At 48.8% G+C, this 260,242-nt stretch overlaps 5 protein-coding genes across 10 annotated transcripts; 4 read left to right on the top strand and 1 right to left on the bottom strand.

Annotated features, from left to right (window-relative positions):
* Positions 1–281: 281 nt before the first annotated feature.
* MLXIPL (MLX interacting protein like) lies at positions 282–32,554 on the top strand. Of its 2 annotated transcripts, none has more exons than XM_002817862.4 (17): positions 282–655; positions 8,818–8,924; positions 17,923–18,005; positions 18,167–18,256; positions 18,549–18,593; positions 19,429–19,630; positions 19,763–19,843; positions 25,730–25,899; positions 28,028–28,559; positions 28,815–28,882; positions 28,958–29,108; positions 29,269–29,384; positions 29,476–29,595; positions 29,778–29,905; positions 29,995–30,118; positions 31,363–31,492; positions 31,779–32,554. In XM_002817862.4, the coding sequence occupies exons 1-17, from the start codon at positions 282–284 to the stop codon at positions 31,895–31,897; spliced, it is 2,640 nt and encodes an 879-aa protein (XP_002817908.4). In that variant the 3' UTR covers positions 31,898–32,554. The 2 variants fall into 2 exon arrangements, with proteins under 2 accessions (XP_002817908.4, XP_054416390.1); XM_054560415.2 differs by having other exon boundaries at positions 288–655; positions 28,961–29,108.
* Positions 32,555–47,209: 14,655 nt separating this feature from the next.
* On the top strand, positions 47,210–56,852 carry TBL2 (transducin beta like 2). 3 transcript variants are annotated; one of them, NM_001133754.1, is given in 7 exon segments: positions 47,210–47,369; positions 51,292–51,422; positions 51,683–51,867; positions 52,334–52,485; positions 52,835–52,961; positions 54,456–54,608; positions 54,825–56,852. In NM_001133754.1, coding segments are annotated over 7 exon segments (1,344 nt in total). In that variant the 5' UTR covers positions 47,210–47,239; the 3' UTR covers positions 55,291–56,852.
* Positions 56,853–68,099: 11,247 nt separating this feature from the next.
* On the top strand, positions 68,100–89,542 carry BCL7B (BAF chromatin remodeling complex subunit BCL7B). 2 transcript variants are annotated; one of them, XM_024250440.3, is made up of 6 exons: positions 68,100–68,346; positions 73,640–73,715; positions 82,252–82,348; positions 85,848–86,018; positions 87,881–87,960; positions 88,504–89,542. In XM_024250440.3, the coding sequence occupies exons 1-6, from the start codon at positions 68,255–68,257 to the stop codon at positions 88,594–88,596; spliced, it is 609 nt and encodes a 202-aa protein (XP_024106208.1). In that variant the 5' UTR covers positions 68,100–68,254; the 3' UTR covers positions 88,597–89,542. The 2 variants fall into 2 exon arrangements, with proteins under 2 accessions (XP_024106208.1, XP_054416392.1); XM_054560417.1 differs by lacking the exon at positions 85,848–86,018 and having other exon boundaries at positions 68,128–68,346.
* Positions 89,543–103,561: 14,019 nt separating this feature from the next.
* On the top strand, positions 103,562–185,879 carry BAZ1B (bromodomain adjacent to zinc finger domain 1B). Of its 2 annotated transcripts, XM_054560416.2 has the most exons (21): positions 103,562–104,056; positions 115,351–115,467; positions 117,736–117,880; positions 127,496–127,697; positions 133,280–133,401; positions 136,792–136,989; positions 147,662–149,363; positions 155,785–155,923; positions 156,619–156,752; positions 159,849–159,954; positions 160,715–160,813; positions 163,147–163,324; positions 165,474–165,554; positions 166,515–166,697; positions 175,196–175,343; positions 176,501–176,648; positions 178,804–178,919; positions 182,149–182,294; positions 183,445–183,548; positions 183,720–184,092; positions 184,581–185,879. In XM_054560416.2, the coding sequence occupies exons 1-20, from the start codon at positions 103,950–103,952 to the stop codon at positions 184,075–184,077; spliced, it is 4,533 nt and encodes a 1,510-aa protein (XP_054416391.1). In that variant the 5' UTR covers positions 103,562–103,949; the 3' UTR covers positions 184,078–184,092; positions 184,581–185,879. The 2 variants fall into 2 exon arrangements, with proteins under 2 accessions (XP_054416391.1, XP_009240995.3); XM_009242720.4 differs by lacking the exon at positions 165,474–165,554.
* Positions 185,880–190,163: 4,284 nt separating this feature from the next.
* Positions 190,164–192,498, bottom strand: FZD9 (frizzled class receptor 9). Its single transcript, XM_002817864.5, has one exon. It carries the CDS (start codon positions 192,275–192,277, stop codon positions 190,502–190,504), a length of 1,776 nt encoding a protein of 591 aa, XP_002817910.1. The 5' UTR covers positions 192,278–192,498; the 3' UTR covers positions 190,164–190,501.
* Between the last annotated feature and the right edge of the window lie 67,744 nt (positions 192,499–260,242).

Raw genomic sequence — 260,242 nt, forward strand, 5'->3', positions numbered from 1 at the left:
AACTCCTGACCTCAAGCCATCCTCTCGCCTTGGCCTCCTAAAGTGCTAGGATTACAGGCAAGAGCCCCTGGCGTCCGGCCTGAGCCTTCTTAATATCCCTTTGGAGCAAAGTAGGGGCGGCTCTATCAGGACTCCAAGGAAAGACGGGAAGGGAGATGGGGCCAACCCGCCGGAGCTCCAGAGCACCGGGTTCTCACCTGGCATAAGGATTATGCTAATACAAGCCCCGCCCCGTCCCAGGCCCCGCCCACCCGATCGGCCTATGGTGTGGGGGCGGGGCTATGTTAACAAGGCACGGCTGGCCAAGAGCTGTTCCCCGCGCTGCGCGGAGCCGGGACCAGGCGGTGGCGGCGGCGACAGCCATGGCCGGGGTGCTGGCAGGTCTGGCCGCGGGCTTGCAGGTCCCGCGGGTCGCGCCCAGCCCAGACTCGGACTCGGACACCGACTCGGAGGACCCTAGTCTCCGGCGCACCGCGGGCGGCTTGCTCCGCTCGCAGGTCATCCACAGCGGTCACTTCATGGTGTCGTCGCCGCACAGCGACTCGCTGCCCCGGCGGCGCGACCAGGAGGGGTCCGTGGGGCCCTCCGACTTCGGGCCGCGCAGTATCGACCCCACACTCACACGCCTCTTCGAGTGCTTGAGCCTGGCTTACAGGTGAGGGCGGCTCCGGGCCCCGACGGCCTTGGCCTCCAGGTGGGGATGGGGGGGTCCGGGGCAGGACTGCGCGCTGGGGCCCTCGACACCCCACCCGAGCCCGGTCCTGCGGCTCCCGGAGGCTCCGATCACGCCCTGGACACCCCCTTTCTCCCAGCCCCGAGGTCCTCCTACCGCGGCCCAGCCCGCTGGCCCCTGATGGACCCATGCATTTCTGATTCCCATTCCTCCCCCATTCCCTCTTCCCCGAGGCGCAGACCGCCTGCGCCCCGCCTCTACCTGGACCTCTGGTCCCCTCTCTCTGGTCCCAGCCCCTCCGTCCCTCCAAAAATGCCAGGCGTCCCAGGTCCCTAGGCCACCCGCGCCCATCCCCACTCTCCACTCTGGAGCCAATCCACCCGACACCCTGCAGGCCTTGGCCTTCTCCCCAGCAGCCCCGGCCCAGGCCCGCCCTATTCCTGGACCCTGAGATACTCCCAGCGCCCCTGATTGTCCCAGTTCATAACCAAAGTGGACTGGAACTGGCCCACTCTCACGTCCACCTCCCCGCAATTGCTGAGACACCTCTTCTTGATCTGCTACGTTAAGGGTGGCGGGAGGAAGATGTCCCAGAAATGTCCAAGAGGCGCAGCTCGCAGAGGTTACGCCGGTGCCCGGGAGGCCTGGGTTTGCCTACCCGCGTCGCCACACTAGGCTGAGCGCCCTTCGCTGCCTGGGACCCACGCTTAGCGCCTCCGAGAGCGCACAGGCCGCGCCCCGCTTCCGCTCCAAGCCCCGCGTCCCAGAGGAGGGCGCGAACCCGAGGCCTGGCCCAGTGCCCTGGAGCAAAGTTCCCCGGAGTTGAGGGGCCAGTATAAATTATCAACCGAAAACCCGTAGGGGAGAAAGGGGGATCGGCCGGCCTTGATCTTTTCTCTGTGCAAATATTCCTCTTCCTCCGCGGCGCCTCCTCCCCTTCTGAGAACCGCTGGCTACAGATCGGCACCTGCCGCCCTGCGGGGGAGCGGGAGCTGGGGTGGGGACTGTGAGGGGAGTGTTGCCTGCCCCCAACCGCGGCCGCCCAGCTGCGACCCCATTGGCTGGAGGCGGAGTAACCTTGGCCCACAAGCTCTGGCCCCGGGCCCAGGTCATGTTGCAACCCGATCGGCCAGGGCGCCGGACCCGTGTGGAAAGTTCAAATTCCCGTCCCTTCTCCCTCCCTCCCCAAATGTCACGCGACTGCTTGGGACAGGGCATCTAAGGTCCTGGTACACCGGATGCCGGCACTCCTCCTCCTAAGGGTTTCCCATTTCCCACCCACCCCCAACTTTTGCTGCTCATTATATACTATACGTCACTCTATTTGCAAGGGGGCCCCACTTCCAACCCTGACCATGGGTGACCAAAGAGGAGAAGTTCTGGGGAGCTGGCAAGGTAAGGGACAGAGCCCACTCCAAAAATTGCCCCCCCGCAAGAGGCTGACTCAAGGCTGATGTAACCCCAGTCAGAGATAGCTGGAGTAGAGAGGACTGTATTTTCTTCCCAAATACCCAAATATTAATAGTAAATCTCTCTGGCTGGGCACAGTGGCTCCTGCCTGTAAGCCCAGCACTTTAGGAGGCCCAGGTTCTCATCCAAGGATTGCTTGAGCCCAGGAGTTGGAGACCAGCCTGGGCAACATACTGAGAACCTGTCTCTACCAAAAAAAAACAAATTTTTTTTTTTTGGAGACAGTTTCGCTCTTGTTGCCTAGGCTGGAGTGCAGTGGTGCCATCTCAGCTCACTGCAACCTCCGCCTTCCGGGTTCAAGAGAATCTCCTGCCTCAGCCTCCCGAGTAGCTGGGATTACAGGCGCCCACCACCTCCAGCGAATTTTTTGTATTTTTAGTAGAGACGGGATTTCACCATGTTGGCCAGGCTGGTCTCAAACTCCTGACCTCAGGTGATCCACCCGCCTCGGCCTCCCAAAGTTCTGGGATTACAGGCATGAGCCACCGCGGCTGGCCAAAAAAAATTTTTTTTGATCAGCCAGGTGTGATGGCGCATTCCTAGTACCAGCTACGGGGGAGTCTGAGGTGGGAGAATCACTTCAGCCCAGGAGGTTGAGGCTCCGGTGAGACATGATCGTGCCACTGCACTCCACCTTGGGTGATAGAGTGAGACCTTGTCGGAAGGAAGGGAGGGAGGGAGGGAGGGAGGGAAGGAGGAAGGAAAGAAGGAAGGAAGGAAGGAAGGAAGGAAGGAAGGAAGGAAGGAAGGAAAGGGAAGGGAAGGGAAGGGAAGGGGAAGGGAAGGGAAGGGAAGGGAAGGGGAAGGGAAGGGAGGGAGGGAGGGAGGAAGGAAGGAAGGGAGGGAGATGGGGGAAAGAAGGAAGGAAGGAAGGGAGATGGGGGAGGAAGGAAGGAAGGGAGGGAGGGAGATGGAAGGAGGGAGGGAGCTAGAGGAGGGAGGGAGATGTAGAGAGGGAGATGGAGGGAGATGGAGAGAGGGAGATGGAGGGAGGGAGGGAGATAGAGGGAGATGGAGGGAGGGAGATGGAGGGAGGGAGATAGAGGAGGGAGGGAGAAGGAGGGAGGGAGATGGAGGGAGGGAGGGAAATGGAAAGAGATGGAGGGAGGGAGGGAGTGGAGGGAGGGAGAGAGATGGAGGGAGGGAGGGAGTGGAGGGAGGGAGGGAGATGGAGGGAGATGGAGGGAGATGGAGGGTTGGCTCGGTACCAGGAGAGCTTCTAGATTTCCCCATTTGGTAGAGGAAAAGCCCTGAGGCTTGAACTGAGACAGTGTTTTCATCTTCAAAGACCCCCAGTTCCAGGGGTCCCCTGTAGGGGAGCAGATTACAGGGGCTGAGTGTCCCAGGGGAGTGACTGTATGGGAAGAGACAGTAAGGCAGAGAGTTCAGAAGGTGGTGGGAAGAACAGCCAGCTTGACTAGGGACCCGCCTGAATCAGGGACCAGCCTGACCCAGAGACCAGCCTGCAGAGGCCTGGCAGGGTTTCACCCTCTGCAGGTTAGCGTGAGCAGAGGGAAGATCGAGGAGGCCGTGTTCCGTGGCTCTGTGGGTGGAAGCCCCAGGGAGGTAGTTTCTGGAAGCTTCAAGGAAGCACTTGTTCATGGTCAGAGCTGGCTAGCTTTAGGAAGAGTGGCCTCGAGGGTGCAGGGGAGCAAACAGGACCTGGTTAGGGGGCAATCTAAAAGGAATTCCTGAAAGGTGGGAGGTGGGCAGCTGAACTTGGGGTTTTCTCCACCCCTCTCTGAGTCTCAGAGTTTTCTTCTCTTTCTTATTTATTTATTTATTTATTTATTTTTGGAGACGGAGTCTCACTCTGTTGCCCAGGCTGGAGTGCAGTGGCGTGATCTCAGCTCACTGTAATCTCCGTCTCCTGAGTTCAAGCGATTCTCATGTCTCAGCCTCCAGAGTAGCTGAGATAACAGGCATGTGCCACCATCCCCAGCTAATTTTTAATTTTCAGTAGAGACGAGGTTTCACCATGTTGGCCAGGCTGGTCTCGAACCCCTGACCTCAAGTGATCTGCCCACCTCAGCCTCCCAAAGTGCTGGGATTACAGGTATGAGCCATTGCGTCCTGCCTTTTTCTTTCTTTTCTTTTCTTTTTTTTTTTTTTTTTCTGAGACGGAGTCTCACTCTGTCACCCAGGCTGGAGTGCAGTGGCGCGATCTCAGCTCACTGCAACCTCCACCCAACAGGTTCAAGCAATTCTCTGCTTCAGCCTTCTGAGTAGCTGGGATTACAGGCGCCTGCCACCACATCTGGCTAATTTTTTTTTTTTTTTTCAGTAGAGATGGGGTTTCACCATGTTGGCCAGGCTGGTCTTGAACTCCTGACCTTGTGATCCATCTGTCTTGGCCTCCCAAAGTCCTGGGATTACAGGCATGAGCCACTGGGCCCAGCCCTTTTCTTCTTTTAATAGTTTTTGTTGTTGTTGTTGTTTGTTTGTTGTTGAGACAGAGTCTCGCTGTGACACTCAGGCTGGAGTACAATGGCATGATCTCGGCTCACTGCAACATCCGCCTCCCGGGTTCAAGCAATTCTCCTGCCTCAGCCTCCTGAGTAGTTGGGATTACAGGCACGTGCCACCACACCCGGCTAAATTTTGTATTTTTAGTAGAGACGGGGTTTCTCCATGTTAGCCAGACTGGTCTTGAACTTCTGACCTCAGGTGATTCGCCTGCCTTGGCCTCCCAAAGTGCTGGGATTATAGACGTGAGCCACCGCGCCCGGCCCTATTTATAGTTTTAAATAGAGATAAGGTCTCACTGTGTTGCCCAGCTGGTCTTGAACTCCCGGGTTCAAGCGATCCTCTCCCCTCAGCCTCCCAAAGTGCTTAGATTATAGACCTGCCACTGCTCCTCATCAGACTTTTCTATTGATCATAAGAAGTTGGGGGTTTTTTTGTTTGTTTTTTTGTTTGTTTGTTTGTTTTTTGAGACAGAGTCTCGCTCTGTCGCCTAGGCTGGAGTGCAGTGGCGTGATCTCGGCTCACTGCAAGCTCTGCCTCCCGGGTTCACACCATTCTCCTGCCTCAGCCTCCCGAGTAGCTGGGACCACAGGCACCTGCCACCACGCCCAGCTAATTTTTTGTATTTTTAGTAGAGACGGGGTTTCACCATGTTAGCCAGGATGGTCTCTATCTCCTGACCTCGTGATCCGCCCACCTCAGCCTCCCAAAGTGCTGGGATTACAGGCTTGAGCCACCGCGCCCAACCAGAAGTTGTTTGTTTTTTATGAGTCGGGTTCTCACTCTGTTGCCCAGGCTGGAGTGCAGTGGCGTGATCACAGCTCACTTCAGCCTTGAACTCCTGGGCTCAAGCGATCTTCCCACTGCAGCCTCCTGAGTAGCTGGGACTAGAGGTTTGCACCACCTTGCCCAGCTAACTTCTTTTTTTTTTTTTTTTGAGGCAGAGTCTCGCTCTGTTGCCCAGGCTGGAGTGCAGTGGCACAATCTCGGCTCACTGCAAACTCCGCCTCCCGGGTTAACGCCATTCTCCTGGATTAGCCTCCCAAGTAACTGGGACTACAGACGCCTGCCACCACGTCCGGCTAATTTTTGTATTTTTAGTAGAGACGGAGTTTCACGTAGTTAGCCAGGCTGATCTCGAACTCCTGACCTCAGGTGATCCACCCGCCTTGGCCTCCCAAAGTGCTGGGATTACAGGCGTGAGCCACTGTGCCTGGCCCCAGCTAACTTTTTAACTGTAGAAACAGGGTCACACTATGTTGCCCATGCTGATCTCAAACTCCTGGCCTCCAAAGGAGTCCTCCTGCCTCGGCCTTCCAAAGTGCTGGGATTACAGGTGTGAGCCATCCCCAGCCAGTCATAAAAAGTTCTTGAACCCTAGCGTTATGCTCTTGCTCCAGGCTGAGTCTCTTCTCTCACAGCCCCAAATCCTTTTCTTCCTCCTCGGCTTGGATATTGTCACTATCGCATGTCCTCTAACCCTGCCTGGGCCATGAACGTCATAACCTTAGCATGGAAGGGGGAGAGAAGGCAGGCAGGTCGAGGGTGCGACACGGGGTGATCAGAATGGGCTGGGAGGTTGCTGGGATACAGACAGGGACAACAGACTCAGGAGTCCCCCACCAGGTGCCACAGAAGAAGCTGGCCCAGGAGGTAGCAGAGTCTCCCCCCATCCCACCTCCGTGTCTCCCTACCAAACAGATGGTGTTTATCTAATTCTCGGAGGGAGGGGCCCAGCCAGTGGCCCAGAGAGCTGGGCTGTGTATCTTATTTGGGTAATGAGGCCTGTTGTCCCTGGTGGGGGCAGTCCCCCACCCCCACCCCAAAGCAAACACAGGAACTTGGAGACCAGGGAGGAGAGAGGGCCCAATGAGCAATGCACTCAAGTGGGGAGAGGCTGCGGAGTCAGACTGGCATCCACCCACGTTTCACCCCCAGAATGTAAAGACCCCTGGAGGAAGCAGGCATGGTTTTCTGAAAGACTAAGCCTTGGGGGCCAGGTGTGGTGGCTCACGCCTGTCATCCCAGCACTTTGGGAGGCAAAGGTGGGTAGATCACTTGAGGTCAGGAGTTCGAGACCAGCCTGGCCAACATGATGAAGCCCCGTCTCTACTAAAAATACAAAAGTGAGCCGGGTGTCGTGGCATATGCCTGTAATCCCAGCTACTCAGGAGGCTGAGGCACGAGAATCACTTGAACCTGGGAGACAGAAGTTGCAGTGAGCCAAGATCATGCCACTGCACTCCAACCTGGGTGGCAGAATGAGGCTCCATCTCAAAAAAAAAAAAAAAATGGCTAAGACTTGGGGCCTCAGCCTTCCCATCTGAGATCTGAGCAAGGGATGCAAAAGGCGGTCTAGAGGGGACTGGTACACAACCCTGGCTTGTGGATGGAGAGGAGAGAGGGAGGGAGAGACTAGCAGGGGGTCTAAGACCCTGAATGTCTTGGCCTCCTGGGTCAGCTTCCTGGAGGCAGCAGACTTGGCCTGTGCCTAGCAGGACCCTCACCAGTGTAAGCTCTTCCATCCAATGGATTTTTTTTTTTTTCCTTCAGGACAGGATCTTGCTCCGTTGCCCAGGCTGGAGTGCAGTGGCGTGATCATAGCTCACTGTAGCCTCAAACTCCTGGGCTGAAGAGATCCTCTGACCTCTGCCTCCCTAGTAGCTAGGACTATAGGCGCATGCCACCACACCCGGCTAATTTTAAAATTATCTTGTAGAGACAGGGTCTTGCTATGTTGCCCAGGCTAGTCTCAAAACTCTTGGGCTCAAGCAATCCTCCCGCCTTGGCCTCCCAAAGTGTTGGGATTACAGCCGTGAGCTACCGCGCCCAGCCCATCCTGTGGATTTGATGGACAGCTAGGGTTAGAGTGAGTGTGCTCTGTCTCCATGAATACCATTTGCTCATCCTAGCTGCCTTCCTTTGGGATCTGTTGGTTCATTGTCTTCCGGGCAGCCCTGAGAAGAGCACACCTTCTCGCTGAGCCCAGGTTGCCATCCTGGGATTCTGGGCATGGCAGACACCAAAAGGACTGTACGATGAAGGCAGTGACTGCCACTCTCTATAAAGAGGCACCCTCGGCCGGGCATGGTGGCTCACATCTGTAATCCCAGCACTTTGGGAGGCCAAGGTGGACAGATCACTTGAGGTCAGGAGTTTGAGACCAGCCTGGCCAACATGGTGAAACCCTGTCTTTACTAAAAATACCAAAAAAATTAGCTGAACGTGGTGGTGCACAACTGTAATCCCAGCTACTTGGGAGGCTGAGGCACGAGAATTGTTTGAATCCGAGAGATGGAGGTTGCAGTGAGCTGAGATCCCACCACTGCACTCCAGCCTGGATGACAGACTGAGACTCTGTCTCAAAAACAAAACCAAACCAAAACAAACCAAACCAAACCAAAACACAGAGGTTCCCTCTCTACCAGGCAAACCATGGCCATCCCCTTTGCCTCTCCTGGGCCTAAGGAGGCCTGAGTGAACTCGGACCTGCCCCTTTCCTCCCTGACTCTCAGGAAGGCCTTTTTTTTTTTTTTTTTGAGACGGAGTTTCACTCTTGTTGCCCAGGCTGGAGTGCAACGGCTGATCTCAGCTCACTGCAACCTCCGCCTCCCAGGCTCAAGCAATCCTCCTGCTTCAGCCTCCTGAGTAGCTGGGATTACAGGTGTGTGCCACCACACCCAGCTAATTTTCTATTTTTAGTAGAGACAGGGCTTCACTATGTTGGACTAGGCTGGTCTCGAACTCCTGACCTCAGGCGATCCACCCGCCTTGGCCTCCCAAAGTTCTGGGATGACAGGTGTGAGCCACTGCACCCAGCCCAGGAAGGTCATTTCTTATTCTCTTAAGTAAGAAATGGGCCTGAGCACTGTCCCCAGCCAGCCTCCAAGACACACCTGTGAGGCCACTGGACATTGTTGTTTCCAGGGCCAAGCTGATCCACAGGTTTCAGCGTGGCTTTTGTTCTGTAGTAGACTGACAAACAGGTCTCCCCAGGGAACAGAGGGGCCGCTGGTGGGAGTCTGGAAGGGGATTTTGAAGGTCTGACTCTCTGGATAGGAATTTCAGGCAGGTTGGGCTGGGGGGCCAGATTTGGAGGGGCCCCTCAAATGCCAACCATAGATGGATGCCTAGTGCATGGGGAATATGAGGACAGCCTCTGTGGCAGCACTGGGTCTCCCTAACCCTTCTCCTCTCCCCTTTGACAGTGGCAAGCTGGTGTCTCCCAAGTGGAAGAATTTCAAAGGCCTCAAGCTGCTCTGCAGAGACAAGATCCGCCTGAACAACGCCATCTGGAGGGCCTGGTATATCCAGTGTGAGTGGGTACCACCAGCCTCCCAAGCCAGGAGGGACCGCCCCCTCCAACCCTCCTGCCAGAGGGTTCTACATGGTGGCTGCCCAGGAAAATCCCCGGGGTCCTCAAGGCCAACACTAGCAGAGTTCTGCCAACCTTTTTTTTTTTTTTTTTTTTTTTTTTGAGACATAGTCTTGCTCTGTTGCCCAAGCTGGAGTGCAGTGGTGCCATCTCAGCTCACTGCAACTTCCGCCTCCCAGGTTCAAGCCATTCTCCTGCCTCAGCCTCCCAAGTAGCTGGGACTGCAGGCACCCACCACCACGCCCAGCTAATTTTTGTATTTTTGGTAGAGGCGGTTTCACCATGTTGGCCATGCTGGTCTCGAACTCCTGACCTCAAGTGATCTGCCCACCTCGGCCTCCCAAAGTGCTGGGATTACAGGCGTGAGCCACCATGCCCGACCCTGACAGCCTTTTAGGGGGAGACCAGGCCCCCAGCACCAGGACTCCTGAATAGCTCCTGACCTCCAGGGGGTCTCGGGGAATATGTCCCAAAGGGTGCTTTCCACTGTGAAGCTGGGCACAGCAGAGGTCACCCCTCAGTAGCACTAGGGTAGGCTGAGATTTGAGGTACAGTTCAAAGCCCATTTTGCATTCCATTAGCATAGGTGGGTGCCTTGAATGCCAGGGTAAAAAGGGCATTAGACACTAGCGGGGCCAACTGCATCACTTTGTAAATGGAGAAACTGAGGATCCTGCATGGGTCTCCACCAGCCTTTCATTGAAGTCCTTCCTGATATCCAGTAGGTGCCCACCATGGCGAATTGGGCAGAGGGGATCCAGAGAGTCCATGCCATCTAGTGGAAGGAACTCTGGACTTAGAGTTGCCCAGAGCTAGTTCCTTCACCCCGTCTCTGCCCCTTGCTGGCTGTGTGACTTCGGGCTAGTTGCCTAGCCTCTCTGAACTTGCTTCGTTATCTATAAAAACGAGGCCATGGTGGCTCAAGCCTGTAATCCCAGCACTTTGGGAGGCCGAGGCGGGTGGATCACAAGGTCAGGAGATCGAGACCATCCTGGCTAATGCAGTGAAACCCCATGTCTACTAAAAATACAAAAAATTAGCTGGGCATGGTGGCGGGTGCCTGTAGTCCCAGCTACTCGGGAGGCTGAGGCAGGAGAATGGCGTGAACCCAGGAGGCAGAGCTTACAGTGAGCCGAGATCGTGCCACTGCACTCCAGCCTGGGCGACAGGGCAAGACTCCATCTCAACAACAACAACAAAAAAAGGCAAAACAAAAAACGAGGCCAATAGTCCTACCTTTCATGGTTGGTATGGAGATAACAGGTATTCCAGGGTGTTGCCACTAAGTTGGTGTCCAATACATGATGTACCCTTAAGGAGGTCACATTCGTTTGGGAACACCCCACTCCCCATGGCAGGGCAGCAGAGGCAGAGAGGACTTGGATCCGTCAGCCCTGTGTTGGGACCTCATCCAGCTCAGGTTCTGCTGCAGGATCAAAGGCTGCACTGAGCTGGGAATGCAAAGCCCAGGAGAGACCACACGCAGTATTCTCTGTCCTCGCCCCACTGGATTTCATCTAAGCAGGGAGAGGGTGTGTTTTCTGGTTTCCATTTATCTACATGCCAGGCACTTTCGTAAATCACCTTATTTAAGGCTTCCTAGCAACCCTGGGAGATAGATTTTATTACTGCCATGTTATAGATGAGCAACTGAGGCTCAGAAGGCAAGTGACGTATTCAGGTTCACAGAGCATAAAAGAAGCAGAGCTGGGGCTGGCTGGAAGTCCACAGTTCCCCAACTCCAAATTATGGGGGTTTTTTTTGTTTGGTTTTGTTTTGTTTTTTAATACGAAGTTTCGCTCATGTTGCCCATGCTGGAGTGCAGTGGCGTGATCTTGGCTCACTGCAACCTCCGTCTCCCTGGTTTAAGAGATTCTCCTGCCTCAGCCTCCTGCACCTCTCCTGGGGCAGGAAGGACTTTCCACTTCGTGTTGTCTCATGTTGTTTGTTTACTTCCCTTATCTCTCCCACTAAGCTGTGGGCACCAAGTAGCTGGGATTACAGGCGCCCGCCAAATTTTGTATTTTTAGTGGAGACAGGGTTTCACCATGTTGTCCAGGCTGGTCTCGAACTCCTGACCTCAAATGATCTGCCCGCCTCAGCCTCCCAAAAAGCTGGGATTATAGGCGTGAGCCACCACACCCAGCCTGCAGAAGAAATTTCTGATGACAAGCTGAGGCATGATGTCACCTGGGGTCCTCACCCAGACACACTGGTCTCCAGCTATTGCACAAGTTGCTGGAAGGACCCCAGGTTCAGAATCAGACAGAGTGAGGTTTCAGTCAAGCCCTAGCTTGCCCTAACTGCGTGGGCTTGGGAAAGTCTCTAGCCTCCCGGAGTCGAAGCTTGCTATTTGTGAAAATGGGAATGACAGGTCCTATTTGTTTTTTCTTGGTTTTCTTTTTTTGAAACAGTCTTGCTCTGTCACCCATGCTGGAGTGCAATGGCACGATCTCGGCTCACTGCAACCTTCACCTCCCAGTTCAAGCAATTATTGTGCCTCAGCCTCCCAAGTAACTGGGACTACAGGCGCGTGCCGCCATGCCTGGCTAATTTTTGTATTTTTAGTAGAGACGGGGTTTCGCCATGTTGCCCAGGCTGATCTTGAACTCCTGGCCGCAAGTGATCTGCCCGCCTCGGCCTCCCAAAGTGCTGGGATTACAGGCACAAGCCACCGCGCCCGGCCAATAGGTCCTATTTCTGAGGTTCACTGAGTTTTCAGTGAGATCATCCGTATCTCACTGTCATAGTCACAGCAGCACGTGACACACATATAACAAATGTCAAGACCCCTCCTCCTCCCTAAACGCCAAAGGTTTGAAGGTGGGCTTCACGGGAGCAGGGAGGAGAAGGGCTACTTGGCTTGATGCCACTAATGTCTCGCCTTAGGGCTCAAGCAGGAAGGGCTCTGCCACCCCCTGCAGGCTCCTAGCCTCTAAGAGCCTTCCTTTCCTGATCCAACAGTCATACTCCCACACTCTGAAATCGTCTTGGTTTCCTGGGAGCTCCCTGGCACTTTGCACCGCTCCTGGGGCAAGAAGGACTTTCCACTTTGCATTGTCTCGTGTTGTTTGTTTACTTTCCTTATCTCTCCTGCTAAGCTGTGGGCACCCTGCCTGATTCATCCATGTGTCCTGTCCCAGTATCTGTCCCAGCATAGGTGCAAAGGGTTAGGCGGCTGAATGAAGGAAGGGATGAACTTATCAGTGTTAAACAAAGCCTGCCCCAGCCCCCAGGAAGCCACATGGTTACAGCCTTTCCATGAGAAACAGTCCAGAGCATGGGATCTCTGGGCTGGGGAAGGGGGGAATCACTTGGCCCTGACTCTCTGAGAGCCCTGGACAAACTTTTTTTTTTTTTTTTTTTTGAGATGGGGTCTCACTCTGTTGCTCAGGCTGGAGTGCAATTGTGTGATCTCGGCTCACTGCAGCCTCCGCCTCTGGGGTTCAAGCGATTCTCCTGCCTCACCCTCCTGAGTAGCTGGGACTACAGGTGCGCACCACCACACCCGGCTAATTTTTTGTATTTTCAGTAGAGACAGCATTTCTCCATGTTGGTCAGGCTGGTCTCAAACTCCCGACCTCAGGTGATCTGCCCACCTCGGCCTCCCAAAGTGCTGGGATTACAGGCGTGAGCCACCGCACCCGGCCTAACAAACTTTATTTTATTTTATTTTTTGAGACAGGGTCTCGCTTCGTCACCCAGGCTGGAGTGCAGTGGAGCCAACATAGCTCACTGCAGCCTCCAATTCCTGGGCTCAAGCAATTCCCCCACCATGGCCTCCCTAGTAGCTGGGACTACAGGCATGCGCCCCCACACCCAGCTATTTTTTATTTTTAATTTTTTGTAGGGGCAGGGTCTCGCTAGGTTGCTCAGGCTGCTCTCAAACTCCTGGCCTCAAGCAGTCCTCTCAGTTCAGCCTCCCAAAATGTTGGGGCTGCGGGTGTGAGCCACCACACCGTACCAGGACAAACTTCATCTTTGCTGGTGTTCATTTTCTCATCTGGAAAGCCAGGGGCAGACACACTTTGAGACCCTCCTTCCTTATCTAGCCCCCTGGCAGTCTACGCACCCAAGGACCCAGCCCTTTGTTTTCTGTCCAATCCGGGCTCAGAAACCAGGACAAAACCCCTCCTTCAATCCTATCAGTGTCCATTTTGGAGAATGCTTTTTTTTTTTTTTTTTTTTGAGACAGTCTCACTCTGTCACCCAGGCTGGGGTGCAGCGGTGCGATCTCGGCTCACTGCAACCTCTGCCTCCCGGGTTCAAGCAATTCTCATGCCTCAGCCTCCCAAGTAGCTGGGATTACAGGCATGCGCCACCACGCCTGGCTAATTTCTGTATTTTTAGTAGAGATGGGGTCTCACTATGTTGCCCAGGATGGTCTCCAACTCCTGGATTCAAGTGATACGCCCGCCTTAGCCTCCCAAAGTGCTGGGATTACAGGCGTGAGCCACCATGCCCAGCAGATTTTGGAGAATGTTCTTTAGGACAGAACTTTGTAAATGATGCTAAAAAGCCCTAGTAAATTTCATGTTCCAGTGATCCCCCTTCCTCTGTGTCCTCGTTTGTCCCAGAGGAAGTTGGCTGGGGCAGGAAGGGTCAGCAGTTGTTCTCTTTGTCAGAGCAGCCAGGAAAAGTCTCAGGTTGCCTCTAAGTAGACCAGCTGTGTGTCAAGCTCTGTGCCAAAGGCAGGAGCTGCTTTTACTCCCTGCAGCAAGGCAAGCATGTAAAGACCTGACAGACCAGCATGGAGGGGAGGTGGGCAGCGCTGTGGGCTTTGGGAGGCAGGAAGGCTTCCTGGAGGAGGCGCTATCCTGAATTGTAGGCAGAGGAGGGAAGGTAAGAGGGGCTTCCCTGTTAGAATAAGATCAGAAGGGCCGGATGTGGTGGCTCACACCTGTAATCCCAGCACTTTAGGAGGCTGAGGCGAGCGGATCACTTGAGGTCAGGAGTTTGAGACCAGCCTTGCCAACATGGAGAAACCCCGTCTCTACTAAAAATACAAAAATTAGTGGGGCGTGGTGGCACATGCCTGTAATCCCAGCTACTAGGCAGGCTGAGGCAGGAGAATTGCTTGAACCCAGAAGGCAAAGGTTGTGGTGAGCCGAGATCAGGCCACTGCACTCCAGCCTGGGTGACAGAGTGAGACTTCACCTTAGAAAAAAAGAAAAAAAAAAGGTGGGCTGTGTGGCTTCAAGGTGAGGTGTATAAAGGAGACAGGGAGGCTCAGCACAGTGACTCACGCCTGTAATTCCAGCATTTTGGGAGGCCGAGGCAGGTGGATCGCCTGAGCTCAGGAGTTCGAGACCAGCCTGGGCAACATGGCAAAACCCCATCTCTACCAAAAATACAAAAAACCTGCCGGGCATGGTGGCACATGCCTGTAGTCCCAGCTACTCGAGAGGCTAAGATGGGAGGATCGCTTGAGCCTGGGAGGTGGAGGCTGCAGTGAGCCAAGGCTGTAGCACTGTACCACTGCTCTCCAACTTGGGTGACAAGAGTGAGACCCCGTCTCAAAAAAAGGAGACGAGGAGCTGGGAGAAGCAAGTGGTGGCCCAGTCATGAGGAAAGGGAAGGGTTTGGAAGCCAAGCCAAGGAGTGTGGACTTTGTCCCAGAGGTAGTAGGGAGCCATGGAGGGTTCCAGACCTGAACTGCACTTTAGAAAGTATTGTCCTGGCTACAACTGGAAGATGAGCTTAGAGTGTGAAGCTGGAGTCAGGGAGGTCCCTGTAAGAAATGACACCAGGCCAAGAGTGACACAGTGAGAGAGGATGGAGGGGAGGGGACAGCAGGAGAAATGTCACAGATCCTATGAGATTGAGATTTTTTATCTCAATTAGACCCGGAATATAACAGTCAGACCTGGAATGCTGGGAGTCAGTGGGGTTTTTGTGGCAAGTTTTGGGACATCCTAGGGAGGGTCCCCAGGCAGCTGGATATGAGGCTAGAGCAGGAAAGGGCCAGAGTGAGAGAGGCTACAGGGTGGATATTGCAAAGGAGTCAGTGAAAAGTGGTCAGGGGCTGGGAGCGGTGGCTCACGCCTGCAATCCCAGCACTTTGGAAGGCTGAGGCAGTCAGATCGCTTGAGCCCAGGAGTTTGAGAACAGCCTGGGCAACGTGGTGAAACCATGTTGAATTTTTTAAAAAATTCACAAATTAGCTGGGTGCAGTGGCATACGTGTGTGGTCCCAGCTACTCTGGAGGCTGAGGTGGGAGGATCACTTGCACCCAGGAGGCGGAGATAGAAGTGATCCAAGATCCCTGCCACTGCACTCCAGCCTGGGCAACAGATTGAGACCTTGTCTCAATCACACACACACACACACACACACACACACACACTCCAGCCTGGGAAACAGATTGAGACCTTGTCTCAATCACACACACACACACACACACACTCCAGTCTGGGCAACAGATTGAGTCCTTGTCTCAAAAACACACACACACACACACACACACACACCAGCCTGGGCAACAGATTGAGACCTTGTCTCAAACAAACACACACACACACTCCAGCCTGGGCAACAGATTGAGACCTTGTCTCAAACACACACACACACACACACATATACACACACACACTCTAGCCTGGGCAACAGATTGAGACCTTGTCTCAAACACACACACACACACACACACACACACACACACACACACACATACTCCAGCCTGGGCAACAGATTGAGTCCTTGTCTCAAACACACACACACACACACACACACACACACACCAGCCTGGGCAACAGATTGAGACCTTGTCTCAAACACACACACACACACTCCAGCCTGGGCAACAGATTGAGACCTTGTCTCAAACACACACACACACACACACACACACACACACACACTCCAGCCTGGGCAACAGATTGAGACCTTGTCTCAAACACAAACACATACACACACACACTCCAGCCTGGGCAACAGATTGAGTCCTTGTCTCAAACACACACACACACACACACACACACACACACACACACACACTCCAGCCTGGGCAACAGATTGAGTCCTTGTTTCAAGCATACACACACACACACATACACACACACACATACACACACACACACACACAAAGTGGCCAGGGCCCGGTGAGGTGGCTGACACCTGTAATCCCAGCACTTTGGGAGGCTGAGTTGGGGGATCATTTGAGGTCAGGAGTTTGAGACCAGCCTGACCAATATGGTGAAACCACGTCTCTACTGAAAATACAAAAAATTAGCCGGGCGTGGTAACGCGCGCCTGTAATTCCAGCTACTTGGGAGGCTGAGGCAGGAGAATCGCTTGAACCCGGGAGGTGGAGGTTGCAGTGAGCTGAGATCGTGGCACTGCACTCTAGCCTGGGCAACAAGAGTGAAACGCCATCTCAAAAAAAAAAAAAAAAAGTGGCCAGGGAAGCTAGGAGATAAAGAAAAGCCTTGTGAGCCCAGGAATTTGAGGCCAGTCCAAGCAACATAGTGGGGCCCTGTCTCTACCAAAAAATTAAAAATAACAGTAATAAAAAGGAAAAGGCCAGGCACAGTGGCTCACGCTTGTAATCCCAACACCTGGGGAGGCCAAGACAAGAGGATTCCTTGAGCTCAGGAGTTCGAGACCAGCCTGGGCAACACAGGGAGACCCTGTCTCTAAAAAAAATTTAAAAATTAGCGAGACACGGTGGCGTACGCCAGAGGCTGAGGCAGGAGGATTGCTTGAGCCCAGGAGATCAAGGCTTCATTGAGCTATGATTGCGCCACCGCACTCTGGCCTGGGCAACAGAGCAAGACCCTGTTTCAAAAACAACAACAACAACAACAAAAGAGCCTGGAGTGTGTGTTGGGGCCAAGGGCAAGAGCCTGGGGAGGGGTCAGGATTGGAGACTGGGAGGAGAGGTGGAGACCTGGGAGAGGACACAGGTTGGTGGTCAGAAGTGAGCCAAGGGTGGTTCTCTGCAATGAAAGTGGGTAGTGCCAAGCCTACCCAAGGCTCTAGACCCCTGGCCTGCCAGTCTAACCAGGACTTTCTTTTTTTCTTTTCTTTTTTTTTTTTGAGATGGATTCTCACTCTGTCACCAGGCTGGAGTGCAGTGGCGTGATCTCACTACAACCTCTGCCTCCCAGGTTCAAGCGATTCTCCTGCCTCAGCCTCCCAAGGAGCTGGGACTACAGGCATGTGCCACCATGCACGGCTAATTTTTGTATTTTTAGTGGAGACGGGGTTTCACCATGTTGGCCAGGCTGATCTTGATCTCCTGGCCTCGTGATCCACCCACCTAGGCCTCCCAAAGTGCTGGGATTACAGGCGTGAGCCACTGCACCTGGCCCTAACCAGGACTTTCTGGAGGTAGCTCACTCTCTGTGGCCGATGGCCCCACAATCTATTCAGCAGTCTTTGCAAGTGTACCTATGGGGCTCCAGAGGAACCCAGAGGTGTGGGAGGTTGGATTCACAGTGCCCTGTAGAGGAAGATCAGGCTGGGTACGGTGGCTCAAGCCTGTAATCCCAGCACTTTGGAAGGCTGAGGCAGGTGGATCACCTGAGGTCAGCAGTTCGAGACCAGCCTGGCCAACATGGTGAAACCCCGTCTCTACTAAAAACACAAAAATTAGCGCGGCCTGGTAGTGGGTGCCTATAATCCCAGCTACTCAGGAGGCTGAGGCAGGAGAATCGCTTGAACCCGGGAGGTGGAGGTTGCAGTGAGCCGAGAACACGCCATTGCACTCCAACCTGGGCAACAAGAGTGAAACTCTATCTCCAAAAAAAAAAAAAAAGAAGATCTAGGAGGCTAGAGCATCATCCGAGAAGACTTCCTGGAGGAGGCAGCATGGGCACTTAATCTGAACGTCAAAGGCCAAGCAGGACTTCGTTGGGTGTCACTTGAGTCCCAGTCCCCTGGGGTGAGGTGGGGGATGAGGAAGCTGGGTGCCCCTGACCTGGCCCCCTTCTCTCAGATGTGGAGCGGAGGAAGAGCCCCGTGTGTGGCTTCGTGACCCCCCTGCAGGGGCCTGAGGCTGATGCGCACCGGAAGCCGGAGGTAGCTGGGTTCTGGACCGCTTGCCCACCTGCCCACCCACCAAGACCAGCCCCTGCCTCCTGTAGCCTTGCGCTGAGCAGACAGGGATGGGGTGAGGGGTGGGAGATGGGTGTGCGGTGCTCCCCTCCCTACTGATCCCCCTCCCCTGGCCCCCACCCCAGGCCGTAGTCCTGGAGGGGAACTACTGGAAGCGGCGCATCGAGGTGGTGATGCGGGAATACCACAAGTGGCGCATCTACTACAAGAAGCGGGTCAGTGGCGGGGGGGCGGCCAGGGGCCCCCGGCTACCGCCCGCCTCGAAAGATCCCCGGAAAGGGGAACCTGACACCCCAGCTTGCGCCCCTCGGGCCCTCCATTCAGTCCCGGGTAGACAGCGCCACCGTGTGGCCACAGGGTCTCCTAGCAGCCTCCTTGCCTGGGGGTCGAGGGAGCTCCCGATGGGAGATGGGGGATCTCATTGCTTGTGAGTAGAGGAGGCTTTTGGGGGAAAGTGATGGAGGATGGGGCAAGGGATCCGGTGTCCAACTCTGTGTGTCCCTGCAGCTCCGTAAGCCCAGCAGGGAAGAGGACCTCCTGGCCCCTAAGCAGGTGGGTGCTCTGTAAGTCCAGCAGGCAAGGGCATCTCTTCACCCCCCAAGTAGGTGGAAGGCAGAGTTGACAGCTTCCGCCTGAGTGGGCAAGACAGTGGCTGGGCGTGAGGGTGGGATGTGGGATGTAACTGCCATCCTGTGGTTCATGTGTTGAGCTCTTCTCTTCTTGGGGGTGGTGGGGGTGAGGTGGTGAGAAGACCCCAGGTCTTTGAGCAAGTGGTGGGACGCATGGGAGAACAGAGGGACCAGGCCGGGCGCGGTGGCTCACGCCTGTCATCCCAGCACTTTGGGAGGCCGAGGCGGGTGGGTCATCTGAGGTCAGGAGTTCAAGACCAGACTGGCCAACATGGTGAAACCCCGTCTCTACTAAAAATACAAAAATTAGCCGGGCATGGTGGCGCATGCCTGCAATCCCAGCTACTCAGGAGGTTGAGACAGGAGAATCACTTGAACCTGGGAGGTGGAGGTTGCAGTGAGCTGAGATTGCGCCGCTGCACTCCAGCCTGGGCAACAGAGTGAGACTCCGTCTCAAAAAAAAAAAAACAAAAACAAAAACAAAACAAACAAAAAAAAACAGAGGGACCAAAGAACTGGGGTCCCAGATAGAAAAAAATCTAAAGGGCAGGAAGGGGACCCCTGTATCTGCATCCTGGTCTATCTCCTGGGGGAAGTTCTTAGAGGCCAATGGAGTGTAGGTCCACTAGGGAAAGGTGACAGAGGTGTGAACAGACAGACCCTCTGTCCTGCTGACCACTTGACCCTGGAGAGGGGTGATATGGAAGGTCGGGGCAGTGGGAGCTCTCTAGCGGCTGCTGATGGCTCTGTCTCCCTAGGCGGAAGGCAGGTGGCCGCCGCCGGAGCAATGGTGCAAACAGCTCTTCTCCAGTGTGGTCCCCGTGCTGCTGGGGGACCCAGAGGAGGAGCCGGGTGGGCGGCAGCTCCTGGACCTCAATTGCTTTTTGTCCGACATCTCGGACACTCTCTTCACCATGACTCAGTCCAGCCCTTCGCCCCTGCAGCTGCCGCCTGAGGATGGTGAGGGTCTGAGAAAGGGCAGGGGAGAGGGGTGAAGGCCTGTGAGATTCCAGGAGGCCAAGGGAAGGATGGGGGTGGGGACCCCCGCTCCTCCCTTCCTGCTGCTGCTGATGTCGCCACTGCTGCCTCCAGCCTACGTCGGCAATGCTGACATGATCCAGCCGGACCTGACGCCACTGCAGCCAAGCCTGGATGACTTCATGGACATCTCAGGTGGGGCGAGCCCCTCCCCAGGTGGGGTGGACGGGCAGGGTCCATGTGAGGAAGGCCGATGAGCCCATCCCAGCCCCCTCTGTGAGGGCTGATAGTCTGGGTGGTTTCTTTCTTTTTTTTTTTTTTTTTTTGAGATGGCATCTCACTCCGTCACCAAGGTTGCAATGCAGTGGTGCCAACCTCTGCCCCCCAGACTCAAGTGATCCTCCCACCTCAGCCTCCTGAGTAGCTGGGACTACAGGTGTGCACCACCACACCCGGCTAATTTTTTTTGTATTTTTGGTAGAGATGGGGTTTCACCATGTTGCCCAGGCTGGTCCCAAACTCCTGAGCTCAAGCCATCCTCTTGCCTTGGCCTCCCAAAGTGCTGGGATTATAGGCATGAACCACCATGCCTGGCAGGTCTGGGTGGTTTCTGAGGGTTCTTCCTGGTCTCCTTTTGTCCAGCTGGTGTGGCCTCCAATGAGGGCGGGGCCCAAGAGAGTACCTGGCCAGGGAACCAGGGGCTCCCAAGAAAGCAGTGAAGGCTGGGACCCTCTCAGGGGAGAGAAGAACTTTGAATTATTTGGGTCTATTTATTTTTCACACAATGCATTTTAAAACTATTTGCTAAGCTGGGCACGGTGGCTCATGCCTGTAATCCCAGCACTTTTGGGAGGCTGAGTCGGGTGGATCACCTGAGGTCAGGAGTTCGAGACCAACCTGACCAATATGATGAAACCCCGTCTCTACTAAAAGTACCAAAATTACCAGGCGTGGTGGTGGGCACCTGTGATCCCAGCTACTCGGGAGGCTGAGGCGGGAGAATCGCTTGAACCTGGGAGGCGGAGGTTGCAGTGAGCGAGATCGCGCCACTGCACTCCAGCCTGAGTGACAGAGCAAGACTCTGTCTCAAAAAAATTAAAATAAAAAATAAAACTATTTACTAGAGGACATTTCAAACATGCACACACTAGTAGAGAAAGAGTAGTTCAGCAAAAACCTCCCAAGTCACCACTGATGTCACCGACTTATCAACTCTTGGCCAGTCTTTTATCTAGACCACATTCCTTCTCTTGTTATGTTTCTATTTTATTTTATTTTTCAGACAGGGTCTCATTCTGTTGCCCAGGCTGGAGTACAGTGGCACAATCACAGCTCACTGCAGCCTCAACCTCCCAGGCTCAAGTGATCCTCCCACCTCAGCCCTCAGTAGCTGGGACCACAGGCACGCACCATTATGCCTGGCTAATTTTTTTTATTTTTTGAAGAGACAGGGCCTCCCTGTATTGCCCAGGCTGGTCTAGAACTCCTGGGCTCAAGAGATCCTCCCACCTCAGCCTCCCAAAATGCTGGGATTACAGGTGTGTGCCACCGTGCCCAGTGCGTTATTTTAAAGAAAATCCCAGGCATGCATCATATCTTGTAAAGCTCTTTTTTTTTTTTTTTTGAGATGGAGTCTCACTCTGTCGCCCAGGTTGGAGTGCAGTGACTCCATCTCGGCTCACTGCAGCCTCCGCCTCCCAGGTTCAAGCGATTCTTGTGCCTCAGCCTCCTGAGTAGCTGGGATTACAGGCATGCGCCACCACACCCAGCTAACTTTTGTATTTTTAGTAGAGACAGGGTTTTGCCATGTTGGCCAGGCTGGTTTTGAACTCCTGACCTCAAGCGATCCTCCCACCTCGGCCTCCCAAAGTGCTGGGATTACGGGTGTGAGCCACCGCGTCTGGCCTAAAGCAATTTTTGTAAGTTGTGAGTGTCCCTGCCTCCCTCTCCTGACCTCAGGGCCACCAAGTTACTGATTGCTCAGTGTCCTCCCAGAGATGTTCCTGTCGGTAGATGCACATGTGGACAAATGTCTCTGTTTTCACAATTGACTTTCCAAGTGGCCTTCCTCACTTCGCTGTAGGTCTTGCAGGTTATTCCCGACAGCCACACATTTAGGGACCCCTGGAGCTATGTGCAGGCCAGGTAGATATCCAGGCTCAGCCCGTCTCATCGAAGCCCCCGGGGACAGAAAGAGGGTCCCTGGAATAAAGGCTTAGTCTTAGTGACCTCCTAATTCCTTCCCCACGGGGTCCTGGGCCTGTCAATCAAGAGGTGGAGGCCTATGGGGCGGGAACTAGGGAATGAGGAACCACCCCCACCCCTGTTCCAGCCCTGGGAGGGGGTGGGGGCTGCCCGGGGGCAGAAGTGTGCATGGCAGTGCCCTGGGAGCAGGCCAGCCTGGGAGGGCAGCGGCCCTGTCTGGGCACACAGCGCCCGGCCACAGGTAGGAGCCCAGCCACCCCCACCTGGGGTCTGGGCAAGACCAGCAGGGACTGGGGCTAGGAGGTGATGTCTGGCAAGCCCGGGTGGCTGCTGTCGCGTGGGGGGACAAGTGTGGGCCACACAGAGGAGGTGTCTCGTGTGGCCCTCTCTTATCAAACATTCCATGTACCCAGAGGGCAGAGCGCACTGGTACCACCAAGACGGCAGCTCTCATTGCCCCCAAGAGCCTCCCACTGGGGAAGTCCGGCTGGAAACCCAGGGAGGGGACCAGAACTCTATGGAGGCAGGAGGCTTAGTGAGGGGTGCTCAGGGAGGCAGCCAGAGGCAGAGGAGCTCAGGGAGGGGATGACAGGTCAGGTCCGTGAGGGGACAGAGGCTAGGGAGGGACTTGGGCCCTGGTGAGCAGCTCGGGCTGGGAAGCAACTTCTCTCAAGGCAGGGTGGGGATAGGCCTGGGCAACGATGGTAAGCGGGTGGCTGGTGACTCAGGGATGAGAGGGCCTTGTGGCCCCATGACCCCTGCCGGGGACCCAGGGAGTGGGCAGCAGCTGTGAGCAGGGAGGAGCCCTAGGCCCTCAACGGCCTGGGGCCAGGCACAGCATGAGGCTGATTCTAGAGCCAGAGCCTCGGGGACCTAGTGACAGGAACTGTGGACCCTGGGAGATGGGGGAGCAGCAGTGACCACTCGCCATCTCCCACCTGGTCCCCATTTTTTTTGAGACAGAATCTTGCTCTGTTGCCCAGGCTGGAGTGCAGTGGCATCATCTTGGCTTACTGCAACCCCCACCTCCTGGGTTCAAGCAATTCTCCTGTCTCAGCCTCCAGAGTAGCTGGGACTACAGGTGCCCGCCACCACGCCTGACTAATTTTTATATATATATTTTTTTTTTAGTAGAAATGGGGTTTCCCCTCACTGGCCAGGCTGGTCTTGAACTCCTGACTTCAGGTGATCCGTCCACCTCAGCCTCCCAAAGTACTGGGATTACAGGTGTGAGCCACCGCGCCCGGCCTGGTCCCCCTTTTAAAGAAAGGCAGCAGGGGGGCCTGTAATCCCAGCTACTCAGGAGGCTGAGGCAAGGAGAATTGTTTGAACCCAGGAGGTTGCAGCAGTGAGCCAAGATCGTGCCACTGTACCCCAGCCTGGGCTACAGAGCGAGACTCCATCTCAAAAAAAAAAAAAAGAAAGAAAGAAAGAGAGAAAGAGAGAGAAAGATGAAAAAAAGAGAGAGAAAGGAAAGAAGGAAGGAAGGAAGGAAGGCAGGCAGGCAGGCAGGCAGGCAGGCAGGCAGCAGGACAGCAAGAAGACACCATTTCACCATGGGGTTAGACACGCGGACAGGCACAGAGCAGACACACATGCACCGTGCTATCGTGGCAGGACAGGTTCACACGGCCTCAGACGGAGTGACAGACACCCAAAGGGTAGACAGAGGCTGCATGCAGACCCCATGCTGAGACTCCAGGGTTCAGCGACTGCAACACACAGGCCCTGCACCCTCCTGCAAAGCAGAGCCACTGATGACACACAGGGCTGGGCGCGGTGACTCACTCCTGTCATCCCAGCACTTTAGGAGGCCAAAGCAGGAGGATTGCTTGAGCTCAGGAGTTTGAGACCAGCCCGGGAAACATGGCAAAACCCCATTTTTGCTAAAAAAATACAAAATTAGCTGAGTGTGGTGGTGCACGCCTGTAATCCCAGCTACTTGGGAAGCCGAGGCATGAGAATCGTTTGAACCCAGGAGGTGGAGGTTGCAGTGAGCCGAGATCGTGCCGCCGCACTCCAGCCTGGGTGACAGCAAGGCACAGCGGCTGACCTCCTCCCCTCGCCCTGCACCCCTTTCCCACCCTGGCATTCTTTCTGGGCACCTCCTTTCTGTACCAGCAGATCAGGGAATGGCAGCCACCAGAGGATGGGAAGGGGGACTTCCTGAGCTAAGCCTGGTGCTGTGCAGGGGACGGGACTGCTTCCTGGGGTTCCTGTTCACACCCACAGTCCCCTGCTGTCTCCCACGCAAGCTCATTATAATCCCAGCACTTTAGGAGGCTGAGGCAGGAGGATGGCTTGAGGCCAGGAGTTTGAGACCAGCCTGGGCAACATAGCACGATTCTATCTCTGGGGGATGGGGTTGGGGGTGAAGACACAAACACATACACACTTGACCCCCCAGTGGGTTCTGGGTTTGGGGTGACCTTATCTAACCGACTCCTGGTCTCCTTGGAGGTGGCTCCTGGGAGGCAGACTCGAGCAGCTCTCCTGGCAGGGGGGCTAGAGGGAAAAAGCGGGGAGCTGGGGCTCACCCAGGCCTGTGGGGAGTTGTCATGGTGGGGTCAGAACTGCTCAGACTAAGAGGCCTCGGGAGCTGGCACGGATCACAAGCTGGTCAGGGTCAGAGAAAGGTGCCCGGAAGGGAGCGGGTGGGCGGGCGGCGCCCAGGCCCGGGATGTGGTCAGGCCGTGGCCAGCTGCTTCCCAAAACCAGAATAGCCCAGGACTTACACAACCCGCACCCCAAACAATCTGCTACTGCCTCCCCCAGCTCTCGCAGGCTTCCCAGACCCCTTGCCCCACCCCACTCAGAGCCTATCCTTAGGCCCCCTCTCACCCCCACCCATTTCGGAGCCCAGCCTTAGGCCCCTCTCGCCCCCACCCCACTCAGAGCCCATCCTTAGGCCCCCGTCGCCCCCACCCCACTCAGAGCCCACCCTTAGGCCCCCCTCTCACCCCCACCCCACTCGGAGTCCACCCTTAGCCCCTCTTGCCCCCACCCCACTTGGAGCCCAGCCTTAGGTCCCCCTTCACCCCCACCCCACTCGGAGCCCACCCGTATCCCCCTCTTGCCCACACCCCACTCAGAGCCCACCCTTAGCCCCTCTTGCCCCCACCCCACTCAGAGCCCACCCTTAGCCCCTCTTGCCCACACCCCACTTGGAGCCCAGCCTTAGGCACCCCCCTTGCCCCCATCCCAGTCAGAGCCCACCCATATCTCCCTTTTGTCCACACACCACTCAGAGCCCACCCTTAGGCCCCTCTCACCCCCACCCCACTCGAAGCCCAGCCTTAGGCCCCTCTCGCCCCATTACACTCTTCACCCCACTCCTAGGCTCCACCTGTTGACCTTCCAACAAACCAAGCTTGTCCTGGACCCATTGACCTCGCGTTCCCCCTCATCTCCAACCCACCCTCTTGAACTTCTGTCACCCTGGGGCCCCTCCCATCCCAGGCCTCCTCCCCTCGCACCGCACCCCTTTTCCACCCTCGCACTCTCTCTGGGTACCCCCTTTCTGTACCTCCAGCAGATCAGGGAAGGGGAGCCACCAGGCGGTGGGGAGGGGGACTTGCTGAGCTAAGCCTGGGGCTGGGGAGGGGAGGGGGCTGCTTCCTGGGGTCCCTGTTCACACCCACAGTCCCCTGCTCTCTCCCACGCAGGCTCATTCCACCCAAGACGGTTGCTGCTTCCCCTGATCGAGACAGAAACCCTCCCAGTCTCACAATCTTCTGTGGAAGGGACCCCCACCCTCCGCCTGCCAGCCCCCATGTCCCCACCCGCCAAGGCTGGGGACAGGCCACTCTCCTCCCAGCTGTTTCCCAGCCATAGCCCTGGCCCTAACTGCTGTTGCCCTGTGTGTCTGAATTACAGATTTCTTTACCAACTCCCGCCCCCCACAGCCGCCCATGCCTTCAAACTTCCCAGAGCCCCCCAGCTTCAGCCCCGTGGTTGACTCCCTCTTCAGCAGTGGGACCCTGGGCCCGGAGGTGCCCCCAGCTTCCTCGGCCATGACCCACCTCTCCGGACACAGCCGTCTGCAGGTGAGCTCACCCCACCCCGTCCAGCCCTGTGTAGCTCACTTGAGAGCTGGTCCTGCCCTGTTCATGTCCAGGAGGTATCAGACCCTCCCTGAGTGCCCAGTCTTCTGCTTGGAGATTGGAGGGGAAGAAAGACCCCATCTCTGCCCTCTGGGAGGGACCCCGTGAAGCAGAACTGGACAAAATGGTTGTGGGAGAAAGCTAAGGGCATGGAGACCATGGAGTGGGCTCCACCAAGGGCCAGTTGCTTGTGGAAGGCTTCCTGGAGAAGGGGAGTTTCTGGGCCTTAGAGAATAGGTCAGCTTTGGACAGAAGGGACTGGCTGAGGTCAAGCCAGATGGGAGAACAGCAGGAACAAAAGCTTCGAGGCAGAAAGCTGAGCGTGGATGTTTAGGAAACAGTGAATCTACCATTTTGGTTCATGAATTCCCCAAATGCAATTCTTTTTTTTTTTTTTTTTTTTGAGACAGAGTCTCACTCTGTTGCCTAGGCTCAAGTGCAGTGGCATGATCTCGGCTCACTGTAACCTCCGCCTCCCGTGTTCAAGCGATTTCCGGCTTATTTTTGTTTTTTTAGTAGAGACAGGGTTTCACCATGTTGGCCAGGCTGGTCTCAAACTCCTGACCTCAGTGGTCTGCCCGCCTCGGCCTCCCAAGGTGCTGGGATTACAGGTGTGAGCCACCGCGCCTGGCCCCCAGGTGCAATTCAGAAGTTGCTTCCTGCTGCTTGGTTATAGGCCTTTTCCCTCCATCATCAGACTTTTCAGGTGCTAATTCTAATTGGTTGCTGAGGGGTGTGTCTCCTCCATCAGACAGTGAGCTCCTTACTGAAAGGGTTGTTTTGCTCACCACTGCATTCTCTCTACCTAATGCGGCTCAGGCACAAAACAGCACTCAGTGAATGGTTGTCCAATGAGTGAGTCAGAGACTGAATGAATGAGCGAGTGTGCAGATGAATGGGTGTGCTGGTGAATGGATAGATGCATCTTAGACTTCGGTGGAGGCACACGTGGGTTGGTGGATATATGGGCAGGTGAGTGGTTGGTTGGATGGATGGGCTGGTGGATGGATACATAGATGAATAGTTTAATGGATTAGTGAATGGGCTCATTGGTGGTTAAGTGGCTGGAAATGTATAGATGGTGGATGGATGGAAGGATTATGGATGGGTTGGTGGATGAATGATGGAAGTATAGATGGTTGGATGGATTAGTTAATGCGTTAATGTCTGGTAGGCTGGTGGAGAGAGTGGTAGATGAGCTGGTTCATAGATTGATAAATAGGTAGGTGAATGGATGGAAGACGGATGGATGGAGAGATTGGTGGATGAAGTAGTAGATGGACAATTGATGAATGGATGGGTGGGTTGGTTAGTGGATGGATTGGTGAAGTTAGTGGATGGATAATGAAGGAATGGTGGGTTGGTTGGTGGATGGATCAGTGGACAAGTTAGTGGATGGATGGATGGATGATGAAGGAATGGTGGGTTGGTTGGTGGATGGATCGGTGGACAAGTTAGTGGATGGATGGATGATGATCAGATGGGTGGGTTGGTGGGTGGATGGATCGGTGGACAAGTTAGTGGATGGATGGATGATGAAGGAATGGTGGGTTGGTGGGTGGATGGATCGGTGGACAAGTTAGTGGATGGATGGATGATGAAGGAATGGTGGGTTGGTGGGTGGATGGATCGGTGGACAAGTTAGTGGATGGATGGATGATGAAGGAATGGTGGGTTGGTTGGTGGATGGATCGGTGGACAAGTTAGTGGATGGATGGATGATGAATGGATGGGTGGATTGCTTGGTGGATGGACTGGTGGACAAGTTAGTGGATGGACGGATAAGTTATTTGGGAGACAAATGGATGGGCAGGAAGATTGATGCTCCGCTGTCCCTGCTTTTGGCATAAATGTACTCTACTCCCTCCTCTCATTGTAATTTCCTGGCTCCATGTATATGTTCGCACACCTGTGTGTGTTGGAAGGCAGGGCTCATTTTTCCTATCTCTCCCCAGGGCCCCAGTCCAGAGTTTGGCCAGGGCAGGGAAGGGCAGGGCAGGGGAGGCCCAGAAGGCTGCCAGGGGCAGCTCTCTCCCCTGCTCTCTGAGTGTCTGTCTGTCCCCCCAACCAGGCTCGGAACAGCTGCCCTGGCCCCTTGGACTCCAGCGCCTTCCTGAGTTCTGATTTCCTCCTTCCTGAAGACCCCAAGCCCCGGCTCCCACCCCCTCCTGTACCCCCACCTCTGCTGCATTACCCTCCCCCTGCCAAGGTGCCAAGCCTGGAGCCCTGCCCCCAACCTCCCTTCCCACCCATGGCGCCACCCACTGCTTTGCTGCAGGAAGAGCCTCTCTTCTCTCCCAGGTTTCCCTTCCCCACCGTCCCTCCTGCCCCAGGAGTGTCTCCGCTGCCTGCTCCTGCAGCCTTCCCACCCACCCCGCAGTCAGTCCCCAGCCCGGCCCCCACCCCCTTCCCCATAGAGCTTCTACCCTCGGGGTATTCGGAGCCTGCCTTTGGGCCTTGCTTCTCCATGCCCAGAGGCAAGCCCCCCGCCCCATCCCCTAGGGGACAGAAAGCCAGCCCCCCTACCTTAGCCCCTGCCACTGCCAGTCCCCCCACCACTGCGGGAAGCAACAACCCCTGCCTCACACAGCTGCTCACGGCAGGTGAGGGCCAGCAATGGGGAGAGGAAAGCCTGGGGAGGGAGGCCGGGGGGTGGGGAGGACAGGGGGTTATGGGAGCAGAAGATGAAGGTGAAGGGGCAGGTCCAGTTCAAGGGACAGAGTGGAGGAATGGAGGAATGAGGGATGTGGGGCCTGTACCTAACAGGGGTGTGGACTCTTGGGAGGGGCAGGATGGGGTCTTGATAGAGGCCGGGGGTGGGCCAGCCCCAGCAGCCTCACGGTTCTGCCCGTGCACAGCCAAGCCGGAGCAAGCCCTGGAGCCACCACTTGTATCCAGCACCCTCCTCCGGTCCCCAGGGTCCCCGGTAAGATCTCAGGCACTGGGCGGTGGGGCTGTGCTCACGGCCTTCACCCCGACTCTCTGCCCTTCTCCACCCCAGCAGGAGACAGTCCCTGAATTCCCCTGCACATTCCTTCCCCCGACCCCAGCCCCTACACCACCCCGGCCACCTCCAGGCCCGGCCACATTGGCCCCTTCCAGGCCCCTGCTGGTCCCCAAAGCGGAGCGGCTCTCACCCCCAGTGCTCAGCGGTAAAGAGAGGGGTTGCAGGGATTGGGGGAATCTAGGGGATGAGGGGAAGAGGAGGAAGAAGAAGGGGACTGGGTCTGGGGCCAGGATAAGAGGAAGGGGGCAATGGGGACCCTTTCCCCTGGGTCGGTCTTTCTGTGGGTCTGTCTGTCCCTACCACAGGCAATGAACGGCGGCTGTCAGGGGACCTCAGCTCCATGCCAGGCCCTGGGACTCTGAGCGTCCGTGTCTCTCCCCCGCAACCCATCCTCAGCCGGGGCCGTCCAGACAGCAACAAGGTGGGCACCATCCCCCACCCTAAGATCGGTTTGCTACCCCCAGGCCCTCCCGGGCTCCTTCCTAGGCTCACCCAACTCTCTGCTCCCCAAGACCGAGAACCGGCGTATCACACACATCTCCGCAGAGCAGAAGCGGCGCTTTAACATCAAGCTGGGGTTTGACACCCTTCATGGGCTTGTGAGCACACTCAGTGCCCAGCCCAGCCTCAAGGTGAGCCCTGGGCCCAGGCTGGCACCCCCAAAACCACAGGGCCCCTTTCTGGACCCCCCCCACCCAAAACTCAATTGCAGGGGAGTGCTCCAGACACTCTTGCCTCCTCCCATCCCAGTGCCTCAGTGGGTCCAGGGTGCAGCCTCTAGCACCTGCCTGAGCCCCCCTGGTGGCATCTGCAGGTGAGCAAAGCTACCACGCTGCAGAAGACAGCCGAGTACATCCTTATGCTACAGCAGGAGCGTGCGGGCTTGCAGGAGGAGGCCCAGCAGCTGCGGGATGAGATTGAGGAGCTCAATGCCGCCATTAAGTAGGCAGGGTCCAGGCGGGTGCTGGGACCAGGGGGCCATGCCGCCATGCTGCCTGACCCCCAGCCCCTGACCCCTACCCTGCCCCCAGCCTGTGCCAGCAGCAGCTGCCCGCCACAGGGGTACCCATCACACACCAGCGTTTTGACCAGATGCGAGACATGTTTGATGACTACGTCCGAACCCGTACGCTGCACAACTGGAAGTTCTGGGTGGTATCCTCCCTCAAGCCCATGGCTGGAGGCTGCAGGGGCTGTGGCAGGGTGAGACCAGGCTGGGCCTGGGATGGAGGCCTAGCTCTCCAGGCCGGGCAGGCTCAGAGCTGCTCCCAGGTGACAAGCTCTGGCTCTGCCCCCTGCTTCCATGTCCTGGCCATCTTGACCAGCAAAATTGCCCAGGGATGGGGGGCTGGGAGCGGAGAGGGAAACTGAGGGAGGAGTCCTTGGGTAAGGGGCTGAGGGAGGAGTCCTTGGGTAAGGGGAGCCTTGGACCTGACCTCAGGAAGCCCCGAGGGCAGTTTGGGAGAACCTGAACTCTGGAGTGAGGACTACAGAAGACTGGGAATCCACTCCCTGATCTGGCTCAGGGGTCAAGTTCTTGACTGAGCTCAGGGATGGGGGATGGTTCAGCACACAGTAAGGGCCGTGGAGGGGCAAGGAGGAGGGGACTGAGAGGCAGAGAGCTGGGAAGGTCTTGGCAGGACAGAAGTAGGGACTGCAAGCCGGGTGCGGTGGCTCACGCCTGTCATCCCAGCACTTTGGGAGGCCGAGGCAGGTGGATCACTTGAGGCCAGGAGTTCAAGACCAGACTGGCCAACATGGCAAAACCCCATCTCCACTAAAAATACAAAAATTAGCCAAGCATGGTGGCATGTGCCTGTAATCCCAACTACTCGGGAGGCTGAGGCAGGAGAACAGCTTGAACCTGGGAGGTGGAGGTTGCAGTGAGCCAAGATTGCGCCACTGCATTCCAGCCTGGGCAGCAGAGCGAGACTCTGTCAAAAAAAAAAAAAAAAAAAAAAAGTCCGAGCACAGTGGCTCACGCCTGTAATTCCAGCACTTTAGGAGGCTGAGGTGGGTGGATCACGAGGTCAGGAGTTCGAGACCAGCCTGACCAACATAGTGAAACCCCGTCTCTACTAAAAATACAAAAATTAGCCAGGCGTGGTGGCGCACACCTGTAATCCCAGCTACTCAGGAGGCTGAGGCAGGAGAATTGCTTGAACCTGGGAGGCAGAGGTTGCAGTGAGCTGAGATCACGCCACTGTACTTCAGCCTGGGTGACAGAGTGAGACTCAGTCTCAAAAAAAAGAGAAGTAGGGGCTGCAACACGAGTCATTGGGGTTCAAGGTTAGACAGTGTCTAGGCCCTTTGTTCCCCTGGTTTGAACTGGGCATCAGGGCTCCACGTGGTGTGGGGGGACCAGCTGGACCACAGGCAGCTCCTTGACCTAGGCCCAGTTCAGCATCCTCATCCGGCCTCTGTTTGAGTCCTTCAACGGGATGGTGTCCACGGCAAGCGTGCACACCCTCCGCCAGACCTCACTGGCCTGGCTGGACCAGTACTGCTCTCTGCCCGCTCTCCGGCCAAGTACGTGAGCCATCTCCCTGCCTGCTAGAGGGACCCAGCCTCGGGGGTGGAGGGAGTATTCCACCCTGCTTAGATCCCACATCCAGCTTGCCATCAACACAGCCTAGGGTTGTGGCCACCCCCCATCCCCCAGATGGTCCTCTGGCCACCAGATGCCTGTAGACAGAGGTTCTAGGAGGGGGTGACAGTCTTGCCAACTAGTACCTCCCCCTATCCCTTTGGTTCCACATCCAAGGGTAGGGCCCTAACCCCAGGAAGTGTCTCTCTCTCTCTGTCTCCCACCCAGCTGTCCTGAACTCCCTACGCCAGCTGGGCACATCTACCAGTATCCTGACTGACCCGGGCCGCATCCCTGAGCAAGCCACACGGGCAGTCACAGAGGGCACCCTTGGCAAACCTTTATAGTCCTGGCCAGACCCTGCTGCTCACTCAGCTGCCCTAGGGGCTGCTTTCCCTGGGCACGGGCTCCAGGGATCATCTCTGGGCACCCCCTTCCTGCCCCAGGCCCTGGCTCTGCCCTTCCCTGGGGGGTGGAGCAGGGTCCAGGTTTCACACTTCCCACCTCCTGGAGGCCAAGAAGAGCGGAGTCCCCGTCCCTGCTCTGCCACTGTGCTCCAGCACCGTGACCTTGGGTGACTCGTCCGCTGTCTTTGGACCGCTGTGTTTCAATCTGCAAAATGGGGATGGGGAAGGTTCAATCAGCAGATGACCCCCAGGCCTTGGCAGCTGTGACACTGGGGGCCTAGGCTGGCAACTCTGGGTGCTCAACGGTGGGAGAAGGAGGATGCTGTTTCTCTGTCACCTCCACCTGCTCCCCGACAGGTGGGGCACAGACCTCTGTTCCTGAGCAGAGAAGCAGAAAAGGAGGTTCCCTCTCTCCGCTCCTTCACTGCTGACCCAGAGGGGCTGCAGGATGGTTTCCCCTGGGAGAGGCCAGGAGGGCCTGATCCCAGGAGACACCAGGGCCAGAGTGACCACAGCAGGGCAGGCATCATGTGTGTGTGTGGACGTGTGTGTGTGGGTTTTGTAAAGAATTCTTGACCAATAAAAGCAAAAACTGTCTGCTGGTTTGTTGGTGTGCTGGTCAATGTGTCTCACACTGGGATGGAGAGAGAGCTGGTTGCCAGTGGGAGGTGGCTTTGTAGAGGGCCTGGGCGTTTACTCTGAGCTGGAAGCAGCTGGAGGGCTTTGAGTGGAGGTGGGACAAGATCACCAAGTGGTGGCGAGCGCCTGTAGTCCCAGCTACTCAGGAGGCTGAGGCGGGAGGATCGCTTGAGCCCAGGAGTTCGAGGCTGCAGTGAGCTGTGATAGCACCACTGCACTGTAGGGTGGGTAACAGAGTGAGACCCTGTCTCAAATAACAACAACAAAAAGGCCGGGCACAGTGGCTCACACCAGTAATCCCAGCACTTTGGGAGGCCAAGGCGGGAGGATCATAGACCTCATCTCAGTAATAAAAAAGAGAAAAATAAATAAAAGAAAATCAGATGTAACTTTTTTTTTTTTTTGAGACGGAGTCTCGCACTGTCGCCCAGGCTGGAGTGCAGTGGTGCGATCTCAGCTCACTGCAAGCTCTGCCTCCCGGGTTCATGCCGTTCTCCTGCCTCAGCCTCCCGAGTAGCTGGGACTACAGGCGCCTGCCTGTAGCCGGCGCCTGCCGGCTAATTTTTTATATTTTTAGTAGAGACGGGGTTTCACCGTGTTAGCCAGGATGGTCTCGATCTCCTGACCTCATGATCCGCCCGCCTTGGCTTCCCAAAGTGCTGGGATTACAGGCGTGAGCCACTGTGCCCTGCCCAGATGTAACTTTAAAAAAAAAAAATTTTTTTTTTTTTTGAGACAGAGTCTCGCTCTGTTGCCCAGGCTGGAGTGCAGTGGTGCAATCTCGGCTCACTGCAACCTTCGCCTCCCGGGTTCAAGCGATTCTCCTGCCTCAGCCTCCTGAGTAGCAGGGATTACAGGCATGCGCCACCATGCCCAGCTAATTTTTGTATTTTTAGTAGAGACGGGGTTTCACCATGTTGGTCAGGCTGGTCTCAAACTCCTGACCTTGTGATCTGCCCGCCTCAGCCTCCCAAAGTGCTGGGATTACAGGTGTGAGGCTACCGTGCCCAGACAAAAAAATTTTTCTTATAAGAATAGAGTCAGCAGCCGGGTGTGGTGGCTCACGCCTGTAATCCCAGTACTTTGGGAGGCCGAGGTAGGCGGATCACAAGGTCAGGAGTTCGAGACCAGCCTGGCTAATATGGCAAAACCCGGTCTTTACTAAAAATACAAAAATTAGCCGGATGTGGTGACACATACCTGTAATCCCAGCTACTCAGGCAGGTCTTGAACTTTTGGGTTCAAGCAATGCTCCCGCCTTGGTCTCCCAAAGTGCTGGGATTACAGGCATGAGCCACGGTGTCTGGCCAGATGTAACTTTTTTACAGGAATCCCCTGGGTGCTGAGTTGAGACTAGGTGGATGCAGGGAGACCAGTTAGGGGACAGTTGCAGTCATCCAGGTGACAGGTGATGGACTTGCTTCCTGGAGCTCCTCCCTCCATGGCCAGGAGACAGTTCGGAGAGGCTCGCTACCTTCAGAGTTCGAAGAAGGCAGAGCTGGGACCAAGGAGTGGAACCGACAGGGCACCCACTGGAACCACTCAGAAGGAGAATGTGCTCCCTTGGTGGGGCAGGTAGGGAGGGTAGTGACCTCCCCACTATGAGAGGTATGCAAGCAGAGAGTGGATGGCCACTTAGTTGGGATGCCTTAGAAAAAACTGACGGCGGCCTGTGCAGTGGCTCACGCCACCCAACACTTTGGGAGGCCGAGGCGGGTAGATCACCTGAGGTCAGGAGTTCCGGACCAGCCTGGCCAACGTGGTGAAACCCCATCTCTACTAAAAATACAAAAAAATTAGCCAGGCATGGTGGCAGGTGCCTGTAATCCCAGCTACTCGGGAGGCTGAGGCAGGAGAATCCCTTGAACCCGGGAGGTGGAGGTTGCAGTGAGCAGAGATTGCGCTACTGCACTCCACCCTGGGTGACAGAGTGAGACTTCATCTCAAAAAAACATAAAAATATAAAATAAAAAAACTGATCCTTCAGATGGGGCTGGGGTAGAAGGCCTCAGAAGCCCCAATATTTACTGAGTGCCTGCTATGGACCAGGCCATCGTCTTGGCTCTGCAGATGCTGTTCACTACAGTATCTCTCTCTTCGTGGAGCTGACATTCCAGCCTGGCATGTTGGAATCCTCTTACATTTCAGACCTTCTGGAGACATTTGCAGGACTGATTTATTCATGTTTATTTTTCGTAGAGACAGGGTCTTGCTATGTTGCCCAGGCTGGTCTCGAACTCCCGACCTCAAGCGATCCTCCCACCTTGGCCTTAGGCTTCCTGAAGTGCTGGGATTACAGGTGGGAGCCACCGTGCCTGGCCCATTTGCAGGATTTAAACAGCCTAAAGAATCTTCCATAGGTTTTCAGTTTCTCTCGTTCATGCAGAAGAAGAAGGAGAATCACTGCCCGCAGATCTAGTATGGACTATGTGCCAAGCACTCTTATAAGCACTTTAGATTTTTGTTGTTGTTATTTTTATTTTTAGTAGAGACAAGTTCTCACTAAGTTCCCCAGGCTGGTCTTCAGCTCCCAAGCTCAAGGGATCCTCCTGCCTTGGCCTCCCAAAGTGCTGAGATTACAGGCATGAACCACCACACCTGGCCACTTTATACATATTAACTCACTTAATCTTCACAACACCTACCTCATAGGCTTGCTGTGAGAACCTAAAAGGGTAAATACACACATATAGAGATTTACAGATTTATACATATATTTATAAATCTGTAAGATGGGGATAATAATTATATATATTATATATAAATATTATGTTTATATATTATATTTAATAATATACAGATTATATTTATACATTATTTTTAACTTATATTTATATATTATATTATACTTAATTTATAGTTTATATATAATCTTTATATATTCTGTGTATAAAGATTAGTATATATTCTACATATAAAGACATAGATTATATATAAAACTTTTATATAGAGAATATATAAAGATTAAATAATTATATGTTAATCTATATATCTATATAATCTTTTTTTTTTTTTTTTTTTGAGATGGCGTCTCACTCTGTCACCCAGGCTCAAGTGCAGTGGCGGGATCTCGGCTCACTGCAAGCTCTGCCTCCTGGGTTCACACCATTCTCCTGCCTCAGCCTCCCAGTAGCTGGGACTACAGGTGCCCACGACCACGCCTGGCTAATTTTTTGTATTTTTAGTAGAGATGGGGTTTCACCGTGTTAACCAGGATGGTCTCGATCTCCTGACCTTGTGATCCGCCTGCCATGGCCTCCCAAACTGCTGGGATTACAGGCGTGAGCCACCGCGCCCAGACATATCGATATAATCTTTATATATAATATATAATATTACATTAATTTATATATTACAATCTGTATAACCTATATAATCTTTATATACAATATACTTAATTTATATATTATATATAATCTTTATATATTATAAATATATGGTTTTATATTTATAATATATAAATATATTTTTACATTTTATAAAAATATATTTTTATATTTATAAAACTATATAAATATATTTTTATATTTATAAAACTATATAAATATATTTTTATATTTATAAAACTATATATATTTTTATATTTATAAAACTATATAAATATATTTTTATATTTTTAAAACTATATAAATATATTTTTATATAATAAATATAAATATATAAAAATATATAAAAATTATATATAATATATAAATTAAATATATTATATTTATATTTATATCTATCTATAAATTAGATATAAATATATACTTTAACAAATAAAGTATATATTTGTTTATAATGTATAAATATATTATAATATATAATATAATTTATTATATATTATAATTAATATAATTATATATTGTAATATAAATATATAATTATAATATAGTATATATGTATAATATATAATGTAATATATAATTATATGTGATAATATACAATATAATTATATATACATATTAAATACATATAAAATATAATTATATATTATAATATATAAAATTACATATTATTATATATATATAATATATAGTTATTCAGAGTTAGAAGAAGGCAGAGCTGGAACCAAGGTGTGGAAGCGACAGGGCATTATATATATTTTATATATATTATATAATTATATACATTATATATAATATATATTATAAATATATAACACTATGTAAGAATGAGAATGAGTTGTAATAATTATCAGCATCCCCATTTTACGGGTGAAAAACTGAGACACAGACAGGTTCGGTCCCTTGACTCAAGCTTGCTCGGCTGGTGAGCAGCCCAGCAGTGCCCACCCAACTGCCTTCGTCTGTTGTTGGCTGCTTCTCTGCTGTGAGGGTGGCAGGTGCGCCCAGCCTTTCGCGCATGCTCTTTGCTGCTGTTTTCACTCCCACGCGGCCAGAAGTTCCCCATCAAACATCCCCTTGACCCTGTGTCCCTTCCAGATGGCTTCTTCCCTTGAAAGAGTCATCTACACGTGCTCACTCTCCCTCCTCTCTTCCCTCTGCCCTCTTGGCTCCCCACCTTTGGGCTCCTCCTCCACCCTCACACCCCAGCCTCACCCCTGCGCTGACTCTGCTGTCACTGAGCTCACCTCTGACTGACCCGCTCCTTGCGAAATCCAGTGCCTGTTTCATAGTGCTATTCTGGTTTTTTTCCGGCCCTTGGGCCTCCGTCTTAAACCACTCTTTCCCTGGGAGTCCAGAATTCTCGACCAGGCTCGGTGGCTCACGCCTGTAATTCCAGCACTTTGGGAGGCCAAGGCGGGCGGATTGCTTGAGGCCAGGAGTTAGAGACCAGCCTGGACAACATAGTGAGACCCCATCTCTACAAAAAAATTAGCTGAGTGTTATGACATGGGCCTGTACCCGCCCCTACTCGGGAGGCTGAGCCCAGGAGTTCAAGGCTGCAATGAGCTATGATTGCACCACTGCACTCCAGCCTGGGCGACAGAGCAAGACTCTGTCTCAAAAATACAAAAAATAAAACAGAATTCTTGCCAAGCTCTCCTTCCTCCTCCGTGCCAATGCCCTCCCAGGTCCTGCTGTGGGAGCCTCTTTCTCGGCCTGTCCCTTCCTTAGCCATTCCCTTCTTGCTCTCTGGCAAGCCCCGGGCCATCTCAGCCCCTTCAGCCTCTCTGCAGAGGACCCCAACTCTGTATCTGCCTCGCTGTCTCCCCAGAGCTACACAACTACATGTCCAACCATCACCCTAACTTCTCCCTGTGAGCACTCCGCAGCTCCCTGAACACTGACGGACCCCAATACAGAACTCACCACTTGCATGATCTTCCCACTCAAACCTGGTCCTCTGAGTGTGCTCCAGCCCCGGGACAGGCACCACCACCCAGACACTTGTGCAAGCTGGAAACCATCATCTTCAGCTCCTCCACACACCCCGCTGCCCTGCGCTAGCTGTCACTGAGGACGGAAGCCTGGCCAGTTGAATTGAACATCGACCTTCATAGCCACCGCCCTGGTCCAACAGGACATCGCCTCTTCCATACATGTGCATTAGCCTCCTGTATCCCTTACAGTGAACAGCTTCTCAAACTTAAACATGCATTAATTATTAATAATGTGGGCCGGGCACGGTGGCTCATGCCTGTAATCCCAGCACTTTGGGAGGCCAAAGCCGGTGGATCACCTGAGGTCAGGAGTTCGAGACCAGCCTGGCTAACACAGTGAAACCCCGTCTCTACTAAAAATACAAAAAATTAGCTGGGCTTGGTGGCGGGCGCCTGTAGTTCCAGCTATTCGGGAGGCTGAGGCAGGAGAATGGTGTGAACCCGGGAGGCGGAGCTTGCAGTGAGCCGAGATTGCGCCACTGCACTCCAGCCTGGGCGACAGAGCGAGACTCCGTCTCAAAAAAAAACAAAAAAAAAACAAAAATTAGCCTGGCATGGTGGTGGGCGCCTGTAATCCCAGCTACTCAAGAGGCTGAGGCAAAAGAATTGCTTGAATCCAGGAGGGCGGAGGTTGCGGTGAGCCGAGATCATGCCACTGTACTCCAGCCTGGGCAACAGATGAGACTCCGTCTCAAAAACAAATAAAATAAAATAAACGTGGTGGCTTTACTTTTTTTTTGAGACAGGGTTTCATCCTGTCACCCAGACCAGAGTGCAGTGGTGCAAACACAGCTCACTGCGGCCTCAACCTCCCAGGCTCAAGTGATCCTCTCACTTCAGCCCCTGCCAAGCAGCTGGGATCACAGGCATGCGCCACCAGGCCTCGCTAATTTTTAAATTTTTCGTAGAGACTCTATAGACTTTTTTTGTCTCGTTATATTGTCCAGGCTGGTCTCGAACATCTGGCCTCAAGCCATCCTCCCACCTCTGCCTCCCAAAGCGCTGGGATTACAGATGTGAGCCACCATGCCCAGCCAGTATGATGTTTACACATCAGCATCTTAAAAGTGATTCCAATATGGAGCCATGGTCAAGAACCACTGTAATAGAGGCTTTGAGCTGCAAATTACATCTAGGAGTTCAAATTAGTTTAAATCAGTGCTTCTTAAACTGTACGGTGCATCAGGATTAACTAGAGGGCTTGTTAAGGATCGGCTAGAGGGCCAGGCAAGTGGCTCACACCTGTAATCCCAACATTTTGGGAGGCCGAGGCAGACAGATCATCTGAGGTCAAGGGTTCAAGACCAGCCTGGCCAACTTAGCAAAACTCTGTCTCTACTGAAAATACAAAAATTAGCCGGGTGTGGTGGTGTGTGCCTGTAGTCCCAGCTACTTGGGAGGCTGAGGCAGGAGAATCGCTTGAACCCAGGAGGTGGAGGTTGGAGTGAGCCAAGATTGCACCAGTGCACTCCATCCTGGGTGACAGAGCAAGACTCTGTCTGAAAAAAAAAAAAAAAAATACAGCTTGCTGGGCCCCAGCTCCAGAGTTTCTGACCAAGTAACAGGTCTGGGATGGAGTCTAAGAATCTGCATTCCTGGCTGGGTACGGTGGCCTGTAGTCTCAGCTACTCAGGAGGCTGAGGCAGGAAGATCACTTGAGCCCAGGAGTTCAAGGCTGCAGTGAGCTATGATTGTACCACTGCATTCCAGCCTGGGCCACAGGGTGAGACCTTGTCTCAAAAACAGAATTTGCATTCCTAGTGCTGCTGGTCCAGGGACCACACTTTGAGAACCACTGCTTAAACAAGGCGGAAAGTTACCATTTCACCTAATGTAGAGAGGCCAGAGGTTAGGGAGGACTCCAGACAATACCAGTTGGAGCTCGTGTGCTTCAGTTGTTTCTTTGGCTACTGTTTGCCTCTGACAAGGCCAGGCTTCAGAGAAGGTGTTTGAGGTGCATTGTGATCCAACCCTGCTTTCCCTCCAGCCTCATTTCTCTCCATAGCCTCCCTCCCCTCACATCCGTAAAAGTCTTCAATCTCCAGTGGTACCTGGGACTCATCTTGCTTTGCTCTTGAAAGGTGTGATCAACCCATGAGGAAGGCAAGCTTAGGGATTCCTGTCTCTTTTTCTTTTCTTTTTGCTTTTTTTTCTTTTGTTGGAGACAGAGCCTCGCTCTGTTGCCCAGGCTGGAGTGCAGTGATGCAATGTCAGCTCACTGCAACTTCCACCTCCCCGGTTCAAGTGATTCTCCTGCCTCAGCCTCCTGAGTAGCTGGGATTACAGATGTGCACCACCATGCCTGGCTAACTTTTTGTATTTTTAGTAGAGACAGGGTTTCACCATGTTGGCCAGGCTGGTCTCGAACTCCTGGCCTCAAGTGACCTGCCCGCCTTGGCATCTCAATTTTCTTTTTTTTGAGATAGGTCTGTTGCCTGACTGGAGTGCAGTGGCACGATCATAGTTTACCCAAAGCCTTGAACTCCTGGGCTCAAGCGATCCTCCTCCTGCCTTAGCCTCCTGAGTAGCTGGGACTAGAGTTGTGCACCACCACGCCTGGCTAATTTTTTTTATAGAAATGGAGTCTTGCTACTTTGCCCAGGCTGGTCTCGAACTCCTGGCCTCAAGTGATCCTCCTGCCTCAGCCTCCCACAGGCTGCGATTATAGGCATAAGCCGCTGTGCCTGGCCTCCCGTCTCCTTATTTACTTCTTTTTTTTTTTTGTGATGGAGTCTTGCTCTGTCACCCAGGCTGGAATGCCGTGGCACAATCTCGGCTCATTGCAACCTCTTCCTCCTGGGTTCAAGTGATTCTCCTGCCCCAGTCTCCCGAGTAGCTGGGACTACAGGTGCGCACCACCACACCTGGCTAATTTTTGTATTTTTAGTAGAGACGAGGTTTCGCCATATCGGTCAAGCTGGTCTTGAACTCCTGACCTCAAGATGATCCACCCACCTCGGCCTCCCAAAGTGCTGGGATTACAGGCATGAGCCACCGTGCCCGGTCAGAAGCGGTTACTTCCACCTCCGTACCTTGGCTGGTTCTCGCTTTCCATGTAGCACTCCCTCGTGCTGTTTCACCTGTCTAAATGCCCACCCCTGAAGCTACAGTCAAGTTGCACTGCCCCTCAACATCCATTGGCAAGTCCCCTGCTTCCTGATCCACTCAGCTATCCTGAGTCCCACTGTGTGTCCTCACTTGTCCTTCCACATATCAGTCTTGGCTTCCAACTGGGCTACATAAAACTTGAGAGTAAGAGCAAGGCCACACCACAGCCAGAGTGGCTTGCTGGGAGGAGCATGGATTTTTTTTTTTCTTTTTTGAGACAGGATCTCACTCTGTGGCCCAGGCTGGAGTGCAGTGGTGTGATCACAGCTCACTGCAGCCTCAAACTCCTGGGCTCAAGCAATCCTCCTGCCTCAGCCTCCTGAGTAGCTGGGACTACAGGCATGCACCACCATGCCTAATTTTTTTATTTTGTAGAGATGGGGTCTTACTATGTTGGCCAGGCTGGTCTCAAATTCCTGGGCTCAGGTGATTCTCCTGCCTCAGCCTCCCACAGTGGTGGGATAATAGGCGGGAGCCACAGTGCCCTGCCCAAGTATGGATCCTAAGTGTAGTAGACCTGGGTTTGACTCTGGGTTATTTCCCTTGCTTCCTTGTTGAACTTGGGCATATTATTTGATGTAAGCCTAGTGTTTCTCTTCATCTGCTTAAAAATTAAAGTTATAACATGGCCTGTCTTAAAGGCCAACTGAATTCAAGGATGTGAAAGAATTTGGTAGCCTCAACTGAGCTGTACAAAGAGAGGCTACTCTTTCTTCCTCTTACCCCACATCCACAGATTGCAGCCAGACAGGACATGTATTTGTCCCCAGGCTCACTCTCCAGCTGTATGACCTTGGGAAAGTCACCTAACTTCCTAGAGCATCAGTCTCCTCATCTGTGAGAAGGGAATGTGAGCAAGTGAAATGAAACGCAAAGCTCCTGGATCAGACGGGTGCAGTGGCTCGCTCCTGTAATCCCAGCAATTTGGGAGGATGAGGGCGGGAGGATTGCTTGAGGCCAGGAGTTCTAGAGACCAGCCTCGGCAACGTAGCAAGACCCTGTCTCTACAGAAAATTCAAAAATTAGCTGGGTGTGGTGGTGAGCACCTATGGTCCAAGCTACTTGGGAGGCTGTGGTGGGAGGATTGCTTGAGCCTAGGAGTTTCGGGCTGCAATCAGCTGTGATTGCGCCACTGCACTCCAGCCTGGGCGACACAGTGGGACTCTTTTTATTTAAAAAATGCTCCTGGATCAATAAATGTCACATGCAAAATGCTTGGTAAATGAAATTCTTCTTAAAAGTGGATCTTTGGCCAGGCTTGGTGGCTCACGCCTGTAATCCCAGCACTTTGGGAGGTTGAGGCAGGAGGATTACTTGAGTTCAGGAGTTCGAGACCAGCCTGAGCAACATAGTGAAACCTTGTCTCTACAAAACACACACAAAAAAATTAGCTGGGTGTGATGGTGCATGCCTGTAGTCCTAGCTACTTGGGAGGCTGAGGCAGGAGGATTGATTGAGGCAGAAGGATCACTTGAGCCCGGGAGGGGGAAGTTGCAGTGAGCCGAGATCATGCCATTGCATTCCAGCCTGGGCGACACAGTGAGACTCTGTCTCAAAATAAATAAATAAATAAATATTTTTAAAAGTGTAGCTTGTCTCTAGATGGTGGAGAAAGTAGCTTATGGCTGGGCCCACAGTCCTAAGTAGCAAGATAGGGAGGACAGGCCTCAGGATGCTCTAGACACCCCCTTGCACCCCTCCCTACCCCACTGCCCACAGCTGAGTCAATGCCAGTTTCCCGCAAAGGACAAAAGGGAAGGAAATGAGGCTGCTCCATTTGCTCTCTGACTGGATCCATTTCCTCCCCCAAGATTGCGGGTGTGTCTGTCTGTCATCTAGCCTCTGCAGCGGCCACTGTTCTGAGGGTCCTTCTCATTGCCGAAGGGCCTGGACTGTCGGGAAGGCAGGCTCCTGGGTGGGGATGGAAATGTTTGCAGCAGGAATCTCCAACTCCGATACTTCGACTCACTCTGGGCTTTGGGACTGGGACACCCACGAAGGATGCCTGTTCAACCCAAATTCTACCAATAAGTCTTTCAGATCGTCTCCTTGTTGGTGGAATTTGAATAAGTTCTGTAGATAGCATCAATGGCAAGTTCCTGGTTTTGATATTGCACTGCAGTTATGCAAGATGTTACTATTGGAGGAAACTGAGAGGAAGAGTCCATGAGACCTCCCTGTTCACTTTTTCAAACCACTGTGAATCTTTATATCTTTTTTTTTTTTTTTTTTTGGTGACACAGGGTCTCACTCTGTTGCTCAGGCTGCAGTGCAGTGGCACGATCACAGCTCACTACAGCCTCGACCTCCCGAACTTAGGTGATTCTGCCACCTTAGCCTGCCAGTTAGCTGGGACTATAGGCACGTGTCACCATGTCTGGCTAATTTTTTTTTTTTTTTTTTTTTTTTTGAGAAGGAACCTCACTCTGTCGCCCCAGCTGGAGTGCAGTGGCACAATCTTGGCTCACTGCAACCTCCGCCTCCCAGGTTCAAGCAATTCTCCTGCCTCAGCCTCCCGAGTAGCTAGGATTACAGGTGTGCACCACTATGCCTGGCTAATTTTTGTATTTTTAGTAGAGATGGGGTTTCACCATGTTAGCCAGGCTGGTCTCGAACTCCTGACCTCAGGTGGTCCGCCTGCCTCAGCCTCCCAAAGTGCTAGGATTACAAGCGTGAGCCACCACGCCCAGCCTTAACTTCTTTTTTTTTTTTTTTTTTTTTTTGAGATGGAGTCTCACCCTGTCGCCCAGGCTGCAGTGCAGTGATGCAATCACGGCTCACTGCAAAACCACCTCCTGGGTCTAAGCGATCCTTCTGCCTCAGCCTCCCAAGTAGCCGGGACCACAGGCATGTACCATCACGCCCGTCTAATTTTTGTAGTTTTTGGTAGAGACGGGGTTTCACTATGTTGGCCAGGCTGATCTTGAACTCCTGACCTCATGATCCACCTGCCTTGGCCTCCCAAAGTGCTAGGATTACAGGTGTGAGCCACCACGCCCGGACAACTTTTTGTATTTTTATTAGAGACAGGGTTTCACTATGTTGCTCAGGCTGGGCTCAAGCTCCTGGGCTAAAGCCTGGGCCTCCCAAAGTGGTGGGATTACAGCCGTGAGCAATCACACCCAGCCTATTTATTTATTTTATAGAGATGAGGTCTTGCTATGTTGCCCAGACCGGTCTTGAACTGCTAGGCTCAAGCAATCTGCCCACCTTGGCCTCCCAAAGTGTTGGGGATTACAGGCTTTAGCCACTGTGCCTGGCGGCTGTAATTATTTTAAACGAAGTTTTCTTTTTTCTTTTTTTTCTTTCTGTTTTTATTTTATTTATTTTATATTTATTTTTGAGATGGAGTCTCACTCTTATCACCCAAACCGGAGTGCAGTGGAGCAGTCTTGGCTCACTGCAACCTCTGCCTCCCGGGTTCAAGCAATTCTCCTGCCTCAGCCTCCTGAGTAGGTGGGATTAGAGGCGTGCGACACCATGCCCGGCTAATTTTTGTACTTTTAGTAGAGATGGGGTTTTGCCATGTTGGCCAGGCTGGTCTTGAACTCCTGACCTCAGGTGATCCTCCCACCTCGGCCTCCCAAAGTGCTGGGATTACAGGCATGGGCCACTGCACCCGGCCTTAAAAGAAGTTTTCTAGGCTGGGCACGATGGCTCACGCCTGTAATCCCAGCACTTTGGGAGGCCGGGGCAGGTGGATCACGAGGTCAGGAGATTGAGACCATCCTGGCTAACATGGCGAAACCCCGTCTCTACTAAAAATAAAAATAAAAAATAGCCGGGCGTGGTGGCGGGCGCCTGTAGTCCCAGCTACTCAGGAGGCTGAGGCAGGAGAACGGCGTGAACCTGGAAGGCGGAGCTTGCAGTGAGCGGACACGGTGCCACTGCACTCCAGCCTGGCCGACAGAGAGAGATTCCGTCTCAAAAAAAAAAAGGAAGTTTTCTGGCTGGGCGCAGTGGCTCAAGCCTGTAATCCTAGCACTTTGGGAGGCCGAGGCAGGCAGATCACGAGGTCAGGAGATCCAGACCATCCCGGCTAACACGGTGAAACCCTGTCTCTACCAAAAATATAAAAATTAGCTGGGCATGGTGGCAGGCGCCTGTAGTCCCAGCTACTCGGGAGGCTGAGGCAGGAGAATGGCATGAACCCAGGAGGCGGAGGTTGCAGTGAGCCGAGATCGCGCCACTGCGCTCCAGCCTGGGCAACAGAGCAAGACTCCGTCTCACAAAAAAAAAAAAAGTTTTCTATGAAAAAATCTCCTGGTCTGGACCAGGCATGGTGGCTCACACCTGTAATCCCAACACTTTGAGAGGCCGAGGCAGGCAGATCACGAGGTCAGGAGTTCAAGACCAGCCTGGCCAACATAGTGAAACCCCGTCTCTACTAAAAAATACAAAAAATTAGCGGGAAGTGGTAGCGGGCGCCCGTAATCCCAGCTACTCGGGAGGCTGAGGCAAGCGAATCGCTTGAACCCGGGAGGCAGAGGTTGCAGTGAGCAGAGATCGCGCCATTGCACTCCAGCCTGGGCGACAGTGCGACGAGACTCCATCTCAAAAAATAAAAAATAAAAATAATCTCCCAGCTCGGCATGGTGGCTCATGCCTGTAATCCCAGCACTTTGGGAGGCCGAAGCAGGTGGATCACCTGAGGTCAAAAGTTCGAGACCAGCCTAGCCAACATGGCAAAACCCCCGTCTCTATAGAAAACACAAAAATTAGCAGGGCGTGGTGGCTCACACCTGTAATCCCAGCTACTCTGGAGGCTGAGGCAGGAGAATCTCTTGCACCCGGGAGGCGGAGGTTGCAGTGAGCCGAGACGCGTCACTGCACTCCAGCCTGGGCAACAGAATGAGACTCCGTCTCAAAAGTAAATACATAAATAAAAAAATAAAATAAGTTTTCTATGAAAAATTCTCCCTTTCAACTTTCGACTTGCCAGGCCATCCCCAAATCCAGGCCCTCGTCACCTCCCTCTCGGATCCTTGAAGCCACTTCCAGTTTTCTGATTTTGGTCTTTTCACACAAAGGTCCATCCAGGGAATCCTCAGACACAGCTTTTGCCCCACCTCTCCCTGTAATGAGCAGCTTGTTGGATGGAGCCAGCGCTCAACGTCTCCCAGACCTTTCCACCCCTCTAGCCGTTTCCCACATCCCAGCTTCTCAGGTCTTTGCGGAGGCTGTTCCACACCACGCGCCTGGCCTACTGTTCCCCTTCTCCACCAGCAATAAAAGTAAAAGCCCATCTGAACTTTCGCTGATGCTAAGTTTCCTATCCGTTAAATGGTAATAATAATCCCTGCCCTGCTTCCTTGAAAGGATCCAGTGTGGTGATGGCTGGAATAATGCCTTTAGTAAACAATTAGATCAGAGTTCTTCAGGAGGAGGCGTGAGCAGTGGTTGCAAATCCCGTTTTCCTTCGCCCTCTGCAGCCCTGCAATCTCAACCGCCAGGCGACCCGCCCCTCGAAACGCACCAAGAGTCGAGCCCAGCCCCTCGAGAAGTTCTACTTCCAGGCCCTGCCCCTCGAGACACTCTACCTCCGGGTTCTGCCCCTAGAGACGGTCTAACAACCCAGCCCCGCCCCTCGAGACGCGCTGACTCCAGACTCCGCCTCTCGAGGCGCTCTAATAACTAGGCTCCGCGCCTGGAGATGCTCTAACTCCAGGCCTCGCCCCTGGAGACAGTCTAACTCCAGGCTCCGCCCCTCGAGACGCTCTAACCTAGTCTCCGTCCCTCCAGGCGCTCTAACAACCAGGTCCCGCCCCTCGAGACGCTCTACCTCTGGGTTCGGCCCCTCGAGGAGCTCTAACGACCTGGCGCGGCCCCTAGAGGCGCTCTAACCCAAGCTCCGCCCCTCGACTTGCTCTAATAACCAGGCTCCGCTCCTCGAGATGCTCTAACGGCCAGGCCCCGCCTTCAAAGCTCTCTAATAACCAGGCCCCGCCCCTCGAAGAGCGCTAACAGCCAGGCCCCGCCCCTCGAGCGCCCCAACAGCCGGGCCCCACCCCTTGAGGCGCTCTAACGGCCAGGCCCCGCCCTGAAGGCGTTGTAACAACCAGGCTCCGCCCCCAGGCGCTCTAACGGCCCTGCCCCGCCGCTTGAGGGGCCCCAACGGCTAGGCCCCGCCCCCGCGTGCGTGCGCGGCCCCGCAGAGCCGTGCGGGCGTCCGCGTACTCACTGGCTGAGGTGGCAGTGGTTCCACCAACATGGAGCTTTCGCAGATGACGGAGCTCGTGGGGCTGTCGGTGTTGCTTGGGCTGCTGGCCCTGATGGCGACGGCGGCGGTAGCGCGGGGGTGGCTGCGCGCGGGGGAGGAGAGGAGCGGTCGGCCGGCCTGTAAGTGGGGCCGGGTCGGGTGGGGGCGGCCCGCGGTGTCGCGGCTCCCGGCCTCCTCGTGGTCCGACCTGCGGTTTGGGCCCGCGGCTGGTGGGACCCGGCGACTCCATAGGCCTCAGTTTCTCCTCTGGTAACGTGAGCTTCGCTTCCAGAGACGGGGGCCCGCCTCGCCGGGCTAGGCGCACCTCCTGGGGCGGGACTGGCTCCAACGTGGGCCCCTTGCTGCGGCTTTCTCTGCGGCCGAGGCCAGGCCGTTCCCTGGGTGGCCAGGAGAAAACCGTAAACTCTTCAGCCTGCTCCGTGGCTGCGATCTCGGAAAAAGCACCAATTCTGTGATGTGCAGCAGCATTTACTGGGCATCTATGACCCTGTGATAGGCTTTGGGCTCTTTTTCTGTAAGGAGTCCAGTAAAGGAGAAGTACATCTGCATTATGAACACCTAAATATGTAAGTGAAAAACACGGTGAAATAAGTTTCATTGAGGCCAGGCAAAGTGGCTCACGCCTGTATTCCCAGCACTTTGGGAGGCCGAGGCAGGGAGATCGCTTGAGCCCAGGAGTTTAGGACCAGCCTGAGCAACATAGCAAGACCCCATCTCTACGAAAAATTAGCTAGGTGTGGTTGTGCACGCCCCTGTAGTCCCAGCTCCATGGGAGGCCGAGGCAGGAGGGTGTCGTGAGTCCAGGAGTTCAAGGCTGCAGTGAGCTGTGATCGATCGCGCCACTGCACTCCAACCTGGGTGACGGCAAGAGCCTGTCTCTGAAAAGTTTCATAGAAGAGGTTAGTACTGGAAACGGGAAACACCAGAGAGTCAGTGGGCAGCCCTGCTCTTTTTATTTATTTTTGAGACAGAGTTTCGCTCTTCTGGCCCAGGCTGGAGTGCAGTGGCACAATCTTGGCTCGCTGCAACTTCCGGCTGCCGGGTTCAAGCGATTCTTCTCCCTCTGCCTCCCGAGTAGCTGGGACTACAGGCACACACCACCACACCTGGCTAATTTTTGTATATTTAGTAGACGGGGTTTCGCCACGTTGGTCAGGCTGGTCTCGAACTCCTGATCTCGGGTGATCCACTCGTCCTGGCCTCCAAAAGTGCTGGGATTACAGGTGTGAACCACTGCGCCCGGCCAGCCCTGCATTTTTTTTTTTTTTTTTTTTTTTTTGAGACGGAGTCTTGCTCTGTCGCCCAGTCTGGAGTGCGGTGGCGTGATCTCGGCTCACTGCGAAACTGCAAGCTCCGCCTCTGGGTTCACGCCATTCTCCTGCCTCAGCCTCCTGAGTAGCTGGGACTACAGGCGTCCAACACCACGCCCGGCTAATTTTTTGTATTTTTTGAGTAGAGACGGGGTTTCACTGTGTTAGCCAGGATAGTCTCAATCTCCTAACTTCGTGTGATCCACCTGCCTCGGCCTCCCAAAGTGCTGGGATTACAGGCGTGAGCCACCCTGTCCGGCCGAGCCCTGCTCTTTTATGGGGGAGGTGGTTGTTAGGGAAATCATTACTGAGAATAGGGGGCACATGAGGTAGTATGGGGTCTCAAAGAATAGTTCTAGAAAAAGAGTTTGCCAGAAGGCCAAGGAAAAAAGACATTCCTGCCAATGGCAATACCCGAGAAGGCAAGGAGTCCCCAAACAGCATTTAGTATGACTTAAGTGTGAGGAGGGGGGCTTGTTAGACAAGCCTGGAGAGAAGGAAGCAGAGGACAGATTGTGGCTGTGTTTGTTTGCAGGGCCCAGGAGCTTTTTTCCTGTTGGAATTGGGGAGCTTCTGCAGTCATTTACCACATGCCAGCTTTGTGACTCAATTAAGTATCTTATACAAAAGTGACTGGCTCCACTCCCCAACACAGGACTCAACAGATGTTGACTTCTCATCCCCGAGTTCTTTCGGGTACTGGAGTGCAGTGGCGCGATCTCAGCTCACTGCAACCTCTACCTCCTGGGTTCAAGTGATTCTCCTGCCTCAGCCTTCTGAGTAGCTAGGATTACAGGCGCCTGCCACCACACCCAGCTAATTTTTGTATTTTTAGTAGAGACGGGGTTTCAGCATGTTGGCCAGACTGGTGGAACTCCTGGGCATCAAGATGATCCAGCTGCCGGACCGGGCGCGGTGACTCACGCCTGTAATCCCAGCACTTTGGGAGGCCGAGGCTGGCAGGTCACGAGGTCAGGAGATCGAGACTGAGGCGACACAGTGAGACTCTGTCTCAAAAAAAAAAAAAAAAAAAAAAAGATCCAGCTGCCTCAGCCTCCCAAAGTGCTGGGATTACAGGCATGAGCCACCGCACCCGGCCTCCATAGAGCCTTTAATGCTTGTGTTGGGTACTTTTGCTTGTCACTTTGTAGATATCTCATCCAATTCAATCTCCCTTATTTTTATTAATTTATTTCTTTTGAGACAGAATCTCACTCTGTTGCCCAGGCTGGAATACAGTGGCACGATCACTGCATTCGAACTCCTGGGCTCAAGCAATTTTCCCTCCTCAGCCTCCGAATAGCTGGGACCACAGGTGCATGCCACCATGCCCAGCTAATTAAAGTTTTCTGTAGAGATGGGGTGTCACTACGTTACCCAGGCTGGTCTCGAACTCCTGAGCTCAAGCAATCCTCCCGCCTCAGCCTCCTGAAGTGCTGGGATCACAGGCATGAGCCACTGCGCCCAGTTCTCAACCTCTCTTTAAGAAAACCAAGGTTGGGCCGGACACGGTGGCTCACGCCTATAATCCCGGCACTTTGGGAGGCCAAGGCAGGCAGATCACTTGAGGTGAGGAGTTGGAGACAAGCCTGGCCAACATGATGAAACCCCATCTCTACTAAAAAAACAAAAAAACTGGGGCCAGGTGCCATGGCTCACGCCTGTAATCCTAGCACTTTGGGAGGCTGAGGCGGGTGGATCACAAGGTCAGGAGATTGAGACCATTCTGGCTAATGTGGTGAAACCCCATGTCTACTAAAAATACAAAAAAAATTAGCCGAGTGTGGTGGCGGGCGCCTGTAGTCCCAGCTACTTGGGAGGCTGAGGCAGGAGAATGGTGTGAACCTGGGAAGCAGAGCTTGCAGTGAGCTGAGATCACGCCACTACACTCCAGCCTGGGCGACAGAGCGAGACTCCATCTCAAAAAAAAAAAAAAATTAGCTGGATATGGTGGTGCACGCCCATAATCCCAGCTACTTGGGAGGCTGAGGCACGAGAATTGCTTGAACCCGGGAGGCAGAGGCTACAGTGAGCGGAGATCACGCCACTGCCCTCCAGCCTGGGCGACAGAGCAAGAGTCTGTCTCCAAAAAAAAGAAAGAAAGAAAAGAAAAAAAAACCAAGGTCCAGAGCAATTCACTAACTTACCCAAAGCAAGGCCGCTAGAGACGGTTGTGCAAATTACTCCCTACATAGGGATGTCTGGCCAAGGATCCACACTCCACTGGCCGTGCTGTGTACCCGCCCAGCAGCATCACTCCACCCAGAGAGTGCGCCTTTTCCACTCTACATGAAGGTGCTCTGTGGACTTACTGTAAACAGCCTCCTCAGTAGTCAGTCAGTAGTAGAGAGAGAATCCAAACCCAGGTCTGATTCCAAAGCCTCTGTTTTGTTTCTGTTTTCTGTTTGTTTTTTTTGAGACAGGGTCTCGCTCTGTCACTCAGGATGGAACGCAGTAGTGTTGTGATCATAGCTTACTGCAGCCTCGAACTCCTGGGCTCAAGTGATCCTCCTGCCTCAGCCTTCCAAAGCGTTGGGATTACAGGCATGAGCCACCATACCCAGCCAGCCAAAGTCTCTGTTTTTGCCCATATCACACTTATTCTCCTCCAGAAGACAAGGGCCATATCTGGTTAATCTCCTGCTGTTCCACTCATTGCCTAGCTAATCATAGGTGGGCAGTAAATGCTTATCAGTGAGTAACTGGAGAACAACATGGCCCTTCCTTATAGGCCAAAAAGCAAATGGATTTCCACCTGACAAATCCTCGGGATCCAAGAAGCAGAAACAGTATCAGCGGATTCGGAAGGAGAAGCCTCAACAACACAACTTCACCCACCGCCTCCTGGCTGCAGCTCTGAAGGTACGTGGGGTACCTGGCACAGTGTGCACCCTGAGACTCAGCCCCACAGGCTTTTCCTCTGGAGTATTCCATGCATGTTATAGGCTCTCCTGCCTCTGATCAGAATCAGCAGGGATGCTTAATTCTGTCCCCTCTCATCGCAGCCCAACCTCAGCTTGCTGTTAATCCAGGCCACAGGGCCCCATCTCCCTGGCTCCAGGTTTGGCTTCCCCATCTCCCCCAGGAGCTCCTATTCACACTTCCTGCCACCCTTCCCCTAGAGCCACAGCGGGAACATATCTTGCATGGACTTTAGCAACAATGGCAAATACCTGGCCACCTGTGCAGATGATCGCACCATCCGCATCTGGAGCACCAAGGACTTCCTGCAGCGAGAGCACCGCAGCATGAGAGCCAACGTGGAGCTGGATCACGCCACCCTGGTGCGCTTCAGCCCTGACTGCAGGTGGGACAGGACGGAGCCTCAGGTTTGCCTGCAGAGGCCCAGTCCCAGGCTTTGGCCTTCTCATATCTGCTTTGAGGTAGCGAGGAGGGACCTGGACCCAGGGCCTCCTTTGGGGTGCCAGAAAGAGCATCCACATAGTTTGCGTGCTGCCTGGGGCTCCCTGGAGGTCTGGGCTGCTATATAGCAAGGAAACGCGGGGAGGTCTCTTCCTACCCGGAAATACCTTGGCTTGGCTTCCAGATGAGCCTTAGTTTCTAAACCCTAGAGAGAAACTAAAGGAGCCAAAGCTATTGGAATCTTCCCTTTTGAGGAGTTTTATGAGATTTGGAACCAGGGGCTTCAGTTGTAAGGCTAGACTGTGGGGCATGAGGGGAGATCTTGACTTCCCCGAGAACCCAGCACAGGACCTGGAACACAGAGCCTCTTTGTCCAGTGAGAGAGTGACTTGTCTGCTGCCTGTCTCTAGAGCCTTCATCGTCTGGCTGGCCAATGGGGACACCCTCCGTGTCTTCAAGATGACCAAGCGGGAGGATGGGGGCTATACCTTCACAGCCACCCCAGAGGACTTCCCTAAAAAGCACAAGGCGCCTGTCATCGACATTGGCATTGCTAACACAGGTAAGAGGCATTCAGAGGGTGGCACCTACCCAAAGCATGAAGGAAAGATCCAGTTCTATTTCCTCAATGAGTTAATGCTGCCTGAAAGTTCTGCTCAACCTAAGAGGGACAAGGGGGCCCTGGCTCTGAACAGCCTGGCTCTGTGCTCCCCTGGAGTCCCTGGGCCACACCAGGTCCCTAGGGAAGGTGGGGAAGGGCCACAGTCTTCAGCAGAGTCCTTATCTGTAGTGACCCTTGGCCTGGGAGGAGACATATATACTTCGGGCAGCAGAGGCCTTGTAAGTGTCTTTGGAGAATGACAGTTGGTCAGGTCACTGCCCGTGACCCACATCACTCCCTTCCCGCTCAGGGAAGTTTATCATGACTGCCTCCAGTGACACCACTGTCCTCATCTGGAGCCTGAAGGGTCAAGTGCTGTCTACCATCAACACCAACCAGATGAACAACACACACGCTGCTGTATCTCCCTGTGGCAGGTGGGCAAGGAGGGGTATTGGTGTCTGGGACCACGAGAGGCTGGGCCAGGGAGCAGGCACAGAACAGAGAGCCAGCTTCATCACATGGGAAAAGCATACGGGGTGGGGTCAGGAACCTGAGCTTCAAGTCTCAGCTCTCCCCACTTGCAGTAGTGGGATTTCATGCAGGTCACCCCATGTCCTTAGTCGCTATTTCTTCATCTTCAGTGTTTTTGTTTTTTAGAAAATTAGTCTCACTCTGTCACCCAGGCTGGAGCACAGTGGTGCGATCATAGCTCACTGCAGCCTCAAACTCCTGGGTTGTAGCGATCCTCCCAGCTCAGCCTCCTGAGTAGTCGGGACTATAGGCATGTGCCACTGTGCTCAGCTAATTTTTGTTTTTTGTTTGTCTGTTTGTTGAGATGGTTTCACCCTCGCCCAGGCAGGAGTGCAGTGGCGCGATCACAGCTCACTGTAGCCTTGACCTCCCAGGCTCAGACCATCCTCCCACCTTAGCCTCCCGAGTAGCTGGGACTACAGGTGTGCACTACCACACCTGGCTAATTTTTGTACTTTTTGTTGAGATGGGGTCTTACTGTGTTGCCTAGGCCAGTCCTGAACTCCCGGCCTCAAGTGATCCTCTTGCCTCGACCTCCCAAAGTGATAGAATTACAGGCGTGAGCCACTGCGCCAAGACACCTTTGGGCGGGGATGTTACATATCTTAGAACAAGGCTAGAAGATAAACTGAGGTCACATACATAAAAGAACTTTGTTGTTGTTCGTTTGTTTTTTGAGACGGAGTTTCACTCTTGTTGCTTAGGCTGGAGTGCAATGGCATGATCTTGGCTCACCACAACCTCCATCTCCTGGGTTCAAGTGATTCTCCTGCCTCAGCCTCCCCCAAGTAGCTGGGATTACAGGCATGCACCACCACGCCCAGCTAATTTTTTATTTTTAGTAGAGGCGAGGTTTCTCCATGTTGGTCGAGCTGGTCTCAAACTGTCGACCTCAGGTGATCTGCCCGCCTGGGCCTCCCAAAGTGCTGGGATTACAGGTATGAGCCACCACACCTGGCTTTTTTTTTTTTTTTTTTTTTTCTGAGACAGAGTCTCGCTCTGTTGCCCAGGCTGGAGTGCAGTGGTGCAATCTCAGCTCACTGCAGCCTCCACCTACCAGGTTCAAGTGATTCTCCCACCTCAGCCTTCCCAGTAGGTGGGACTACAGGCACGTGCCACCACGCCTGGCTAATTTTGTATTTTTAGTAGAGATGAGGTTTCACCATGTTGGCCAGGCTGGTCTCGAACTCCTGACCTCAGGTGATCCACCCACCTCGGCCTCCCAAAGTGTTGGGATGACAGGCGTGAGCCACCGTGCCCGGCCAAAATAACTCTTTAAAGGTTTATATTATCCAGATATGAGGATTATCAACTTTCTCAGGAAAGAGATTGAGGGGTTTTACAGGAACAACATGCTCCCAAAATGAAGTTTTAAAGGCTTCTGGGTTGTATGGCAGATTTGTAGCCTCATGTGGCTTCACCCCGGATGTGAAGGTTTGGGAAGTCTGCTTTGGAAAGAAGGGGGAGTTCCAGGAGGTGGTGCGAGCCTTCGAACTAAAGGGCCACTCTGCGGCTGTGCACTCGTTTGCTTTCTCCAACGACTCGCGGAGGTAAGTGAGTCCGCTCTGATGTCTGACCAGTGGCTCTTGTGCCCTCTTGACAACCAGGGTCCTTCTGCCTGTTTGTGCCATGGCTCTGAAGCGGGTAGGGTGCCTGGCCCTCGGCAGGAAGCTGACTTAGCCTCCTAGCTGGAGCTGCTCAAGTTGGGCCAGTGCTTACCCTGCCAGGGTGTGTTGGGGCTTAAGCTGTGATTTTCTGTGCTGCAGGATGGCTTCTGTCTCCAAGGATGGTACATGGAAACTGTGGGACACAAATGTGGAATACAAGAAGCAGCAGGACCCCTACTTGCTGAAGACAGGCCGCTTTGAAGAGGCGGCGGGCGCCGCGCCGTGCCGCCTGGCCCTCTCCCCCAATGCCCAGGTCTTGGCCTTGGCCAGTGGCAGTAGTATTCATCTCTACAATACCCGGCGGGGCGAGAAGGAGGAGTGCTTTGAGCGGGTCCATGGCGAGTGTATCGCCAACTTGTCCTTTGACATCACTGGCCGCTTTCTGGCCTCCTGTGGAGACCGAGCGGTGCGGCTCTTTCACAACACTCCTGGCCACCGGGCCATGGTGGAGGAGATGCAGGGCCACCTGAAGCGGGCCTCCAACGACAGCACCCGCCAGAGGCTGCAGCAGCAGCTGACCCAGGCCCAAGAGACCCTGAAGAGCCTGGGTGCCCTGAAGAAGTGACTCTGGGAGGGCCCGGCGCAGAGGATTGAGGAGGAGGGATCTGGCCTCCTCATGGCGCTGCTGCCACCTTTACTTCCAGGTGGAAGCCTTTCAGAAGAAGTCTCCTGGTTTTCTTACTGGTGGCCCCGCTTCTTCCCATTGAAACTACTCTTGTCTACTTAGGTCTGTCTCTTCTTGCTGGCTGTGACTCCTCCCCGACTAGTGGCCAAGGTGCTTTTCTTCCTCCCAGGCCCAGTGGGTGGAATCTGTCCCCACCCAGCACTGAGGAGAATGGTAGAGAGGAAAGGAGAGAGAGAGAACATGATTTTTGGCCTTGTGGCAGCACATCCTCACACCCAAAGAAGGTTGTAAATGTTCCAGAACAACCTAGAGAACACCTGAGTACTAAGCAGCAGTTTTGCAAGGATGGGAGACTGGGATAGCTTCCCATCACAGAACTGTGTTCCATCAAAAATATACTAAGGGATTTCCTTCTGGGCCTCAGTTCTATTTGTAAGATGGAGAATAATCCTCTCTGTGAACTCCTTGCAAAGATGATGTGAGGCTGAGAGTATCAAGTCCCTAGGTCTGGAAGAAAAGTGGAAAAGAGTAGTACTATTGTCCAATGTCATGAAAGTGGTAAAAGTGGGAACCAGTGTGCTTTGAAACCAAATTAGAAACACATTCCTTGGGAAGGCAAAGTTTTCTGGGACTTGGTCATACATTTTATATGGTTGGGACTCCTCTCTTCAGGAGATGAAGAGAGCTCTTTTCAGTTCATCAAGTTCATCAGATGTTTGAGTGCCTACTCTGTGCCCAAATAAATATGAGCTGGGGATTAAATATGAATAAGACATGGTTTCTGTCATCAAAGATGGCTGGTGGGAGAGAGAGATACACCCTTATTAAGTGCTTTGTGTTAGTTTATTCATAGCTACTGTTATATATGTCAAGGCAAGAGAAGACCAGAGCAGGACAGAGGCAATGGGTATTGAAGTTGAAGGGGTACATTTGCTAAGAGAGTCGGTATTGAGAAGTTTAAATTTGTGAATTTGAAGGCTGCTTGGATATGGCAGGTAAGGGAAATGAGGTATCTGGGAAGACTTGAGTGTAGGCAATTTATTCATCCCAAGTCAAACTCTTGATCTGTCTCACGAAAACTATGACCCCCCACTGGTTGCCCCCAACCTCTCAATGTGGGAACAAGCCACAACCTTGGAGTTATCCTTGATGACTCCCCATTCATTATCCCCTCTGTCCCACCACCACTGCCGTCGTCTGTTCACCAGAACGTTCTTTTGGTTACACTCCACGTGACATCCTGAGGCTGTTGCTTCTCTCCAGCTTTTCTGTTACCATCCTGGTCCTGGCCCCTGTCACCTAGTGGGGGCCACTGTCACCTAGTGGGGGCCACTGTAATATGGCTTCCTAATGGATCTTCCTGCTACCTCTGTTGCCTCATTACTTTTCCATATAGCAGAGTGATCTTTTGAAAATGTGAACCAGATCACATTATTCCCTAGTTAAAACCCCCCAAGGCTTCCCATCACACTTGGAATAAAATCCAAAATAATTTTTCTAAACCAAAAATAGTAAAAACAATTTTTTTTTTTTTTCTGAGAGTCTCACTCTGTCACCCAGGCTGGAGTACAGTGGCACAATCTCGGCTCACTGCAACCACTGCCTCCCAGATTCAAGTTATTCTCCTGCCTCAGCCTCCAGAGTAGCTGGGATTACAGGCATGCGCCACCACGCCTGGCTAATTTTTGTATTTTTAGTACAGACAGGGTTTCACGATGTTGGCCAGGCTGCTCTCGAACTCCTGACCTCAAATGATCCAGCCCCACCTTGGCCTTCCCAAGTGCTGGGATTATAGGTGTGAGCCATCGTGCCTAGCTAAAAACACTTAATCCAAAATTCTTACCATGGCCTGCAAGGTCCTGTGTAACCTGGCTTCTTCCCCCCTCTAAATGCTATGGATGTCAGATGGGCACCGTAAATGTGTGAAGGGTCAGTTACCTGGGTGTAAGGCAGTAGAAGGTGGGGACAGAAGTGAGCTGGAGGGCGGGCTTGTGTCCTGCCTGCGGGATGGGGGGTGGCTGCTACTTATTCAGGAATCCAGCAGAAATTGTCTGCTTCACAGAAGCTAGAAGTGAGCAACTTAAATAACTAAACACTATCTGGACCAAACGAAACACTAAGGTAGGCGCGATGCAGTCCACTACTCTCTTATTGGCAGCTTCTGGCTCACTGTTGAACCCACTGGAATGAGAGCACCACCAGGCAGACTCCTGGACCATCTCACTGTCAGCTGTGTGGTCCAGGCACAGTACCTGGGACAGTGTAAGCACTCAATCAATGTGAAACTCAAGCCAGGGGCAAGCCACAGACCTCCCAGTATCGTCTCCGCTCATCTTCCCACTCCCAGTCTCCGTTGTGGTTTTGTATGTTCTTAACCACAGACTTCTGGCAACGCTGTGCACACAAGGCCTGAGGATTATTTCCTTGGCAATTGTCAGAAGAATGAGACTAAAACACTTCCTTTGCGCACCTGTTCTTAGAAGCAGCTCTGGCATTACTCCCGTTGTGTATCCAGGACAGGAAATGGCAGTAGAAAGTTGAGTTACTGAAGTCAGGTGTCTTCAGTTCCAGTTCCAGCTGGAGAGCAGGTAGGTCTGTTGACCTCTCTGAGCTTGTTTCCTCATCTGCAAAATGAGAATGAATCCTGTGCTACCCACCTTGCCGTGTTGTGTTTCAGTGAGCCAAGAAAACACTACCAAAAAGTCACTCCACAGACTTCTGAGGACAGAAAGTGTCCTCACTCAAGCTTCTCTTGTAACCACAGAGAAGGTGTCTGGATATTAACATAGAGCAGAGGCCACCAAAGTTTTTCTTTTTTTTTTAATCAAAAATCCTGCATGTGAAGGCAGTATTCGTATCTTAATATTACAATTTCAACATCTGTGGGTGTGAAATTTTTCAAAATAAAAAGTTGAGGAAATATTTTAAATGGTGGTGTATAGCCTATTTTGGTGTTTTGTTTGTTTTAGAGATGGGGTCTCACTCCGTCATCCAGACTGGAGTACAGTGGTGCCATCATGGCTCACTGCGGCCTCGACTTCCTAGGCTCAAGTGGTCCTCTCACCCCAGCCTCCTAAGTAGCTAGGATCACAGGCACATGCCATCACACCTGTCTGTTTTGTGTAGAGATGGGGGTCTTACTGTGTTGCCCAGGCTGGGGCTTGCAGTCGTTTAAACCATGCAATACACAGATTAAGATGGTGGTGCCACCTCAACAGTGGCCTGCCACTTCCCAGGGAGTCTTCCTTCCTCATTGCAGTCCACCCTACTTCTGGCTACTTTCCTGGGGTTTGGTTGCAAGTGGGTCTTCCACCACCTGCATCCAACACTCGGGTGCATCAGGGAAACCAACTCTTTAATTTGCTTATCTGTGATAACTTGAAGCCCTGGATAGTGTCTTGCATATGGACATGTTTTCACAATCATAGCTACTCCAGTAAAGTCACGTTTCAGAGACTGACAGCTTGGGAAAGGCACAAAAAGTTTTGTTACTGTGTTATCTACAATGAATGTGCAATTCCTATGTAATGTTCATTGCAGCAGTATTCAGAATAGCAAAGACATGGAATCAACCCAAATGCCCATCAATGATAGACTGGATAAAGAAAATGTGGTACATATACACCATGGAATACTATGCAGTCAGAAAAAGGAATAAGATCATGTCCTTTGCAGGGACATGAATGGAGCTGGAGGTCATTATCCTTAAGCAAACTAACCCAAGAACAGAAAACCAAACACTGCATGTTCTCACAAGTGGGAGCTGAACAATGAGAACACATAGACACAGATAGGAGGCAACACACACTGAGGCCTGTTGGGGGAGGGTGGGGGGAGGGAGAACATCAGGAAGAATAGCTAATGCATGCTGGGCTTAATACTTAGGTGATGGGTTGACAGGTGCAGCAAATCACCATGGCACACATTTACCTATGTAACAAACCTGCACATCCTGCACATGGACCCTGGAACTTAAAATTCATTAATTAAATAACAGGTACTGGGAGTGGTAGCTCACACCAGTAATCTTGACACTTTGGGAGGTCGAGGCAGGGGCATTACTTGAAGCCGGGAGTTTAAGACCAGCCTGAGCAACATACTGAAACCCCTGTCTACGCACACACACAAAAATTGGGGCATGGTGATGGATATTTGTAGTCCCAGCCTCTCTGGAGGCTGCAGTGGGAGGACTACTTGAGCCCAGGAGTTCAAAGCTGCAATGAGCTATGATCACAGCCTGGACAACACAGCGAGACCTCGTCTCTTAGAAAAAATCAGTAACATGATATATTGAAAGCATTAACGATAGCCTCCCGTGACACATACTCTTTCACTTTCACTTCATAGCAGCTCTTGTGAAGTAGCAATTATTATCCCCATTGGAATAACCGAGGTTTGTGGAGGTTAAGTGGCAAGCAGGAATTCAACTCTGGGTCTGAGTACAGAGCTCGAGCTGGTTCCTAGTGTGACCCCATACAGCCTCTGACCTTGCCATCCAGAAAATAAGCTCCTTGAGGGCAGGGAGTTTATAGTGTTAGAAATTCATCTTGTCCTATTTCTGCTGCACCCATGCAAGTGAGCACACAGTAGCCACTATTTCAATTTGTTGACTAATAAGATGAACCTGTATACTGATTGCCCAACAGCAAATGAGCTCACTTTGACCACCACTTGTGCATCCACCACGCAGTTGCATTGGCAGCAGAAATCATTCTATTACTTTCGAAAGCCACTGCATTTTGTGAGTTCATACACTTCAGTGTGATTCTCCCAGGGACTAATGGTTCCAAAGTGAGGAGATGATCAAAATTCCAAAACTGGGCTAGGCAGTGTGGCTCATGATTATAATCCCAGTAGTTTGGGAGGCCAAGGTGAGAGGATCGCTTGAGACTAGGAGTTTGAGACCAGCTTGAGTAACGTGGTGAGACCCCATCTCTACAAAAAAAATTTAAAATCAGCTGGGCATGGTGTCACACATCTGTAGTCCTAGCTACTGGGCTACTGGAGAGACTGAGGCAGGAGGATCACTTGAATCCAGGAATTGGAAGCTGCAGTGAGCCATGATCATGCCACTGCATTCCAGCCTGAGCAACAGAGTGAGACTCCACATCTTGAAAAAATACAAATAAAAGAGTGCCAGCTGGGCGCGGTAGCTCACGGCTGTAATTCTAGCACTTTGGGAGGCTGAGGCAGGAGGGTCACTTGAGTCCAGGAGACTCCATCTCAAAAAAATGAAAGAAAATAAACAAAAACCCTCCGGAGTTCGAGATCAGCTTGGGAAACAGGGAGACCCCATCTCTACAAAAAATACAAAAATTAGTCGGGCATATGGTGGCACAGCTACTCAGGAGGCTGAGATGGGAGGATTGCTTGAGACTGGGAGGTTGAGGCTGCAGTCATCCGCCCAACTTGGCCTTCCAAAGTGCTGGGATTATAGGCATGAGCCACTGTGCCCAGCCAGCTAGTAGGTTTGACAGCCCAGTATGTTTCAGTTGCTTTTGGAGCCCAGAGGCAGGAAAAATATCAACCAAACAACAACCCCTGAAATGATAAAGTTGATGATGATGATGATGATACGGAAGGCGATGATTATGATGGTAATAACTGTGTTGGTCTCTGGCCCTTGAGTCTTTATTTCACCCTAATAATGGCCTCTGCCCTGCATATTTTAGCCTTTTGTGATCTAGAACCTAGGGCATCTCTCTAGAATAAGAAGCAAAACTAAAAGCAAACAAAAAAGAACCCAGGGCAGAAGTGAATTTCTTGATGTGCTGCACCCCAAATTTCCTCAACACCATGTTTATTCACTGAGCGCGCCATGACTGCGAGGGACTTGCCCACAGTGGCAAAGATTGCTATGTTCCCCAACTCTGCTTCTCGGTTTCGTAGGTACAAAGCTAGACTATACGTCCCAGGCTTCCCTGCAGTTAGGTGAGACCCTTTGATGACTTCAGGCCAATGGAATGTGTGCAGAAGTGATCTGTTGAGTCTCTGGCTGCCTCTAAAAACCCTCCTGAGGGCTGCCTCTAAAAACCACGGTGGCTCACCCCTGTAATCCCAACACTTTGGGAGGCTGAGGCGGGCAGATCACCTGAGGTCAGGAGTTTGAGACCAGCCTGACCAACATGGCAAAACCCCATCTCTACAAAAATATGAAAATTAGCTGGGCGTGGAGGTGCATGCCTGTAGTCCCAGCTACTTGGGAGGCTGAGGCAAGAGAATCCCTTCAACCCAGAACCCGGGAGGCAGAGATTGCAGTGAGCCAAGATTGTGCCACTGGACTCCAGCCTGGGTGGCAGAGAGAGACTCCATCTCAAAAAAATAAAATAAAATAAACAAACAAAAACCCTCCTGAGGGTTTCCATACTCTCTTTTCTGCCAGCTGGAAACAGAGGATTCTGTGTGGTTTACTGGGTAATCAAAAGCACTAGGTGGCTGGGCGTGGTTGTTCATGCCTGTAATCCCATTTATGGCTGATTCCTACAATCTCAGCACTTTGGGAGACCAAGGCGAGAGGACTGCTTGAGGCCAAGAGTTCAAGTCCAGGCTGGGTAACATAGTGAGACCCCCCATCTCTACAAAAAATTTAAAAATTAGCCAGGCATGTTAATGCGCACCTATAATCCCAGTTACTCCGGAGGCTGAGGCAGGAGGGTCACTTGAACCCAGGAGTTCAAGGCTGCAGTGACCTATGATTGTGCCACTGCACTCCAGCCTGGGCAAGACAGCAAGACTCCATCTCTTAAACATATATATATATTTGTATATATGTACATATATGTGTATATATATTTATATATGTATACATACACCATATGCTTTGTTTTTCCACTGGTGTGGACAGATTTCTATGATGTGGTAACAGAGTAATGATTCCCCAAAGGTATCCACATCCTAATCCTTGGAACCCAGGAATTTGTTGGGTGATATGCCAACAGGGAATTACAGTAGCAGATGGAATTAAGGTTGCTAATCAGCTGGCTTTTGTGTGTGTGTGTGTGTGTGTGTGTGTGTGTGTGTGTTTTTTTTTTTTTTTTTTTTGAGACAGAGTTTCACTCTGTCTCCCAGGCTGGAGTGCAGTGGTGCGATCTCTGCTCACTGCAGCCTCCACCTCCCAGGTTCAAGTGATTCTCCTGCCTCAGTCTCCCTAGTAGCTGGGATTACAGGCACATGCCACCACACCTAACTAATTTTTGAATTTTTAGTAGAGATGGGGTTTCATCATGTTGGCCAGGCTGGTCTCCAACTCCTAACCTCAAATGATCCACCCCCCTCAGTCTCCCAAAGTGCTGGGATTACAGGTGTGGGTCACCACGCTTGGCCAGAAAAATAAAATAGGATATTAAGTGGTTTTATTAGTCAGAGTTCTCTAAAGGGACACAACTAATAGGATATATATATATATATGTAAAGAGGAGTTTATTAAGTATTAATTTACACAATCACAAGGTCCCAAAATAAGCCATCTGCAAACTGAGAAGCAAGGAGAGCCAGTCCAAGTCCCCAAACTGAAGAACTCGGCATCCAATGTTCAAGGGCAAGAAGCATCCAGCACGGGAGTAAGATGTAGGCTGAGAGGCTAGGACAGTCTATTCCCGTTTTTTCTGCTTGCTTCATATTCTAGCTGCCCTGGCAGCTAATTAGATGGTGCCCACTCAGATTAAGGGTGGGTCTACCTTTCCCAGCCCACTGACTCAAACATTAATCTCCTTTGGCAATACCCTCACAGACACACCCAGGATCAATACTTTGCATCCTTCAGCCCAATCAAGTTGACACTCAGTATTAACTATCACAGTGGTGATGACTGTTCTGGAGAGAAATAAATTGGGGAAGGAGGATATAGCGTGTTTGTGGGGATGGATACTGCAGTTTTAGATAGGGTGGGCAGAGAGGGCTGCATTGAGAAGATAACATTTGTTTTTTTGTTTTTTGAGACACAGTCTCACTCTTGCCAAACCAGGCTGGAGTGCGGTGGCGCAATCTCAGCTCACTGCAACCTCTGCCTCCCGGATTCGAGCGATTCTCCTGCCTCAGCCTCCCAAGTAGCTGGGACCACAGGCAGGCATCACCATGCCTGGCTAATTTGTGTATTTTTAGTAGAAATGGGGTTTCACCATGTTGGCCAGGATGGTCTCGACCTCATGAGGTCCTGACCTCGTGATCCGCCCACGTTGGCCTCCCAAAGTGCTGGGATTACAGGCGTGAGCCACCATGCCTGGCCGAGAAGATAACATTTGAATAAAGACCTTAAGGAGGTAAGGGAGGGAGCCATGTAAATATATGGTTGATGGGTGCTGCAGTAGAGGAAGCTGAAATGCAGAGACTTGAAGCAGGAGCTGGACTGTGCTTTCAGACGAGCAAGGAGGCCAGTGGATTTGGAGCAGAGACAGCACGGGTAGAGTTGTAGGAGGTAAGGTCAGAGAATTAACAGGATGATGCCTGGGGATGGATAGGGCCTTGTCAGCTGCTGTGTAGCTTGTACTCAAAGTGAGAAAGGAAGCTGAGCCTTTGAATACAAGTCACCCAATGCAGAGATCTGGGGTGGGACCTCTGTATCCACCTCGGCATCTCATCTAGCAGGAGCTTTTCACCTAGCAAATGACAAGATGTGATTTTTTTTTTTTTTTTTTGAGATAGAATCTCTCTCTGTCACCCAAGCTGGAGTGCAGTGGCACAATCTCGGCTCACTGCAACCTCTGTCTCCTGGGTTAAAGTGATTCTCCTGCCTCAGCCTCCCTAGTAGCTGGGATTACAGGCGCACGCCACCACACCCAGCTAATTTTTTGTATCTTCAGTAGAGATGGGGTTTCACCATATTGGCCAGGCTGGTCTCGAACTCCTGACCTCGTGATCCAACAGCCTCGGCCTCCCAAAGTGCTGGGATTACAGGCGTGAGCCACCGTGCCGGACCTGATTATTATTATTATTATTATTTTAAGAAAATGGTGTCAGGCCAGGTGTGGTGGCTCACGCCTGTAATCCCAGCACTTTGGGAGGCCGAGGTGGGTATATCACCTGAGGTCAGGAGTTCGAGGCAAGCCTGGCCAACATGGTGAGACTCTGTCTCTACTAAAAACACAAAAAATTAGCCGAGTGTGGTGGCGGGCACCTCTAGTCCCAGCTACTCAGGTGGCTGAAGCAGGAGAATCACTGGAACCCAGGAGGCGGAGGTTGCAGTGAGCCAAGATCGCACCACTGCACTCCAGCCTGGGCAACAAGAGCAAAACTCCGTCTTAAGGGGGGGGGAAAAAAAAAGAGGCCGGGCGCGGTGGCTCATGCTTATAATCCCAGCACTTTGGGAAGTCGAGGCAGGCGGATCACCTGAGGTCGGGAGTTCGAGACCAGCCTGACCAACATGGAGAAACCCCGTCTCTACTAAAAATACAAAATTACCCAGGTGTGGTGGCACATGCCTGTAATCCCAGCTACTCAGGAGGCTGAGGCAGGAGAATGGCTTGAACCCGGGAGGCGGAGGTTGCGGTGAGCCGAGACTTCACCATTGCACTCCAGCCTGGGTGACAACAGCGAAACTGTCTAAAAAAGAAAGAGAAAAAAAAAAGGGTGTCAACAGAGAGCATTTGGGTATCCTATGAGGAATAGCTGGTAGGTGCCCACTTTGATCACTCTCTTACACAGACTGAGCCCCAGCGGAAGATGAGGTGGGGAATGTAGGACCAGGTGGACAAATGTAGGGAGGAAACAAGGTTGGGGGGTCTCTGGGACTTCGCCCCAGGAAGACGACTGGCTGGGTGAGCTGGGGTAGACGTGTGCAGCGGACCTGTGCAGCTGGGAGGAGCGCTGGGCTGTGGACGAGAAGGAAGCTACAGACAAGAAATCTTACGTGGGAGGATTTGGACATGGGTGAGACAGACACGGGCTGTGTGCCTCAACCAGGGGGATCTATGGGCAGAATTGGAGAAGTCTCAAGCGGTGGCCTCTCTCTTGGCACGTGTGTTCTGCCTTTCTACTGCTTTCCTCATCTTCACCTCAAGGACAAGGAGTGTGTCTCACTCAACTTCGCATCACCCGCAGTGTCCACTGTGCTAGGGCGTACAGCAGGTGCTTAGGCAATCTTCGGTTATTTTGGATCGGCTGGGTCTGAACAACAGATGTGCCACCTTTGATCCCGTTATTTCTAGAATCATCTTTTCACTCCACATGCTGGTTCAGCTTTTGCACTCCTCAGTCAGGCAGAAGCTATTTCTGGCCCCCTCGCCAGAAAGATGACATATGCTTGCCCTATGTTGGTTGATCATGAAAGGCTGACTCATAATCAGAGGCTGTCTCAAGTTCAGGGCTAGCTAGGCATTTCTCTGGAGCACATGGAAATTAGTTTCTTTACAGGTGAGAGCAGCCACTACCAATCTGCTTTCTGTCCCAAGCTGTGTCCTGAAACAGCTGCTACAGGACCCTCTCTGCATACTGTAAGCGTGGGTGACACCTGCCTGCAATAGGGTGGGGTCAAAGAGAACGAGAGCTTGCACTGGATTCAACATTCACGCAAACATTTATTGAGCATCTGTAGCGTCTGTGAACACTGCCCTGGGAGTAACAGCACCTACCCTATTTTTAGAGGTCAGCTTCAAGATTAGGGTTGTCATAGCACCTCTTTTTTCTTTGCTGCAGACTAGGAATAAAAGCCATAGCATCTTACACCTCCCCTCCCCTACTTAAGCTGGCATTTATCAAATAGCATTTTATTTATTTGTTTAATTTATTTATTTTTTCCAAGATGGAGTTTTGTTCTTGTTGCCCAGGCTGGAGTGCAATGGTGCAATCTTGGCTCACTGCAACCTCCACCTCCTGGGTTCAAGCGATTCTCCTGCCTCAGCTTTCCAAGCAGCTAATTCTATATGTTTAGTAGAGACGGGGTTTCGCCATGTTGGACAGGCTGGTCTCAAACTCCTGACCTCAAATGATCCACCCACCTTGGCCTCCCAAAGTGCTGGGATTACAGGCGTGAGCCACCGTGCCCCTCCTAGGCTAGCATTTATCAAATAGCATTTTAAATATGCTTTGGGAAGCTGGACCCAGTGACTCACGTCTGCAATCCCAGCACTGTGGGAGGCCGAGGAAGGAGGATCAATTGAGTCCAGGTGTTCAAGACCAACCTGGGCAACAAAAGAAGACCCTGTCTCTACCAAAAAAAAAAAAAAAAAAAAAAAAAAAAGTCAGCGAGGCATGGTGGCCCTCGCCTGTGGTCTCAGCTACACAGGAGGCTGAGGCAGAAGGATCACTTGAGCAAGGCCCTGTACCAAAAAATAAGTAAAAGTAAAAAATAAATGTCTTTTTTTTTTTGGCCTGAACGTTCCACTAAACTGGAAGCTCAGCCAGTCACGGAGGCTTATGCCTGTAATCCCAGCACGTTGGGAGGATCCCTTGAGACCAGGAGTTCAAGACTAGCCTGGACAACATAGTGAGATCCTCTCCACATGAATAAACAAACTGGGCCGGGTGTGGTGGCTCACGCCTGTAATCCCAGCACTTTGGGAGGCTGAGCGGGGGAGGGGTGGATCACGAGGTCAGGAGTTCAAGACCAGCCTGACCAACGTGGTGAAACCCCATCTCCACTAAAAACACAAAAAAAGTAGCTGGGTGTGATGGCAGACAACTATAATCCCAGCTACTCGGGAGGCTGAGACAGAAAATTGCTTGAACCCGGGAGGCGGAGGTTGTAGTGAGCCGAGATCACACCACTGCACTCCAGCCTGGCCAAAAGAGCGAGACTCCGTCTCAAAAAAAAAGGCCAGGCGTGGTGGCTCACGCCTGTAATCCCAGCACTTTGAGAGGCCAAGGCAGGCAGATCACGAGGTCAGGAGTTCGAGACCAGCCTGACCAACATGATAAAACCCCGTCTCTACTAAAATTACAAAAATTAGCTGGGCGTGGTGGCGCGCACCTGTAATCCCAGCTACTCAGGAGGCTGAGGCAGGAGAATCGCTTGAACCTGGGAGGTAGAGGTTGCAGTGAGCGGAGATCACACCACTGCACTCCAGCCTGAGCCACAGAGCGAGGCTCTGTCTCAATAAATAAATAAATAAACAAACTGGAAGCCCTTTGAAACCAAAACCACGTATGCCTTCAGCTTTTGGTACAGAGTCTTGCACAAAATAGACATCTTTTTATTTATTTACTTTAGAGACGGGGTCTCGTTTAGAGATGGGGTCTCCATATATTGCCCAGGCTGGAGTGCAGTGGCTATTCACAGGTGCGATCATATCATAGCTGACGGCAGCCTCAAATTCCTGGGCTCAAGTGATCCTCCCGCTTCAGCCTCCCAAATACTTGGGACTACTAGATACTCGAGAAAAGGCAAGAATGTGGTCTGAATGTTGGGAAAGCAGTTCATCTGGTGAAGAGAGGAGAGGATTCCAGGTGAGGAACAGGTGTGTGCAAAAGCCGGAAGGCATCCTTAAGAAAGGCGTGGCTGGAGCACAGCGTAGGAGCCGGAGGGCAAAGGTGCTGGGCAGGAGAGGCGGGAGGACAGAGATGGCGCAGGAGTGCGGTTCCACAGGGTCAGGTCCCTAACACGCTGGCCAGAGAAGGGAGCCGACCTCCAAACTCTCAGGGAAGAGAAACAGGTTGCCCACCGGCGGCACCTCGCACCTCGTCCTGACCATAAGCACGTGCGCCCAACCCGCCTCGTACCCCGGCCCGGGTGGGGGCTCAGGGGACTCCGGGGGCACTCAGGAGGGACGCCCCGGGCGGGGCGCGCAGGCGCGCTGAGGCCGTGAGCCCCAAGGGGCGGGCGGGTGCGCGCGCTTTCTCGCGCACGCGCGCACGGAGGGGGCGACGGCCGCTGTGACGCTGCGGCGGCGGCGGGCGGGCGGCGGCGCGTGAGGCGCGCGATCCCCGGTGTCTTGGGAGCAGTGCCCCGGCCCCCGCCGCTCCCGCCGCCGCCATGTCGGGCCGGTCGGTCCGGGCGGAGACCCGCAGCCGGGCCAAGGACGACATCAAGAAGGTGATGGCGGCCATCGAGAAAGTGCGGAAATGGTGAGGGGCCGGAGCTTAGGGGGCTGGCGGGGGTCACGGATCCAGGCCCTGAGGAGCGCGGGACTGGCGGGCCAGGTGGGAGCCGACCGGCCGGCGCTGGGGGAGGGGGGTGCGGGAGAAGGCGGGAGGAGGTCACCGCTGGCGTCGGCGTGAGGTCAGAGGGCGCGCCGGCCGCGGCCAATCAGCGGTCCGCCCGGCTTGCGGGCCCGCCCACCTGCTGCGGCTGCGGCCGCGCGCCGCCTGGGAGGGGATTCCGGCTTCCGGCCCGGACTGGAGCTGCCTGGCTTCGGTGCCCGCGCCCGGCCCAGCCCGGGACCCGCCCTCCCCTCTTCCTGGGCAGTGGCCCCGCCTGCGTTTCCAAGCTTCGTCTTGATAATAGCGAGTAGCCCTGGAGTGGTTTCAGCTCGCCAGGCTGAGCGCTCTGCGTATTCAGGCGTTGAAGTTGGGTGAGTTTCTGGGTTAGTCCCTCTGTCAAGGGAGCAAGCCTGGTGTAATCCAGAGGGAAACCCCTCCCTTTCCCCCAGTAACCGGCCCCTGCGCTGCGAGCTTGGTAGGCATTTTCTCTTGCTGCCCTGGCGGCTGTCAGGAGAGTCCTTTGCAAACGATGTACCAGTCTCCCTCTAATTTCCCTGCTTCTGCTCTTGTTCATTCCCCAGTCCGTTCATCATTTGCACTGTGTGATTTTATTTTTCTCACTTCCAAGTAGCAGAGTGGTCTTTTTAAAGTGTACATCTTTTTAAAGTGCACATCCTTACTTGGGAAGCTGTGGTGGAAGGATTGCTGGGACCCAGGAGTTGGAGGCCGCAGTGAGCTATGATCGTGCCACGGCACTCCAGCCTGGGCTACGGAGAGAGACCTTGTGTCTAAAATGTTCATGGAAGATGCCGATTGAGCACCTGTTTAGTATCCGGAACTCCGATACACACTGCATCGGTGTGTATCGGAGTCATCACATTAAACTTTCACAGACAACTTTGTCAGCTCTTTTGTATAGCCAATTACTACTAATAATTTAAAAACCCAGGTCTGGCTAGGTGAGGTGGCTCAGGCATGTAATCCCAGCACTTCGGGAGGCTGAGGTGGGCGGATCACTTGAGGCCAGGAGTTTGAGACCAGCCTGGGCAACATAGTGAGACCCCGTCTCTACAGAAAATAAAAGTTCAAGTAGATGTTACCTCCCGCCAGGAAGCCTTCCTTAACTCCTCCCATCCCTCACCGTTTACCTCCTTTAAGGTCGTTGGTGCGTTGGACTTTATTTGTGTGTTTATCTGTCCATTTCCCCACAAGAGGGAAGTTCCTTCTCTTTTTATGTTTGAGGGCTTCATATATAGTTGGGTTTCAGTATAAATATTAGTTTAACATACTCATGGTTTTCCTCGTTCACCTTTAATCCTCCGAGGTTTTGGTGAAACCTAAGAACAGGTACACCTTTCTCTTCTCCCCATTTTTGACCCCCCGCCCCTAGCAGGCTAGGCTGAAGAGCCATCCCCTGTCACCTGGAACTTTGTACCAGCCTCCCTGTAAACTCTCTGCTTCTGCTCTTGCTCATTCCCTAGTCTGTTCATTTGCACTGAGTGATTTTATTTTTCTCTCTTCCGAGTAGCAGAGTGATCTTTTTAAAGTGCACAGCCTTATTTGGAAGGCTGTGGTGGGAGGATCACTGGAGCCCAGGAGTTGAGGCTGCAGTGAACTATGATCATGCCATGGCACTCCAGCCTGGGCAACAGAGCGAGACCCCATCTGTAAAAAAATATATAAAATGTGCATCTTATCCTAGCACCCCTAGTAATGCTTCAGTGGTTCCCTTCTTGCTTTTAGGATAAATACTGAAGAAGGCCCTCCTTCCTGCCTCACTTGGCTGGCTCTTTCCCAGGATGCCCGCTGTCTTACCAATGAAGTCACTCTGCTCTTCCTGCCGCCTGGCATTCTTCTTCCTCTCTCCTCTCCTCCCTCTTGCTGAGTTAACTCCTAGCTCAGCTCAAAAGTTGCTTCCTTAGGTTCACCGCTTGAGATTCCCAATCTAGATCAAGTCCCCTTCATAGACCTTTCCACAGTTGTATTAGATGGACTCATAAGACATTTCCTGTATTTGATTTCTTTTTTTTTTTTTTTTTTTTTTTTTGGAGACAGAGTCTTGCTCTGTCACCCAGGTTGGAGTGCAATGGTACGATCTTGGCTCACCGCAACCTCTGCTTCCCAGGTTCAAGCAATTCTGCGTCAGCCTCCCGAGTAGCTGATTACAAGTGTACACCATCACACCCAGCCAATTTTTTGTATTTTTGTGGAGACCGGGTTTCACCATGTTGGCCAGGCTGGTCTTGAACTCCTGACTTCCAAGTGGTCCTCCCACCACGACCTTCCAAAGTGCTGGAATTACAGATGTGAGCCACTGTGCCTGGCCTCCTGTATTTGACTAATTAACCTACAAAAATGGCAATTTGATATGGTTAAACCTGATGATTAAGTGACTAATCTTGAATTGAGCTATTCATGTCTGTTTCCAGATATAAGACAGGGTCTGTGAGGGCAGGGACTGTGGATCTTGTTCCCTGCGTCACCAGGGCCTAGCACAGCCTGCTGTATACTAATTGGTTGAATAAATGAGAAAATGGAGTGGTCTGTTCAGGAATTAATTCTAGTTATTTTCTAAGACTTTAGTTCACTCCTTCTGTTACATCACAGTCTCTTTACACTCCCAGTACGTCATCTGTTTTTTTGTTGTTTTTTTTTTTTTTGAGACCCAGTCTTGCTCTGTCACCCAGGCTGGAGTGCAGTGGCGTGGTCTTGGCTCACTGCAGTCTCCGCCTCTGGGGTTCAAGCAGTTCTTGCACCTCAGCCTCCTGAGTAGTCAGGACTACAGGTGTGCACCACCATGCCCGGCTAATTTTTGTATTTTTAGTGAGGACAGGATTTCACCATGTTGACCAGGCTTGTCTCGAACTCCTGGGCTCAAGTGATCCACCCACCTCAGCCTTCTAAAGTGCTGGGGTTGCAGGTGTGAGCCACCGCACCCGGCCCTATTATGTCATCATTTGCTGAACAGCATCAACAACTACAACAGCAGTTGCTTTTTTTTTTGCTTTTTTGTGACTTCATATTTGGACTTGACTCTTTGAGAAGTTGGCTCAGATCTGTGACAAAGCAGTTTCCTGCGTTTGACCCTTGTTCCTACTGACAGCAAGTACCTCTTAAGGTATCAGTGGACCTTAAAATAAGCAAATTTGTTCTCTGCCTGCATGCTTAGGGAATAACCTTCTTGGAATGAAGGAGAGGCTGGGCATGGTGGCTCACGCCTATAATCCCAGCACTTCGAGAGGCTGAGGCAAGAGGATCGCTTGAGCCCAGGAGTTCAAGATCAACCTGGGCAACATGGTGAAACCCTATCCTTACTAAAAATACAAAAAATTAGCTGGGCATGGTGGTCTGTAGTCCCAGCTACTTGGGAGGCTGAGATGGGAGATTCACCTGAGCCTGGGATTTTGAGGCCGCAAGGAGCAGTGATCACACCACTGCACTCCAGCCTGGGTGACAGAGGGAGACCCTATCTCGAAAAAAAAAAAAAAAAGTCTCCTTTGTTCTATCTCCTCCACACATTTGTTTGCAGACCTCGAAGGCACTCTGTGGGTAAGCTCAGAACAGTGGCATTCTAATCTGGTGTAGATAGTTGGGGGTCTTTAGTCATTTAGAGAGTGACCTTGTGCAAGACTTATCCCTTTGCTTATTTCGTGAGTGTAGTGGACTGATAAACTCTGCCATTTTTACCCCTTTGAAACACAGCAAGAGACAAAAGGATTTCTACAAAGCTTTGAACTTCAAAGTTGAAATTTAAAAATTTCTTTAAACTAGTTTTCTTTTTCTTTTTTTTTTTTTTGAGTCAGAATCTTGCTCTGTCACCCAGGCTGGAGTGCAGTGGCGCGATCTCGGCTCACTGCAACCTCTGCCTCTCGGGTTCAAGCAATTCTCCTGCCTCAGCCTCCTGAGTAGCTGGGACTACAGGTGCGTGCCACCACACTCAGCTAATTTTTTTGTATTTTTAGTAGAGACAGGGTTTCACTGTGTTAGCTAGGGTGATCTCGATCTCTTGACCTCGTGATCCGCCCGCTTTGGCCTCCCAAAGTGCTGGGATTACAGGTGTGAGCCAGCGCGCCTGGCCTAGTTTTGTTTTTCTTTATGCAGTCTTAGTAACCCAGAGAGGGAAAGGATCCTAACATTTCACACCTACCACGCCATACCCCCCAGCAGCAGGTGTCTCTCCTGGGATTGTTTGCCCCTTGGAAGGGTCTTTAAATGGACACAGGAGGCCAGGTGTGGTGGCTCATGCCTGTAATCCCAGCATTTTGGGAGGCCAAGGTGGGCAGATTGCTTGAGGCCAAGAGTTCAAGACCAGCGTGGGCAACAAAGAGAGACCCCCCCACCCCCACCCCAACTGTCTCTACAAAAAATAAAAATTTGGCTGGGTGTGGTGGCGTGCGCCTCTAGTCCCAGCTACTCAGGAGGCTGAGGTGGAAGGATTGCTTGAGCCCAGGAGGTCAAGGCTGCAGTGAGTTATGATTGTGCCACTTAACTCCAGCCTGGGAGGCAGAACGAGACCCTGTCTCACTAAAACAAACAAAAAAAAGGAATGTAGTAATAGAACTCATATTTGGTAAAGAGAAAAGCACACAAAGTAACTGGCATGCAAGTAAAAAAGAATATGGTGCTATGTGTGCTACCTTCCAGCCTTATGTCCCACATCCTTTTTTTTTTTTTTTTTTCTTTTGAGACAGGGTCTCTGTTGCCCAGGCTGGAGTGTGACGGCGTGATCTCAGTTTACTGCAATCTCTGCCTCCTGGGCTCAAGGGATCCTCCCACCTTAGCCTCCCGAGTAGCTGGGATTACAGGCACACGCCACCATGCTCAGCTACTTTTTGTTTTTTTTTTGTAGTGACGGAGTTTCAACATGTTGGCCAGGATGGTCTCGAACTCCTGACCTCAAGCGATCTGCCCACCTCAGTCTCCCAAAGTGTTGGGTTTACAGGCGTGAGCCACTGTGCCTGGCCTGTATTTTTTTTTTAGAGATGAGGTCTCGCTAAATTGCCCAGGCTGTTCTCAACCTCCTAGGCTTGAGCAATCCTCCTGCCTCAGCCTCTCAAAGTGCTGGGATTACAGGTGTGAGCTACTATACCCCACCAAGAGGAAATTCAGAAGGATTCCAGATTGAAGGAATGATCTGCTGAGTAGTAGAAAAGCACAAGTGATGAACAGAAAACGCATTGCATTGTTTTATCCGTTCTAAGAAGTGTCTTTCTTTTAGGGAGAAGAAGTGGGTGACTGTGGGTGACACGTCCCTGAGGATATTTAAGTGGGTTCCTGTGACAGACAGCAAGGAGGTAAGTGTGGAAGAAAATCAAAAGAAACCATTTTATTTCTTTATTTGATTGCCTCTTTTTTTTTTTTTTTTTTTTTTTGGGGGACAGAGTCTTGCTCTGTCGCCCAGGCTGGAGTGCAGTGGCATGATCTTGGCTCACTGCAACCTCCGTCTCCTGGGTTCAAGCAATTCTCTGCCTCAGCCTCCCAAGTAGCTGGAGTTACAGGCATCTGCCACCATGCCCAGCTGATTTTCGTATTTTTAGTAGAGACGGGGTTTCAGCATGTTGGTCCAGCTGGTCTTGAACTCCTGACCTCGTGACCCACCTGCCTCAGCCTTCCAAAGTGCTGGGATTACAGGCATGAGCCACTGCACCCGGCCTAATTGCCTCTTAATTAAAGGAATTTATTTCCCCAGAATTGAGTGGAAAATACTACAAGGCACCCTGTTATTGGTCCATGCAAGGCCTCTCTTTATTATTTTCCTTCTTTATTCCTTTCCCTTAACCCAAGCCTCTTTTCCAGGGCTTGACAAACTACAGCCCTGGCGTATTCCTTACGTTTGTCAGTATAGTTCTATTAGAACATAACTGGCTGGGCGCGGTGGCTCACGCCTGTAATCCCAGCACTTTGGGAGGCCAAGGCGGGCGGATCACTTGAGGTCGGGAGTTCGAGACCAGCCTGGCCAACATAGTGCAACCCCCGTCTCTACTAAAAATACAAAAAAAGTAGCTAGGCCTGCTGGCAGGCACCTGTAATCCCAGCTACTCAGGAGGCTGAGGCAAGGAGAATCGCTTGAACCTGTAAGGCAGAGGTTGCAGTGAGCCAAGATCCCACCACTGCACTCCAGCCTGGGAACAGTGTGACACTCCATCTCAAAAATAAACAAACAAACAAAAAAACGAAACACATAAGTATGCCCACTGATTTCCTTATTGTCTGTGGTGCTTTTGAATTACGGTGGCAGATTGAGTGGTTGCCATAAGGCCAAATGACCCATAAAACCTAAAATATTTATCATCTGACCCTTTAAGAAAAAGTTCGCTGATGCTTGCTCTTATGCGATTATTCCCCCACTGTATTGTGTGTATCATATGTATATACATCTTTCTAATTCTGGTGTAGACCTTTGTGATTCATCTTTGTTGGATGTATTTGGATACCTGTATATTCTTTAAAAATACATAGCATTGTTTCATATGTGTATTTTTGTGTTTAAACAAAACTTACATATGTGGGCCGGGTGCGGTGGCTCACGCCTGTAATCTTAGCACTTTGGGAAGCCGAGACGGGCGGATCATGAGGTCAGGAGATCGAGACCATCCTGGCTAACACAGTGAAACCCTGTCTCTACTAAAAATACAAAAAAATTAGCCGGGCATGGTGGCGGGCACCTGTAGTCCCAGCTACTCGGGAGGCAGAGGCAGGAGAATGGCGTGAACCCAGGAGGCGGAGCTTGCAGTGAGCCGAGATCGCGCCACTGCACTCCAGCCTGAGCGACAGAGCGAGGCTCCGTCTCAAAAACAAACAAACAAACAAAAAAACAAAAAAAAACTTATATATGTACAGTATTTTGCCAGAACCTCTTTGTATTCTCTGTGGTTCAACTTTGGTTTTTTTCTTTGGGGTTGTTTTTTTTGTTTTGTTTTGTTTTGTTTTGTTTTTTTGAGATGGACTCTTGCTCTGTCGCCAAGCTGGAGTGCAATGGTGCAATTTCAGCTCACTGCAACCTCTGCCTCCCAGGTTCAAGCAATTCTTCTGCCTCAGCCTCCTGAGTAGCTGGGATTACAGGCGCCTGCCACCACGCCTGGCTAATTTTTGTATTTTTAGTAGAGACGAGTTTCACCATGTTGGCCAGGTTGGTCCCAAACTCCTGACCTCAAGTAATCCGCCCGCCTTGGCCTCCCAAAGTGCTGGGATGACAGGCATGAACCACCGTGCCTGGCCCAACCTTGTTTTGAGACCCCTCCATGTATCTGTAAATATAAATAGAATTATTACCTTTGACTCATGCATTGCATTTTCTTATTTGCAGTAAGTACCTTTATCTACATATTTTCTGGGTGATAAATACCCAGATTGTTTCCAACTTTATTTTTTCTAATTGTTTTTTAAATTTTCAAATATAAAACACATACAGAGAAGTATATAAAACATAAATGTACAGTTTATGAATAAATATAAAGCTAACACCCTTGTGAGAACCACTCAGTGCAAAACAGAGCTTTGCCAAGACCCCAGCAGACCTCTCTGCAGCTCTTCCCATCCTCTTCCTCCTGCCCCTCTAAAGGTAATGACTCTCCTACTTTTGCTTTGTTACCACTTCTCTAGTCATTCATAAACAGTTTTTCCTTTATTATTATTTTTAAGATTTTTTTCCAGAGACGAAATCTCACTATGTCACCCAAGCTGGAGTGCAGTATCATGATCTCAGCTCACTGGAGCCTTGACCTCCCAGGCTCAAGCAGTCCTCCCACCTCAGCCTCCTGAGAAGCTGGGACCACAGGCACGTGCCATCATGCACAGCTAATTTTTTTTCTTTCTTTTTTTTTGTTTGTTTTGGAGAGATGGGAGTTTGCTATATCAGCCTAGGCTGATAGGTCTCAAATTCCTGGGATCAAATGTTCTTCCCACCTCGGCCTCCCAAAGTGGTGGGATTATAGGCATGAGCCATCGTACCCACCCTTTTTCCTTTTTTAGAGATGGTGGGGGGTCTCTTTGTTGCCCAGGCTGGATTTGAACTTTTGGGCTCAAGGGATCTTATCTCAGCCTCCCAAATAGCTGGGATTACAGGCATGTGCCACCGCACCAGCCTCTAACATTTTGACTGTTATGGAAACAGCATGATAAAGTATCTGTTTTCGTGTGTCTTGTTTCTTTTGCTCAGCATTATGTTTGTAAAATGCATCCATGTTGTCCTTGGAGTTATCCATTCCTTTTCATTGCTCTCTATGCTGTATTTTGCTGCATATTCATCACATGGCTAAGTGTAGTTTATTTTTCTGGTTCTCCTGTAGATACTGAGGTTGTCCACAGTTAGGGCCAATAGGAACAATGCCCCTGTGAGCATTCTTGTTCAGAATCCACATCAACATGTACATGAGTTTTCCTAGGGTATATTCTTGGAAGGGAAGTGGCTGGGTCTTAGGGTATGTATGTTTTGACCTATATTAGCTGATACTAAACTATTTTCTGAAATGGTAGTTGTACCAATTTATATTCCCACCGGAAACAAGAGTTTTCTTTTTTGGAGTTTTTTTTTTGTTTGTTTGTTTTTTTGAGACAGAGTTTCGCTTCTCTTGACTAGGCTGGAGTGCAATGGCGCAATCTCGGCTCACTGCAGCCTCTGCCTCCTGGTTTCAAGCAGTTCTCCTGCCTCAGCCTCCCGAGTAGCTGGGATTACAGGCATGTGCCACCACGTCTGGCTAATTTTGTATTTTTAGTAGAGACTAGGTTTCTCCATGTTGGTCAGGCTGGTCTTGAACTCCCGACCTCAGGTGGTCCACCTGCCTCGGCTTGCCAAAGTGTTGGGATTACAGGCATGAGCCACTGTGCCTGGCCTGCTCCTTTTTTTATTATTATTATCATTTTTTAAGACAGGGTTTCAATCTGTCGCCCAGGCTGGAATGCAGTGATGTAATCTCGGTTTACTTCTATTTTTGTCTCCTGGGCTCAAGTGATCCTCCCACCTCAGCCTCCTGAGTAGCTGGGACTACAGGCACATGCCACCACATCCAGCTAATTGTTGTTGTTGTTGTTGTTTCCTTATTTTGTTTTGTTTTTTCGAGACAGTCTCACTGTGTTGCTCAGTCTGGAGTGCAGTGGTGCGATCTAAGCTCACTGCAACCTCAGCCTCCCGGGTTCAAGTGATTCTCCTGCCTCAGCCTCCAGAGTAGCTGGGATTACAGGCACACACCACCACGCCCGGCTAATTTCTGTATTTTTAGTAGAGACGGGGTTTTACCATGTTGGCCAGGATGGTCTTGATCTCCTGACCTCGTGTTCTGCCCACCTCCGCCTCCCAAAGTGCTGGGATTACAGGCGTGAACCACTGCGCCCAGCCTTGCCTAAAATTTCATGCACCTACATTTTTTTTTTGAGACAGGGTGTCACTCTGAGGCTGGAGTGCAGTGACATAATCTTGGCTCACTGCAGCCTCCGCCTCCTGGGTGCAAGTAATTCTGGTGCCTAGCCTCCCAGTAGCTGAAACTACAGGTGCATGCCGCCACACCCAGCCTAATTTTTGTATTTTTTGGTAGAGATGGGGTTTCACGATGTTGGCCAGGCTGGTGTTGAACTCCTGACCTCAAGTGATTTGCCCATCTCGGCCTCCCAAAGTGCTGGGGTAACAGGTGTGAGCCACTGTGCTCAGCCTCATGCATCGACTTCTTACTGTTTTCTCCTACATTTGTTTTTCTTTTTGCTAGAATACATCCTTTAAGAGTTTTGTCAAAGAGAGCTTCTGTGGGGAAAACTTTCTGAAAATATCTTTGTTTCACTTTTGTGTTGAAAATTGATGATTTTACCTGTATATGAAATTTTAGGTTCAAAATTATTTTCTTTCAGCACTTTGAAGCTATTACTCAATTGTACATCCAGTGTTGCTGTTAAGAAATGTGATGTTATTCCCATGCTTGAGTCTTTGTAGGTGATCCACTTGGCCTCCTGGAAACTTCAGCATTTCTTCTATCTTTGATCTCCTAGGAATTCCCTCAAAATATCCTGTAATATTTCTTTTCTTTTTTTTTTTTTTTTTTTTTTTTGAGATTGTCTCACTCCATAGCTCATGCTGGAGTACAGTGGTGCAATGATGGTTCACTGAAGCCTCGAACTCCTGGGCTCAAGAAATCCTTATGTCTCCACCTCCCAAGTAGCTGGGACTACAGGCATGTGCCACCACGCCTGGCAAACTTTTAAATTATTTGTAGAGACACGGTCTCGCTGTATTTCCCAGGCTGGTCTCAAACTCCTGGGCTCAAGCGATCCTTCTGCCTTGGCCTCCCAAAGTGCTGGGATCACAGGTGTGAGCCACTGCACCCACGCAACTGCTTGCTTGCTTGTTTTTTTTTTTTGAGATGGAGTTTTGCTCTTGTTGCCCAGGCTGGAGTGCAATGGCACAATCTCAGCTCACCGCAACCTCCACCTACCGGGTTCAAGTCATTCTTCTGCCTCAGCCTCCCGAGTAGCGCTTGCGTCACCATGCCCAGCTACTTTTGTTTAGTAGAGATGGGGTTTCTCCGTGTTGTCAGGCTGGTCTTGAACTCCTGACCTTAGGTGATCTGCCCGCCTCAGCCTCCCAAAGTGCTGGGATTACAGGCGTGAGCCACCGCGCCCGGCCAGCTGCTTTATTTCTTAACTTTTCTCTCATTCATTTCATTTCTTGTCTTTTCCTGATGCATTCTGAATTTCTCAACGCAGTTTTTGCTCATTAATCTTTTATTTAGCTGTATGTATTTCAATTAACCTCATTCACTTAATATTTATTTGAGCAATTATATTTTTCATAACATTGCCTCAATTGGTTCTTCCTCAAAACAACTTTTTTTTTTTTTTTTTTTTTTTTTTTTGAGACATAGAGTCTCGCTGTGTCACCCAGGCTGGAGTGCAGTGGCATGATCTCATCTCACTGCAGCCTCCACTTTGCAGGTTCAAATGATTCTACTGCCTCAGCCTCCTGAGAGCTGGGATTACAGGCATGTGCCACCACGCCCAGCTAATTTTTTTCTATTTTTGGTAGAGACAGGTTTCACCATGTTGGCTAGGCTGGTCTCGAACTCCTGACCTCAAGTGATCTGCCTACCTTGGCCTCCCAAAAAGTGCTGTGATTACAGGCATGAGTCACTGCCCCTGGCTAAAACAACTTTTCGATATTATCCTTATCTTTCTGAGCAATCTATGTTTAACTTCAGTTCCTCTGCTCCTTCTGGTATAGACTGTTCTGTTTATCAGGGTGCCTGTGTTCCTCCAATCTCTGGTGAGTTTTATGCGTGCACTCACCTTTTATTCCCTTGGGACTCTCAATTGCATTGGCTGGTAATGTGTAACTACGAGGAGGAGGGAAACCTGAGCCGTAGTTTTACTTTTTTTTTTTTTTTTTTGAGACGGAGTCTCGCTCTGTCACCCAGGCTCGAGTGCAATGGCACGATCTTGGCTCACTGCAAGCTCCGCCTCCCGGGTTCACGCCATTCTCCTGCCTCAGCCTCCCGAGTAGCTGGGACTACAGGCACCCGCCACCACACCCGGCTAATTTTTTTGTATTTTTAGTGGAGGCAGGTGAAAACCCTGTTAACCAGGATGGTCTCGATCTCCTGACCTCGTGCTCTGCCCGCCTCGGCCTCCCACAGTGCTAGGATTACAGGCGTGAGCCACCGCGCCCGGTCAGTTTTCCTTTCTGTAAATGAATTTAGGAGGTCGAGGTTAGCCTCAGGGTTCAGCCTCTCCCTTTTGCTCTCTGCTGTCCTCTCTGGCTCCAGGGAACCTCCTAGCACCAACTCTATGGACTCTGCCTTTATCTGAGAGCAGCCATCCCAAGAAGTTCTAGGATGCCAAACTCTGGAGCAACTGTTTATTCCCCCATCCAGCCTGGCTCTGGCCATTACCACAGGGGTCAAAGGTCAAGCAGTTAAATCTCTTGGGCATTGTGTATAGATAGGAGTAGACGCTGCTAGAAAACCCCCTTTCCTTGGCCGAGTGCGGTGGCTCACGCCTGTAATCCCAGCACTTTGGGAAGCTGAGGCGGGTGGATCGAGACCATCCTGGAGCCAGGAGATTGAGCCCATCCTGGCTAACATGGTGAAACCCCATCTCTACTAAAAAATACAAAAAATTAGCCAGCCGTGGTAGCGGGCGCCTGTAGTCCCAGCTACTCGGGAGGCTGAGGCGAGAGAATGGCGTGAACCTGGGAGGTGGAGCTTGCAGTGAGCCGAGATTGCGCCACGGCACTCCAGCCTGGGTGACAGAGCAAGACTCCGTCTCAAAAAACAAACAAAAAATTGAGTTATTAACAAAAATTATGTTACTAATGTAATGCATCTACTGGAAATGTATAAAAAGTATGAACTGGTAAATTTGAGGCTACTCAGATTTAAACTTGGCTTTTGGGATGCTCTCATTTCACATGCTTGGATTTACTCTGGCCTTTTTTTTTTTTTTTTTTGAGGTAGGGTCTAACTCTGTTGCCCAGGCTGGAGTGCACAGTCATAGCTCACTGCAGCCTCAAACTCTCAGGCTCAAGCGATCCTCCCACCTCAGCCTTCTCAGTAGCTGGGACCACCAGCCTATGCCACCATACGTGGCTCATTTTTAATTTTTTTGTAGAGATGGGGTCTTACTATGTTGCCCAGACTGGTCTCAAACTCCTGGGCTCAAGCGATCCTCCCACCTCCGCCTCCTCAAGTGCTGGGATTACAGGCATGAGCCACTGTGCCTGGCCCTTGGGCTTTCTTGTTGCAAGCTGGTGCTTACCTGCCCACTGTGGTTGCCCTGTACTTATAACCTACATCTTTCTTGAAACAAATGTTATAGGTAAAAATAAACATGGGGTGATCATTTTGTTTTTTGGGTTTTTTTGTTTGTTTCTTTTTGAGATGGAGTTTCGCTCTTTCGCCCAGGCTGTTATGAAGTGGCAGAATCTCGGCTCACTGCAACCTCCACCCCCCAGGTTCAAGCAATTCTCCTGTCTCAGCCTCCAGAGTAGCTGGGATTACAGGCACATGCCACCACGCCAGGCTAATTTTTGTAGTTTTATTTATTTATTTATTTATTTTATTTTTTGTTTTATTTTATGTGTTTTTAGATGGAGTCTCACTCTGTAGCCCAGGCTGGAGTGCAGTGGTGCCATCTTGGTTCACTGCAACCTCCACCTCAAGCAGTTCTCCTGCCTCAGCCTCCCAAGTAGCTGCGATTACAGGCACATGCCACCACACTCGGCTGATTTTTGTATTTTTTAGTAGAGACAGGGTTTCAGAATGTTGGCCAGGCTGATCTCGAACTCCTGACCTCAGGTGATCCATGCATCTTGGCCTCCCAAAGTGCTGGGATTACAGGCGTGAACCACTGCGCCCGGCCGGGGTGATCATTTTGAATGGATGAGGATGACGGATCAGGAATAGAGCCAGCCTGGGCCCATTTGTCCTGTCACTGTCTGTGTTACATGAGGTTCCTCCTTTTCTCACTTTTTCCCCACTCTGCTACTGAAACAGGAATCTTTCTCAAATGAGTGTTTTGTATTTCTTGCCCATTCGTATAGAGAAGGGTTGCCTGGAGCAATTTGATCAGGGCAGGAGAGGGATACTATGGGATGTTCTAGTCGAAGTGTATGTATTTGCCTGTTGCTTATGATTCACAGTGTTCTTGCTGGAAGGATTCATTTTTCTGAGGCTTGAGCAGTGCCTTGTCCAGGATTCTGTTCTTCCTTGGGTCCTTGGATTCTCACGCTGCTGTCGTTTTTCCTGTTCAGTCCTAATCCAGACCTCTGTGATCTGTCACATAGCACCCTCCTCCCTCTCTGTGAGTCTCCTGCTTGGCTCTGTCATATTCCTCTTTTTTTTCCTTTTCTAGAAAGAAAAGTCAAAATCGAACAGTTCAGCAGCCCGAGAACCTAATGGCTTTCCCTCTGATGCCTCAGCCAATTCCTCTCTCCTTCTTGAATTCCAGGGTGAGTTGCATCTCTGTGTCTTCCTTGCAGGAGAACGAAAACTTGGATGAACACATTAAGAAGAAGAATTGGCCGGGTGCAGTGACTCACACCTGTAACCTCAGCACTTTGGGAGTCTGAGGTGGGCAGATCCCCTGAGGTCAGGAGTTCAAGACAAACCTGGCCAATATGGTGAAACCCAGTCTCTACTAAAAATACAAAAAATTAGCTGAGCGTGGTGGCGCGTGCCTGTAATTCCAGCTACTCGGGGTCTGAGACAGGAGAATCGCTTAAACTCGGGAGGTGGAGGTTGCGGTGAGCCGAGATCGCACCACTGCACTCCAGCCTGGGCTACAGAGTGAGACTCCGTCTCTGCAGCCCAAAAAAAAAAGAATTCTGTGTATCAATTCAGTGCCTGCTGTTTCGCTGGTATTTTGCTAGGCACTTGACCTAAATCTTTTCATTTAAACTTCACAATAACTCTGCTAGATAGGTAATGGTATCCTCATTTTCCAGTTAAGGAAACTGAGGCTCAGAGAGGTTAAGTTACGTGTCTAAAGTTACATAAGTTGTAAGTGACAGACTCCATGTCAGGTCCTGGTTGTCTGAATCAGAAGCTTTTTTTTAGATTGTACTTCATTTTTTATTTTTTATTTTTTGTAGAGACAGAGTCTGGCTATGTTGCCCAGGCTGGTTGTGAACTCCCGGCCTCAAGCAGTCCTCTGGCCTTGACCTCCCAAGGTACAAGCATGAGTCACTGCACCTGGCCTAGACTGTATGTTTTATCATAGTCGCTTAGAGTAGGCTACCCAAAGCCGAAGCTTCTGCTTACCCACTGTTAGGACATGTTCTGCCTCCTAAACCAATCCTGCCGGATCATCACCGTAGTCATGATACTGCCTTTTACACACCTACCTGCTAGGTACTGTCTACAAAGCACTTTTACTTTACTTTCTCATTTTTACCCATGTATCAGCCTGTGATATAAACCAGGCAGTTATTATCATCCCTATTTAAGGAAACTGATGCTCAGGGAGGAACAGTGTTTTGCCTAAGCTCAAAAGTGACAGCTTTATTCATTTGGTAACAAAATGCTACTTCCATTTTAGTGTGGGTATTAAAGGTCTTTATAGGAGTCAAGACTAGCATGAGTTTATGACTTTCTCTTCAAAACCAGATTGGAGCTAACCCAGCGTGTAGTTATCCCTTCCCCACCTCTTTCCCAGGTCCCACCAAGGTCAACCATGTGCTGTTGGAAAGGGAACACCAATGTGTGTTCAGTAGTCAGAAGGCTCTGGGAGACATATGAGGCTCCATTTCCTCAGTCTGGCCACCATCTCCTCCTTTTCATTTAGTAAACACTTAATGAACTCCCACTGTATGCAGGTACCATGCGTTGCACTGGGGAGTCAAGGACAAGTGAGCCACAGAGCCTGTCCACAGAGGATCATGGGAGGAAGCATGTGTGCGAAATGATAAATGCAGGCGTGCACAGGCTATCACAGCAGAGTAAAAGAGGGTGGGCATTTCCACCCATGCGAGCCAGGGAGGCAGGGCTCCGCAGAAGAAGTGATGTCGGGGCTGTGTTGGGAGGTATGAGGCTTTCCAGGACAAGAGAAGACAGCCTAGCCAAGGAACAGCTGGGCAGAAGCACCCATGCATGACGAAGCTCTTGGGTTAGGGTCCAGCCTGCCTGGAGCTGAGGATGCTTGTAGGAGAACAGTAGGCACTGAGGCCAGAGATCAGAAAGGACTTCCTATGTTGCGATAAGGCCAGCTCGTGCCTGTCCTAAGAAGTACTGGGTATGGCTGGGCGTGGTGGCTCATGCCTGTAATCCCAGCACTTTGGGAGGCTGAGGCAGGTGGATTACCTGAGGTCAGGAGTTCGAGACCAGCCTGACCAACATGGTGAAACCCCGTCTCTAATAAAAATACAAAATTACCCGGGCGTGGTGGCGCAAGCCTGTAATCTCAGCTACTAGAGAGGCTGAGGCAGGAGAATCAGTTGAACCCAGGAGGCAGAGGTTGTGGTGAGTTGAGATAGCACCATTGCACTCCAGCCTGGGCAACAAGAGCAAAACTCTGTCTCAAAAAAAAAAAAAAATACTAGGTATGACATTTCTCCCTTAGGCAGCAGTGGAGCGTCGAAGGGTTTAGAAAGGTCTCTCTGGCAGTGGTTTGCAATTCAGTTTAAGGTACATGAGACTGGAGGCAGGGCAGTGAGGTAGGTGGCTGTTGCAGGAGGCCAGGCTGGAGATGATGAGGCTTGAACTGAAGCAGTAGGAGAGGAAGGAATGAGCACAAATGATACCAGAGCAGGAGGGGGAAACACTTTGGTGACTGGCTACTGTAGGTGCGGCAGAGGAATGCATTGGTGACTCTTACTTTTTTTCTTTTTTTTAAATTATTATTTTTATTTTTATTTTTTGAGATGGAGTCTCGCTGTGTCACCCAGGCTGCAGTGCAATGGCACGATCTCAGCTCACTGCAACCTCCACCTCCCGGGTTCAAGCGATTTTCCTGCCTCAGCCTCCCAAGTAGCGGGGATTACAGGCGCGTGCTATCATGCCCGGCTAATTTTTGTATTTTCAGTAGAGACGGGGTTTCACCATGTTGGCCAGGCTGGTCTCAAACTTCTGACCTCAAGTGATCTGCCCACCTTGGCCTCCCAAAGTGCTGGGATTATAGGCGTGAGCCACCGCACTCGGCCTGGTAACTCTTTTTTTTTTGAGACAGAGTCTCGCTCTGTCGCTCAGGCTGGAGTGCAATGGCGCAATCTCGGCTCACTGCAAGCTCTGCCTCCCAGGTTCATGCCATTCTCCTGCCTCAGCCTCCCGAGTAGCTGGAACTACAGGTGCCCGCCAACACAGCTGGCTAATTTTTTGTAATTTTAGTAGAGATGGGATTTCACCATGTTAGCCAGGATGGTCTCGATGTCCTGACCTTGTGATCTGCCTACCTCGGCCTCCCAAAGTGCTGGGATTACAGGCGTGAGCCACCGTGCCTGGCCTCGGCCTGGTAACTCTTAATTAAGTTTTGCACCTTGATGGTGACTTTAAGCCTTCAGGCAGAACTCCCAGGTGCTAATCCGTCAGTCCTTGGGCAGTCAGGCAGCTGAAGCCTGAGCTCACCACCTTCAGACACCACCAGCCTCCTTCAGATGCCCAAGGATGCCTGACAAATGTCATTTTCTACACATCTTATGATGTGAGAAGGATTGAGAAGTACTGACCAGAGACACAGCTACGCCTCTCCCTTCCACAAGCTGCAATCAGTGGATAATAAAGAAGAGTTTAATAAGCATATTCTGACCTTCCTAAGGTGTAATGTTGCATAAACATAAAGATGCTGGCTGCCTCTGGTGCTTAGAATCTGTGTCGTGTAGGCTGGGCACAGTGATTATTATACTCAGTTGTATCCTTGGCTGCTTAAAGTGATGCCAGGCCCTTGGCTCTGTCCAGAGTTCCTCTTGAGGAAGACGACCACGCTCAGCTGCTGCCTTTGTTCTGTTTGGTTTTCAGACGAAAACAGCAACCAGAGTTCCGTGTCTGACGTCTATCAGCTTAAGGTGGACAGCAGCACCAACTCAAGCCCCAGCCCCCAGCAGAGTGAGTCCCTGAGCCCAGCACACACCTCCGACTTCCGCACGGATGACTCCCAGCCCCCAACCCTGGGCCAGGAGATCCTGGAGGGTGAGTCGTGGTTGGCCGAGGATGAGTTTCCTAGAAGGGCCTTGCTTTCTGCTCTTGTTGTGTCTCGTCTTTAGAGTAACAGGCTCGAGAGAGCACCTCAGAGCCAGGCAGCACCAAGCCCTTTCTCGATAGCTTAGGAATGGTTATATTTTCCCCTTTCACAGAGTGAAGGGAGGAAACAAGCACTAGAGTTGAGTGCCAGGCTGTGTGGAAGGAGCTTGAGTATTTGATGCCTGGTATAATTCTCTCAAAAATCCTGTGAGGTGGCAGCTATTGTCTTCTTTTACAGATGAGGGAAATGGACATTCAAGGCTTAAAAAGGTTAAATTGGGCTGGGCACGGTGGCTCACACCTGTAATCCCAGCACTTTGGGAGGTTGAGGTGAACGGGTCACTTGAGGCCAGGAGTTCAACACCAGCCTGACCAACGCGGCAAAACCCTGTCTCTACTAAAAACATAAAAAATTTAGTTGGGCGTGTGCCTGTAATCCCAGCTACTCCGGAGGCTGAGGCAGAAGAATCACTTGAACCCAAGAAGCAGAGGTTACAGTGAGCTGAGATCACACCAGTGCATTCTTGCCTGGGCAACAGAGTGAGACTCCATCTCAAAAAAAAAAAAAAAAAAGACCTGGCACAGTGGCTCATGCCTGTAATCCCAGCACTTTGGGAGGCCAAAGTGGGTGGATCACCTGAGGTCGAGAGTTAGAGACCAGCCTGACCAACATGGTGAAACCCCATCTCTACTAAAAATACAAAAATTAGCCAGGCGTGGTGGCGCATGCCTGTAATCCCAGCTACTCGGGAGGCTGAGGCAGGAGAATCACTTAAACCCAGGAGGCAGAGGTTGCAGTGAGCCGAGATCGCACCACTGCACTCCAGCCTGGCGACAGAGCTAGACTCCATCTCAAAAAAAAACAGAGAAAGGTTAAATTGCTTGTCTGAGATCACATAGCCCATCTAGTAACTGTTGGAATGAATGTCACTTTAAGTCCTTCTATTTTCAGCATTTATGCTGTCTGCATTACATGCTAAATTTTTTTCCCTTTTTTTTTTTTTTTTTTTAAGAGATAGGGTCTTGCTCTGTTTCCCAGGCTAGAATGCAGTGGCTGAATCCTAGCTCACTACAGTCTTGAACTACTGGAGTCAAGTAATCCTCTTGCCTCAGACTCTGGAGTAGTAGGACTGTAGGCCTTTGCCACCATGCCTGGCTATCTTTTAATTTTCTTTAGAAATGGGGTCTCGCTATGTTGCCCAGGCTGGTCTTGAACTTCTGGGCTTCAAGTGATCCTCCCACCTCAGCCTCCAGAGTAGCTGGGATTATAGGCATGAGCCACCATGCCCGACCCAGGTTTCTTGTTATAATATGGATATATAGATGTGTCTTAGGCCCTTGTTACCTTCTTCTGTGCTGTGACCTGTTAACAGCCAACTACAAAATGGAACTTGTTTCTCCGTGGGAAATGCCAATTGTAGTTAATATTTATTGTGTTCTTACTATTTGGCATGTGCTGTTCTTAGCTGCTGTGTTTTATTACTTCATCTAGTCCTCATAGCAACTCTCAGAAAATTGGGAGATTGAGTTAGAGTTGTGATGTTCGGGCTGGAGGATGACAAGATGAGCTGCTTTGTCGGTTCCAGATATCTCCAGCCCAGCAGAGATGGCCCTCTGCAGTCTAGCCGTATTTTGCCCTTCCACCATTCATGGCTGTGACCTGGTCCAGCTGGGCCATGAATGAATGTTTGCTTCTCAGGCCAGTATTCTCTCTTCCTCACCAAGCCACCTCCACACAGCTCTAAGGAAGCTCCCCCAGGTCCAGGCCTCAGGGGAGCCCTGCCCTCAGGCCGACCCTGCTGCCTTTTCAGAGCCCTCCCTCCCCTCCTCGGAAGTTGCTGATGAACCTCCCACCCTCACCAAGGAAGAACCAGTTCCACTAGAGACACAGGTAAGCAGTCACTTTGAGTTTTCCAGTTTTTTGTTTTTTTGGTTTGAGGCAGGGTCTCGCTGTTGCCCAGACTAGAGTGCAGTGGTGCGATCTTGGCTCACTGCAACCTCCACCGCCTCCTGGGTTCAAGCGATTCTCCTGTTTCAGCCTCCTGAGTAGCTGGGATTACAGGCGTCCGCCACCACACCTGGCTAATTTTTGTATTTTTAGTAGAGAGAGGGTTTCACTATGTTGGCCAGGCTGGTCTCGAACTCCTGACCTCAGGTGATCCACCCATCTCAGCCTCCCAATGTGCTGGGATTATAGGCATGAGCCACTGTGCCCAGCCAGGCTTCCCAGTTTCTAAGTCAAAAAACCAGGAAAGACTGTGGATGTGGGGTTGGATCTGCAGCGCTGGAAATGAGTCCCAGGGTTGTAGGCAGGGGAGGAAGTTTGATCATCTGCTGGAAGGAGCAGAGTGGGCATCCCATTATAATTCGGGTGGGTAGGAAGGTTCTGGTTCGGAGGGGTGGCCCTGTCATTCCATGCTCTGCCTGCTCCTAGGTTGTTGAGGAAGAGGAAGACTCAGGTGCCCCGCCCCTGAAGCGCTTCTGTGTGGACCAACCCACAGTGCCGCAGACGGCGTTAGAAAGCTAGCACTGTCCCGGCCCTCCGCCTCCTGGCCCTGCCTCTATTTATTGCATTCTGGTTCTGGCCGCGCTGCGTTGCTGGGGTAAGGGCAAGCACTGGGGTCAAGAGCCTGCACACATGAGCCTTTCGGGCTGGAAGGCTGGCGTAGGACTTGGGGCTGTAGCATCATCTTCCCGATCCTGGCACCTGTGTCTACTTGCTCCCGAGAAGCGGAGCGCTCATGTCTTTTTTGCACCCCAAGTTGGCTGGAGCATCGGCCACCCCAAGATTCATCTGTGACCTCCAGGCAGCAGTCTCTGCTCCAGAACCTCTGGACGGAGCTGCTGGCAGCTTCTGCGAGAAGAGAGAGATGTGGAAGGCACCCTCTAGAAGAGAGCGTGCCTCAAGTTACTTGAACTTGAACGGAGACTGTAGACTCCCGGACTTTCCCCTAGGACTGGGGGCCCTGTAGGCTGCTGTTGGAGAAGGACTGGGTAGAGATGTTGGCGGGAAGGGAAGGGTTTTTCTCCACACAAGGGCAGAGAGTCCATCTAGATTTCTTGCTGTCCTGCCAGTTCTGCCCATGCCTGAGGTGGTCCTGCCTCTCACGGGCACCCTAGCTGCTGACAGCCCTTTGTGGCCGCCGTCCCCATCCCCTGCCCTCAGCACACACATCCGCACACACGCAGCTTTCTTTGTTCTCACCTCTACTGTCATTCCAGCATCCCTGCCTCCTGTCACAAACTGCCCCAGCAAGAATTTGAGGTTGACAACAGTACCCATCCCCCACAGTACCCCTTCAGCTCGGTTTCTAGAAAGCTCCCTTTTCTTTGAAATCTGCATGTTGAATTGAACTTTGTGATTTTATTTTTTGTTTCAAAAAAGTTTAAGAAAATGGAAATGGGCAACAGTGAGTGAAGACATATTTTAGCACTGAATAGAATATTTTTAAAATTAAACTATTTGAAATATGTCCTGTTGGTATGAGTGCTTCCTTCTTGAACGTTGCGGGGCGGGGCGGGGTGGGGGTGGTGGCTGAGTGCCTGTGGGGTCACTGTGGGCTGGGCCTGCCCATCCTTTCACTCCCACAGTGTGGACTTCATGACAGTGATTTCCAACCTCCCTTTGAAGCTGTCACGTAGTTCAAATTATGCTTCTCGCTGGGCGCAGTGGCTCATACTTCTTATCCCAGCACTTTGGGAGGCCAAGGCAGGGGGATCACTTGAGGCTAGGAGTTTGAGACCAGCCTAGGCAACATAGCAAGACCCTATCTCTATTTAAACAATATTTTTAAATCAAAACATAACAACCAGGCCAGGTGCGGTGGCTCACACCTGTAATCTTAGCACTTTGGGAGGCCGAGGTGGGTGGATCACCTGAGCTCAGGAGTTCGAGACCAGCCTGACCAGCAAAATGAAACCCCCATCTCTACTAAAAATACAAAAAATTAGCCAGGCATGGTGGCAGGCACCTTTAGTCCCAGCTACTTGGGAGGCTGAGATGAGCATTGCTTGAACCTGGGAGGTGGAGGTTGCAGTGAGCCAAGACTGCGCCACTGCACTCTAGCCTGGGTGACGGAGCAAGACTCCATTTCAAAAAACAAAACCAAATTCCATCCCTGTGTACACAAAATGCAGCCCATGGATGTGTTTTCCACAGGTAGTTCGGAGGGATTCATGAGTTCTTTTTTTTTCCCCCTTGTGGAAAACATAAAAGGTTTTTTTTTGTTTGTTTGTTTTTTGAGACAGAGTCTCGCTCTGTCACCCAGCAGGCTGGAGTGCAGTAGTGTGTTCTCGGCTCACTGCAACCTCTGCCTCCCAAGTAGCTGGGATTACAGACATGCATCACCAGGTCCGACTAATTCTTGTAATTTTAGTAGAGGCGGGGTTTCACCATGTTGGCCAGGCTGGTTTCGAACCCTAGGCTCCCAAAGTGCTGGGATTACAGGTGTGAGCCACTGCACCTGGCCAAGAGTTACTTTTATCACCATTGTCAAGTGTGCATTTCAGTGGTACTGAGTACTGAGTACATTCACAGTGCTGGGCAGTCCTCACAGTCCAGCTCCAAACTTTTTTATTACCCCAAATGGAAACCTCATGTCCAGTTAGCATCATTCACCATCTCTGCCCCTCCCCTCGGGCCCTGGCAGCCACAGATCTGTTTATTTCCCAGAGTGATTCCCTTCATTTCGCACAGGGGCTCCAGGTGTCATGGATGAGACTATAATCCAAGTTCTACTGTTCTGTTTTTTTTTTTTTTTTTGAGACGGAGTCTCACTCTGTCACCCAGGCTGGCAGTGGCGGGATCTCGGCTCACCGCAAGCTCCGCCTCCCGGGTTCACACCATTCTCCTGCCTCAGCCTCCCAAGTAGCTGGGACTACTGGCGCCCGCCACCAGGCCCAGCTAATTTTTTGTATTTTTAGTAGAGACAGGGTTTCACTGTGTTAGCCAGGATGGTCTCAATCTCCTGACCTCATGATCCACCTGCCTTGGCCTCCCAAAGTGCTGTGATTACAGGCGTGAGCCACCGCACCCAGCCCCTGTTTTATCTTTTCTTAAAAAATATAAATAGGGCTGGGGCTGGGCGTGGTGGCTCACACCTGTAATCCCAGCTACTCGGGAGGCTGAGGCAAGAGAATGGTGTGAACCTGGGAGGCGGAGCTTGCGGTGAGCCGAGATCGCGCCACTGCACTCTAGCCTGGGTGACAGAGCAAGACTCCATCTCAAAAAAAAAAAAAAAAAAAAAAAAAAATATATATATATATATATATATTACACACACACACACACATATATATATATATGGCTGGGCACAGTGGCCTGTAATCCCAGCACTTTGGAAGGCTAAGGCAGGAAGATTGCCTGAGCCTAGGAGTTGAGACGAGCCTGGGCAACATGGCAAGACCCTGTCTCATTAACAAATACAAAAATGTAGGCCGGGCATGGTGGCTCACACCTGTAATCCCAGCACTTTGGGAGGCTGAGGCGGGCGGATCACGAGGTCAGGAGTTTGAGATCAGCCTGACCAGCGTGGTGAAACCCCATCTCTACTAAAGATACAAAAAATTAGCCGGGCGTTCTGGCGCATGTCTAATTCCAGCTACTCGGGAGGCTGAGGTACAAGAATCACTTGAACCCGGGAGGTGGAGGTTGCAGGGAGCCGAGATTGCGCCATTACACTCCAGCCTGGGCGACAGGGCGAAACTCTGTCTCTAAAAAAATAAATAATAATAATCTTTAAAAAATGTAACAGCCAGGTACAGTGGCTCATGCCTGTAATCCCAGCACTTTGGGAGGATCGCTTGAGCCCAGAAGTTCGAGACCAGCCTGGGCAACATGGTGAAACCTCATCTCTAAAACAAAAACAAAAATTAGCTGGGCATGTTGGTGCATGCCTGTAGCATCCCCTGCTCGGCGGCTGAGGTGGGCGGATCTCTTGAGCCCAGGAGGTCAAGGCTGTAGTGAGCCGTGATCATGACACTGCACTCTAGCCTGGGCGACAGAGGGAGTCTCAAAAAAAGAGACATAAAAAATCAAATTGTCAAATGAATTTTACAGATAATGTAATTGTATGTGGTACATAAAATACGTATTTTTTTTTGTTTTTTTGCGACAGAGTGTTGCTCTGTCACCCGGGCTAGAGTGCAGTGGCGTGATCTTGGCTCACTGCAACCTCTGCCTCCCAGATTCAAGCAATTCTCCTGCCTCGGCCTCCTGAGTAGCCGGGATAACAGGCGCCTGCCACTGTGCCTGGCTAATTTTTGTATTTTTAGTAGAGATGGCGTTTCACCATCTTAGCCAGGCTGTTCTCGAACTCCCAATCTCGTGATCCACCCACCTCAGCCTCCCAAAGTGCTGAGATTACAGTCATGAGCCACTGCGCTCGACCCTTTTTTTTTGTAAAGACAAGGTCTCACTATGTTGCCCAGGCTGGACCCACCTCGGTTTCCATTTCCCAAAGTGCTGGGATTACAGCCGTGAGCCACCATGCCTGGCCAACATAACTGTTCTAATGTGTTTAAACAAAGGAAAGTATAATGGGCTGGGTGCAGTAGCTCATGCCTGTAATCCCAACACTTTGGGAGGCTGAGGTGGAGGATTGCTTGAGTCCAGGAGTTTGAGACCAGCCTCAGCAACAAAGGGAGACTCCATCTCTACAAATAATTTTTTTTTTTTTTAGTTAGCTGAGTGTGGTGGTGAACACCTCTGGACCCATGTACTCTGGAGGCTGAAGCAGGAGGATTGCCTGAGCCCTGGAGGTTGAGGCTGCAGTGAGCCATGATTGCACCACTGCGCTCCAGCCTGGGCAACAGAAAGAGACCTTGTCTTATTAAAAAATAAAAATATTGGCCAGGCGTAGTGGCTCATGCCTGTAATCCCAGCACTTTGGGAGACTGAAGCAGATGGATCACTTGAAGCCTGGAGTTCGAGACCAGCCTGGCCAACATGGTGAAACCCCGTCTACTAAAAATACAAAAATCAGCCGGGTGTGGTGGCACACACCTGTAATCCCAGCTTGAGCCCCGGAGATGGAGGTTGCAGTGAGCCGAGATCGTGCCACTGCACTCCGGCCTGGGCGACAGAGCAACACTCTGTCTCAAAAAAATAAATAAATAAAAATATTTTACAAATACAGTTGTCCCTTGGTATCTGGAGGGGTTGGTTCCAGGACCCTGGTGGATACCAAAACCTGCAGATGCTCAAGTCCCACAGTAGGCCATGTTCTGCATCTCTTGAATCCAGTATTTTTGATCCACTACCAGTTGAATTTGTGGATACTGAGGGACAACTGTATTTGTTGCAAACATAATCTTGGTAGGTTCTTTGTAAAGTACAACTGGTAAACACATGGTCACTGCCTTTAAGGAGCTTATGGTCTGATGCAGCAGAGAAGGTGGAGAAGTAGGAACCATGAGGGGTGGTGAAGGTTGAATACCATTAGGGTCTGGAGAAGAATCTTGGAGGCTTTGAGATCATAGAAAGTTTATAGAGCCGGGTGTGGTGACTCACGCCTGTAATGCCAACACTTTGGGAGGCCAAGGCAGGCAGATCACCTGAGGTGAGGAATTTGAGACCAGCCTGGCCAACATGGCGAAACCCCATCTGTACTAAAAACACAAAAATTAGCCGGGCATGGTGGGCACCTGTAGTCCCAGCTACTCCAGAGGCTGAGGCAGGAGAATCACTTGAACCTGAGATGTGGAGGTTGCAGTGAGCTGAGATCGCGCCACTGCACTCCAGCCTGGACGACAGAGTGAGACATCTTAAAAAAAAAAAAAGTTTATAGAATAGGTGGTGTTTGAGTTGGGCCTTGAGAAATTTGGATACGAGATCTTTCTTTTCTTTTTTCCTTTGAGATGGAGTTTTGCTCTTGTCCAGGCTGGAGTATAATGGCGGAATCTTGGCTCACTGCAACCTCCAACTCCCGGGTTCAAGTGATTCTCCTGCCTCAGCCTCCTGTAGCTGGGATTACAGGCATGCGCCACCATGCGTAGCTAATTTTGTATTTTTAGTAGAGACGGGGATTTGCCATGTTGTTCAGCCTGGTCTCGAACTCCTGACCTTAGGTGATTCACCTGCCTCGGCCTCCCAAAGTGCTGGGATTACAGGCGTAAGCCACCACGTCAGGCCAAAAATTTTTTCTTTGTAGAGATGAGATCTCACTATTTTGCCCAAGCTGGTCTCAAACTCCTGGGTTCAAGCAATCCTCCCACCTCTGCCTCCCAAAGTGCTGGGATTACAGGCATGAGCCATTGTGCTCGGCCTACAGACATTTTTCCCCCCAGCTTTTTGGCTGAATTACTTGAAAATAGGTTGCAACATTATGACACTGCTATGGTTTGAATGTGTCCTCTCCAAAATTCAGGTGTTGCCACTGTGATCGTATTAAGAGGTGGGGCTTTTTTTTTTTTTTTTTGAGACGGGTCTGGCTATGTCGCCCAGGCTGGAGTGCAGTGGCATGATCTTGGCTCACTGCAAGCTCTGCCTCCCAGGTTCACACCATTCTCTTGCCTCAGCCTCCGGAGTAGCTGGGACTACAGGCTCCTGCCACCATGCCTGGCTAATTTTTCATATTTTTAGTAGGGACAAGGTTTCACCGTGTTAGCCAGGATGGTCCTGATCTCCTGACCTTGTGATCTGCCTGCCTTGGCCTCCCAAAGGGCTGGGATTACAGGCGTGAGCCACTGCGCCCGGCCAAAAGGTGGGGCTTTTAAGAGGTGATTAGGCCATGGGGCTTCTCCATCATGAATGGGAGTAAGGCCCTTATAAAAGATTTCAGCAGTGTTCGGCTCTCTAGCCCTTCTGCCTTCTGCCATGTGAAGATACAGTTTCCTCCCCACAAGGAGATTGCAACATCAAGGCACCATGTTGGAAGCAGAGAGCAGCCCTCACCAGATAACGAAACCTGCACCTTGATCTTGGACTACCCAGTCTCCAGAACTGTGGCCAAATAAATCTGTGTTCCTTGTACATTACCCAGTCTCAGGGATTTAGGTAGAGCTGCACAAATGGACTAAGACATTTTACCCCTAAATACTTGAGCTTCTATCTCCCAAGAACAAAGACGTTCCCTAACACAACTAGACTACCAAATCACACCCAAGAAATTTAACGGCCATGCATGGTGTCTCATGCCTGTAATCCCAACACTTTGGGAGACCGAGGTGGGTGGATTGCTTGAGTTCAGGAGTTCGAGACCAGCCTAGACAACATGGCAAAACCCCATCTCTACAAAAAATACAAAAATTAGTCGGGCGTGGTGGCGCATGCCTGTAATCCCAGCTACTTGGGAGGCTGAGGCAAGAGAATCGCTTGAACCCAGGAGGTGGAGGTTGCAGTGAACCGAGATCATGCCACTGCACTCCAGCCTTGGTGACACGGTGAGACTCTGTCTCTAAATAGATAAATAAAATAAAATAAAATAAATGTCCAAATTGTTCCAGATCGGGCCAGTTAGCGCCTTGCCCTTTGACATTTCTGCATCATGATTTCAGCAGAGCCTTACTGTCAGGTACGAAATGTTCCAGACTCACTTTCTTTTTTTTTTTTTTGGGACAGAGTCTCACTTTGCCACCCAGGCTCGGCTCACTTCAACCTCCACCTCCCTGGTTCAAGCAATTCTCCTGCCTCAGCCTCCCAAGCAGCTGGGATTACAGGCATGCACCACCACACCCAGCTAATTTTTGTATTTTTAGTAGAGACGGGTTTTTACCATGTTGACCAGGCTGGCCTTGAACTCCTGACCTCAGGTGATCCACCCACCTTGGCCTCCCAAAGTGCTGGGATTACAGGCGTGAGCCACTGTGCCTGGCCCCGGACTTGTCCAGCCCCAGCCCTTTTTTAAGGAGCCCTGGATCTTTTTAGGGGGGAATCTTTTTAATTTTTTTCATATTTTGAGACAGGGTCCTACTCTGTAGTCCAGGCTAGAGGACAGGGGGGCAATCACAGCTCACTGCAGCCTTGACCTCCCAGGCTCAAGTGATCTTCCCACCTCAGCCTCCTGAGTAGCTGGGGCTACAGGTACATGCCACCATGCCTGGGTAACTTTTAAAAATTATTTGTAGAGACAGGATGTTACTATATTGCCCAGGCTGGTCTCAAACTTCAGGGCTCATGCAATCCTCCTGCTTCAGCCTCCCAAGGTGCTGGGATTACATGCAACAGCCACCATACCTGGCTGGCGTAGTATTTTAAAACCTAGATAGGCCAGTGCAGTGGCTCACAACTGTAATCCCAGCACTTTGGGAGGCCGAGGCGGGCATACTGCCTGAGGTCAGGAGTTGGAGACCATCCTGGCCAACATCGTGAAACCCTGTCTCTACTAAAAAAAAAAAATACAAAAAATTAGCCAGACATGGTGGCAGGCACCATTAATCCCAGCTACTCGGGAGGCTGAGCCAGGTGAATTGCTTGAACCTGGGAGACGGAGGTTGCGGTGAGCTGAGATTGGGCCATTGCGCTCCAGCCTCGGCAACAATATGGAAACTCCATCTCAAAAAAAAACAAAAAACAAAAAACAAAACAAAACAAAACAAAAAAACTGGCCGGGCGTGGTGGCTCACGCCTGTAATCCCAGCATTTTGGGAGGCCGAGGCAGGCGGATCACCTGAGGTTGGGAGTTTGAGACCAGCCTGACCAACATGGAGGAACCCCGTCTCTACTAAAAATACAAAATTAGCTGAGCATAGTGGTGCATGCCTGTAATCCCAGCTACTCTGGAGGCTGAGGCAGGAGAAGTGCTTGAACCCGGGAGGCGGAGGTTGCGGTGAGCAGAGATTGGGCCATTGCATTCCAGCCTGGGCAACAAGAGTGAAACTCCATCTCAAAAAAAAAGAAACAAAAAAACCAGCTGGGCGCAGTGGCTCACGCCTGTAATCCCAGCACTTTGGGAGGCTGAGGTGGGTGGATCACGAGGTCAGGAGTTCAAGACCAGCCTGGCCAAGATGGTGAAACCCCGTCTCTACTAAAAATACAAAAGTAGCCAGGCGTGGTGGCAGGCACCTGTAATCCCAGCTACTTGGGAGGCTGAGGCAGGAGAATCGGTTGAACCTGGGTGGCAGAGGTTGCAAGATTGCAGTGAGGCAATATTGCGCCACTGCACTCCAGCCTGGGTAATACAGTGAGACTCCATGGCAAAAAAAAAAAAAAAAAAAAAAAAAAAAAAAACCCCTGGATAAATCTAGGTTTTGATAGCATAAGTAGTTTGAGGGAAGAAGTACCAAGATGGCGGATGGATTGTGGAGGGCCTCGAAGGTTAGGCCACAGTTTGGTTTAATTCTGTTTGCTTTAAGGAGCCATCCATTGGAAGCTGTAAACATTAGAGTGCCACGGTGTGCTGGATACCATGGAGAGGAAAGAGAGGGGAGGCAGGGAGACAGATGGGAAGGACAGTGCCTGCCGGATGTGTTTGCATATATTGAGAGAAGAGTTACAGTTCTGTCAGTCTGGGGACAGAGCAGAGATAGGTCCAGAGAAAACGAAGTAAAAACAGACTGAAGTCATCCAGAGACAACAAAAGAAAGGAAATGTAATGAGTTTACCACATGAATCATCTGTGAATAATGCATAATCATAAGTTATACGCTGCATGCTGATTTAGCCAATTGCAATATAATTCTTTTGGGAATATGTTTGCATATGTGCGTGGTGTTTGTGGGGCTAAGTTCTCATCTTCCACTGAAGAAAGTCAATGGCTAATATTTATAACTGAAAAACTAGGCCAGGCACGGTGGCTCACGCCTGTAATCCCAGCACTTTGGAAGGCCGAGGTGGGCGGATCGTTTGAGCTCAGGAGTTCAGGACCAGCCTGGGCAACACAGCGAGCAAGACCCTGTCTCTACAAAAGATACAAAAATTAGGCTGGGTGCGGTGGCTCATGCCTGTAATCCCAGCAATTTGGGAGGCCGAGGCAGGTGGATCACTTGAGGTCAAGAGTTTGAGACCAGCCTGGCCAACATGGTGCAATCCTGTCTCTACTAAAAAAACAAAAATTAGCCAGGGGTGGTGGAAGGAGCCTGTAATCCCAGCTACTTGGGAGGCTGAGGCAGGAGAATCGCTTGAGCCCGGGAGGTGGAGGTTGCAGTGAGCCAAGATTGCACCACTGCACTCCAGCCTGGGCAACAGAGCGAGACTCCGTCTCAAAAAAACAAAAAAAGATACAAAAATCAACTGGGGGGCACATGCCTGTGGTCCCAGCTACTCTAGAGGCTGAGGCGGGAGGACTGCTTGAGAAAGGGACTTCGAGGCTGCAGTGAGCTTTGATCACACCACTGCACTCCAGCCTGGGTGACACAGCGAGACCCTGTCTCAAAAAAAAAGGAAAAAGAAAAGACTGAAACTGAAAATAGCAGCATATGAATTATTAAAAATATAGAGCTAAAGACTAGAGGAAATGTTTAAGGAGTTGGAAATGGATGCCCAAGGGGAGCAGGAAGTGGTTAGAGAAGTGTGGCTGGGCTGCTTTTTGTAGGAGTATTTGATTTTCTTTGGAACTATGTTTTTATGTTTTTTAAAAATCCATCCATCTGCACACTGATATATGTTTCTTTTTGGAACTGTTTTCATTTTACCATGATAATACATAATTTGAATGCAACTGAAAACATTTTTTTAAGCAACGAGTCAATATCATAGCAATTTTGGGCAGAAATAATAAAGGCCTGAAGCAGGTGCTGTGGAAAGACAGGAAGGGGAAACAGTTTAAGATTTTAGGCTGCTAGAATTGATGTTATCTAGTTGCCCCTGAGGCTGCGGAGCTCAAGAGAGAGGTCAAAGGCTGAGCCTGTGGGCTAAAGAGGAAGGCGAAGCCATTAAGAGAAATAAAACCAGGGCCAGGTGCGGTGGCTCTTGACTGTAATTCCAGCACTTTGGGAGGCCAAAGTGAGAGGATCATTTGAGCCCAGGAGGCAGGAGTTTGAGAATAGCCCAGGCAATACATAGTGAGACGTGTCTCTATTAAAATATTTTTTGTTTGTTTTTTTTTTTAAGATGCAGTCTCACTCTGTCGCCCAGGCTGGAGTGCAGTGGCGTGATCTCGGCTCATTGCAACCTCCGCCTTCTGGGTTCAAGCGATTCTCCTGCCTCAGTCTCCTGAGCAGCTGGGACTACAGGCACGCACCACCACACCCAGCTAAATTTTTATATTTTTAGTAGAGCCAGACAGGGTTTCACCACATTGGCCGGGCTGGTCTCCAGCTCCTGACCTCGTGATCTGCCCGCCTCAGCCTCCCAAAGTGCTGGGATTACAGGCGTGAGCCACCCCTGCCCGGCCTAAAATAGTTTTTAAAATGTATTTAAAGAAAGAAAGAAAGAAAAAGAGCCAGGAGTGGTGGCTCACGCTTGTAATCCTGGCAGTTTGGGAGGCCTAGGTGGGTGGATCATTTGAGCTCAGGAATTTGAGACCATCCTGGGCAACATGGTGAGACCCTGTCTCTGCCAAAAATACAAAAAAAGAGCTGGGCATGGTGTTTCGTGCCTGTGGTCCCAGCTACTTGGGAGGCTGAGGTGGGAGGACCAGTTGAGCCTGGGAGGCGGACGTTGCAGTGAGTTGAGATTGTGCAACTGCACTCCAGCCTGGGCAACAGAGTGAGACCCTGTCTCAAAAAGAAACTAACAATGTCGTCATTATAAAAACATAATCATAAAATATAGAAAATATAAAGAAGAAAATCACATCAATTGTAATTCCAGTGAAAAAGGAGGGGTGAAAAAAAAGAAAAGAAAAAAAATTGTAATTCCAGGCCTGGTGTGGTGGCTTATGCCTGTAATCCCAGCACTTTGACAGGCTGAGGAGGGAGGAAACCTTGAGGCCAGGGGATTGAGCCAGCCTGGGCAACACAGTGAGACCCCATCCCCGTCACCGTCTCTACAAAAAAGAAAATACTTAGCAGGACATGGTGGTGCGTGCCTGTAGTGCCAGCTACTCTGGAGGCTGAGGTGGGAGGATCTTGAGTCCAGGAGGTCGAGGTTGCAGTGAGCTATGATCCCCCACTGCACTCACTCCAGCCTGGGCGACAGTGCAAGATCTTGTCTCAAAACGAGACAAAACGCAAAAACCATAAATCCATTTCCCCAAGGTGAGCACTGTTCTTTATTTGGGGTCTCTTCATAAGCTCTATATGGTTCCTGAAGCTCAAGTTTCTGTACTGTGACCACCAAGCCCCACCTCCAGCTCCCACTTCCTCCCTCAGAATTTCTGGCTGTGTTCTGGATGGCTCTCCAGGGTACCTGGAGTTCACATGGCTGAAACCAAGCCCATCGCCGATTCTCCCATCTCAGATCCCATCTTCACCAATACCACTAATGGATTCTAGCCCACAGCAGACCCAAGCGCTGAAATGATTATGGTGCCCAGTTGACATGTGCAAAGTGAGATGCTGTTCTGAAATATCAAATTGTTTTCTTTTTCTTTTTTTTTTTTTTTGAGATGGAATTTCGCTTTGTCGCCCAGGCTGGGCACCATCTTGGCTCACTGTAATCTCTGCCTTCCGGGTTCAAGCAATTCTCCCGCCTCAGACTCCCAAGTAGCTGAGATTACAGGTATGCACCACCACGGCCGGCTAATTTTTGTATTTTTAGCAGAGACAGGGTTTTGCCATGTTGCCTAGACTTGTCTGAAACTCCTGGCCGCAAGGTATCCTCTCTCCTCAGCCTCCCAAAGTGCTGAGATTACAGGTGTGAGCCACCATGCCCGGCCCTGTAATTCCCTTCTAAGTAGTCACTCCGATTCAGCCATTACAGACTATATCAGGATGGTCACTTCCTTTACCATTCTCATCTGATATATTCTGCCTCAAATCCTCACATTTGGGGTACATGATCTTGAACTTCCAGCCTTCACTCTGCTGTTCTGTCTAGTATGTTCGTCCCTCCTTTCTCTGTCTAGAGAACTCTTTTCTTTTCGCAATTAACTCAAATGCCACGTGCTCTGGGAAGGCTTCTCCTACTGTTCTTGGGAGAAAAGTCTACTGCCTCAAGGAAAAGGAGCTGAGATCTTTTCTGCTAGGTGATCAGAGGAAACTTCACAGAGGTAGCTTTTGACCTAGACCTCCTAGTGGGGATAAGATATCCTTGAGGTGAGAAGAAAAGAAGATAGAGGTCTGGCATTAGGAGGCTGCATTTAGAGACACCTTGCAGTCTAGCACCGTTGAAGGACAGGCTGGGAAGGTACAGACTGGGGCCAGTGAAGTTCTTTAAACTAAGAGAGACAGTTTAATAGAGAGAGAACTTAATGAGTGTGTTTTTGATTGTACTGGAAAGCCAAACAAATTCTGGATGTGGGTGTTGTCTGTTTGGAGAAGCAACTGAAATGCTCCCCATTTAATAGCATTAAAATAGTTAATGCTATTTTCTTATTCTGCACTTTGTATATAACTGTGATTATTATTATAATTTTTGAGATGGAGTTTTGCTCTTGTTGCCCAGGCTGGAGCGCAATGGCACAAACTGGGCTCACCGCAACCACCACCTCTCGGATTCAAGCTGCCTCAGCCTCCCGAATAGCTGGGATTACAGGCATGCGCCACCACGCCCGGCTAATTTTCTATTTTTAGTAGAGACAGGGTTTCTCCATGTTGGTCAGGCTGGTTTCGAACTCCCAAGCTCAGATGATCCGCCCGCCTCAGCCTCCCAAAATGCTGGGATTACAGGCGTGAGCCATCGTGCCCAACCAGACGTACCTATTTTATTTCCCCCCCCCCCCGAGACAGAGTCTCGCTCTGTCGCCCAGGCTGGAGTGTAGTGGCACGATCTCCGCTCACTCCAAGCTCCGCCTTCCGGGTTCATGCCATTCTGCCTAAGCTTCCCGAGTAGCTGGAACTACAGGCGCCCGCCACCACGCCTGGCTAATTTTTTGTATTTTTAGTAGAGACGGGGTTTCACCGTGTTAGCCAGTATGGTCTCAATCTCCTGACCCCGTGATCCCCCCGCCTCGGCCTCCCAAAGTGCTGGGATTACAGGGGTGAGCCACTGCGCCCGGCGTAGATGTACCTATTAAAGAGACATCCTGGCTGGCCACAGTGGCTCACGCCTAATCCCAACGCTTTGGGAGGCAGAGGCGGGAGAACTGCTTGAGGCCAAGAGTTCGAGACCAGTCTGGGCAATAAAGTAAGACCCTGTCTCTACAAAAAAAAATAAAAAATAAAAGGTAGATCCAATTCATTCAAATAGTATTCACTAGCACCTACAATGTTCCGAGCCAGGTGCCGAGTATCATGGGAGAAAAAAAAAAAAAAAAGCCAGAGTCACAGTTCTGGCCGGGCGTGGTGGCTCACGCCTGTAATCCCAACACTTTGGGAGGCCGAGGCGGGTGGATCACCTGAGATCAGGAGTCCGAGACCAGCCTGACCAACATGGTGAAACCCCGTCTCTACAAAATACAAAAAATAGCCGGCTGTGGTGGCGCGCGCCTGTAGTCCCAGCTACTCGGGAGGCCGAGGCAAGAGAATAGCTTGAACCCGGGAGGAGAGGTTGCAGTGAGCTGAGATTGCACCATTGCACTCCAGCCTGGGCAACAAGAGTGAAACTCCGTCTCAAAAAAAAAAAAAAAAATCTTGGGAGGTCGAGGCGGTCGGATTACCTGAGGTCGGGAGTTTGAGACCAGCCTGATCAACAAGGAGAAGCCCCCTCTCTACTAATAATACAAAATTGGCCGGGCGTGGTGGTGCACGCCAGTAATTCCAGCTACTCGGGAGGCTGAGGCAGGAGAATCTCTTGAACCCGGGAGGCGGAGGTTGCGGTGAGCCGATATCGCGCCATTGCCCTCCAGCCTGGGCGACAGTGCGAGACTCCGTCTCAAAAAAAACAAAAATCAAAAAACAAAAAACTAAGTACGTCTTTTAATCTATTTCTCCAAAGAAGCTTTTATAGTCTACTTTCCAGCCAGCCCCTAGAAACAAGCAGTATACTTCTACCCAGATCTCAACCACACTCTCGCCCAGAAGTTAACTCTGGGGTGAGCAAAGCTGGCCCCCAAGTTGTCCTTACGCAGAACCTTTGCTAGGGGAAGCTCCCGGGGCCACTTCCCGCCAACCCCTCCCTGGAGCCCAGCCCCACCCGCGCATCCCCGGGCGTGGCCGAGCACGGCGCCTTTAAGAAGGGGGCGGAGCCCAAGAGGAAAGACAAAGCCCCTGGCCGCGCGCTCACCCTCTCCCCCGGCGCACCACACGGACAGTGGTGCCCGGATGTCGGTGTCGCCGTCGGTGACAGATGGCGCAGTATCTGTATATGCGAGGGGCTTCTCCGGCTTGACCTCTTGGAGTTCTCGTCCTCTCCATTCCCCAATGTCCCCCACTTTTAACTCTGCCGTCGGAGGCCCGCACGCCTATCACGGGCGCTTACATAACGTGACCTTTCACCTCTTCAGACTGCCCTCTAGTGCGCTGCAACCCAACTACGCGACAGGGGCAGGGGGGCGGGACCCAGGCGCGGAGCGGCAGCTCCTCCGAGCCAATAGGCCGTGAGCGGTGACCAGCTCTCCGCCTATTGGAGCATTCGCCACCGGCGCCACGGGGGAGCAAGTTAGTGTGTGCGGTGGCCGGGCCGGGGGGAGGAGGGGAATCTCCCGCCATTTTTCAATAATTTCCTCCCGTGCTGCTGAGGAGGAGTCGTGACTGCCGGCCGCCGGGACCCGAAGCGGAGGTCGGCGGGGGGCTCCTGGGAGGCGCGGCGGTGTGCGCGGGAGCTCTGCGCCGCGGCGTTCCGCTCCATGATTGTCGCGCGGCCGCGCCGGCGGTGAGGGAGCCGGAGTTCGCGCCGCCCTCTCACCCCTCCCCTCCCCCACCCCACCCCCGGGCGCCTGGCGCTCGCTCCGGGCCGCGGGGCCTAGTGCTGCGCCGCGGGGCCGGCCCCAGCAGCCGCCAGTCCCCACCGCCGCCGCCGCGATGGCGCCGCTCCTGGGCCGCAAGCCCTTCCCGCTGGTGAAGCCGCTGCCCGGAGAGGAGCCGCTCTTCACCATCCCGCACACTCAGGAGGCCTTCCGCACCCGGGAGTATCCTTTTTCAGCCGCGCGGGCCGGGCTGGGCCGGGGTAGGGCCTGGGGCTCGCGAGACCAGGTCAGCCGCGCATCCCCCGCCGGGGGCAGCTGTCAGCGCGCCCCGGCCGCTCGCGGGCCTGGAGGCTGAGTCTCAGCCTGCGCCCGCCGATCCTTCCCGGGGATCCGGCGGGGGGCGCGCACCGGCCCTGGAGGGAGAAGGGCCCGCTTCGGCCGCCCCCGGGGCCCCGCACTTTGTCCCGGGGCCTCGCCGGCGAGGAGCGCATCCCCCATCCCCATTACCTCCCCTGGGTTGGCTTTAGGCCTTGAGGACCCCAGAGGGAGGAGGAGGCGTGGGGAGGGGGAGCTAGGTTTCCTCCTTTGCTTTTTACAAAAAATTTTTTTTTAATTTAAATGAAACCTGCAGCTTAAGTTTTGAAATTGTACTCGCGCGGCCTCGTGATGCGGCGTGTGCAAGACTCAATTGCGTCTTACCCCGATCTCTGCGGGGATACTTGGCGTTTTTTTCTTCTCCCGAGGGGACTTTAGGCCGGGGATGAACTGACAGAACCCTGGGGCAGAAAACTAGGAATGAGATTCCCCACTTAGAGGAAAGGGAGGGAAGGAAGCTGCCTGTGGAGGAGCTGATGCCTGCCTTCCCTGGGCAGACACAGGTTTGAAATTTTGAAGGTTTAGAAAGAGATTGGTATTTGTTAAAATTAAAAAAAAACTAAAAACAACCAAGACGTGAAGTTTTTATGTTGTATTTTAGGAACATGAAATTGGATGTTTTACAAAGGAAGCATCCTCTCGTCATGACTAAGATTTCTTGCATAAACATTATCTTTTAGTGAAAAGTTGTGCAGCTTTTATTTGCTTTTTTTTTTTTAATGGGTGCCAGAAGAATCGTTTTTGAGGCTTATCTGTAAAAAAAAAACCAAACGATTTCGGAATCAAGCATTTCTTTGATGACTGAAAGCTTTAAGAGTGAAGGCTAATGTGTTATGAGTTTTCTCAGCCCCTTCTGTTCGGAAGGACTTGATTTCTCAGTTTCTTGCTTGCTTCTGTATAGGAGGAAGTGTCTCTGACAGTTATTTCGTTTCTCCCTGATCCTCACTTTAATGCAGTACTTTAGAGGATAATCTCATTCTTGTTGGAGTGCAATTTGTGAGTGTCCCTTTGTGGGGAGTATACACACAAAGGGACCTGGAAAATCAGTCCATGCTGGAAGAAGGCTCTAGGAGAAACAGAGCTGTAGCATCTTGGAGCTGAAGTGGATCTTGGAGGTGGTCGGGTCCTCGGGCTTGGTTTGCCGAGTTGGCCCAGAGAGTGGAGGTTGACTTGTTGAAAGTCAAATGATAAAAGCGGGTAGACTCCACCGCTCTTCCTACCTCATCCCTGTAAGTCAATCAACAGAAGAAGGTGGAATGTTACTCCTTCATTTTCAATTAATTTAAATATTACCTCACTTTTTTGTCATTGTGGTATAAGGTAAGGCACTTTAAAGTGGAAGGGTGGTAATCTGGTTTTTTTCTTGTCCTGTGAAGACTTGGAATGCTTTGGAGAAGTTCCACTAGCTCTACCAAATACTACATTATGCTGAAGGTACCCCACTCTTTTTATTTTGAGACGCAGTTTCGCTCTTGTTAACCCAGGCGGGAGTGCAGTGGCGCGATATGGGCTCACTGCAATCTCCGCCTCCAGGGTTCAAGCGATTCTCCTGCCTCAGCCTCCTGAGTAGCTGGGATTATAGGCGCGTGCCACCACGCCCGGCTAATTTTTTGTGTTTTTAGTAGAGATGGGGTTTTACCATGTTGGCCAGGCTGGTCTCAAACTACTGACCTCAGGTGATCCGCCCGTCTCGGCCTCCCAAAGTACTGGGATTACAGGCGTGAGCCACCGCGCCTGGCCAGTACCCTACTTTTTAATACATTCGAATCGGCAGTGGAGTAGCAACTTGTGAGAATCCGACATATACTTTTCTAATGTCGTTAATGTTTTGAGCCGTTGATGGATGCTCACACACTTTCAGATGATACTTTCTCAGGTCTGGTTCTAGCGGAGTATAAGAAACATGCCATAGAGAAGAGAAAATTTCTAAGTATATTTCAGGTACTAAGCTGTGTAAAAAATGGCTGTAGGGAGTTAATTTAGGACTGGCAACGCAGGCTTTTTCATATTATTGAATGAATGAAATTGAAATATATATATGAAGAGTTTTGATGGTAACAATTGAAAACTGAAACCGGAAACATTTTAAGTGGTATGTATTTAATAAACATTCTTCATTTTTTAATTTCCCATAACAGCATTTAGAACTGTTTTAACAAAAGAAATCTTAAAGCATATTATATATTGGGGGGAAATTGCCCTTTTGGGAATTTCTGCAAGTGGAAGCACTTTGAGGATGGTTTTTAAACAATTGTACTGTATGGTTGGCAGATTGGCATATTTCTTTATTAGGCTATTAGTGGTTTCATAGAGGAGAACAAATATGTGGTTGGGTAACAGCTGCCTTTGAAGTAGTATTCCCAGTTCTCAATTTATATTTACAATTATGTTTTTAATGGGACTTGATATTTTAATTTTCTTTTAATACCTACCTTTTGATTGCATGTATCACAGAAATTTGTGTGATATTTTACTGACTTAAAGCTGTATGTTGGTATGTTCTTGGAGTATGTTGTAAATCTTTATTAAACTTAGTGGAAGTTGTGAGTGATGCACACATTTAATGACTAGGTGTTATATATATTGGTGATTATGTTGATTGTACTGTAGCTTTGTATGGTTCATTACTTCCTAAGGTATTCCCACAGTCAGGACACTAGATCTTGGAAAACATTAATTTTATCATAATCAGTTCTTGATGTGACACTGACTGTATTTAAGTCAAGATAGGTTTTAGGCAGCAATTGGAGCTACAAGCAGCATGTTGTAGATGAGTATTTTTGTTGTGTTGCTTCAACTATCATAGTTTCTAAAGCTTAGAAACAACTAGTTCATGACCTTTGTAGCATCATTATGTGAGAATTTATCGAGGGTATGATAATGAGGGGCTTATTCATACTGTTAATCTGGCTCTACACAAGTGTGACTAGAGCATGTTTTTGTTTTGTTTTAAGAGATGGAATCTTGCTGTGTTGCCCAGGCTGGAGTGCAGCAGCTGTTCACAGACGAGGTGGTAGCACAGGAAAGCCTTGAACTGGACTCAAGAGATCCTCCTGCCTCAGCCTCCAGAGTAGCTGGGACTACAGGCACGCACTACTGCGCCTGCCTTAGAGCATGTGTTAAGAGTTGAGTAGCTATAGATGGAGTTAAGTTGTAGTTGTAAGATAGAGTTTTACTGGACATTTGGAATACTGAGCTCTTACGTTGATTTTTATTCTTATTTTTATTTATTTTTTGAGATGGAGTCTCGCTCTGTTTCCCAGGCTGGAGTGCAGTGGCGCGATCTCGGCTCACTGCAAGCTCCACCTCCCGGGTTCAAGCAATTCTCCTGCCTCAGCCTCCCGAGTAGCTGGGACTACAGGCGCCCGCCACGACGCCTGGCTAATTTTTTGTATTTTTAGTAGCGACGGGGTTTCACCATGTTAGCCAGGATGGTCTCGCTCTCCTGACCTCGTGATCTGCCCGCCTTGGCCTCCAAAAGTGCTGGGATTACAGGCATGAGCCACCGCGCCCGGCGGTTTTTATACATTCTTTTTTTTTTTTTTTTTTTTTTTTTTGAGACTGAGTCTCAGCTCTGTAGCCCAGGCTAGAGTGCAGTGGCGCGATCTTGGCTCACTCCAAGCTCCGCCTCCCGGGTTCATGCCATTCTCCTGCCTCAGCCTCCTAAGTAGCTGGGACTACAGGCGCCCGCCACCATGCCTGGCTAATTTTTTTTTTTTTTTTTTTTTTGGTAATTTTAGTAGAGACGGGGTTTCACTGTGTTAGCCAGGATAGTCTTGATCTCCTGACCTTGTGATCCTCCCACCTCGGCCTCCCATAGTGCTGGGATTACAGACGTGAGCCACTGCGCCCGGCCTGGTTTTTATACATTCTTTAAAGTAATACATTATGCCATATTAGACTTGTTTTTAACTTAAAGACAATCTGGAGTCTTTAAGAGAAAAAATCGAGTAAGAGAGAAAATCGAGTAAAAAGCAAATCTTGAGTTGGCTCACTCTGCCATCTTCTGACTTAGAGCGCTTAGGTTACAGTTATGTTTTTTTGACTCTATACTTTTCTGGGCCACATCTTTTCAGGATATCAAGTACTTAATTGAAAGAAACAATCCCTGCAAGACGAAAGAGAACAAAGCAGCAGCATATTGTGATAAGGAGGTAGCTGATGGCAAAGTAGATGCATAATGAGATAGTCTAGGATTTGAAAATATCTTATCTTTTATAGCTTACACAACCTTTGGAGAGTTGCTTTGACATTTTGTCTGCAATTATACGTGCAGCAGTTGCTGGAACATAAAAACCTCAATTGGCATTTGCTCTGAGAGGTTATTTGAGAGTGAGTGACTTATTTTGGTAACCTAAAATCTGAAACAGGATTTAGAGGCAGCTGACTCAATATCCTTCTGATGGGCCTTTTTGCCTTTTCATTTTCATTTTTTTTCTTGCTTTCCCTTTTTTTCTTATTTATTTATTTATTGAGACAGGCTCTCAACTCTGTTGCCCAGGCTGGAGTGCAGTGATGTGTGATCATGGCTTACTTCAGCCTCCAACTCCCCAGGCTCAAGTGATTCTTCCCACTCAGCCTGCTGAGTAGCTATAACCATAGGTGCACACCACCACGCCTAATTTTTGTACGTTTTATAGAGACGAGGTCTTGCAAAGTTGCCCCGGCTGGTCTTGGATTTCTAACCTCAAGTGATCCTCCCGCTTCAGCCTCCCAAAGTGCTGGAATTACAGGTGTGAGTCACTGTGTGTGGCCTTACTTTCTCTCTTTTTTTTTTTTTTTTTTTTTGAGATGGGTTATTGCTGTGTCATCCAGACTGGAGTGCAGTGGTGCGATCTTGGTTCGCTACAACCTCCGCCTCCTGGGTTCAAGCAATTCTCCTGCCTCAGACTCCCGAGTAACTGGGATTACAGGCGCCCACCACCACGCCCAGCTAATTTTTTCTATTTTTAGTAGAGACGGGGTTTTACCATGTTGGCCAGGCTGGTCTCGAACTCCTGACCTCAAGTTGATCCACCGGCCTCAGCCTCCCAAAGTATTGGGATTACAGGCGTGAGCCACCATGCCCGGCCTTGCTTTCTCTTAATATAAGTTAATTACCAGAACAGTTACCAGAGCAATTACACAAACTTAAAATAGCCATTGTTTAGGGGTTGTAGGAAATTCTTTTTCAGTTTTGTTTTTTTTTTTTTTTTTTTTTGAGACAGTCTCGGTCTGTCGCCCAGGCTGGAGTGCAATAGTGCGATCTTGGCTCACTGCAACCTCCGCCTCCCAGCTTCAAGCAATTCTTCTGCCTCAGCCTCCCAAGTAGCTGGGATTACAGGCGCCTGCCACCATGCCTGGCTATTTGTTGTATTTTTAGTAGTTTCACCATGTTGGCTAGGCTGGTCTCGAATTCCTGACCTCGGTGATCCACCCCCCGCTTGGCCTCCCACAGTGCTGGGATTACAGACGTGAGCCACCGCGCCCGGCTCCAGATTTTATAATTAATTTGACTAGTCAATTAATTTTAAGTTAGTACTGTCAGAGGACATTTTCTGAGATGTATACTTTAAGTTTCAGTGCTGTCCAACAAAAGTGTAATATAAGCCATATGTAATTTAAAATTTTGTAGTACTCTCATATTAAAAAAAGAAAAAAATGGTGGGAAAAAAGTAGAAACAGTTGGATGCGGTGGTGTGCGCCTGTAGTCCCAGCTACTCAGGAGGCCAAAGCTGGAGGATTCCTTAAACCCAGAAGCTTGAGACCAGACAAGGCAATGTAGTGAGACCCCCATCTCCAAAAACATAAATAAATAATAAAAAAGAAAACCACATTTTTCTCTTTGCTTTTGAGTGGAGTCTTGCTCTGTAGCCCAGGCTGGAGTACAGTGGTGCCATCTCGGCTCACTGCAACTTCCTCCTCCTGGGTTCAAGTGATTCTCCTGCCTCAGCCTCCCGAGTAGCTGGGACTACAGGCACGCCTGGCTCCTTTTTTGTACATTTTAAGTAGAGACGGGGTTTCACCATGTTGGCCAGGCTAGTGTCGAACACCTGGCCTCAAGTGATCGCCCCGCTCTGCCTCCCAAAGTGCTGGGATTACAGGCGTGAGCCACCACGCCCTGCCACATTTTTCTCATTTTAAGACCAAGGCTGACACCTGGTATAGTGGTTCATGCCAGTAATCCCAGCACTTTCGGAGGCTGAGACAGGTGAATTGCTTGAGCCCAGGAATTTGAGATCAGCCTGAACAATAGTGAATGAAACCCTGTCTCTACAAAAAAAATAGAAAAATTAGCTGGACATGCTGGTGTTTGCCTGTGGTCCCAGTTACTTGGGAGGCTGAGGTGGGAGGATCACTTGAGTCCAGGAGGCAAAGGTTGCAGTGAAGCGAGATGGTGCCATTGCACTCCAGCTTGGGTGACAGAGCAAGACCCTGCCTCAAAAAAAAAAAAAAAAGAACAAGGCTGGAGGGGCAGACCCTGTGTGTGACATGTCTTGCTGGTGGCACAGAGAAAGAGCTAGAAGACATCATGACTTTAAGCCTCTTCCTGGAAGTGACATATATTACATCTGCTCACATCTATTGGTCGAAACAAGTCACGTGGGCAAGCTTGATGTTAATGGAGAGGGGAGGTACATTCCTCTTCAGGGACCTTGTAGACAAGCCATATAGCAGTAGGTGGAGATGTAAAAATCCTCTTATGGAAAGGAGGTGAATAGTTAGAAACTAATACAACGTATCATATTTGAAGGTTCAATGAATGTTTTCTGGGAAAAGTTATTTTTGAGATCTAAAGGATGATTAGAATTTAGATGAATAATAGAGGACTGTATATTCTTGGCAGAGAAGGTGTGATGAGTTCGTCGTGATTGTGTGAGTTTGGAGGTTCTTTTTTTTTTTTTCTTTTTTTTTTTTTGAGACAGATTCTCACTCTGTCATCCAGGCTGGAGTACAGTGGTGTGATCTTGGCTCACTGCAACCTCCGCCTTCCTCATTCAAGCAGTTCTCTGCCTCAGCCTCCCAAGTAGCTGGGATTACAGGCGCCCGCCACCATGCTCGGCTAGTTTTTGTATTTTTAGTAGAGACAGGGTTTCACCATCTTGGCCAGGCTGGTCTTGAACTCCTGACCTCGTGATCCACCCACTTCAGCCTCCCAAAGTGCTGGGATTACAGGCGTGACCCACCATGCCCGGCCTAATCATCTTTTTTCAGACAGTCTCCTTCTGTTGCTCTCCATCACAGCTCCCTGCAACCTCCACCTCCTGGGCTCAAGTGATCCTCCCACCTCAGATCCCTGAGTAGCTGGAACTACAGGCCTGTGCCACCACATTCAACTAATTTTTTTTTTTTTTTTTTTTAAATAGAGATGGGATTTTGCTATGTTGCCCAGGCTGCTCTTGAACTCCTGGGCTTCAGTGATGTTCGTGCCTGGGCCTCATAAACTGCCACTATGCGGTGTTTTTGTTTTTTTTTTTTTTTTTTTTTGAGACTGAGTTTCACTCTTGTTGCCCAGGCTACAGTGCAATGGCACGATCTCAGCTCACTGCAACCTCCGTTTCCAAGGTTCAAATAATTCTCCTGCATCAGCCTCCCGAGTAGCTGGGATTACAGCCGCACACCACCATGCCTGGCTAATTTTTTATATTTTTAGTAGAGACGGGGTTTCACCATGTTGGCCAGGCTGGTCTCGAACTCCTGACCTCAGGTGATCCACCTGCCTTGGCCTCCCAAAGTGCCGGGATTATAGGCGTGAGCCACTGTGCCTGGCCGGCCTCTACGTTTTTTTGTTTTGTTTTTTTCTGGCCCCTACTTTTTAAAGTAACAACTCTAGGTTGAACATCCCAAATCCATAAATCAGAAATGCTCCAAAATCTGAAAGTTTTTGAGCCCCAACATGATGCTCAAAGGAAGAGCTCATTGGAGCATTTTGGATATTTGGATTTGGGATGCTGAACTAGTAAGTATAATGCAAATACTCCAAAATCTGAAAGAAATTCGAAATCCAAAATACTCCCGGTTCTAAGCATTTTAGATAAGGGATCCTCAACCTGTAATAATGAAAACTTACTGTTCTCTCTTTAAGACATATTTGTTAATGTATTTCTCTTACATTCTCTCTGATGACACAGTGAGTTTTTTTTTTTTTTTTTCTTTTAATAGTTTTTTGTAAAGTTGCTATGTTCAGGCTGGTTTTGAACCCCTGGGCTCAAGATCCCCCCACTTTGTCCTCCCAAATGCTGGGATTGCATGTGTAAGCTACCATGCCTACTGGAGCTTCTTAAATATGGCTAAATAATGTGTTAGAATGTTATCAAGCTTTTTGAAAGCTTAAATAAGTCCACTTAATGATTCCTCCTCTGTCCTTACTTTACTACCCATCCCTTCCACTCCCCTAGTGCAGCAGACAAAAATAATACAAATCCGTCTTGGGATAATGTCCTGTGGAAGCCATTCCGTTGCTCTTCTCTGGGTATAAGTTTGAAAATTTTTCAGTGATTGGATTTACATAGCTGTATATGGAAGACTGACTCAGGTTTTTACTCAAACATTCTATATATTTTGTTTAATCACTTAGATATTAGCACCGCCCCTGCTAAGGAAAATGGATTTATTACTCAGTTTTAGCTGATCTGGGGAAAGATCCACAATGAGCAAAGGTGCTTATACTATTGGATAAAGTTACTATTTTGGATTACCTGTGGGTTTGTTCTTGTTTGCGTTTTTGCTGATCATAACCTTGGAAAACCAAGCATCTATATTTATTAAAAATGTGGCTGGGCGTGGTGGCTCACACCTGTAATCCCATAACTTTGGGAGATTGAGGCAGGAGGACTGTTTGAGCCCAGGAGTTCAAGACCAGCCTGGACAATGTGGTGAGACCCTGACTCTGCAAAAGATAAAAAATGTAGGTGGGCATGGTGGTGTGCACCTGTAGTCCTAGCTACTCAGGAGGCTGAGGCCCAGGATTGCTTGACCCCAGGAGGTCAAGGCTACAGTGAGCCATGATCCCACCACTGCACTTCAGCCTGGGTGACAGAGTGAGACCCTGTGTCAAAAATAAATACATAAATAGATAAAAATGAGCTAGGTGCTGCAGTGTAAGTCTGTACTACCAGCTATTCAGGAGGCTAAGGCAGGAGGATCTCTTGAGCTCGGGAGATCCAGGCCAGCCTTGTTTCTAAAAACAAAAATTAGAATATTTGTTTAGTTGTTAGATAGTATTGTAGAGGAAACTGTTTAAATACTTTTATTTCAGCCACTATAAAATGTGTCACTTGGAATATACAGGTATTGTTCGCTAACTTTCTGCTTATGTCAGTTGATTTTCTTACATAGCATCTGTTGCTGTGCTTAAAAGTAAATTAGTTACTTGCCATTTGAATTTGGAAGTGGCCGGCTGATGGTGAATTCCAGTTGGTTTTGTGTGGAAAGTTGCCATATTTACGCTACCAACTTGATGTTTTCTTTCCCTGTCTCCCTCACGAAGACTGTCTAAACGGCTAGTAAATGATCTTCTGAATCTCAGTATTATTGGAGACATCATAGAGACTGGATAAATATTATATCAAAAGTACTTTCCGGAATACTTCTAAGTATTTTATGAAATTTATTTTTTAAACCAGGGGTATCCAATCTTTTGGCCATATTGGAAGAAGAATTGTCTCGGGCCACACATGAAATACACTAACACTAAAAACAGTTGATCAGCTAAAAAAAAAAAAAAAAAAATCACACAAAAAACTCATAATGTTTTAAGAAACTTTACGAACTTGTGTTGGGCTGTTCAAAGCCGTCCTGGGCCGCAGGTTGGACAAGCTTGTAAACCCTAAGAAGTAACATGTTTCCAAGGTGGACTGGAGGGCTGTGGGTAAATGGATCATTAATGTATGCTCAAGGTTATTCCAAACTGCCTGTGAGACTGTGGCCTAGTCACCTCATTTTACTGTAGACCAATTCCTTTTTTTTTTTTTTGAGGTGGAGTTTCGCTCTTATCTCCCAGGCTGGAGTGCAATGGCTCCATCTCGGCTCACTGCAACCTCTGCCTCCCGGGTTCAAGCGATTCTCCTGCCTCAGCCTCTCGAGTAGCTGGGATTATAGGCATGCACCACCAAGCGTGGCTAATTTTTTTTTTTTTTTTTTTTTTTTTGGATTTTTAGTAGAGATAGGGTTTCTCCATGTTGGTCAGGCTGGTCTTGAACTTCTGACTTCAGGTGATCTGCTCGCCTCGGACTCCCAAAGTGCTGGGATTACAGGCGTGAGCCACCACGCCCGGCAGTGGACTGACTCTTAAACTTGTCTGAGTTTTCTAAAAATTTTGCTTACCTTACATTGTTATTTTTTATGACTTGTGTTTTAATGTACCTTTACTTTTTCTTACGAGTTTTTAGTACAGCGTAAGTCTTGTGTAATGAAACTTTGGTGAATTGAGGAAATCACATTTGTACTAAAATATTAATTTTTTTTGTAAAACATGAAAAACCATTTTTATTATTTTTTATTTTTATTTTTTGTAGAGACGAGGTCTCACCATGTTGCCCAGGCTGGTCTCGAACTCCTGGTCTCAAGTGATTGTCCTGCTGTGGCCTCTCAAAATGCTGAGATTTAGAGACGTGATCATCCCAGTCTGTAAATCCCACGCAGGCGCCCAGCCATGACAATCCATTCTCATCATACTTTAGTCTTAGTCATCTTGCTTTGGGCCCTGATTCCATTTTTTTCATTTTTTTCATTTTTTTTATTTTTTGAGACGGAGTCGCACTGTCTCCCAGGCTTGAGTGCAGTGGTGTGATCTTGGCTCACTGCAAGCTCCGCCTCCCGGGTTCACGCCATTCTCCTGCCTCAGCCTCCTAAGTAGCTAGGACTACAGGCGCCCGCCACCACTCCCAGCTAATTTTTTGTATTTTTAGTAGACACGGGTTTCACCGTGTTAGCCAGGCTGGTCTCGATTTCCTGACCTCGTGATCCGCCCACCTCGGCCTCCCAAAGTGCTGGGATTACAGGCGTGAACCGCTGCGCCCGGCCTCCAATTCCATTTTTATCCTCTCATGCTATACATTTTAAAAAGGAGACTAGATTTTTTTCTATATATAAGTATCTTATGGGTATGGGTTGATTGTCTCTGTTGCTTGCATATTGTTTTCCTGAACTACTGCCAACAGAGAGTATGAAGCCCGCTTGGAAAGGTACAGTGAGCGCATCTGGACATGCAAGAGTACTGGAAGCAGTCAGCTAACACACAAGGAAGCCTGGGAGGAGGAACAGGAGGTTGCTGAGCTGTGAGTAATGGAAGTATTGCTCTTTGCCACCATCTTCACATTGTTAGGAAAGGAGGGAGTATTAACCCTAAAGCAGTATGCGTATTTAAGTTTATGGGGCACAAATTAGACTATATTACGTTAGTGAACTGTATGGGTTTCTGGGTTCCTTTGCCTTATGGCATTTTGCAGTAGCAATATGGAATATTTAGTTATAGGTGTACTAGTTTAGGTATTTACCAGGCCTTTGAGTGTTCCTGCTCCATACTTTAACCTTTTAAGTACTCTGGTAATGTGGTTTATTCTTTTTTTCTTTTTCTTTTTTTGAGATGGAATCTCGCTCTCGCCCAGGCTGGAGTGCAGTGGCACGATCTCGGCTCACTGCAAGCTCCGCCTCCCGGGTTCAAGTGATTCTCCTGCCTCAGCCTCCCAAGTAGCTGGGACTACAGGTGCCCGCCACCACACCCGGATAATTTTTTGTAGTTTTAGTAGAGATGGGGTTTCACCATGTTAGCCAGGATGGTCTCAATCTCCTGACCTCTGGATCCTCCCACCTTGGCCTCCCAAAGTGCTGGTATTACAGGCGTGAGCCACCGCGCCCGGCCCTTATTCTTACTTTTATTTTTGAGATGGAGTCTCACTCTGTTGTCCAGGCTGGAATGCAGGGGCATGATTTCGCCCCACTGTAACCTCTACCTCCTGGGTTCAAGTGATTCTCGTGCCTCAGCCTCCTGAGTAGCTGGGTCTACAGGCGCTCACCACCACGACTGGCTAATTTTTGTGTTTTTAGTAGAGATGGGGTTTCACCATGTTAGCCAGGCTGGTCTCAAAGTCCTGACCTCAAGTGACCTGCTCATTTCGGCCTCCCAAAGTGCTGGGATTACAGGCATGAACCACGGCGCCCAACTGGGTATGATAATTAAATATATATATATTTTTGCTAGTTTAATAAGTGAAAAGCATTAAATCATTGCTGTCCTTTTGCAACGGCTCTGGTGTTCAAGTCATGTTTCCAACATGTTAACGCTTCCTGGTTTCCTTTTTTTTTAGAGGCACGGTTTTGCTCTGTTGCCCAGGCTGGAGTGCAGTGGTATGCTCGTAGCTCCTGGGATCAAGCCAGCCTCTTGCCTCAGCCTCTTACGTAGCTGGGACTCTAGGTGCATGCCACCTCACCCAGCTAATTATTTTAGTTTTTTATAGAGGCAGGGTCTCATTCTGTTGGCCAGGCTGGTCTCAAACTCCTGGGCTCAAGCAGTCCTCCCACCTGTGCCTTTCAAAGTGCTGGGACCCACTGTGTCCAGCAAACTGCATGGTTTTTTTAATCTTTGTATTCCCCAGTGCCTTATGTGTATTTGCTAAAGCAGTGTTGTTTTGCTGTGAACCTAAAACTCGTAAAATGTTAAGTTTTTTTTTTTTTTTTTTTTTTTTTGAGGCTGAGTCTCGCTCTGTTGCCCAGGCTGGAGTGCAATGGCGTGATCTTGGCTCACTGCAACCTTCGCTTCCCGTGTTCAAGCGATTCCCCTGCCTCAGCCTCCCGAGTAGCTGGTATTACAGGCATGTGCCACCACGCCCGGCTAATTCTTGTATTTTGAGTAGAGACAGGGTTTCGCCATGTTGGCCAGGCTGGCCTTGAACTCCTGACCTCAGGTGATCTGCCTGCCTTGGCCTCCCATAGTGCTGGGATTACAGGCATGAGCCACCATGCCCGGCCAAAAGTTAAGTCTTTTTTTTTTTTTTTTTTTTTTTTTGAGATGGAATCTCACTCTGTCGCCCAGGCTGGAGTGCAGTGGCTCAATCTCGGCTCACTGCAAGCTCTGCCTCCCGGGTTCATGCCATTCTCCTGCCTCAGCCTCCCAAGTAGCTGGGACTATAGGCGCCTGCCACCACGCCCGGCTAATTTTTTATATTTGTAGTAGAGATGGGGTTTCACCGTGTTAGCCAGGATGGTCTCGATCTCCTGACCACGTGATCCACCCGCCTCGGCCTCCCAAAGTGCTGGGAATACAGGTGTGAGCCACCACGCCCCGCCCAAAAGTTAAGTCTTAAAAGAGGTTAGGTGCAGTGGTGCATGCCTGTGGTCCCAGCTACCTGAGAGGTAGGAGGATTGTTCGAGCCCAGGAGGTGGAGGCTAGTGAGCTGTGATTGTGCCACTGCACTCCAGCCTTGGTGACAGAGCGAGAAATGTTTGAAATGTTTGGAAAAGAAAGAAAGAAATGTTTGAATTGACTTGAATTAAATCTCTGGATAAGTGTTTCTGTGTTTTCTTGATAACTAATTACATTTATTCAGTTTGAAGGAGGAGTTTCCTGCCTGGTATGAGAAGCTTGTTCTGGAAATGGTTCACCATAACACAGCCTCCTTAGAGAAGTTAGTAGATACTGCTTGGTTGGAGATCATGACCAAATATGCTGTGGGAGAAGAGTGTGACTTCGAGGTGAGTGCCTGTTCGTTTCTGATTTGACTTACCATCAGAATTAGAGCTGTCATCGTAGGTTACAGAACACATTTCTTGTGTAAAACTGTGTTATATTTAGTATTATATTTAATGTTAAGTATTAATACTTTATGTTAATACTTGTGTGTTTTTTTGGTTTTGTTTTTTTGAGACGGAGTCTCTGTCGCCAAGGCTGGAGTGCAGTGTGCAATCTTGGCTCACTGCAACCTCATTCTCCCGTGTTCAAGTGATTCTCCCACCTCAGCCTTCTGAGTAGCTGGGACTACAGGCGTACACCACCACGCCCGGCTAGTTTTTTGTATTTTTGGTAGAGACAGGGTTTCACCATTTTGGCCAGGCTGGTCTCGAACTCCTGACTTCAGATGATCCACCCACCTTGGCCTCCTATCAAGTATTATAAGGACTAAATTTTATTTTTATTTATTTGTTTAGAGATAGGGTTTCGTTCTGTCACAGAGTCTAGAGTGCAGTGGTGCAGTCATAGCTCACTGTATGTAGCCTTGGACTCCCTGGCTTAAGCCATCCGCCCACCTCAGCCTTCTGTGTAGCTGGGACTGCAGGCATGTGCCATCACTCGTGGCCTTGAACCAAATTTTAGAACCACATTCATCACTGAGAATGTTTTAGTATTGTAATAATTGCAACACTTTGTTGTACTAGTCTATCCTTGCTTTGTCTTTTTCATCCTTTTTTGATAATTTTGTTATTTTGTCTTTTTGGTTTTGATTTTTCTTTTCTTTTTTTATTTTTCGGAGACAGGGTCTTAGTCTGTCACCCATGCTGGAATAGTGCAGTTTCGCGATCTTGGCTCATTGCAGCCTCTACCTCCTGGGCTCAAGCAATCCTCTCATGTCACCCTCCACGTAGCTGGGACCACAGGTGTGCGCCACCATGCCTGACTAATTTTTTGTATATTTTGTAGAGACGGGATTTCCCCATGTTGCCCCAGCTGGTCTCTTAACTCCTATCAACTGTTCTCTTGTCTTGGCCTCCCAAAGTGCTGGGATTACAGGCATGAACCACTGTGCCCAGCCCATGCAATAACCATGCTAATCTTCTCCATATTATTCCAGTTTCATTATATGTGCTGACAAAGTGAGCACATAATTGTTACTATGTTTAAAAGACTTGCAGGCCGGGCACAGTGGCTCACACCTGTAATCCCAGCACTCTGGGAGGCCGAGGCAGGTGGATCATGAGTTCAGGAGATCGAGACCGTCCTGACTAACACGGTGAAACCCCATCTCTACTAAAAATATAAAAAATTAGCTGGGCGTGGTGGCGGGCTCCTGTAGACCCAGCTACTCGGGAGGCTGAGGCAGGATAATGGCATGAATCTGGGATGTGGAGGTTGCAGTGAGCCGAGATTGCGCCACTGCACTCCAGCCTGGGTGACAGAGCAAGACTCCATTTCAAAAAAAAAAAGACTTTAAGACTTTTTTTTTTTTTTGAGACCGAGTCTTGCTCTTGTCGCCCAGGCTGGAGTGCAGTGGCGTAATCTCGGCTCACTGCAACCTCCGCCTCCCTGGTTCAAGTGATTCTCCTGCCTCAGCCTCCCGAGTAGCTGGGACTACAGGTGCCCGCCACCATGCCCTGCTAATTTTGTATTTTTAGTAGAGATGAGTTCTCTCCATGTTGGTCAGGCTGGTCTTGAACTCTCGACCTCGGTTGATACGCCCACTTCAGCCTCCCAGAGTTGGGAGTATAGGCGTGAGCCACTGCGCCCGGCCTCAGACATGTTTAATCCAAGTTCTCGCTGTAATGAGAGTTGGACTTTTTCTACTTAAAAAAAATTTTTTTTTTTTCTTAAGATTGAGTCTCGCTCTGTTGCCTAGGCTGGAGTGCAGTGGCACGATCTCAGCTCACTGCAAGATCCGCCTCCCGGATTCACGCCATTCTCCTGCCTTAGCCTCCCGAGTAGCTGGGACTACAGGTTCCCACCACCACGCCCGGCTAATTTTTTTGTATTTTTAGTATAGATGAGGTTTCACTGTGTTAGCCAGGATGGTCTCAATCTCCAGACCTTGTGATCCGCCCATCTTGGCCTTCAAGTGCTGGGATTACAGGCATTATAAGCCAGCGCGCCCGGCCTTATTTGTATTTTAATTATCCAGTCAAAATAGCCAAAGGATAACTATTACAAAAGTGATAACACTAAAGCAATCCCTATAATCTTGTAACAGCTAAAAGTAAGATTCAGGAGAAAAAACTAAACAGTTGTTGACTATCTATCTGTATGTACTTGATACTGGGCTAATTGCTTTACATAATGTCTTGCAGAATTTGCACAGAAATCTTGAGGTGGTAGGCAGCCTTGTACATTTAAATGACATGTTGAGGTTGATACATACTAGTTATGAGTGCTTTCAGCCGTTATATAGCGAAATTGTAATAGTGGCCTGTAGTTCTCAAACTTTGGTGTAATACTTAAGCTACTGAAAGTGTGTTCTTGGCTGGGCATGGTGGCTCAGGCCTGTAGTACCAGCACTTTGGGAGACCAAGGTGGGCAGATCACCTGAGGTCAGGAGTTTGAGACCAGCCTGGCCAACATGGCGATACCCTGTCTCTCCAAGAAATACAAAAATTAGCCGGGTATGGTGGTGCATGCCTGTAGTCCCAGCTACTTGGGAGGCTGAAGTTGGAGAATTGCTTGAACTGTTTTTTTTTTTTTTCCTCTCAGGACAAGTGTTTAATTTGCTTCTCCATCGTGCTTGAACTGTTCTTCAGCCCATTCCTTGAGAGTTCAGAAGGTCTGGGATAGACCTAACATTTTTCAATTCTAACAATCTGCAGGGTGATAGTGATGCTGTCACATGAGGTACAACACTTTTAGTAGTACTGGCTTAAACAAGACAGACGTGGTTATCTCACGTAGTAAGTCTTAGATAGTTCCAAGTTTGGTATAGAGGCTGAATACTATTGTCAGGGACCTAGACTTTCTCTCTCTTTCTGTTCTGTTCTTCTCAGCGTGTTGAGTTCTGGTCCTTAGCTTTGCTGTCCCTTGAGTTGTGAAAAAACGTGACTGTATTCAGAGTGAGGGAATACTTATCAAAGCAGGCTAAGAAAATCTTTCCAGAAGCGTATCTGGAAAAATCTTTCTTGAAGCATAAAATAGAAAGCTCCACCCTTCATCTTTACATGTTATTGGCTGGACCTTGGCTTACATAACCACCCAGAGCTGCAGCGGGGGCTGAGAAAGAGAGTATCTTCCTTTGTATTTAAGTCTCAGAAGAGACAGGCTGGCAAGAGAGAAGAGGGAGGGAATAGCTTGGTAGCTAGCTCAGCAGCAGTTTGTGCTACAATAGCCAGTACTCGATGGGGCCAAGATTCATACCTGTCTCTCTGGTTTCAAAGTTCTTGTTCTTTCTTTGTTTCAGTAATTTACTCTGACTCCTTTCTGTCTCCTAGCTAGTTCTTTTTTATTTGTCATGTCTGGCAGTACTAGTGGGGTTTTTGTTTATTTGTGTTTTTTATTGAGACAGGGTCTTGTTGTGTCTTCCAGGCTGGAGTGCAGTGGTGTGATCATAGCTCACTGCAGTCTCAGCCTCCCAGGCTCAAGCAGTCCTCCCACCTCAGCCTCCCGAGTAGCTGGGGCTGTAGACACTCAAAACCATGCCTAGCTAAGTTTTTTTTTCTTTTGAGACAGAGTCTCGCTCTGTCGCCCAGGCTGGAGTCTGGTGGCGCGATCTCAGCTCACTGCAAGCTCCGTCTCCCGGGTTCACGCCATTCTCCTGCCTCAGTGTCCCAAGTAGCTGGGACTACAGGCGCCCATCACCATGCCTGGCTAATTTTTTTGTATTTTTAGTGGAGACGGGGTTTCACCGTATTAGCCAGGATGGTCTCGATCTCCTGACCTCGTGATCCACCTGCCTTGGCCTCCCAAAGTGCTGGGATTACAGATGTGAGCCACCGCCCCCGGCCGCCTAGCTAAGTTTTTTATTTTTTATAGAGAAACGGGGTCTTGCCATGTTGTCCAGGCTGGTTTCAGACTCCTGGACTCGCGTGATCCTCCCACCTTGGCCTGGCAAAATGCTGAGATTACAGGCATGAATCACTGTGGCTGACCATTAGTGGGTTCTAATCACATACTTTATATCAGTCAGTGTCCTGGCAGGAAACAGATGGCATACTCAAATGTAATTGAATTGAGTTTAATAAAGGGGCTGTTGACAGCAGACAGCAGTCTGATCAGGGTTAAGGAAAACTTAACAAGGAAAGGTTAAGTGCCTCATACCTATCAGTTGGGGAAGACTTTATCATTTCTAAACCCCAAGGAAGCAGAGGGAGGGAGTGGGTACAGGAACTAGGAAAGAGTAGCTGCTGTTGTTGAAGAGTATTTTGGTAGTGAGAGAAAACTGTAACTGTAACCATCCTCCTAGGGAGGCATTTGGAAATAAACACCCCAAGGATGCTTTACTTCCATCTCCTGGTTTTCTGCTGATGCTCCCTATGAACTGAACTCACCAGAATCTAGAGGGCAATGGGAGTCTTGGTGGAGGCTGTAAAGGTCAGCCTATTTAAGCATAGAGCCAGGTAGAGAAGGATGGAAATGGATTTGACATGGCAAAACAAAAATATTTTGCACACATCTGCAAGGTGAAAGAAGAAATGTTTGAGGAAAGATGGGCTGAACCCAGTGGCTCCTGCCTGTAATCCCAGTACTTCGGGAGGCTGAGGCGGGAGGTTGGCTTGAAGCTAGGAGTTTGAGACCAGCCTGGGCAACATAGGGAGACCCTGTTTCTACAAAAAATAATAAAAATTGGCTGTGCATGGTGGTGCATTTCTGTAGTCCCAGCTACTTGGAAGACTGAGGCAGGAGGATCGCTTGAACTCAGGAGTTCAAGGCTGCAGTGAGCTATGATCGCACCACTGTACTCCAGCCTGGGCAACATAGCAAGACTCTGTCTCAAAAACAAAAAAATGAGGAAAGGGAAGAGATACTAGGGAAGTATGTATGTCCATAAACATGAAAATATGTTTAAACTCATCAATAATGCAGGAAATCTAATCGAAACCATAGTGAGATAATGTATACACATCAGATTAATAAAGAAAAAAACTCGCTGCCAAGTTTTGACAGGGATGTGGAATTGCTTGTAGTGTAAATAGCACATCTATTTTGGAAAGCACTTGGCATTGCTGAATACAATTGGATATTATACATACCCTTTGACTAAGGATCTTTTCTTGAATATTTACCCTCAGTTTTGCCGCAGGAAATCTGTGTAAGTATATTAATAGAATTGTTCATAGTAGTCCAATGAGGAGATAACCCAAGTAGCCATCGGTAGTTGAATGGATAAACAAATTGTTAAGCCACAGAATACTCTATAGCAGAAAAAATGTGAACTTGAAAGAAGTCACAGAAGAATACAGTATGATTACGTTTATAGAAGGCTCAAAGCAGGTAAAACTAACTCAGAATGTTTGTTATCACTGTCAGGAGGAGAGGAGAGAGTTGTTTCCACCTGAGCGTAGGCTTACTGGGAGATCTGAGGTACTGTTAATATTCTTTTCTTTTTTGAGACAGGATCTGGCTCTGTCGCCTAGGCTGGAGTGCAGAGGCACAACCTTGGCTCACTGCAACCTCCACTTCCCAGGCTCGAGCCATCCTCCCACCTCAGTCTCCCAAGTAGCTGGGACTGTAGCTATAATGCCTGGCTAATTTTATTTTATTTTTCCCTCATCCCACAGTCCAAAGGCACTGGCTAATTTTTGTATTTTTTGTAGAGACGGGGTTTCGCCAAGTTGCTAAGGCTGTTGTTGAACTCCTGGGCTCAAGGGATCCTCCTGCTTTGGCCTCCCAAAGTGTTGGGATTATAGGTGTGAGCCACTGGGCCTGGCCACTATTAATGTTAAGTACTTTAACCGGTATGGTGGGTACACAGGTGTTCATTATTTATAAAAATGTTTTGCACTCTTAAGTGTGATAAAAAAATAAAAAGTAGATATGATGGACATTGGAAGGGTGCCACAAACATTGTCCCAATATAGAGGGGTTTATCCCAGATATTTATTGATGACTGGCTATGTAGAGAGCATGTTTTGGGTGCTGGAAAAACAGTAGTGACCAAAATCCACAGTTGTTTCTGTGTGTTTAACATTGGTGATGAGGCCAGGTGCGGTGGCTCACACCTGTAATCCCAGCACTTCGGGAGGCCGAGGCAGGCAGATCATGAGGTCAGGAGTTCAAGACCAGCCTGGCCAACATAGTGAAACCCCGTCTCTACTAAAAATACAAAAATTAGCCAGGCATGGTGGCGCGTGCCTGTAGTCCCAGCTACTTGGGAGGCTGAGGCAGGAGAATCGCTTGAACCCAGGAGGTGGAGGTTGTAGTGAGCCAAGATCGCACCACCGCACTCCAACCTAGGCGACAGAGCGAGATTCCATCTCAAAAAAAAAAAAATTGGTGATGAGAACTATGAAAGAAAAGCACAGAATATTTATTAAAGTTTATAATCAGGGGAATCTAGCTTAGAACCAGAATTGGTGTTGATCCAGTAAAGCTCCTCTGAGGAGGCAACATTTAAGGTGAAGCCTGTAGGTTGAGTAGGATATATCCATGGGAGAAGGGGGCATTGAGTATTTCAGGGAGAGAGAACAGGGTGTGTGAAGGCCTTTAGGCAAAAGGGAACTTGATGGTCAGGAACGGGGTTTCTCAACGTTGGCATTACAAACTTTAGGACAGATGATTCTAGTGGGTGCTGTCCTGTGCATTGTAGGGTATTTAGCAGCATACCTGGCCTCTACCCACTAGATGCCAGTAGCACCCTCTCAGTTGTGAAAATCAGACACTGCCGTATGTCTTGGGGAAGGGAAAAGAGGTATGACAGAATTACCCCGTACTGTACTGGGAAAACCATTGTACTGGAAGAACAGAGAAAAATCAGTGTGGTTAGACTATATAAGGAGGGAGGATGGTGGGAATGGTAGTATCAGGTAGCCAAGGGCTAGATCTTGTACAGGTCCTCAAAGGTTAGGTCATGGTTTGAACTCTTGTTTTTGTTTTTGTTTTGTTTTGTTTTGAGGCAGAGTTTCATTCTTGTTGCCCAGGCTAGAGTGCAATGGCGCGATCTTGGCTCACTGCAACCTCCGCATCCCAGGTTCAAGCGATTCTCCTGTCTCAGCCTCCCGAGCAGCTGGGATTACAGGCATGCACCACCACACCCAGCTAATTTTGTATTTTTAGTAGAGACGGGGTTTCTCCATGTTGGTCAGGCTGGTCTCGAACTCCCGACCTCAGGTGATCCGCCTGCCTGGGCCTCCCAAAGCGCTGGAATTACAGGTGTGAGCCACTGCGCCCGGCCTTGAACTCTGTTGTTTTTGGTTTTGGATTTATCATAAGGCTAGCTTTGCAAAAATGGTTTGAACTCTGTTTTTTTTTTTTTTTTTTTTTAATAAACAGAGTTTTGCTCGTTGCCCAGGCTGGAGTGCAATGGCGCAATCTCGGCTCACTGCACCCTCCGCCTCCTGGGTTCAAGTGATTCTCCTGCCTCAGCTTCCTGAATAGCTGGGATTACAGGTGCCTGCCACCATGCCCAGCTACTTTTTGTATTTTTAGTAGAGACGGAGTTTCACCATGTTGGACAGGCTGGTCTCAAACTCCTGACTTCAGGTGACCCACCCACTTCGGCCTCCCAAAGTGCTGGGATTACAGGCATGAGCCACTGTGCCCGGCTTGGTTTGAACTCTTAATGAGCATTGGAAAATCTTTGTAGAGTTTTTTTATTTTTATTTTTATTTTGTGAGATAAGGTCTCGCTGTGTTGCCTAAGCTTGAGTGTGGTGCCTGATCATAACTCACTTCATCTTCAACGTCCCAGGCTCAAGTGATCCTCTTACCTTAGCCTCCCTAGTAGCTGGAATCACTGGCATACACCACATCCTCGCCTGGCAAATTTTTTTGTATTTTTTGTAGAGATGAGGTTTCACTGTGTTACTCAGGCTGGTCTTGAACTCCTGGGCTCAAGCAGTCCACCCACCTTGGCCTCCCAAAGTGCTGAGACTACAGCCATGAGCCACCATGCCTGGCCAGTGTTTTTGTTTTCTTAACAGTATTTTTTGAAGAGCAGTTTTTAGTTTTGTTGAGGCTGAATAGAAAAGCAAATAAACCTTAAATATATCTATAATTATATTAAACATAAGTAATCTAAACATTTCAGTTAAAGGGTAGACATTGACCAGGTGTGGTGTGTGCCTGTAGTCCCAGCTACTTAGGAGGCTGAGGCGAGAGAATTGCTTGAGCCCAGAAGTTCAAGGCCAGACTCGGCAACATAACAAAAATCTCGTTTCTTTAAAACAATAAAAGAACAGTAGAAATACTCATTTTGGGCAGAAAAAGCAAGACCAAATGGTATTGCTGTGTATAAGAGAGAAACACATAGAATAAAAGTGAAAGAATGGAAAAATACATGCCATGTTAACATAAGTCAAAAGAAATCTGAAGGGGCTATGTATCAGAGGTTAGATTTCAGATTAAAGAATATAACCAGGGATAAAGAAGTAGCAAGTCATTTTACAATGAAAAAAATGAGTCAGTTAGTCAAGAGGACATAGAAGTGGTTTGCACCCCTCTAATCCCCCAAGATAGGGTCTCACCCTGTCACCCAGGCAGGAGTGTGGTGGCACTGTCGTAGCTTACTGCAGCCTCAAAAACCTGGGCTCAAGCGATTTTCCTGCCTCAGCCTCCTCAGTAGTTAAGACTATGGGAACACACCATCACGCTTGGCTAATTTTATTTTATTTTGTAAAGATGGGGTCTCCCTGTATTGCCCAGGCTAGCCTCAAATTCCTGGGTCTGGCCGGGCATGGTGGCTCATGCCTGTAATCCTGGCCCTACACAATTGATTTTTGACAGAGGCGGAAAGGTAATTAAGTGGAGAAAGGTGTTATTTCAACAAATGGTTCTGGAACATTTGGATATCCATATACAGTTGATTTCTTTTTTTTTTAAATGTAGGCCAGGCACGGTGGCTCATGCCTATAATCCCAGCCCTCTGGGAGGCTGAGACAAGCAGATCACTTGAGGTCAGGAGTTTGAGATCAGCCTGGCCAACATGGTGAAACCTTGTCTCTACTAAAAATACAAAAATTAGCCTGGCATAATGGTGCGTGCCTATAGTCCCAGCTACTCCGGAGGCTGAGGCAGGTTAGAATGGCTTGAACACAGGAAGCGGAGGTTGCAGTGAGCCGAGATCATGCCACTGCACTTCAGCTTGGGTGACAGAGAGAGACTGTGTCTCAAAAAATAAATAAATAAATAAATAATAAGTAAATACATACAAAAATGTAAATTCTTGAACTGTATTCACATATTTTAGGCTGGTACAGTGATTGCCCTTTGGCCTTGTATATTGGCATTTTACATGAATCATGAACCTAGATTGTGATCATTTCATTTTTTTAGGGTGTCATATTTCAACCTAGAAGTCTAAGAAAAAAAGTTGGAAACAGTTCATTGTACTTGGACACTTTACTGTTTCAATCACTTTTTGTTAGTTGAGGAGGCATGTATATTGGTTGATATATTCTAAACATCTTCAGGTTTCTGGCTCTTATTTATTATCTCTGATTTTCTCTACTACCTCCTTTATAGGTTGGGAAGGAGAAAATGCTCAAGGTGAAGATTGTGAAGATTCATCCTTTGGAGAAAGTGGATGAAGAGGCCACTGAGAAGAAATCCGATAGTGCCTGTGATTCTCCATCAAGTGACAAAGAGAATTCCAGTCAGATTGCTCAGGACCATCAGAAGAAGGAGACAGTTGTGAAAGAAGATGAAGGAAGGAGAGAGAGTATTAGTATGTTTGATATTAGCTTTCCTTGTGCTTTATGAGATCCTGTTTATTTTATTATGAACACATCTTTTAGGGTTCTCTAGCAACTAAATGTGTGATTTTTTATGTATACATGATTTTGTTCATTTATGATTCATAGAACAACTAAAATGTCCACAACATGAAAGACTTGAATATCCCTAGATAATTAAGACCATCGGGAAGTCGTTTCCTCTAATTGCTTAGAAAGCTCTATGTAGGGCCGGGTGCTGTGGCTCATGCCTGTAATCCCAGCACTTTGGGAGGCTGAGGAGAGCAGATCATCTGAGGTCAAGAATTTGAGACCAGCCTGGTCAACATGGTGAAACCCCGTCTCTACTAAAAATACAAAAATTAGTGGGTTGTGGTGGTGGGTGCCTGTAATCCCAGCTACTCGGGAAGCTGAGGCAGGAGAATCGCTTGAACCCAGAAGGTGGAGTTTGTGGTGAACTGAGATCGCACCATTGCACTCTAGCCTGTTGTGGCAGGGCCACAAGAGCAAAACTCCATCTCAAAAAAAAAAACAAAAAACACAAAAGCTGTGTGCACATTGCTAGCTACTCAAGATGGCAAGGAAAGTCTGCTTTCCTTTCGTCTTGAAGTGGAAATGTGTATTTATGTGTTGGGGGGTGATCAAGGTAGAAGAGCAAATTCTAACCGTGATCTTCACATAAGCCAATGTGATGGTTTTAGGTACAGCTCACCCTTGAACAACACAGGTTTGAACTGCACAGGTCCACGTATGAATGGAATTTTTCTTTTTCTTTTTTTATGGCACTTATCCATCTCTCAGTATTTTTTCAATGAATGTATTGGAAAATTCTTTGGAGGCTTGTGACAGTTTGAAGAAACTCAGATGAACTAAATATAGTAAAAAAGGAACAAAGAGTTAGGTATGTCATAAATGTATAAAATACATGTAGATACTAGTCTGTTTTATCATTTGCTACCATAAAATATACACAGAAATCTATTATAAAAAGTTAAAATTTATCAAAACTTACACAAACAGACCATACATGGCACCATTCTCAGTCAAGAAAAATATGAAGATTCAGTATTAAATAATAACAGAATAAAATGAACTGTAGTACGTACTATACTACTGTAATCATTTCCTAATGACCTCTTGTTGCTGTTGAAGTGACCTCAGTCATTTTATGTGTTGCTAGTTCATCTCTCTAGTAAATTGCTAATTGTCCTAGTGTCCTTTTTTGGCTTTTCACAGATAAGGTCTTGCTTTGTCACCCAGGCTGGAGTGCAGTGGCATGATCATGGCTCACTGCAGCCTCGACATTCCTGGCCGAAGCGATCCTCCCACCTCAGCTTCCCAAGTAGCTGGGACTGTAGGCATGCACCACCACACCCAGCTAATTTTTGTAGGTTTTTTTTTTTTTTTTTTTTTTGTAGAGGTCAGTTCTCACGATGTTGTTCAGGCTGGTCTTGTACTCTTGAGTTGAAGCGATCCTCCTGCCTTGACCTCTTTTTTTTTGAAACAGGGTCTTACTCTGTTGCCCCCAGGCTGGAGTGGAGTGTTGTGATCACAGCTTAGTGCAGCCTGGACCTCCTTGCGGCCTCAGCCTCGTGCTGAATTACAGGCATAACGCACTGTGCCTGGCTGTATACACAGGTTTTTGACTGCGAGAGGAGGAGGTCACAGCCCTAACCCCCATGCTGTTCAAGGGTCAATTGCACTTTTTTCTCTCCATAATCTGTAATCTAAGTCCCTCTCACATGGGAGCAGGTAAAATCCTGAAACTATGGTGTCCTAGGGACCTGGAGACTCTAACAATAATGTTTTTAAAGTTGAAGAATTGAGATTTGGCTCGCTGGGAAGACCGTTCAGCCTCTGAAGCCTTCATTAATAAATAATTTGACTGGACTTGATTATTGTTATCTCCAAAAATGTAGGTGCACCAAGTGTTTGGTGTGTATTGGTCTCCCTCCGCATGAGTGTTAGAGGATCAAATAATGTTAGCTCACTGTTTAACTGGTACAGACTTTGCATTAGAATGTGATGTTGTCTGTCTCCCATTCTGTTTTGTGTCTCTAGATGTTTTGGATCTGTGCAGATGGTTTTTGAGGTACTTTCTTAATGTAGTTTGAAGCAAACTTCTGAGAGTGTCATTATAGTTGGTCCATCCCAAGTTGTTGATACTTCAGTTTTGTTTTCTCCCGTATTGTGAATGCTAACGTCTGTGTTTTCCAGTTTCCCTCTTCTTTTTGATATTGAAGTTTTGTAATAAGGGCATTACTTGCAATTCCTTGAGGTTGAGAAGTGTTTTGGTTAGGAATATTCTCTCTGCTTTCCGAACATCAGTTTTATTGTGGTCTTACTTCTGCCTCTATATTCCTGAAATAGTTCCTATTAAGTTTACAAGTGTCCTCTTAATTGTCAAAAGCAGAGATTTCTTCTTGGCCTGTGTTTGACTCTTCTGTTATATTTATTAATATTTATTTATTTTTTAACGTTTAAGTTCAAGGGTAGAAGTGCAGGGTTGTTGCATAGGTAAGCTTGTGTCATAGGGCTTGGTTGCATAGATTATTTCATCACCCAAGTGTTAAGCCTAGTACCCATTAGTTGTTTTTCTTTAAAAGGCCCAAGTGTGTGTTGTTCCTCTCTGTGTGTCCATGTGTTCTCATCATTTAGCTCCCACTTACAAGTGAGAACATGCAGTATTTGGTTTTCTGTTCCTGTGTTAGTTTGCAAGGATAATAGCCTCCAGCTTCATTCATGTCCCTGCAAAGGACATGATCTCATTCTTTTTTTATGGCTGCATAGTATTCCATGGTGTATGTGTACCACATTTTCTTTCTTGTGTCCATTGTTGACATTTAGGTTGATTCCATGTCTTTGCTATTGTGAATAGTGCTGCATCTGTTACATTTAATACTGTTGGTCACTCATATCTCTTAGCTTGATACCACTGTCTCCTAATGCTCCAGCTATTCCGTTTCTTTACTTCCTTCCTTCCCTGCCATTCCTTTGACTTTTTCCATAGGATTCTATTCTTTGCCTTCTGTTTTTCAGTTTGCATAGTGTAATGTTATATGCTATTCGTGCCACAGTTTGAATTCTTAACTATATGTAGCCTGGTGATTTCCAAGCCTGGGTCAGACTTTTAACTGTAGACTTGATCTTTACTTGCCTGTCCTATATGCAATTTATTTATTTATTTATTTATTTTTGAGACGGAGTCTCACTCTGTCACCCAGGCTGGAGTGCAGTGGCACGATCTTGGCTCACTGCAACCTTCGCCTCATGAGTTCAAGTGATTCTCCTGCTTCAGCCTCCCCAGTAGCTGGGACTATGGGAGCACGCTACCACGACCAGCTAATTTTGTATTTTTAGTAGAGACGGGGTTTCACCGTGCTGGCCAGGCTGGTCTTGAACTCTGGGCCTCAGGTGATCTGCCCACCTTGGCCTCCCAAAGTGCTGGAATTACAGGCGTGAGTCACCACGCCTGATCCCTCCTTTATGCAGTTTAGATTCAACATGTGTAAAGCTGAATTGACCTCACTCTTGTATCCCAAGGCAGGTAAACAAGAATTGTTCTCTCATTCTTTTACTTGGCTCACTGTCCATCCACCTAGTGTCTAAGGCAGAAAAGTTAAAATACCTTTAACATTTTCATGTCTAGTTGGTAACGAACTGAAAGAATTTTGACTCTCTTTCCTTCTGTATTACAGTTACATTAGTTCAGATGTTTGTTTATTTTTGAGACAGGGTCTTGCTCTGTTGTCCAGGCTGGAGTGCAGTGGTGTGGTCATAGCTTATTGCAGCCTCAACCTCCCAGGCTCAAGTGATCCTCCTGCCTCAGCCTCCTGAGTAGCTGGGACCACACGTGTGCATCACCACACCTGGCTAATTTTTTTTGTTTGTTTGTTTAGAGACAGGGTCTCACCATGTGGCTGAGGCTTGATTTAAACTCCTGGGCTCAAGCAGTCTCCCCACCTCAGCCTCCCAGAATTCTGGGATTACATGTGTGAGCCTGTGTGCCCAGCCTCATTCAGATGTTTAGCATTGTATCTTCCAATTTCCTTATCTTCAGTATCAACTTTCCATTTTATATTCGTCTTTTTTTTTTTTTTTGAGACGGAGTCTCGCTCTGTTGCCCAGGCTGGAGTGCAGTGGCATGATCTCGGCTCACTGCAACCTCCACCTCCCAGGTTCAAGCAATTCTCCTGCCTCAGCCTCCCGAGTAGCTGGGATTACAGGCGCGTGCCACCATGCCCAGCTAGTTTTTTCTATTTTTCGTAGAGACAGAGTTTCACCATGCTGGCCAGGCTGGTCTCGAATTCTTGAGCTCAAGTGATCCTCCTGCCTCGGCCCCTCACAGTGCTGGGATTACAGGCATGAGCCACTGTGATGGGCCCCATTTTATATTGATCTTTCCAAAATGCACCATAGTTAGTTATAGCCACAGTCTGTCATTGGTTCTTTAGTGCTAGCAGGACAAATTCTAATCTTTTTAAATGGTATACAAGGCCCTTTCTAATATGGCCCTGGCTTACCTTTTTGAATTTTTTTGACTCTAGTATACATCATATTTAACCACACCTCATTGCTTGCAATCTCTGAACAGGTTATATTCTTTTTTGGTCGTATTCTCTCTTTTTTTAATTTTTTTTATTTGGAGACAGGGTTTCACTCTGTCTCCTAGCGTGGAGTGCAGTCGCAAGATCAGGGCTCACTGCAGCCCTGACCTCCCAGGCTCAAGCCATCCTACCCCAGCCGCCCAAGTTGCTGTGACTACAGGCATGTGCCACCACACCTGGCTAATTTTTTGTATTTTTTATAGAGACAGGGTTTCACCATGTTGCCCAGGCCGGTCTCGAACTCCTGGACTCAGGGGATCTGCCTACCTTGGCCTCCCAAAGTGCTGGGATTACAGGCGTGAACTACCTACCACACCTGGCCCAAGTCATATTCTTACTCATCTTTCTACCTACCATCCAGACTAAGTTAGATATTCCTTCTCTGTATTCTCATAGTGTTTTTCTTTTCTTTTTTTTCTTTTTTTTTTTTGAGACAGAGTCTTGCTTTGTTGCCCAGGCTGGAGTGCAATGGCGTGATCTTGGCTCACTGCAACCTCTGCCTCCCGGGTTCAAGTGATTCTCCTGCCTCAGCCTCCCGAGTAGCTGGGATTTTAGGGATGCACCACCAAGCCTGGCTAATTTTGTATTTTTAGTAGAGATGGAGTTTCTCCATGTTGGTCAGGCTGGTCTCGAACTCCCGACCTCAGGTGATCCGCCTGCCTCAGCCTCCCAGAGTGCTGGGATTACAGGCGTGAGCCACTGCTCCCAGCCTGTCATAGTGTTTTCCTTTACCAACTTCTATTACACTGTTTACTACGTTGTAGTTATTTATACTATATTGTAGTTATTTACTTGCTGACTCTTCTCATAGACTTTAGCTCCTTGAAGTTAAGGACATTATGATTCATTTTTGTACTGCATCACCCAGTGTCTAGTGAAGAGCAGACGTTCAGTTAAGACTTGTTAATGAATGAATGAAAAGGATTAAAATAATTATGTTTTTCACTAATTTTCTATGATTTGACTAGATGACAGAGCACGCAGATCGCCACGAAAACTTCCTACTTCATTAAAAAAAGGAGAAAGGAAATGGGCTCCTCCAAAATTTCTGCCTCACAAATATGATGTGAAACTACAAAATGAAGATAAGGTTAGTTGACACTTTACTTTTTACATGTGATAGATGTTCTTTAAGAAAATATCATAGGGTTGCTTTTGTTGGAGAAAATGTGCTAAAGAAAAATGTAAATGAATGTACGGCAGATTCTGAGTGGTTTTGTAGTTACTTACAGTAATTAATGACTCAAGTTAATGTAAATTATATTTTCTTTCCTAGAAGATACCATGCTTTTCCTCTTTTTTATAGGAATTACCAGAGTGTAAGTAATTTACATTTGAGCTTGAAATTCAGTTTGAAAATTAAGAATCTGTTCCCAGCAGTTATGGACTTTCCAAGGAAATCACTCTTCCCAGTTAAAAGTGGAGCAGTCAGGCCAGGCGTGGTGGCTCACGCCTGTAATCCCAGTACTTTGGGAGGCCGAGTCAGGCAGATCACGAGGTCAGGAGATCAAGACCTTCCCGGCTAACATGGTGAAACCCCGTCTCTACTAAAAATACAAAAAATTAGGCGGGCATGGTGGCGGGCACATGTAGTCCCAGCTACTCAGGAGGCTGAGGCAGGAGAATGGCATGAACCTGGGAGGCGGAGCTTGCAGTGAGCGGAGATCACACCACTGCACTCCAGCCTGGGCGACAGAGCAAGACTCCTTCTCAAAAAACAAAACAAAACAAAATTAGCCAGGCATGGTGGCAGGTGCCTATAATCCCAGCTACTCAGGAGGCGGAGGCAGGAGACTCTCTTGAACCTGGAAGGCGGAGGTTGCAGTGAGTTGAGATTGCGCCTCTGCACTCCAGCCTGGGCAACAGAGGCGAGACTCCGTCTCAAAAAAAAAAAAAAAAAGTGTTTTGCTGATTGGAACTTAGATTCTAAGAAATATGGAATGTTATTTTTCGGGTATTCTTGCACCACCTGTATGTGTAGAATCTTAGAAAGGTGGATTAGGAGACTGGGTGTGGAAGGCAGTGCACATTTGTCTTCAGGTGTAACCATTTTACAGAAGAAACAGCTAAGACCTGAGAAGTTTAATAACTGTCAAAATTCTTGATTCAGTAAATGAAAATAGGAAGGATTGTAACCCAGATCTTTTGCTTCTTTATTTACATTGTTTTGTTCCTACCTCAGAATGCTGACAAGTCCGATCCCATTCTGACTGTTGGTATTATGGTTTGTGATCAGAAGCCTTGGCTGGGTTGTTAGGATTTTTTTTTTCTTTTCTTTTTTTGAGACGGAGTTTTGCTCTTGTTGCCCAGGCTGGAGTGCAATGGTGCAATCTCGGCTCACTGCATCCTCTGCCTCCTGGGTTCAAGTGATTCTCCAGCCTCAGCCTCCCAAGTAGCTAGGATTACAGGCATGCATCAGCATGCCTGACTAATTTTGTGTTTTTTGTAGAGGCAGTTTCACCACGTTGGTCAGGCTGATCTCAAACTCCTGACCTCAGGTGGTCTACCCCCCTTGGCCTCCCAAAATGCTGGGATTACAAGCATGATCCACCGCGCCCGGCCTAGGTGGTTGTTTTGTGTTTTTGTCTTTTTTGAGACAGAGTCTTGTTCTGTCGCTTAGGTGGGAGTACAATGGCACGGTCTCGGCTCACTACAGCCTCTGCCTCTCGGGTTCAAGCAATTCTCCTGCCTCAGCCTCACGAGTAGCTGGGATTACAGGCGCCTGCCACCATGCCCGGCTAAATTTTGTATTTTTAGTACATACGGGATTTCACTATGTTGGCCAGACTGGTCTTGAACTCCTGACCTTGTGATCCGCCTGCCTCGGCTTCCCAAAGTACTGGGATTACAGGCATGAGCCACCGCGCCTGGCCAGGATTTTTTTTATATTTGAATATTGGATATTGTTAAATAAAATTTTTCACAGAGTTTCTTCTCATTCAGCAAGGTAGCTTATTAAGACATGCCTAGTTTTAGGCCAGGCACGGTGGCTCATGCCTGTAATCCCAGCACTTTGAGAGGCCAAGGCGGGTGGGTCACCTGAGGTCGGGAGTTCGAGACCAGCCTGACCAACATGGAGAAACCCTGTCTCTACTAAAAATACAAAATTAGCCGGGCGTGGTGGCACATGCCTGTAATCCCAGCTACTAGGGAGGCTGAGGCAGGAGAATAGCTTGAACCAGGGAGGCGGAGGTTGCAGTGAGCAGAGATTGTGCCATTGCACTCCAGCCTGGACAACAAGAGTGAAACTCCATCTCAAAAAAAAAAAAAAAAATGCTTAGTTTTAACCACTTCCCTAAGTATCACTTGTATTCTTATTGATGAGTATAAGTATTTTGTTCACAAATAGTAAGTATTGGTTACAGGAAGAAAGAAAATGCAAATAAGAAAGAGATAGTATCTGATGTCCTGCTCAGAGATAATTGGTGAATATGGATTTAGTAAATGGTAGGTAGCTCCTACGTGACTTTTTAAAAAAAATTTTTTTGTATTCCTTCCTTCTTCCTGCTATTGACTTTTAAAAGTAGAACTATTCTGTCTATATTATTTTATAACTTAATTTTTTCATTTATTGTGTGCTAAGCATCTGTAATGTCATTAAATTTTCTTCCAAAACAGTGTTCTCAGATTTTAATGTGTGTGATAGTCACCAGGGGAGGTGATTAGACATGTTGATTCCTAACCTCTACTGCCAGAGTCATAAGATTCATTAAGTGTGTGGTGAGGCCCAACCATCTGCATTTTAATAGCACCCTAGATGATTCTGATGAATTTTTCTGGATTGAGAAAGTTTTTTCATAGGACTGCTGTGTCCATTATATATACATATTTTCATTTAACAAATCCCTTATTGGTGTACCTTTAGGTAATAACTCTCAACCCCTTCCTCACTTTTTTGCTATTACAAGCATTGGATGACGACTTTGTCCATTTACTTCCTAAGATAAATTCTTAACGAGAGGAATTGCTGAAAGGGTATACATTTTTTTAGAAAACTTTGATACATATTGACATATTGCCTAAGGATATTTTTAAATTGACATTCTGTCTCTGAAAATTATTCTCCGTTTTCTCTCTCTCAGGTAGGGTCTCACTCTGTTGCCCAGGCTAGAGTGCATTGGTGTGACCATAGCTCACTATAGCCTCGAACTCCTGGGTTCAAGTAATTCCCCTGCTTCAGCCTCCCAAATAGCTAGGACTATTGGCATATTTTGATTTTTGGACACAGAGGGTCTTGTTATATTGCCCAGGTTGATCTCTAACTCCTGGCCTCAAACAATCTTTATACCTTGGCCTCCTGAGTTGATGAGATTACAGGTGTAAGATACCATCCCTGGCCTATATTTTTTTCTTTCTAATTTGTAGCCCTGTTGATATAGATGGAATTTTGATTTTTCTGGAGAGAACGTATATTGCTTGTTCTCATTTGGGTAATTACTTTTTACCCCAGTGGTGAGTTATTTGTTTCTTTTTAACCTAGATCATCAGTAACGTGCCAGCAGACAGCTTGATTCGTACAGAGCGCCCACCAAATAAGGAGATAGTTCGATACTTTATACGGCATAATGCATTACGAGCTGGTACTGGTGAAAATGCACCTTGGGTCGTAGAAGATGAATTGGTGAAGAAATACTCCCTGCCCAGCAAGTTCAGTGACTTTTTACTTGATCCATACAAGGTAAGGTCACTGTTAATTTTTGGACAGCTGGATAAAGCATCATTATTTCTCTGATGGCTCCAGTATATTTATATTTATAGCAGGTTTTGAACTCTAACATCAGATAATGAATTAAAAATTTTTCAGGTATATCTGTTTCATACAGGTTGTTATGTGAGGTTGGTAGGGGAGAGGCCACATTTAATATCTTCCCCAGTTCAATTTATTTTTTATTATGCTAGCATAATTTTGAAAATCTATATACATGTGCTTTTGTGCCTCAGACCCTTTTTGGAATGAGATATGGTATAAATACAAAAAGTATTTTGTTAACCAGTTACTAAGAATGAAAACTGATTTTGCATGTCGGACAAGATGATCACATACAGTGGCAGCCTTGAAAAGAACCTGGAATGAGGAGCACTATGTGTGATAGACTAGTGGAAAACCTAGTATTTTCCTCTTGAAGAGTAAATTTTTTGTTTTTTGTTTTGTTTTGTTTTGTTTTGTTTTTGAGGTGAAGTCTCTCTCTGTCACCCAGGCTGGAGTGCTGTAGTGCGATCTTGGCTCACTGCAACCTCCTTCTCCTTCTTCTCAGCCTCCTGAGTAGCTGGGATTACAGGCACATGCCACCACACCTGGCTAATTTTTCTATTTTTAGTAGAGATGGGGTTTCGCCATGTTGGCCAGGCTGGTCTTGAGCTCCTGACCTCAAGTGATCCGCCTGCCTCGGCCTCCCAAAGTTCTGGGATTACAGATGTGAGCCACCACACCCGGCCGAGAAGGAGTAATTTTTAAAATCATCTCTTTTGATTTTCAAAATATTTTTATGAAGTTATATGGTACATATATATATATTTCACTTTACAGATGGAGAAACTGAGGCCTAGTCTAATCAGAACCAACAGAAAGTGATGACAAGACTTAAGACACTGGCCTAGGATTTCTGATTTTCTTTTCCACTTCAAGCTTTACCTGTTAAGGTGTTTTTTTAAATGTAGGTTTTGAAAGTACTTAATGCTTCTTTCATTGGTAAATATAACACAGCATACTGGCTGATAATTTTCATCTTGGTCTCTGGGCCAGAGTAGAACCAGAAAAGGGCTCTTGATCCATTAAAACTAGGTCACATTTCCAGGATTTCTTTTTTTCCCATTTCATTTAATTATGAAAATATAAAGACATCTGAAGTCATAACTAAATTTGCTCAATTATCTTAAGTTGATTATGGTGACAGAAGCATACTGAAAAATAATTTTATTTCTCCAAAACATTAGTAAAGACCTCCAGTCATGGTTTTAGCACTTAGCAGATTTTCTTATTCTAGACCAGCAACATAAGTGGTGTCTTCTGTTATGCTCTTTAAATTATTATTATTTGCTTAAAAGGAAAAATTTAGAAAGTAATTGGCTTTTTCTAGATCAGGACTAAATTTTCCATGGAACTATAATTTTTTCTCAGATGTTTGTTTTTGTTTGTTGAGGAGAAATTCGAGTTCACTGTCATTTTGTTGCCACAGAGTTTGGAACCATGATTCAGCTTTCTGTGGTCTTCACATGAGATTACTATCTTAACTATATGAGAACTCTATGAAACCATCTCTAAATGGGTTTTAGACTAATTCTTGAATTACTTGAGTCCTTAATGTTTTCCTCTTTTCTAATCTTACAGCTCTGTTTTATGTATTTTAGTTTAGTGATTCAAGTATGTGAATAATGTGAAAGACTCTTTTTAGGGGTAAAAGATTTTTTGAGTTTCCTAAGACATAAAAGCTGATCCACACTTATTTCTTACTTTAGAGACAGGATCTTGCTCTGTTACCCAGGCTGGAGTGCAGTGGGACAATCACAGTTCACTGCAGCCTGAAATTTCTGGGCTCAAGTGATCCTCCTCCCTCTGTCTCACTAGTAGTTGGGGACTACAGGCACGTACCACCACGCCCAGCTGATCCACAATTTTTGTAGGAGAGAGAGACTATAACTCCAGGAACTTAAAACCTGAAAGGCAATTTCTGAAGAAATAAGCTTCTCCCAGAATTTCTAGTGGGGGCTTAACTTACTAATGTTATGAAATTTGGCTATAATTTAGGTTAAGACTAGGAAATGGAAGCTTGCTTAAAGTGCTGTAAGACGGCAGTGATTTTACTCAGAAAACTTAAGACTCATGTAAAATACTGGTCTACAAAGTTAAAGGCATATACTCAGGTTTATTATTTGTTTTCCCTACCTTAAACAATAATTTCTTATTTCCCAATACTATTTGACATGTCACTGATTGTTTTCTGTATATAAGCTGTGTTTTTCCTGTTTATAAAATTAGGACTTTGGCTTCTCAGCCAGGCAAAACATAGTAACACAGATGATAAGTAGAACCTAAAACATTGCTTTGTTTTCTTTCTTTTTCTAGAAGAAATTTAAAATCTGTTGAGGATTAAAGTTGATCACATAGGTCCCATCCATCCAAAGGCATGGGATATTTTCTCTCTGTATACTCTTTGGTTTAATGTTCTGTCAGGCTCTGAGTACATTTATTGTAGAGTGAGACCAGGCGTAAAGGGAGTGAGTTCTGAGCAATAGTTTTAGCAGGCCAGGTGCAGTGGCTCACGCCTGTAATCCCAGCACTTTGGGAGGCCGAGGTGGGCGGATCACGAGGTCAGGAGATTGAGACCATCCTGGCTGACATGGTGAAACCCTGTTTCTACTAAAAATACAAAAAATTAGCCGGGCGTGGTGGCGGGCGTCTGTAGTGCCAGCTACTCAGGAGGCTGAGGCAGGAGAATGGCATAAACCTGGGAGGCTGAGCTTGTAGTGAGCCGAGATCACGCCACTGCACTCCAGCCTGGGCAACAGAGTGAGACTCTGTCTCAAAAATAAATAAATAAATAAATAAAATAGTTTTACCAAAGGATCCATAGTGAGGGCTTACGTGGGAGAGAGGAAAATTATGTAAAGATACAGGAATTTTGGGTTGTTAGCTGAGTACCTAATATGATGATGAGGGTGTGTTTGTGGTTTTCCAAAATCTTTGTAGAATATAAATTACTTGAGAATAAGAACTACCTTGCTTATTTTATATCTTGTAATGTTTAGCATAGTATGTTGCATATAATAGGTAACTGAAGAAGTTCCATTTGTTGGAGAAAAATACCATTGACATTTGGGCTTTAGGGGCAGCATAATCTTTTGTAGGCCCAATGACTTGGAGGAATGATTTACAAGGCAATTGGGTGATAACTGTCATCTAAGATGAAATCTCTAGCTCACTTTCCTCTTGTAATACATTGCAGCCCTATTTTGTTAGTCTCTCCATCATGTTTGAGCTCTTATTTTAGACTGATAAATCCTAGTAGGGAAGCCTTTGGATTAGAGATGTAAGAACAAAATAACACTTTAAGGCATTTGGAATCCTGCATGAATTTAGCCTTTTTCTTAATACATTTTAATATTTTATTGAATAATTTTATACAGGAGAGTTGACAAAACACTACCGAATTTCCTTGTACTCTTCAATTAGATTTCCTTCGATGTTAACATCATTTATCATATTTGTTTATCATTCTCTCTCCCTCTTTTTTTTTTGAGGTAGGCCTTATGCTGTCTCCCAGGTTAGAGTGCAGTGGAATGATCATAGCTCACTGTAACCTGGAACTTCTGGCTCAAGCAGTCCTCCCACCTCATGCTTCTGACTAGCTAGGATTACAGGTGCTCACTACCATGCCCAACTGATTTTTGTGTTTTTTATTTTTTGTAAAGATGGAGTCTCACTCTTGCCCATGCTGGTCTTGAGCTCCTGGTCTCAAGTGATCTTCCTGCCTCAGCCTCCCAAAGTGTTGGGATTACAGGCGTGAGCCACTGCATCTGGCCTAATCTGCTCTCTACATACACACGAATTATTTTTTCCTGAGCCAAGTAATTTTCCAGACAGGATGCCCTTTTACAGAATACTGGAATATGAATTTCTTAAAAACATTGATATTTGCTAGCTCACACCTGTATAATTCTAGCACTTTGGGAGGCTGAGGTGGGAGGATCACTTGAGTCCAGGAGTTCAGGACCTTCTTGGGCAACATGGCGAGATTGCAGCTCTACAAAACAAAACAAAAAAATCAAGGATATTTTCCAACATAACTACAGTACAGTTGTCAAAATCAGGAAGTTAACATTGAAATAACTGTTATCTAATCTATAGTTTTTACTCACATTTTCCCAGTTCTTCAGTAATCTTTTAACCAAAAAAACAATTTTGTTTTGCTTTAATAGGATCCATTGTGCTACCATGTGTCACATGTTCACATTTACTTGTCTCTTTGGTCTCTTCTAATCTGGAACAGTCCCTCAGCTTTTCTTTGTCTTTCAAAACCTTGACATTTTGAAATAATAGAACCTGGTTATTTTGTAGAATGCTCTTTGATTTTGGTTTATTTCTTCATGATTAGATTCAGGTTATGAATATTTGGACATTAAGAATTGATGTATTCTTAGTGCATCATTTAAGAAGGCAGTGACATAATTTTGTCCATTACTCATAGTGTTACATATTTTATTTATTTTTTTTATTTTTTGAGACAGGATCTTGCTCTGCCCAGGCTGGAGGTGCAGCGGTGTGATCATAGCTCACTGCAGTCTTGACCTCTGGGCTCAAGCAATCCGCCTACCTTAGCCTCCTGAGTAGCCGAGACCACAGGTGTGCACCACGAAGCCCAGCTAATTTTTATTTTTAATTTGTTGCAGAGACAGGATCTCGCCATGTTACCCAGGCTGGTCTCAAACTCCTGGGCTCAAGCAATCCTTCCCCGCCCTGACCCCTGAAGTGTTGGGATTACAGGTGTGAGCTATCATGCCTGGCTGATCTGTCTATCTATATCTGTCTGTCTGTCTGTCTGTCTGTCTGTCTCTCTGTCTGTCTGTCTCTCTGTCTGTCTGTCTGTCTCTCTGTCTGTCTGTCTATCTATCTATCTATCTATCTATCTTCCTATCTTCCTCCCTCCGTCCCTCCCTTCCTTCCTTTGACAGAGTCTCACTGTTGCCAGGCTGGAGTGCAGTGGTGCAGTCTTGGCTCACTGCAACCTCCGCCTCTTGAGCTCAAGCGATTCTCCTGCCTCAGCCTCCCGAGTAGCTGGGACTACAGGCACCCACCACCATGCCCGGCTAATTTTTGTATTTTTGGTAGACATGGGGTTTCACCATGTTGGCCAGGATGGTCTCAATTCCTGGACCTTGTGATCCACCAGCCTCGGCCTCCCAAAGTGCTGGGATTACAGGCATGAGCCACCACACCCAGCCTGATTTTTCTTTAAATAAAGTCTTGCTCTTAAAGTTTGTTTGTTGTTTATGGCTGGGCATAGTGGCTCTTGCTTGTAATGTCAGCACTTTGGGGGGCTGAGGTGGGAGGATTGGTTGAGCCCATGAGTTTGAGACCAGCCTGGGTAACATGGCGAGACCCTGTTTCTACATACACAAAAAATTAACTGGGTGTGGTGGCGTGTGCCTCTAGTCCAAGCTACTTTGGAGATGGAGGCAGGGTGATCCCTTGAGCCCAGGAGGTCAAGGTTGCAGTGAGCTGTGATCATGCCACTGCACTCCAGCCTGTGTGACAGAGTGAGACCCTGTTTTGGGGGCGGGGAGGGGGCGGAGTTTGTGAGTTAGGGGTTAGAACAGAAGTGCTTTAAAAGGTAAATTATATTGTTAAAGAAATGGTTTGCTAGAAGAAAAAGAAAGGAAAAGTAAGTTATATTATTTTGAGAACACTTTAAATATATTTTATAGTAACAAATTTTGCAAACTTGCTAATAAACGCATATGGAAATTGAGAAAAGCCCACTATTTGAGTGTTGTCCTCAAAGTTCTAACATGGTGCCCTGGGTGAATGAGAACGGTGAGATAAGAATCAGAATATGGATTGCCAAGGTTTGCTAATTCAGGGTTTTGCTGCCTAGATTATATTGCTTATTATTAAGTTGTATGCAGCATCTGAATGAGCTGCTACAAGTAATTTCTTTAATTTTTATCCTTATTTTAATCAAGAAACAGGAGTTGCAGACAGATATTTGTGGTTGTGGTGAGTTTCAAGTGACAGGAACAAATGTAAAATTGTGGACGCTCTCTTTTTCTTTCAACCTTCCATGTTGCCGAGACAGTCATAAATATTTTTTTCTGTTTAGCAATTAGGAAGGGCCTTTGCCAAAAATTATACTGCTAGTAATGCAGGTGTCCTTTCTTCTCCCACCCCATCCACTAGTCTGGTAGATTAACCGTGCTGAGTGGGGGATAGGGAGCACTGTTAGCACATAAGTGGTTTTATACTTTTTCAGATCCCCCTGAGTCCAGCCATGCCGGCTCCCATTTGGCTGTGACTGCCCAGCATGCCCCATGCTGAGATGATCCAGTTACTGAAGGACTGCTCACGTGGGGAGCCGGCCTATTGGGAGGGGGTTGGGTGAGTTCATTTCTTTCATTTTTAAGAAAAAAACAAGCAAAAACATGGTGTGGCTTGGCACAAAAACACACCTTACGAATAAAAACAGGTTGCTAGACCCTCATGGCTAAGCCATCCCACCATTTTCTTGTATCATTTCTTCATACTACTATGCTTCTAAGTGGAAGAAGTTCAAAGAACCTATGTAAAATCTGAGTGATTTTTCTTTTAAAATAGAACTATAATCAGTAAATAAAGAAGTGTGCCAGTTATTGTAACAGACCTTATTAAAACATACCTATTTAAAATGCTAAAAATGAAACTTAGTCTCCTTTTTAGCGATAAATTTCATTTTAGGATAACTTTAAATATATAATCTGTTGTTCTGAGCATTAGAAAAAATGTCCGCCTGTATGTGTATACTCTGAAGATTTTCCAAGGCTGACTGAAGAAGGTTGTTAACTTTTTGGGGGCACACATTTGTTCTTATTTCCTCCCAGGGTAGTAATGGGTCTTGCTCTGCAATTTGGATGGTCTCTGCCATATTCTCTTTGGAGTACCGATAGTATTACTGTGCATGAGGAGATTGGAGTCTTAAATAAGTTATCTTGGCTTATTCTTCCTAGCATTTTGAAATACGGTTCTGGGAAACTAGAATGAGGAAATTCTGCATCTAGGGAAGGTAATCCCGGAGTCATGGATAGGGTTTCTATGTTGTAAACCTATAAAGCCTCTTTGTCAGCCCATTCTAAGGATGGTTATTGGAGATTGGGGAACAACACATTCCAGTTTTTTGTTTGTTTGTTTGTTTGAGACGGAGTCTCGCTCTTTCGCCCAGGCCAGAGTGCAGTGGCGCGATCTCGGCTCACTGCAAGCTCCACCTCCCGGGTTCACGCCATTCTCCTGCCTCAGCCTCCCGAGTAACTGGGACTACAGGCCCCCGCCACCGCGCCCGGCTAATTTTTTTGTATTTTTAGTAGAGATGGTGTTTCACTGTGTTAGCCAGGATGGTCTCGATCTCCTGACTTCGTGGTCCGCCTGCCTCGGCCTCCCAAAGTGCTGGGATTACAGGCGTGAGCCACCGCGCCCGGCAACACATCACAGTTTTAATCAGGCAACAAAAACTCGGGCAGAGGAACAATAACCTGCAGTTGCCTGGAACTCTTCAAAGGCCAATTGGCCTCTGAAGTTAGATAGCTTAGCCAAAAGAGGGATATGTTAAGTATATCCTACTCAGTGTAGGCCATATTTTTTTCCTCTGTGTGTAGCCATGGTTCTGTGGGCTCGTTTCTCTCATTGTATCTTTAATGTTTAAATCTTTTTTTTTTTTTTTGAGATGGAGTCTCTCTCTCTTCCCCAGGCTGGAGTGCAGTGGCGCCATCTCGGCTCACTGCATGCTCCGCCTCCCGGGTTCACGCCATTCTCTTGCCTCAGCCTCCCGAGTAGCTGGGACTACAGGCGCCCACCACCGCGCCCAGCTAAATTTTTTTGTATTTTTAGTAGAGATGGGGTTTTACCGTGGTCTCAATCTCCTGACCTCATGATCGCCTGCCTCGGCCTCCCAGAGTGCTGGGATTACAGGCGTGAACCACCACGCCCCTAATGTTTAAATCTTAATTGGGGCCTGGCTGGGTGGCTCACACCTGTAATCCCAGCACTTTTTGGGAGGCGGAGGTGGGCGGATCACCTGTTTGAGTTTGAGACCAGGCTGGCCAACATGGTGAAACCCTGTCTCTACTAAAAATACAAAAGTTAGCCAGGTATGGTGGCACACACCTATAATCACAGATACTTGGGAGGCTGAGGCAAGAGAGTCGCTTGAGCCTGGGAGGTGGAGGTTGCAGTGAGCCAGGATTGCACTACTGCACTCCGGACTAGGAGACAGAGCGAGACTCCATCTCAAAAATAAAAAATAAAAAATAATTTAAATGGCTTTATAGTACAGCTTATTTAATTTTACTAAACCTATTTGCTTTTCTCCTAACAAGAGCATAGGTGTTTTACTGTGTGATCCCTGAGATTTATCTCACCTTAGCCATTTCCCTGTACCCTTTTTTAAGGGGCTCATAATTCGTTATTCAGTAATCCTTAGCTGTTTTCTTGCCTGTAGTCTCATCTCCAACTAGCCTAACCTACTTGTCTTTAGACTTCTTCTTTACATGTTGCTCTTTTCTGGTTAGTCCCTTCTGTTGAAAAACTGGATGTTCATATCTGTGAGTGCCATTGATGTACTTAGCTGATTTTGGTAATAAAAATCAAGTATTCTAGAGTTTATCTAGTTTTTTCCCTAATCACATAAAGCAACAGTTTTCTTCTGAAATGGGCTGTATTTTGGATTACTTGACTTGGTTATTTCAATTAGTTTGCATTTTAGCTACCAGGCATTTTTCTTTGTAATTATCTTTTTTAAAGCATTCCACTCAAAGAGTTTGGTTTTTCTTTTTTTCAATACACATTTAAAAAGAGAAGCAGTGGTATCATGACAAATGGACCGGACTGTAACCTGTTAACTGATTGTATATGATGGAGATGAGGCATGGGAGGTATGAGGAGATGAGATGTGTATCAGGAGAGTGGGAACATGAGTGGACTAAAGGAACACACTGTGTTTGCTAGGTGATGTGGAGGACCCGTTTGAGGTGCCTGGCAATGAATTTAAAGTGAGACCACTCACCTTTTTTTTTTTGAGGCAGAGTCTTGCTCCGTCGCCCAAGCTGGAGTGCAGTGGCATGATCTCGGCTCACTGCAAGCTCCGCCTTCCAGGTTCACGCCTCAGTCTCCCAAGTAGCTGGGACTACAGGCGCCCGCCACCATGCCTGGCTAATTTTTTGGATTTTTAGTAGAGACTGGGTTTCACCGTGTTAGCCAGGATGGTCTCGATCTCCTGACCTCGTGATCAGCCCGCCTTGGCCTCCCAAAGTGCTAGGATTACAGGTGTGAGCCTCCACACCCAGCTGAGACCACTCACTTTTATTGTATCTTTTATTTTAGCTGTGTTTCAGCTGAACATATGCAGGACAGGAGTAAATAGAGTGAGTTAATCAGGGTTATGGTTTTTCCAAGTAGATAGAATAGAATAAGAGAGACAAGGGAACTATAGGTTTATGTGAGATTAATTATCATGATTGACTAAAATTTAATCTGGGTAAAGCAAGACATGGGGGTTAGGATGGTGAAAATGTAATAAAATTAATGGATTTAAGGTTCTGGTGAGATTGAAGGATTGTTGAGTTGTGGGACTGGAGGGAGTGGATTTGGAAGATAAGAGGGTATGTTCAAAGAGAGAATGGTGTGAAATTAGTTGTGGGAATGAGTTCTCCTTTTTTTTTTTTTTTTTTGAGATGGAGGTCTTGCTCTGTCCTCCAGGCTGGAGTGCAGTGGTGTGATCTTGGCTCACTGCACCCTCCTCCTCCCGTGTTTGAACGATCTCGAGCCTCAGCCTCCTGAGTAGCTGGGGTGACAGGCATGTGCCACCATGCCTGGCTAATTTTTGCATTTTTAGTTGAGACAGGGTTTCACCATGTTGGCCAGGCTGGTCTCCAACTCCTGACCTCAAGTGATCCGCCTGCCTCGGCCTCCCAAAGTTCTGGGATTACAGGGGTGAGCCACTGCGCCCGGCCAGAATGAGTTCTTAAAAGTGTCGGGTGAGGACAAAGGGGAGTTTGAGGCCCAGGTCAGGAGGTGTCTTTATCTATGAGCAGTGTTCATGTTGTTCTTACACTCACTGATGCTTCTATAAGAAAATGTACCTCAGAGTTAAGACAAAAGTACTTTAAACAGTATCATTTCTACTTAAAAGCATAAAATGCCCTGAATAGGAACCAACAGTGAAAGGATGAAAATTCAGTCTTGTTTCAAGAACGGTGCTTTTTAAACTTTTCAGATATTGCCATTTTGTAGATCAGATATCCTTAATCTGGGGTCCATGGATGGATTCTCTGAAATTGTATGCATAGTTTTTGTCTACTATTTCTGCTGGAGGGGTTCACAGATTTTGTTTAAATATTTAAGAATCATTAATATACATAAACAGAAAACTAGTTACATAGCAAAAATGTCTAGTATTAAGTCTGGATGTCAAGGGAATTTTGTGTTGACATGACAAAAACATTAGCTAACATTCATGTCTTTGTTTTTTCAGGGACAGAGTATCTATGAAGAGATATGAATATGTAGCTTTACCTGAATAGCTGGGGAAGAGGGCCTTTAAGATGCTTAAATGTTGCTTAAGTTAGTTTTAGATTTTAAAATTAATTTTGCTCCTGTTCTTAAATTCTAGTATATGACTCTCAACCCTTCTACTAAGAGGAAGAATACTGGATCCCCAGACAGGAAGCCCTCAAAGAAATCCAAGACAGACAACTCTTCTCTTAGTTCACCACTAAATCCTAAGTTATGGTGTCACGTACACTTGAAGAAGTCATTGAGTGGCTCGCCACTCAAAGTGAAGAACTCAAAGAATTCCAAATCTCCTGAAGAACATCTAGAAGAAATGATGAAGATGATGTCGCCCAATAAGCTGCACACTAACTTTCACATTCCTAAAAAAGGCCCACCTGCCAAGAAACCAGGGAAGCACAGTGACAAGCCTTTGAAGGCAAAGGGCAGAAGCAAAGGCATCCTGAATGGACAGAAATCCACAGGGAATTCCAAATCTCCCAAAAAAGGACTGAAGACTCCTAAAACCAAAATGAAGCAGATGACTTTGTTGGATATGGCCAAAGGCACGCAGAAGATGACACGAGCCCCACGGAATTCTGGGGGTACACCTAGGACCTCTAGTAAACCTCATAAACATCTGCCTCCTGCAGCCCTACACCTCATTGCATACTACAAAGAAAACAAAGACAGGGAGGACAAGAGGAGCGCCCTGTCCTGTGTTATCTCCAAAACAGCTCGTCTTCTCTCTAGTGAAGATAGAGCTCGTCTCCCAGAAGAATTGCGAAGTCTTGTTCAAAAACGCTATGAACTTCTAGAGCACAAAAAGAGGTGGGCTTCTATGTCTGAAGAGCAACGGAAAGAATATTTGAAAAAGAAACGGGAGGAGCTGAAAAAGAAGTTGAAGGAAAAAGCCAAAGAACGAAGAGAGAAAGAAATGCTTGAGAGATTAGAAAAACAGAAGCGGTATGAGGACCAAGAGTTAACTGGCAAAAACCTTCCAGCATTCAGATTGGTGGATACCCCTGAAGGGCTGCCCAACACACTGTTTGGGGATGTGGCCATGGTGGTGGAATTCTTGAGCTGTTATTCTGGGCTACTTTTACCAGATGCTCAGTATCCTATTACTGCTGTGTCCCTTATGGAAGCCTTGAGTGCAGATAAGGGTGGCTTTTTATACCTTAATAGGGTGTTGGTCATCCTCTTACAGACCCTCCTACAAGACGAGATAGCAGAAGACTATGGTGAATTGGGAATGAAGCTGTCGGAAATCCCCTTGACTCTGCATTCTGTTTCAGAGCTGGTACGGCTCTGCTTGCGTAGATCTGATGTTCAGGAGGAAAGCGAGGGCTCAGACACGGATGACAATAAAGATTCAGCTGCATTTGAGGATAATGAGGTACAAGATGAGTTCCTAGAAAAGCTGGAGACCTCTGAATTTTTTGAGCTGACGTCAGAGGAGAAGCTACAGATCTTGACAGCACTGTGCCACCGGATCCTCATGACATACTCAGTGCAAGACCACATGGAGACCAGGCAGCAGATGTCTGCAGAGTTGTGGAAGGAGCGGCTTGCTGTGTTGAAGGAAGAAAATGATAAGAAGAGAGCAGAGAAACAGAAACGGAAAGAAATGGAAGCCAAAAATAAAGAAAATGGAAAAGTTGAGAATGGGTTAGGCAAAACTGACAGGAAAAAAGAAATTGTGAAGTTTGAGCCCCAAGTAGATACAGAAGCTGAAGACATGATTAGTGCTGTGAAGAGCAGAAGGTTGCTTGCCATTCAAGCTAAGAAGGAACGGGAAATCCAGGAAAGAGAAATGAAAGGTAAAATTTCATGCTGAGAGAAAAGGGGAAGCTCTGTAGAAGATAGTAAAAGAAAGGAAATTACTGAGGTAATGGTAGAGTCTCTGTTTGTTTACTTATTTCTGTATGTAATAACCCAGCACCTATTGGTATGTATTTTATTTTTTATTAGTTCTGTTGATAATTTCATATTTTAGCTGGAGTGTTCAGCCTGGCATTCTGATTAGTTAGTAAGTTAATGGGATGTTGGCATCTTTTCTGGGTTCAGTAAAGGGCCAAATCTACAAATAGACATAGTGGAAACAACATAGGACTTGGGAGTTGACTGACCTGGGTTCAGGTTCTAGCTCTGACTTAGCTGTACAGTGTTCCTTTGGGCAGGTTACTTATCCGTGCCTCACTTTCCTCATACGCTTGATAAGATTGTTGTAAAATTGATTGACAAGATATTTGAAGCCCCTAGCACAGTCACCAACTCAGATAGTAATCTGTCCTTTAAGATTTAAGAACTTAAAAATTTTGGGTTTTGATGGCTCCATCAAATCTGAACTTTTAAAAAGCAGCTTTATTAAGAAATGATCGACATACAGTATAATTAGTTCACTTATTGTGTATAATTTAGTGTTTTCAGTAGAGTCACAGATAATGTACAACCATTGCCACAGTCAATTTTGTAACATTTTTATCATCTCAGAAAGAAACCTTCTACCCATGAACTGTCATTACCCCATTCGCCCATCCTCCCCAGCCCTGAGCAACCACTAGTCTACTTTGTCTCTATAGATTTGCTATTCTAGACATTTTCTCTAAATGGAATTGTATAATAAATAGATAGTCTGTTGTGACTTTCACTTAGCATAATGTTTTACATGCTACAACGTGAATGAATCTTGAAAACATTATGCTAAGCGAAAGAAGCCAGTCACAAAATAGACCACCTCTATTTAGTTCTAAAACTTTTTTTTTTTTTTGAGATGGAGTCTCGCTGTGTCGCCCAGGCTAGAGTGCAATGGTTTGATCTTGGCTCACTGCAACCTCCGCCTTCTGAGTTCAAGCGATTCTCCTGCCTCGGCCTCCCGAGTAGCTGGGATTACAGGCATGAGCCATTATGCCTGGCCAATTTTTGTGTTTTTGTAGAGACGGGGTTTCACCATGTTGTCCAGGCTGGTTTCGAACTCCTGATCCACCCGCCTCAGTCTCCCAAAGTGCTGGGATTACAGGCGTGAGCCACTGCGCCCGGCCAGCCACCATGCCTGGCCCCAAAACATTTTTAAAAGAAAACCCAAAAGTCACTCACTCTTATCCCTTGTCCCCATCCCCTAGCAACCACCAATTTGTTCTCTGCATATAGATGCAGATTTACCTATTCTGGATATTTCATGTAAATGCAATCATATAATATGTAGCCTTTTTATGGCTGGCTTTTTTCACTTAGTATGTTCTCCAGGTTCATCCATGTTGTAGCATGTGTTAGTACTTCATTCCCTTTTATGGCTGGATAATATTCCGTTGTTTGGATATACCACGTTTTGTTTCTCATTCATCACTTGATAAACATTTAGATTGTTTTCATCTTTTACCTATTATGAATAATGCTGCCATAAACATTCATGTATGAGTTTTTGAGTAGTCATATACTTTCATTTCTTTAGAGTAAATACCTCGGAATAAGATTGTTGGGTCATATGGTTATGTTTAACCGTCTGAGAAGCTGCCAGACTGTTTCCAAAGTGGCTGCACAATTTTACATGCCCACCAGCAGTGAATTAAAGGTTCTGACTTTTCTCCTTCCTCATCAATACTTGTTATTTTCTGACTTTTTGATGATAGTCATCCTAGTGGGTGTGAAATGGTATCTCATTGTGGTTTTGATTTGCATTTCTTTGATGGCTAATGACGTTGAACCATCTTTTCATGTGTCTCCTGGCCACCTGTGTATCTTTGGAGAAGGATTAATTCAGATCATTTGCCCATTATTAAATTGAGTTATCTGTTTATTATTGAGTTGTAAGAGTTCTTTATATATTCTAGATACAATTCTCTGTCTGATACCTGGTCTACAAATATTTTCATCTATTTTGCGTGTCGGCCTTTCACTTTTTTGTTTGGGAGACGGAGTTTCGCTCTTTTTTGTGCCCAGGCTAGAGTGCAGTGGCGTGATCTCAGCTCCCTGAAACCTCTGCCTCCTGGGTTCAAGTGATTCTCTTGCCTCAGCCTCCCGAGTAGCTGGGATTACAGGTGTGTGCCACCACACCTGGCTAATTTTATATTTTTAGTAGAGATGGGTTTTCACCATGTTGACCAGGCCAGGTCTCGAACTCCTGACCTCAGGTGATCTGCCCGCCTCGGCCTCCCAAAGTGCTGGGATTACAGCTGTGAGCCACTGCACCTGGCCTGTCCTTTCACTTTCTTAGTAGTATCATTTGAAGCACAAAAGTTTTTTAAATTTGATGAGGTTCATTTTATCTATTTATTCTTTTGTTACTCATAGATTTGGTGTTAGATTTAAGGATCTTTTGCCAAATCCAGGGTCATGAAGATTTACTCCTGTTTTCTTCCAAATGTCTTAATAGTGTTGCCTCTGAAATTTAGGTCTTTTATTTTCAGCTAATTTTTATAGTGTAAGGTAAAAGTCCAGCTTTATTTTTTTTGCGTGTGGCTCTCCAGTTGTCCTAGTGCCGTTTTTTGAAATGACAAACCTTTCCCCATTGAATGGCCTTGACACGCTTGTCAAAAATCATGTGACTCTAGGATACATTGGCTTATTTCTGTACTCTGAATTCTATTTCACTGATCTGTATGTCTGTCTTTATGTAAAAGCCACACTGTCTTGATAACTTTGCTTTGTAGTAAGTTTTGGAATAGGGAAGTGTTGATCTTCAGCTTGTTCTTTTTCAACATTTTCTTTTTTATTTTATTTTGAGACAAGGTCTCATTCTGTCACCCAGGCTGGAGTGCAGCAGTGTGATCTCAGCTCACTGCAGCCTTGACCTCTTGGGCTCAGGTGGTCCTCCCACTTCAGCCTCCCAAGCAGCTGGGACCACAGGCATGTGTCACCACGCCTGGCTAATCTTTTTATTATTTGTGGAGGCTGGTATTGAACCCCTAAACTCAAGCGATCTTCCTGCTTCAGCTTCCTAAGGTGCTGAGATTACAGGCCTGAGCCACCAAACCCCGGCTTGAATAGTTCTTTCATTGGAGAATGTATATTCCTTTTAAAACGAATTTTAGTTTACACTACTTAAGGCCATTGAAATATTTTTACATATATATGCATACTGTGCCTGAGTATACTATGTGATGTGTACTTTCCATTTTATTTATTTTTTTGGATACAGAGCGTCACTCTGTCACCCAGGCTGGAGTGCAATGGTGTGATCTTGGCTCACTGCAACCTCTACCTCCCAGGTTCGAGCTATTCTCGTGCCTCAGCCTCCTGAGTAGCTGGGATAACAAGGCATCTGTTACCACACCCAGCTAATTTTTGTATTTTTAGTAGAGATGGGGATTCACCATGTTGGTTAGGCTGGTTTCAAAACTCTGACCTCAAGTGAACTGCCTGCCTCAACTTGCCAAATTGCTGGGATTAAAGGCATGAGCCACTGCCCCTGGCCACTGTATTTACCATTTTAAAGACCTATGAAGAGGCCAGGCTCGGTGGCTCACAGCCTGTAATCCTACGCTTCGGGAGGCTGAGGCAGGCAGATCACGAGGTCAGCAGATCAAGACCATTCTGGCCAACACGGTGAAACCCTGTCTCTACTAAAAATACAAAAATTAGCCTGGCGTGGTGGTGCATGCCTGTAATCCCAGCTACTCAGGATGCTGAGGCAGGAGAATTGCTTGAACCAGGGAGTCCGAGGTTGCAGTGAGCCAAGATCGGCCACTGTACTCCAGCCTGGGGGACAGAGCGAGACTCTGTCTTTAAAAAAAAAAAAAGATCAGCTGGGTGTGGTGGTGCCTGTAATTCCAGCTACTCCGCCTGTAATTCCAGCTACTCGGGAAGCTGAGGCAGGATAATCGCTTGAACCAGGGAGTTGGAGGTTGCAGAGAGCCGAGATCACACCACTGCACTCCAGCCTGATGATAGAGCGAGACTCCATCTCAAAATAAATAAATAAATAAATAAATAAATAAATAAATAAATAAATAAATAAATTAGCTGGCTATGGTGGCACACGCCTGTAATCCCAGCTACTTGGGAGGCTAAGGCAGGAGAATCGCTTGAACCTGGGAGGCAGAGGTTGCAGTGAGCCAAGATCGTGCCGTTGCACTCCAAGGCTGGGTGACAGGGTGAGACTCCGTCTCAAAACAAAACAATACCTATCAAGAAAGTATAACTGCGGCCGGGCGCAGTGGCTCATGCCTGTAATCCCAGCACTTGGGGAGGCCGAGGTGGGTGGATCACCTGAGGTTGGGAGTTCAAGACCAGCCTGACCAACATGAAGAAACCTTGTCTCTACTAAAAATACAAAATTAGCCGGGCATGGTGACACATGCCTGTAATCCCAGCTACTCGGTAGACTGAGGCAGGAGAATCACTTGAACCCGGGAGGTGGAGGTTGTGGTGAGGCGAGATCATACCATTGCACTCCAGCCTGGACAAAACGAGAGAAACTCCGTCTCAAAAGAAAGAAAAAAAAAAAGTATAACTGTATTCCAGATGAAGCAGAATGTAGGTTAAAACCTCAGCTCTATTTTATCTGAAACATAATAATTTCTTCCTGAATTTTTGGATGGTTCCACTGTGTTTTATATTTATCTTAAGAGAAAGGAAAAGAAGATGATATTCTGTTATTTGTATGGAAACAAGGGACAGAATATTAGTGTTTTACCAAGATCAGTATTTGGATTAGAGTTAAGGTCTTTGGATAACTAGTTCAGTGCTGTAACCTCTGAGACAGAATTTGGTCTTCCTTTGGTGACTTGTCCTAAGTTGGTTTATGTTTGTTTGTAGTCTTGGGAGACTGAACTTTTCCTTGATTGTAATTGGGCCATCACTCTCTCTCTCGCTTTTTTTTTTTTTTTTTTTTAATTTAAATCATTTACCTTTGTACTATTTTGTACTATAACCATTGTTACAAATACACAGTTTCATTTGGGCTAGAAAACTGTTTATCAAAGGTAACAAATTCCATGTTTTAAATAAACGGAATTTAATTTATCTTAAGTTTTTAAAGTAACGTCTTTAGACAGATTTATTTTCCAGAGTCACATCTTATTGTAGATGTTATTGTCAATAGACAATCAGGGTTAAAAATTATTGGGGCTGAGTGCAGTGGCTCACACCTCTAATCCCAGCACTTTGAGATGCCGAGGCAGGAGGATCGCTTGAGCCCAGAAGTTTGAGACCAGCTTGGGCAAACACAGTAAGACCCTGTCTCTAAAAAAATAATAAATACTTTTTAAAAATTGTGACATTGTAAATAGCATTGCTCTGTACCCTATGGTGTCAAGGTTTGTGACAATTATGGAAAAACTTAACAAAATTAGCGGGCTGCTTTTGTTGTTGAGGGAAATTTCTAACTGAATAAACCTAATTAATGAATGATCAGAAATAAAAGTTTTATCATTAACAGTAACTCGCTGAATAATTAGAAAAATAGGTGCTCAATGTAAAATAATTATTATCCACAAGTGCTCCCCTGCTGTTGTTTTTCAGGTTTTTTTTCTTGTCATCAGGGCTATTAAGCCAAATTACTGTCAGATTCCTCAGGACTGAAATATGTTTTGTTTTGAAATAGTTATTTTACTAGTTTTATTTATCGTGATCTTTTTGAGGATCCTGTAGGTGCACCTGTCAGAAGATGTTTCAGTTAGTCCTATTTATGGACTGTTAACTGTTTCTTCAGGATTGTTTAAAATATATTAAGAAGTGATATTTTGGCCGCGTGTGGTGGCTCACGCCTATAATCCCAGCACTTTGGGGGGCCGAGACGGGTGGATCAGTTGAGGTCAGGAGTTCGAGACCAGCCTGGACAACATGGGGAAACCCCGTCTCTACTAAAAATGCAAAAATTAGCTGGACACGGTGGTGTGTGCCTGTGGTCCAGCTATACAGGAGGCTGAGGCAGGAGAATTGCTTGAACCCAGGAGGCAGAGGTTGCAGAGAGCTGAGATTGCACCACTGCACTCCAGCCTGGGTGACAGAGCAAGACTCTGCCTAAAAACAAAAACAAAAACAAAAGTGATATTTTGGAGATAAAAGATTTTGCATTGAGTTGAGGGATGAGATGTCACCACAAATTCAAGGAGTGTAGGAGGACTAGATGTTGCTGCCTTACATGTCATTTCTTATAACAGATTAGAATTAGAGAAAGCAAACTAAGATTTGATAAACAACTACTGTACTCTAGGCACTTTTTACTCCATATTTTATTTAATTTGTAAGAGTGGGATTTACTAGGAAAATATCTGATTTGAGTCTTTTTATTTTTAACAGTGAAACTGGAACGCCAAGCTGAAGAAGAACGAATACGGAAGCACAAAGCAGCTGCTGAGAAAGCTTTCCAGGAAGGGATTGCCAAGGCCAAACTAGTCATGCGCAGGACTCCTATTGGCACAGATCGAAACCATAATAGGTCAGTTCCTAAACCAAATTCTTGTTTTCTTTAGGACTATTTACATTGCTATTAGTTAGGAAAATTTTCTAAAGTACAAGAATAGACAAGCTTCTCTCTTCAGTTTTCCAATTCTTTGTGGAAACAGAATTGTTGATGATTATTGAATATTAACTGCCAAATGCTAGAGTTGCAAAGTTAAGTAAGACATATTCCTGCCCTTGAAGATACCACAAGTAGGAAGCTTACATGATGGTGATAGGTGAAATGTAATCCAAGTCTTTAAAAATGGCAGTAGGTTTTAAATGCGTACATTTTGTGAAACCTAAAGGAGAAATATTAGTAGTTACACAAATTAGGGCGGGGCGTGGTGGTTCACACCTGTAATCCTAACACTTTGGGAGGCTGAGTCTAGAGGATTGCCTGAGGCCAGGAGTTCAAGACCAGCCCGGCCAACATAGCGAGACCCCATTTCAATTAAAAAAAGGAAGAAATTATAAAAATTACAGACATTAAACTAGTCTCCAGTTTCAACATTTCTCATATACTTTGATTTACCTTGCAATTTTTATCTGTCTAGAGTTCTGAAGAGGAAGAATTCTGTAAACTGTGGTTTTGAATGCTCAATGATACTCTGTATTATCTTCTCCAGCAGTAAAATCATCCTGCAATCCTGATCTATTCATTGTCTTATTAATACTGGTTGTGATTTGTAGATACTGGCTCTTCTCAGATGAAGTTCCAGGATTATTCATTGAAAAAGGCTGGGTACATGACAGCATTGACTACCGATTCAACCATCACTGCAAAGACCACACAGTCTCTGGTGATGAGGATTACTGTCCCCGCAGTGAGTATATCTGTATATCTAAGAGTTATTTCACCCTGCTCAAGTGGGCTCAACATTAAGGACTGCTTTTCCTCTGTCACGTTTTCCATTTGCAGAATTTCTTTATTGTGGTCTTAGATCTATTTGAGTGAAGCAGGTAGATGTGAAATGTGTAGAAAGAAGGAGAGAAACCCACGTTTGGTTACCACCTTTGTTCTAAGCATAGTGTGAGAAGATGAAGAGCTTGAATATTAGGTTATTTGGGTATTAGATTTTATAGGAGTAGTTTTCAAACTTTGTCCCTTGGAAGCCTTTGTAGGTGCCTCAAGGGCTGAAATTGAGGTATGGGGGCTAAGAAGGGCAGTGTTACATGTCCTCTTCTTCTCCTCTTTTTTTTTTTTTTGAGACAGAGTTTCACTCTTGTTGCCCAGGCTGGAGAGCAATGGCGTGATCGCGGCTCACTGCAACCTCCGCCTCCTGGGTTCAAATACTTCTCCTACTTCAGTCTCCCGAGTAGCTGGGACTACAGGTGTGTGCCAGCGCATCTGGCTAATTTTTGTATTTTTAGTAGGGACGGGGTTTCGCCATGTTGGCCAAGCTGGTCTCAAACTCCTGACCTCAGGTGATCTGCCCACCTCGGCCTCCCAAAGTGCTGGGGATTACAAGTGTGAGCCACTGCACCTGACCCTCTTCTTCTACTTTTAAAATTAATTTATTCAGTGTTTATGCTGAACCTCTATTTTTGAAGCAGTTTGTCATATGCTAGGGGTATAGCAGCAAACAAGACAGATAAGGTTCTTAAAATTCTTGTGAGGAGAAACATGGCAAATACCTAACAAAAAATGAGTGACTGAGAAGGGATCATGTAGAGACACTGGTAATATTCTTTCTCTTGATCTGGGTGCCGGGTATATGTGTTCAGTTTGTAAAAGAAATATGCACTGAATAGTTTTCTGAATATATATCCATATTCTTTCTTAAAGTGTATGTATTGAGTATATTTCAAGAAAGAAACAAATTTTAATTAAAAAAATAAGATGCTTAGGTTAGGTCAGGTTTTCTCAACCTCAGTGTTACTGACATTTTGGGCTAGATGAATCTTTTTTTTTTTTCTCCCGCCATGACACTGATGAGGAAGATAGTTTTTTGTACTGGGAGCTGTCCTGTGCATTCTAGGTTATTCAGGAGCTTCCCTCTACCCACTAGGTGGTAGCAGTGAAAACCAAGTATGTCTCTAGATCCTGCCAGATACCTGTGGCAGGCAGCAGTGCTCCCTTTCAAGAACCACTAGGTTAAATGATCCATAAGCTTCTTTCAGCTCTGCTGTCTGTAACCTAATGAAAATCGCTTATGTGTTGGTGTCATGTGGGAGATAAAGAAAAAAAAAGAAGTTGCTTCCTGAGTACTAGATTATTGTGCTTCTTCGATAAATCTTTATTTTTTAAAAAGTAATTCTTCATTTTAGAGAAATTCCTGACTCAAGCTTGAAACTCACAAAATTGTTAAATAAGAATAATACTGATTTACAAAAATAAACATTCCTTCAAATAAAACTTCAGATTTAAGGTGTTTGCATGTTGAATTATATCGAGCATAGATTATGTCACTTTATAGAAGAATCTAGTTTTGTTAGACTTCATAAATACTCAGGTGAGGGCAGTTAGGTTTGAGAGCAGTAACTGTGGATCCTGGATGTTTAGATTTGGAAGAGATTCCAATGGGATGAAGGAGTGTTACTTTATAATGTGTCCCTGAGACAAGATTGGGGAGCCAGACCCTTCACTTCTAGAGCATCCTGTTGGATGTTGTTTCGTGTTTTCCAGTTCTAGAATGGCAGTTTTTATTTAAAATTACCCAACTGAGGCTGGATGCAGTGGCTCATGCCTATAATCCCAGCACTTTGGGAGGCTGAGGCAGGCGGATCACTTGAGCTCAAGAGTTGAAGACCAGCCTGGCCAACATGGCGAAACCCCGTCTCTACAAAAAATACAAAAATTAGCCGGGTGTGGTGGCGGGCACCTGTAATCCCAGCTACTTGGCAGGCTGAGGCAAGAGAATTGTTTAAGCTCAGGAGGCAGGGGTTGCAATGAGCCAAGACTGCGCCACTGCACTGCAGCCTGGGTGACAGAGCAACATTCTGTCTCAAAAAAATAAAAAAAATAAATAAATTACCCAAATGAAAAGACTAAACAAGGTTATGTGTTAGTATTGCAGAGATGTTTCAGGTTAAAGCGGGGAGAATGGGAAAGAGAAGAGAAACAATCATAGTATGAGGTAAGGCTTCAAATATTGTGATGACTGGCCGGGCGTGGTAGCTCACACCTGTAATCCCAGCACTTGGGAGGCCAAGGCGGGCCGATCACCTGAGGTCAGGAGTTGGAGACCAGCCTGGCCAACATGGTGAAACCCCATCTCTACTAAAAATACAAAAATTAGCCAGGTATGGTGGTGTGTACCTGTAATCCCAGCCACTCGGGAGTCTGAGGCAGGGAGAATTGCTTGAACCCGGGAGGCAGAGGTTTCAGTGAGCCGAGATTGTACCACTGCACTCCAGCCTGGGCGACAGAGCGAGACTGTATCTCAAAAAACAAAACAAAAACCAAATATTGTGATGATCTAAGATAGGCTTTGATAAATTGGCTCAAGATATATCTATGTTAAAGTCACGTATCAGTATATAGAAACTGATTTACAAAAAAGTTAGTTGTATTATTTGACACTTGAAGCCTCCAAGGATAAGTCTATAGTATTTATATTCTCATTACCTCTGCTTCACTACAGATTCCTTTGCTCTTAACATCATGTAAAAGGAGTAAATTCTTTGTTTTGCTTTGATATAAAGATATTTAGTCATTCTTCATTCTAAGTTGCAGTACTCCTAAACTTTGGAACTGTGCAACGATTCCACTTCAGAGAGCAAATATCTGAGATAACATGCTGTGTTTAAGATATTTAAGAGAAATTAGCATCTTTTATACATGAAGATATATTTGATATATTTCACAGGAAGTATCTGTGTTGTTACAGATTGTTGAGTTTGGCACTGTGTACTGCTTAGATTTGAAACTAGCAATTGGGTATTTACTAAAGTCAACCTAATGTCTCAATTTTTCTTAGGTAAGAAAGCAAACTTAGGTAAAAATGCAAGCATGAACACACAACATGGACCAGCAACAGAAGTTGCTGTAGAGACAACCACACCCAAACAAGGACAGAACCTATGGTAATGTGAGCATTCATCTGGTTGCTCTTTCTTTTTCCTTTTAATTGTTAAGGAAGAAAGTATTTAGTGTAGTGATGCCAGTGAGTTAATAATTATTTGCTCAGGATACTTTGTGTGACTGATATTTTGGATATCAAAACTTCTTGCATTAGCAGACCTGATTTTTTGTTAAGAAGATACTTGTTTTTTTAAGGGTTGGAATTTTGATTTTTCCCCCCTGTAATATAACTTTGTATATTATGTGATAGATCTTATATAGCAGTAGAAATGTAGCTTAAATTTGGTTGGGAATAGAAGTATTTAAGATTTTCCTTAAATTTTATTAATTAACAAATTGTATGCATAACTATTAGTTTCCTTTGTGTGCATTTCTGCTTTTAGGCAGCGAGCTAGGTTTTAGAGGATCCATTCTATGGCTTTAACTGTGATCACCTGTGGTTTAATGAGCTTTCATTTTTGAATTTTGGGTATAGGTTTACTCTCTGGAGGGAAAGGGACAAGTATGCCAATTAACTTTATAAAATTTCATATAATATTTTAATAGGAACCATATTGGCTCTGGTGTCCTAGTACTGAATTAACATTAGGCATCATGCAAATAGTAAATTACTTATTCTACTTCTAGATAGTAGATTGTGAACACATTTGGAATTCTGTTCTCCCAAGTCCCACCACCAACTCTAGATCCCTTGCTTAGTGTTTGATTTTGAATTTTTTTTTTTTTTTTTTCAGAGTTATCAGGTCTGTTTTGCCCCTACAGGTTTTTATGTGATAGTCAAAAGGAGCTGGATGAATTGCTAAACTGTCTTCACCCTCAGGGAATAAGAGAAAGTCAACTTAAAGAGAGACTAGAGAAGAGGTAAGAGGTTTTCTTCTTACTCCTCACATCTTACTTCTCTTTAGCCATTGGATATAAATATCTCAGGGTTTTTTTTCTTATCCATTTAAATTACTAAAGTAAAATATTTTAAATGTGTAACCGTTTTGTGTTCATATTGCCTGGTATTTTCTTGGCACATTGTGCTTACTGGAAAAATATACCTTTGGCCATCTGTATATAGAGTAGCAGGATTATTGTGCACTAAAGAACAGGTGCCAGCACCAAGCTGTGAGCCTCATGGTTGTTAGACAGCTTTGCAGATGCAGGCCCAGATGGGTGGGTGTCCAGAAGTATTCTGTCAATATTCGGAAGAGCCAAAAGGTGGAAACAACGGCAATGACTATCAACTGATGGAATGGATAAATAAAAGTTAGTACATATCCAGGCCTTGTGCGGTGGCTCACACCTGTAATCCCGGCACTTTGAAGGGTAAAGGCAGGCCAGTGTCTTGCATCCAGGAGTTTTGAGACCAGCCTGGGCAACATAGGGAAACTCCGTTTCTACAAAAAAAAACAAACAAAAATTATCTTGTGTGTTGTGGTTTGTGTATGTAGTCTTAGCTACTTGGGAGGCTGAGCTGAGTTGATCACTTGAGCCCAGGAGGCAGAGGTTGCATTGAGCCAAGATCATGACCCTGCACTCTGGCCTGGCCTGGGTGACAGAGCGAGACGCTGTCTCATACAAAATGAAACAAAAAACCCCCAAAATTTAGTATATTCAAATAATGGAATATTATTTAGCCACAAAAAGAAATGAAGTACTGTTCTGTGCTACAACATGGATGAACCTAGAAAACATGCTAAGCAAAAGAAGTCAGACATCAAAGGCCATGTGGTGTATGATTCCATTCAAATGAAACATCTAGAATAGGCAAATCTATTTCAAACAGAAAGTGGATTAGTGGTTGCCAGAGGATAGGGGAAGGGGAGAATAGGAGTGATGATTGCTAACAGGTAAGAGATTCCTGCTTGGGGTGATGAAAATGTTTTGGAATTACATGTGTGGTTCTACAACAAAAAACTGAAGTACATGCTTCAAGTTGGTGAATTTCATGTCATATGAATTAAAAAGAATCAAAAAACCCTGTTCTGTCTACAAAGTAGCATCAACTCATCTAAATTTACGACTGCCATATTTGTTGTAGACATTATTTCTATCAAAGCCAGGACAAGATTTTGGCTTAATGCCACCTCTCATTTCTGACTCTGTGCTCAATTTCATGGTTGAATTTAGGTTTGATGGAAGAGAGAAGGAAAATATGATTCAGTACATACTCTACACCATTGCCAGACTTTTGCGAAGGACAATAGGTACATTATATTGATGTTAGCCCACTGCTTAATGTGTAAATTAAGTAAAATTGTATTCAGAATTGTGTTGTCTGAATACAGATGTGTCTAGGCAAATTAAGAAAGACAGGAGGGCCGGCCGTGGTGGCTCACGCCTGTAATCCCAGCACTTTGGGAGGCAGAGGCAGGCGGATCACAAGGTCAGGAGTTCGAGACCAGCCTGGCCAACATGGCAAAACCCTGTCTCTACTAAAAATACAAAAATTAGCCGGGCATGGTGGCGGGTGCCTGTAGTCCCAGCTACTAGGGAGGCTGAGGCAGGAGAATCGCTTGAACCCGGGAGGTGGAGGTTGCAGTGAGCCAAGATGGCACCACTGCACTCCAGTCTGGGCGACAGAGCGACATTCCATCTCAAAAAAAAAAAAAAAAAGACAAAGGAAAATGTTGGTACACAGAGCCACAAAGAAATATAGTTCTATGATGTTCCTTCTCTTTGGGCAGAACATTTGATAGCTATGTGTGTTGAATTGAAAGGACCTGTTTTGTTCACTAAATATGAAGATTGAATCCTTCCATTAAAAGCTTAGAAGTGGCTGAGTGTGGTGGTGCACACCTGTAATCCGAGCAGTTTAGGAGGCCTAGCGGAGAGTATTGCTTGAATTGAAATCAGGAGTTTGAGACCAGCCTGGGCAACATAGCAAGACCCCATCCCTACAAAAAATTAAAAATTTAGCTAGGTGTGGAGGGGTATTCCTGTAGTCCCAGTTGTAGGCTCAGGTTGGAGGATTGCATGAGTCCAGAGGTTTGAAGGTGCAGTGAGCTGTGATGGCACCTTTGCACTCCAGCCTGTGTGAGAGAGCAAGACCCTATCTCGGAAAAAAAAAGAAAAAGAGAAAACACCAGGGAGAGGTGAAAGAGATCTAAGTAAGTTTTCTAGAAATAAAACATGTTAAGTAATTGAAATTTGAAGAACATCTTCAAAAGTTTGTTTCTTTCCCCATTCTCTTGTCCCGAATCTTCTAGGTACCAGGACATTATTCACTCTATTCATCTAGCACGGAAGCCAAATTTGGGTCTAAAATCCTGTGATGGCAACCAGGAGCTTTTAAACTTCCTTCGTAGCGATCTCATTGAAGTTGCAACAAGGTTACAAAAAGGAGGACTTGGATATGTGGAAGAAACATCAGAATTTGAAGCCCGGGTAAGAATATAAGAAAATCCCCCTTAGATTACTCATGGAAACTCAATCTGAAGTTGTTCCCTGATGCTGTTCTTGACTTCCCAACATGACCCTCCTGGAAATCAGATGTTTGGATTTGTCTTGGAAGACATGTATGGAACCAAAAATACCTTATGTATATGTATTTTTTCCTTGTTATCTTTTGCTGCTATCCAGAAAAACTTAATAATTGGCTTACAACCTTGGTATGAAAAGAGCTTCGCTACTAAGGTGAATGAAAACTGGTTGTAGAGGCTCCAGTCATACAGCATCATTTAACATCTTTCCCTTGTGATGCCTGTGCTTTCAGGTGTGAAACATGCTTGTGTATCCTGCACTTGCCCATTCTTCACAATCAGCTCAGATTTCTATTTATGTTGGGCATCACTCATGTTGTCCAGTGGGCTGTCATTACAGTCCTGTCCTTTATTGCTCAGAGAGACCCTTAAGTGGTATAGGTGAAACTTTTCAAAAGATCCCATACCCCGTAACAGGTAGGTTTAGGTATCAAAGATTGGTGAATAGTATCCATCAATTACTATTGTAAACTGTTTTTTACTGATTTTAAATCAATAAGTCCACATAATTCTAGACATATTAATATTTGTGGGTCTTTTCAAATTCCTCATGCGCTATGACGTTTTGTCTTTTTTTTCTTTTTAAAGAGATGAAGTCCCCTCTGTTACCCAGGCTGAAGTACAGTGGCACAGTCATTGCTCACTACAGCCTCAAATTCCTGGGCTTAAGTGATTCTCCCATCTCAGGTTTCCAAGTAGCTGGGACTACAGGTACAAGCAACCATGCCTGGCTGATGTTTAGAATTTTTTTGTAGAGACAGGGCATGTTGGCTGACGCCTATAATCCCAGCACTTTGGGAGGCCAAGGCAGGGGGATTGCTTGAGCCCAGCAGTTCGAGACCAGCCTGGGCAACATAGCAAGACCCTGTTTCACACACAAAGACATGGAAAATTTTGTAGAGACAAAATCTCACTATGTTGCCCTGGCTGATCTCAAACTCCTGGCTTCATGAGATCCTCCTACGTCAGCCTTTCAAAGTGTTAGGATTATAGGCGTGAACCACCTCACCCAGCCAACATATGTGCTCTTACAGTTTTGTGATTTTTATGAACAGTTTCATTTGCATTCCCCCATGCCATTTTTCCTAATTTATAAGTACTTTTCAACTATTTTAGCTTGTTTTTCTTTGCTATTGGAATAAGCAAATAATATGTGTATCTTACATACGCACATTTTTTTCTTTTTAATTAATCTTGTGATGAATTCTTGGTACATTTCCTGGGGAAAAGGATTTAAACATCTTTATGGTTCTTAATAATTTTTTTAAAAAGAATTATTGAACCCAAAGGATCTTGCAGGTTTCAGATGTTACACGTTTACTTTTTTGTGTAGCAAATGTTCATTAATTGCCTACTTTGTGCCAAATTCAGGCCTATATCTTGCTGACATTAGGTTGTCACTTTTCTTTGTTTTCTTTGTGACTATTAAAATGTTATCTTCTAATTGGCATGTCTTGTGTGATTGACAAGATAGTGTTTAAGGACTTTTTTTATTTCTTTTCTTTTTATTTTTAAATTAATTGATCTTTTAAGAGATAGGTCTTGTTCATGCGGGCGCGGTAGCTTACGCCTGTAATCCCAGCACTTTAGGAGGCCAAGGTGGGCAGATCACTTGAGGTCGGCAGTTCGAGACCAGTCTGACCAGCATAGAGAAACCCCGTCTCTACTAAAAATACAAAAATTAGCTGGGTGTGGTGGCACATGCCTGTAATCCCAGCTACTCGGGAGGCTGAGGCAGAAGAATCACTTAAACCCAGGAGGCGGAGGTTGCAGTGAGCCGAGATTGCACCATTGCACTCCAGCCTGAGCGACAAAAGCAAAACTCCATCTCAAAAAACAACAACAACAAAAAAAAAAACAAAAAAAAGAGAGAGGTCTTATTATATTGCCCAGTCTGAAGTGCAGTGGCTATTCACAGATCATAGCTGACAGCAGCCTCAAACTCCTTCTGCCTCAGTCTCCCAAGTAGCTGGGACTACAGGCATGTGCCACCACACCTGGTTGGGTGCATGATTTTGATGAAGTGATTTAACTTCTGTTTCCTCATCTGTCAGGTAGATGTGAAGCTTAAAAAGAGATCAAGAAACAGGAGGATCGCTTCAGGCCAGGAGTTTGAGACCAGCCTGCGCAACATAGTGAGACCCTGTCTCTAAAAAGAATTTAAAAAATTAGCCAGGCGTGATGCCATTTACCTGTGGTCCCAGCTAATGGGGAGGCTGAGGCAGGAGGATCACTTGAGCCCGGGAGTTCAAGGCTGCAGTGAGTTGTGATTGCTGCACTTCTGCCTGGGTGACCCAGTGAGACCTGTTTCTTTAAAAATAAAAAAAAGGAGATCAAGTTTGTAAAACATACTACCTTACATATAGTTAGTTACGTGCTGGAAGCAAGTTACAAATAAGAAAAAAATAAAAACATTAAGATGGAAAGTCAGTAAATTTTTATTTTACTTTCTTAGTGTGTCTTTGCTTTAAAATTGTATTTTACACATAGTAGGCCCTCAGTCATTATTGAATGAATCAACTATGTAACTCCTTTATGTGGGGGAGCTTCTACCATTTAGTGGATCCCTTAGCTGGGAAAAGGGAAGTAGTCAAGTACTTTTTTTTTTTTTTTTTTTTTTTTCCTGAAACGGAGTCTCGCTGTGTCACCCAGACTGGAGTACAGTAGCACGATCTTGGCTCACTGCAACTTCCTCCTCCCGGGTTCAAGTGATTCTCCTGCTTCCCGAGTAGCTGGGATTACAGGCATGTACCACCACGCCTGGCTAATTTTTGTATTTTTAGTAGAGATGGGGTTTTGCCATGTTGGCCAAAGTGGTCTTGAACTCCTGACCTCAGGTGATCCGCCCGCCTTGGCCCCTCAAAATGCTGGAATTACAGGCGTGAGCCACCGCGCCCGGCCAGTCAAGTACTTTTAAATGCGTGAGCCATGCAGTGAACTGAGGAGCACAGTTAAATTAATGGTATGTGGCTCTCGATTTTGTTAAATGAATGTTACGTGGCATTTGAGTCTAGATTTATTTGAATTTGAGGTTGGATTCCTTTCATCTTCCTCTTGGCCTTCTCTCAGTCTGGTTTTAAAATCCTTTCCTGTAGGTCATTTCATTAGAGAAATTGAAGGATTTTGGCGAGTGTGTGATTGCCCTTCAGGCCAGTGTCATAAAGAAATTTCTCCAAGGCTTCATGGCTCCCAAGCAAAAGAGGAGAAAACTCCAAAGTGAAGATTCAGCAAAAACTGAGGAAGTGGATGAAGAGAAGAAAATGGTAGAGGAAGCAAAGGTATTTTGTTGTTATAAGTTGTAGTTTATGATTCTGTAGATGAGTGTGATTTGGTTTTAAAATAATCTAACCCTGTGCATTTTAGCTACTATAGGCACTGTGCCCTGAGTGAGTGTTTTGTTTTTGTTTTTGTTTTTTTTAAATCACTTTCTACTCCTTCTGTAGTTTTCACACTGGCCTGTGGAGTGCAGCCCTGCTTCTTGGTCAATGGGTGGTGGTCACAGTGGATGTGGCCTTCCCACCTTTACCAGAGTTTACTTTTTTTTCTTTTTTTCTTTTTTTTTTTTTGAGATGGAGTCTCGCTCTGTCACCAGGATGGAGTGCAGTGGTGCAATCTCGGCTCACTGCAACCTCTGCCTCCCAGGTTCAAGCGATTCTCCTGCCTCAGCCTCCCGAGTATCTGGGACTACAGGTGCGTGCCACCATGTCCAGCTAATTTTTGTATTTTTTAGTAGAGACGGGGTTTCACCATGTTGGCCAGAGTGGTCTCGATCTCTTGACCTTGTGATCCGCCTGCTTTGGCCTCCCAGTGTGCTGGGATTACAGGCGTGAGCCACCACTCCTGGCCTACCAGTTTACTTCCTTTTTTAGAAAGGTGGTGGTGACTTTTAAACACATTAACAATTTGTTTATTTAATTTTTAGATACAGGGTTTTGCTCTTGTGCAAGCTTGTATGCAGTGATTTGCTTGTAACTCACTGTAACCTTGAACTTCTGGCCTCAAGCTATCCTCCCACCTTGGCCTCTCAAAGTTTGATTATAAGCATGAGCCACTGCGCCCAGCCATGCTTGCTCTAGATATTTTTTAAATTTTGGTAAAAATATGCATAACATACAAATTTACTTTTTTTTTTTTTTTTGGAGAAAGAGTCCCACTCTATTGCCTAGGCTGGAGTGTAGTGGCATAATCTCAGCTCACTGCAACCTCTACCTCCCAGGTTCAAGCAATTCCCCTGCCTCAGCCTCCCAAGTAGTTGGAATTACAGGTGCATGCCACCACGCCTGGCTGATTGTATTTTTTGTAGAGACGGGGTTTCACCATGTTGGCTAGGTTGGTCTCGAACTCCTGACTTCAGGTGATCTGCCCACCTCTAGCCTCCCAAAGTACTGGGATTACAGGTGTGAACCACCACGTCCAGCCCAAATTTACCATTTTTATGTGTTCGATTCTGTGGCATTAAGTATATTCACATTGTTTTGCAACCATCACCACCATCAGCCTTCAAAACTTTTTCATACACTTCTGACACCAAATATGTGGGTTTTTACCACACTAAGCAACTCTCTAGTTCTCTGCTGATACCAACTACTCTTAAAATTCAGTTTAATTCCGACTCTATCTACTTGGAGTTTGTGTCAGATCCCACAAGTTAAAGTGCTCAGTCCCACAAGACTATTCTCACTTCTGATGCCAGTCGCAAGTCCCGCGTTGCCACCTGTACCATCTATACATGGAGGATTCTCACGACCCTCTCCTTAAGTATGATAATTTGCTAGAATGCCTGACAGAACCCGGGAAAGCATTTTACTTAGGTTAACCGGGTCATTTTGAAGGATACTACTCAGGAACAGCCAAATGGAAGAGACGTGTGGAACAAGGAAGGTGGTGGAGCAGGGGTACGTGGGGCTTTCATGTGTTCTCTGAACACTCCTTCCTTCCAGCTTCCGAGTGTGTTACCTGAAGCTGATCAAATCTTGTTCCAGTATCTTCATAGAGCTTAATCTCCGAAGTCTCCCCTCCTCTTGCCTTTCAGGAGCTTGTGGGTAGGGCTGAACATTCCAGTCTTCTAATCATCTGGTCTTTCTGGTGACTAGCCCCATAACTAGAGGTCTCACCGAAAGCCTCATTAGCATAAATTTAGGTGTGATCCAAAGGGGCTCCTCTGAATAACGGAAGATGCTCCTATTAAGGTTTTAGTCTGCGGAGAAGGACCAAATATATTTAATATATCATGTCTCTATGTACCACATTTTGTTGTTCCACTCACTTGGGTTGCTTCCGTCTTTTGGCTATTGGGAATAATGTTGCTGTGAACATGAATGTACAAATGAGTCCCGGCCGGGCGCGGTGGCTCACGCCTGTAATTTCAGCACTTTGGGAGGCCGAGGTGGGCAGGTCACCTGAGGTCAGGAGTTTGAGACCAGCCTGGCCAACATGGTGAAACCTCACTAAAAATACAAAAATTAGCTGGGTGTGGTGGTGCACACCTGTATTCCCAGCTACTAGGGAGGCTGAGGCAGGAGAATTGCTTGAACTCAGGAGGCTGATGCTACAGTGAGCAGAGATGGAGCCACTGCACTCTACCCTGGGCAACAGAGCAAAACTCCATCTCAAAAAAACAGGAAAAACAACCAAAAAAGCCAAATATTTGAGTCCCTGCTTCTAATTTTTTTTCAGTGTATACCCAGTAGTGAGATTGCTGGATCATATGGTAATTCAGTGTTTAACTTTTTGAGGAACCACTGTATGGTTTCCTACAGTGACTGTACGATTTTACATTCCCTCCAGCAACTCATGAGGGTTCTGGTTTTTCCACATTCTTGCCAGTACTTTTTTTTGTTTGTTTGTCTTGTTTTTTTTTTTTTTTTTTGAGACAGAGTCTCTGTCGCTGAGGCCGGAGTACAGTGGTGTGATCTTGGCTCACTGCAAACTCCCCTGGGTTCAAGCGATTCTCCTGCCTCAGCTTCCCAAGTAGCTGAGACTACAGGCGTGCACCACCACTCCTGGCTAATTTTTTTTGTAGTTTTAGTAGAGACGTGGTTTTACCATGTTGGCCAGACTGGTCTCAAACTCCTGACCTCAGGTGGTCCGCCTGCCTTGGCCTCCCAAAGTGCTGGCATTACAGGCCTCAGCCACCACGCCCAGCCATTGCCAATACTAATGTCCTGTTTCTTTAATAGTATCCATCCTAATGGATATGAAGTTGTATCTCATTGTGGTTTTGTTTTTCTCTAATGATTTATGATGTTGAGCATCTTTTCATGTGCTTATTGTCCATTTGTCTACCTTATTTGGAGAAATGTATATTCAAGTCCTTTGCCCATTTTTAAATTGGATTTTTTGTTGTTGAGTTGTAGGAGTTCTTTATATGTCCTTGATAATAACCCTTTTTCAGATACATGATTTGCAAATATATTCTCCCATTCCGTGGGTAGCCTTTTCATTCTATTGATAGTGTCTTTTGCATACAAGCATTTCATTTGCATGGAGTCTAACTTAACCTATTTTTTTTATTGTTGCCTCCACTTTTGGTGTCATATCCAAGAAATCATTGCCAGATTCAGTGTCGTGAACCTTTCTTTCTCTTGTATTTTTCTAGATGTTTTATAGTTTAACTTTTACATTTAGGTCTTTGATCATTTGAGTTAATTTTTGTCAGTGGTAGAAGGTAAGGCTTCAGCTTCATTTTTTTCATATTAGATACCCAGTTTCCTCACTGTTTATTTTTAAATGTAGCATGCTTTATTATTGTAAGTAAATAAAATGAGAGGTAAGTAAAATATATAACTCCCACCCTAGTTTCACTGCCCAAGGATGTCACTTTTTTAATAGTTTGGTGTCCTTTTTATATATATACAAAGATTTGTTGGATTTATTAAAAGTGGAAATTACTGTGCATAATACTCTTCAGTTTCTCACTTGCCAGTATATCCTAAACATCTGTCCCCTCCATCCTGTTAGTCCACACAGATCTACCTGATGTCATATTTGCTCTTTTCTTATTTTATTGCGTTTCTTTAGAAACCGGGTCTCTACTGTCCATGCTGGAGTGCAGTGGTGCAGTCATGGCTCGCTGTAGCCTCAAACTCCTGGGCTCAGGTGATCCTCCCACCTTAGCCTGCCCTGAGTACCTGGGACTATAGGCGAGTGCCACCACGCCCAGCTAATTTTTAAATTTTTTATAGAGACGGGGCCTTGCTGTATTGGCCAGGCTGGTCTTGAACTCCTGGGCTGAAGTGATCCACCCACCCTGGCCTCCCAAGGTGCTGGGATTACAGGCATGAGCCACCTCGCCCAGCTACATTTGGTCTTTTAATTTTTGTATTACTCATTAATAAATATGAAACTTACTAGAATAACTAGCAGCTCCATTTTTGTCTGTTTTGTGTATTAGATTTCTGCCTAAGATTACCTGTGAAGAAAAGAATTTGAGAACACTACATTATGGGAGAGGTCCTAACCATTATTTAGGGCGGAATACTTGTCCCTAATTTTAGATTTGCCTCTCCCTGCCTTCTTTCCTTTTTTTTTCACAAAGATCTGGTAAAGCCCTGCTTGTGCCAGTCACTAGTAAGTTTGGAGGTTTTATAGAGATGAGTAAAAAAGCCTTAAGTTCAGGACCGGGTGCAGTGGCTCACACCTGTAATCCCAACACTTTGGGAGGCTGAGGCGAGCGGATCTTGAGGTCAGGAGTTCGAGACCAGCCTGGCTAACATGGTGAAAACTGGTCTCTTCTAAAAAAAAAAAAAGAAACTCACACACACGCACGCACGCGCACACACACGCACACTACCTGGGTGTGGTGGCGTGAGCCTGTAGTCCCAGCTACTCGGGAGGCTGAGGCATGAGAATCACTTGAGCCCGGGAGGTAGAGGTTGCAATGACCCGAGATCGCACCAGTGCACTCCAGCCTGGCAACAGAGCGAGACTCTGTCTCAAAAAAAAAGAAGCCTTAAGTTCTTGCCTTCAGGGAACTCAGTTTGAGTGTGAGAGACCGGCAGGGGACGCTTACTGTGGTGTGACCAGTAATGATGAGAAACAGCAGTACTCAGACTCACTGTGAGGGATACCCAGGGCACGCTACAGCAAACTTACCAGAGGGAAGAAGGATGGGTTTTGAAGAATGTGTAGGAATGGATCAGGTCATGGGAGGGGCAGCATAGGCCTTTTCAGATTGAACTGAAATTGGGCTCTTTGTCACTGACAGCTGGTTCTTGTTTGTCCTTCCCATTTACATAGAGTGAGTCTGCTGTCCTTTCCAAAGCTTATCAAATGTTTATACATAGTTGTCATGTTCCCCCTACATTTCTTCCTGAGGCCGAGGATGATATGTGATATGGGGGAGATAATTTTGGATAAGAGGTAAGCAGGGTGGAGAAAGTTCAGTTCAGATAAAGGTTTAATTCATGACTTAAGCTGAGACACTTACTATGTGGTGTGTCATTATCTTGCTGGAATTTAGTTTTCACCTTCCTGTGTTTCTTTTATTTTTAAAAATTTCTTTACTTTTTGGGATGGGGTCTTACTGTGTTGCCCAGGCTCTCTGCAGCCTCAAACTCCAAGCTTGTGATCTCCCACCCCAGCTTCCCGAGTAGCTGGAACTACAGGTGCCTGCCACCATTCCTGGCTAATTTTTCAATTTTTATTTATTTATTTATAGAGAAGGGGTTTCCCTACATTGCCCAGGCTGGTCTTGAACTCCTGGGCTCCAGTGCTCCTCCCATCTTGGCCTCCAAAAGTGCTGGGATTATAGGCATGAGCCACCATGCCCAGCCTATGCTTATTTTATTTGTGAATGAATGAATGAATAACAGGGTCTCACTCTGTCACTCAGGCTGGTGGGTGCAGTGGTGTGATCTTGGCTCACTACAGCCTCAAACTCTTGGGCTCAGGTGTCCTTCTACCTCAGCCTCCCAAGTAACTGGGACCACAGGCATGTGCCACCATACCCAGCTTTTTCTGTATTTTTTGTAAAGGCAAGGTTTCACCATGTTGCTGGTCTTGAACTCCTGGGCTCAAGTGATCCACCTGCCTTGGCCTCCCAGAGTGCTAGGATTACAGGCAGGATCCACTGCATCTGGCCCTGTGTTCCTTTTAAATGGCTGTATATAGCACCTAGGTAACCTTTTAGATGTCTAAGATATTAAACAGTTAACTAGTCTCCTTAGCTAAATCTCTTCTCATTAGGCTTAAGTTTTAGTCTTACTACTACATAGGTTTTGTTTTTAACTCAAGTTCAATACAGAAGAGTCTCTTTCTTGATGTGATCTGTCCAAGAGTCACGTCTGTCCTTTCCATTTCTTTTCCTGCAACAGTGCTTCCTTCTCATTGAGAACTCACCCGTCACTGTAGGGTTCTCATTAACTTCTTGAGTACTGTGTTCCACAGTGAAGTAAACTCATTTTAGTTTGTCAGATGAGACTTGTTCTTAGCTTAGTTGGGGAGGAAAATATGAGAACTTTGCAGGTCCAGACACAGTACATAAATGGAAAGCATGGAAGAGTTTCTTGGAAAATCAACTAGGTTGCCTACTAAGTAGTTTCAGCAATGTTCTGCATTAAAATGGCATTATGCCTTGTGGTTCCTCACCAGAGGTCAACTCAGCCACAGCTTTGAAATTTTCCACTGCTCTTTGCTTTGAAGGTTTCCCCTTAGCAAGAGCCAAAGTTTTTTCAACTGGCACTAGGCTGTTGTATGACCTTTTATCAGTCTCTAATCTGGGATTCAGCTTCCTTATTTATAAAAATGGATTATCTCTCAAATCTCTTTTTGTAATAGTGGTTGATTTCAGTTTTTAATGCTTATTTTGTTTTATTGAATTAAATAGAAAAGACTGATATATTATTTGGCAAAATCCTGGGTTTTGTTTGATTGTTTACTTTGGTGGCATTTGTCCTGACATCCTGATTACAGATGCTCGTGAATTTAGGATGGGGCTGTGTCCCAATAAACCCATTGTTTGATTTACGGTATTTATAATTTATGATGGTTTTATCTGGGTTTAACCTTATCATAAGTTGAGGAGCCTGCTGAATGTGTATCACTTTTTTTTTTTTTGAGATGAAGTCTCACTCTGTCACCCAGGCTGGAGTGCAGTGGTGCAATCTCGGCTCACTGCAACCTCTGCCTCCCGGGTTCAAGCAATTCTTCTGCCTCGGTCTCCCGAGGAGCTGGGACTACAGGCACACACCACCACACCCACCTAATTTTTGTATTTTTAGTAGAGACCAGGTTTCACCATATTGATCAGGCTGGTCTCGAACTCCTGACCTTGTGATCTGCCTGCCTCGGCCTCCCAAAGTGCTGGGATTACAGGCGTGAGCCACCACACCCGGCTGAACGTGTATCACTTTTGCACCATTGTGAAGTCATAGGTCTGACCCATCGTAAGATGGGGTGATTCTGAATAACCAAAATATGGAAGCACCCCAGGTATCTGTCAGCTGATGAATGGATAAACAGAATGTGCAATGTCTATTCAATGAGATATTGTTCAGCAGTAAAACTGATGGAAGTACTGTTACATGCTTTGCGAATGAACCTAGAAACATGCTCAGTGAAAGAAGCCAGTTACAAGGGCTACCTATTATTGTATGATACTATTTAAAATCTGTTTTTTAAAAAAAGAGGTTAAATAAGCCTATTCCCAAAACACCTTCAAATTTAAAAAAAGTTTTAATGAGGTCAGATGAGCTATTGGATACTCAGATTTTATAATTCATAGGAAATAGTAAAAAGCAGGACTGCCCATGACTGTTTTCTTCCATACTGTGTGCACTACATGTGAGTGTCCGCTAGAGGACAGCGAAGCCCATTTGTAGTCATTCCCTGCCAGTTCTCAAGCACTTTTAAAGAACCGAACCTAAAATTCTTACATTGATATTCCATTGAAAAGATTTGGGTTATCCTCTCAAGAAAAGAATCTGCAGTAGTGTCTGTCAGCTTTATTTTTATCAGGGGAGAAGACAGCAAGGCAGCTGTGATTGTGGACCTCAATTTACTGAGGAGCTCTGCAAAAGTAAGGAAGGAGATTGCTGTTTTTCAAAGCAGATGTTGAAATATCTACAACAGAGTCAGTTTCCAGTTAAACTTTAGCAGCTTCTTAAATGTAGATTTTTGTGTGTGTGTTTATATTACTTATCCTTGTTATTCATAAATTTATACAAACAAGGCTCCCTGTGATTCTCTATTTCTATAGGAAAGAGAAAAAGCAGCCCTGTTCCCCTCATCCCTCACCCCAGTCTGTGTAGTACCCCACTTCGGAACAGAATCAACTATCTTTGTTCCTTGGCACCTGTATTTTAAAGCCCATGGCCTTCCAGGATAACTGGCTATTTTCCTTTAGGAGATTCATTACTTCACAAGGACTTCTTTGCTTCGGGCAGGGCATTGAAATCCAGCTGTGGTATTGGATTGGTGGTGTTGTGGTAGGTTGTTGATTATCTTTTAAATCAGAGTTTTATTAGCTATCTAAAATTGTTGCATTATAGCATTTATAGCATACAGGTGATCCTATTTTTAAATTATACTGAGTTGTTAGGTGGATTTCCCTAGAAGATGCTTGTCCCCAGTCATCCACCCACTCCACTGCATCTCTGTATGACCTTTGGCAAGTTTTTCACCCTTTGGAGCCTTTTATAAGAATAAATGGTTTAGATTAGTGAAGTTCTAGGAGGCAAGTGTCCTCAGAATTCTCTCATACTGTCCCCTGTTCCTAGTTCTCTCTCAGTGTCTTTGGTCAGTGTAGTAATGCTGGCCTGGTTTGGTCTCTGTTTAGGTTGCATCTGCACTGGAGAAATGGAAGACAGCAATCCGGGAAGCTCAGACTTTCTCCAGGATGCACGTGCTGCTTGGGATGCTTGATGCCTGTATCAAGTGGGATATGTCCGCAGAAAATGCTAGGTGCAAAGTTTGTCGAAAGAAAGGTATATTTAAATCAAATTTGCTTATGTGGGTATATTAGGGAGTAGGATTTCTATTTCCAAGATCTTCATTTCTACCCAAAAGAATTTTGTGTACACAGAATATAAGTGTGGTGGTATAGATTTTACTCTCCTGGAGGTCTGTAACATGCCAGTCTTTGAAATGTCGTGCCAGGGAATGAGAGCAGGCCTTTTGTTCCTCAGTTTAGAGCATAACATAAAAGCAATTGATCTCTTCAATCTTCTGATTTTCTACAGAAAACAAAATTAGTTAATCCTTGTAACTATTTTAGTTAGTTTAGTTTTAAATCCTTTGATTGGCTCAGAACTTTAGTTATCTGTGAAGTAAGATACGTGCTTTCAGCAGGAGGCAGTCTGGGTACAGTGGGTGGCATGCAGTCTCATATGTGCAAAAGGAACTTCATGGTTAGAAGCCCCTTACTGATTGGCTTTTCAGTGGCTAGAGTTATTTTCTGAGTTAGGTTAGAGATGAAAAGATCTACGTAAAATCATTCAGTTGCTGTAAAGCGTTCAATTGCTCTAGAATGAAGGTTGGAAGGAGAGATGACCATATTAAGTTGACTCAGCACAACACTTTTTCAAATGTAAGAAACCACATGGTTTAAGGGAACCCATCAGGGGCCGGGCGCGGTGGCTCACGCCTGTAATCCCAGCACTTTGGGAGGCTGAAGCAGGAGAATCACTTGAACCCGGGAGGCGGAGGTTGCAGTGAGCCGAGATCGTGCCACTGCACTCCAGCCTGGGTGACAGAGCAAGACTTTGTCTCCAAAAAAAAAAAGAGAGAGAGAACACCCATCAGGCATAAGTTGAGAAACGTTTGGGGAGGTCAAAAAAGCAGCAAAATTTCCTGGTCTCACTTGGGTTTTTTGTGCCTCTTAGTAATTGTTAACTGTTCTGTCTTAGCCATGGGTAGGTTTTGGGATATAAATTAGGAGACCTGATTCCTAAATTATCTGTAGTCTAAGTTACGCTACATTTCTTTTTAGAAAATGCCTGCATTTACAAAGCAACAACTGTGTAGCATTCTATGGAACATGTCTCCTCGTGTGCCTTGAATTGTAGGGTGATTGCCTCTTCCTTACAGCTCATTGACTGCTGCTGTGCTCCCAACAATGCTATTCACGTTTATCTCTCTGCAGGTGAGGATGACAAATTGATCTTGTGTGATGAGTGTAATAAAGCCTTCCACCTGTTTTGTCTGAGGCCAGCCCTCTATGAAGTACCAGATGGTGAGTGGCAGTGCCCAGCTTGCCAGCCCGCTACTGCCAGGCGCAACTCCCGTGGCAGGTGAGAATCTTTTCTTTTAAAAATAATTGAATGAATAAATATGAATAGCTGTTATAATTAAGCTTGAGTTATTCAAACAGAATGAGTCTATGGAGCTTTAAGTTCATCTTTGGGGTACAGAGCCTGATCATTTACAGTACTTCATAGGAGCTCAAAGGACTCTGAGCTAATTTTAGCTGAATGTTGACATTTCTAGTTTTCACTGCCAGCCACATTCTCTGTCTTCTTGATCATACCTTCTTCTCAAGTAGTGAAATCTCTCTCTCTGCCTTTAGCCTCCTGTTGCCCGCTTCCTGTGTCTTCATGATTACTTCTGCTATCACCCACTGCTAAAAATCTCACACTCATTGCCTTCCTTACCCATACATAATGTTTTCTTCCCTATCATGAGTAGAACTTGGGTGTCAACTTGGAAATGAACATCTCTCCCTCATCCTACAAACCCATTAATTTGCCACGATATCAATCCAATGCCCAGATGTTTTATGATCCAGTTTCTTGCTCTCCATTCTCCATGGTCTCTGCTGTCATTTGTCCCTTCTGCATCTGTCACCTGGGCTCCTGTGGTGGCTTCTCAACTCCTCTTATATCACGTCTTCTCCCCTCTTATCCACCCAACTATTGCAATACCAGAATGCTGTGCACAAGGCAAAGATCTGCTCACATTCCTGATGACAAACTTCTAGTCTTCCCATTGCCTCTAGAATAAAGTCCCAATTCCTGGCCTCACTTCTGAGACTCTTACACAATACCAGCTTGGGTTTTTATTAGCTTTAGATCCCATATTTGTGTGCTTGTTACAGACCGTTTATTGTTCATCCTTGCCTCTTGTGCCTTTCTCCCAGCTGGGAACATTCTCTGCCCAGAATTCCCAGTGGGTAAATGGCCCATGGCTTCGCTAAAATTTCACTGCGCTTTTGAAAAGTGCTTGCATCCTTAGGCTTCATGGTTTCTCCTCTGTGTTCCAGCTGAACCTCCATTCTCTGAAGTAGTATTTTGGTGCATGGATCTTGTCTCTGGTTTTATACATGTCTGTCTCCCATGAGATTATGAATACGCTGAGAGTAGAGGTGGTGCTTTGTTTTTTACTTGAATTTCAATAAGGCCAAATACAGGGCCTTGTAAAGAGGAGACACCTTGTATTTGCCAAGATAATACTGTTGTTTTCCACATTGAAATTTGGGTTTGTAAAATGTGCAGCTTATAGGTACTCTGGCTTGGGCTTCTTTTTTGAGACGGAGTTTCGCTCTTGTTGCCCAGGCTGGAGTACGATGGCGCGATCTCGGCTCGCTGCAACTTCCGCCTCCCAGGTTCAGGCGATTCTGCTGTCTCAGCCTCCCCAGTAGCTAGGACTACAGGCATGCGCCACCACACCCAGCTCATTTTGTATTTTTAGTAGAGATAGGGTTTCTCCATGTTGGTCAGGCTAGTCTCGAACTCCCGACCTTAGGTGATCCACCTGCCTCAGCCTCCCAAAGTGTCGGGATTACAGGCGTGAGCCACGGTGCCCGGCCTGGGCTTCCTTCTAAGGGGTAGAGCAGTTTGATCCTGACCCCACCTTAACAGTATTAGCAGGTTCTTTTGCACTCCATCCCAGCTGCACTTAGAGATGAGACATGTTGCTCTGAAATGGTGGGGCTTTGGACCAGCTGTTCCGAGCTGGGATTACCACTGCTTTGATGTTATGGTCATCTGCAAGCTGTTTCAGCTCCTGGAAGGGGGCCATCAAGGTGAAGTCACACCTGTCTGGGCTCTGTTTATTCTTTCAGTCTACCTCAGAGGTGGGGACATCTTTTAGTACCTGATGTATTACATTATCTGGCTCTTTTTGTGAGACAAAAGAAACAGTGTTTTGTATTGCTTTGTGTGGGGAAGGGTAGGATTGCATTCTGGTCTTGATTTCTGTTGCCTTTGGTATCTTGTCCAAACTGTCTGTGGCCTGGCAGAAGGAGGCATGAGGCATGCTGTTGAAACTTGGTTTTTCATTTTTGTGAAAACCTCTCCTGGCTTACGTTCCGGTTCCCTCCCTGTATTATCATACGTTATACATATGTAGTCTGTGAAGAGAAGTTTCCTGATCCCTGTGGGATTTGAGCCCTCTTAGGACCACTTTGGGCTACAACTGTGTTCCCTACATTCTTTTTTCTACCCACAGGAACTATACTGAAGAGTCTGCTTCTGAGGACAGTGAAGATGATGAGAGTGATGAAGAGGAAGAGGAGGAAGAAGAGGAGGAGGAGGAAGAAGATTATGAGGTGGCTGGTTTGCGATGTAAGTATTTTGTCTGCCTTTGTAGTTGATTTCACAGTCTTCTAAGCTTGGAACGCTTGGAAAGGCTGGCTTGGCAGTAGGTAGTGTGGCCGGCTTGCTCTCTTCCTTTTCTCTCGTGTTGTGACTGTGGCGTAACTTAGCCGCCATGGGTTTAAATGGGTTTCCAAGATGGCGTTTAACGTCCTGCCTGGTGGGAGGGAAGGTGGCTTGATCTCAGTAACATCAACCCACTTGCTCTAAGATTTAGTAGAATTCATGGTCCCAAGTATATTTATGCCAAGGCTGCTGATTCTCAGCTCCTCGGCATATGGGGACAATGGGGAAGGAAGATCTTGGCCCATTGCCATCTCCTGACAGTTCTTTTGGCTGTTGTTTTATCGCTGCTTTCAGAGAGTGACTTTTTCTGTATGGTTACAGTGATTTTCTCCTCCCTGCAGCGTGCAGGGTTATAGCTTTGCTGATTTGAAAAGAGACGACTGATTATTTGAAGGCTTAGGTAGAAGGATGTTAGGAAGGTTCAGATCTGTTTTCACTAGATGCCAGTAGGAAAAAAGGCATCATCTTTTGTGTTCACCGCATTGACTCTCATTCTCTCATGTTCATTTTTCATGACTGTTGGAGAGTTTGGTGTTTGTGGCTAATGTCCTCCAGTCTAGCCTTTCTTTTAGCAGCCTCCCTCTTTCCAAAATACACTTTTTTTTTTTTTTTTTTTTTTTTTGAGATGGTCTCACTGTCGCCTGGGCCGGAGTGCAGTGGTATGACCTCAGATTACCTCAGTCTCTGCCTGAGATGGTCTCACTGTCGCCTGGGCTGGAGTGCAGTGGTATGACCTCAGATTACCTCAGTCTCTGCCTTAGCCTCCCGAGTATACAGACACCCGCCACCACACCTGGCTGATTTTTGTATTTTTAGTAGACATGGAGTTTCACCATGTTGGCCAGGCTGGTCTCGAACTCCTGAGCTCAAGTGATCTGCCTGCCTTGGCCTCCCAAAGTGCTGGAATTACAGGCATGAACCACTATGCCCGGCCAATACACTTTTCTTTACAGGTTTGTAGAAAACAGACCACAGATCAAAATTCTAATGAGCTTTTGAAGCAGTGGTACAGTTCCCAAGATCATAGCAGCTCTGAATGGTCATACTTGGTATAAGGAGTGAGAGAGAGGATGCCTGGCATGACCAGTCTCTTACTGTAGTGAGACTGCCAAAACCTAATGACTTTGGGCTTGCCCGTCTTCTATCCTCCCACTTTCCCCCCCATACTCCAGAGGTGTGATATGGGACACCTTAAGCTCTCACATTCGTATGGGCTCTTTTTGTTCACTACGCCTGATTTTTCAGGTATCCTAGGGTAAGTGAACAAATGGCCCAGCAGTCCTGCATTCAGGGATATCCTCTTCTGTTGGTCAGAGGCAGTGACTTGGGCACACCTTTGTTTGGGAACAGATTTTTTTTGGGGGGGGGGTGGGGATCTTTCTCTGTCACCCAGGCTAGGGTACACTGGTATGATCACTGCTCACCGTATCCTCGATCTCTCAGGCTCAAGCAATCCTCCTTACCTCAGCCTCCTGAGTAGCTGGGACTACAGGCACGTGCCACCATGCCCGGCTTTTTTGTAGAGACAGGGTCTTGCCATGTTTCCCAGGCTGGTCTTGAACTCTTGGGTTCAAGTGATCCTCCTGCCTTGGCCTCCCAAAGTGCTGGGATTACAAGTGTGAGCCACTGTGCCTGATCTCTCTGAGGGCAGATCCTGAATATGGTAGTATACTGATTAAGCTAGTGATTGCTTTCCACTTCTACGTTGTAGCTCTCTTTCCAAGGAATTGTTTTTATAAGTTTCTACGACCTCGACTTGCCAAAAGGATCTGGGAAATATTTGGTACTTCAGAGCTTTTTGTCAGCTCTATCTTTCAGACCACCAAAGATGTGGTTCCCCAGTGCAGCTCAAGGTTCTAGCACCTAAGCTTCAGCTTCTTACCCTTTCTTACTAGCCTGGGCTTGAGCTAGAGACCCTAAAGTAGCCAAGAAAGGGTTATCGTGATCCAGAAATAGAATGGAAAGTAGTGTTTCTCGATTCTTCGTGTCACTGCCTGCCTCTATTTGTGTCCAATGTCATCTCCCCACTCCCCAAGGGAAGGTGGTGGAGAGCCTGGAGCTAATCCTCATGGCGTTGTTTCCCAGGGCTCACTGAGGAATGCCGGTTGGCTTGATGCTGAGCACCTGTTGTAAACCTGAGACACAAGTAGTCTCAGTGCCTTTGTGTGTGTGTGTGTGTGCGCGTGTGCGTGCGTGTTTTTGTCTTTGGTTTTTTTTTGTTTTGTTTTGTTTTGTTTTTTTTGGTGAGATGGAGTTACACCCTTGTTGCGCAGGCTGGAGTGCAGTGGCGTGATCTCGGCTCACTGCAACCTCCGCCTCCTGGGTTCAAGCGATTTTCCTGCCTCAGCCTCCTGAGTAGCTGGGATTACCAGCATGTGCCACCACGCCCGGCTAATTTTGTATTTTTAGTAGAGACAGGGGTTCACCATGTTGGTCAGGCTGGTCTTGAACTCCCGACCTCAGGTGATCCACCCGCCTCAGCCTCCTAAAGTGGTGGGATTACAGGTGTGAGCCACCACGCTTGGCCTATATTCTTTATTCTCTCATTGGGGATCCTGGGCAGGGCTCTTATGGAGGGGACTAGCCCTAAATTGTATTTAATGAGAAGCCTTGTGGCCCTTCATGGAAGTACCAGCTTTTCTCCGAAAAGATTCTGATGGTAAATGTAGAATAACTCTGGGAATTACAACACAGGGTTTGTTTTACAATCAATCCAGTTCCATCTTATGTGTAAATACATCCACTCGCTCAGGCTGAGCTTGGGCTGTGGGAAATCCAGGCTGACCTATTAGCAAATGGCTTCTCCTGAGTGAGAGTTTACAGTTGATTCCTGCAGGGGCCTCATGGCTGGGAGTAACTGCAGGATGGGGCAGGACAGAAGTACTGAAGGACCTGGCCCTCTGAAGGGCTTTGGCAGTGGATGAAAGGCACCCGTTCTTCATCTGCTGCCATTGCCTTTTAGTGTCCTGTTAGGTAAGGCAAGATAAAATAGCAAGAGCACCTTAAAACCAAAGGAGGCCACTGCTTTCCTTGTCCAGGAAAAGGATTCTCCCTGCATCCCTTTCCCCCATTTCGAAGATGCTCCTCCCTTCACTTCCGTTGTTCTGTGCTGAATCCATAGTTTTTCTTTCAGTGAGACCTCGAAAGACCATCCGGGGCAAGCACAGCGTCATCCCCCCTGCAGCAAGGTCAGGCCGGCGCCCGGGTAAGAAGCCACACTCTACCAGGAGGTCTCAGCCCAAGGCACCACCTGTGGATGATGCTGAGGTGGATGAGCTGGTGAGAATTATTTATCATCCCTTCTCTAACCTTTCTGTTTCTTATTCCCAACCCCAGCAATTAGGAATTCATCAGGCAACAGGTGGGAGGGGAGCCTCCCCTCTCCTCCTTCTTCCCAAACTTGGGAGGCTGGAGAGGCAGATGGGTGAGCCTGTAGGCAGACAGAAGCAGCAGGGCCTCCAGGAACAGCTATGTCCGGCATTCCCCTGCTGTAGCCTGCAAACTAGTTAGCGGGCAGCCTGCAAGTTATTAAGGATTTAAAAATAGTATCCATGTGTCTCCAGTGGGCTCAGAGGGGCTGGGTCTTCATTGTGGGAATGTCAGCAATGTTGGAGCCTCACTTACTGTTGAGTCGACAGTTGTTATGGGAGGGACATTACCCTCCCCTCTGCTCCTTAACCAATGTAATTTTAGTACTTTTTAGATCTCACCTGAGGTTTAAAGAATAAAAAAGAAACTCTTGAAAAGGTGCTTGTTTTGACAGATCAAATTAGAGTTAGGGGCTTAAGGCAGGCCATTCGGGAGATCATAGGGCATTAGAAGATGCTCGGTTTGCCACAGCCTTGGGCTCTGTGGCCTCTGCTGTGAGTCACAGCTTTGTTATGACTACCTGGAATGGAGGCCCTGCCCCTTTTCTCTTTAGCCACTTAGCCCTCACATGTCTACGGTGGAAGAGCCCAGGAAGGGAATTGGACCTTTTGCTTTTCTTCCCAGAGGCACCCCACGCCCACGGAATTGGCTGCTGGTGGCCCAGATAGCCTGTTTGGCTTTCTGTAGTGGCTTGTTGATGCCCTTCCATGGTGTCACTGTAACCCCAGGTCCACCTGTTCTCTGAGAGCTAGTGTCCTGTTGACAGTAGCCACCTACAGCCGACCTCCAGCAGGACTGCTGGTAAAGGCGGCCCCCACTGCCTGCTCTTTGCTACTTTGATTGCCATGGCCCCGGGGGAGGCGAGTGGACTACTGGGAAGATGCCTGCCACCTGGGCCAAGGGTGCTTCCTGACTTGAATGTCAGAAGGTTTCAGCCCCTCTGCGCCAAGGAAATAGTTGAACTCTCTTCCTTTTTTGAGCAGATACACTTATTTTCTGCCCTGTCCACTCTTCCTCCTGTCTTGAATCTATAATAACATTGTTCTTTCTTTCCTGCCAGGTGCTTCAGACCAAGCGGAGCTCCCGGAGGCAAAGCCTGGAGCTGCAGAAGTGTGAAGAGATCCTCCACAAGATCGTGAAGTACCGCTTCAGCTGGCCCTTCAGGTGAGCGTTGTGTTCTTAGGTGCAGGGAAGAGGAGTGGCCTGGCTGGTTTTAAAAGCTTCCAGAGCCCCTGAGGGGCTCTCAGCCAAGCCCTTGCTTTTCAGGACGTGTCTCAGTAGCAGGGGCACTGCCGTCAAGGCTGTGCAGATTCTCCATTTGGTTCTTCTCCACAGGGAGCCTGTGACCAGAGATGAGGCCGAGGACTACTATGATGTGATCACGCACCCCATGGACTTTCAGACAGTGCAGAACAAATGTTCCTGTGGGAGCTACCGCTCTGTGCAGGAGTTTCTTACTGACATGAAGCAAGTGTTTACCAATGCTGAGGTTTACAACTGCCGTGGCAGCCATGTGCTAAGCTGCATGGTGAAGACAGAACAGTGTCTAGTGGCTCTGTTGCATAAACACCTTCCTGGCCACCCATATGTCCGCAGGAAGCGCAAGAAGTTTCCTGATAGGCTTGCTGAAGATGAAGGGGACAGTGAGCCAGAGGCCGTTGGACAGTCCAGGGGACGAAGACAGAAGAAGTAGAGAGGCAGGGCTGTGGTAAGGGAGCTGAGGTGGGGGGGACAGCTAGGGAGGGTGGGAGGGAGGCGAGCGAGGAAGACCGAGAACCCGGAAGAGATCGCAGGGAGTCCAGAAATGCCTGTCATCCCAAGCTTATGCTGTTTTTCTAAAAGCTCTTTATGGGGCTTGATATTGGGTTGGTGGTCTTTGTCCAGAAATATTAAGGGACAAAAAGGGCCATAACCCTCCCTTCTGAGAGTTTCCAGGAGGAGTCTGAGGGTCTAGCTTTTCTGGTGAACGCAGTTCCTGTTCCTGCCTTCTTTCCTAAGGGCCTGCTCGCTCTGGTTTCCACCACAGTGCGAAGCCCCTCTGGTCTCCAGGGGAGGGATTGCTGTGTTACATAGCAGGATCAGGGGTAATCAGGCCAATAGGGGAGATGGTGGCGATTTTTCTTCTTTAATCTGTATTTATATACAGTCTTGTTTCTTTAAGCCCGTACTCTGTCTCTTCCCCCGTCTTCCTCTCAGGTGACAGTATCAGTGAGTGCCATACAGAATTCTGTATTCACCAGCATCATGAAACAGTTGTGGTCTTTTGAGTTGGTCTTGGCAGAGTAAAGGGACGTGTCCTGGAGCCATTCCTGAATCTCTCTCACCTTCTTTGTGACAGCTTCCCCACCCAAAAAAAAAAAAAAAAAAAAAAAAAAACCACAAAAAACAAAGAAACAAAACTAAGGCACTTCACTTAGAGACTGGAGTCCTGCTTATAATCATGCATATAACCTTTACTTTGATGGATCTGGCCAGAGGGGTGTTGGAGCCCAGCCCACCCACATACCAGTCAAGCTCTTAGGGGAGCAGAAGAAAAGCAGGAAGAATTTAAATGTTTAATTTTTTTTAAAATTGACTTTTCTAGTTATTAAAAGTTGCTTGTTTCAGCAGTGATATTGTATAAAGAACATCTTGTAAGATACTCCTGACATCTCGCTTTGGCACATGTACAGTACAGTTTCTATGATAATGTGTTTGCTCTAACTTCCCTGGCTTCTCCCTCAGCCCATCCACTCTCCTGCAGAGCAGTTGGGTTGGAGGCTCATTGAGGCAAGCAGCAACATTGGAGGGGGGGTGGGGCGGTGCTGTGTCCGCTGCCTCCCATGCCCGTTCTGACCTCAGACTTGGAACTCCTCAAGAACCTGAAGATTCCAGTGGTCAGTGTCGGTGGGGGGTGGGAGGAGAGAGCGGCAGAGCAGCTCTGAGAGCCCCTTCCCACAGCAAATCTAGCTCTAGTTGTTATATTTAGGCAAAACTTTGTAGTCTTCTTTCCCTTTTATGATGGATTTTGATAAAAGTAAAAAACAGGGTTTTTCTTTTTTATCACCTTTGAATTTGGAAATTTTGAGCACCCAAGCTCTTCTGCACCTGTTTAAATTAAAGTCCACCAAGGGGACTGCAGCTCCTAGAACATGAGAATCAAGCCTCTCAATATTAAACTGCGGAGTGTGGCCCCTGCTTCCCCCATCCCCCCGCCCAAGGACGACGAGGATTGCTCCAGGGCTGCTGGGTAGTTTACCGTCCCTTCTATAGGCATGGAGTTGGCACTGACATTACAGCTTCATAACCCCACCACCGCCAGCTTCCCCTGCCTCCTACATCCAGTCTGTTCTTGTTCATAGTGAGAATCCTGTGTTCCCACTTCAGTGACACCCGAATTGTTTGTTGTTGTTTTTTTTTATTGTCTTCAAGGAGGAAGGGCCCCATTAAAGGGTGAACTTGTAATAAATTGGAATTTCAAATAAACCTCATGTACTTGTGTTTATAAAGAAGAAACCACTCTGGTGGCTGTTTCTTTGTGCTCTTTCTTGGTGGGTGGGGGTGGGTAGTGCTGTCCCGAGTGCTGCTTTCCAAACAGTGACCCTTGGAGCCAGGTAATCTGAAGGCTTGGCCTCCAGAGTCAGAGGGCCTCTCAGTGTTCTTAACCACAGAAAGAAGTACTCCCTCCAAGCCTCTCCTGGCCCTGTCTCCGTCTAAAACCCCGAAAAACTTCATTTGAAAGTAGGAATTACGGTGAAAATAGGTTTTTAAGCCTTCACTACGGGGAAACTTCTGCCATTTTTTTTTTTTTTAAATATACTTTAAGTACTTCTGCCATTTTAAAACCTTCGTCAGGGAAAAAAAATTTTGTGGGGGGCTCACTCCGTCACCCAGGCTGGAATGCAGTGGCATGGTCTCAGCTCGCTGCAACCTCCATCTCCTGGGTTCAAGCAATTCTCCTGCCTCAGCCTCCCAAGTAATTGGGGTTATAGCGACACGCCACCACGCCTGGCTAAGTTTTTGTATTTGTAGTAGAGCCAGGTTTTCACTGTGTTGTCCGGGCTGGTCTTGAACTCCTGACCTCAGATGATCCACCCGCCTTGGCCTCCCAAAGTGCTGGGATTACAGATGTGAGCCGCCACGCCCAGTCTCAAGGAAAATTTCAAACACAAAGTATAATGAATTCCCATGCACTCGGCTTTGACGGTTCTACCACATGTCTAATCTTTATTTATGCCTTCATTTATCTTTTAAAGTCCGACTGGCTGATGTGCGTAGGGTGCTGCTAGGCAGCCACCCACCAATGGAATACAGAGATTTTGCTGAGCCACTGCTGTGGGCCCAATTACTTAGAAATTAAACTGCCAATTCCTGACCAGCTGAACAAGCTGAAGCTGGTAATGGGAAGAGCCTTTGAGGCCTGAACCTTGGGCGCAGGTTCTGCTGCTGAGCAGCTTTGTGGCCTTGATAAGCACGGGTGAGCCATGGCCTACACAGAGCACTTAGGGAATTTTCATCCCGCCTGGAGGAAGCGGGCTTGCCCCAACAGCAAGTTGACTTTTCCTGCTCATCTGCTCCAGCCTCCAGCTCTGGAGAAGAGAACCGTGTTCCCTCTGGACATTTTCTGCATGGCGACAGTGACACTCAAGGCTCCCAGCCTTCCTCTGTGAAGTCCTGCTCCTCCAGTAATTTTCCCAGGCACACACTAGGATACTGCCTTGGGGTGGTCACTTCTGGTCATGTCCTGGTCTCAGCACACTCTTAGCCACTGCCTCACTTACCAGGCTGTGACCCTGTGGGGCAGCCACTTCACTTTGATGACTGCAAATGGGGGCATGGGAACTCCACCTCTGAGGACAGGGGCCTGAGTCATGACCTGGGAGTCAGCTGAGTCCTGTCCTTGTCCTGCACGCTCTTCTCAAATTTTCTCTGGGGAGGGGACGTGGTCAGTAGACTTGGTTGACAAGGTGGCATCTGGATTTCAACAGTCACTCAGAGGGGGCATCTCTTCCTGCTGGCCAGGGGCCAGGGCGTCTCTAGAGGACACTGAGGAACTCACCTCCGTTAACCGCGCTCTCCTAACCCCAGCCCTGGGCCTCCTGGCTTTTCAACACCTGGGACTGCTGTGTTGACGAGCTGCTTCCTTGAGCAGGTGACTTCCTGGGAGCAGGAGGATCTCGGGCTCACCACACACAAAAGCAGACCCACAGGAACAGGCTCAGTCTCCCAAGAGGCTTGCGGGCGTGTGATGCTACACTCTGAAGACCCAAATGCCGGGCACCAGGACCACTAAGGGGAAGGCCCGGGCCTGGGCACGCGATGCACATGCCAGCATGTGTGGGTTTCCAAGGTATTTTTAGCCCCGGAGGGTTCTTTAATGGGCGTGGGGAGAGGTCTGGCAGTGGTAGGGGTGTTGGTCTCCTCCCCACCCGCTTTGCCCAGCTTCTGGGGACATAACCTTGCCAAGGCATACACCCTGCCTTTCCCCACCAGGACCTAATCGGATCCCTGGTGTGGAACGCACAAAAGCTCTGGAGGCAGACTTGGGTTCAATTCCCAGCTTGGCCTCAAACTGCGTGGCTATGTGCTGCAGCGGCCAACCCATCTAAACACTTCCCGTCCGAAACGTGGGGCGAGCAGATCACATGAGAGGGCTGTGTTTCCTTTTTCCCTTTCCTCTAGGGCCTAGGACTTATTTCCATAGCATCTTCCAGGTCTGAGAAAGCTGGCAGGGCCCTGCCCTCCCTCCCAGGTCCTGGCCTCAAAGCACAGCCCCCTGGGGCCTGTCCTGATCCTACACTGCCCGTCTCTGCGCTCCCATCCCGGCTGCCCTGAAAACCAGCACCAGGCTGGTGTCTGCTGAGCAGGACATGGTCACTGACAGCAAGGAAGAAGGGGCAGGTGGGTGCCCTTGGATGCTCATCCTCCCCCTGCCTTTCCCACACCCCTCCTGCCTTGCTCTTCCCAAGTCTCTGGAATCCTCTCCATTCGCTCCAGCTGCCCCCGCCCTGGTATAGGCCCTTCCCATCTTCCCTTCCACTGCCTGTGAGCCCAACTCCCTGAAGCCTCTGCCCCTCCCACGCCCAGTGTGGGCACTTAACTGCCTCTAAGGAGCTCATTCTGTTTCCCACTCAAAGACCCTCGCATGGCCAGGTGCAGTGGCTCACGCCTATAATCCCAGCACTTTGGGAAGCCAAGGTGGGTGGATCACTTGAGGCCAGGAGTTCGAGACCAGCCTGGGTAACATGGTGAAACACCGTCTCTACAAAAAAATGCAAAAATGAGCCAGGCATGGTGGCAGATGCCACCTGGGCAGCTGAGGCAGGAGAATTGCTTGAACCCGGGAGGCAGAGATTGCAGTGAGCTGAGATCGTGCCACTGCACTCCAGTCTGGGCAACAGAGCAAGACTCTGCCTCAAAACAAAAACAAAAAACAAAAAACAAACAAAAAAAAACCCTCATGTGCAGCATTACAAGGAGGTAGGGTCACTTGGCTTTGTTGGTCAGAGGCACATGGGGACTTACTTAATGTGTGCTCTGCGCAAAGGGAAGGATTTAGATGGAGAGGGCGTTCCCCGTGCAATAAACGGCCTAAGAACAGGTGCGAGGGCTATAAGCTTCCCTGGGGCACCACTGTGCTTTGTGGTGAGGAATACCCCTTAACCCCCTCAGCCCGCCATGGTCTTGTCTCCTGGGAGCATGACCCAACCTGTTTGATTCTCCCTGGATTTTTCTTGTCCCTGTGGGATTGGTGGTTGGGGTAGGAGGGCACAGGGCTCCAGCCCGAGAGGCCCTAGGTTTGGGGCTCCGCCTCACCATTCATCCTCAGCACCTGAGCGTCTCCGCTCCTGGAGCCTCCCCGTGGCTCTAAAGTGAGGCTGGCAGCCGAGCTGGACCGCTGGGATCTCCTGGCACTGACACCAAATGCCGGCCATGTGTAGTAGGCACCCAGGGACAGTAGTAACTAATACTCGGCTGTAGTCACAGCAGCCAAGATGGGGCCCTGGGGTCTGACCCCAAGCCAATAGGGGTCTCCAGATGGCCACACATGCCCAGCTACCCAGTCCGCAGAAACAGGGCAGGCCCTAGCAGCCCTGAGCTACTGCAGCACACAGATGGACATGGGACCCTTCCCCATACCTGCCCCAGTGTGGAGCTCTGCACAGCCACCTGAGCTGCCTCATTCCGACCGCTGCCATTAGCAACTCAAATCTGACAAGCTTAGGAGCTGGGGCCCAATTCCCACTCTACTCAAGGGCTTCCCAGCTCCACGTGCATGTCTGCTACCCAGAGGCCCACAGACCAGAATAACCTCATCTTCACCCCACCTGGAGACACCAGGGAGCAGGCTGGGGCTGCCCTGGTGGGGGCCCCGAGGAGCCAGGCAGACACACCAGCAATTTTCCAAGGCCTCAGGGAGGGGGCCCTCGTGACAACATTGACACAGGCTGACACCTTTACTTTCCACGCCAATGAGGAGAGCAAGGTCCCAGAGAAGGAAAACTCATTCATAGCCTCAAACTGGACTCCCTGGGGCTGGAGGTGGCAGTGTCACCCTGGGGAATTCCCTGAACATCCCGCAGGCGTCCCTGTCTCCATTTGGAAGCACAGAGACAGGCGGGAGGGGAAAACACGCACACATGGTGTCTGGGACTCCTGCAATGCACAGCTGTTCTGGGGGGGACTTCCTTCTGATTGGGGGGTGCCAGCACCCACCGCCAGCTCTGCTTACAAGAAAGACTCCTGCAGGGCCCTCACCCTCCTACCTTCCCCCCTTCCCAGCCAGAGAGGACTCAGCAGTGCCACGCGGGGGTTTATTCCAGTCACAGCTTCCAGAGGAACGCAACAATAAATTACATCATTAAATAAACTCCGGCTGGACCCCTCTGCCCCCTCCTCTCCACATCCTCCACTAGGACCCTGTGGGGACTCAGCCTGGTCCAGCCCCCGCATTAGGGGAGACCCCATCTCCCCTAATGAGCCTCACGGGGTCCCCGCCCTGATCCTCAGCCCCCGGTGCTCACTTGCCTGACCTTGACAGCTGGGCAGCTGCTAGTCAGCTGTCTCTAGGGGGTGCAGGGGGCAGGGTGTGGAGGGCAAGGAGAGGGCAGCAGCCACCCCGCGCCAGGCCTGTGTGGCTAGAGGTGTGTGGGGTTCTCCAGAGAGGGGTCCGTCTTAGTCATGTGCAAGACCACGGTGGGAGCCTTATAGTGGCAGTGCATGCCACGTCCGTAGCTCCCAGGGGCGCGGCAGGCCTTGGCCCGGGCCCGGCCAGCTGCTATCTTGCGGTGGCACAGGCTCTGCCAGGTCTGGAAAGTCTTGGAGCTCCACACCCAGACACCGCTGGTGATCCCCACCACCAGTGACATGAAAATTTTGAGCATGAAGACCGCCACGGTGGGCACCGAGCCCCCTGGCAGCGAGCAGTCCCTCCGGCCTCCGGGCCCCGCGGCCGCTGCGCATGGCTGCTCTGTGGCCCGAAGGCGCCAGAAGTCCATGTTGAGGCGTTCGTAGACATAGCAAACGATGACGCAGGTGGCGGGCACCGTGTAGAGGATGGAGAAGACTCCGATCTTGACCATGAGCTTCTCCAGCTTCTCTGTGTTGGTACCGCCCGTCTTCATGATCTTGCGGATGTGGAAGAGGGCCACGAAGCCGGTCAGGAGGAAACTACTGCCCAGCACCAGGTAGCCGGAGAGGGGCACCAGCACGAAGCCCGTGAGCGCCGCTGCGTCCGTGCTGGCCACATAGCAGAGCCCTGTCAGCTCATCACCCGCCACCTTGCGCAGGGTCAAGATGACGATGGTCTTGAGCGCGGGCAGGCCCCAGGCAGCCATGTGGAAATAGCTGCCGTGGGCCTCGATGGCCTCGTGGCCCCATTTCTTCCCGGCCGCCAGGAACCACGTGAGCGTCAGGACCACCCACCAGAGCGAGCTGGCCATGCCGAAGTAGTAGAGCAGTAGGAAGACCAGCGTGCAGCCCGTGTTCTCCAGGCCCTCCTGGATCACGTAGAGCGCGCCCGCCTCCTGGTCACAGGCCACGCTCTGCGCTCCGGCCACCGCACGGATCAGGAAGGCCAGCGAGTAGACGTTGTAGCACATGGAGAGGAAGATGATGGGGCGCTCGGGGTACTGGAAGCGGTGGGGCTCCAGCAAGAAGGTGAGCACGGTGAAGGCGGTGGAGAAGAAGCACAGCGCCGACCACACGGCCATCCAGACCAGCGCGAAGTCCTTGTCGCGCCGGGACCAGAACACCTCGACGCCGGGCCCGCAGCGCGGTGCGCACGAGCGGCTCTTCTCCACGTACTGGAACTTCTCGGGGTTCTCGCAGGTGCCACTGCCGCCCGCGCCCTGGCCCAGGTCCCCGGGAGGGCGCGCGGGCCGCGGCGCCACGGGCAGCATGCCCAGGCCCTTGTGGGGCTCCGCGGGGCCGGCCGTGGCGTTCTCGGGCGCCTCCATGCACAGCGCGTGCGGGTCGTTGCGCGTGGGCAGCCGGGCGCAGTCGAGCGAGTCCGGCCAGCCGAAGTTGAACTGCTCCATGATGGGCGCGCAGCGCAGGCGCGCCTGCTCGCACATGGGCCGGCAGGCGGGAATGGGCGTCGAGACCTGGTCGGTGCACATGGGCGCGTAGAGCGAGCACAGGAAGAAGCGCAGGTGGCTGTGGCAGCCGTACTGCACCAGCGGCGCGAACTCCGCCAGCTCGGCGGCCGCCTCGCCCTGTGACGTGTGGCCCAGCAGGTTGGGCATGCGGGTCAGGTTGTAGCCGATGCCGCGGCACATGGGGATCTCCACCGCCTGGCACGGCGCAGCCCCGCGCCCGCGCTCCGGGTCGAAGCGGCCGATCTCCAGTGCCGCGCCGCCCGCCGCCAGCAGCTGCCACAGCAGCAGCGCCCCCCGCAGAGGCGCCACTGCCATCCCCGGTCAAAGGCGGGAGCGCGGCCCCGGCTCACTCGGGCCGAGCAGTCCCGCGCCCCGGTGCCTGCCCGCCACGTCGCGGGGCGCCGGCCATCGCCGAGCCGCCCACGTGTGTCCGGGCGCCCTGGGCAGCGAGCGGGCAGCCGCCCGAGGGACAGGAGACGCCGAGCCCGCCTAGCCGCCACCGCTGCTGCCACCCGAGCCGCCGCTGAGCCAGAGCCGGCGCAGCCTCCCGGGGCCGAGGCTACCAGCCCCCGGGGCGGGGCTCCGGGCGGACACGCCCAGGGACACGCCCCCTGCTGGGCTTTAAAGGCGCCGCGTCTCCCGGCCTCGCGGAGCGCGGGGTGGGGCCGGGCCTCATGGGTAGTCTGCGCGCTCGCCCTCCGCTTACTTTCTTCCCTTCCCTTGCTGCCTGGGGGAGGCTGCGGGAAGTCCCCGTACCCACACTCTCAGACTGGGTCGCCTCATTTTACTCTAGGAAGGAGGCTTTTTTTTTTTTGAGACGGAGTTTTGCTCTAGTCGCCCAGGCTGGAGTGCAGTGGCGCGATATCGGCTCACTGCAACCTCCGCTTCCCGGGTTCCAGCGATTATCCTGCCTCAGCCTCCCGAGTAGCTGGGATTACAGGCGCTTGCCACCACGCCCCTCTAATTTTTTGTATTTTTAGTAGACACGGGGTTTCACCATTTTGGCCAGGCTGGTGTCGAACTCCTGACCTCAGGTGATTCACCTGCCTCGGCCTCCCAAAGTGCTGGGATTAGAGGCGTGAGCCACCGCGCCCAGCTGGAAGACTTTTTATTTTTATTTTTAATCGTTATTTCTTTTTAGAGACAGGGTCTCTCTCTGTCCCCCAGGCTGGAGTCCAGTGGAACGACCGTAGCTCACTGCAGCCTCCCTCTCCCGGGCTCAAGCGACCTTCCCGCCTCAGCCACCAGAGTAGCTGGGATTACAGGTGGGCACCACCACTCCCGGCTAATTTTAAAATGTTTTTGTAGAGACAGGGTCTCACTATGTTACCCAGGCTGGTCTTGAACTCCTGAACTCCTGGGCCCAAGGGGTGCTCCCGCTTCTGCCTCCCAAAGTGCTGGGATTACAGGCGTGCTCCATCGTGCCCGGCCAGGGGAGACCATTTCTAAGGCTTCCCAGGTGTGGAAGTCTCTGCCTTGTACTCAGTGGCAGCTCAAATGCAGCGTCTGCCTCTCTCCTGGGTGTATGTGACTTGGGGCTCCCCTCTGAGCCTCAGCTTGCTTTTCTGTAATGCAGGCAGATAATCCTACTGTTAAAATCAACAGTTCTGCCAGGCGTAGTGACTCACCCCCACCCCCATCTTGCCCCATCAGCCTGGGCAACATAGTGAGACCTCGTCTCTAATAAAGAAAAAAAAAATAGTTTTTTTTTTTTGAGATGGAGTTTTGCTCTTGTCGCCCAGGCTGGAATGTAGTGTGGTGTGATCTTGACTCACTGCAACCTCCGCCTCCCGGGTTCAAGCAATTCTCCTGCCTCAGCCTTCCAAGTAGCTGGGATTACAGGCGCCCACCATCACTCCCGGGTAATTTTTGTATTTTTAGTAGAGACGGGGTTTCACCATGTTGGCCAGGCTGGTCTCGAACTCCTGACCTCAGGTGATCCATCCACCTCGGCCTCCCAAAGTGTTGGGATTACAGGCATGAGCCATGGTGCCTGGCCTGAAAAAAAAAAAAAAGGAAAAAAAATAAAGGAAAAAAGAAAAAAGAAAATCAACAACACGTGTTGGGCACCCGAATCTGATCGATCACACCTCACACTTGTCCTTATTGTATCTTCTCAGCAATCCAAGAATGCTACGTTATCCTTATTTCCCAGGTGGGGAAACTGAGTCTCAGAGAGGAATGACATACCCAAGGGCATAGGGCTACTAAGTGTTCCATTTGTGATTGTCTGTCCTGGACCCCATACCCATTTCACAAGGCCACCTTGCTCCTCTGGGGAGTGGCGCCATCACCCTCTCACCTCTCTCTAGGCTGCCCCCTTGAGACCCCTGGGACCCGCTTATAAACTGCCATGGTTCCTGGGTAGCTCTGTGGGTGAAATCCAAGTGCCACCGGCAGGCCACACAAGGGGCAAGGGGCCCTGATCTGGGACTCTTTAGAGAAGGCCATCCCCCTTTCGCCCATCTGTTCCTATTCTCTTGGCCTGGAAACACCTGGAGGACTCAGAATGTTTCACATGAGCACTTAGCACTTTCATGTGAGCACTTAGCACTGTTTCACGTGAGCACTTTGCACTGTTTCACGTGAGCACTTAGCACCGTTTCGTTTCACGTGAGCACTTAGTACTATTTCACGTGAGCACTTAGCACTGTTTCACATGAGCACTTAGTACTGTTTGACGTGAGCACTTAGTACTGTTTCACGTGAGCATATAGCACTGTTTCATATGAGCACTAAGCACAGGGCTAGGCACCCTGGCTAAGCCCAGGGATGGTGAGTGAATGAATGAGTAACATAGAACTTCAGGGAGGCACAGAAACTGACCGAGGACCTGCTGTGAGCCTCCTGGGCTCTGGGCCAGGGATTTTACAGTGATCATTTTTTCACCCTCATCACAGTGCTACAAGGAATCCCGTACCCATATACAAATGAGAAATTGAGGCTTAGCAAACTCAAATATTTGCTCAGGATTACGTAGCTCGTAAGGGTCAAGATTGGCATCCAGGCTCCTCCATTGCAAGAGGCTGCCTGTTAACACCACCAGAGGCAGGGCACCAGCCCAGCCGGCCCAGCTCAGCCACACCTGCCTGCCGTAGAGCCTGGCCTGTGGTGGGGACTTGGGAAGGAGTCAGCAGTGGTGGCGGCAATGGTGAGAAAATGGGGCCATCATTTCCCACACATCCCTGTAATTAGTGCTCTGCTACCCTTAGAGCTGTGCTGGAGCAGGGAGGGGACCAGGCAGGGGACATGCCATCTCGGGCATACACTCAGCCCCTCACTCTTCAAGAGGACCGGGAGATGGGGCACCAAGGAGATGCAGCCAGCCCTGTGTCCAGCACACGATAGCACTCAGCCACATGTGGGCCATGAGACTTCCTGAAGTTCCCAAAGAGGTAAGGCAGGAGTGTGGTACCTGTGACCCTGGAGGACCCAGGTTAGGCACTGTGGCTCAAGCCTGTAATCCTAGCACTTTGGGAGGCCAAGGTGGGAGAATCGCCTGAGCCCAGGAGTTCGAGACCAGCCTGGGCAACGTAGCAAGACCCCACCATCTGTAAAACAAAAATAAACAAAAAAGTCAGGGATGGTGGTATGCGCCTGTAGTCTCAGCTACTCGAGAGGCTGAGGCTGGAGAATCGCTTGAGCCTGGGAGGCTGCAGTGAGCCATGATCACACCACTGCACTCCAGCCTGGGCAACAGAGTGAGACCCTATCTCTAGAAAAAAAATAAAAAGAAAGACAGGGAGAGAGGGAGGGGAGGGGAGGGGAGGGGAGGGGAGGGGAGGGGAGGGGAGGGGAGGGGAGGGGAGGGGAGGGAAGGGAAGGGAAGGGGAGGGAAGGGAAGGGAAGGGAAGGGAAGGGAAGGGAAGGGAAGGGAAGGGAAGGGAAGGGAAGGGAAGGGAACCCAACCCAACCCAGCTTTGATCACCTGGGCAATGCCAGAATAAAGTGCATGCTCTCAGGGATGGCAGCGGAAGTTCCTCCAAGCAGAGCCCCCGCCTCACCTCTTCATTTCCTGTCACACTCCACACTCCACTCTTACTCCTCCCCAGAAACACCCTGCAAAGCCATGCTTCGAGGCCTTTGCCTGGCCTGTTTCCCCAGCTCTGAAGGTCTTCCTCCTCTTCTGTTCCATCTGGCACCCCAGATTGAAGCATCACCTCCCAGGGTCAGCCCAGCAGAGCCTGGCCGGGGCTGGAGGCTCTGCTCTGTGGATCCAGGGTCCAGGCCAGCCCATCTGTCCAGCACACTGTGGCCTCCGCATCCGTGCCCTCCCTTGGCCCCATGCCAGCCACTGTTCAAGGGCCATAGAATAACATCAAGAAATAACATATTGGCCGGGTGCAATGACTCATGCCTGCAATCCTAGCACTTTGGGAGGCCAAGGTGGGAGGATCGCTTGAGCCCAGAGTTAAAGACCAGCCTGGGCAACACAGCAAGACCCCCTCTTTCCACAAAAAAACCCACAAAAAAACAAAAAACCATATTATTTCTCTGTATCTGGCCCCAAAGAGGCCTAGGTGCACAGATGATAGTGATGTGTGGCCCCAACTCCTGAACCCCCAGCTGTCAGGGTGCCAGGAGATGGGGCTCCCCTCCCACAGACTTGGGAGGTTCAGGCTGCTAGAAACCTCCCACTGCTGGGGCTGGCCTAAGAGCCAGGTTTTGTGGGCCCCCGCTCCCATCTTGCCAGGGTGGAGAAGCGTCGGGGGGCCCTCCCTCTGGCAGCCTCGGTGGGCAGGGCGCCCCAGGGGCCGTGGGATGCCGGGCCTGTCACCATGGCAACGGCCGTGCCTGGGAAGCCAGAGGAGGGGAGTGGATGAGCCCCGCCCCCACGCAGATGCGGCCTGGGAGAGAAGAGGCCTCTGGCCTCCTGCCCACGCACCCGGCTTTGTCACCCGATCTCCCTCTTTACAAAGGCGGAACAATGCTCCTGGAGTTCACTGAAAGGGAGACTATGCGGAGGACCGGAGGGGCCGGGAGGAGGGATGTCACTATCAATGCCCATCTCCGGCACCCCTCCCTGGGCCGAGGGGCCCCCCTAAGTCCTCCTCCCCCTGGTGAGAAGCCGTCCCTCCTGGGAGCCCTGGCTGGGGCCAGTAGTTGTCCTGCATATGTGGGAAGGGACGCCCTCCTGACCTGTGTCCCTGCAACCCCAACACATGTGAACCCCTCCCCGAACACACGTCAACCCCTAGAGGGTACACCCTCCCCTTCCTTTCCTGCCTCCTCCAGGATGACCCCCACTCAGCGCCCCGCGGACCCTCGTGCCCACCTCTGTGCCTTGCAGCCACCATGCTGCACCTGTGCCTTCGTCCCCATGAGCCTGGGGAGGTCAAGGCCCCGGCCGTGCTCTGCAGCGTCTCGGAGCCTGCTGTGGAGTAGGCCCCCATAAATATCTGTTGTGTCTAAAGAATGTCAGAATGAGAAGAGGAGCAGAGATCCTTCTGGAATGGCTGAACTCTTGTGGGGCCCCTAAGGCTGGGGAAGGAGTATTGATTGGATTCTGGGGGAGACAGGTGGCGGTGTGAGTAAGCAGGGACCAGAAAGGGGACTATCCTGCACCTCCTTCAGGTGCCTGGGCCGCCCTACAGGAGAGGCTGTCCGTGGTCTCGGGGTACCCAGCAGGTCCACCCGACACACCTGCTCCCTGGGGCAGGATGGGCGGGAGGGCCAGTGTGTTCCTGCGGAGGCAGGTGCCAGTTCGTGTGTGTGTGTCTGTGTGTGTATGTCTGTGTGTGTGTCTCTGTGTGTGTGTGTCTCTGTATGTGTGTGTCTCTGTGTGTGTCTCTGTGTGTGTCTCTGTGTGTGTGTATGTCTGTGTGTGTGTCTCTGTGTGTGTGTGTCTCTGTATGTGTGTGTCTCTGTGTGTGTCTCTGTGTGTGTCTCTGTGTGTGTGTATGTCTGTGTGTGTGTCTCTGTGTCTCTGTATGTGTGTGTCTCTGTGTGTGTCTCTGTGTGTGTGTCTGTGTGTGTATGTGTGTGTGTGTCTGTGTGTGTCTCTGTGTGTGTCTGTGTGTGTCTGTGTGTGTGTCTCTGTGTGTGTGTCTCTGTGTATGTGTGTGTCTCTGTGTGTGTCTTTGTGTGTGTCTGTGTCTTTGTGTATGTGTGTGTCTCTGTGTGTCTCTGTGTGTCTCTGTGTGTGTCTGTGTGTGTGTGGCTCTATATGTGTGTCTCTATGTGTGTGTGTGTCTGTGTCTGTGTCTCTGTGTGTGTCTGTGTGTGTGCACATCTGTCTGTGTGTGTGTCTGTATGTGTGTGCATCTGTGTGTGTGTCTCTGTGTGTGTGTGTCTCTGTGTGTGTGTGTCTCTGTGTGTGTGTAGGTTAGGTGCACACACAGGGTCCAGGCAGGTGCCTGTTTACTCCTGTGTGTGCACCTGTGCCCAGGTACACAGGTTGTGCACAGGGGCAGGGCTGGGAAGACTCCGGGTGTGGCTCAGGGAATATTTTCCCTTCTGTAGCTTGAGCCCTGGTTCTGACTTAGTTTCCCTTTATGAGCTATCAAGGGCTATACTAGACTGTCTGTTCCATTCTTTTTTTTTTTTTTTTTTTTTTTTTTTTTGAGACCAAGTCTCACTCTGTCGCCTAGGCTGGAGTGCAGTGGCGTGATCTCGGCTCACTGCAACCTCTGCCTCCTGGGTTCAAGCAATTCTCCTGCCTCAGCCTCCGGAGTAGCTGAGATGACAGGTGTGCGCCACCACACCCGGCTAGTTTTTGTATTTTTAATAGAGACGGGGTTTCACCATGTTGATCGGGCTGTTCTCGAACTCCTGACCTCAGGTGATCCACCCTCTACGGCCTTCCAGAGTGCTGGGATTACAGGTGGGAGCCATTGCACCTGGCCCAATTTAATGATTTTTGACCTATGGATTATATGTATGCAGTCTTCATCAGGATTGGTCCACATAATGAACATATTCCAGTTAAAATGCAAATATCTTACTGGAAAGTAGCACATTAAAAGGTTAATAACTGTCCAGTCTTGGTGGTTCACGCCTGTAATCCCAGCACTTTGGGAGGCCGATGTGGGAAGATCGTTTGAGCCTGGGGGTTTGAAAGTAGCCTGGGCAACATAGCGAGACCCCATCTCTACCAAAAATTTAAACATTAGGCAGGTGTAATGGTGTGCAACTGTGGCCCTAACTAGTCAGGAGTCTGAGGCAGGAGGATTGGTTGAGCTGGGAGGTCGAGGCTGCAGTAAGCTGTGATCATGCCACTGCACTCCAGCCTGGGCAGCAAAGTGAGACCCCATGTCTACAAAAAAAGAAAAAAATTAACCGGGTAAGGTAGCACACACTTGTAGTCCCAGCTACTTGGGAGGCTGAGGCAGGAGGATCACTTGGGCCCAGGAGGTCAAGGCTGCAGTGAACTATGGTTGCAATCACCACTGCACTTCAGCCTGGGCACAGAGTGAGACCCTGTCCAAAAAAAATTAATAACTAGTACATACTACAATATAGTGTGAAATGAGCTTAATCATAACTACCATTTATTAAATATTAATTTGTATCTCATTTAATCCTGACAATACCTTATGAGGTGATTATTTATTTATTTTTGTTGAGACAGAGTCTCACTTTGTCACCCAGGCTGGAGTGCAGTGGCGCGATCTTGGCTCACTGCAACCTCTGTCTCCCAGGTTCAGGTGATTCTCCTTCCTCAGCTTCTTGAGTAGCTGGGATTACAGGCATGTGCCACCACGCCCAGCTAAATTTTTTTGTATTTTTAGTAGAGACGGAGTTTCACCAGGTTGGCCAGGCTGGTCTCGCCATGTTGGCCTCTCCTGACCTCAAGTGATCCACCCACCTCGGCCTCCCAAAGTGTTGGGATTACGGACATGTCACTGCACCTGGCTGGTGGTTATCTTTTATTCTCATTTTTAGATGAGGACATTGATATTTAGAGAGAACTGAAGCAACTTGGGCAAGTGATAATGGCAGGATTTTTTTTTTTAAGACAATGACTGGGCATGGTGGCACGTGCCTGCAGTCGCAGCTACTCGGGAGGCTGAGGCGGGAGAATTGCTTGAAGCCAGGAGGTGGAGGTTGCAGTGAGCCAAGATCGCACCACTACACTCCAGTCTGGGCGACGGAGTGAGACTCTGTCTCAAAAAAAAAAAAAGACAGTGAGTATATTCATCACCCCAAAAGTTTTCTTGTGCCGTCCCTCCCTTCGCTGCATCTGTAGTCAGGAAGCCAATCACTGCACTGCATTTTGTCATGACAGATTAGTTTGCATTTGTTAAACAGAAAATAATGTTATGACTTTATGTCACTTTTTTTTTTTTTTTTTTTTGTGAGACAGAGTCTTGCTCTGTCACCCAGGCTGGAGTGCAGTGGCACGATCTCGGCTCACTATAACATCTGCCTGATTTTATGTCACTTTTTAATAGGGGACATTAAGTGAGCCCTTACTCCATGACAGGCAATGGCCCTTTTGTGCCTCTGCAGCACACAGCACAGACTAGACTGGGTTCTGGGGACACAAGATGAGCCAAATTTGGGACCAGGCACAGTGGCTCATGCCTGAATCCCAGTGCTTTGGGAGGCCAAGGTGGGAGGATCACTTGAGGCCAGGAGTTTGAGACTAGCCTGGGCAACATAGTGAGACCCTATCTCTACATTTTTTTTTTTTTTTTTAATTAGCAGGGCATGGTGGCACATGCCTGGAGTCCCAGCTACTCGGGAGGCTGAGGAGGGAGGATGGCTTGGGCCCAGGAGGTTGAGGCTATTGTGAGCTAGGATCGTGCCACTGCACTCCAGCCTGGGCATGGAGCAAGACCCCATCTCTCTCAAAAACAAAAAAAGATTCAGCTCCTGCCCTAGGGTGGCTCAAGATCAGCAGGAGTCACAGACAGAGCAGTGACTACTCTGGTGTCAGCTGATGCCCATGATTAGAGAGAGAAGCTGTGGGGGCTGGAGTCAGCAAAAACGATGCAGGAGCTGAATCTCAAGACCAAGTGGGAGCCAGGTAGAAGAGAGGGAAGGGTGTTGTTGACAGAGGGACCAGCCTCTGCAAAAGCACTGGCGAGAAACAGGAAGTAGCCCACTTCATGCTCCGGGTCTGGAAAGCCAGGATCTTCCCTCGGGCAATGAGGAGCCTCAGAAGGTTTTTTTTGTTTGTTTTATTTTGTTTTGTTTTTGGTTTTTTAGACGGAGTCTCGCTCTGTTGCCCAGGCTGGAGTGCAATAGCACGATCTCGGCTCACTGCAATGGCACAATCTCAGCTCACTGCAACCTCTGCCTCCTGGGTTCAAGTGATTCTCCTGCCTCAGCCTCTGGAGTAGCTGGGACTGCACCACCACGCCCGGCTAATTTTTGTATTTTTAGTAGAGATGGAGTTTCACCATGTTGGTCAGGCTGGTCTCGAACTCCTGACCTCGTGATCCGCCGGCCTCTGTCTCCCAAAGTGCTGGGATTACAGGCATGAGCCACCGCGCCTGGCGGAGCCACAGGTTTTACGGGAGGGAGTCCTTAATAGGGTCTGCACAGAGTGCTGTGGGGGCAAAGGGCAAGCATGGGTTCTGCAGGGAGCAGGCGGGGACCAGAAGAGAGGACAGAAGAGGACACAAGCCCAGTGGCTCACAGCTGTAGTCCCAGCTACTCGGGAGGCTGAGGCGGGAGGATCGCTTGAACCGGGAGGTAGAGGCTGCAGTGAGCTGTCATCTCTTAAAAAAAAATTAAATTAAAAATAAAAATGAAAAAGAGAAGCGGACCAGCGCCGGAGCCCTGGAGGGAGGAGGCCTTTGAGGCCGCGATCGCAGCGTCGGCCAAGGGCAGTCCCGCTCTCTGCGCTGCTCGGGGAGCCCCGGCCACAGGACAGGCCCGGAGGCGCCGCCGCTGCTGAAAGCCGCTTTTGTGCGGCCGAGCGAGCTCCTGTTTCGTTGACGTTGGACTCTGCTGCTTATTTATCCAACTCGGAGGGAAATTCTGCAGCGGCGAGGGGGAAAAAATAACCTCAACTGCCGCCGGGCGACCAGGAAAGAGGCCCCAGCGCCCCCGACCCCCACCCTCCTTCCTGTCCGGCCCAGAGAGGGGCCGGGGAACCTGGAAGGACCCGAGGTCCCTGCTCACTGCAGCCTGGGCCTCAGACGGCCCAGAGCCCTGCCCCAGCCCCGGGCCGGGCCGGGAGTCCACCTTCTCGGAGGCTTGCTTGTCCCAGAGGGGTCCCCAGGGAATGTCACCTGACTCCTGGGCCAGCCCCTGAGGCCAGCAAGCTGCACTGTGCCCGGCCCCTGCCTGGGGGAGGCTCTGGGAGAGATGGTCCCCAAGGTGTTCTGGGGACTTTCCTGACCCTGCTTGGCTGGCCCAGCCACAGCCCGGCCACTGCAACCAACGCAGGACCCTGGCTCCCGGCCCACCCGCCTCTCCAGGTATGAGGGGCAAAGCTCAGCAAGGCGGGGCAGGTGGGGCTGTGACCTTCAGCCTCGGCAGACCACATCCTCTCTCAGCCTGGGGCGTGTGTGCAGGACAGGAGTGGGCCTTCCCGCCCCCAACTCACACAGCCTCTTCCTCCCTGCTGTCTCCCTTCAGTCCCTCCAGGCAGCAGTCAGTCCCTGGTCCAAGGGGCAGGTGGCACTTGGCCCAGCCCCTCACCTTGCCCCAGTGATGTCTACCGGGGTGGGGACAAGGGTACCTGTCTCCACTGCCCTTGCTCTGGCAGGACATCTTTAGGGTGGGGGGGGTGCCACTCCCTGCCCCCAGCCCTACACCAAGTTCTTCCCAGCCTCCTATGAGTGCTTAGTGGCCCCACCTGGTCACAGCAGGAGCTTTATTTTATTTTGAGACAGGGTCTCACTCTGTCACCCAGGCTGGAGTTCAGAGGCGCGATCTTGGCTCACAGCAACCTCTGCCTCCTGGACTCACAAACCATCCTCCCACCTCAGCCTCCCAAGTAGCTGAGACCACAGGATCAAGCTACCACATCCAGCTAATTTTTGTATTAAATATTTTTTGTAGAGATGGGGTTTTGCTATGTTGCCCAAGCTGGTCTCAAACGCCTGGGCTCAAGCAATCCTCCTGCCTTGGCCTCCCAAAGTGCTGGGATTACAGATGTGAGCCCCTGCACCCAGCCCAGCAGGAGCTTTAAAAGAGCTGTACCTGGGCCAGGCGTGGTGGCTCACACCTGTAATCCCAGCACTTTGAGAGGCCGAGGCGGGTGGATCACGAGGTCAGGAGTAGGAGATCAGCCTAGTGAAACCCCCGTCTCTACTAAAAATACAAAAATTAGCTGGATATGGTGGCGTGCGCCTGTAATCCCAGCTACTCAGGAGGCTGAGGCAGGAGAATTGCTTGAACCTGGGAGACGGAGGTTGCAGTGAGCCAAGATTACGCCAGTGCACTCCAGACTGAGTGACAGAGCAAGACTCCATCTCAAAAAAAAAAAAAAAAAAATCTGCAACTGGCCAGGTGCGGTGGCTCAAGCCTGTAATCTCAGCACTTTGGGAGGCTGAGGTGGGTGGATCACTTGAGGTTAGGAGTTAGAGACCAGCCTGGCCATCATGGGTGAACCCTGTCTCCACTAAAAATACAAAAATTAGCCAGGACTGGTGGTGCACACCTGTAGTCCCAGCTACTTGGGAGGCTGAGACAGGATAATTGCTTGAACTGGGGAGGTGGAGGATGCAGTGAGTGGAGACTGTACCACTGAACTCCAGCCTGGGCAACAGAGCAAGACTCCATCTCAAAAAAAAAAAAAGAAAAAGAAAAAAAGAAGAGCTGCACCCTATCGCCAGGTCACCCGGGGACCCCTCCTTGACTTGTAAGCAGCAGCCCTTGGTCCTCCTTACACAAGCACATTGCAGATCTGGCCTCCCGGGGGTTCCCCACGGCACATCCCACACCCAGTCTTTAACTGTACTCCAGTCCCACTGACTGCGGGCAGGACCCAAAGTCTGCCGTTCACTCCTCAAGGGGCCCCTGCACCTGGTATGCCCGAGCTGTACCTAACCTAGTTCAAGCTAACTCAGTCCAAGACTTGACTTGGCCATCACCCCCTCCAGGGCATACCCACCTAACCTGCCTTGTCATCTCCCACCCCATTGTCCCCCAGCCTGGGTCCAATTCATTTCCGTGCCCTCAGCACAGTGCTCAGTACGTATCTGTTGAATGAAGTCCTCTAGAAATGAGAGTTGGACACACCAAGGAGGAGACATTCACCTGGGTCCTCGATCTGCTAACTTCATGATCATTCGGGGTTCTGTCGTCCCCCCACTGCATTATAGGGGAGCTCCAGGCCTCCTCCTCCTTCTATTCCTCTTTCTCCCTTCTCTTGCCTGCCATGTGCCATGAGCTGTGGACCCAGGGCCTGGGTGTGGGCCTGGGGGTGGGGCCAGGCCTGCAAGGAGACCCCTGACATCCCCGCAGAAACAGGTGCTTTTTTTTTTTTTTCAGACAGGGTCTCGCTCTGTTGCCCAGGCTGGAGTGCAGTGGTGCAATCATGGCTCACTGCAGTCTCGATCTCCCAGGTTCAAATGATCCTCGCACCTCAGCCTCCCAAGTAGCTGGGACTACAGAGCCCGAGCCCACCACCACGCCTGGCTAAGTGTTTTTTTTTTTTTTTTTTTTTTTTTTTTTTTTTTTTGAGACGGAGTCTCGATCTGTCGCCCAGGCTGGAGTGCAGTGGTGCCATCTCTTCTCACTGCAACCTCCACCTCCCGGGTTCAAGTGATTCTCCCACCTCAGCCTTCCAAGTAGCTGGGACTACAGGCATGTGCCACCAGGCCCGGCTAATTTTTGTATTTTTTAGTAGAGATGGGGTTTCACCATGTTGGCCAGGCTGGTCTCGAACTCCTGACCTCAAGAGATCTGCCCACCTCGGCCTCCCAAAGCTGGGATTACAGGCGTGAACCACCGTGCCCAGCCCTGGATAATTTCTTATTTTTTGTAGAGATGGTGTCTTGAGACATTGCCTAGGCTGGTCTCGAACTCCTGGCCTCAAGGGATCTTCCTGCCTCGGCCTCCCAGAGTGCCGGGATTATATGCATGAGCTGCCACATCCAGCCCCTTTTCAGTCAATTCTTTTTTGTTTTGTTTTTTTTTTTTTTTGACTGGAGTGCAGTGGCGCAATATTGGTTCACTGCAAACTCCGCCTCCCGGGTTCAAGTGATTCTCCAGCCTCAGCATCCTGAGTAGCTGCTACTATAAGCACCCGCCACCATGCCTGGCTAATTTATAATTTTTTCTAGAGATGGTGTCTTGAGATGTTGCCTAGGCTGGTCTTGAACTTCTGGCCTCATGTGATCCTCCTGCCTCGGTCTTCCAACGTGCTGGGATTACAGGCATGAGCTGTAATACCTGGCCCCTTTTCAGTCAGTTCTATCACCATTTCCTTGGGCACCTATGCAAGGAAAAACTTCAGGTGCTACTCTGGGGTTCAGGCCCTGGGAAGCAACGTCACAGAAGGGCTGAGTCAGCTTGTAGAGTCAGATGCCCAGATTCAAATCATGCCCCACGATTGTGTCACGACAGATATATATATTTTTTTTTTGAGACAAGATCTCACTCTGTCACCCAGACTGGAGTGCAGTGGTGTGATCTCGGTTCACTGCAACCTCCACCTTCTGGATTCAAGTGACTCTCGTACCTCAGCCTCCCGAGTAGCTGGGATTACAGGTGACTACCACTACGCCTGGCTAATTTCTGTATTTTTAGTAGACAGGGTTTCACCATGTTGGCCAGGCTGGTCTCAAACTTCTGACTTCAGATAATCCACCTGCCTCAGCTTCCTAAAGTGCTGGGCTTACAGGCGTGAGCCACTGCGCCCGGCATGTTAGACAATTTTTAATTCATCCTCTCTGTGCTGTTGTTTTCTCAGCTGTGAAAGGAATATTCTGGTGGGGACAAGGTTACAGGGTTGCTGAGAGGGTCTCATGACATGAAGGTACTGGCCTTGGCACAGTGCCTGGTGGGGCGGGGACTCCGCACATGCCTGTGATGTCACAGTTACTGTCAATTCACAGCGAACCTTCCCTCCTTTTCCTGTTGACTTTGCCACACTCCTGCAACCCTCCCTCCCTTCTTCCTCTCTCTCTCTCTCACACACACACACACACACACACTCTCCATTCACTGTCTCCATAATACTAATGTCTCGAGTTGCCATTGGAAGCCCCATTGTCCTCATTTTGTTTTGTTTTGTTTTGTTTTGTTCGTTTGAGACGGGGTCTCGCTCTGTCCCTCAGGCTGGAGTGCAGTGGTGCGATCTCAGCCCACTGCAACCTCCGCCTCCCGGTTCAAGCGATTCTCCTGCCCCAGCCTCCCCGAGTAGCTGGGCTTATAGGTGCCCGCCACCACACTTGGCTAATTTTTGTGTTTTTTTGTAGAGACAGGGTTTCACCATGTTGGCCAGGCTGGTCTCGAACTCCTGACCTAAGGTGATCTGCCCGCCTCGGCCTCCCAAAGTGCTGGGATTACAGGAGTGAGCCACCACGCCCAGCCTCCGTTGTCCTCATTTAGACTTTCATGGATTGTAGGCACTTTTGACTTCCTGGGGCCCTTCTTCCTTTAAAAAAAAATTAGGCCAGGCGCGGTGGCACATGCCTGTAATCCCAGCACTTTACGAGGCCAAGGCGGGTGGATCACCTGAGGTCGGGAGTTCAAGACCAGCCTGACCAACGTGGAGAAACCCCGTCTCTACTAAAAATAGAAAATTAGTTGGGTGTGGTGGTGCATGCCTGTAATCCCATCTACTCAGGAGGCTGAGGCAGGAGAATCACTTGAACCCAGGAGGTGGAGGTTACGGTGAGCCAAGATCATGCCATTGCACTCCAGTCTAGGCAACAAGAGTGAAACTCCGTCTCAAAAAAAAAAATTAAAAATTATATTTGGGCCGGGCTTGGTGGCTCAATCCTATAATACCAGCACCTTAGGAGGCCAAGGCAGGAGGACCACTTGAGGCCAGGAGTTCAAGACCAGCCTGGGCAACATAATGAGAACCCATCTTTACCCAAAAAAAAAAAAAAAAAATTAAAAATTAGCCGGGCACGGTGACGTCTGCCTGAGGTCATATTCAAGAAGCTGATGTGGGAGGATCGCTTGATCCCAGGAATTGGAGGCTGCAGTGAGCTAAGATCGTACCACTGCACTTCAGCCTGGGCGTCAGAATGAGACCCTGTTTCTAAAATAATAATAATTTTAAAAAATGATATTTATGGTTGCACTGGGAAAAGATGAATCTATTAATTTACATGGAGACATTTTTGGCCTAAAAGTTATATGCATTTTTTCCTTCTGATTTTAAAAGAACTGAGGCCAGGCATGATAGCTCATACCTGTAATCCCAGCACTTTGGGAGGCCCAGGTAGGTGGATCACCTGAGGTCAGGAGTTCGAGACCAGCCTGGCCAACATGGTGAAACCCTGTCTCTGCTAAAAAATATAAAAATTAGCCGGGCACCTGTAATCCCAGCTATTCGGAGGCCGAGGCAGGAGAATCGCTTGAACTTGGGAGGTGGAGGTTGCAGTGAGCTGAGACTGCACCATTGCACTTCGGCCTGGGCAACAGAGCGAGACTCTGTCTGAAAGAAAGAGAGAGAGAGAGAGGAAGAGGAAGAAGGAAGAGGAGGAGGAGGAAGGGAGGGAGGGAGGAAGGAAGGAAGGGAAAGAAAGAGAGAGAGAAGAAAAGAAAGAAGGAAGGAAGGAAGAGAGAAAGAAAGAGAGAGAGAAAGAAAGAAAAAGAAAGAAAGAGAGAGAGAGAAAGAAGAAAGAAGGAAGGAAGGAAGGAAGGAAGGAAGGAAGGAAGGAAGGAAGGAAGGAAGGAAGGAAGGAAGGAAGGAAGGAAGGAAGGAAGGAAGGAAGGAAGGAAGGAAGGAAGGAAGGAAGGAAGGAAGGAAGGAAGGAAGGAAGGAAGGAAGGAAGGAAGGAAGGAAGGAAGGAAGGAAGGAAGGAAGGAAGGAAGGAAGGAAGGAAGGAAGGAAGGAAGGAGCGAGCCAGCCTTTGCGGGCCCCTGAGCGTGTGGTGGGCTCTGGGCATGGTGTCCCCTTGTGCCTGCTGGGTAGGCAGCCCTGGCTGCCTGGTGGAGCCTCATTCCCTCCGCACAGAGGTTTGCTTCCTCCAGGTGGGCGGACACACTGACCGGAGTTTCTGTCTTGTTTGGAATTCTCTTCCTTCTTCCCTGCACCTGGGTAAAGAAAGCTTCCTCCTATAAAAGTGGGAGGTTTGGCCCACGAGAGCCTGCAGTCCTTCCCACATCCTCGGCTGAGGAGAAATCTCCAGTATTCTGGGCTCAGGCTCCCCTTTCCCTCCCGGGTGGCTGAGCCAGCCGGGGGTGCCTTGGCTACAGCCCCCTCCCCTGTGTCTCAACCCCAGCCACTCAGTAGGAAAGGTCAGGTCTTTCTGATGCCCGACATCACCTCTACCCTGCTCCAAAGCCTTCACTGGCTCTCATCTTCTTAGTGTCATACCCACATGGGTCAGCCTGGTGATAAGGGCTTGCTGGGCCTCAGCGACCTGCCATTGCTCTCCCAGCCCCACTCATAGAGCCTGGGTTCCCAACATCTGTGTCTCTCACTCTCACCCAGCCCAGACACACCAGCAAGCCCAGTGCTTGGCTCACACCTTTGCCCAAGACAATCCCTCTGCTGGCTATACCCTTCTTGACTGGCTTTGTGCTTACGTTTCTTAAGGACAAAGAAATATAATACATCTCACTTATAATCACCTTTTTTTTTTTTTTTTTTTGAGACAGAGTCTTGTTCTGTCACTCAGGCTGAAGTGCAGTGGTGTGATCTCAGCTCACTGCAACCTCTGCCTCCTGAGTTCAAGCAATTCTCCTGCCTTAGCCTCCCGAGTAGCTGGGATTACAGGTCTAAGCCACCATGCCCAGCTAATTTTTGTATTTTTAGTAGAAATCGGGTTTCACCATATTGCCCAGGCTGGTTTGGAACTCCTGGCCTCAATTGATCTGCCTGCCTCAGCCTCTCAAAGTTCTGGGATTCCAGGTGTGAGCCATTGTTCCCGGCCTATAATCACATATTTAAAAATAACAAGTGTAATGTTTTGTGCAAACTTTAAATTACAGTATATATGCATTTAAACAATAAAGTCTGGGTGCAGTGGCTCACGCCTGTAATCCCAGCACCTTGGGAGGCCAAGGCAGGTGGATCACCTGAGGTTGGGAGTTCAAGGCCAGCCTGACCAACATGGAGAAACCCCCACTCTACTAAAAATACAAAAATTAGCCAGGCGTGGTGGCGCATGCCTGTATTCCCAGCTACTCGGGAGGCTGAGGCAGGAGAATTGCTTGAACCTGTGAGGCCGAGGTTGCGGTGAGCCAAGATCGCGTCATTGCACTCCAGCTTGGGCAACAAGAGCAAAACTGTGTCTCAAAAAACAAAAACAATAAAAAGTTGGCCGGGCACGGTAGCTCACCTGTAATCCCAGCACTTTGGGAGGCTGAAGCGGGTGGATCACCTGATGTCAGGAGTTTGAGACCAGCCTGGCCGACATGGTGAAACCCCATCTCTACTAAAAATACAAAAATTACCCAGGTGTGGTGGCACACGCCTCTAATCCCAGCTACTCAGGAGGCTAAGGCAGGAGAATCGCTTGAACCCAGGAAGCGAAGGTTGCAGTGAGCCCAGATCGCGTCATTGTACTCCAGCCTGGGCAACAAGAAAACTCTGTCTCCAAAACAATAACAACAGCAAAACAAATGAATAAAACTCATTATATTCATTTGCTTTTATTTATTTATATTTAACTTTATTATTATTATTTTGAGACAGAGTCTTATTCTGTCACCCAGGCTGGAGTGCAATGATGCGATCTCGCCTCACTGCAACCTCCGTCTCCTGGGTTCAAGCGATTCTCCTGTCTCAGCCTCCCAGGTAGCTGGGGTTACAGGTGTGCAGCACCACACCTGGCTAATTTTTTTTATTTTTAGTGGAGATTGGGTTTCATCATGTTGGCCAGGCTGGTCTCGAACTCCTGACCTCAAGTGATCTGCCCACCTTAGCCTCCCAAAATGTGGGGAGCCACTGTCCCGGCGTATTATTAGTTTTAGAGACGAGATCTTGCTTTGTTTTCCAGGCTGGAGTACAGTGGCTCAATCATAGCTCACTGCAGCCTCGAACTCCTGGCCTCAAGCAATCCTCCTACTTCAGCCTCCCAAAGTGCTGAGATTATAGGTATGAGCCACTGCACCCGGCCTCTCTATTCTCTACTTCCTCTTTCTGGAATTTCTATTAGGCGGATGTTGAATCTCCTGAATTAATCTCTAATTTTCTTCCCTTCGCCTTCCCTTCCCCTTCCCTTCCCCTTCCCTTCCCCTTCCCTTCCCCTCCCCTCCCCTCTCCTCCCCTCCCTTCCCTTCCCTCCTTCCTTTCTCTCTCTCTCCCTCTCTCTTTCTCTCTCTCTCTCTCTTTCTCTCTTTCTCTCTCTCTCTTTCTCTCTCTGTCTCTCCCTTTCTCTCTTTCTCTCTTTCGTTCTTTTTTCATCTCATTCTGTCACCCAGGCTGGAGTGCAGTGGCACTTCTCAGCTCACCAAAACCTCTGCCTCCCGGGCTCAAGCAATTCTCATGTCTCAGCCTCCCAAGTAGCTGGGATTACGGGTGCACACCACCACACCCGGCTAATTTTTGTATTTTTTTCGTAGAGACAGGGTTTTGCCATGTTGGCTGGGCTGGTCTCAAACTTCTGACCTCGGGTGATCCACCCACCTCAGCCTCCCAAATTGCTGGGATTACAGGTGTGAGCCACCGCGCCCGGCCTTAACTACCATATTTTAAATTTACTGGAGGACTTTTTTGTTCTCTATTTTTCTTTTTTCTTTTTTTAATAGCATCCTGCTCTTATTTCAGAATAGAAAAATTTTTAAGGTATGTTGAGTAAGAATCTATAGAGCAATGAAAATGCAAGAGCAATAGCTATGGGCACCAAATAGTCAATCTTGTTATCATAATGTTGAGTGGAAGAAGCCAGGTCCACCAGACACATGCTGCTCATTTATGCAAAGTTTGGACACAGGCAAAACAAAACTAGTTTGATCATAATGGGAAACATTAGAGAAATGCAAAGACATGACCATCATAATTGTCAGGAGAAGGCATTGGTTAGGATTGGGAAGGGGCAAGCAGAAGCATTTAGGGATTGGCTGGCAATGTTTTACTTCTTGGCTGAGTGAGGGTTGCATTGGTGTTTATTTGATAACACATTCTAGGGGCTGGGCAAGATGGCTCATGTTTGTAGTCCCAGTACTTTGGGAGGTCAAAGATGGGAGGATTGCTTGAGCCCGTGAGTTTGAGACCAGACTGGGTGACACAGCGAGAACCTGTCTCTACAAAAAATTAAAAACAACAACAACAACAACAACAATAAAACTAGCTGAGTGTGGTGGCACAGCCTCAAACTCCTGGGCTCAAGTGATCCTCCCTTGGCCTTCCAGCCACTCAGGAGGCTGGGGTGAGAGGATCGCTTGAACCCAGGATTTTGAGGCTGCAGTGAGCTATGCATAAGCCACTGCACTCCAGCCTGGGCAACAGGGCAAGACTCTGTCTCAAAAAAAAAAAAATTTAATTTGAACACTTCTGTTTTGTGCAGTTTTCTCTGTTATATTTTACTTTTTAAAAAGAAAAAGCAGCCGGGCGCGGTGGCTCACGCCTGTAATCCCAGCACTTTGGGAGGCCAAGGTGGGTGGATCACCTGAGGTCAGGAGTTCGAGACTAGCCTGACTAACATGGAGAAACCTTGTCTCTACTAAAAATACAAAAAATTAGCCAGGCGTGGTGGCACATGCCTGTAATCCCAGCTACTTGGGAGGCTGAGGCAGGAGAATCACTTGAACCTAGGAGGCAGAGGTTGCAGTGAGCTGAGATCGCACCACTGCACCCTAGCCTGGACAACAAGAGTGAAACTCCACCACAAAAAAAAAAAAGGTACATGAAACATATGAAGCAAAAAGTGAAAGTCCCCATTCTTTTCCTTTTTCCAGAGGTGATTTTTGTGGCCAGTCTGGTTTCATTTCCTCCCAGACACTTTTCTAGGCATCTATGTGCCTATATTCACATATAGACAAAATAGGAGTTTTCCTGTGCTTCCCTTAAATGTCATATGTATCATTCACTCTTTTTTTTCACCTAGTGGATTTTTAATACCTTAAAAACTCAACCTGGGCTTGGTGCGGTGGCTCATACCTGTAATCCCAGGCCTTTGGAAGGCCAAGGTGGGAGGATCACTTGAGTTCAGGAGTTCCAGAACATTCCAAAGCAAAAAAAAAAAAAAAAAAAAGGAGTTTGAGATCAGCGTGGGCAACTTAGCAAGACACCATCTCTAAAAAAAAAAACAACAAAAAAAACATTAGCCAGGTGTGGTGGTGTGCGCCCGTAGTCCCAGCTACTTGAGAGGCTGAGGTGGGAGGATTACTTGAAACCAGGAGGTTGAGGCTACAGTGAGCTATGATTGTGCCACTGCACTCCAGGCTGGGTAATGGAGCGAGACCGTGTCTCAAAAAATAAATAAAATAAAAAATAAATAAAAGCTCCACCTGTCTTCCTTTTAGATGTTGCATAGCATTTCACACAGTATTGATGTATTACAGCTTAACTAAATTAATCCCAGTATCTAGCACGTGTGGTGGTGGGAAGGATTAAGGGAGATAATATAAGCCAAGTGCTCAGAACAGGGGCTTAGCACACCAGGCTCGCCTTGAGCAATTTGTTTTTTGGTTTTTTTGTTTTTTTTTTGTGTGTGTGTTTTTGAGACAGCGTCTCATTGCATCACCCAGGTTGTAGTGCAGTGGTGCAATCATAACTCACTGCTGTCTCAAACACCTGGGATCAAGCGATCCTCCCACCTCAGCCTCCCAAGTAGCTGGGACTACACATGCACCACCACACCCCACTAATTTTTAAATTTTTTGTAGAGACAGACTCTCATTATGTTGCCTAGGCTGGTCTCAAACTCCTGGCCTCAATTAATCCTCCTCCCTCGGCCTCCCAAAGTGCTGGGATTACAGGGATGAACCACTGTACCTGGCAGCCTTGAGCGATTTCTCACCTCCTCATTGGTCCAGTTTCCTTATCTGTAAATGAGAGTAGCTGTAAAATATGGTTAATGTGAGGACCAAATGGGTCAATTAGGGAAAAGCAGTGTCTCTGCCAGCACCTGACACTTTTTTTGTTTGTTTGTTTGAGACAGAGTCTCACTCCACTGCCCAGGCTGGAGTGCAGTGGTGCAATCTTGGCTCACTGCAACCTCCACCTCCCAGGTTCAAGCAATTCTCCTGCCTCAGCCTCCTGATTAGCTGGGACTACAGGTGCCTGCCACCACGCCTGGCTAATTTTGGAATTTTTAGTAGAGATGTGGTTTCACCATGTTGGTCTGGCTGGTCTCAAACACCTGAACTCAGGTGATCTGCCCACCTCGGCCTCCCAAAGGGCTGGGATTACAGGTGTAATGGTTAAGGGGACAAATCTTAAATAAGGGCCAGGCGCAGTGGCTCATGCCTGTAATCCCAGCTACTTGGGAGGCTGAGGCAAGAGAATTGCTTGAACCCGGGATTGCACTGAGCCAAGATCACACCACTACACTTCAGCCTGGGTGACAGAATGAGACTCCGTCTAAAAAAAAAAAAAATTTTTAAATAAAATGCATGCAATGTGGTCCAGGCATGGTGGTGCATGCCTGTAACCCCAGCACTTTGGGAGGTAGAGGCAGGTGGATCCCTTGAGCTTAGGAGTTTGAGACCAGGCTGGGCAACATAGTGAGATCTCATCTCTAAAATTAAAAAAAAAAAAAAAAAAAAAGCCACCAGAAAAAAACCTAAAAACATGCCAGGTGACATCAGTCTTTGATGAAAATGGCAGCAGGAGAGTGATGCCATGGGTGGGGGTGGGAAATGCTATTTCAGCAGAGAGGGAGCTGTCATGGAAGACACCAGGTGGCCAGATGAGGTGGCTTACACCAGTAATCCCAACACGTTGGGAGGCCAAGGCGAGCAGATCACTTGAGGTCAGGAGTTCAAGACCAGCCTGACCAACATGGCAAAACCCCATCTCTACTAAAATCCAAAAATTAGTCAGGCATGGCAGCGCACGCCTATAATCCCAGATAGTTGGAAGGCTGAGGCAAGAGAATTACTTGAACCCGGAAGTGGAGGTTGCAGTGAGCCAAGATCGTGTCACTGCACTCTAGCCTGGGTGACAGAGTGAGACTCAGTCTCAAAAAAAAAAAAAAAAAAATAGGAAGAAAGAAACCAGGTGACTGTTGTGCCGTCTCTTGTCCCCGATCTTTCTCCCAATCCTGAGGTCCATCAGATGGAAGGACACGTCCCTCCGGAGGCCTCCCTGAGTGTGGGTGGGAGAAATCCATCCCCTCTCTGACACGACCCCGCCTTTCCCTCCCGACACCCAGTCCCCGGGAAATCAGAAATAACTTGGTGTTATCTAGGCTGGGGCCTGAAGAGCCCGGTAGGAAGTGGAGGACAGAGAGGAGGGGCATGGACCCAGAAAGTAGCAGGAAGTCTTCAGAGACCCTTATTTTTTAATTATTTATTTTTGTTTGTTTTGTTTTTTGTTTTTTTTGATTTGGAGTTTCCCTCTTGTTGCCCAGGCTGGAGTGCGGTAGCATGATCTCAGCTCACTGCAAACTCTGCCTCCCAGGTTCAAGTGATTCTCCTGCCTCAGCCTCCTGAGTAGCTGGGATTACAGGCACCCACGACCAAGTCCGGCTAATTTTTGTGTTTTTAGTAGAGACGGGGTTTCACCTTGTTGGCCAGGCTGGTCTCGAACTCCTGACCTCAGGTGATCCACCCACCTCGGCATCCCAAAGTGCTAGGATTACAGGCTTGAGCCACCGCACCTGGCCCTTCAGAGACCTTTGGAGCCAGAGGTGACATATCCATCTACATTTAACCCTCTGGGAACCAAGGAATGAAGGATTAGAGGAAATGGGGCCAGAAGTGGAGAGAAGGGGAGTGTGCGTCAAACAGACAGGGAGTATATTAAATAAATGAATGAGTGAATGAATGATCCATCCATATGGACACTAGCCTGTCAGTAAAGAAGAGTCTAGGGTCAGGGAGAGCTCAGCCCTCCTCAAGCCGCCCCCATGACGACATCAGCCCCAGTGCCAGCCTGGGCTTGGGCATGGAGGGGAGGGCTCTGACCGCAGGGCTCTCCAGCCCCCGGCCTTGGGTTAGGGGCAGTCTGAGGTCAGGCCAGCTGCCTGGCACCAGTTGAGACCCCAGAAGGAAGGCTGAGGGCGGGAGCATTCCCCAACCACAGGGTGGGATCTCAGCCCAAGGAGATGGGGTTCCCAGGCCAGGGTCTGCCTTGGGCAGGCAGGTCGGTGCCAGGTGGGCCCTGGGTCACGACCGGGGGCCAGCCCCAGCCCAGCATCTGCCTCCCCCACTGCCCAGCCTCTGTTCATTCCCAGGTGGGACAGGGAGCCACAGCCCCCATCCCACCCCCCACACAGAAGCCTTTTCACAGGCCGGCCGGCTGGCTGGGAGCACTGGCAGCCCCTCAGCCCCTCAGCCCCACGCCTCCTTCCTGCCCGGTCCCCATGCAGACCCCCCTCTCTGGGCTCCCAGCAGGCCCGGGTGGGGAGCCACCGCCCGAGCACAATGTAGCTCCTTGTTCCCTGGCCCGGCCTCCTGGAATTGGCCCATTTCCTGCCTGGGCCGTGGGGCCTTTTCCAAGGTAAATAAACAAATACAGAGAAGTTGGGGCCTGGGGTGGAAAGGGGGACGTTGGGCTTTTCCTCCCTGCATCCCAACCCCATAGCAATAGCTGCTGTGTGACCACAGGGGCCGGGACACCGAGGCTGAGCCCCTATACCCTGGGCTTCATTGATCCCTGGGAGAAGAGAACGGGACCCACTGGAGGGTTTGTGCCGCTCTGCCTCAGGGGCTGTGGTTCCCCATCCAGGACGCCCAGGGGCCACCGATTCCTGCAGGAATTGCCTGAGTGCAGGGCTGGGACAGCCGCTGAGAGACGGAAAGGGCTCCAGGGTGGATGACAATTCCCTAGGCTCCCGTCCTGGCTGTGCCACCTTGGAGCACTATGACATCAGGAAGGAAATGAACCTCCAGTTGCAGAATGGCTCCAGGGGCGCTGCCTGCTTAGGGGGTGCATGGCCCTCGCCTCCGGTGTCATAAATGGGCCATTGCCTTCTCCCAGGTCGGTAGTGAGAGTGACAGCAGGTGCCTAGCAGGACCCCTGAGTGTGGGAACCGGCCTGGCCAGGGCTTCTTCGGCTTCCCAGGGGCTGGGGAGAAGCCTCTCCCTGTGACTCAGGCTTGCTTTCTTCCTTTTTTTTTTTTTTTTTGAGACAGCGTCTCACTCTGTCACCCAGGCTGGAGTGCAGTGGCATGACCCTGACTCACTGCAATCTCCGCCTCCTGGATTCAAGCGATTCTTCTGCCTCAACCTCCCGAGTAGCTGTGATTACAGGCGTGTACCACTACGCCCGGCTAATTTTTGAATTTTTAGTAGAGACAGCGTTTCACCATGTTGGCCAGGCTGGTCTCGAACTCCTGGCCTCAAGTGATTGGCCTGCCTCAGCTTCCCAAGGTATTGAGATTACAGGCATGAGCCACCGTGCCTGGCCGGGTTTCTTGTTTTTGAAAGGAGGAAAGAGCTGGGTGCAGTGGCTCATACCTGTAATCACAGCACTTTGGGAGGCCGAGGTGAAAGGATTTCCTGAGCCCAGGAGTTCAAGACCAGCCTGGGCAACATAGTGAGACCCTATCTCTATAAAACTAATAAAGACAAGAATAAGTTAAAATAAGGAAAGAGAGCAAGATAAAGCCCCAGCTCCAGCTCCCTCCAGGGCTGAAGTTTCAGACTGACCTCTGCCCAGACCATTCCACCCTCCAAGCCCAGCCCTGCCTGCCCTGGGCTGCGGGTATGAGAGAGCTCAGGGCAGACCAAACGCCCCTCACACTTCTCCCTTTCCTTCTTCCACCTCCCTGTCCTCTATCCCTTAGAACAGTGGTCCCCAGTATTTTTTTTCTTTTCTTTTTTTTTTTTTTTTAGATTGAGTCTTGCTCTCTTGCCTAGGCTGGAGTGCAGTGGCGCAGTCTCAACTAACTGCAACCTCTGCCTCTGAGGTTCAAGTGATTCTCCTGCCTCAGCCTCCTGAGTAGCCGGAATTACGGGCATGTGCCACCACGCCCAGCTAATTTTTTTATTATTATTATTATTTTTTATTTTGAGACAGAGTCTTGCTGTGTCCCAGGCTGGAGTGCAGTGGCGCGATCTCGGCTCACTGCAAGCTCCGCCTCCTGGATTCACGCCATTCTCCTGCCTCAGCCTCCCGAGTAGCTGGGACTACAGGCGCCCGCCACGACGCCTGGCTAATTTTTTGTATTTTTAGTAGAGACAGGGCTTCACCGTGTTAGCCAGGATGGTCTCGATCTCCTGACCTCGTGATCTGCCTGCCTTGGCCTCCCAAAGTGCTGGCATTACAAGAATGAACCACCGCACCTGGCCAATTTTTGTATTTTTAGTAGAGACAGGGTTTCGCCATGTTAGCCAGGCTAATCTTGAACTCCTGACCTCAAGTGATCTACCCACCTCAGCCTCCCAAAGTGCTGGGATTAGAGGCATGAGCCACTGCGCCCGGCCTCCCCAACCTTTTTGACACCAGGGACCAGTTTCATAAAAGACAATTTTTCAACGAACGGGGGTAGGGTTGGGGGTAGGAGTTAGCCAGATGGTCTGGGGATGAAACTGTTCCATGTCAGATCATCAGGCATTAGATTCTCGTTAGGAACATGCAACCTAGATCCCTCACGTGCGCAGTTCACAATAGAGTTCACGCTCCCGTGAGAATCTAATGCCACCGCTGATCTGACAGGAGATGGAGCTCCAGCGGTAATGCTCCCTCATCTGCCACTCACCTCCTGCTGCACAACCCGATTCCTAACAAGCCACGGACCAGCTGGGGACCATGGACCCCTGCCTTGGAGATTCCTCCACTCCACTGTGGGAAGGGGCACCTTCTGAACCAATGTTTTGCATGTGTCTTCATCCCCTGCTTGCACTCCAGATCTTTCCTTCCTTCACTTAATCACCCGTTAGCATTTACCAAGTGCTTGCTCTGTCCTGGACATTACACAATGAGGTGGTCCTGGACCCTGGGGTCTTGCTGTGTGTGGGCAGGGGTGATGTTTCCCAGGGATGGCTCTCAAAACAGGGATGTGAAAATGCATTTGGAGAGATCTTCAAATTCCTTGAAGATTGGAAATTTTCATTTTTATTTCAATAATAACTTTTTCGGCCAGGCGCGGTGGCTCATGCCTATAATCCCAGCATTTTGAGAGGCCAAAGCAGGTGGATCTCCTGAGGTCAGGAGTTCAAGACCAGCCTGGCTAACATGGTGAACCGCCCCACCCCCCGCCGCCCACCCTGCTGCTCCTTTTTCTTTTCTTTCATGTATATATATATATATATATATACGTATATATATATATATATATGTGTGTGTATATATATATATACGTATATATATATGTGTGTATATATATATATACGTATATATATATGTGTGTGTATATATATATATATATATATTTTTTTTTTTTTTTTTTTGGAGATGGAGTCTCGCTCTGTTGCCAGGCTGGAGTGCAGTGGCATAATCTCGGCTCACTGCAACCTCCGCCTCCCAGGTTCAAGTGATTCTCCTGCCTCAGCCTCCGAGGTAGCTGGGATTACAGGTACCGGCCACCACGCCCAGCTAATTTTTGTATTTTTAGTAGAGAGGGGGTTTCACCATGTTGGTCAGGCTGGTCTCGAATTCCTGACCTCAAGTGATCCACCCACCTCGGCCTCCAAAAGTGCTGAGATTACAGGCGTGAGCCACTGCGCCCGGCCTCCTTTCCTTTTTCTTTTCTCCCACTCTGTCATCTTTTATCAATGACAACTTTTAAAGATCCCATGATTGGTCACAGTGAGAACTCTCTTTTCAGTAATCCTTTGCAATGATAATATATGCCTGTCAACTAAGGCTTTTTTTTTTATTTTTTATTTTTGAGATGAGGTCTCACTCTGTTGCCCAGGCTGGATGGAGTGCAGCAGTTTAGTCATAGCTCACTGCAGCCCGAACTTCTGGGCTCAAGCGATCCTCCTTCCATGCCTGAGTAGCTGGGACTACAGGCATGCGCCATCATGCCTAGCTAATTTATCATTATTATTTTTTGTAGAGACAGGGTCTCACTATATTGCCCAGGCTGGTCTCAGACTCTTGGCCTCAAGGGATTCTCCCTCGTCAGCCTCCCAAAGTGCTGGGATTACAAACATGAGCCACCAAGCCAGGCCTATTTATGCTTTCTGATCATTTTTATTTCTTTAAAAGAAGTGTACGGCTGGGCACAGTGGCTCACGCCTGTAATCCCAGCACTTTGGGAGGCCAAGGCAGGTGGATCATTTGAGGTCAGGAGTTTGAGACCAGCCTGACCAACATGGTGAAACCCCATCTCTACTAAAAATACAAAAAGTTAGCTGAGCGTGGTGGTGCATGCCTGTAATCCCTCCTGCTACTCGGGAGGCTGAGGCAGGAGAACCACTTGAACCTGGGTGGCAGAGGTGGTAGTGAGATGAGATTATGCCACTGCACTCAAGCCTGGGTGTCTCAGAGCCCAGAGCCCAGAGCCCAGAGCCTGGGTGCACAGAGCCAGGCTGTCTCAAAAAAAAAAAAAAAAGAAAAAGAAAAAAGAAGTGTACACTCCAGCAAAGCATGTCTGATGCCTATGGGCTATGTTGGGGTGGGGGTAAGGGTGGTCAGTTTGACCTGGGGGTTCTGGAAGTCTCAGGAAAGGCAGATGGGGGAAGGCCTGAGGCATCCAGAGCTTTGAGTGTCCTGGTGTCTAAGCAGGAGCTGTGGAGAAGGTGGGAGGTGTGAGTTAGGATCAGCTAGAGGTTGGTGCTCTTTCGTCCAAGAGAATGAAGTTGTCTTCAGGTATGATTTGGTTTGGAAACAAGATAAAAGAGATTGGCCGGGCACGGTGGCTCACGCCTGTAATCCAAGCACTTTGGGAGGCCGAGGCGGGTGGATCACGAGGTCAAGAGATCAAGACCATTCTGGCCAACATGGTGAAACCCCGTCTCTACTAAAAGTACAAAAATTAGCTGGGCGTGGTGGTGCATGCCTGTAGTCCCAGCTACTCGGGAGGCTGAGTCAGGAGAATTGCTTGAACCCGGGAGGTGGAGGTTGCAGTGAGCTGAGATCGTGCCACTGTACTCCAGTCTGGCAACAGAGCAAGACTCTGTCTCAAAAAAAAAAAAAAAAAAAAAGAAAAGAAAAGAAAAAGGTGGCCAGGTGCAGTGGCTCACGCCTGTAATCCCAGCACTTTGGGAGGCCGAGGCGGGCAGATCGCCAGAGGTCAGGAGTTCGCAACCAGACTGACCAACATGGTGAAACCCTGTCTCTACTAAAAATACAAAATTAGTCGGGCATGGTGGCGCATGCCTGTCATCCCAGCTACTTGGGAGGCTGAAGCAGGAGAATCGCTTGAACCTGGGAGGCGGAGGTTGCGGTGACTGGAGATTGCGCCACTGCACTCCAGCCTGGGCAACAAAAGCGAAACATCGTCTCCAAAAAAAAAAAAACAAAAAAAACCCAAAAATTAGCTGAGCGTGGTGGTGCATGCCTGTAATCTCAGCTACTCAGGGAGGCTGAGACAGGAGAATCTCTTGAACCTGGGAGGTGGAGGTTGCAGTGAGCCGACATCGTGCCGCTGCGCTCCAGCCTGGGCGACAGAGCGAGACTCCATCTCAAAAACAAACAAACAAGCAAGCAAAAAACCAAAATTTTAGGGACAGATGGATTTTTTCTCTGGAATATTGACTTCAACCCAGCCACATGTGGATATGCTTAGAACAGCAGGGCTCAGTCTGAAGTTGGGACCATATCTGTTCTCAAAACATGTGGATCCCTGAGGCCAGACACCAGGTACCCACCACTGGTGTCAGGGCCCTGCTCCTCTCCCTGTAGTGCAAGGGGCCAGTCCTCAAGGCAGGGGTTCCTCCTCTCTGGACACACAGAGAAAGAGGAGGTGGGGAAACAGCAAGTGCCCAGGAAGGGTGAGGCCCCAGGGACTTGAAGCCAGCCCTCTGATAGCATCGCTGTTTCAGAGGAACCCTAGCTACGAAGGGGGCTCCCTTGCCAGTCAGTGCTCAGAGAGATGAGCTCACCTAGCAGGTCCTTCCTACAGCTGCAGCAATGATGCCTGGACTGTATCTGCCCAGGGGTGGGCAGTGGAAGGTTCTAGGGAGAGGAGTTGGCACTTCCCTGGTGCAGCCCTTCCCTCTCCTCCCCAGCCCTGACAACACCACAGCCCCTTGGTCTTCTCTGTCCAGAACCTCTTCCCAGAGGCCCCCTAAGGAGACCGCGGAGGCTTCGCCTGGGGCTCCCACAGCCCCACACCATGTCTGGCACAGCCTAGGGTGTGACCCCCTTGCCTGCCCTGTGTTTGCTTGGCTGGAGGGACAGGCCTTTCAATGACTCTGACAATGGAGTACGGGACCCACAATGGGGAGCAGCTAGCTCTGTCTATGAGAGTTTAATTGGGGGAGGGGGCCTTGCAGAGAAGATGTCTGATGAGTTTTTTTTTATTATTATTTTTGTTTTGAGACAGAGTTTTGCTCTTTCACCCAGGCTGGAGTGCAGTGGCTGGATCTCTGCTCACAGCAACCTCCTGCCTCAGCCTCCCAAGTAGCTGGGATTACAGGCGCCTGCCACCACACCTGGCTAATTTTTGTATTTTTAGTAGAGACGGGGTTTCACCATGTTGGCCAGGCTGGTCTTGAACTCCTGACCTCGTGATCCACCTGACTCGGCCTCCCAAAGTGCTGGGATTACAGGCGTGAGCCACCGCACCCAGCCAGGTCTGATGAGTTTTTAAGGGGAAATGGGAGTTTTTCAGGCTGTTGGGAAGTGGTGTCCCCGCTGTAAGCATGCTGGCCCCACGTCTGCTTTGATGCTTCTCAGCCCAGGATGGTGCAGCAGCCTGCATGGGTCTCCTCCATGGATCCCCAGGGCAGCAGGGCCAGAGAATCCTGCCCCTCTTAAGAGAACAACTGGCTAGGCGCAGTGGCTCACGCCTGTAATTCCAGCATTTTGGGAGGCCAAGGCAGGTGGATCACTTAAGGTCAGGAGTTTGAGACCAGCCTGGCCAACATGGTGAAACCCCGTCTCTACTAAAAATACAAACATTAGCCGGGCGTGGTGGTGGGCACCTGTAGTCCCAGCTACTCGGGAGGCTGAGGCAGGAGAATCGCTTGAACCTGGGAGGCGGAGGCTGCAGTGAGTTGAGATCATGCCACTGCCCTCCAGCCTGGGTGACAGAGCAAAAAAACTCTGTCTAAAAAAGAAAAAAAAGAGAACAACCGCCCCTTCTAGCAGCAGCCCAGATGGAGAACCCATAGCAGGGCGCCGTATCCAATCTCTTCCTCTCCCCACAAACCCCAGGGTCTAGAAAGTAGAAGTTTCTCCCTTCTTCTCTCCTTCCTCATAATGAACTCGATGGAGCTGGCCCGAGTGCAGCGGTGATTATAGTTAATTGATCACAACCAGTTACAGATTTTTTTGTTCCTTCTCCACTCCCACTGCTTCACTGGACGAGCCGAACACAAATAAATAAATAAATAGGCAGGTCACAGTGGCTTATGCCTCTAGTCCCAGTGCTGTAGGAGGCCAAGGTGGGCGGATCGCTCGAGCCCAGGAGTTTGAGACCAGCCTGGGCAATATGGTGAAACCCCATCTCTACCAAAAAAAATAAAGAAGCAAAAATTAGCCAGGCATGGAGGTACAGCCTGTAGTCCCAGCTACTTGGGAGGCTGAGGTAGGAGGATCTCTTCAGCCTGGAAGGGTTTTTTTGTTTGGTGTTTTTTTTTCGTTTGTTTGTTTTTTAAACGGAGTTTTGCTCTTGTTGCCCAGGCTGGAGTGCAATGGTGAGATCTCAGCTCACCACAACCTCCTCCTCCCGGGTTCAAGCAATTCTCCCGCTTCAGCCTCCCGAGTAGCTGGGATTACAGGCATGTGACACCGTGCCCAGCTAATTTTGTATTTTTAGTAGAGATAGGGTTTCTCCATGTTGGTCAGGCCGGTCTCGAACTCCTGACCTTAGGTGATCCTCCCACCTCAGCCTCCCAAAGTCCTGGGATTACAGGCATGAGCCACCGCACCTGGCCTGAGCCTGGAAGGTTAAGGCTGCAGTGAGCCAAGATCACGCCACTGCATTCTAGCCTGGGTGACAAAGTGACTAAATAAACAAATAAATAAATAAATAAATAAACTGTATGGGAAACCCTATGGTCTACTCCAGTTCATGAAGCCTAGACCTGAGTCAAAGTAGGAGTTACTGGCCCAGGCACAGTGGCTCATGCCTGTAAGCCTAGCACTTTGGGAGGCTGAGGCAGGTGGATCGCTTGAGGCCAGGAGTCTGAGACCAGCCTGGGCAACATAGCGAGACCCTGTCTTTATGAAAGAATTTAAAAAGGAAAAGGAAAAAAAGTGGGAGATATTGGCGTTAAGTCCATTCTTTATCAAGGTGGCGAAATTGTACATTTGAATGTCAGAAATCCACAATTGTCTCTTTCTCTTTGTGTTCCCTCTGTAGCAAATCGCAGTCTTCTCCGGGCTGACAAGGCGAAGGGCATGGCTTCGAAGTGCAAAAGAGTCATCGTGAAACGTCATGAATCATGAATCATTAGGCATCTTCCCTTCGCTCCCCACTTTTTTTTTTTTTTTTTTTTTGAGACTGAGTCTCGCTCTGTTGCCCAGGCTGGAGTACAGTGGCGCGATCTTGGCTCACTGCAACCTCTGCCTCCTGGGTTCAAGCGATTCTTCTGCCGTACCTCCTGAGTAGCTGGGATTACAGGTCCCCGCCACCACACCCGGCTAATTTTCTTATTTATTTATTTTTATTTTTAGTAGAGATGGGGTTTTGCCATGTTGGCCAGGCTGGTCTCGAACTCCCGACTTCAAGTGGTTCACCTGCTTTGGCTTCCCAAAGTGCTGGGATTACAGGCGTAAGCCATTGCACACAACCCACTCCCCACCTTAAAAACAAAAGTGCCCTGGCTCTGGATGGAGATATCAAGCCCTCCCTACCCCTTCTCCCTCCCCTTTCAGAGAATCTCCAGGAATTTCTGCCATTGTGCAGGGAGCAATTGAAAAATCAGTTAGTTCAGCTGGGTGCAGTGGCTCATGTCTGTAATCCCAGCACTTTGGGAGGCCGAGGTGGGCCGAGGTGATCTACCTAAGGCCAGGAGTTGGAGACCAGCCTGGCCAACACGGTGAAACCCCATCTCTACTAAACATACAAAAAATTAGCCGGGTGTGGTGATGGGCACCTGTAATCCCAGCTACTCCAGAGGCTGAGGCAGGAGAATGGCGTAAACCCGGGAGGCGGAGCTTGCAGTGAGCTGAGACTGCAGCATTGCACTCCAGCCTGTGCAACAAGAGTGAAACTGTCTCAAAAAACAAAACAAAACAAAACACAAAAAGAAAGAAAGAAAAAAGGAAAAATCAGTTAGTTCGATTATTAGAAGACTAGATTATTGCTCAGCAGTAACCACTCCTTTCCCACAAACTCCCCTCTCTAGGAGGAATGTACCTCCCCACCCATTCCTGTTAGGCTTGGCCAGGTGAATCACTTTGGCCAACGGGATGTAACTGACAAGGTGAGCACAGATTTGCAGTGGGCTTGTGCTTGGTGCTGGTCCTCCGGGGCTCCTGCCTTTAGCCAGGGGAAGCACACACCCCAGCCCCTCCTTAGCCCTCTGGCCCTGGGGAGGATGAGAGGCACGTGGCATAGTCCTGGACCCAGCCATGGCTGGGAGCAAGCCTGGAAGTTTGAGCAAGAGATAAATGCTTGGTTTTTTTTTGTTTGTTTGTTTTTTGTTTTTGTTTTTTGTGAGACTAAGTCTCCATCTATTGCCCAGGCTGGAGTGCAGTGTGGCACAATCTCAGCTCACTGCAACCTCCACCTCCCAGGTTCAAACGATTCTCCTGCTTCAGCCTCCCAAGTAGCTGGGACTACAGGTGAGCACCACCACGACCAGGTAATTTTTGTATTTTTAGTAGAGACGAGGTTTCACCATGTTGGCCAGGCTGTTCTCAAACTCCTGACCTCAAGTGATCCACGCGGCTCGGCCTCCCAAAATGCTGGGATTACAGGCATGAGCCAATTCGCCCAGCGATAAATGCTTGTTTTAAGCTTCTGGGTTTTGGGGTGGTGTGTTAGGCAGCCTCACTGGGGCAGTGGCTGACGGGTACAATCAGATGAACCCTGAGGCCCCTGGAAGCTTCAAGTGTCTACGAGGGACCTCTCCTGGCCTTTGTTCAGCTGGGTTGGAAGACCCACCTCTCTGGACTGGATGCTGCATTGAATTATCTGTGCCTCCTGTGAGCAAAGGAACTGAGTGCCCCGGGAGCTCAATGGGAAGCAGCCCACCCTTCCTTCTGGGGCAGAGCAGTGGTGGGGACCTGTTTCCAGTTGCTTGTGCCCCCATTTCATGGAGGAGGGACCAGGGATCCTCAGAGGAGAGGGTGATGTCCGACAGTAGCTGCCTGCCCTGAAAATCGCCCTTGTCTGTCCAGCCTGGCCTGAATTTCACCCACATCAACCCACATGGGATACTTTATTTATTTATTTATTTATTTATTTATTTATTTATTTATTTATTTATTTTAGAGCCAGGGCCCCACCCTGTGGCCCAGGCTGGAGTGCCGTGGTGCTATCACAGCTCACTGCAGCCTCAAACTCCTGGGCTCAAGCGATCCTCCCACCTCAGCCTCCAGAGTAGCTGGGACTACAGGAACACACCACTGTGCCTGGCTTATTTTTCTATTTTTTTTTGGTAGAGATGGGGGTCTCGCTATTTTGCCCAGGCTGGTCTCAAACTCCTGGCCTCAAGCGATCCTCCTGCCTCAGCCTCCCAAAGTGCTGGGATTACAGGTGTACCATTATGCCCAGCTAAACCTGTTCCTTGAAGAAAGTGTGAACCTCAAATTCAAAGCCCCTCTCTTTCTCTTCCCTCATCAGAATCGGCTCCCAGACACCTGCCACTGCTGAATGCATCTGATAAACTCACTCACACTGAGGCCTTGGGGACTGAGGTGAGCTGGGCCCAGCAGTGGGGAGATATATGGGGGAAGTGTTAGTGGTGGTGAATCCATATGGATTCACCTCAATCCTTGCCTCCTCAGAAGAAAGAATTCCACCAAGGGGCATGAGGCAGAGTGAGGGACCGAGGCAAGTTTTAGAGCAGGAGTGAAAGTTTATTAAAAAGTTTTAGGGCAGGTGCTGGGCACGGTAGCTCACGCCTGTAATCCCAGCACTTTGGGAGGCCGAGGTGGGTGGATCCCTTGAGGTCAGGAGTTTGAGACCAGCCTGGCCAACATGGCCAAACGCTGTCTCTACTAAAAATACAAAAATTAGCCAGGCATAGTGGCACACGCCTATAATCCCAGCTACTGGGGAGGCTGAGGTGGGAGAATTGCTTGAACCCGGGAGGCAGAGGTTGCAGTGAGCTGAGATCACACCACTGCACTCCAGCCTGGGCAACAGAGCAAGACTCCATCTCAAAACAAAAACAAGACCAACCAACCAAACAAAAAGTTTTAGGGCAGCAAGGAAAGGAGGTAAAGTACACTTGGAAGAGGGTCAAGCAGATGACTTGAGAGAGTCAAGTGCACTGTTTGACCTTGCACTTGGGGTTTGATAGGTTGGCATCCTTCCGGGACTCGCGTTAACTTTCCCCTGATTTTTCCCTTGGGGTGGTCTGTCCGCATGCGCAGTGATCTGCCAGCGCTCGGGAGGGGCCTCATGTGCAGCGTGGTTACTGAAGTGCGCATGCTCACTTGAGGCATTCTTCCTTTACCAGTCAAATGCTCCCAGGTCATGTGCCAGTTAAACTCTACCATGTTGCCTCTTAGTGCACATGCTTGAGCCCACTCGCCCAGCTCCTGAGATCTTATCGGGAAGCTGGTGATCACCAGTTCCAGGTGCTTTCTATCTATTGGGAAACTGCCTTTCCCTGGTGTTGGTTGCAACCAATTATTATTTTAGAGAGACAGTTACCAACCACCTGACTGCTGGGTGAGGTGGCTCACACCTGTAATCCCAGTACTTTAGGAGGCCGAGGTGGGTGGATTATCTGAAGTCAGGAGTTTGAGACCAGCCTGGCTAACATGGTGAAACCCCATCTCTACTAAAAATACTAAATAAATAAATAGATAAATAAATAAATAAATTAGCTGGGTGTGGTGGTGGAGGCTGTAGTCCCAGCTACTCAGGAGGCTGAGGTGGGAGGATCACTTGAGCTGGGGAGACAGAGGCTGCAGTGAGCTGAGATGGCTCCACTGCTCTCCAGCCTGGGCAAAAGAGCAAGACTCTGTGTCAACAAACAACAACAGGCCGGGTGCGGTGGCTCACACCTGTAATCCTAGCACTTTGGGAGGCCGAGGTGGGCGATCACCTGAGGTCAGGAGTTCGAGACCAGCCTGGCCGACGTGAAACCCCATCTCTACTAAAAATACAAAAATTAGCTTGGTGTGGTGGCGGGTGCCTGTAATCCCAGCTACTCGGGAGGCTGAGGCAGGAGAACCGCTTGGACCTGGGAGGCAGAGAATGCAGTAGCCGAGATCACACCACTGCACTACAGCCTGGGCAACAGAGCAAGGCTCCGTCTCAAAAACAAAAAACAGGCTGGGCACGGTGGCTCATGCCTGTAATCCCAGCACTTTGGGAGGCCGAGGCGGGTGGATCACCTGAGGTCCGGAGTTCAAGACCAGCCTGACCAACATGGAGAAACCCCGTCTCCACTAAAAATACAAAATTAGCCGGGCGTGATGGCACATGCCTGTAATCCCAGCTACTTGGGAGGCTGAGGCAGGAGAACGGCTTGAACCCGGGAGGCGGAAGTTGCTGTGAGCCGAGATCGCGCCGTTGCACTCCAGCCTGGGTAACAAGAGCGAAACTCCGTCTCAAAAAAACAAAAAACAAAAAACAAACAAACAAAAAAACAAAAAGCAACAACAAAAACTCAACCATCTGACCATCACCTGGTGGCTGCCTGACATTCCTGGTTGCGGGGGTCCTGCCCTGCTCCTGTGTGACTAGCTCCTTACTGTAACAGAAGGACTTCTCAACAAGGCTGCATAGCAGCGTGAGGCAGGGAGGGAGGCTGGAGAGGCTGTGCAGGCCAGGGCCTGAGTTCTCTGTCCAAGTGAACACGAGTGTGGGGCCAGGTGTATTTATAACACAGGCCCGAACAAACGGGACCATGCCTCACATAAATCAGGCTATTTCCTCGGCAGGGGTAAAAATAGCCACATGGCATCCTGCACATGGCTGTGCGTGGAGCAGAGATGGCCCAGCCAACCCTGCACCCGCCCCCCGCCCCCAACAAGGCCCCACCCGCTGGTCAAGCCCCGCTTGCCCATCTGGACCAGGTTTCTTCCCCTTCTCCCTCCTCCTCCCCCTTCTCCTCTTCTCCCTCCCCCCACCCCCCGCCTCCTCCTCTTCCCCTCCCCTTTCCCCTACTCCTCCTCCCTCTCCCAGTCCCCTTCTCCTCCTCCCTCTCCCAGTCCCCTTCTCCTCCTCCCTCTCCCCTCCCCCTCCTCCCCCCCGCTTCTCCTTCTCCTCCCCCTTCTCCTTCTCCTCCCCCTTCTCTTCCTCCAGCACAGGCTTACTGCCTGCCCTGCGTCTCCCAAGACGGGTGCTACCTCCCAAACTGAGCTGCTGGAGAAGAGGGGCCCGGCAGAGACGGCTGACTTGGGCTGGCTCAGTCCAGCTGCAGAGGAGACAGGACAGATCCCTGGGCAAAGTCAAGGTGGAGAAACAGTCAGAGGCGGCAGCGGGGGCGGACTGTGAGGCGGAGAGACTTCAGTTGAAAGCCCCTAAAAAGCATCTATTCGCTCCTCTGTGATCTGACAGCAGGTGACACTGAGGCAGAAGGGAGAGGAGGAGCTCAGGGTGACCTGGAACCAGGGTTGAGCTGGGAGGAGACCCCTCTGCCAGTGTAGCCTGGGGTCTGCAGCAGGGTCATTTGTGGGGGCTCCTTATGATAAAGGCTCCAGGGCCTGCTTCGAGTCCCCCAAGACATAGACTCTCTGGGGTTGGGGCCAGAGCTACATTTTATTTTTTTAATTTATTATTTTATATTTATTTGTATTTTTTAAGAGACAGGGTCTTGCTCTGTTGCCCAGGCTGGAGTGCAGTGGTGTGATCATGGCTCACTGCAGCCTCGACCTCCTGGGCTCAAGCGATCCACCCACCTCAGCCTCCGCAGTAGCTGGGCCCACAGGTGCACATGCCGCCATGTTTAGCTAATTTTTAGTTTTTTTTGTAGAGACAGAGTCTTGCTATATTGCCCAGGCTGGACTTGAACTCCTGGCCTCAAGCAATCCTCCTGCCTCAGCCTCCTGAGTAGCTGGGATTATAGGCATGAGCCACTGCATCTGGTGCAGAGCTGCATTTTTTTTTTTAGACAGAGTTTTGCTCTTGTTGCCCAGGCTGGAGTGCAATGGCATGATCTCGGCTCACTGCAACCTCTGCCTCCCAGGTTCAAGTGATTCTCCTGCCTTAGCCTCCTGAGTAGCTGGGGCTACAGGCATGTGCCACCATGCCTGGCTAATTTTTTTGTATTTTTAGTAAAGATGGGGTTTCACCATGTTGGCCAGGCTGGTCTTGAACTCCCAATCTCAGGTGATCCACCCGCCTCGGCCTCCCAAAGTGCTAAGATTACAGGCATGAGCTACCGTGCATGGCCCCAGAGCTACATTTTAAACAATTCCCCATCCCTGTGCAGCTCCAAGAGCCACTGTCCCTGCCTTAACTATCCCGGGCCCCCCCGATCTCCACTCTGATGCAGCCCCCACCAGAAGACTGGTGCCTTGGAAGGTGGAAGGCGGGACAGGGTCAAGGTGTCTCTCTGTGCCCTCCCTGCCATCCCTTCCCCTTGGGCCAGCCAGTTTTCCAGCTGTCTCTAGGTCAACAACTGTGGGAAAAAGTGACTGGGTGGAAAAGCAACCTATTTGGGGCATGATCACACTCTGCCCTGGTCACCCAGTTCTCCCGTGTCCCAGCCTTTCTCTGAAGTATCCATTCCTCGCTGGGGGTGCAGGGATGCAACCTTCCTAGGGATCAGGCCCCGGGTCAGGTCTGGGGCGGGCCGGTGGGGAAGGACCTGCTAGGGGCCATTCATAAGCACGTTCATTCAATCCACACAACACATGTTTGCAGCAGCTATTATTATCTCTATTTTTACACACTGGGATTTGAATTGGGGTCTCTCCAACCACAACCCAGGGTCTAGATCACAGTGGAAAACTCCAAATTCCTTTTGTGTCCAAGCTCAGGACTGTCACACAGCTGCCTCCAGCGTCTCTCTCCCATAATGTCCAGGGTGTGGGCATCCAGCCTCGGCCCGACCAGCAGGTGGCAAGGTGCCCTCTCTGGAGTCCTGGAGTCCGGCCCTCTTCCTGGGCAGCAGCCTCTGCCTGGCAGAACATCACCATGCCCTGGGCGCTGAGGGGAGAGGCTCTCGTCCTGGCAGAGGCTGCAGGCACTTAATTCATCTAACTGGACTTCAGCAGTGGTTCTGGCCACACCACGCCCCAGGAGACCTCGGAGGAGTTACTCTTCTCTGAGCTTCCTTTGTGTAACTGTCAGAGGCGTTTGAACCAGAGTGACTCCATCTTGAAGAGCGGCTGGGTAAAATGAGGCTGACACTGGCTGGGCTGCATTCCCAGGCGGTTAAGGCATTCTAAGTCACAGGATGGGATAGGAGGTCGGCAAGTCTGGTATCACAAGATACAGGTCCAAAGACCTTGCTGATGAAGCAGGATGGAATAAAGAAGCTGGACAAAACCCACCAAAGCCAAGATGGCGACTAAAGTGACCTGTGGCCACCCTCACTGCTCATTAATGGTAATTAAAATATATTAGCATGGCGTCTGGGCACAGTGGCTCACTCCTGTAATCCCAGCACTTTAGGAGGCTGAGGCAGGTGGATCACGAGGTCAGGAGTTCAAGACCAGCCTGGCCAATATGGTGAAACCCTATCTCTACTAAAAATACAAAAATTAGCCAGGCGTGGTGGCGCATGTCTGTAGTCACAGCTACTTGGGAGGCTGAGGCAGAAGAATCGCTTGAACACAGGAGGTGGAGATTGTAGTGACCCGAGATCGTGCCACTGCACTCCAGCCTGGGTGACAGAGCGAGACTCCATCTCAAAAAAAAAAAAAAAAAAATTATATATATATATGTATATATATACACACACACACACACATATATATATTAGCATACAAAAGATACTCCCACTAGCCCCACGACAGTTTACAAATGCCATGGCAATGTCCAGAAATTACAATATATGGTCTAAAAAGGGGAGGAACCGTCATTTCTTGGAATTGCCTGCCCCTGTCCTGGAAAAGTCATGAATAATCCACACCTTGTTTAGCATATGATCAAGAAATAACCATAAAAATAGCCAATCGGCAGCCCTTGGGTTTGCTCTGCCTATGGAATAGCCATTCTGTATTAGTCTGTTTTCACACTGCTGATAAAGACATACCCAAGACTGGGTAATTTATAAAGAAAAAGAGGTTTAATGGACTCACAGTTCCACGTGGCTGGGGAGGCCTCACAATCATGGTGGAAGGTGGAAGCCATGTCTTACATGGTGGCAGGCAAGAGAGCACTTGTGTAGAGAAACTCCCCTTTATAAAACCATCAGACTTGTAAGACTTATTCACTATCACGATAACAGCATGGGAAAGACCCACCCCCATGAGTCAATTACCTCCCACCGAGTCCCTCCCAGCACATGTGGGAATTGTGGGAGTTACAATTCAAGATGAGATATGGGTGGGGACACAGACAAACCACATCACATTTTTTTATTCCTTTACTTCTCTAATAAACTTGCTTTCATTTGATGGACTTGCTCCAATTCTTTCTTGCGCAAGGTCCAAGAACCCTCTCTTGGGGTCTGGATCTGGACCCCTTTCTGGTAACACAAACAACACTTGATAAGCACAGAACCCACAGACAGGCCCCTCTTATCCAGTTCTAAACTGGGAATTCTCTCATTCATTCTACAGGCATTCATGGAGGACCTCTTATGAGAAAGGTGTTATTCTTGGGTCAGGGGTAGAGCGTGGGACAGGACAGGCAAGGTCCCTGTACACCTGGCACTTACATTCTAGAGAATATCAATGCTGGGCACAGTGTCTCCTGCCTGTAATCCCAGCACTTTGGGAGGCCGAGGTGGGTGGATCACCTGAAGTCAAGAGTTCAAGACCAGCCTGGCCAACATAGTGAAACCCCATCTCTACTAAAAATACAAAAATTAGCTGGGCATGGTGGCGTGTGCCTGTAATCCCAGCTGCTTGGGAGGCCGAGGCTGCAGAATCACTTGAACCCGGGAGGCTGAGGTTGCAGTGAGCTGAGATAGTGCCACTGCACTCTAGCCTGGGTGACAGAGTGAGGCTCTGTCTCAAAAAACAAAAAACAAAAAAACCAAAAGGACCCGCCCTGACCTTCTCCCCAGATTGTTTCCTTTGGGACCACAATTGACAACCTCCCAAATTCTTATGCAACTGGAAGAAGGGCTTGGGATTCAGCAGAGAACACAGACACCTCCTTCTGCCTGACATGGCTCAGTTTTTATATTTCTGTTTATACAATCTGTTCACAAGTAGACATTTGACAGTTGTTTACCTTCTGCTTGCTTCCCGTTAGCATCATGTTGGGAATGTGACTTAGGTCTGTCGGTTCTCCAAGAAGCAAAACCCCTAGTCCAGCCCCAATGGGAAGAGAGGGATCTATAGTCGCAAGGCCCCTGTGTCTGTATGCAGACAGGACAGAGCTCCTTTCAGCTCTGCGGGGGCCAGCATGCTGACTTAGAAAAGCAGGTAAGAGGCCGGGCGCGGTGGCTCACGCCTGTAATCCCAGCACTTTGGGAGGCCGAGATGAGTGGATCACGAGGTCAGGAGATCGAGACCATCCTGGCTAACATGGTGAAATCCCGTCTCTACTAAAAATACAAAAAAATTAGCCGGGTGTGTGGTGGGCGCCTGTGGTCCCAGCTACTCGGGAGGCTGAGGCAGGAGAATGGCGTGAACCCGGGAGGCGGAGCTTCTAGTGAGCCAAGATCGCGCCACTGCACTCCAGCCTGGGCAACACAGTGAGACTCCGTCTCAAAAAAAAAAAAAAAAAAAAAAAAGCACGTAAGAGTGTGGTGTCCAGTTAACAGTCCTGTCCCAATGACTGACTGTCCTCGGCAACTGGTCTGAGCTATAAGTAATAAAAGAAAGGTTAGGTGTGGTGGCTCACATCTGTAATCCCAGCACTTTGGGAGACTAAGGTGGGAGGATCACTTGAGTCCAGGAGTTTGAGACCAATTTGGGCATCATAGTGAGACCCTGTCTCTACACACACACACACACACACACACACACCCCACAAAATTAGCCGGGTGTGGTGGCGCATGCTTGTGGTCCCAGCTACTTGGGAGGCTGAGGCAGGAGGACCACTTGAGCCCAGGAGGTTGAGGCTGCAGTGAGTTTTGAGTGCACCACTGCACTCCAGCCTGGGTGACAGAAGGAGACCCTGTCTCTTAAAAAGAAAAAGAAGAAAAAAAAATTTATAAGAGACAGCTGAAAATGCTAGAAAATCTAGTCATCTGGGCTCTTCCAGTAAAAGGGCAAATAGTATTAAATCTGAAAAACCAGCGAGAATCTTTACATTAAGAAAATCTTGGGACATATTAACAATACTAAGGCTGCCTGTGTGCCAGACACTATTCTAAATGCTTTTCAGATCTTAATGCAATAACTTGTAACTGTTTTATGAAATAAACACTATTGTACTATTACTTATCCCCCAGTATCAGAGAGGATGGGCTGGAGCGGTGGTTCTCAAAGTGTGATCCCTTGACCCCCAGCATGGACTTCCCTTGGGAACTTATTAGAAATGTGAACTCTGGCCGGGCACAGTGGCTCATGCCTGTAATTCCAGCACTTTGGGAGGCCGAGGCAGGCAGATCACTTGAGATCAGGAGTTTGAGACCAACCTGGCTAACATGGCAAAACCCCATCTCTACTAAAAATACAAAAATTAGCCGGGCGTGGTGGTAGGTGCCTGTAATCCCAGCTACTTGGGAGGCTGAGGCAGGAGACTCGCTTGAACCCGGGCGGCGGAGGTTGCAGTGAGATGAGATCATGCCATTGCACTCCAGCCTGGGCAACAAAGCAAGACTCTGTCCCTCCCACCAAAAAAGAATAAGACCAGAAATGTGAATTCTTAGACACCAACCCAGATCTGCTGAATCAAAAACTCTGGGAGTAGGGCCCAATTTTCACAAGGCTTCTCGATGTTTCTAATGAATTCTCAAGTTTGAGAAGCACTGAGCCAGATTTGCTGTCGTGTCGAAAACTCTCTAAGAGACTTAACACAGCAAAGAAATAGTTCTTCCTCATGCTTCTTGTCCACCGGGGGTGGAAAGCTCACTACAGCACTCAGACACCCTTTGAAAATGGTCCTAAAGGCATTTCAAAAGATGAATAAACATTTATTCAACAAATCTACTCAAATTTAATGAGAACAGTGAGAGTCTGTGGTATTGAAATTAAGACCCACTCCCCACCCCCTGAAGCTCAAATAGATGGAAATTCCATTCCAGACTAAAGGTCTCCTCCCTCCTGCTCCCAGTAGGAAGGATTTCCTCCCAGGAGGGGCAGGAAATCAGAATTTCTCACCTTGTCCCCAGCTACTGGTTGGTGAAACATTGTTCTGGGCAAGTATGCCTGTAACCGCCCAAGGAGTTCACCTTGCCCACTGCAGACAGAGCCGATTTACTGAGACAGGGGAATTGCAATGGAGAAAGAGTAATTCATGCAGAGCCAGCTGTGTGGGAGACTGGAGTTGTATTAATTACTCAAATCCGTCTCCCCGAGCATTCAGGGAGCAGAGTTTTTAAGGACAGCCTGGTGGGTGGGGGGAAGCCAGTGAGCCAGGAGTGCTGATTGGTCAGGGATGAAATCGTAGAGAGTTGGAGCTGTCTTCTTGTGCTGAGTCAGTTTCTGGGTGGGGGCCGCAAGATTAGATGAGCCAGTTTATCGAACTGGATGGTACCAGCTGCTCCATCAAGTGCAGGGTCTGCAAAATATCTCAAGCACTGATCTTAGGAGCAGTTTAGAGAGGGGTCAGAATCTTGTAGCCTCCAGCTGCATGACTCCTAAACCATAATTTCTCATCTTGTAGCTAATGTTAGTCCTATAAAGGCAGTCTAGTCCCCAGACAAGAAGGAGGTCTGCCTTGGGAAAGGGCTGTTATTGTCTTTGTTTTAAACTATAAACTATAAACTAAGTTTCTCCCAAAGTTAGTTCAGCCTATGCCCAGGAATGAATAAGGACAGCTTGGAGGTTAGAAGCAAGATGGAGTCAATTAAGTTAGATCTCTTTCACTGTCTCAGTCATAATTTTGCAAAGGCAGTTTCATGCCCAAGAGGTGAGGTCTCCCATCTTCCACCTAGCCCCCACTCTGCTGTGGGCATGGCACCACTGAGGCTACTGGGGTCCTCAGCCTCTTTGTTCTGGCTTGTAAGACAGAAGTCACTTGGCTGGGTGCAGTGGCTCACGCCTGTAATCTCAGCACTTTGGGAGGCCGAGGCGGGCGGATCACCTGAGGTCGGAAGTTCGAGACCAGCCTAGTCAATGTGGTGAAACCTCGTCTGTACTAAAAATACAAAAATTAGCCAGGCGTGGTGGTGGGCGCCTGTAGTCCCAGCTACTTGGGAGGCTGAGGCAGGAGAATCGCTTGAACCCAGGAGGCGGAGGTTGCAGTGAGCCAAGATCGTGCCACTGCACTCCAGCCTCCAACCTCCAGCCTCCAGCCTCCAGCCTAGGCGACAGAGCAAGACTCGGTCTCAAAAAAAAAAAAAAAAAAAGACAGAATTTCTACGGTGGGAGAAGCAAGCCAAAAAGACCTGAGGCTACTTCTCCTCCACTGAGTGCTCAGCCCCTAAAGCAGGAGTGTCATTCAGAGAGAAGCCTGGATTGTCCCATCCCCCAGCTATACAGCAATGGCACAGAGATTTTGCCCAGAAAGTGAGGCAGGCTGTAGCACAGAGAATTCCAAATCTCTTTCCAATGGAACTGACTTCATCGGCAACTGAATGTGGAAAGGTTGAAGTCTAAGGGTGCTCTCAAAAACAGTAGAGGTTGTGGTGAAAGATAATTGGAAAGAGATTGGCAGATTCATTAGAGATGTAGGCTAAACTTTAGGCTGGCTAGTTTTCTGGAAAGAGCCAGGGAAGGAGACCACTGAGAGGTGTCCTTCTGGGGTCAGAACAAATCTCAAACACTGACCTTGGGACCTATCTCTTTAAAAATGAGCCTGAATTTGATTGGATTAGTCTGATTGGGACAATTTATGCCCCAGGGGAATGTTGAGAACAATAGAGCTCTATCAGGTATAGGTTTTATTAAAAAAAGAGAGAGAGAGAGAGAGAGAGAAAGAACAATAGAGCAATCAACTAACAATTAGTAGAGCTTAACAACTGGGTGTGGTCAGGGAAAAACATGGTCAAATAGAGACCTTCCCAAACCACTGTCATCTCAGGGTGACTGGGGCATATCCAAGGCTGCATCCCCTAAGAAGCAACATCAGAGGCCACATGCTTAGGAGGGGAAGAGGGTGGAATAGACCATGCTAAAATAATCCATCCAGGCCAGGTGTGGTTGTTCATGCCTGTAATTCCAGCACTTTGGGAGGCTGAGGCGGAGGAGCTGCTTAAGCTCACCTGGGCAACACAGAGAGACCCTGTCTCTATAGAAAAAAAAAAAAGGAAAGAAAAAAGATTAGCCATGTGTGGTGGTGCACGCCTGTGGTTCCAGCTACTTGGGAGGCTGACTTGGGAAGATCACTTGAGCCAGGGAGGTTGAGGCTGATGTGAGCTACGATTGCACTACTGCACTCAAGCCTGGGCAACAGAGTGAGACCCTGTCTCAAAAGGAAAAAATATCCATCCAGTTATTAAACAAATAAGCAAATAACAAAAATAACCCCTGGGAAGTGGATGATCAGTACTGTGTTGCTACACTATATTATCTAAAGTGTTTAGTTTCCAACAAAAATATATGAGACATGCAAAGAAACAGGTGAGTATGACCCATACACCAGGATAAAAGCAGGTAACAGAAACTGCCTGTGAGAGCGACCAGATGTCAGATTTAACAAAGACCTCAAAAAAGCTGTTAAAAATGTGTTAAAAGAACTGTTAGATATGAGTTCTAAATTTCTCTTCAAAGAATCAATATGTCAGTATGTTCAATTCTTTGCCTTCTACTTTTAAACTTAAATTCCTTGTAAAGCAACCTTTTCCGATTACCTGCTCCACCCTGACTCATTCTGATTACCTGCTCCACCCTGAATCATTCCGATTACCTGCTCACTCTCCACCCTGACTCATTCTGATTTCCTGCTCTGCCATAACAATTTTTCCTGCCAAACCACTCACCCCGTCACTCTCTTTAAATTAGCCAATCGGAATTAGTTTAGTCTGTGCAGTCTAACCCTAGCCAATAGGGGAACGACACAGCAGCAGGGGCCACGTGCGTCAGTGGTAAGAACCCCTTCCTCTCCCTTGTCCAAGTGTGCACTTACCATTGCTCCACCTGTAAGGGCACACCCTTCTATAGAAGTACATTGCCTTGCTGAGAATTAAAAAGAAAATTTTATATTTGAGTGCTATTTCTTTTGTGGCACCGAAACTTTATTTATAACAAGAACTAAAGAAAACCATGATTAAAGAATTAAGGGAAGGTATGATGACAAAGTTGCATCAAGTACAGAATATCAATAATGAGATAGAAATTATAAAAAAAAAACCAAATGGAAATACTAGAATTGGAAATACAACAACTAAACTGAAAAATACACTAGAAGTACAGCAGTAGATTTAAACTGGCAGAAGAAACAATTAGTAAACTTGAAGATAGATTAATAAAGATTATGCAGTCTGAAGAACAGAGATTTTTTAAAAGTGAAGAGAAATGAACAGAGCCTCAGAGAAATGTGAGACATCACTGAACATAATGGCAGTACCAGAAAGAGAGGAGAGGGAGGAAGGAACAAAACAAAATATTTAAAGAAAGAATGGCTGAAAACCTCCAAAATTTATTGAAAAACATTAATTTACATCTTTAGGAAGCTCAACAAATTGCAAATAGGATAAAGAGATCCACAAATAGGCATGTCGTAGTGAAAATATTGAAAGCCAAAGCCAAAGAGAAAATCTTGAAAACAGGAAGAGGAAAACAACTCATCACTTATAAGGGAACCTCAGGAATGACAGCTAGGCCAGGTATGGTGGCTCATGCCTATAATCTCAGCACTTTGGGAGGCTGAGGTGGGGGGATTGCTTGAAGCCAGGAGTTCAAAACCAGCTTGGCCAACATAGCAAGACTGTATATCTACAAAAGAAAAATTAAAAAAATTGGCTGGTAGCACACGCCTGTAGTTCTAGCTACTCAGGAGGCTGAGGCAGAGGATTGCTTGAACCCAGAAGTTCTAGGCTGCAGTGAGCCATGATTATGCCACTGCACTCAGGCCTGGGTGACACAGTGAGACTCTGTCACAAACAAACAAATAAACAAACAAAAAGAAGGAAGGCCAAAAGGCACTGAGATAGATTAAAAATATTCAAAATGCTCTAGGGAAAAAAAAAAAAAAAAAAAAAAAAAAATCTGTCAACCAAGAATCTTATATCCAGCAAAGCTATTGTTTGAAAACGAAAGCAAAATAAAGACATTCCCAAATAAACAAAAAACTGGGATAATTAGTTGTTAGCAGGCCTTCCTTATAAGAAATACTAAAGAAAGTTCTTCAGGCTGAAAGCAAGTGACCCCAGACAGTGAATCACATAAAAAAACAAAAAATATCAATAAAGACAATTATATAATTATAAAAGACAGTATAAAGTCATATTTGGCCGGGTGCAGTGGCTTACGCCTGTAATCCCAACACTTTGGGAGGCCAAGGCAGGCAGATCACCTGAGGTCAGGAGTTCGAGATCAGTCTGGCGAACATGGTGAAACCCCGTGTCTACTAAAAATACAAAAAAATTAGCTGGGTGTGGTGGCATGTGCCTGTAATCCTAGCTATTTGGGAGGCTGAGGCAGGAGATTCGCTTGCACCTGGGAGGCAGAGGTTGCAGTGAGCCGAGACCATGCCATTGCACTCTAGCCTGGGCAACAAAACAAAAGTCCATCTCAAAAAAAATAAAAATAAATAAAAATAAAAATAAAGTCATATTCCTTCTTCTTTCTTCTCTTAACTGTTTTAAAAAGCAAAAGTATACATCTGTATAGTATGTATTGTTGGGCCTATGACATATGGAAATGTAATGTATTTGCCAATAACAGCACAAAGGAAATGAGTGGGAGGAAAGCTGTATTGAGTGAAGAAAATGACTCAAGATAGTAACTTTATTATTATTATTATTATTATTATTGTTTGAGACACAGTCCCACTCTGTCACCAAGGCTGAAGTGCAGTGGCATGATCTTGGGTCACTGCAACCTCTACCTCCCAGGCTCAAGCGATTCTCCTGCCTCAGCCTCCCAAGTAGCTGGGACTGCAGGCACCCGCCACCATGCCTGGCTAATTTTCGTATTTTTAGTAGAGATGGGGTTTCGCCATGTTTGCCAGGCTGGTCTCCAATTGCTGGCCTCTAGTGATCTGCCCACCTCGGCCTCCCAAAGTGCTGGGATTACAGGTGTGAGCCACCATGCCTGGCCTTAATCTGATTTTTACCTCTGCTGTTCAGTAATAATTTAGTTAAATAAATAATTCTAAATTCATTCTTATTTTCTCTTAGCACTTTAAAGATAATTCTTCAAGATAGTCTTTTTTTTTTGAGATGAGTCTCGCTCTGTCTCTCAGGCTGGAGTCCAGTGGCACAATCTTGGCTCACTGCAACTTCTGCCTCCCAGATTCAAGCAATTCTCTGCCTCAGCCTCCCAAGTAGCTGGGATTACAGGCACCTGCCACCACACCCAGCTAATTTTTTGTATTTTTAGTAGAGATGGGGTTTCACCATCTTGGCCAGGCTCGTCTCGAACTCCTGACCTCAGGTGATCCATCCGCCGTGGCCTCCCAAAGAGCTGGGATTACAGGCATGAGCCACCGCGCCTGGCCAAGTTTTTTTAAAGTTTTAGAGAATGAATGAAAGGAAGTACACTTGGAAGAGGGTCAAGTGGGTGACTTGTGAGATTCAAGTGCACTGTCCAACCCTTGCCTTGAGTTTTGTCTTTTGAGACAGGGTCTTGCTATGTTGTCCAGGCTAGACTACTGTGGCCATTTACAGGTGCAGCCACTGTGCACTCCAGCCTCAAACTCCTGGGGCCAAGGAATCTTTCTGCCTCAGCCTCCCATGTAGCTGGGACTATAGGTGCATGCCACTGGCTATTCATTTATTTGTAACTGACAAATAAAATTGTCTATATTTATAGTGTACAACATAATTTGAAATATACATAAATTGTGGAATATCTAAATGAAGTTAATAACAAATCCTTTGCCTCGCATATCATTTTCTTGTGGTAATACTTAAAACGTATGCTCTTAGCAATTTTCAAGTATACAATACATTGTTATTAACTAAAGTCACAGCTGAGTGTTGTGGCTCATATCTGTAATCCTGGCACTTTGGAAGGCTAAGTGGGAGGACTGCTTGAGCCCAGGAGTTCGAGACCAGCCTGGACAACATAGCGAGACTCCCATCTCTACAAAAAGTAAAAAATAAATAAATAAATAAATAAAAATTTTAAAAAAGTCAGGTGTGGTAGAGTGTGACTGTAGTCCCAGCTACTTGGGAGGCTGAGGCAGGAGGATTGCTTGAGCCTGGGAGGCTGAGGCTGCCATGAACTATGATTGTGCCACTGCACTCCAGCCTGCGCAGTAGAGACTGTCTCGAAATAAAATAGTCATTATGTTGAACAATAGATTTCTTGAACTTATTCCTTCTGTCTACTTGAAATTTTGTATCCTTCAACCAACATCTCCCCAGTCCTTTCCCACGGCCTGTGGTAACCACCATTCTACTCTCTGTTTCTATGAGTTCTGCTTTTTAAAATTTCACATATAAGGGAGATCGTGTGGTATTTATCTTTCTGTGCTTCGTTTATTTCACTTAATATAATATCCTCTGGATTTACCCAGGTAGTCACAAATGATAGGCTTTCCTTTTATTTACTGTATTTTTTTTGAGATGGAGTCTTGCTCTTATCGCCCAGGCTGGAGTGCAATGGCCCAATCTCAGTTCACTGCAACCTCTGCCTCCTGGGTTCAAGCAATTCTCCTGTCTTAGCTTTCTGAGTAGCTGGAATTACAGGTGTGCACCACCACACCCAGCTAATGTTTGTATTTTTAGTAGAGACAGGGTTTCACCATGTTGGCCAGACTGGTCTCGAACTCCTGACCTCAGGTGATCCACCTGCCTCGGCCTCCCAAAGTGCTGGGATTACAGGCATGAGCCACTGCACCCTGCTGGATTTCCTTATTTTTAAAGGCTGAATAGTATTCCACATTCTATTTATAAGACAGTCTTCTGACTCCTTTTTTTTTTAAGACAGAGTTTCACTCTTGTTGCCCAGGCTGGACTGCAATGGCGTGATCTCAGCTCACCACAACCTCTGCCTCCTGGGTTCAAGTGATTCTCCTGCCTCAGTCTCCCGAGTAGCTGGGATTACAGGCACGCGCCACCATGCCTGGCTAATTTTGCATTTTTAGTAGAGATGGGGTTTCTCCATGTTGGTCAGGCTGGTCTCAAACTCCCGACCTCAGGTGATTTGCCCGCCTCGGCCTCCCAAAGGGCTGGGATTACAGGCATGAGCCACCTCACCTGTCCGACAGTCTTTTGACTTCTTATGTTGCTATTGATGAATCTACTGGCAGAATAATTGTCATTTCTTTGAAGGCAATCTTTCTTTTCTCTTTCTTTTTAAAAATAGAGACAGGGTCTTGCTATGTTGGCCAGGTTGGTCTCAAACGCCTGACCTCAAGTGATCCTCCCACCTCAGCCTCCCAAAGTACTGGAATTACAGGCATGAGCCACTGTACCTGGCCAGTCTTTTCTTTTTTCTTTTCTTTTCTTTTCTCTTCTCTTTTCTCTTTTCTCCTTCCTTTCTCTCTCTCTCTCTCTCTCCCTCCCTCCCTCTCTCTCTTTCTTTCCAGATGGAGTCTTGCTCTGTCTCCAGGTTGGAGTGCAGTGACACGATTTTGGTTCACTGCAACCTCCACTTCCTGGGTTCAAGCGATTCTCCTTCCTCAGCCTCCTGAGTAGCTGGGATTACAGGTGTGCACCACCACGCCAGCTAATTTTGTATTTTTAGTAAAGACGGAGTTTCTCCATGTTGGTCAGGCTGGTCTCGAACTCCCGGCCTCTGGTGATCCACCAGCCTCGGCCTCTCAAAGTGCTGTAATTACAGGTGTGAGCCACCGTGCCCGGCCTGTCTCTTCTTTCTGATTGCCTTTTAGATCTTTATGGTGTTTGGCAGTTTCATAGTGATGTGTCTAGGTGTGGATTTATTTATATTTATCTCACCTAGAACCAGTACTTTTTGAAACTGAGGACTGATATTTTTCACAGAAGCTGAGACTTGGTAGACATCATCTCTTTGGATATGTCCTCTCCATCATTTGCCTCTTCTCTCTTCTATGGAACTCCTTGTAGACGTATGTTGGACTTTCTTATTCTATTCATGTCTTTTATTCTCTCTCTATCTGCAAGCTTTTGCTGTGTAACAAATCATCCAACATTTACAAGCTTAAAATAACAACTGTTTATTTAGCTCATGATTCTGTGGATCATTGATTTGGGCTAGACTCAGCTGGGTGGTTATTCTGTTCTTGGCTGGTTGGCTGGGGTCACTCATGCATACACAGGCAGTTTCCAGGTCAGCTGGGAGCTGGCTGGTCTAGGATGGCCTCAGTTGGAATTTTCTTTGCTTCACATAGTCTCTTATCCTCCAGAGGGCTTGTCTCAACGTACTCACTAAGGGTTTCAAGAGAGTGAGCAGAGTTGTACAAAGCCTCTTGCAGCCAAGGCTCAGAAACCAACATCACTTCTGTTTTTTTTTTTTTTTCTTCCTTTTTTTGAGACAGGGTCTCACTTTGTCACCCAGGCAGGAGTATAGTGACTTGAACACAGCTCACTGCAGCCTCAACCTCCTGGGTTCAAGAGGTCCTCCTGCCTCAGCATCCCCTGCTGCTGGGACCACAGGCATGTGTTGCCATATCTAGCTAATCTTTTAATTTTAATTAATTAATTAATTATTTTTTTAGACAAGGTCTTGCTCTATTGCTCAGGCTGGAGTGCATTGGTGTGATCACGGCCCACTGCAGCATAGAACCCCCGGGCTCAGGTGATTCTCCCACCTCAGCCTCTTGAGTAGCTGGGACTACAGGCACACGCCAGCATGCCCAGCTAATTTTTGTGTTTTTTGTAAAGAGGGGTTTTGCCATGTTGCCCAGGCTGGTCTCTAACTCCTGGTCTCAAGTGATCCTCCTGCCTCAGCCTCCCAAAGTGCTGGGATTACAGACGTGAGTCATCATGCCCAGCTTTACTTCTGTCACTTTTACTGGTCAAACAAGTTGCAAAGTGGTGGAGGAAAAGACTCTATTTCTAGATGTTAGAAGCATTAAAATCACATGAAGGAAAACTGAATTTTATAAAATAAGAAAGTGACATTTATTGCACCTTTGTGTTGGTGGCCTATATGTGACAGTGATTTAGATCATAAACTCTGGGATCAGGCTGGGCACGGTGGGTCACAACTATAATCCCAGCACATTGGGAGGCCTAGGTGGGTGGATCACCTGAGGTCAGGAGTTCGAGACCAACTTGGCCAACATGGCAAAACACCATGTCTACTAAATATACAAAAATTAGCCAGGTGTGGCAGGCACCTGTAATCCCAGCTACTCAGGAGGCTGAGGCAGGAGAATTGCTTGAACCTGAGAGTTGGAGGTTGCAGTGAGCCAAGATTGCACCACTGCACTCCAGCCTGAGTAACAGAGCAAGACTCTGTCTCAAATAAACAAACAAACAAACAAACAAACTCTGGGATCAGAGTGGAATTTTGGCCATTTTTGCATGCAATCTACCGTACTCTCTGTCATGGGTACTTTTTTTTTAAACTCTGTACTTCCTTGTGGAGAAATCATCTGATATCTGTCTTCTAGTTCACTAAATCTCTCTTCAGCTATGGTCGATGTGGTGTTTAACCATGCACTTGAATGTTTAATTTCAATTACTATATTATTCATTTCTAGAAGTTCCATTCGATTTTTCTCAAATCTATTCTTTTTTCTTTTCTTTTTTTTCCCTTGGGATGGGGTCTCACTCTGTCGGCCAGGCTGGAGTGCAGTGGTGCAATCTCAGCTCACTGCAACCTCCGCCTCCCAGGTTCAAGTGATTCTCCTGCCTCAGCCACCCAAGTAACAGACTACAGGCGTGCGCCACCATGCCCAGCTAATTTCTGTATTTTTTATAGAGACGGGGTTTCACCATGTTGCCCAGACTGATGTTGAACTCCTGAACTCAAGCAGTCCTCCTGCCTTGGCCTCCCAAAGTGCTGGGATTACAGGCATGAGCCACCACGCTCGGCCAAATCCATTCTTCTTTCATAATGTTAGTTCTCACTCTTGTGTTTTTTACTTCTTTGATCAGTTCATCGTCTCTATGAGATTGTTCTTGGGTCTTTATTCTGCTGTTTGTGTATCTCCCAAGTTTTCATCATGCCTGACACTTTCCTTCTGTCCACATCAACAGGGCTTTATCAGTGGTAGCCCCACACAGATATCATTACTCTAGGATCAATATTTATGTCGATCTCTGAGTTTCAGGATGACAAGGGTGGAGTTCATTTGAATCTGAAATGTGTGAGCACTGGCCTATGGTAACAAATCCTCAGGAGATATTTTTTCCTTTTTTAATATGGGAGTTTTTTTTTTTTTTTTTTTTTTGATGGTGTCTCGAACTGTTGCCCAGGCTGGAGTGCAGTGGCGCGATCTCAGCTCACTGCAGCCTCCGCCTCCCAGGTTCAAACAATTCTCCTGTCTCAGCCTCTTGAGTAGCTGTGATTACAGGCTCCTACCACCATGCCTGGCTGATTTTTGTATTTTTAGTAGAGATGGGGTTTCACTATGTTGGCCAGGATGGTCTCGAACTCCTAACCTCAAGTGATCCACCTGCCTCGGCCTCCCGGAGTGCTGGGATTACAGGCGTGAGCCACCGCGCCCAGCCTTTTATGGGAGAGATTTTTTAAAAAACAAATTCCACTAGCTCAGGTTGAGACAGGCAGATTTCTTTCTTATCTCTCTATGCCTAAAAATCTTTCTCAAGCATTTGTTTCACTGAGGGGATAGCTTGGACAGCCTCATTTTAGTTAGTGTCACTGTTTCAATCCCTACTTTAGTTTTTTTGTTTGTTTTTTGTTTGTGTGTTTTTTTGAGATGGAGTCTTGCTCTGTTGCCCAGGCTGTAGTTCAGTGGTGCGATCTTGGCTCACTGCAACCTCCGCCTCCCGTATTCAAGTGATTCTCCTTCCTCAGCCTCCCAAGTAGCTGGGACTACAGGTGTGCACCACCATGCCTAGCTAATTTTTGTATTTTTAGTAGAGACAGGGTTTCACCATGTTGGCCAGGCTGGTCTCGAACTGCTGACCTCAAATGATCTGCTCGCCTCGGCCTCCCAAAGTGTTGGGATTATGAGCGTGAGCCACTGTGCCCGGCCTCTTAATTTTTTTTGAGATGGAGGTCTCATTCTATTGCCCAGGCTGGAGTGCAGTGGTACGATCATGGCTCACTGGAGCCTAGAACTCCTGGGCTCAAGCAATCCTCCCACCTCAGCCTCTAGGGTAGCTGGGATTATAGGCCTGAGCCTCTGCTCCCAGCTGCATTATTTTAAATTAAGAAATAAGTGGCACGTGCTTGTTATCTCAGCACTTTGGGAAGCTGAGGTGGGAGGACTGCTTGAAATTAGAAGTTTGAGACCGGCTGGGCGCGGTGGCTCACACCTGTAATCCCAGCACTTTGGGAGGCCGAGGTGGGCAGATCACGAGGTCAGGAGATCGAGACCATCCTGGCTAACACGGTGAAACCCCATCTCTACTAAAAATACAAAAAATTAGCTGGGCATGGTGGTGGGTGCCTGTAGTCCCAGCTACTTGGGAGGCTGAGGCCAGAGAATGGTGTGAATCCGGGAGGCGGAGTTTGCAGTGAGCCAAGATCGCGCCACTGCATTCCAGCCTGGGTGACAGAGCGAGACTGCATCTCAAAAAAAAAAAAAAAAAAAAAGTTTGAGACTAGCCTGGGTAACAGACCAAGACCCCGACTCCGGAATTAAAACGAAAAACAGGATGTGGTTGGTGTTTTGTAACCAAGATGTTTAGAGTAGGATGGTTTTCAGGTTATCGAATTTACTACTATATTGCTCACACCAGAAGTCCAAATATACACACAAATTAAATATATTTTTTTGAGATGGAGTTTTGCTTTGTCACCCAGGATGGAGTGCAGTGGCACAATCATAGCTCACTGCCTCCTCCAATTTCTGGGCTCAAGGGATCCTCTTGCCTCAGTCTCCTGAGTAGCTGGGACTACAGGCATGTGCCACCATGGCCATGCCCAGCTATTTTTTTTTTAATTAAAGATTTTTTTTTTTTTTTTTCTGAGACAAGTCTCACTCTGTTACCCAGACTGCTGTGCCGATCTCAGCTACTGCAACCTCCCCTTCCCAGGTTTAAGCAATTCTCCTGCCTCAGACTCCCGAGTAGTTGTGATTACAGGTGTGCACTACCACGCCAGGCTAATTTTTGTATTTTTAGTAGAGATGGGGTTTCACCATGTTGGCCAGGCTGGTCTCAAACTCCTGACCTCAGGTGATCTGCCCGCCTCAGCCTCCCAAAGTGCTGGGATTACAGGTGTGAGCCACCGCACCCAGCAGAAGGTTACTTTTGTAGACGGGGTCTCACTATGTTTCCAGGCTGGTCTCAAACTCCTGGGCTCAAGCAGTCCTCCCACCTGGACCTCCCAAAGTACTGGGATTACCAGCATGAGCCACTGTGCCTGGCCTAAATATATATATTTAAATAATTAGAATCATACATTTCCAGGACCCCCAATATGAACAGAAGCTCTGCAGAAAACAGTTTGAAAACCAGGCATCCAGGAGGGAGAACCTGGGTTTCCCATCACCTGCTTTTTCATTCCCACCCTAGCACCCTCATGCTCCACAACTTGGGGACAAGTTAGTTGTCTTCTCTGAGCCGTTTTTTTCCCTTCTGCGGGGATAATCATACCTGACTTCCCTGGCCACAAGAGACTTGCCTGGGAACATGCGTGGAAAGCTCTGTGATGAGCCCTGAGATGTTTGAAGTGAGAACTCTCCAAACAGCCACCGTGGGCATAATCTGGAAAATTCCCTCAGGTGTAACGCCCCTCTGCCCAGCAAGTGAACAAAGGGCTGACTGGTGACAGTTTCCGGACACTGTCGCAGGCTATTTAAGCCCACAAGCAAGCATCAGCACAGAGTAGGGTCTAGGGCTGGGCACGGTGGCTCATGCCTGTAATCCCAGCAATTTGGGAGGCCAAGGCAGGAGGAATGCTTAAGGCCGGGAGTTCAAGACCAGCCTGGGCAACATAGTGAGACCCCCATCTCTAAAAAAAAATCAAAACATTAGCTGGGCATGATGGCACTGCCTGGAGTCCTAGTTACTCAGGAGGCTGAGGCAGGAGGATCATCTGAGCCTAGGAGGTAGAGGCTGCAGTGAGCTATGATTGCACCACTGCACTCCAGCATGGGTGACAGACCAAGACCCTGTCTCAGAGAAAAAAATAAAAATAAAAAAGAGTAGGGTCTTTCCTAGCAGGACTGATGTCCTGTCTCCCTTCCTACCTGCTCTGGGAGGACAGCCCCATGGGGCTGGCCACATCTGGTGACACCATTCTCTGACCAGCTCCGGGGATGAACCCCTGGAGGAGGCGCCCACCCCTCCCTGCTGACCCCGATTTCCAAACAGCCCGTTCATTCATCCCGGGGTTGGGGGTGTGGGGGTGGTCGGAGGAGGACCCCCATCCTGTCCTGCACCCCCAGTCCCCGGGGGGGCACAGGATGGGGGACCCTCAGCGGCGACCCCGAGGAGACCCGGGCACAGGAAGAAAGATAGGCATTTCTGTCTCCCTCCCTCTCCGCCTCGGGTTTCGCCCTTCCCTTCCCGGGGACAATCCCGACCTTCACCGTCAAGGCCTTTTGCAAACACACACGCACGCACATGTATTTTTGGAAGAAGGGGAAAAATTCCAAGAGAACCTTCGCTGGGTTAAAAATGAAGTGAAGATTATATTGAGAGTGAAAGGCGAGCGGGGCGGCTGGGGCGCAGACAGAGGCCCCTTTCATGCGCCCGGCCGCGCGCCGCGGGCCGCTGCCAACACAAACGCGGGCGGAACCGAACCCGCGGAGCGCCGGCCGCGCTGCCAGGCCCCATCCAGCCCGCCCCGGCTGGCGCCGCTCCGCGTTTCCGCTCTGCTGACGCGCAGGAATCGCGGGGCGGCCGGGAGGGCGGCGGGGACCCCTGTGCGCCCCGAGCCCTCGGGTGGGGGCCGCACCCCTGCCCGTCTCCTCTCCCTCTGCTCCTGTGCCATCTGTTTTCTTCCAGGCCCTGGCGGATCATGGGTGCCCAGGGGCTCGGAGGCCGCCTCCTCCGGGAAGCCCACCCAGGTTCCGCTGGACTCCCACAGGCAATACCCCTGGGCCTTCCTCGCGGCCCCTGTTGGCCCCAATTCCCCCACCCCCTGCAAGGTCTGTGCCTCTCCTGCAGCCCCGCCACCAACTAGGGCGAGAGGAGCTCGCCCCCACCCAAACGTATTGGTGTGGTTCTGCCACTGGCCCTGGACACCCAGCGCTGGCTCCCCGTGGAAGTCCCCTGGACTGAGTGGAGGCTGGGTGGTCTAGTGATTTGTGACCTGGGGCCTCTGACTCCGAGTTAGGAGAGTCGTTGAACCTCACCAGTGAAATGGGCACAGTGAACTCATTTCCCCGAAGTCTCAGGACTCTGTGTAAGGCTGGGGACAGGGGCTGTGGGGGCCTAAGGGCACCTTGGGAACTGCAGAAGCCCCTCCTGCCTCCATAAGACACTCACTCCTGGCAGGGTCCCCTCTCCGGGCACAGCCCAGATCCGCGGCCATCATCCCTCTCCATCTGTAGCTCCCTGCCCCTCACAGAGGATTCATCACTCTGTTCAGAATCCCCCGGACTCCCTGGGGGAGGAGGTCCCAACCTGGCCTCCCAAGACCCTGCCTCCCCAATTCCAGGACCTCCTCACGTGGCTCCTACCTCCAGCGCAGAAGGAGCACTAAACCAGGTGGTCAATCAGGGAGCACCACCGAGCTTCTGATTGGTCCAGGGTTGAGCAGTGATGAATCAAGCTAAGCCAATCAAAGCCTTCCCTGGGATTTTCTGGGTCTCAGTACTGGGAAAGGGTGAGGCTGAGGCTGCCCGCTGTCCTGGGGGCCTCACCCTGCCACCAACAGGAAGCCATACGGAGGGAAGCAGAAATGAGAGGCAGCCAGTGAGGGCAGGGTACAAAGGCGAGATCCTGGAGAGACAGATGCTGGGACATCATCCTTGGGTACTGGATCCAACAGTGCCTTCAGACGGAGCCACCCTCGGACAGTCCACAACTGCAGCCAATCCATTCTGTGTGTGTCTGAGCTACTTTAAGTCGGGTTTTTGACTGTTGGAATGAGAGTCCCATCTTGGCTAGGCACCATGGCGCAACAACTGGGGAGGTGGAGGTAGGAAGATTGCTTGAGGCCAAGAGTCCCAGAGCAGCCTGGGCAACCTATTAAGATGCTGTCTTTACAAAAAGAAAAAAAAAACTAGCTAGGTGTGGTGGTGCGTGCCTGTGGTCCCAGCTACTGGGGAGGCTGAGGTGGGAGGATCGCTTGAGCCCAGGAGGTGGAGGCTGCAGTGAACTACGATGGCACCACTGTACTCCAGCCTGGATGACAGAGCAAGACCCTATCTCAAAAAAATAAATAAATAAAAAAGAAGTCCCACCGAATACCTTCACTGCGTGAAGGTCACCCCATCTGAAAAATAAAGCCTGAGCACTTGGACTTGGTATTGGTGGCCTTTGCAAGGTGTAAGATGCGTTCCTCTCCTTGGGCCCCCCTTAAGCTTGTGCTGCACATTTCATTTACAAAGGACTTTCACAAGCGTGAATGGAGGTGACCCCACCACACCCCAGGTTTTGGATAAGGAAACCGAGGCTTCAGTAGGAAGTACTGTACCCCACGTTACGCAGGCAGTGGGGGATGAGAATGAACTCGAGCCGTTATCTGACTCCACCTCCGGCTCTCACCTTCACCCCGCTGCTCTCCCTCTTCCCATGAGGACTGACTGTTCCTGACCTCCGCACTTGGGCGTCTTCACCATGCAGCGTGGCTCAAACGCTTCCTTCTCCTCTCTGCTGATTCAGACCAGCTCAGTGTGTGCCACCTCCCCTAGGCGCTTTCTGCAGAAGCCCGTTCTCCTGCCCTGGTCCTGCACCTGCCTCAGGTGTTGACACCTGAGCTCTCGATGCTTAGGGCTGGGTGGCTGCCACCCATGTTGTTACCCAGTGTGCAGAATTGAGTGCTGGAGGCACGAGCCTGCTCTGTACCTCTTTTTAAAATTTTTAAATTATTATTATTATTATTATTAGAGACGGAGTTTTGTTCTTGTTGCCCAGGCTGGAGTGCAATGGCACGATCTCGGCTCACCGCAACCTCTGCCTCCCAGATTTAAGCGGTTCTCTTGCCTCAGCCTCCCGAGTAACTTGGATTACAGGCATGCGCCACCATGCCCGGTTAATTTTGTAGTTTTAGTAGAGACGGGGTTTCTCCATGTTGGTCAGGCTGCTCTCGAACTCCTGACCTCAGGTGATCTGCCCGCCTTGGCCTCCCAAAGTGCTGGGATTACAGGCGTGAGCCACCGCGCCTGGCCAATTATTATTATTTTTTGAGACGGAGTCTCGGTCTGTTGCCCAGGCTGGAATGCAGTGGCACAATCTCGGCTCACTGCAACCTCCGCCTTCTGGGTTCAAGCGATTCTCCCTACCTCAGCCTCCCGAGTAGCTGGGATTACAGGAACCCTCCACCACGCCCGGCTAATTTTTGTATTTTTTAGTAGAGACGGGGTTTCGCCTTGTTGGCCAGGTTGGTCTTGAACTCCTGACCTCAGGTAATTTGCCTGCCTTGTCCTCCCAAAGTGCTGGAATTACAGGCGTGAGCCATCACGCCAGGCCCCTCTTTAGATCTGGTTTAAATTTTCTTTTTCTTTTCTTTTTTTTTTTTTTTTGAGACGGAGTCTCGCTCTGTCGCCCAGGCTGGAGTGCAGTGGTGCGATCTCGGCTCACTGCAAACTCCGCCTCCCGGGTTCAGGCCATTCTCCTGCCTCAGCCTCCCGAGTAGCTGGGACTACAGGCCCCAGCCACCACGCCTGGCTAATTTTTATTTTATTTTATTTTTTTGTATTTGTAGTGGAGACAGGGTTTCACCATGTTAGCCGGGATGGTCTTGATCTCGTGACCTCGTGATCCGCCCGCCTCGGCCTCCCAAAGTGCTGGGATCACAGGCGTGAGCCACCGTGCCCGGCCAAATTTTTTTTTTTTTTTTTAAACAGGATCTTGCTTTGTTGCCCAGACTGGAGTGAACTGGCACGACTGTAGCTCACTGCAGCCTTGAACTCCGGGCTCAAGTGATCCTCCCGCTTCAGCCTCTCTAGCAGCTGAAACTACAGGCACACACCACCACGGCCAGCTAATTTTTACTTTTTTTTGTAGAGACGGAGTTTCACTATGTTGCCTCGGCTGGTCTAAAATTCCTGGCTTCAACCAATTCTCCTGCCTCCGCCTCCCGAAGTGCTGGGATTATAGGCTTGAGTCACCACCGTGCCGAGCATAGATCTGCTTTCTGGATGTTTGACAGGCGGAAGGCACAAGGCGTGACAATTGATGGGATTTGGGAAGTAAAGAGCAAGAGAGGACTCAAGCACAGTAGCCTCGAGGTTTCTAGCCACGGTGCTGTCACCAACCACTCTCAGGAAGGTAGGCGGAAGGTTACGCAGGAGAAACCGGAAGGGGTAGTTCTGCGGCCCCGGAAAGGGTAGTTCTGCGGCCCCGGAAAGGGTAGTTCTGCGGCCCCGGAAGGGGTAGTTCTGCGGCCCCGGAAGGGGTAATTCTGAGGTCCCAGGGGTGCAGAGCTGAAGGTCCAGGGAGGAGCGGTGAGGCTGGAGGAAGGTGAGGCTGGAGGTGGAGGTTCAGGAGGCTCTGAGGTAAAAGGTGGAGGTTGGGGCCTTTGGAGTGGAGGAGTTTACCCAAGACGAAGCATCTGTGTGGAAGAAAAGATGAGGCTGGGCGCAGTGGCTCATGCCTGTAAACCCAGCACTTTGGGAGGCCGTGGTGGGCGGATCATCTGAGGTCAGGAGTTCGAGACCAGCCTGGTCAATATGGTGAAACCCCTTCTCTACTAAAAATACAAATATTAGCCGGGTACAGTGGTGCACACCTGTAATCCCAGCTACTCGGGAGGCTGAGGCACGAGAATCGCTTGAACCCGGGAGGCGGAGGTTACAGTGAGCCGAGATCATGCCACTGCACTCTAGCCTGGGTGACAGAGCAAAACTTCATCTCCGAAAGAAAAACAAACTACAAACGTCATTGAAAGAAATTAAAGAAGACCTAAATAAATGGAAGGAAATCATGTTCATGGATTAAAAGACTTATCCATGAACATAACATTTCAATAATTCAGAAGTGATCTACAGATTCAACACAATCCCTATCAAAATCCCAGCTGTGGCCAGGTGTGGCGGCTCATGCCTGTAATCCCGGCACTTTGAGAGCCAAGGTGGAGGATTGTTTGAGCCAAGAAATTTGAGACCAGCCTGGCAACATGATCTCTACAAAAAATATAGAAATTAGCCAGGCGTGGTGGTGCCAGCCTGTAGTCCCAGCTACCCAGGAGGCTGAGGAAGGAGGATCGCTTGAGCCCAGGAGTTCGAGGCTGCAGTGGGCTATAATCACGTCATTGCTCTCCAGCATGGGCAACAGTGCAATGTCTCAAAAAAACATCCCAGCTGCCTTTTTTTTTTTTGAGATGGAGTCTCACTCTGTCACCCAGGCTGGAGTGTGGTTGCGAGATCTCGGCTCACTGCAACCTCCACCTTCCAGATTCAAACGATTCTCTGTCCTCAGCCTCCCAAGTAGCTTGGGACTACAGGTGCCCACCAACGCTTCCAGCTAAATTTTGTGTTTTTAGTAGAGATGGCGTTTTCACCATGTTGGCCAGGCTGAAAATAGGTGTTTAAATAAAACACCTATTAAATAGGTGGCCCAGCCTGAAAATAGGTGTTTCAATAAAAATATACCCAAATGTTCATAGGAGCTTTATAAAAGGCAAAAAGTGGAAACATGCCAACTGTTCATCAACGAATGAACAGATAAACGAAAGATGTTGAGTAGCGCCATATAATGCGATATTATTCAGCCATTAAAAAGAATGACAGGCCGGGCGTGGTGGCTCACACCTGTAATCCTAACACTTTCGGAGGCTGAGGCCAGCAGATTGCTTGAGCCCAGGAGTTCAAGACCAGCCTGGGCAACATCGGGAGACCCTGTCTCTACGAAAAATACAAAAATTAGCCGGACGTGGTGGCACATGGCTGTGGTCCCAGCAACTTGGGAGGCTGAGGCAGGAAGATGGCTTGAGCCCGGGAAGTCGAGGCTGGAGTCTGCTATGATTGCATCATTGCGCTCCAGCTGGGGTGACACAGTGAGACCCTCTTAAAAAAGAAAAAAAAAAAAATAGGGCGGGGGGGACCAGGTGCGATGGCTTATGCCTGTAATCCCAGCACTTTGGGAGGCCAAGGTGGGTGGATCACAAGGCTAGGAGTTAGAGACCAGCCTGGCCAGCATGGCAAAACCCTGTCTCTACTAAAAATACAAAAAATTAGCCGGGCATGGTGGTGGGCGCCTGTAGTCCCAGCCACTTGGAAGGCTGAGGCAGAAGAATTGCTTGAACCTGGCAGGCAGAGGTTGCAGTGAGCTGAGATCGCGCCACTGCACTCCAGTCTGGGTGACAGAGTGAGACCCCATCTCAAAAAAAAAAAAAGGAATGACAGAATGACATATGGACATGGATGAACCTGGACAGTATTGTGCTAAGTGAAAGAAGCCAGACACAAAAGTCTACATATTTTATGATTCAATTTTTTTTTTTTAAATGGAGTCTGGCTTTGTCACCCAGGCTAGAGTGCAGTGGTGCAATCTTGGCTCACTGAAAGCTCTGTCCTCTGGGTTCAAGTGATTCACATGCCTCAACCTCCCACGCCCTGCCTCAAGGTAGCTGGGATTACGGGCGCCCAACACCACACCCAGCTAATTTTTGTATTTTTAGTAGAGATGAGGTCTCACCATGTCGGTCATGCTGGTCTCGAACTCCTGACCTCAGGTGATCCACCTGCCTCGGCCTTCCAAAGTGGTGGGACTACAGGCATGAGCCACTGCGTCTGGCCAAATATGATTCCATTTCTATGAACTATAGAAAAGGCAAATCTGGGCCGGGCGTGGTGGCTCATGACTGTAATCCCAACATTTTGGGAGGCAGAGGCGGGCGGATCATTTGAGGTCTGGAGTTCGAGACCACCCTGGTCAACATGATAAAAACCCTGTCTCTACTACTAATAAAAAATTAGCCGGGCATGGTGGTGTGTGCCTGTAATCCCAGCTACTCAGGAGAGTGAGGCAGGAGAATCGCTGGAACTCAGGAGGCAGAGGCTGCAGTGAGCTGAGATTCTCCCACTGCACTCCAACCTGGGCGACAGAGGGAGACTCTGTATCAAAAAAAAAAAAAAAAAAAAAAAAAAAAGGCAAATCTGGAGTCAGAAGTGGGGAGTGACTGTTGTGGGGCGAGGGTTTCTTTTTGAGTTGATGAAAATATTCTGGAATTAGATAGGGTGATAGTTGCACTGTACTTAAAAAACACACTCCCTGAATTGTATACCTTAAAAGAGTAAAATTCAGGGGATGTGAATATCTCATTTTATTTATTTATTTGAAACAGAATCTTGCTGTGTTGCCCAGGCTGGAATGCAGTGGTGCAATCATGGCTCACTGCAGCCTCGAACTCCTGGCCTCAAATGATCCTCCTGCCTTGGCCTCCCAAAGTGCCAGGATGATAGGTGTGCACCACTGTGCCCAGCCAGTATCTCAATTTTTTTTTAAATAGGGAAGAATATATAAAGATATTGTCATGTAAAAATGGCTCACTCTCAGCTGGGTGCAGTGGCTCACGCCTGTAATCCTGGCACTTTGGGAGGCTGAGGCAGGAGGACTGCTTGAGGCCAAAAGTTTGAGACCAGCCTGGATAACATAGCAAGACCTCGTCTCTCCAAAAAGTAAAATAAAATAAATTCGCCTGGTGTGGTGGTGCACATCTCTAGTCCAGCTACTTGGAAGGCTGAGGTGGGAGGATCACTTGAGCCTGGGAGTTTGAGGCTGCAGTGAGCTATTATTGCATCACTGCACTTTGGCCTGGGCAACAGAGCTAGACTCCATAAAAAAAAAAAAAAAATTGGCTGGGTGTGGTGGCTCATGCCTGTAATCCCAGCACTTTGGGAGGCTGAGGCGGGTGGATCATCTTAGGTCGGGAGTTCGAGACCAGCTTGACCAACATGGAGAAACCCCCTCTCTACTAAAAATACAAAAAATTAGCTGGGCGTGGTGGTGCATGCCTGTAATCTCAGCTACTCGGGAGGCTGAGGCAGGAGAATCGCTTAAACCCAGGAGGCGGAGGTTGCGGTGAGCCGAGATCACACCATTACACTCCAGCCTGGGCAACAAGAGTGAAACTCTGTATCCAAAAAAAAAAAAAGTCCCTCACTCTCCTTGAGGCATGACTAAGAAAATGCTAACAGTGAGAAGGGCCTAGAATGGGTGAGACACAAGGATGGGTGGGAGGGCACTTGTTGAACCTCAATTTTGAATTGTGTGAATGGATTACATTTTCAAGACCTAGAGAAGTGGAATAAAATGAACGGATCTGGCTCTGGGTGAGAGGAGGAGGCAGGCTTGGAGGACTGTCGCGTTTGGAAGGAGGCACAGGGCTGTGCTTGCGGGTAGAGGATGGTAATGGAGCCCGTGGGGCCAGTGTCACTGGCATAGAGGAAGAGGCATGTCTGCCCTCAAGGACCCAGAGGAGGCAGTGAGGGTGGGTGAAGATTCAGGAGTTGGAGGAGGTGTGAGGGAAGGGGTCTTTGGCTTATTTCCTGCCTGGTGGCTTTTATTTTCCTGCCTGGTGGCTTTTATTTTCCCTGGGCCTGGAGAGAGGCGTGAGGATGCCTGGAAGGGAAGGGGGATCTGGGCGTCAAGGGGGAAGCTGGGAAGGGCCTCCTCGCGGAATCAAAAAGGAGCCAGTGACGCAGGGAAGGGCTGCTGAGTAATTCTGAGGTTGGAAACGCACCTCGGTGACTTTCACGTCTATTCCACGGAGCCGGAGTGAGGCTGTTTGTACGCACCGCGGAACACTGTGCTATTGATGGCTGTGAGCTATCGACTGTGTCCACACAGGGTTGCCCATCTAGGCGCCTGCTTTATAGTCCAGATGCCAGCTGGTGTGGGGCAAGTGGACCTTCCAGTGCCCTTTGAGGAGCGGATGCCAGGAGGCAGGGCCACATGTGTGTGTGAAGAGGGGATGGAGGTACCTGGCCCAGGCAGAAGTGCACAGTGTCCATGAGGGCCAGGGGTGCCCCCTGTGATGGCTCCTTCTCTAAACTGGGTTGGGGGCTGAGCGCGGTGGCTCATGCCTGTAATCCTAGCACTTTGGGAGGCCGTGGCAGGTGGATCACCTGAGGTCAGGAGTTCGAGAGCTGCCTGGGCAACTTGGTGAAACTGCATCTTTACTAAAAATATAAAAATTGGCTGGGCGTGGTGGCGGGCACCTGTAATCCCAGCTACTCAGGAGGCTGAGGCATGAGAATCGCTTGAACCTGGGAGGCAGAGGTTGCAGTGAGCAGAGATCCTGCCACTGCACTCCAGCCTGGGTGACAGAGCAAGACCCTGTCTCAAAAACAAAACAAAACAAAACAAAACAATAAACCAACCTGGGTTGGGGACCCAAATTGGTTAGGGGACGTAGAAGAGGTAGGTGACATGGCTTAGGGTTTCAATTCTTCCAGTCAACTGTGATTTTTCTTTTTTTTTTCAGACAGGGTCTGGTTCTGTCACCCAGGCTGGAGTGCAGTGGTGTGATCTCGGCTCACTGCAACCTCCACCTCCCGGGTTTAAGCAATTCTCCTGCCTCAGCCTCCCGAGTAGCTGGGAATACAGGTGCGCACCACCAAGCCTGGCTAATTTTTGTATTTTTAGTAGAGACGGGGTTTCACTATGTTGGCCAGGCTGGTCTTGAACTCCTGACCTCAAGTGATCCACCTGCCTTGGCCTCCCAAAGTGCTGGGATTACAGGCGTGAGCCATCGTGCCTGGCCTCAACTGTGGTTTTTCTGAATATTATTCACAACTATGTTTCAAAACCTCCCTGCATTTCTAGCAAACGGGTTGCCTTTGGAGGCCCTGGGCTCTCCCGACACCCCCTCTGTGTGTCTGGCAATGTGCAGGTGCACCTGAGGGTGTCATCGAATCTGACGGCCACAAACAGCATGAAAGGAGGGAGCCCCGTCGCCCCTGGTGGAGAAAAGCCACAGAGCATGACTTTGTTCACTCCATGTGCCCCCGGCACTTCCCTGGGTTGGTGACTGTCCTCAGAACTGCGGCCTGCAGGCCTGCCTGGGGTCCCGTGGCAGGAGTGTGACCTGGCACACTCCAGGGGCCACCATCTACCTGGATGGTGGTCAAGGAAGCCTGCCTGGAGGAGGAGGTGGAGCTTCAGCTGGTTTTTTTCTGTCCAGGTTTGTGTGTGTGTGTGTGTGTGTGTGTGTGTGTTTGAGTCAGAGTTTTGCTCTTGTTGCCCAGGCTGGAGTGCAGTGGCGCAATCTTGGCTCACTGCAACCTCCGCCTCCTGGGTTCAAGCGATTCTCCTGTCTCAGCCTCCTGACTAGCTAGGATTACAGGCCCATGCCACCACGCTGGCTAATTTTTGTATTTTTAGTAGAGATGGGGTTTCATCATATTAGTCAGGCTTGTCTCGAACTCCTGACCTCAGGTGATCTGCCTGCCTCGGCCTCCCAGAGTGCTGGGATTACAGGTGTGAGCCACCGTGCCGGGCCTATGCATGTATTTTTAACTGCCTTCTATGCGTGGTTTTTGTATAAGGAAATGAAAATATTTCTTTGAAAACATGATAAAGGAATATTTTAATACCAGGCAAAGAAGAGAGTTCCTGTAGTTTTATTTGGATTGGGAAAGAGTTCACTCCTGTGCCGAGGGGCCCCTTTTCCATGGCTGCTGGAGCAATGGTGCCTGGACTCCTGGGTCCTGCGCCCTGAGGCTCGTGAGCCGTGGGGCCTCTGCTGTTTTGGAAAGAGGTGGAGATGCAGTCCAGGAGGATCGAGCCGCCGGCGGGAGGGCACGGGGTGGGGGTGGCCACTGTGGACATTCAGGACCCACAGTGATTCAGTGCGGCTGGAAGGCAGAGAGCAGCTGTTGTGGGGGGTAGTGGGGTGGGCTTCTGTGCTAAATAGAGAGTTTGGACTTGGTCTCAAAGGTTACTGAGGCGACTGAAGGACTTCCAGCTGGGGGGAGGCAGCACTGGCAGGTGGAGAAGGGAGGCTGTGGGGACAGTTTGGCAGTAATCAATCTAGGTGAGAAGTGTTAGCATACCATCCGGGCAGGGCAGAGAGATGGAGAGGAGGAGTGGGTACCTAAAGCCACAAAGCCCAAGGCCTCAGAGACCAGTCGGATGGGGCTGCGGGGAGGAGGAGCAGCAGGACAGTGTCTGGCTCAGGGGCTGAGCAGCAGGTGGAGATAAATGACCTTTTTTTTTGAGCCAGGGTCTCGGTCTGTCGCCCAGGCTGGAGTGCAGTGACACGATCATAGCTCACTGCAGCCTAAACCACCTGGGCTCAAGTGATCCTCTTGTCTCAGCCTCCCGAGTACCCAGACCACAGGCACACACCACGACCCCTGGCTAATTTAAAATTTTTAAAAGTAGAGACAGGGTCTTCCTATATTGCCCAGGCTGGTCTCAAACTCCTGGGCTCAAGTGATCCTCCCGCCTTGGCCTCCCAAAGCTCTGGGATTACAGGTGTGAACCACCATGCCCGGCTGATAAGTGACTTTCCTGTACCTTGTGTGGAGGGTACTGAGGTCCACATTGTGTGTGTGGCGGTCTCTCAACCTGTGTAGGAGGCATTTCGAAAAAAACCAACCAACCCAAGTTTGGCGAGCCTGTTCAGGAACAGACTGCGACTCCAGCCACGTCTGAGACTTCTCCATCTCATCGCCTACCTCAATGTGAGAGCCCACATGAAGGTCAGCGTCGGCGACTTCACACTCCACTGGCACTCCTCGAGCACCCACAGCGCGCCCATCACAGAGTGACAGAAGCTCCCTTGGGACAGGCCTCATGGGCACCACTGCAGTGATGCTGGGGCTGTCACCTGGCCGGAGAAAGTTCAGGGATCTTTCTGGGATGCCATATGGCCCCTTTTCCAGAATCTACCTTTTCCACTGTACTTACTTTCCAGAGACTGGCCTCCTGGTGCTGCTCTTGTCTTTGAGATTTCTCTAAAAGCAGCTACCAAACCTCCAGCACCCCCAAGCTCTTTCCCTTTTTGGGAGGCGACTGTCTGGGTCTGAATGGTTCTCCTACCTAGAGGGGCTGTTCTGCCTTGACCTGAGCAGTGGGGTAAGCTCAGCAAGAGGGAGCGGGAAGAGAAGCAGGACGGGACAATGGAGATTTGACTCAAGCCCCCCACACCAATGCCCCTCCGCAGCACATTTATATTTTTATTAATTCCATTTTTTTCCCCCAAGATGGAGTTTTGCTCTGTCACCCAGGCTGGAGTGCAGTGGTGCGATCTTGGCTCATTGCAACCTCTGCCTCCTGGGTTCAAGCAATTCCCCTGCCTCAGCCTCCTGAGTAGCTGGGATTACAGGCACCCGCCACCACACCCAGCTAATTTTTGTATTTTTAGTAGAGATGGGGTTTCACCATGTTGGCCAGGCTGGTCTCGAACTCCTGACCTCGTGATCCGCCCACCTCAGCCTCCCAAAGTGCTGGGATTACAGGTGTAAGCCAATGTGCCTGGCCTTCATTTTT

Source organism: Pongo abelii, chromosome 6 (assembly GCF_028885655.2).
Source record: "Pongo abelii isolate AG06213 chromosome 6, NHGRI_mPonAbe1-v2.0_pri, whole genome shotgun sequence".
Classification (NCBI taxonomy): domain Eukaryota; kingdom Metazoa; phylum Chordata; class Mammalia; order Primates; family Hominidae; genus Pongo; species Pongo abelii.

What these genes read in the sequence shown, in the direction of transcription:
- MLXIPL (XM_002817862.4), top strand. Translation starts at nt 282, where the DNA reads ATGTTAACAAGGCACGGCTGGCCAAGAGCTGTTCCCCGCGCTGCGCGG. An exon ending in ACCTCCTGGCCCCTAAGCAG is followed by an intron (nt 18,594 to 19,428) that starts GTGGGTGCTCTG and finishes CTGTCTCCCTAG; the next exon opens with GCGGAAGGCAGGTGGCCGCC. An exon ending in GAGCTCAATGCCGCCATTAA is followed by an intron (nt 29,906 to 29,994) that starts GTAGGCAGGGTC and finishes CCCTGCCCCCAG; the next exon opens with CCTGTGCCAGCAGCAGCTGC.
- BCL7B (XM_024250440.3), top strand. Translation starts at nt 68,255, where the DNA reads ATGTCGGGCCGGTCGGTCCGGGCGGAGACCCGCAGCCGGGCCAAGGAC. An exon ending in ATCGAGAAAGTGCGGAAATG is followed by an intron (nt 68,347 to 73,639) that starts GTGAGGGGCCGG and finishes TCTTTCTTTTAG; the next exon opens with GGAGAAGAAGTGGGTGACTG. An exon ending in CAGTTCCACTAGAGACACAG is followed by an intron (nt 87,961 to 88,503) that starts GTAAGCAGTCAC and finishes GCCTGCTCCTAG; the next exon opens with GTTGTTGAGGAAGAGGAAGA.
- TBL2 (XM_054559063.2), top strand. Translation starts at nt 51,707, where the DNA reads ATGGACTTTAGCAACAATGGCAAATACCTGGCCACCTGTGCAGATGAT. An exon ending in CATTGGCATTGCTAACACAG is followed by an intron (nt 52,486 to 52,834) that starts GTAAGAGGCATT and finishes CTTCCCGCTCAG; the next exon opens with GGAAGTTTATCATGACTGCC. An exon ending in GCTGTATCTCCCTGTGGCAG is followed by an intron (nt 52,962 to 54,455) that starts GTGGGCAAGGAG and finishes GTTGTATGGCAG; the next exon opens with ATTTGTAGCCTCATGTGGCT.
- FZD9 (XM_002817864.5), bottom strand. Translation starts at nt 192,277, where the DNA reads ATGGCAGTGGCGCCTCTGCGGGGGGCGCTGCTGCTGTGGCAGCTGCTG.
- BAZ1B (XM_054560416.2), top strand. Translation starts at nt 103,950, where the DNA reads ATGGCGCCGCTCCTGGGCCGCAAGCCCTTCCCGCTGGTGAAGCCGCTG. An exon ending in AGGAAGGAGAGAGAGTATTA is followed by an intron (nt 127,698 to 133,279) that starts GTATGTTTGATA and finishes TGATTTGACTAG; the next exon opens with ATGACAGAGCACGCAGATCG. An exon ending in AACTACAAAATGAAGATAAG is followed by an intron (nt 133,402 to 136,791) that starts GTTAGTTGACAC and finishes TTTTTAACCTAG; the next exon opens with ATCATCAGTAACGTGCCAGC.